Source organism: Hemiscyllium ocellatum, chromosome 24 (genome assembly GCF_020745735.1).
Source record: "Hemiscyllium ocellatum isolate sHemOce1 chromosome 24, sHemOce1.pat.X.cur, whole genome shotgun sequence".
NCBI classification, from domain to species: Eukaryota; Metazoa; Chordata; class Chondrichthyes; order Orectolobiformes; family Hemiscylliidae; genus Hemiscyllium; species Hemiscyllium ocellatum.
Window position 1 is genome coordinate 43,358,393 of NC_083424.1, and position 213,350 is coordinate 43,571,742.

Consider the following 213,350-nt stretch of genomic DNA (forward strand, 5'->3'; position numbering starts at 1 on the left):
CTCTGCCCTCATCAATCCTCTTTGTTACTTCCTCAAAAAACTCAATCAAGTTTGTGAGACATGATTTCCCACTCAAAAAGCCATGTTGACTATCCCAAATCAATCCTTGCCTTTCCAAATACATGTACATCCTGTCCCTCAGGATTCCCTCCAACAAATTGCCCACCACCGAGGTCAGGCTCACTGGTCTATAGTTCCCTGGCTTCTCCTTACCACCCTTCTTAAACAGTGGCACCACGTTAGCCAACCTCCAGTCTTCCGGCACCTCACCTGTGACTATTGATGATACAAATATCTCAACAAGAGACCCAGCAATCACTTCTCTAGCTTCCCACAGACCTGATCAGGTCCTGGGGATTTATCCACCTTTACCCATTTCAAGACATCCAGCAGTTCCTCCTCTGTAATATGAATATTTTACAAGATGTCACCAACTATTTCCCTATAGTCTATATCTTCGATATCCTTTTCTACAGTAAAGACTGATGCAAAATACTCATTTAACATCTCCCCCATTTTCTGCGGCTCCACACAAAGGCCGCCTTGCTGATCTTTGAGGGGTCCAATTCCCTCCCTAGTTACCCTTTTGTTCTTTATGTATTTGTAAAAACTCTTCGGATTTTCCTTAATTCTATTTGCCAAAGCTCTATCATGACCCCTTTTTGCCTCATGATTTCCCTCTCAAGTATACTCCTACTTATGTTATACTCTTCTAAGGATTCACTCGATCTATCCTGTCTGTACCTGACTCATGCTCCCTTCTTTTTCTTCACCAAACCCTCAATTTCTTTAGTCATCCAGCATTCCCTATACCTACCAGCCTTCCCTTTCACCCTGACAGGAATATACTTTCTCTGGATTCTCGATATCTAATTTCTGAAGCTTCCCATTTTCCAGCCGGTGTGGGAGGGATGTGATGTGGAAGTAAGGTGTGGGAAAGCTGAAGGTCTTGAAGCGTTTTTGAAGCTCATAGTCCTTGACGCCTGAATGGAAGTGATAAAGTTTCTTATTAAAGCACTAGGTAAGATAAAGCATGAACTGAATGTGAGAGTTAGAAGAGAGAGTTGAAGAGAAACATTTTCACATCCAAAAGACACCATACTTCATTTTTACAAAGAAAGATACTTAGGAAGGAAAGGGTGCACAGACCAAATAAATGCCCTGTTTGATTGCTGGTCAGCAGTGTGTTTGCTGCCCTGAGTCCAGCTTTAATTGGCCTTAATGCTTGTAAGTGGTGAAGTTAAAGCATAGTCAGATTACCTACTCTGATCACAGTGCTGTAGATCTCCTTCCTGTGTCCTTGATCAGTGTGTTCTAGGCCTAATTAGAAAGCAGGACCTACTAGATCATAGGCTAGGGAATAAGGAGGGTTACATGGATAGGTGTTGGCCAATTGGCCTACTCCTGTTCCTAATTTTAATTTTTTTTTGTTTCTAAATGCATAAAATCCCAACGAGAGCACCAAAATGAGCAGTTTGCTTGACTGCCTGCTAGTCAGGACAAAAGCAGTTCACACCAGGTTTCATTAGGAACAGAAAAATGTCTATTTATTGCAATACACTTAACTTTAACAACAGCAGAAAAAAGAAATGATTTCCAATCTACTACTGTGTACCTTAAACTATTTCCCTACAAACACACGAATGCATACATATTCAATCACGATTGAGACAGACAGAAGACAGACAGTTTAACATAGAAACTATGGATAGAAAAAAGAAACAGAGGAAACAAAATCCTGAAGACCACGTCCAAACGGCAAAATGGAAACTTACTTTTGCACAGTCCTTTTTATTTTTGTAATGATCATACCTGTTCTCTAAGGGGGATGAGTGTTCTTCAATGCGATGTATGATCAGGTGGACTTAGGTCTTTTCTTGTTTAATGATTTTTTTTAAGCTTTCTAGATTTTTATTACTTTCTTCCTGCGGGGATGGGGGCAAGGAGAGAGGAGGGGAGAGAGAGAGAGAGAGAGAGATGCCTCCCATGTTCAGGCTCTGGATGTTTTTCTCTGCTGTTCCTGACACTTAAAGCTTTTTAAACACTCCACAGGGCAAGTTATCAGACAGTTGTTGTGGATTAGTGGTGCTGGAAGAGCACAGCAGTTCAGGAAGCATCCAAGGAGCAGCAAAGTCGACGTTTCAGGCAAAAGCCTTTCATCAGGAATAAAGGCAGAGAGCCTGAAGCATGGAGAGATAAGCTAGAAGAGGGTGGGGGTGGGGAGAAAGAAGCATAGAGTACAGTAGGTGAGTGGGGGAGGGGATGAAGGTGATAGGTCAGGGAGGAAGAGCTTCAGGACAGAGGAAATGACCTGGGAGTTGCAGTGGGAGAGGGATTCCCTGAGATTCTTGTAGAAAGAGGAGGAAAACTTCTTCAAGCCAGGCTTCCTTTCAAGAGGATTCGCAGTAGGGTTAAAATCAACTAGGTAAAAACAATGACTGCAGATGCTGGAAACCAGATTCTGGATTAGTGGTGCTGGAAGAGCACAGCAGTTCAGGCAGCATCCGAGGAACAATAAAATCGATGTTTCTGGCAAAAGCCCTTCATCAGGAATAAAGACAGAGAGCCTGAAGCATGGAGAGATAAACTAGAGGAGGGTGGGGGTGGGGAGAAAGTAGCCTATCAGACAGTTGTTGTCAGGCAGAATTTCCTTAACATAAAAGTAATGACCACATAACCTTGAATTCTGCCTCTCTCCACTTCAAAGAGCAATGTTATGTTGTAATCTCTAAACATTTGCAGCATTTTATGTATAAGTTGTAAAAACTCTCTTTGGGTTAGAGCAGTGCAACTTCCAATTCAGTTTCCAGTTCCAAAAAAGTAAACTATGTTGTCTCTTAAAATACAAAAGCAGAGAAGTTATGCTGAGCCTTCATCTAACTCAGATCAGGCCCAAGCTAGAATACTAAACCCAGTTCTAGACACCACACTTTAAGAGGGATGTGAGGTCCTTAAAAGGATACAGAAGCAATCTATCATAATTTTTTTTTAGTGATGAGGGTTTTTAGCTACAAGTTTGGTTTTCTAAGTTGGGGTTATTTCTTTTAGAGTAAAAGAGGTTGAAGGGCACTTTGATAGAAGCACAAAATTGTGACCAATTTGGACAATGTAGAGAAGGAAAATGTTTTCCAATTAACTGATATTACTAGGACTAAGGGACACAGATTTATGTTTTTGAGTCAGGGAACGTTACGACAAACTGTGAGTAGTCATGACCTGGAACTGCATGTCCACAAGAAACAGAAAATAGCAATGATTTCAAAAGAAATTAGACGAGCTTTTGAATGTATTGAACTGGGGAGTGAGACTGATTTGATTGTCCCACAGAGGGATGGCATAGCCTCGATGGGCTGAATTGCCTTCTTCAATGCTGCAAATGACTGTAACTCCAAATGAATGTGTGGGTGTTGGATTGAGAAAACAGAACAGAGCTTGGCTGTGGTACTCCCTTCACTTAATTTGACTGGCAATGCTACTTGGCTCAGGTATGGAAGATCAGGCAGCAGGAAAATTTCCAGCTCCTCGGGTGCTGCCTGACCTGCTGTGCTTTTCCAGCAACACACTCTCAACTCTGATCTCCAGCATCTGCAGACATCACTATCTCCTCAGGTATGGAAGGGTTGACATCATCTGGGGAGAAAAACCTTTGTTTCAAGATGGTGCTGACACAAGGAGACTCTTTGTGAGCTCTCTACAGCAGATCTTATTCTCACATTCTTCGCAATCATTCTTGCTTTTATGCACCTTCTTTGCAGCCATAACTTTGTATTCCTTGCTCAGTTCAATCACCCTATGATCTTTTTATGGTATGATTTGCCAGCACTGCAAGCAAAGCAAAACTTTTCACTGTACTTAGGTGCATATGACAATAATAAGTCAAATCAAATCAAATGAAAGGTGCAAAACTATAGAGACCTGGAGCACTGCCAGATATATCCCCACTGAACTGTAATTTACCCATCTGACCCCACACTTGGAGATGTGTTCCACCCATAAGCTACATTTGAATTGGTCATCCAGAGAGTCAACGGTTACATTTTCCAAGCACCAGCAATTCTGACTGCTGTCTTTCACTATCCAGAGATAGTCAGGCTTCAGTAAGTCAAGTAAAATTCAGAGGGTTGTTGTGGACTTGTTAGGCGAAATGACCTGTTTCTATACTGTAGGGAATCTAATCTATAACACATATATTTCACAACAGGAGGTACAATTGAAGAAAAAGACATCCATAGCTTTTGGCAATAATATAAACTAAATGAACTTTAATACTGTTAGTGTGTAAATTTTGAGTGAAAAGACAGTTTACAAAGTGAGTTGCAGTGACATTTCGCAATTTGTTAGTTAAATATTTCAATCCAATTTTTACAATCAGCAGGGTAAGGGGAGAAAAAAGTAAATACATTTTTATTAAATCAGGAAAAGATATTTCAAAATCAGAGTTTCAATTTTATCATATTGATTTAATTCACATGGATAAAATAACAGCAAAATATGCAGATTTAAAATTGATGCTGCCAAATATATTTAGAGTATCACATTATTGGGAATATCTGGGGAAGGCCAGGCACAATTACAGTTTCACCTGTAATTCTCCAACCACGGAGCTCCCAGTCCCTTCCACCTTAAGCAACACTTGGATTAGACACATGATTTGAGGATTTTCATTAAACATATTGCACATCAATATCTCTCAAAATAAAGTAATTCTACTGTTAAAAATATGCAAGTAAGTACCTCCTTCATAAAATGTTCATGGCTTTTATTAACAACCAACTGCCCTAAGTACAGCTTAACCCCTGTTGCTTTCTCTCTCCCAGTGGCTAGATCCAGACCTAAAGCTTGTTACAAGGTAGTCTGCTTTGGTTGGCAAGATTACGGTGCAGTGGAGGACATCTGTGGCGAGATGAAGGTCTCAATGCTGCTTTGACTCGGTGACAGGAGGTGGCCATCCGCTGGCTGTGTGTTTTGATACATGACCAGACTACCTGAGGAAATTGAGAGTGAAGAAGCAAAAGGTAATTGTCACAATGCTGACATTCATTCAAAACATTCTCTATGCCTGTCTCCCAGCAGCTTCAAGTGAAGACTCTAGGAAAGATTATTGTGTTCAGTTTGTCAGGACAATGAAGATTCCTGGCACTCTATCAAATCTGCTTGACACACCACCTGGAGGGCAAGAGGCCACCAAAAGTATCTTTTGCCCCCTGTCTGTTGAGGTAGTATAGTGGTGATGTCATTGGACCTAGTAATCCAGAATCCTAGGCTAATGTTCTGATGACATCGTTTCAAATCCCACCATGGCAGATGAACTCGAGTTCAATGAAAATTCTACAATTTAAGAAAAAAATGCAATCAATGTTGTAAATATCTGTCCAGTTCGCTAACGATCTTCAGAGAAGGAAATCTGCCATCCTTACCTGGTCAGGCCTACGTGTAACTCCAGATGTACAGGAATGCAGTGGAATCATAACTGCTACTGGGCAATAAATGCTGGCCTAGCCAGCAACACCCACATCTCATGTACAAATGAAAAAATATTACTCCAACAATCCCTGAGAAATCCCTTTAATTTCATTTTCAGGACAGGGAGAAGGATAGTGCAGACATTAAGTGTCAAAATGGGGGAACATAGACTGAGAGCAGCTACTTGCAGGTATGTCCACATTTGGAAAGTGGCAGTCTTTTTAAAGTAATATAGTGAGAATTCAGGGCCAGTGTATTCCACCAAAGGCAGCAAGTCCACGGAACTCTGGATGGCAAGGAATATTGCAATTTTGATAAGGAAAAAAAATTAAGCATATGTCAGGTACAGTGCATTAAAAACGGGGGAGGCTGTTCAGCAGGGGAAAGAGATGCTGTGAAATATTTTTGGCAGACAGGATCAAGGAAGACCCTATGGTATTTTATAAGTATATTAAAAGTAAGAGGATTACGAGGGAAAAAGTGGGGCCTATTAGAGACCAAAGGGTTAACTTATGTATAGAAGCAGAGAACATGGGTGAGGTCTTAAATACGTACTTCTCATTTGCATTATAGTCAGGGATATCATTTAGGATGATGAAGTCCTAGAACATTTTAACGTTAATAAGGAGGGGGGTATTAAATATTTAAGCAGGCATAAAGGTGCATAAATATTTAATCTTCGAGGAGAAAGTGAGGACTGCAGATGCTGGAGATCAAAGCTGAAAATGTGTTGCTGGAAAAGTGCAGCAGGTCAGGCAGCATCTAAGGAACAGGAGAATTGACGTTTCAGGCATGAGCCCTTCTTTAGGAATGAGGAAAGTGTGCCCAGCAGGCTAAGATAAAAGGTAGGGAGGAGGGACTGGGGGAGGGGCGTTGGAAATATGATAGGTGGAAGGAGGTCAAGGTGAGGGTGATAGGCCGGAGTGGGGGTGGGGTCGGAGAGGTCAGGAAGAAGATTGCAGATTAGGAAGGTGGTGCTGAGTTCGAGGGATTCGACTGAGACAAGGTGGGGGGAGGAGAAGTGAGGAAACTGGAGAAATCTGAGTTCATCCCTTATGGTTGGAGGGTTCCTAGTCGGAAAATGAGGTGCTCTTCCTCCAGCCGTCATGTTGCTATGGTCTGGCGATGGAAGAGTCCAAGGACCTGCATGTCATTGGTGGAGTGGGAGGGGGAGTGGGAGTTGAAGTGTTGAGCCACGGGGTGGTTGGGTTGGTTGGCTCGGGTGTCCCAGAGGCTTGATGCGATGTATCCCCGGCTGCTATGGGAGGTAAGGGAGATGATTGCTGGGGCCCTGGCGGACATATGTAGCACTCTGTCGGCCACAGGTGAAATGCCAGATGACTGGAGAATAGATAATATGGTTCCTTTGTTCAAGAAAGGCAGCAGGCCAGGTAATTACAGACCAGTTAGTCTGATGTCAGTGGTAGACAAATTATTGAAAAAGTTCTGAGGGACAGGATTAATTAACACTCAAAAAGGCAAGGATTGATCAGGGATAGTCAGTACAGGTTGGTTAGAGGATGATATTATTTCATTTAGTTGAGTTATTTGAGAAATACATTGATGAGTGTAGTGCAGTTGATATGGTTTACATGGACTTCAGTAAGATCTTTGACAAGGTCCCAGTTGGAAGATTGGTTCAAAAGGTAAGAGACCGTGGGTCCAAGACAAGCTGGCAAAACGGATAGAAAATTGGCAAAGGGTGATGGGTGGAGGGAATTTTTCATCATTGGAAGCCTGGAATCAGCAGGCTACCACAGGGATCAGTGCTGGCACCCTTGCTGTTTGTTATGTACATTAACCACATGGATGGTATAATTAATAAGTTTACAGATGAAATGAAAATTGGTGGTGTTGTTGATACTGAGCAGGATACAGGCTACAGTCAGATATTGATCAGCTGGTAAATTAAGCAGAGCAATGGAGGGTGGACTTTAATCCTGATCATGTGAGGTGATACATTTTGAGAGCTCTAATAAGAGAAGGATATGCAACAATGAATCATAAGTCTCTCGGGAGTAATGAGGAGCAAAGGGACCTTAATGTGTAGGTGCACCAATCCTTGAAAGTGTCAGCACTGGTAGATGTGGTGAAGAAGGCACACAGATACTTGCTTTCTTTAGCCAGAGCTTAGAATATAGGAGCTAGGAAGTCTTGTTACAACTTTATAAAACATACATTAGACCTCAGAAGGAATACTATGTGCACCACACTATTGGAAAGATGTGATTGAACTGGAGAGGGTGCAGAGGAGATTCATCAAGATGTTGCCTGGGATCATAAGTCTCAGCTATGAGGAGAAACTGGATAGGCTGTGTTTGCTTTCCTTGGAGCAGAGAAGGCTGAGGGGGGAATCTGATTGAATGTACAGGATTATGTGAGGCATAGACAGAATAGATTACGAGAATCTCTTCCCCATAACAGACAGTTGAAGACCAGAGGGTACAAGTTGAAAATGAGGGGTAAGTGGTTTACATGAGATCTGAGAATTTGTTTTCACCCAGAGGGAGGCAGGAATATGGAATGTGCTGCTTGGGAGGATGGAGGGAGTTAAACTTGCAAAATTTAAGAAGCATTTGGATGAGCACTTAAAATGCAGGGAACAGTAGGCTATGGACCAAGTGCAGGTAAATGGGATTAACATAGCTTGGTGTTTGTCAGTCAGCATAGACAAGGTGGACTGAACAGCTTGTTTCAATGGTGTATTACTCTATGACTGACTTCTGCTATGTTATTTGATGTCAATCACGCTATGGAAAACTGCTATAAAAATCACGCTATAGAAAATTGCTAATAGAAAATCGCTAAACCCATTCAGTAGAAAGTTCGCATTATCCAAACAACATCCAAAATTTGTCAATCACGTTATAGCCAATTCGCGCTGACGAAACATGCGTTGTAACAGAATGGTCTGTAAGTCACATTGTGATAATGATGGAATGAATTGCATGCTCGTGCCATACTCAAAAATATAGTTAATTTCCTTTGTGAATTTGTGGATTAAAACATAATTCTTTTTCGACTGGTCAGCTTTTTCCTGGGATTGTCATATTGAACCCTACAGCAGTCGCTGTAAATATTGTTCGCAAATGAACAATCAGTGGAATAAAGATTGGGTGAAAAGACATGAAACTTTAAATTATAGAGTAGCGAGATAAAGCATCAAGTCTAAAAATGTCAAACATGTCAAGAGCTATAATATTAATTAATGCTTAAATTAATCTACACACCAATAGTTAGACATAGTGGTTAATTATAAAAGATTATTTCTTGAAAGCCATTCATCGAAAGGTTAAGCTAAATGGCCAGTAGGCTGCAGATTGGAGTTAGCCTTGAGGGTATTAGTCATGACTGGGACAGCTTGCATGCTTTTGGAAGAGACAGGAAAGGAACAGTCATTCAACCTTCCTACTGCTTATCCACTATTGCACACCCAGGCCTGGAAACGCTGGCTTTGGATGGAGACAATATGTGGGTCAGGCTGGATTCCCACCAAAGTTCAATACCGACTTGACTCACGATAGAAAATCAGAGCTGTGGTTAAAAAGCCCCTGGTCGCCGTGGATGAGTACTTTTCAATGATTCAGAGCTTCATGACAGAATTTTAAACTGATGTTTTTGTGTAAGAGAAAGGAAGAGGAAAAGGTGTGAAAGAGCCTTTTACATTTGGCCTGTCCAATGTTTTTACTTTTTGGGTAACATTATACTGTTCGTTACTAATATTAGCAAGGAGAACAGTCTGTAGTTATAATGATGTTTGAACACAAGCTGAGCAAAGAGATAAGACCTAGTTAAGAGCATTCAGTCACACAGCGTTCAGCAGCTGCACTGATCAATTGGGAATTGAATTTAACAAAGTAGATCTGCTTTTAAATAGTAAAGTGATGAACGTTGTGTATACGTTAAGCATTCATCTGAGTTAACATTACTTCAGTTATTTTAGGTTGTAGAAAATATAAAGGATTTAATCCTCAGCTACTGAACATATATTATGATTCATTTAAATTGAGGGTAACTTCTCTATTAATTTCTGCTCCCTCTCCAAGTCTGTTTGATACGTCTGTCTGACCTGATGGCAGGATTTTGCCAGTATCTTTCAGAAATAGTGCTGGGGGCTGGGTGCCGTACAAAGTTATCTGTCATTTCCCTTCTCTGCCTATGTCCAAGCTACACTCAGCTACAGTCAAGGACTCAGTGGGTGTGAGAGACCCACGTGCAAGTCCACCATTCCGGGAGGATGATGCAGAGGTGCTGGTGTTGGACTGGGGTGGACAAAGTCAGAAGACACACAACACTAGGTTGTAGTCCAACAGGTTTATTTAAAATCGCAAGCTTTGAAGGCACTGACAAAGGAGCAGCGCTCTAATAGCTTGTGATTTCAAATAAACCTGTTGGACGATAACCTGGTGTTATGTGACTTCTGATTCTGGGAGAAGGCAGAAGATCACAAAGATTAAATGGCTTGGTGATTTACAGGAGTGGGGCCTAAGGGCTGGTCCTGGTCTGAACCCAGCCTTTAAAAACTGTCTAATCTGATACAATAAATTTTCCAATTACCTGGTCCTGCCCCTATGCCCCACTTACGAGGATTGCATATTGGAAAGTTACATGACTTTCTGTTCATTTTATATCCATCAGAACAACCAGAAAATTTCTTCTAATTAATATAAATTGAGATGACACTGTTGCTTTTATTTCACTCAGGATGGTTATTCCTGCTTGCATTTCACATTCGACAACAAATCTTCAGGTTCAAACTGAAGTTCACGACATGTACAGGACGAATAAATAATAGAAATTGCTTGTTAATGGATTGGGTTAGACAGAAGGATGAGGAAAATCGACATTTCAGGCAAAAGCCCTTCATCGGGAATGATTCATTCCTGATGAAGAGCTTTTGCCGGAAACATCGATTTTCCTGCTCCTTGGATGCTGCCTGACCAGCACCACTCTAATCTAGACTCTGATCTCCAGCATCTGCAGTCCTCACTTTTGCCTTAGAGAGAAGGATGACAGCCTTGTACCAGAAGGGTGCAGCATTACGCTTTGCATTCAGTCGTTAAAGATGTGTGACTTGAAAAATAACGTATAATTCACAGATTACCTACTTCGTGACAATAGGGACCCCTGACAATACTAGCTCTGCTGTAGATTATCGGTCAAAACTGCATCTTCTTTATTTATGTAATCTCAGGTCCTGTGGTTACTGCGAGGGTAGGTTTGCATAGCGTTTGCAATGTCACTTCATGAAGGGCACAGAATAAAGCTTTTCTCCCACGTGGTATAATGTAGCAAATGAATTTGTGAGGATCTTGTCTTCTCTGTAATCCAAACTAAATTGTAAACATGTTGCTCTTGATACGTGAACATTTGCACTTGAAATGCCAAGAACTTCAGTAATATATTTACAACATTGGTCAAATGATTGATTTATTGTGAGCTAAATTTTCAACTTGCCATCCTAGTCCATCATGAAAAGGGATTTCCATGGATTTTGATTGATAAAATGCCTCTCAAAACAATCAAGCTATTGCTTGAAGAAGGTAACCATAGAAGGATATGACGTGAGGGATGGAGAATGGGAACACACTCAGTGGTTTATGTGTGAAAAGCCACAATTTCATCTGCTAAGAACCTCACTTGCCTTCACGGTGTGAATGGCCATCAGACTAAGGAAGTACTTGGGTGTCTTTGTATTGGAATAGTTAAGTCATTTTAGTCAGCAGTGTGGAAATTATCACCAAAATTCATCAACCTCAGACACAATTCAACATAAAAAGTTTTGATTGGCTGCAGAGAGCACACTAAATTGCCACTTAGTCACTCATTCTAACAAGTCAGTTTAAATGTCAGAAGAATCAAGGCATAGATCAGCATAGAATCATAGAATCCCTATAGTATGGAAGCAGGCCGTTCAGCCCATTGAGTCCACATTGACCTTTCGAAGAGTATCCCACCCAACCTCCCCCCACCCCTCTGTCCGTGTAACCCTGCATTTCCCGTCGCTAATCCACCTGGCCTGCACATCTCTGGACACTATGGGCAATTTAGCATGGCCAATCCACCTAACCTGCACCTCTTTGGACTGTGGGAAGAAACTGGAGCAGCAGTTGGAAACCCACTCAGACATGAGGAGAATGTAACAATTGCACATCCCCAATTTCCTTTCCCCAACATGCGCAATCCTTCAGCCCTTTAGCATCAAACTCTGAACCTCTCTGTCTAACTCTCACTTTTTTAATGTGTTCACTTGCCCCATATCTCCTTATCTGCCTTGGTGTCAAATTTTGTCTGTGTTCAATTGAGCATGTAACCATATGGTTTGAACAACAGTCTATCCATTGTAAATACGAACCATTTATTTGTCTAAGTGGGTCCATTTAATTCCTCATTACTCATTATCTGCTGGATTCTAGCCAAAATAAATGTCTTGAAGTGGACTAACCTTTCATGTCCTTGAAGAAATTAGTTTGTACATGATAAAGCTCTTGTAATTCAGTGTGGAAAATCTTTGCTGATGCCTCACAAATGTATTCAATAAGAAGGGGAGCTGTACAGATCAGATTGAAACTCAGAGCTGAGCTGAGTTGGCAAGGTTTCTGTTATCCTGATGGACTTTAGCTACTGTCTCTGTGATGTATTACTGAAAGCAGTGGGTGCAACATCATCTGTGTTAATGGTGGTGAGGATGGACATTAAACCTTGTTCTAAATACGTCTATCAAGCAGTGGTCATGCTGTGCTTCTTGAGTGTTGAGCATTTGCCCACACAACTGATGTGAACCTATGACCTCTGTGATGTAGATTTGAGCAACTTATCAACAGTAATATCATTGTAGGGCATGGTGAAATGGTCAGATCTCTTTTTATACCTTGGTGGGATCTGGGTGTTGCTGGCTACACTAGCATCTATTGCTCATCCCTAAGAGTTGGCACCATTACTGTGGTACTTTCCTTCCCTAAAGGACATTAGTGAACTAGATGCATTTTTCCCAACAATTGACAATGATTACAAGGTCATCATTAGACTCTTAACTCCAGAATTAATTATTAAATTGACATTCTACCACCTGTCATGAAGGGGTTTGAACCTGTGTCCTTAGGACATTACCTTGGTCTCTGGAAATATAGTCTAGTGATAATACCAGTGGCCATTGCCTTCCCTTGCATTCTTGGAAATGGGCATTAATTCACAAAAATGTTAATCTGCTGTTGTCCAGACACTAAGGCTATCATATTTTAGTCATTCTCAGGATATGTTCTTGCTAGTAAAACTAACATTAATGCTGCCCTTAATTCTCTGTGAGAAGATGATCATGTGCTACCTTCTTGACAACATTTCCTGTTGAAATATATTTTACTAATGTCATTGCAATTAGTGCTCCTCCTGAATTTTCAATCTTGCTCCTCCTCAGTTTCAAGGGTGACATCCTGCGCTTCATTCTTGCATTGTTCATGTGCACTTAGCAAGGTTCAAAGGAAGAATATTCCGTACTGAATTCCCTCTGCCTCTCCACCTTTCAGACACTCATCTGAGCATATTTCCTTGACATAGCTTTAAGTTGCAAAAACAGAAACAGCTGGAGAAACCCATAGGTCTGGCAGCATCTGCGGAGAGAGAAACAGAGTCAATGTTTGAGTTGAGTGACCCTTATTTGGAAGAGTCACTGGACCCGAAACATTAACTCTGCTTTCTCTCTGTAGGTGCTGCCAGACCTGCTAAGGTTTCCAGCCATTTCTATCTTGTTTCAGATTTCCAGCATCTGCAGTTGATTAGATTAGATTCTCTACAATGTGGAAACTTCGGCTCAGCAAGACCACACCGACCCTCCGAAGAGTAACCCACCCAGCCCCATTTCCCTCTGACTAATGCACCTAACACTATGGGCAATTTACCATGGCCAATTCACCTAACCTGCACATCTTTGGACTGTGGGAGGAAACTCACGCAGACATGGGGAGAATGTGCAAACTCCACACAGTCGCCCGAGGCTGGAATCGAACCCAGGTGAGGCAACAGTGCTAACCACTGAGCCACTGTGCCACCCTTCTTTATGTTTTGTTTATAGCTTTAAATCACCTATTCTAATATCTCCGGTATTGGCTCAGAGTCAATTTGGATCCAATTATGCTCCTGTGAATTGCCTTGAAATATAACAGAACATTAAGGATGCTATATCCACTTTTTATGTAAATATACCCACTTTTTGAATTTAAAATGATGTAGTCCCTTCTCCACTTAAAATCTGTAGAGCAATCAATGGGAGCCGACATACAAACATGTTCTGTTCCTCCTTTCCAGGAAGGCAATTTTTGAGATTTATCATGGGGTATTCCAGTGATGAGGTTTGTGTTTCCTTAATGTCTTAGTACCTGTCCCATTAGTGCAACACAGCAGTAAATTTATGTCTCGCCTGAATTTTTGAACTGGGCTTTGCAATGGACAGCAGGGTTGGAGTTAAAAATACTTAAATCCTCTTGCCATCCCCAAAGCAGGTATCCCATCGAGGCTATAAGAAGGTGATGTAGATGTCACAAGCAACATGCCTGGCTGCATGCTCCACACAGGCAGAACATCCACTGCAAATGGAGCTTGTAATGAAAGAAAGGTTGCATTTTCTCTCACAGCACTGACTACACACCGTTCATTAGAACATAGTTATCTCAGAAACCCTTCTACAATGACGCAGTTTAGCGACAATAGCCTGGGCAATGCACAGTGTGGGCAGTATATGCCTATCACTAGCAGGGATAACCTCAACAGAACTGTTAGTCAAATATTGTGCAACTTTGATTCTTTTGTCTGGATTTATTGATTCCAAAGCTGAGAGATGGGAGACAAGCAAGATGACAAGTGGTAATTAAGCTCATTCCTCTTGTGAATTATAGGATAAGATATAGCTGGCATCTGACTCTTGGAAGGATGGAGCATATAACCAGCCCACATTGAATGAGACTGAAATTTTTGGCAACTTTTTCACCCAGATGCAGCAGCAACAAAGCTCCTCCAGTGATCGGAGGTGGCCGTGGATTCATTTCAAAATGGTGGTGAAGACAGCAAGGTGACATCTTGGAGGATGGCACCTCAGTGAGGTGGTGGCCTGATCTGGCAGCAGAGCCAGGGACTCCTGGTTGCATGGGCCCAGAGTGGGTCCTCCTGGCATTAGTGAGGCAGTGGCAGAGCCTGGGATTCCTGGTTGCGGGGTGAGTGTGGGTTCAGCATGGGACTCGGCATCAGTGGTGACATTGATGAGGTGGCCCCAGCAGCGAAGAGATGGTGCCTAAAGAGTGGCGTCTCCAATGTCGGTGGGTCCAGTGCAGGTGGCAGTGAGGTGGTGGAGGAGAGGTGGGAGTGCAGGTTTACTGGTGAGTGGACTTAGGGGTCTCTTTCAGTTATATCTTTTATCCCTTTTATTCTTAAACTTTTCAAAATGGTGCCACATTGAAGTACCTGTTGAAGCTTTTCCCTGTATTTTGCTGTATTATTCACTGTAAAATGGGAGTGATAATAAATAAATCAATCATTCGTTCCCAGACTGCTGGCCATGACTCGTTTACTGGCGTCATATTGGACTGAAAGACTGATCCAGCTGCTAAGCGCCATGACACTTCAACCAGCACCAGAAAGAGTGATGACTCGAAGGCTAGGACTGAAGAAGCTCTGGGCTGAAACATTCTGTGCCAGACATATGGCACACACTAACCCTCTCAGGGTGGCACCACTTGAACACCACTAGAGGATTGTGGCATCACAGTGACTCAGTGGTTCATACTGCTGCCTCACAGCACCAGGGACTTGAGTTTGATTCCAGCCTCGGGTGACTGTCTGTGTGGAGTTTGCACACTCCCTGTATCTGTGTGGGTTACCTCTGGGTGCTCGGTCCAAATCTGTGCAGATTAGGTGGATTGGCCATGCTAAATTGCTTGGAATGTGCAGGCTAAGTGGATTAGCCATGAGAAATGCAGGGTGATAGGGTGGAGGGGAGAGGGTGTTGGTCAAGGTGGGCTGCTCTTTGGAGCGTTGGTGTGGACTCGATGGGCCGAATGATCTGCTTCCATACTGTATGGATTCTATGATTCACAGTAACTACCCCCAGGGAAAACTGCATAAGTGCTACCAATTGTAGCAAACTATAGAGTTCAATCATCTTGATTCAGTTCTGTGATGGATGGGAATTGGGGAGAATTTCAGATCTCTAGCTTTGCTGCGAGTGTATCTTTGAAAGTTACTTTTAAACAATGATAAGATTAGATTAGATTAGATTACTTACAGTGTGGAAACAGGCCCTTCGGCCCAACAAGTCCACACCGACCCGCCGAAGCGCAACCCACCCATACCCCTACATTTACCCCTTACCTAACACTAGGAGCAATTTAGCATGGCCAATTCACCTGACCCGCACATCTTTGGATTGTGGGAGGAAACCAGAGCACCCGGAGGAAACCCACACAGACACGGGGAGAACGTGCAAACTCCACTCAGTCAGTCGCCTGAGTCGGGAATTGAACCCGGGTCTCAGGCACTGTGAGGCAGCAGTGCTAACCACTGTGCCACCGTGCCGCCCACAAAGATGCAAAGCAGTAAATTTCTTCTGATGTTGAGAAAAAGCAATGTGGGAAGTCGTCAGGCTGTCTACAAACCACAACGATTAGACGTAACCTCCCTTATTCATGTGCCAAGAAATACACAGGTATAATCTCTACACGTACTTGACATTATGTCTGTGTGAGGGAAAGCTATTCTGTATTCACATCAGCCCTTTCACCCAGATTCGTAACTCGAATGAAACACAAATGGTAGTACATACCAAAACAAACACTGCTGCTATTGCAGTCACTAAATACTTGTTGTCCAAAGCTTTAAACATGTAATCAATTGTATTGTGAATCAGAGTTGTGGGAAATATGGTGAGACACCATATTAGTTGGAAAATCAAAGATCCAAGGTAGTGACTCAATCTCTACTGAAACAACAAGAACATCAACAAAACCTGCAGGCACACAGCCACCTGAATGACAGCAACTTTGCATTACAACATTAACCTACATTTGTATTGTGCCGCCAACATATGCCACCGCCCTTCATAGAAACATAATCCGGTAAATATTTGTCATCTAAAAGGATATTAGGACAAAAGGAAAATACTGGGGTTGCTGAAAATCTGAAATCAAAATAGAAAATGAAGGAAATACTCTGCTGATCAGGCAGTGTCTGTGACGAGGGGCTCAAAAACTTGGTCAGAGGGAGGTTTTAAGAAGCATCTTGAAAGGGCAATAGATCTAGGAACGGAATTCCAACACTTAGGACCTAGGTATAGCTGAAGGTGCGGTGACAAATCTCTGGGCATAGGACTGACAAGAGGCTGAAATTGGATATAATACTTATGATACAGAAGTGTGCAGATAAAGCCTGTTGTCTATATCAGGCACTCAGGCCTTAGTAGCCCGTGTGACTGCCTTTTGCACTGATCTATCTTATTCACTGATTTATTCTGTTAAACCTCATAAACTCACTAGTTTGAAGAGGATTGTCCTTAGCACCGTTACTTCATCATTGGTGGATAAATAATAGATCAAAGAACTGTGACCTTTTGATAATCACAGCTTGTGTTAAATGCAAGTTGATGAGGACATTGATTTAAATTTTACATGAAATCTGAGAGACTACATTGTATAAGACTGAATAAATCAGACTTTCAGGTTTGTGATTTGATTCCCTGATGTTTCAACTCTTCTGCATAGTGAACAATTTTGCCACCTAAATATGAATCATGTGTTGTTTTTTCCCTTAATAAACACAATATTAAAAACAAAAACAGAAGTTGCTGGAAAAGCTCAGCAGGTCTAGCAGCATCTGTGAAGAGAAACCAGAGTTAACCAGACCTGAAATGTTAACTTTGATTTGCCAGACCCGCTGAGGTTTTCCAGCAATGTCTGTTATCGTTTCTGATTTACAGCACCCGCAGTTCTTTCGGTTTTTAAACACAATATTAATTCTGTTTGAATGTGTATCCAGTGTCTTAAAGACATGGGAGCTGTAACAATTTTTAAATTACTGAATAGTTTCTTTATGTTTTCTAAGTGTTTTGCAGCTTTCAATTTGGATGCCAAATGTTAGCTAACGTGTGAAGAAATCACCTTCTTCAGGGTAGACTGGCATCACTTTACCCAAATACTAGACTGTACCTGTGGTGATGGCTGGACTTGCAGAGATCCGATGGATATGTTGAATGGAACCTTCCAGATTCTGCAAGGGGACTTGCTGCGCTGATGTATTGATCTGGTTTTCTGACTGGCTTTCCGAATTTAGTGTAAGAACCTGAATTAAACCAAAAAGGCAACATTAATATAAATGCTATCTATCTATTGCCACATCTATCACCTTCACTGGATGTGATTGTACTGTTTAAAGCACATGTGCCTGAGGCGAGATTAGAAAGTTATGTAGGGTTCGGTAGAGTGGATAATGCAACTCGGGCCTGAACTTCCAAGCCTTGGTTGGGCGCAGAGATGGGAGGATTCCTGCTTTTGAGAATCTGTTCTTCACAAATGGCTGTCCATAGTTCGGATATTCTGTCCTTGTGAGGTGTAAGCTGGATTAGAAGTCAGGGCCAGAAATCCTGGAAGAACTGAAGAGGTTGCTGGGTGCAGAGCCATGTGGACAGAAAGCTTGTCTTGACAATCCCGAGCTGTGTCCAAAGTTTACAAACAAAGAGGAACACTTGAAACATTCTTCCAGTCTCATCCATCTCCCCTCAGTCCCCACACACTCTTCATGCTCAATTCGTGCCAACTCATGATGCATCATTTCCCCACCCACCCCACGACCTCATTCCTTCCATGATCCCTCTACCGCCTTTTGCCTTCACACCCAAAATGCCAACTCATCTCATGGTCACATGGACAGATCTCTGAACTCATGCAGAGATAAGATAAAATGAAGTTCTAAGTGAAAACTTCACTGCATTTAAAAAAACGCTCTCATGCATATAAACTCATTTACTCCACCAAAATCCCTTCAACTACAGCATGCCTCATAAGAGCAAACATTTTCTTCAAGTGCGCAAACCATTGTAACAACAAGCAGCAGAGACCATTTATAGTTCAACTGCTTACAGTTTATAACCGCTTTGAATTGTCAATCAATTTGTGAAATGGCAAGCACCCGACTGTAATAATGGATGCTTGTGAAATCAGTCATGCAATTGTAGTTCCCAGCAATGGACGTCCTCATGCCTGTGTCAAGAGACAAGTGAAGCTGCAAGCTACAATATTTTTTAAACATGCCAGTCATTTCTTTTCCAAAGACTTAAAAGGCAGAACTTTTAAATGCCTTAATGGCTTGATAGCTCACTTTGAAAAGTGATTTTGATATGTCCTTTTGATAATTCTGACTGCTCCATTTCATAGGTCTCTCTGACAAAAGCTTCTGAGTGTTTTGGCAGTTGATTTTGACAGGCCTGTTGACTATTCACCCCCCCCCCCCCTCCCCCCCGTGTTTATCTCATCTATCCCTGTGATTCTGTATAAAGGTTTGGCTCTAGTGTTTTGTTACTTCCCCCAGTTGTATCCACATGGATACCTTCCTTCTCCAAAGGAATACACTGGCTTTCTAAACAAATGCACAAAGTTCAAATCTGCTCCTTCTAGTCTATGGGTTTCACACACACTATGGATTTCACGCTCCAAAATTACAGAAATCCAATGTGAGTGTAAATACCTAGCTATATCTGTGTAATGTGGACCCTGACCCTTCTCCTGTCCTGTGAAAAGGGATTTGCCATGTTCAGGGCGTGACTTGTCACTTTCAGCCACTTCAGGCATTTTCACTACAAGAGTCTCAGTGCTGTGATTGAATCTGGGTCACTGTTTCCACTGGGGAAACAGGGACATGAAGACACAGGTACTTGTCCAAAGAACTGAAGGAAGATGAGAATTTTTAATCCAAAGTGAAATTTTCTGCTTGAAAGGATGGTGGAAGCCAATTCTATGTACAGTCTTTGAATGGAAGTTGGATATATACTTGAAGAGTAAATATTTGCAGATCTATAGGGAGACAGTGTAAGATTGGGAATAATTGGATGGATATTTCAAAGGACCAGCACAGGCAGAATGCACTGACAGTCTGTTCAATTCTATTTTATCAGGTATCTTTGCAACTAGTTATCTCCTTCGGTTAAAGTAAATGGCATGATGTGGGCTACAGGACCTCTCTGCACTCAGCAACAATTCCAGTGCTTAGCTGTCACCAAGAGGAACCTAACACATCATATTAAGGAGTATCTAATTGCCAAATTGGTAAGTTTTCTTTTTTTTTTGCTGCTATTCTTTAGGATGCTAATTGTATTAACTGAGTATTTAATTATATCCAGGTAGTAGGCAATAATTAGGGATTCACGTAGTGATTGGAAATTAATAATATGTCATCTGTGATTCTGTATAAAAGTTTGGCTCCAGTGTTTTATCATTTACTGCCTGAATTCTAATATAGCAGCAGAGAATGACTATACCAAGAAGTATGGTTTAATGTATAATTATGTGTGTAAATGTACTTTACATATTTTTAATGAAATCAACTAGTTAGGATACATCATAGTTATTAGCATGCGTATCCTTTGATTTTTTTTGTGCAATAAAATTGTTTCATTTCAAACAGTGAATTTTGTGCCTGGATAACTAGATTTTCACACTTCCAAAATAAAATGGTTTGCTGGTCTCTGTGATAATATAAGGTAGGTCATGATGATAAAACTGTGTTTTACATAGAATCCCTACAGTGTGGAAACAGGCCATTTGGCCCAGCAAGTCCACACTGACCCTCCAAAGAGTAACCCACCCAGAACCATTCCCTTACATAGATTAGATTACTTACAATGTGGAAACATGCCCTTCGGCCCAACAAGTCCACACCGACCTGCAACCCACCCATACCCCTACACCTAACACTACTGGCAATTTAGCATAGTCAATTCACCTGACCTGCACATCTTTGGACTGTGGGAGCACCCGGAGGAAACCCACGCAGACAGGGGGAGAATGTGCAAACTCCTGTGAGGCAGCAGTGCTAACCACTGAGCCGCCCACATTAGATTACTTACAGTGTGGAAACAGGCCCTTCAGCCCAACAAGTCCACACCGACATGCAACACCCCTTCAGTCAGTCGCCTGAGGTGGGAATTGAACCCAGGTCTCTGGCGCTGTGAGGCAGCAGTGCTAACCACTGTGCCACCGTGCCGCCCACTATCTATCCCTGACTAATGCACCTAACCTACAAACCCTGAATGCTTTGAGCAATCTAGCATAGCCAGTTCACCTGATCTGCACATGTTTGGACTGGTTTTTATTTGACAAACATAGTGATCGAGGGAATATGGTTCATCATCATGTTTAATTAGAATTAATTAAATTATCCCAGAATCTCATGATATGGTTAAAAAAAATGACCTTGTCCCTTAATGCTCACATTTTTCAGATGAAGGTACTGAGGTACAGAGTCCAGCAAATTCAAAGGCTGGATAGTGGGGAATGTGAGTGATCAAAAAACTCCTAACACAGCTATCTGCAGGAGAGCTGTCCAGATGACTTAAATGTCCCAAAGAATTAGAGGGATGTGATATTTGTACGCTATGCAGCAAGACAGTGACAGCTAAAAAGGGAAGTCCAAAGTGGGAGAATAAGAAAACACAGCGCAGGTGCTGAAATTGAGTCTGGAAGTTACTCTTGCATCAGAAAACAATCATAAACTGGCACGAGAGAGAAATTTTGCAGTAGTCTTCCCAGCAAGTATAAAATTGGAAGTAGAGACCACGGCTTGAATAGATTGCAAAATGAAATCAAAATCACAAAACAGTCCTGCAACAGTTGCTACTGATAAACTTCTGGATAGACTAATTGGTAAAATAATAAGCTGCAGTCCACAAGGGACCACAGGAATCTCTCTCTCTCTGTTGGAGAGAATCAATTGGTTATATAACTTCAAGGGCACCAGACCTGTTAAAGCATGGGCAAGACAAGCCTATATTAACCAACATAGCTAGTATGGCAATTTAATCCAAACCATTGGAGTGATACGCTAGCTACTCAGCCAACTAAACAAACCAACACCCAGAACAATAAGGTAGTAAAAGAAGCAAAACAGATGGTTAGAGAGTTTATTTTGAGGTACTTGACAAGTTGCAGCCAGTGACACAGATGCATTTATACTGAAAAATTCCTTGTAGATGGGTTATGAAACTATAGCCATAGCTAAAAGGTTTCAGAAGGGACTGAGTGATAGTGATGTTAAAGTGGACTCTCCCCTTGCTGGAAAAATAATTTAAAAATCATTTCAACTCTGACCATGTATTTATGAGAGTGTAGATCAGTTGACATAAAGGTCTTCTTTTTGCAGCAAAATACAGTTTACAGAGGACTGAAAGAGACAGCAGAAGATTAAATTCCCTACAATGTGGGGACAGGCCCTTCAAGTCCACACCAACTCTCCTAAGAGTAACTCATTCCCCTCTGACTAATGCACCTAACACTATGGGCAATTTAGCATGGCTGATTCACCTGACCTGCACATTTTTGGATTGTGGGAGGAAACCAGAGCAAATGCACACAGACATGGGGAGAATATGCAAACGTCACAGGCGCCCGAGGCTGGAATCAAATCTGGGTCTCTGGCACTGTGAGGCAGCAGTGCTAACCACTGAGCCACTGTGCCATCTTGGAAGCAAACCTGCTTAGGAATAGAGCACCCTTTGGAGTGGAGGGTAGTGTAAAGTAGGTGGCAATTCTTCTGAACAGAAACAGGAAACTAAAAGTGATACAGCCGTGGGCAAGAGATGGAAGTAATGAGGAAAACTTGAGGCATCAGTTGAAGCCTTCCTCCTGTACAGTTGTGTTCGGTGAATGTTTTTTCGAGGTACCCGTTGCTTCTGTGTTCAGTGAAGTTAGCCTGAAGTCCCTAGACCCTCCAAGGTTTCTTAGTAGGATTCCTTTCAAAGTGCAGTCATATACAGAAAGAAGTAACCTTTTACTAGGACATTGATTTTACTACGACTTGTATCAACAAGAAGTCAAGTTCTAATGTTATAAACGGGCCAGGTAGAAATAATGAAATGATCCAGCATGATGGTAGATGAAATTAAATAAAACTGCTAATTTATTTATGGAAAATGAAATTCTAAACAAAAGAAAATCAATGTAAACTAAAACCAATCTAAACTAATCCATCAATGATGCTTTGAGGGTGAGGTATTAGTTGGTGAGATATGTTTAGATGGAAATAGTTGCAATCAATCAAAGGCAGATTCCACAATGTTTTATTGTAATCAAAAACTTTCAGACACCATCATATTGCATGTAAATGTTTGTTCTAATGGGGAATTTGAGAAATGTATCTGTTAACAAGACCAGATTAAAGTTTAAAATTGAGAACCCAACTTCTGGGGTGTTCAAGTACACTGGTTTAAAAGATGTTCAGCAATAATAGTCTGACACAACTTTAATTCCACAATCCTATCTAGATAATATTGCTCCCATCATAGTGAATTGAATGAGGAGGTCATCACAGAAATATGCTCACATATCAAAACACACCAGGAAACTGTGAAGCTGGATGAGTTAGATTAAATGACTGCACTCTCAGACTGGGCCAGATGGCAGTTTTGACACATTGACATTAGACATTTTGACAAAATAGCTCAAATTAGAAAATACTTGAAGGGCAAATAAGACATTACAGAAATTATCACCAGGAAGATGTGTAGTTAAGTTCCAATCCTAAGGTGATCTATTGAAGAAGAAGCTGGTTATGTTTACTGCTGCTTCACCTGCTAACTTGCTAGATGGATAATCAAGTGCATGTGGTACCATGTGTCACAAGTGAAAATAGGAATGTTTAGTTTCAGAAGCTACAAAAATTAAAAAGGATCATTAAATTTACTCTGGTTATTAAAACACTTGTTCTTGTGGATGTCAGCGATAATAGGTTCTACTTGGAAAATACTTTATGTGACAAGCTATAAAGTGGGGATAGTTAAGATAGCATACCCATTGAACATTATGCAGCATTCATTCATTGCGGGATAATGTATACTCTACAAAACGTGTGAGAAACCATCATAGATTGATCCTGCCAGCCTGAAATAAATACTGAAGAAAAAGGAAGTATCTAAAATTAGAATGGGAATATTTAAACAATCAAGTATCAACATTGTTTTCCTAAAGGAAGTGTGTGACCAAGAAACTGTTAAGGAGGAGAAGTGTTTCACAACGTAATGTTTTTTACAGCACATGGAAGTCATTAAATATTGTTCTTGAAATGTTGATTACACATTTAAGGATAGAAAAAGGAAGTTGATAATTGTGTAGATACTTCCTTATCAAGTTGTCCAGGGATGTTATGACACACCTCTGAGGAAGGTGGGACTTGAACCCAGGCTCAGCAGTAGGGACATTATACAAGCCCTCTGCTAGTTCTGGACTGTTCTATATCTAGAAGTGCTTTTGTACACACAACCAAACAGCTTTCCCCACTACCAAATCACTTATAACAATTTTCACCTATTAACTCCCATCAGTAAGTGACCTGTGTTTTCCAACTGATTAATTAACTTGCAAAGCCTGTCAAGGGGATAATTGTTTATTAATTGGGTAGTTAATTCAAGTGGTGAGCATTAATTGAGGCCTCCTCTCATACATAGAGGAGCCAGCTGAATCTATGGTTGTTGAGTTGACAATGTATGGTATATAAATGTGTCTGAATGCTTTGTAAGCAGATAAGGAATTGATTTTCATATTCTGCTCTTTATTGTCTGAGCTCTAGTTTTAAGAAGAGATGCCTGTAATTTTTGTAGAGGTAAAGGTATCTCTGTTGAGATTAATTACTGAGAGTTGTGAGAGCTAATACAGTGCTGCTTTTCAGGGCTCACTTTTTCTAAAATAGCTTTTTAAATGTATCCCTTCAGGGTATCTGAGCATCAATAGTTAAATCAGTATTTCTTCCCCATCTACAACTGCCCTTTTGAATTACTGTAGTCTGTGGTGTTGGTATAGCAACAGTGCTGTTAAGAAGGGGTTTCTAGCATTTAGCTCAGCAGCAGTGAAGCAGTAATAACATAATTGCATCAGGATGGTGTGTGACCTGAAGAAAAACTGAGGTAGTGGTGTTTCCCATGCTATTGTTGCCTTTGTCTTTCTAGGTGATAGAAGTCATGGAGTTTAGAAGATACTACTTAGGGAGGCTTGATGAGTTCTGATAGTACCTTTTATGGATGGTATGTACTGTATGTCACTGGACAGGGTGAGCCATTAAGGTAGTGAGTGAGGTAGCAATAAAGCAGGCTTTTCCTCCTAGGTGGTGTTGAGCTTCTTGAGTGTTGCTGGAGCTGCACCCATCCAGGCAAGTGGGGAGTATTTCATCACACCCTTGACTTGTGCCTTGTCAATGGTGAACAGGCTTGTGTGATCTAGGAAGTGAGTTACTTGCAGCAGAATTCCTGGTCTCTGATCTGTTGTTGCATTGTAAGGTGGTTGTGGTGGAGATATAAGGTTGTCTGATTTGGGACCACAGCATTAAATTGAGGTAGTCATTGACATCCAAGGAACAGTCAGTAAATCTGTTCATGTCACCACTTGATAATTTGATCACATTTCCCAAGCCATGCTCTAGTGTTCTTGAACTGTTCATGAGTGTGGACTTGCACATTTGAATCAAAAGATGGAATTTCCCCTTTGAGACATAGTGGGAGGATAAATCAGGTGAGAGAGACTCATTTTCTCCCCTCTTGCCTAACCAATGCCAAATGATGGTGAAATGGCAAGATCTAAGCAACTCTTCTCTTCATATCACACAGTGCCAAGATTCAGTTGTAGAATGTGCAGGCTTATGATTATTTGCAGTAAAAACATCATCTTTAAAGATGTTAGAGATCAAATATCATGTACTTTTTTAAAAAAAATGGTATTTGACCAAAAGAAAACAAACACCAGTACACTCCTAATAGTCTGAAACTTGTCCTTCCTCTGCACCCCTATCCCCAGTGATGTTTGGTGACTCCTTTTGCCTAGCTGAAATTTAGTGGATGGATCTAGAGAACAGGCACCATTTCAGAAAATGGTTTCTTCTCATGCTATTGGTGACAATGGCTGCTGCTACTCCTCTTTAGAGCATCCTTTAACATCTAGCATTCCATCAAAGTCAATTCTGACTGAAATCTTAATATTGAGACACTGTCCAGCTCATCCAAGGGATATTGGAAAGGCCATTCAGAGTACTATGTTTATATAGAGCCGGGTTAGTGAAAAATATGAAGATGCCTGCCTTTCAGAAAGCAGGAATGCTGGGAAATTCAAGAAGGAACTGGCTAGAAAAGAAATAGGAAAATTTTGGATTTTTTAAATCTTTTTCAAACTTTGAAATAAGAGAAAGACTTGTAGTTATATACTGACTTTCAAGACCACTTTATAACCAATGAAATAATTATTGAAATGTAGTCATGGTTTTGATGTTCAAAATGCATCTGCTGATTTGCACAGCACTTGTAAAGAGCAGCATGACATGAGGTTGGTTTAAATTTAAATATAAAACAACAGTGTACAGCACTCCCTGCTCTTACTATATAAAGCCACAATTTCTTTTACGTTATCTGAGAGGGCACTAAGGGTGACAGTTCAATATGTCAACTGAAAAAATGTCACCTTCAAAAATGCACTATTCTCTCAGTACTACACTGAAGTGAAAACCTACAGTTCAATGCTTGAAACACCATTGTGTTCAAGACTAATTGGCCAAATGCTGGAAAATGCAATTGGAGTAGCTTGATGACCAGAATGAATACAATGGGCTAAATAGCCTCTTTCCATGCTGTAAAAACTTTGACTCTGTATTTTATGCTCAAATCTCTTGTTTTAAGCCCATGTTTTCTGACACAGGTGATAGTGCTACTGACCTCAGTTATGGCTTATATCAAAAAAGCCACACCTGAACTAATCAGGTTAAATTTTACCCTTGTAGGTTTCTGATTTTTTTTTCTTTACCTTTCAGCATTTGTAGGGTTTTCTAACAATTAAATATTTAGCAGTGATAAGCTACACATGTTGAGAACTCAAATTTGACATGGTAGTTTGTTGTCAAAGAGTGTGTCTTTTATGACTATTAAGTTGCTCTGCTTGGTTTCTGATTGCAGTATCTTTCATCATATAATAATACCATTCTTCATGAATTTGGGGGTGATTGAAAGCTGCATGGCTACCTGTTATTGAACTGTCAAATTGAGAGCAGCAATTAGTACTCTGTCTTACAAATAGCCAACAGGAGTAACATTAAACCATCAATATAGGTAATCTCTACCCTTTTGAACTGTGAAAGAAACTTTAGAGCTTCTGCACAGAAATAATTATATTTTGGAATGCATATTAAAGGTAATTGAGCAAAATGAGAAGTTTAAGTAAGGCAATCCTCAATGCAACTTGTATTTGTCACCATCTATCTCTTGAAGTAGCTCTCTCTCATACTGCACTACAGAAATGAATTTTCCTTTAGCATCTCACTCATGTGGCCGTCTATAAGCTTAAACAATAAATGTTAGTAGGTACGTCGACCATGAAGGGTATTGTAGCTGGGTCATCCCAGATGGAGGAAGCCACCCTCAGTGCTCAGTGTTTAGTTCTTATCCTTGTCCTGGCTGATATCTATTGCAGTCACCTATTAAAACATAGGGATCCCACTAGTCCGGTAGTTCTAGTCCACCAATCCTGATGAAATATCTTTAATCTTGGGCTTCTCAATCTGTGTCATTAAAGTACACCCATGTAATAGCAGTTTACATAAGATAGTGTCCTTTCGTTATTGGTCTCACACAATCCAATGCATGGTGCTGCATTACATCAGTTCATGAGATGCAGACAGTATTATTACACAAGGTATTGCAACAGGAAGTCAAACTAAACCAGATAACCATAGTCACCCAAGATGTAAAACCATGTCACATCTGAGTTTTTCAATCATTGCAAACACTGGTAGCTATCAAAAAGTAAGAAAAAGTAGTAACTGATGGATTAAAATGGCCATTGGTTCATTTGTGCTGACAAGGTTGGAAAGAATTTCTTTGGCAATTTCCGGAATTGGAAATGCACTAAAATTTATGGTCACTCTTTCACCAACACTGAATGACCAAAGGAAATGCTCTCTCCCACTGAAATCTGACTTTGGCTGGGGCTGGTCACAAGTTTGGCTCGATGGAGTTGAAGGCTCGATGGAGTTGAAGGGTCGCTGGATGTCCAAATCCATTTTGTGGTAACTTCTCCAGAGGGAAGACCGAAGAGTGACAGGAAGTGGGTAACTTGGACTGCTGTCATTTCCAGCTGGCTAACCAGTTTGAGACTAGAAAAGGCCAGTTTGAGGTTGAATGAGTGATGGGGAATTAAGTTGAGTGACCCAAAAAGCACAAAAGAATAACAGTTTGGAAATGATATTGTTATGTTTCTCTTGGGAAAGCTCACATCTAAATTTTCCCAGCAAACATGAAATGTGCACTTTCATGTACTTGTAAAGTCGACTCTTCAAGATTTTGAAGAAATGAAATTAAGACGAGCATACAATGACAAGTGACCCTCAATGTAGGTTATATTGTTCAAGCAGTGTTTGTTCTAGTTATGGTAACTTGTGTATCTTTGCCAGGACGTGAAATAGAATATAGGCTTTTTTGAAACAATTTGCTGCTACAAATCCTCCTTTGACTCCATTGTGTCTGGGCCTTGTCTTATGATCAGTGGTGGAGGATAGACCATTGGTGAACTCTCTAATAAGAAGAGGCATTTCTCTTAGTTAACAAGATGACCTACTGAATCTGAGTCAGAATCCCTACAGTGTGGATGCAGACCATTTGGCCCATTGAGTTTACACTGACCCTTCAAAGAGCATTCCACTCACCCACCTACCGTACCCCTGTAACCCTGCATATCTCTAGCTAATCTACCTAGCCTGCACTTCCTTGGACACTATGGGCAATTTAGTACAATGAAGCCAAGTAATCTGCACGATAGAGATAGAACTTACACTATTAGTCAGACATAATTACGAAGGACTCTCTGGAGCTATACAGAATATATCCACACCCTCGGAAGGCTAATGGGGTGGTCCCCATCTCCACCCAAAGACTCTATGATATGAATGCAACTTAAATATTAACTCCTTCAGAACCAATAGCTTACACCACAATTTACTATTATAATGATCTCAAATATCAAGGGGCACAGCAAAGAATGAGGAAATTAGGAATGAAAAAGGAAGACGGCCAAATATTTTCGTATAGAGTCTATCAAATATACACCGTGTTTCTAGGGCCTTAGGTAACATCAACACACAACTGGGTGCATCCTTGGAGAGAAAGATGTGAAAGCTTGATCTCTGAAAATAGATCTCTCAAAATAACACTAGGAAACAATGGGTGGAACTTTCTGTCCTCTTGTCATGCACTTGGGCCTGATGCAACCCAAATATTGTGATGTAAGATATAATTCATGTATATTTTAACACCACTTGGAATTTGGATTTTGAACTAGTGGCATGTGTGTTTTGGTCTGTGTGTAGAAGGAATTTTAATGATTAATTTGATAGAGTTCTGAAGCATTTTATTCCCCCAAATACTGTATGACAAAGGGAGTTCTTGCAGTGATCATGGGAATTTGTTTACAATGAGAAAACTTTATGAGCAAACAGAATAAACACTGATGAAGAACATTGAACTTTCATTTGGAAAGATCTGTAATTTTTTTTGGTTTGTGGTAACACGCTCTGCTTGGAAAGCCTATTGATTTCAGTGCCCAGATGTCCTGGTGCAGATTAGATGTATAAAACAACTTCTGAAGAAAGGAGACAATTTAAAATAGGAGTTTAGTTTTGAAAGTTCCAGACCAGAAGTGTTTGGGTAGAATCATGAAGGAATGATTTGAAGCTGAGAGTCTAAGCCTAATTCTGTGAATAGTAAAGGAAGAGGCCATCTTGACTGTCAAAACTGGAATTAAAATAAACCCTTTAAATGTGTGACAAAGAAAATAATTTTCTCTGGTATTTCACTACTGTAATGGCTTGCTGTTGGGACTGAAATATTTTTTACCGATATTTCAAAATCCTTCAAATTGCATTATATGTAAATAGTTTGGTTTATCCTACTTTGTCATCATCTACTGGTTGCCTCTATCAACCTAATTAGTTCCAACCTCAAAAGCTCTAATAGATTTATTAAATATTATTTCCCTTTTATAAATCCATGTTGGCTCTCCCCAGTCATATTATTTTCTAAGTGTCCTGTTATCTTGAACCTAATAAGAGAAATCAATATCTTTCCTACAACTGACATCAGGCTGGGTGGTCCATGCATGCCAGTTTTTTTTAATCTCACACTTCAATAGCTGTGTCGTATTTGTAACCTGTCAATCTAGACAACTGCTCGAGAATCTAGAAAGTTCTGGAAAATAAAGATCAATGCATTTACTGAGTCTATTTAAAGGGGTGGAGGCAATTAGGGCAGACGTTTTGTCAACTTTTAGTCACATTAAATTCTCTTATGCTAATTAATGGAACATTAATATCCTCAAGTTCTCCATTTTCATGTCTGTCCTTTCTAGAACTCAGATGATTTTTTTTTTGGTTTGGGAAGTCATCTGACTGATCTGTACACCCATCCTATGATCTTCACCAGACTAAACTAATCATTATCCCACCTCTGTGCCAGCCCATCTCAGAAAGTGGGCAGGCAGGGGGTGGAATATCAAGTCCATTCTGCGAAATGAAGCAATGCAAAGGTCTCTGACACTTGGAGTTTGAATGTGCAATCACAGGAATGATGAGGGGAGCTGGGCAGGGTACGACCCAGGCCTACCACTCTCTCTCTCTTACTGGGAGGTCCTGAGGTGTGATCTGAGAGGATGTGGGAGGTGGACTCAAGGACAAGAGGCCATCAAGGTGCCCTCTTCCTCTCACAAGTCTGTCAGGAGGCAAAGACCTTTGGGAGTGTGGAGTTGAGAAACTAGGAATCATCCAAGGACTGACACCTTTGTTAGTCACCAGCAACAGGGAAGGAGCTTTGCTTTTAGGAGTCTGCAAACATTAACAACTGCAGTGATATCCTGAGCATCTAGGGGCACTAGTCCTCAGATTTCAAAAGTGTTGACGCTCTGTTTGAAGACCCTGTGCTTGGGACTTGCTTCCTTCCAGTTGAATCTTGGAGCCATCAAGGAAGTGATCCAGCTGAGGAGGTGGCAGTGACTGGTGTTGCTCCTGCTGTTGCTGTGTGGAGGGCATGTCCGCCTTCAACCTCGTCAGGTGCAAGCTGGAGCTGCAGAAGATGCTCCTTTGGTGGGCTGGAGTTTTGAATTTGTTCACTGACCCTGTTTGAATGTAAAAGCTGGGTTGCCTAATCCAGCGGGTGGTCTTCCCACCAGCTACTTACCTGAGGGGCCCTGAAGGAATTAGTGTTGAGATTGTGTTGCTGGAAAAGCACAGCAGGTCAGGCAGCATCCGAGGAGCAGGAAAATCGACGTTACAGGGAAAAGCCCTTCATCGGGAAGGGCTCCGGCCTGAAGCATCGATTTTTCCTGCTCCTTGGATGCTGCCTGACCTGTGCTTTTCCAGCAACACAATCTCAGCTCTGATCTCCAGCATCTGCAGACCTCACTATCTCCCTAAAGGAATTAGTCAGCCCACTGACTGCCAGGCATCTTGGCCATTCAATTCCTTTATACCACTCTGCTGCTATTTTACCCAAGATAGGGGGTGGTCTACGCCAAGCAGACAGACTGCACCGTACCTTTAGGGGCTTTGGTGGTGACCATACCTCTGAGCCAGGAGGTCCAAGTTCAAGTCTCACCTGCTCCAGAGTTGAGGCATAACATCTCTGAACTGTTGGTTAGGAAATTATCCCAGACATCCTCCACCAGCCATCAAAGTCAGACTCCCCCTTTTACCTCTGGATTCAACTTCTCAAATGCAGCCCCCTCCCAGACTATCTCCCTGGCTGGTTCCCATGATATCTTTAGCCCCGCACCCCTCTTTGTAGATCCAGCACCCTTTCACCAGGTGCCCACCAATTGACTGGCATCTCTCCCAAGGTGGTACATCCTCCTGACGTAGGATCAGATGCCTCACAATAAAGAAAAGGACAATGCTCCCATCTGTCAGCATGGTGGGTAGGCTTGTGAACTAATCTCTGTCCAGGTGGTCTAAGACCACTGTTTTGTTGGTTGGCGGCAGGAAAAGTGCGGCTGAAGATGAATTAAAATTCAAACAGGGTCATGAGCCTTCCAGGAATTTGGCAATCAGCTTTGAGCAATGATTGAACTTTTTGGGAGAGGAAACGTTGTGAGCTGCAGTCCCTCAACAGCAATAGCTGGAGCTCCTCAATGAAACTAATCAAACCTGGTCTGAAGATGTGCATGTTAGGTGGACTGTAGCCTGGATTGCTCAGTAGGTAGCGCATCTGACTTTTAATCTGAGGGTCCAGGGTTCAAGTCCCTGTTTGGGTGCTGCTTTTTAATCCAAGTTCTCCATACTGTGTCTAACAATCAATGTGTGATCTGTCTCTAGTGTGGCACGATTGTAGTGTCCTTGCCCCTAAACTGAGAGGATTGGGTTCAAGTCTCACCTACTCCAGAGATGTGTAATAACATCCCAGAACAGGTTGATTAGAAAAATAGGTTAAATTTTATGGGTGGCACGGTGGTTCAGTGGTTACAGCGCCAGGGTCCCAGGTTTGATTCCAACCTCGGGTGGTCTATGTGGAGTTTGCACATTCTCCCTGTGTCTCTGTGAGTTTCCTCCCATAGTCCAAAGATGCACAGGTCAGGTGAATTGGCCATGCTAAATTGCCCATAGTATTAGGTGCATTAGTCACAGGGAAATTGGTCTGGTTGGGTTACTCTTCAGAGGGTCAGTATGGACTTATTGGGCCGAAGGGCCTGTTTCCACACTATAGGGAATCTAATCTAAATCTAATCTAGGTAAATTGCTCATAGTGTTCAAGGATATGTAGGTTAGGTGCGTTAGTCATGGGGCAAAATGCAGGGTCATAAGGATAGCGTGTGGGTGGTTACGCTTCGGAGGATTGGTATGTACTTGCTGGGCCGAATGGCCTGTTTCCACAATGGTAAGTGCTCCACAGTAACCCTGGTGTACTACAGGCACAGTATGGAATCATGCAATGTTGGGGAAGAAAACATTCATGATTTTTACAAAGGCTTTTTTTTAATGATCTCAAATGCTTCTACACCAGGCCCAGGGGACTTTTCACTGGTTTTGCAATCCTTAACTGCAGAAATCTGTCACAGAACAGGATAGAATTGGGATCTGTCCTTTTTTGAGATTTTTCCATCTCACGGATTCTGGGAGCTAGCCCCACTGAGTTGGGAATACTCTGCCTATAGGTTCTATCCTAACAGATGACATAGGAAATCTGTGTGCCCAGGACAAATACAGACTAGTTACCCCTTCCACAGATCAGCCACTCCTAGGTGGGAACTGTTTCTCATACTTTGTCGAAAGCAATGAATTTGGCTATATTTTAATCAGTTAAAAAGTCAGAGCCATGTGAAAGTGCAGTCGAACAAGAATCAAAGGTTTAAACAAAAGGCTACTGTTGGAATATTGCATGCAGTTCTGGTCTCCTTCCTATCGGAAAGATGTTGTGAAACTTGAAAGGGTTCAGAAAAGATTTACAAGGATGTTGCCAGGGTTGGAGGATTTGAGCTATTGGAAGAGGTTTAACAGGCTGGGGCTGTTTTCCCTAGAGCGTTGGAGGCTGAGGGGTGACCTTATAGAGGTTTACAAAATTATGAGGGACATGGATAGGGTAAATAGGCAAAGTCTTTTCCCTGGGGTCGGGGAGTCCAGAACAAGAGGGCATAGGTTTAGGGTGAGAGGGGAAAGATATAAAAGAGACCTATGGGGCAATTTTTCACTCAGACGGTGGTATGTGTATGGAATGACCTGCCAGAGGAAGTGGTGAAGGCTAGTACAATTGCAACATTTAAGAGGCATTTGGATCAGTATATGAATAGGAAGGGTTTAGAGGGATAAGGGCCGGGTGCTGGCAGGTGAAACTAGATTGGGTTGGGATATCTGGTTGGCATGGATGAGTTGGACAGAAAGGTCTGTTTCCATATTGTACAGCTCTATGGCTCCATAACTCCATTAGTATTAGCAGCTTGTAGTCACAACTTGATTGTGGTTATATCAATACTCAGTTGGCAATGTATTTGCAATGTCAGCTCCTATGAGAGACCTGGTTTGTCTTCACATGACTAAAAATGTTCATAATTTGTGATTTGTTTCTTTCTCTATGTGATATGGGAGGGATTACCAAGGCTTATCTGTACAAAGTCAGCATTCTTAAATGTTATGTGGTTTCATTTTAACTGTCAACACAATATGTAACCAGAGTCTTTCCTGTGGGTGCAGTCTCACAGGCAACCTGATGTTGACCTCCGTCTCACCAGACGTACAGGAATCAGCTCTCGCATGATCCACAGGAATATATTACAGGAAATTCTCCATAAAGTGAATACCCCACTCATGTATGTTTCATTTAACTGGCTTTGACTGAATAATCAAAGGAAGTATCAGGCAATTGTATTGACACTCAGGCTCAGTGATGATATGTTGCTACATCCTGTAACCATAGAAATTAATGTTCATGTGTCAGCTTTACTGAATCATCATGGGAGCTGAAATTAACTCAAAACAAATGGATTAATAAATGAAGCTCAGTTGTTTCATTGTAGCTGCTCTGCGTATAATTAGTAAACTGCCTCTCATTATCAAAGCCTGCAAAAGCAAAGGGTGTTCAGAGATAAGATGTAGCATTTCATTTAATTCTTTATACTGATATTATTATCCGAAGTCCTTTAAATTCTTTTGGATCCACAAACCAGGGTGTTGCACAATTGATCCCACCCTATCCTCAGGATATTGTAACTAACATGAGTTCACACAATAGGTTCACGTATAAGAGATTTTATACTGAATTGGTGCAGAATTGGAGGTTTTAGGCTTAACAGCCAGTTACGCCTAAAGTCAGTGATGTCATCAAGATGGCGGTGGAGTAAGCCAAGACTTGTTCGCTCTAACTGCTTTTCTTTCTTGTTTCTTTATTTTTCTTTTGTTTCTTTTACCCTTTCCCTTTATTTACCTCTTGTCCTGAGGCGTGGACGGTGAGAGATCCCAGTGGGAATGCTATGGCAGCGGTGAGTGGACCCGAGTGAGCCCTTGCTTACTTTATCGAGGCGAGCACGGGAACTGGTAACGGAATCGACGGCTGTGACATTGGCAGAGGCGCGGTAAACCCAGTGACGAATGAAGATGGCAGCTGAGGATCGGTGACTTTGTCGTTGGTCGGGTCCGGCGCTGACGGTGGCGGGAGGGCATCACAACAACATCCACGAGATGGGTCTCGTGGTGAGAGACTCGACTTTGACGTTGGGGGGTCTGGTGTAGGTGGAGACGGTGAGGAAGCGGCGGTGGAGGAGAATCGGCCCAGCAGGAAAAGGTGGCACCTGAAGAGTGGTAACTTCAATATTGGTTGTGCCCAGTGTAGACAGCAGTGAGGTGGTGGAGGGAGGATGGCAGCGTAGATGTCATTGATGATGAGCTGGCTTGGGACTGAAGGACTCTAAGCTATCTCTTACTATTGTTTTTTTCTTATTCTTAAATTATTCAAAATGGCACCAGATCATGACAACATTGGAAAAGCTTTTCATCATATTTTACAGTTTTTCTCACTTAGAATACATGTGACAGTACACTCATTCACAATCACGTTCAGCTTCGGCTGAGGAAGACTTGAGTGATACGATGTCAGTGCCCTTGAGCTACAGAATCTACCTGGAGCCCTGCAAGTCCAGCAGGAAGCCTGGTGAAGTGAATGGTCAAGCAAAAGCACAATTGGGTTGGGGTGGCCCTTTCTCATGCCCAACTCAGGGTTCAATATCCTGCCAGAACTCAGTCTGGACACAGACAAAGAACGGGCACTTGCCTGAAGAACTCAAGTGCTCATGGGGCTGGATTGCATGTCCTCTCCAGGAACAACAGATAAAATCCACTGGGGAAAGGAACCATGAAGAGGTTCCAGAGGAGAGCTTACAGTCTGACCCTCCTGTCCTCTCTTGGGAGTGCAAAATGTCACTACAGGCCACAATCTGCACTCTCCAACAACCCAGCTGTGATCAGCAACTCTCCAGAGACTGTATGTTTGTGAAAATTCTACATCAAAAATAACATGTTAGAAAGATGCCACTTCCCTTTTTGCAGATACAAAGCAGGCAATGTTGACTTTTCAGCAACAACACTTATTTACACCCATCAGCTATTAAAGTGTCCCAATGGAGAGTGATCGGGCAGACATATTGCACAGAAGCTGCTTTAAGGATTGAGAGTCTCCCCTGCTGGCTGGAAAGAAGAGGGAGGGTGTGAGAGACACTGTCACTTCCAGAGAGCGCTCAGTAGATCACACTCAGGATGAGGAAACAGGTCAGGGGAGCAGTGTGCTCTCCTACCCCTTCCTCATGCTCCAATCCTCAATCAAGCGCTCAGTGCCTTTGTTTGAGGGAACAACTCCCCATAAGGTGGAAACAAACATACACACTTTCACCTGCTGACCAATAACAGGCTCTCTTGCAGCTTGGTCAGTGGCAGAGAGCTGAGATCCTTAAGGAGTCCTTTAATGGCCCACTCAAAGGCCTCAATTGGCAGTGGGATTCCCACCCAGAACCAGATTGCTGGGGAGTGGGGTGGGGTGGAAGGTGAGAGGATGACCGGATTTGGGTAGGCCACCACCTGACTAATTCAGAGACTCTTCCTCCAAGCTCACCACCTCTGGGAACAGACGACTGACACTGGAACAAAGGAGAAGTCAATCAGATAGACCAAAGGCCTACTCTTCAAGGAGGGCCTGAAGGATGGAAATGAAGATGGCTAGGTGGGTAGAGTTCCAGAGAAGCCAACCCTCCAGGATTGTCCAGAGATCCCTCGAATGTGGGTCACCAGAGAATCTATTGACAATTCAATTTTTAAAAAATGTTTTATTTGCTTTATTTGAACTTGCCATTTACTTGTTGTGAAAATACTGTGAATGGGAATTAAGTGTTTGATTGAAGTGGAAGGTGTTTGATGTAGGAATATGTGCAAAAGCATATAGCAATCCTTACTATTTAATGAGGAGGAATGTAAAAAGGCAAAGGCATCGATTCCTTTAAATGCAGAGCTTGATATCTGAATGGATGAAATTGCAGGATGCAGTATCTCCCTGAGGCAGTCAGCACACTTGTTCCCCACTTGGCATCAGGTTTATGCGAGCATTAAACCTGGTGCAAATTGATGGGACACTGTCTGAAGCCTGCTCTCATGGAGATTTTTGACTTGATCTCATTTGTCACTCACTGAATCTGTTTTATTCACTGATATTTTTATTTTGTTATTGTTTAGTGCTGACAGAGGGACTTTCCCCTGGGAAATCTGCCTGCAATTCCATAAAACTTATCGGCATTGTCTAGTTTGTAGTAGATGAGCAGAACCCTTGCAGTACAATCTTTCTTTCACTAGGAGTATGTGCAGGTTATCACTTGAAGTGCCCTTTTCAATCTGTTTAGCAGAGCTTCACAGTGAACATACTGTACACAATCCATGGTAGGGAAGAGGGCTTAGAATGCCCACTTGAGACTCTGACATTTGCCATCTATTATTTAAATGACCACACAGTAAGTCCTGTATTGGTGGTCTTTTATTTAACAATAAATTTTGAGTTAATTATTCCTTCTGAATTCACTGGTCAGTAGCTGACCTGCATTGTTAAGAAGCTACAATGGATAATAGTCAGGTGTTTCTGGGATGAAAGCAGAAAATGCTGAAAATACTCAGCAGGTCTGGCAGTATCTGAGGAGAGAGAACCAGAGTTAACATGACAGCTCAATGGATGCCTTTCTCTATTCTTATTTTATTTTCAGAATCTGCAGCATTCTGCTTTTGTGCTTCAACATTTTCTAGCTAACTTCCAGTCGTGGTTTTGCCCTTTTTTGAGTGCAGGAACATAGCAGCACACGAAAGCTAAGTTATTTTTCCCTCCCAGAGGAGTCGGTATACATTACCAGAAAGATGCTTGACAACACTGATTACCTGCTTCGCCATGGGGAGACTGGTGAGGCTGCTGAGATTGCTGGCGTCCGTGAAGACCATAGTCTGGGGGAAGAGACTGGTGTGGTACTGTGGGAGTTCTGGCTTGTGGCTGTATACAGCTGTATTTAAAGGAAGAAAAACTCATTTTAATAAATCTCCCCTGTTTACACACCTCTTTCTTGCACTTTACTGTTTCCATGTTGAAGACACCAACCATCCATAGTTTGGCCCTGGAATTTAGATACCTGGAAGGTTACTCTCCTTGGAGAGAATGTGGCATTCAGAGGAATTGGGAAGATTGGGGGGCAGAGGAAGAAGGACTGGAGGTGGGTGAACGGGTGATGGAAGCTCCCACAATATGCCTGATCAGAGCTGACAGCGTGAAAAGTGCAGACATCAAGGAATTGCTGCCAATTTGTAAGAAGGAAAGGCAGGCCAGACCCCTAGAGGGCCCAAAGGATCTCACTGTGTATCTTCATAAGAGTGAGCCTTGAGAAAATAACTGCTGGGTGGGGACAAAACAGCAATGAAATTCCCTCATGTTAATTGGAAAATTTGAGTATTTATCACCTTTTTTATTCAGGGTCTGTGCCCCTTAACCTAATGGTGGGCTTGGAGAGGAGATGGACAGGGGAAGGGGGATACTCCTAGGAACTAGGCCCCGCTCTCCCCACTGTAATTTGCAGCTTCAAACTCAAAGGGAGCACGAGGAGCGACAGAGGGAAATGGAGGGAGATGAGGGATGCAGTTATGGACACGAGGGGAGAGGAAGCGGGAATTGCGGCAAAGCAGGGGAGGGAGCAGGTGCAGGCGGGAGAGATCGGGGGATTAGGAGGGGGAAGGGAGCTGTCGGAGGAGGAGGAATGTGGGAGGGAGCAGGAGAGAAGGGAAAAAATCTGAGGTGGTCTTTCAGTTTGAATTTTCCCTGACTGCAGAGGAGAACTCAGTCTGCTGTAGCAAGCACAGATGTGCTGGTCTTAAAGAGCAATGTCAGCAGAACTTCATCAGTGGAGAGTCTTTGCATAACTCTCCCTCTGTCCATATTATCTAACATGTGTTGCTGCAGGAAATACATAGCCAGCAAGTTGTCAGCTTAGCAGTTAGATTAAAACAAAACCAAGCCAATAGTGGCACACCTTGAAGGTGACTCTCTTGTGGTTTTATGGGCAGTTAGTCCCTATTTGTAACAAGCAAGGGACAATTAAAGTAAATTATTGTTTCAATGTAGCTTCTTAGTCTCCAAAGTGTGTTTAATGTCTCACAGCGCCTGAGACCCGGGTTCAATTCCCGACTCAGGCGACTGACTGTGTGGAGTTTGCACGTTCTCCCTGTGTCTGCATGGGTTTCCTCCGGGTGCTCCGGTTTCCTCCCATAGTCCAAAGATATGCAGGTCAGGTGAATTGGCCATGCTAAATTGCCCGTAGTGTTAGGTAAGGGGTAAATGTAGGGGTATGGGTGGGTTGCGCTTCGGCGGGTCGGTGTGGACTTGATGGGCCGAAGGGCCTGTTTCCACACTGTAAGTAATCTAATCTAATCTAAAAAAGTACTCTGGGACAAAGGGGACTCATTTATACCTGAATGACACCCAGTGAAACTGTTTGGAAGATTGATCTCACGGTTCATCGTGTACTGTCCAGCTATTGAGTTTTCGACCACAGGGAATGGGAGGGGCTGAAACTGGCAGCACAATACTTAGATGATATTTACATTTTTAATTTAATTTCATAAACATTGTCCTGGAGGAGGTCATACTCACCAGTGCAATGCTGCTCACACACAGTACCATAATCACCAGAGTACAGATCCCACTATCTATGGACTAGCATTAGCAATGCAACAGGGTGGCACGGTGGCTCAGTGGTTAGCACTGCTGCCTCACAGCGCCAGGGATTGGCTTCGATTCCACCTTCAGGCAACTGTGTGTGTGGAGTTTGCACATTCTTCCCAGTGTTTGCCCTGGTTTCCTCCCATGGTCCAAAGATGTGCAGGGTGGGTGGATTTGGCCATACTAAATAGCCATAAGTTTCCAGGGATATGTAGGCTGCATGGATTAGCCATGGGAAAATGCAGGGTTATGGGGATAGGGTAGGATATCCTTCAGAGGGTCAGTGTACACTTGGTGGGCTGAATGGCCTGCTTTCACGAGGGATTCTATGAACACAAGAAAGAATAACTAGAGGAGACCATTTAACCCTTGAAGTCTGTTCCCCCATTCAGCTCTGACTTCCTGTCCTATTCCCATATCTCTTCATTCTCTAAGCACTTAAAGATCTAATTAAACTCTGTCTTGAATGTATTGTGAAACAGAGGCTCTCTGACATACAGAATTTATTCACAACCTTTTTGAATGAAAATATTTCTCCTCCTCTTAGTCCAGATGGCTGACATATTAGAACCATAGAATCCCTACAGTGTGGAAACAGGCCATTTGGCCCAACAAGTCCACACCGACCCACCAAAGAGTAACCCGCCCAGACCCATTCCACTACCCTATTATGCTACATTTACTCCTAACTAATACACCTAACTTACACTTCCCTGAACTCTATGGACAATTTAGCATGGCCAAAGCACATCTTTGGACTGTGGGAGGAAACCCAAGCAGATACGGGGAGAATGTGCAAACTCCACGTAGACAGGCGCCCAAGGCTGGAATCGAACCCAGGTCCCTGGCGCTGTGCGGCAGCGGTGCTAACCACTGAGCCGCCATGCCACCCCTTGAACCAACTGGCTGCCCCCTTAATAACATATTGATGCTGAATGTGATGTTGATCTTCGAACTCACCTCACCGATCCCCATAATTTTACACTTTTAGACTAATAGAAAATCAACCAACCATTTACAGCATTAAATATTATAGTGGGACGCAATGGTCTAATGGTATTAGTGTTACACAATTAATCCAGAAACGCAGATAATATTCTGGGGACCTGGGTTCAAATTATGCCATGGAAGATAGTAGAATTTGAATTGAATTGAAAAATACATTTGGAATTAAGAACCCACTGACTGTGAAAGCATTGTCAGGAAAAAGAAACCTATCTGGTTGCTAATGTGGAAATCTGCCATCTTCAATTGTTATGTGTGACTCCAAACCCACAGCAATGTGGTTGACTCTCAATAGCCCTCTGAAATGGCCTAGAATGCCACTGAGTTCAAAGGAAGCTATAAATAGGCAATAAATGCTGGCCAGCCAGCAATGCCCACATCCCTCTAGAATAAAAAAAAGTCTTTCCTTTTGACTTCTTAATCATGCTTGTCTGCCTTCATTTATTCTTCGGGAATCTACACCTGTAAGTTCCCGTCCAAGCCACTCTGACTTGGAAATATTCCGCCGTTCCTTCACAGTCATTGGGTCAAAATCCTGGAATTCCCTCCCGACTGGCATTGTGGGTCAACCAACAGCTAGTGGACTGCAGTGATTCAAGGAGGCAGCTGTCCACCACCTTCTCAAGGGCAAATAGGGACAGGCTACCAATGCTTGGCCAGTGATGTCCAAGTCCCACAAATGAGTTTTGAAGGACAGATACCGAGGCACAATTGAGTGTCCTTGTTGGGCCTCTGGGAACATTGCAATCATTTCTCATACAATGTCTTATTACCTACCTGGAATTTAGGCCGACATCAAGATTTTGAATTGACTGAGAAAATAAGTAAGACTGACAAATAAGTAAGACCGACTTCCAAAAAAATGAAACCAGATGGATCCAACACACCACGCTTCTACGGATTATCCAAAATTTTCAAACCAGGAGCCCTCCTCAGACCCATAGTCTCGCTACCTGGAAACACCAACTTACAGATTGGCTAAGGAGCTACACCAAAGATTAAAACATTTTGTAGAAGACTCACACCATTCCATCCACTCCACCCAAGGATTTCTAAAGACCATCAAAGACATGAAGATAGAAGAGGATGAAGTAATGGTCTCCTATTATCTAACAGCCCTGTTTACTTCAATCAACATTAACCTGGCCAATAAAACACTGACTACGCTATTAGAAGACCTAACGACACGCACAGTAAACACAATTAACTTCATCAACAAGGAGAATATCATCAAGCTAGTGGGTCTAAGCCTTACCACCCACTTCACCTTCAACAACAACAAAACCCTACAGACAAACCAATGGAACACCCATGGGATCTCCAATGTCCGGGTTCTTAACAGAGGCAGTAATGCAGAGACTCGAACCATTCTGACAACCATCCAACCAACACTTTGGGTTCACTACGTAGATAACACCTTTATCATCACTAAACGAAACAAGTTAGAGGAAACCTTCAAGACCATCAATAATACCCTTACTGGCATAAAATTCACTAAAATGGAGGGAAACAACAACAAACTGCCATTCTTAGATGTCACAGTAGAGTGGACAGCCAATAGGGAACTTCAAACCAGCGTCTCCAGGAAAACAACACATACAGCCCAAATATTGAACTACAGAAGCAACCACCCCGCCACCCACAAACGAAGCTGCACCAGAACATTATTTCAATGAGCCAAAACACACTGCAGCACAGAGGAACTACATAGAGCAGAGAAAAATCACCTATACTGTGTATTCAAAAAGAATGGGTACCCAATGAACAGAGTCCACCGATTTCTCAGCAACAAACCCAAACAAGCAGATAAAGCACATTCAGAAACCCTAGATACTCTCCCCTACATCAAAGACACCTCGGAAATGACTGCCAGACTACTCAGATCCCTTGGCATCATGGCAGCCCACAAACCCACCAACACACTAAAACAGCAGCTAATGAACTCGATAGACCCTAATACAGATAATAAACAAAACTAATGCCATTTACAAAATACCGTGCAAGGACTGTAACAAACACTACATTGGACAAACAGGCAGAAAACTAGCCACTAGGATACATGAACATCAACTAGCCACAAAAAGACATGACCCTTTCTCACTAGTATCCTCACATATGGAGGAGGAAGGACACCACTTCGACTGGGACAATGCATCCATCCTAGGATAAGCCAAACAAAGACACGCACGAGAATTCCTAGAAGCATGGCATTCCAACCGGAACTCCATCAACAAACACATCGAGTTAGATCCCATCTATCACCCCCTGAGAAAAGGAACAAGAAGTGACTCCACCACTGGAAATAGTATCAGCACAGGAAATGACATCATCAACCCAAAGAAACCCAAACATATAAATAGAAAGCAGGAATTTTCAGCATTGTTTTGCATAAGGCCCATTGAAGATGTTACCTAGTAAGGTAACGGAACATCTGGAAATGAACCTTTCAGTTCACCTACATCCAAAACCTCAACCTCAGCTACAAATCTTCTCAAAACTTGCTACAAGAAAATTCAGCCCAGAGAGGCTGCAAAGACTGCAGGATCCAAAGGGCTACAGACAGAGTCAGTGAAAATATGCAAAAAAAACAGCAGATGAAATTTAGTGTGGGGACATGTGATATTATTCACTTTGGTAGGAAGCAGCTGGTCTGATGACACATTAACCCTGGTGATTTCCACAGACACTGGATGAGGTCTGAATCTATTGCTCATAACCAGAAAGAGGGTGACTGGAGTTCAAACAAAGGTTCAAGGAGTTCCGGCTGTTTGCAGACATCACCGAAAGTGATGAAGAAACAGTGCCAAACTCCTCTGACCTTGAAAAACATTGACCACAGACTTTATGAGGCCCCAAAGTTGTGATCTATACCACCACATGTTACACAAAAATAAGAGGTTGATTCTTCTCAAATAAATATGTGTTACTGCTCATCCTATCATAGACTTCTAGTGCATGGAAGGAGGCCAATCAACCTATCATCTCTCTGCTAGCTCTCTGAAACAGCAGTCCATGGAAACATAGCTGACACATGATTGTCTGTGTTACTCAAAGATAACCTATCCAGCATAATCCCAGTTTGCAACTCTTGGTCCACGTCTCTGCATGTTACAGTGTGTGTGGAAGAATATTTTTCAATGCAATGAAGAGTTCAGCCTCCCCTACACTTTCATGTCAAGTGAGTTCCAAAGCATTTCACCGCTGGTTGAAAAGGTTTCTCTTCAAGTGCCTTCTAATCCTTCTATCAAATACTTGAGACCTATAGTTAGAAACAGAAAATGCTGAGCAGGCGAGACAGTGCCTGTTGTACAATATCAGAGGAAATCATATTTCAGTGAGTGTTACATGTTTTTCCTTAAAATTTGTGGTTAAATTTAACCACGCTTTTTACTTCTGAGAGATGGACTAATTTCTGCAAAATCAAATGTAGGGTTTGTAAACTTTGTTTTTTCCGTGAAGCACTTTTATTGCCTCGACTCTTATGAATAATGAGCTGTTAATCCTCACTGTTTAGATGAATTGATTAACAATGCGAAAGAGATAAGTGTGACCCATTAATCTGCTACTAAAGTACCTATGTAGAGATGACCAATCACACATTCAGGGGTGAAATTATCTACCTTTTGCCCGATTATCATTCAACTAAATGATGTAGGTGAACAGAATTATATCTTTACAGAGAAGACTAATCCCTTTAAAACAAAATTGAGGCCAGCGAGTTCAACCTCAGCAGTGGAAAAGCTTTTAGGGATGATAATCTGAGACAAAATTAACAGTCGCTTGGAGAAGTATTGATTAATTAGGGAAAACCAGTATGGGTTTGCTAAAGGCAAATTGTATTTAACTAACTTGATTGAATTTATTTTGACACCAGAGATGATTGATGAGAATAATTTGGATGCTGCGATGCACATGGACTTCAAGAAATTTTTAGATAAAGTCCCACATATAGACCAGCAATATTGAAGCCCAAGAGAAAAGTGACAAGATGGCTAAAAAATTGGATGTGTGACAGGAAACAGAAAGCAGAAATGAACAGTTGTTTTTCAAACTGAAGAAATAAACATTGTGGGGGTTCCCCAAAGTCTAAGTTAGGACCACTGCCTTTTTTATAATATATATTCATTGCCAAGGCTTAAAACATACAAGGCACAGTTTCAAACTTTGTAAGTGACACAAACACTGGAGGCTGTGAACCATGAGGGAGATAGTGATAGGCTTCAAGTGGGTGGAATGAGTAGACAGGCAGCAGATAAGATGCAATGAAGAGAAGCAGAAGCCGTATGTGTTGGCAGGATAAACGAGTGGAGATACAAGTCTAAAGAGGGTATAGGAATGGGGACATGTACACAAATCATTGAAGGTGGCTTGGCGGGCTGAGACATTTCCTTTTCAAAAACTAGTTTAACATATCGCTGGAGGCCTGGAGTATAAAAAATATCAAGTTTGGATAAATTTTCATAAAACATCATTTTGGCCTCAGCTATGTTTGATTCTGAGCACTGCTCCTTATGGAGAATTTGAAGAAAAAAGACTTATGAGACCGGTCCCATGTATGAGGGACTTCTTCAGTCAGGGTTTGTTCTCATTAGAGAAGGAGAGATGTGATGGAAGTGCTCAGAAACTTGACAGGTCAAGACAGAGTGGATGGACAGAAACTGGATTTGTAATGCAATGTGGAAAGAATCAGGGAATGGGACTGTTTGAGTTGGTTTTGCAAACAATTACATGGATATGATCGGCTGAATCTATGGTTCGACGTCATTGAGTCATTCAGCATGGAAACAGACCCTTTGTTCCAACCAGTCCATGTCGACCATAATTACAAACTAAACTAGTTCCACTGCCTGCTCCTGGCCAATATTCCTCTAAACGTTTCCTATTCATTGACACATCCAAATACTTGTCTAACAATTTCAGATCATAACCACTGCTCCCATTTATTCAGACCGGTGTTTGGTTTTGTTAATTTCAGCTCCTTGGAATTAGGGCACTGCAGATCCCTTCACTTGATGTATAAATTGTTGTCCTCTTTCTCAAGTTCAGTCTTCTTGTGTTTCACCTCCAAACAGATCCCACCACCAGGGATATATTTCCCTCCCCACCCCTATCAGCATTCCAGAGAGACCACTCCCTCCGCGACTCCCTCGTCAGGTTCACACCCCCCACCAACCCAACCTCCACTCCTGGCTCCTTCCCCTGCAACCGCAAGAAGTGCGCACACCTCCCCCCTCACCTCCCTCCAAGGCTCCAGTGGATCCTTCCATATCCGTCGCAAATTCACCTGCACCTCCAAACACATCATCTACTGTATCGGTTGCACCTAATGTGGTCTCCTCTACATTGGGGAGACCGGCCGCCTACTTGCGGAACGTTTCAGGGAACACTCTGGGACACCCGCACCAACCAACCCAACCACCCCGTGGCCAAACACTTTAACTCCCCCTCCCACTCCACCAAGGACATGTAGATCCTTGGCCTCCTCCATCGCCAGACCCTGACCACACGACGCCTGGAGGAAGAGCGTCTCATCTTCCATCTAGGAACCTTCCAACCACAATGGATGAATGTAGATTTCTCCAGCTTCCTCATTTCCCCTCCCCCTACCTTATCTCAGTCCCGACCCCCGGATTCAGCACCGCCCTCTTGACCTGCAATCTTCTTCCCGACCTCTCCGCCCCCACCCCTCTCCGGCCTATCACCCTCACCTCCTTCCACCTATCATATTCCCAGTGCCCCTCCCCTAAATTCTGTCCCCCCTACCCTTTATCTCAGCCGCTTGGCACACCAGCCTCATTCCTGAAGAAGGGCTTATGCCCGAAACGTCGATTCTCCTGCCCCTCGGATGCTGCCTGGCCTGCTGTGTTTTTCCAGCACCACATTTTTCAACTCTTCTTTTGATTCAGTCCTGTTGGTGAAAAGCTTTGACTCCACATCCCCTGTTATCAAGGCTTAAATTCAGTGCTTCCAAGCAATTAACATTTTACTCCCTCACCTCCCAGACCAATTTAGGTCAGTTCTCTTATTTATTTTTGTCTGTTTGCATAACTTGGCTGAGAATACAACATATGTAATTTTCTCTTTGAATACATCTTTAAGCCACAAACCTCCTCACAAAAGCTATGTACAGTAATCACCTTTTCGTCACAGCCTGTCTCTCAACGGGACACTGGTGTGCAGACAGAGAGCTACATTTGTATCTACTCAAGTGGCAAACTGGAAATGAGGTCTTTAAGCGCAGAATCAAATCTGGCAATGGTCTGGCAACAATAGCCACAGAAAGAACTCCGTAAATAGCCTAATAGAGATATGTGCTGAAAATGTGTTGCTGGTTAAAGCACAGCAGGTTAGGCAGCATCCAAGGAATAGGAAATTCGACGTTTCGGGCATAAGCCCTTCATCAGGAATGGGATATGTGTTGTGTTTTGCAATACAGGTAAATTGTGTGGCAGGGTCAGCACGGCAACTTATAAACAGGACGAAAGGCATTTGTTCCTGTTTGTGGTTGAAGTGTTTAATATTGCAATGCCTCACACACCCAGCTGTGAGAAACAAAATAAACCTCCAAGTATGATCTGCTTTATTCCAAAGGAAAATACTTCACTGAAGTAAGTGAGTGGAGACCAGGCAACTGGAACTGTTCAGAGAGTGTCAATTAGGGACTATAATCTGGACCAATCATTGGTAGCTTGTGGTTGAAGTACAGTGATGCCAAGAATTGGACTTGGAGGTAAGGGAGTAAAGTGTTAATTGCTTGGAAGCACTGAATTTAAGCCTTGATAACAGGGGATGTGGAGTCAAAGCTTTTCACCAACAGGACTGAAACACAAGAAGACCCAACTTTAGAAAGAGAACAATAATTTATACACCAAGTGAAGGAGTTTGCATGGTCCTAGTTCAAGAGGAGCTGAAATTAACAAATTTCAGTCTGAATAAATGGGAGCAGTGGTTATGATCTGAAGTTGTTAGACAAGTATTTGGATGTGTACATGAATAGGAAATGTTTAGAGGAATATTGGCCAGGAGAAGTCAGATGGAAGTAGTTTAGTTTGTAACTATGGTCGACATGGACTGGTTGGAACAAAGGGTCTGTTTCCATGCTGAATGACTCAATGATGTTGAACCATAGATTCAGCCGATCATATCCATGTAATTGTTTGCAAAACCAACTCAAACAGTCCCATTCCCTCATTCTTTCCACATTGCATTACAAATACAGTTTCTGTCCATCCACTCTGTCTTGACCTCCTCTGGATCGGGTAGGTCTTGAACCTCATAGTCCAGAGGTAGGAACACTATCAGTGCACCACAGAGGCCATATTTATCCAAACTAATACCACATACCAGCCCAATTTGTGATGGAGATATTTTCCAATCAGTGTGTTCAGAAGTGTTATGACAAACCTCTGAGACAGGCCTCCTAGTTCAGAGGTAGAGACACTACCACTGCACCACAAGAGCCAATCAAATGTACTCTACTTATAGTATATATATTTTCTAATCTACTTGTTCTGAACTTAGCGATGATAGAGGGGAGATGAATATTAAGTCTTAATGGGAAGAGGCACTTGTATAATAAGATGTAGTTTATTTCATAACAGCACAAGTTATATCGATTAGTTAGATGCAATTACACAATCACAGAAGCCAGAGATGACAAGTCCGGGTATCTCAGATCCTTGCCTCTTCCCCACCCCTTGAATCCTTCTGGACAGGAAGGAGAGTAGCTTCAAAGAGGAACTAGCCACTCACACCCCAACATCACGTCTCTTGAATGGATGCCTCCAGCCCTGACGTTTGTAGCAGGCGGCACGGTGGCACAGTGGTTAGCACTGCTGTCTCACAGCGCCTGAGACCCGGGTTCAATTCCCGACTCAGGCGACTGACTGTGTGGAGTTTGCACATTCTCCCCGTGTCTGCGTGGGTTTCCTCCGGGTGCTCCGGTTTCCTCCCACAGTCCAAAGATGTGCGGGTCAGGTGAATTGGCCATGCTAAATTGCCCGTAGTGTTAGGTAAGGGGTAAATGTAGGGGTATGGGTGGGTTGCGCTTCGGCGGGTCGGTGTGGACTTGTTGGGCCGAAGGGCCTGTTTCCACACTGTAAGTCTAATCTAATCTACTGGGAGACGGGGTTGTAACTCATCAGACCTGGGGACAGTGTCAGTAGTTTCTAAATCTGGAAAGAGTAGACACTAAACATTAACTGCTTCAGAACCATTACCTTTTACAGTCGTCAGGAGTACTGTGTTTCAAATCCTTCTGTTCAATTGACTGCAAAATGCACTGAACAATGTTTCTGGCAAAATCCATACAACCCCGATCCAGATCAGACAGAGGTATTCTCATAGAGCTAAGGTCAAAGTTCATCATACTTTAATACTGGAGTCTATTACAACCTGTCCTCTTCGGTCTGAACGTAGGGTGAAATCTTTTCCTCGTGGAGATGGCAGCCTCAGAGGCAGAAGGAGTACTTGGAGTGGTGTGCCCAGATCCTGTCACCTTCCCGTCTTACCCAGAATAAAGTTCTGGGGCAGGACTGCGTAGAAATCACCCTGTCAACAACTAACATCTTTAGTCACCAATTAAGGTTGTCTTGAGGACCTCAGTCCTCTGCTGCTGGAAATAACCAGCTGGGAATAACCAGGCTCCAACACATCTTCCTCTACCCTGTTTGCCATGGCAACAAGAAACACATTATCCTTCTATTTCAACAGAAATGTTAATTCATTATCCTTAATTCACAACTTGTTTTCATTTGAGTCACTGATTATAACCCAATATCTGCAACAGTTTCATGGAACTTCGGGAGATTCAGTGTCTAAGCCCAACTTAATCACCCTCATGAGACAGTCCCTCCATTCCCGGTGTCAACCGAGTGAATTGTCTATGGACTGCCTCCAATGCCAGTGTATCTTTCCTTCAAAACTGTTTGCAATTTCCAGCTATGAACTGACTAGTGTCTTGGATAGTTTTAATAAAATTGCCCCACTTTTTTACTTGATTCACTTTGAATAAAATACCATGTGCCCCCCTTCATACCACTGAACTTGGATGCTAGCCTTTTGTGAGTCTTGTGGAAGGACAGCTAATTCCCTGTCTTCTATCGCCTTTTTAGCAATCTCTCACATTTAAGTAACATTTAGTTCCTCTGTTTTTCCTGCCAAAATACATAACCTCACATTTTCCTATAGTTGTTAGCTATTACCTTTATTCTAGCCTTCTGGGTTGGTTCAAACTGGAAATTAATAAACCTGTGGCCTTTCTAATGTACATGTCTAACAAATCGCAATCATGTTTATTCATTAATCTGTTTCTTTCACTGATTATTTTTAGAAATTATTTGAGTTGGATTCACCTAACTTGATGTTTTAAAATTTGGAGGTACTTAAAATTTCACTGTTAACCACACAGTATGTTTTGGCAGCACAGTGGCTCGGTGGTTAGCACTGCTGCTTCACAGTGCTAGGGACTCAGGTTCAATTCCAGCCTTGGGTGACTGTCTGTCTGTGTAGAGATTACACATTCTCCCAGTGTTTCCTCCCACAGTTGGGTGAGTTGACCATTTGAAATTGTCCAGAGTGTTCAGGGATGTGTTGATTAGGTCCATTAGTCAGGGGTAAATGTAGAGTAACAGGATAGGGGAATGGGTCTGGGTGGGTTACTCTTTGGAGGGTCAGTCTGGACTTGTTGGTCCAAATAGCTTGTTTTCACACTGTTGGGATTCTATGATTTGATGATATTCCATCTGCCAAGTTACTGTTCACTTGCTGAACCTGTCTATGTCCCTGTGCCATCCTCACCTCTTGCTGTCCCACCTTTTTTTTCATTGCAAACCTGTCTATAGTACATTCACTTTCCTCATCCAAGTTATTAATGTATTTAGCAAATAATTGTGGCCACAGCACTGATCCCTGTGATTCTCCACTAGTTACCATTCTGAAAATGCCCCCCTTATCCAACTCTTTGTGTTCTCTTAACCCATTCCTGATGAACGACTTATGCCCGAAACATCGACTCTCCTGCTCCTTGGATGCTGCCTGACCGGCTGTGCTTTTCCAGCAACATACTCTTTGACTCTAATCTCCAGCATCTGCAGTCCTCACTTTCTCCCTGTTCTCTTAGTTAGCCAATCCTCTATCCAGGCCACCCTTACATTATGGGTTCTCCTCTTAAGGAGTAGTAGTAATGTTTGGTATCTGATCTAACATATGAGGAACGGCTGAGGATCCTGGGATTGTATTCATTGGAGTTTAGAAGATTAAGGGGAGACTTAATAGAGACGTACAAGATAATACATGGCTTGGAAAGGGTGGACGCTAGGAAGTTGTTTCCATTAGGCGAGGAGACTAGGACCCGTGGACACAGCCTTAAAATTAGAGGGGGTCAATTCAGAACAGAAATGCTGAGACATTTCTTCAGCCAGAGAGTGGTGGGCCTGTGGAATTCATTGCCACGGAGTGCAGTGGAGGCGGGACGCTAAATGTCTTCAAGGCAGAAATTGATAGATTCTTGTTGTCTCGAGGAATTAAGAGCTATGGGGAGAACGCTGGTAAGTGGAGTTGAAATGCCCATCAGCCATGATTGAATGGCGGAGTGGACTCGATGGGCCGAATGGCCTTACTTCCACTCCTATGTCTTATGGTCTAAACGCCTTCTGAAAATCCAAATATATTACATCCACTGCTCCCCCTTTATCTATGCTCCTCAAAGAATTCATGTAAATTTGTCAGATCTCATTACACTTGAATAAGTAAAAAGAAACCATTTATTTCTATAGTCAAAAGTGTAAATTCCCTAAGATAGATAATTGCTTTTTATCAATGGTATTGTTAATAAATTTGATACAGTAAAAGATTTTTAAAGTATTAAATCTTGGTGTTATTCTTTCAACAGTTAACTGCAGGTTCAAATTCCTCTTTCAAAGTTATCATTGTCCTCTCTACAAAAATTGTAGCATGGCATTTTTTTTGATGAAGTACAGGAAAGTCCTCAGTGTGATCCTGACCAGTATTTAGCCCTCAACTGATATTGCTAAAAGTCGCCATCCAAGACATTTATATCAGTCCTGTTAGGGGGACCTTGCTATATGCTGCATTTCTTAAATCACAACACTAACTACACACAGATGTACTTCACATTTGGATTAAATTTAAATTAAATTAAAAATATCTGGAATGAAAAGCTCATCTAACAATGACCATATAACCACTGTCAATTGTTGTAAAATTCCATCTGGTTCATTAATCTACTTTCAGCAAGGAAATTTATCATCCTTACCTGGTCTGGCTTATCTGTGACTTCAGAGACGAGGAGAAAGTGAGGACTGCATGCACTAGAGAATCAGACATTCCTCAGACATTACCGATGAAGGGCTTAGGCCTGAAATGTTGACTCTTCTGTTCCTCAGATGCTGCCTGGCCTGCTATGCTTTTCCAGCACCACCCTTATCTCTGACTTCAGCTCCACAGCAGTGCTTTTGATTCTTAACTGCACTTTGAAATGGCCCTAGCTCTTCATTCAATGGTTAATTAAAAATGAGAAATACATGCTGGCCTCCTTGAGATAGGGAAGGTAGAAATTAGCCAGAGTTCTGCATCATGGTTATCGACAGGTGACTCCTGCTGGAGATCAACTTGATGTTGGGCAAAGACCAGGATGGGACTTCATAGTGACATCTCTGCCCCTGCCATTAAGTAATCAATGGGAATTAAGAATGGAGATTCGGACAAAGAAGAATAGCCATTTAAGCAGGATAATTAAGGTGATAGGTTACTCCAGAATATTGCCCCATAGAGTCAGGACCACTGGATCTAGTGGAGAAAGAGTGGAAGAGGTAGGCAAAGGAAGTAAGCTGAAATTGGAACAAATCCACAACATATTGAGAAAAATTCTTGAAGTGATCTTCGAGAATCAAAGTCCTGACAACTGTACTTCAGACAGCGCAATGGCTTTGGTGCAGCACTGTGGCTCAGTGATTAGCACTGCTGCCTCATGGTGCCAGGGACCTGGGCTCAATTCCAGCTCTGGAGTGACTGTGCAAACTCCGCACAGACGTGCTCCCTATGTCTGCATGGGTTTCCTCCAGGTGCTCTGTTTTCCTCCCATAGTCCAAAGATGTACAAGTTAGTGGGTTGGGCATGCTAAATTGCCCCAGAGTGTCCAGGGATGTGCAGGCTAGGTGGGTTAGCCATGTGAAATGTGGGGATAGGTTGGGGGACTGGGTCTAGATGGCATGCTTTTCAGAGGGTCTGGGTAGACTCAATGGTCTGAATGGCTCCTTTCTGAGTTTAGGGATTCCATGCTTCTAACTAATATTTATTCATCAGCATCTGAGTGAGCTTTGGTGGAAAATCTAGTCATGAGTTGCCATTTAGAAAACAGCTAAATTATTTGAAACCTTGGTCAGATAAATACCTAGGAATGGTCAATTCTAGGTCCAGAAAAAAATGATGTCACAATATTGATCTTTAAAGGGTATTGCCCTATTTGCCTCCAATGGATTGGCTCAATGAATCTTTGTGTCAACACTGTTGAATCTGATTGAGTGAGCAGCAGCATCACAATTGACATGAACAGTCTAGAATGCAACTTTGGTTTCTGCCAGTCCCATTTTAAACAAAACTTCTGATTAATTAGGAAGTTGTGCAGCTCCCAAATGTTGCCTCCTAGTTAGGAATTCTCGGGGATGATGCCGAGAGGCTGACCACTGTGTTTACAGTGGAAATGGAAATGGAAATGAGTGTACAGTTCTGATTTCGCTGGAATGAAGTTCTGTTCTGGGCACAGTTTCCAGTATTTGTTCCCACTGTTACTTTGATGTTTGTGTTTTGCTATTCTTCCACCAAAATCAGAGCAAAGTTGAATAAAAGAAAGACAGTAAGGAGCCTGGTCAAGCAAATGTTTCCTTTGGAATGTGAAATTGGGATTTACATGGAGGAAGGAATGACGGAATGATGTGCAACGTGGAAACATGGAGCAAGGCAGAATCAGGAATTGGGAAGTGATGTACAATTATGAACTGAGGTACAACATGATAGATGGAATCAAAGTGGAGAAGTGAGAAATTGGAGATGACCTTAATGTAATGAGCCACAATTTAGCTTCAGTTTCCAATCTGCTGCAGTATGATCAATCATGTTGTGCTTCTTCACATTCAACAGCCATGGCCTTCCACTCTCAAATATGTCACCTTGCCTGCCATCTAACATTCCAGTAATACCATAAAAATAATATTTCCTAAATATGTGATTATATGATCTCAGAAAATTAAGCTTTTCAGGTAGATCCTACAATCATGAAACACTTTTATCTGGTTGTCATAGAGTGTTGTCCGTTTTCTGAAGCTTTGCCTACTATGGTTGTCTTAAGAAAGGAGACTTTTTTAAGGTACAGAATCTACATAACCAGGCAGAAAAGGTATTTGTTGAGCTGATCAAAATCTGCTCTCAAAGCATTTTAACCAAAATAAACATGTATTGGGCAATGAGAGTCATTTTTGTCTCAGTGTTATTGTTGGATGCATTCAGAATAAAGCCTTCTAACTTCATTGAGAAGTTTTATTTGTCAAGTACCTTTCCCTAGCGGGTTCCTTCACATTAGATGTCAGTCTGTGATTACCAATGAATTGTAATTCAACATAGGAATACGAGGAGGCCATTTGGCCCCTCAAACTTACTCCACCATTCAATGAGATCATGACTGACCTGACATCTCCATGCCCTCTAGGATCAGATTTGATTTGCAACTAAATCCTAGTCTTCGTTTGCTGAGTAAATTTGACGGCATTGCTTTAAAAAGTGAACTATTTTGCAATGAATCAACATCTGAAATAAGTTGGTAGGCGCAATGGTTAATTGAATAAATGTGTGAAATAGGTAGATTTAATAAAGCATTTATTGTAATATTGAGAATAAGGTGCACAGAAACACTGATATCACACTGTAAGTAATCTAATCTAATCTAATCTAATTTATTGGCACCTCGATTACCTTTCCAAGTGTCCATAAATTAATTGCAAGTTACTTATTTGCATTTCATCTGGCAAGCATTAATACACAGTAAAACTATTAGCACCCTTACCGTTAATATTTGTGTGAAAGTGTTTCATTTCCCAAATAGCTTATCAAATTAGGATAAATTATAGAGGAAGGTATTATGAGGGGAAGCGATATATTGTTCCCCTGAAGTAAACAATGAATGTTTCTTATTAAAGAAGGGAAACCATTAATAATTACCAAGCAACAGAATGCATTCTGCATTAGACCCACTGGCTAAAGTGTCTCTCTATGTGATCCCTTTCTTAATCGCATGTTCACTGAAAGGAACAGTCTGTCATAAATGCATTCCTAGATATTTAAGTATTTTTGAAGAGATATGCAGCAATGTTTAATGAATAATTACAAAGTTTCTTTGTTCTTTATCAAATTAGCCTCCATGTTGAGAACAGTGAGGTTGGTCCAGTGGTTTATCCATAAGCAGAGCCATGCTTCTGCAGCTTGCAACCACCATGTCACTTCCAGTTGGTACTGGAGATGGGGATTGTTAGAAACTGCTCGAATCAAAGAAAATTGCATTTAAATAGTGCCATTTATGACCTTTGGTTCTTGAAGTACCTCCTAAGTGAGGTCACCATTACTAAATCGGAACCATAGCAGCCAATCTCCACATAGCAAGCTCCCATGAGCACCAATGCAAATATACCAGGTATCGTGTCTTGTGGTTGTGCGTTAAATATTGGCTGGGAGGATACAAGAGCAAACTACCTCTGATATTGCTGGAGATTTGAAACGAGGACAGGCAGTGCTGGAATGCTCAGCTGGGCTGGCTACTTCTGTGAACAGGGGTGTATGCATGGAGATTCTGACCATGTCAAAAGCAAGATGATGAAACTGCCCACAATGAAGGCCCAGGAAATGGCGCAATGTAACTAGAACATCATTTTTTTCCACAGGGCCAATTATTGGGATCTCCTTTCACTGAGAGAGAAAGGTGTGTGCGCCTGGGGAACTGCTAAACAGAATAATAACAATTTGTGCAAAAAGTACACTTGGGTCAGCTGAGTACTTTCCACAGGAATGAAGTGAAAGGATTCTCACACCTAAAGGAGTTGCTGCTGTGTTTCGTCCAATGCCTATTGCAGCAATCACAATGCCACACTGAACGGTTAAGTTCATTCAAGGCTAAAAGGACAGAAACAAGTAAATCTAAAAGGATTTATTCCCATCACCACAGTGGCCCTGATACCAACAATTTTCCACAAAGCAATTGTTTAGGATTGCCAACTGAGGTTTAATTGGAATAAATGAGACTTCTATCAAATAATAACTGCTGCTTTCAAAAATGTGAATTATATAGACAATGGCACTGGCTCTGCCTGCCTGAAATGTACCCAACTGACAGAGCTTCTTTTCGATTTAAGCATCAGCATCATGTGGCAGTCCGTGACTAGTGGAGTGCCACAAGGATCGGTGCTGGATCCACTACTTTTCATCATTTATATAAATGATTTGGATGTGAGCATAAGAGGTATAGTTAGTAAGTTTGCAGATGACACCAAAATTGAAGGTGTAGTGGGACAGCGAAGAAGGTTATCTCAGATTACAACAGGATCTTGACGAGATGGGCCAATGGGCTGAGAAGTGGCAGATGGAGTTTAATTCAGATAAATGCGAGGTGCTGCATTTTGGGAAAGCAAATCTTAGCAAGACTTATACACTTAATGGTAAGGTCCTAGGGAGTGTTGCTGAATAAAGAGACCTTGGAGTGCAGGTTCATAGCTCCTTGAAAGTGGAGTCGCAGGTAGATACGATAGTGAAGAAGGCGTTTGGTATGCTTTCCTTTATGGGTCAGAGTATTGAGTACAGGGGTTGTGAGCTCATGTTGCGGCTGTACAGGACATTGGTTAGACCATTGTTGGAATATTGCGTGCAACTCTGGTCTCCTTCCTATCGGAAAGGGTTCAGAAAAGATTTACAAAGATGTTGCCAGGGTTGGAGGATTTGAGCTACAGTAAGAGGCTGAACAGGCTGGGGCTGTTTTCCCTGGAGCTTCGGAGGCTGACCTTATAGAGGTTTACAAAATTATGAGGGGCATGGATAGGATAAATAGGCAAAGTCTTTTCCCTGGGGTTGTGGAGTCCAGAACTAGAGGGCATAGGTTTAGGGTGAGAGGGGAAAGACATAAAAGAGACCTAAGGGGCAACTTTTTCATGCAGAGGGTGGTACATGTATGGAATGAACTGCCAGAGGAAGTGGTGGAAGCTGGTACAATTGCAACATTTAAAATGCATCTGGATGCGTATGTGAATAGGAAGGGTGTGGAGGGATGTGGGCTAGATGCTGGCAGGTGGGACTAGATTGGGTTGGGATATCTGGTCAGCATGGACAGGTTGGACCAAAGGGTCTGTTTCTGTGCCGTACATCTCCATGACTCTAAATCTCTGCTCAGTTTCAAGATGAAACGATCCCAATTTGGGTCCAGGTTCTGAACTGAAACAGGAGATACAAACGTGGACAGATGTCAGTCCATCCTGGCTTCCCTCAGTCTCTCCCTCACCTCCAGTTAGCATGGACGAGTTGGACTGAAGGGTCTGTTTTTGTGCTGTACATCTCCATGACTCTATGACTCTATACTATCTCCCAAAGTATTTGATCCTCATTTGAACCTTATCATTGCTTGCAAGACAATCTAATGAGAACATGTTTCCACTGTAGTCTAGCCACAACAAAATTAAAAATCACATTCACACATTTACGATTTTGCTAGATAACTAGGAACATTAGCCTAAACCACGTGTGTGTACGTACAAAGGCTGGGTTATTAAGGGATGAGCTGGACAGATCTTTGATCAGTAAGGGAATCAAGGGTTGTGGGGGGAAAGCAACCAAGTGGAGTTGAGGATGATCAAATTAGCCATGACCTCATTGAATGTCTTATTGTCTTATGTGGTCGGAGAGTTTACACCCTAATAAAGAATTGGGGTAAGTGAGGGCACACAAAATGCCAAACTACATTCATCAATTTATGAGGGCTTTAAGAATTTCCACAGAGCATAACAGCTTACACACCAGACTGAAATCACTAACAGAGCCTGGGAATGGAAGGGAGGATCGAGGAAGGAATATGAAAGGGTTAATAAAAAGGTGGAACAGTAAACAGGGTGTAATTATCTCTTGCCTCCTTTTCATTTCATTGAAGACAAACGGGAACAATTTACATTACAATGGCAATTTGGATCCTTTTTCACATCGTTTTGTACGAAGATTTAAAATCAATGCACTGGCCCTACTAAAGGTACAGCAGCATATTCCTGTCTCATACCTTAACTTGTTCATAACTCCATTGGCATGTTCATTAAATGGATTTGAAGCAGGAGAGATACAAAGCTAGGGCAAAGAATAGGGCAGAGGGAGACTGTATTCACAAAGCACTTATGGAGTCTGAATGGACTGACCAATTTCAAACATCAGTAGCCTTTGTTTCCATATTGCCCTTGAGAATGAGTGTTAGCAGCAAGTGCTGTTATACCTTGGGTGGATTGATCCTATTGCCATTTTGCTGAATGTCTGTATGTGAGTGTCAGGAGATATTAGGATCTGGCTTAGCTGTAATGCCCCCACAAAGTACAAAAAGTACACTTGGGTCAGCTCAAGGTCGAATGAGAAACAGACCTTCAGGAAATGATCAGGAAAGCAGCTGGGAGCTCAAGCAGAGCATGATACTTCAGGAGAAGAAGGAAACACGTAACTTTGTTTACACTTGAGCTTGTGAGTTCACCTTTTGTTTCAATCTATCATGAGATGTGGAAAGACCAGCATTTGGCCTCAATCCTTAATGGTCTTGAATTGAATGGCTGCTAGGCGGTATTAGAGGGGAGCTAACAGTCTGTCATGGGTCTGGAGTTAAACATAGGTCGGACCAGGTAAGGGTAACTGATGGTTCTCATGGTCACTATTACTGAGACCAGTTTGATATTGCAGACGTAATAATTGAATTTAAATTACATCAGCTGCCATGGTGAAGGTTTGCACCCATGTCCATGCAGCATTAGCTTTCTGACATCATCACTACACCACCACATCAACACCTGCAACCATTTGTACTCAGATAGAACCTTTAATGTACTAAAATAGCCCACAGTGTTGAACAGGAGCAAAATTTAACAGCAGGCCACATTGGAATAATAAATTGAGGACCTACAACCTCATCAAAGAAATAGATCTTAATAAGTGTCTTAAAAAGAGTAACATTTTCCATAACTTTCTATTCTAAAGCACAATTTAGCTCACCCAGAAATGGCCTAGAATTGGCAAATAGGACGAGATGAATTTAGGATGTCTGGTCAGCATGGATGAAGGGCCTGAGTCTGTGTTATACAACTCTATGACTCTGATTTCTTCTATTGTATGCAACAGAATATTAAAACCTTGTCATCTCAGAACATCGATGGCCAGTCACCACTGGAGGAGAACTGATCTTCAGGTGATACGCTGTCAAAGGGGATGCAGTGAGCGAACTTTGTATGCAGTTTGGTGTTGCTTCAACAAAAATCTGCATTTATACAGCACCAACTTGCTTCGGAGGAAACAATATTTAACAGTAAAACACCCAGGCATCTATTCAGATGGTCAAAGGCTTGGTCAAAGGCATAAGTTTTAAGAAGGATCTAAAGGAGGAAAGTAGGGCAGCGAGGAGGAGAGGGAAAGGCAGAGACTTCAAGAGATTAGGGCTGAGGTAGCTGTTGGCTAAATAGCCAATGATGGAATGATTAAAATCAGGGGAGCTCATAAAGCCAGAATTAGAGGGGGACATGGAATGGTGAGGCCTGCAGTGAAGGGGAAGATGGAGGGGTGAGGCCATGGAAAGTTTTGAGAAGAAAACTGAATTTAAAAATTGATGCATTGTTGAACTTACAAGTCCGAGGTGATGGAATTGTGTGGGTATGGGCAGCAGAATTTTGGATGACTTTAGGATTATTGGAATTAACTGTGATTTGTTTCTGTTCAATTCAGATGGAGTTCCTCTAAGCTTCACGTGAGCTGGCTTTGTGGTGCTCACAAGATTTTGTGAGTGGCTATTGATGATGTAGAATAATCGGCTTAGAAACAGACAATAGTAGGGAATCTCCATGGTTACAGCTGGCAATTTCTGATGTTAAATATATGCAGTTTGATTCCGTTTAGATTCTTGTCTTGGGTGATTATTGGGTCCTGAGGTATGTTAATAACTATTGACTGGACAGCACACTGTGTTACCATGCTGTTCCTTAATTTCAGAGAGTATTGGTTTGCCCCCAACCCAGGGAAACGCTGTTGCATTGCAATGTCTCCTGTGTTTGCTGGAGGCCACCACCAGGAAGGATTAAGAATGAGAATGAACCGATTTTAAAATAACTGGCAAAAGAAGCAGAGGCAGTAAGGGGAACAAAACATCTTCACACAGCGAGTGGTCAGAGTGCACTGCTAAAGAGAAAGGTGGAGTCAGGCTTCATTGAGGCCCTCGATGGGCAGTTAGACTGTTATTTGGAAAAGGATTAATGTGCAGGATTACCAGCCCAACGTGAGACGGGCATTCAGAGAGCTGGCACAGTCACACTGGTTTCTCCTGCACCACTCTGTGAGGACAGATTGATTGCGAAGTTGCAGCAGCAGGAACAGTCACTCAGTCCTCCCCTGGATTGCTTCCCTCTGACCCTTGTCCCTCTGACCCCTGTCCCTCTGACCCCTGTCCCAAGATCAACCTGAGAGCTGTAGTTGAGCATAGAGCAGTCTGTGCTCCCAGCTCCCTGGGCTACCAGGCGATGTCTGCTCAGTGATTGCAGTTTGTTGGTCTCTTTGAAATAGGATGAGCCCTTGGGCTTGCCCCCTTCTAGCAGCAAGGTGGGAGGGGTCGCTTCCCAGCAGCATGCGCTCTTCCCAGTCACTTGCTGAAGCCTCTGGGTGCCATTTAAGAAGGCGCCCTCCTCTGTAAGGTCACAAGCAACGCTTCACATCATGGCAACTGCCCCACCCGCCTCTGGGTTAATACCTGCAGGGATGGATGAGGCCCTTCACTGGTCATTGTCTGTCCACTTAAGGGTCACAATGGGCAAGAGGGCAGACCACAGACCTTCCCATACCCAGCACTTACCTCTGACAGAGGTGGGAAGACCGCAGCACGCTTGCACAGCACTCTAACTGATCAAATCCTCCTCCCTGCTCCCAAACACAGGAGGGGCAGGAAATTCTATCCTGAATTTTTTTTAAGGCTCTATTGATTACTGTGCAAGGTAGGTTGGACATTTTTACAGTCCTACCTAATCTACTGTAATTATGGGAGGCAGTGGCCTAGTGGCATTATGACTGGACTGTTAATCCAGAGACGCAGATGGTGTTCTGTGGACCTGGGTTCGAATTCAACAAAAGAAATCTAGAGATTTAGAATCTGATGATGATGAAACTATTGTCGATTGTTGGTAAAATCTAATGTCCTTTAGGGAAGGAAACTGCCATCCCTAGCTGGTCTGGCCAGGATGGACAAAAAATGCTGCCTAGCCAGCAACACCCTCATTCTGTGAATGAATAAAGAAAAAAAATTTGAAACTCTGCTTGGGTAATGTGAGAACACAAATTAGGCATTCTACTGGCCAATGTTAACCCTATAATGGAAGACAGTTTAGGGAGGGAAACTCTTGGGGAGACTGATTAATCTTCATTTTCTCTGCCCAAAAGTCAATCTGACCCATAATGTCCTTGGTTGGATGAGGAGGATAATTCTGAACCCACCCCATTCAGATCACGGATCGAATTCCACATTGGGAGTATCAATCTGATCCAGGCGATTGTCCAGTCAAATCTCAAAGGGGTCCCCGTTGCTTTGGCAACATGCACTTTTATAGGCAATTTGTAGCTGGGAGCGTTGATGACACAGCCTCCAATGTTTCTTCCAGCAAACACCTACCAAGGAATCTGTCCTGGGTTAATTGTCGGCCAGTGGCATAGGTTAGAAGTTTTTTTTTCGATTAGATTCCCTACAGTGTGGAAACAGGCCCTTCGGCCCAACCAGTCCACACCGACCCTCCGAAGAGTAACCCACCCAGACCCACTACCCTCTGACTAATGCAACTAACACTATGAGCAATTTAGCATGGCCAATTCACCTGACCTGCACATCTTTGGACTGTGGGAGGAAACCAGAGCACCCGGAGGAAACCCACGCAGACACGGGGAGAATGTGCAAACATCCACACAGACAGTCACCTGAGGCTGGAATCGAACCTGGGACCCTGGTGCTGTGAGGCAGCGGTGCTAACCACTGAGGCACCATGCCAACACCTTCTTCACCATCAAATCCAGGATTGGGATTTGCACTTGGAGCTTCTGCCTCAGGAGCAGAATGCTAATGAATATCCCTCAAGATTGGAAAACAGCGATGTACAACGAGACCTAGTGCCCTTGTACACCAAACAGTTTTAGGATTAAAATGGTTTTAGACGGTCATCTCAAGTGCAGTAAATGAGAAGTGGAAACACTACTGCCAGGTGACTGTCCCTCATCCTAACCCCAGTTTGACAAAATGAAATCTTGAAAGAAGAGAAAACAGGCACGCATACACACACACACATGCATTCGTGTATGCACACACACACACACGATAGGAGATGAATGGTATGTTGGCCTTTATTGCAGAAGAGTTTGAGTACAGAAACAAGTAAGTCTTACTGCAGCTAGACTGAGCCTTGGAGAGACAATGCCAGGTGTGTCGTGAGCAACTTTGTTCTGTTACCCAAGAAAGGATCGACTTGCTGAAGAGGGAATGCAGTGAAGACTCAAGACACTGAGTTCTTGGAAGGTCGGAGTGTTGTTTGATTAGGGCAGGACTTACACAGTTAATGCAGGGCCTGGGGATTGTTGTAGAACAAAGACACCTAGGGGTTCATTGAAAGTTGAATCACAGTTGCACAGAGTGGTAATAAAGGCATTTAGCACACTTGCCTTCATTGATCAGGCTATTGCGTTTAGGAATTGGGACATTATGGTGAGGTTGTACAGGATGTTGATGGGGCCACTTTTGGAAAGCTGTGTACAGTTCTGGTCACCCTGCTATAGGCAGGATATTATTATATTGGAGAGGGTTCGGAAAAGATTTACCAGGAATGGAGGGTTTGAAGTTATAAGGAGAAGCAGGATAGGCTGGGACTTCTGTCACTGACGCATAGAAGATTGATAGCAGTTCATAAAATCATGAGAGGCAAAGATAACGTGAATAGCAGACGTCTTTTCCCCGGGTTTGGGGAGTTCAAAACTAGAGAGCATAGTTTTAAGGTAGAGAAGAAAGATTTAAAAGGGACCTGAGGGGCCACATTTTTCACACAGAAGGTGGTTTGTGAGTGGAATGAACTGCTAGAATATGTGGTAGATGTGGACACAATTACTTTTAAAAGACATTTGGACAGGTACATGAATAGGAGAGATTTAGAGGAATTGGGGCAAATGCAGGCAAATGGGACTAGTTTAGTTTGGCAATCTTGGTCCACATGGACAAGTTGGGCCGAAGGTTCTGTTTCCATGCTGTATGACTCTGAGTCTATCACTGGAATTTCAAAGAATGAGGGTGGAGTCTTACTAAAATATATAAAATTCTGACAGAGCTGGATAGACAGGATGCAGGGATGATGTCCGCCTGACCTAGGGTGAAGTGGCCACAGTCTCAGCATATATGGTCGGCCATTTTGGATGGAGGTGAGCAGAAATGTCTTCACTTTGGAGGATGGCGAACCTGTGGAATTCTCTACCACAGAAGGCTGTGGAGGTCAAGTCCCAGAATATGCTTAAGGAATAGAGGGACTTCTAGTGACGAAAGTTGTTGAGGGGTCAGGGGAGGGCAAGGGTGTGGCATTGATTTAGAGGATCAGCCATAATCATAATGAATGGCAGAATGGGCTCCATCAGCCAAATGGGCTACCTGCTCCTATGTTATAAGTTTCTAAGACCTCTTCTACTAACAGCCACTGATTGTCTCTTAAATTACATACATACATAAGATGAAGGAGGGCAAAATGTAAAAGGAATTTCTCAACTAAATTTGAATTCTATTGAAGCTTAATCTTATCTGGGCTGCACCTAATCTAACATATTTACTATGTGAAGATACCTGGACACACAGATGTTCTGTTGTAATATTATGCTCAGACCGGATGAGCAGTCTCGAATTATATGGGGAGTGTTAAAAATAGAGAAGAGTCAAATATATTTACACAGGCCAATAGGGATAGTGTATGATCATATCAAATACCACAGTAACCAACAGAAACAAAACGCATGCAGTGAATGCCCCAACTTGCTGCTTTAATCTGGCCCGGTACCATCTTAATTCCAGTTCCGACCCAAAGCGAAACTGACCTTGGAATCCACGTAACTTCCACACAGAGGGTCAAGAAGCCATCATAACAGTTGGATCTATCAATTCCCTCCTGGAATTTCACACTGATCCTCTAACTCCATCACCAGTCAGCAAGGTCTCTCACCAAACTCAAATAACAGGAATAGGCCTCAGCCTATATATTGGTGGGTACAATCGTATGAGGTTTAGAGGGGATTTGAGGAAATACATTTTTACCTAAAAGATGGTGGGCATCTGGAACTCACTGCCTGAAAGTGTGGAAGAGACAGGAACCATCACAACATTTATTTAGATGACCACTTGAAATACATCAGCAGCCAAGCCTGCCGGCCAAATGCCGCAAAATGGGATTTGAAGAGATAGATGTTTGATGACTAGCATGGACATGATGGGCCAAAAGGCCTCTTTCTGTGCTGTGAAAATCCTATGACAATTGTCACCTCAAAGTAGACAACTACCCGCAAACAAAAGGCATTTGCGGTACTCTTGACAACTGAGATATGTAAGAGTAAGCTGAGCCGAGGGGGCGGTGGGAAAGACATCTCATAGTTATCAGACAATTCACCAAAAGCACCAAGAGCCCTGGGTCTGACCAGAACACTCTCTTGAATACAGGCAGCCAGGCTGCGTAGTCTGCTTGCTAACTAAAGCATGATAAAGTATGCACCATTTTGTAAAATAAACCCCAGTTGGCTCTCAGTTTGTGCTGATGCTGGGGTAACAAGGTTTGAGCAATAGCTTTTTTTTTAAATGATGTATTGCTGGGGGAAAAAAAAATACATTTTGTTGAAGCTTTTTGTCAGGCACCCATCAGGACAATTCACAAGAAATACCAATGTTGAAAGGAAAACAATCATTATACTGTATGTAGATTCTGATTGGTAAGACACAGGTAGAATGCACAAGTAAATTATATGTGACAGTTAACGGATAGGCTTTTTTTCCCTAAATTTACAAGCAGGCAGGTTGACTTTGGTGAAGGTACTGCCCTGAGAAATTAACCAGCTATCATCTATATTGCTGAATTTAAATAGAAGAAGTGTATGTACACATTCCTTTTATCTGCAAAGGACAGGGCCCTGAATTTTAATATACGTAGTTTCCAGGACATGCAGGTGCACCTCATTGTGAGACTGACTGAAAATCCTAAACTGGTTGTCAGCATATTTCTTTGCACATTTAGTTCTTTACAGGATGTTGCCCGAGTATGGAAGGTTTGAGTTATAGAGAAAGGCTGGAGAGCCTGGGGCTTTTTCGCTGGAGCGTAGGAGGTTGAGAGGTGACCTGATAGAAATTTACAAAATAATGAGAGGTATAGATAGAGTTTATGGTAGTTATGGTTTTCTTCGGATGGGGGATTTCAAGACTAGGGGTAGATTTTTAAGGTGAGAGGAGAGAGACTTTAAAAAGACACGAGGGGTAATTTTTTTTAGACAGAGAGTGGTTCGCATGTGGAATGAACTTTCTGAGGAAGTGGTGGATGCAGGTACAGTTACAATGTTTAAAGGACATTTGGATAGATATATGAATAGGAAAGGTTTGGAGGGATATGGGCCAGGAGCAGGCAGGTGGGATAAGTTTTTTGTTTGGGATTTTGTCCAGCATAGACTGGTTGGACCAAAGGGTCTGTTTCCGTGCTGTATGACTCTATGACTATGACTGTACTATCAAATGACTTTGGGGATGAAAAGACATTGAAGCTGCCTGACGAATACATATGAATGTACAAAATAAGAGAAAAAAAGACCATTCAATAAGATACATGTCTCAAATTTCACATTTGCATTGAGCTCAATAACCTTTCATTTCCCTGGTTTAGTGGTGCTGGAAGAGCACAGCAGTTCAGGCAGCATCCAAGGAGCAGCAAAATCGACATTTTGGGCAAAAGCCCTTCATCAGGATGCCCGAAACGTCAATTTCACTGCTCCTTGGATGCTGCCTGAACTGCTGTGCTCTTCCAGCACCACTAATCCAGAATCTGGTTTCCAGCATCTGCAGTCATTGTTTTTACCCCTTTCATTTCCCTGCCTAACAAGAACCCATCCAGCTCAGCCTCAGAAATATTCAATGATTCTGCTTTCATTGCCCTCTGAGGCAGAGTTCCAGGGTCACACATATCACTGTGAGAAATAAGTTTTCCTTATCTTTGCCCTAAAAGTGCTTCCCCTCATTTTAAAACAATCACCTCTAGTTCTGGACACTTCCACAAGAGGACACATCCTCCTCATTTCACCAGGTCAAGATCATTCAAGATCTTGTACACTTCAATCAAGTCATCCCTTTCTTTTTCTCAACTCTAATAGAAACAAGACCAGCTCTTTCAGCCTGTGCAGAGGGCCCTACACTGTGGCCAGCCTTATCTCTTTGTTTGATTGTTTTGGTTGACATTTGTAACATGATGGAAATAAGAAACAGAATTTCTGACCAAAATGGATTGGCCCAGAGATGGCACTTCCACTCTTGTTATATGACAATGAGTTCCTGCTCTGTCACAGGGACTGACCACATAATCCATGCTATTACAACATCAGCTCAGTGCTACTGACAGTAGACTGCACTGTATGATTCTATGATTCCATGATTCCAAAATCAAGGCATTTTGGGTATGTTTGGCTCAGGGTAAAGTGACAAGGAAAAGTAGTGTCAAGGAGAGGGGAGTGTTGCCGAGTGAGGAGAGGGAAATGGAGACTAAACAACTGTAGTGGAACTGTAGCACCAACTCTGTGTTCAGAAACAAAACTTCCGACTTTGAAATTTCACGCATCTGCAATGATTCCTCCAATATAAAGGTCAAGAATGGAGGCTGATTGGATCCCATGACTAGTTTGTGGGTTAGAATGACACCAGTAGTGCAGGTTCAATTCCCAATTGGGCTGAGGTAGACTTCCTGCTTCCTCATGTGACCCCTGGCAGTAGGAAGCAGAGGATAACTGTCATTGAAACGAGACAGCTCAGAATGAAGCATCTGCAGAGAAGGTGCCATAGACAGCAAATGAACTTAGCAATGTTGGATTCACAGACTGCTGAAGATATAAAATTCACAAGACTCTTCTGAGTTGATAGTTTCACTGTGAGGGAGTTAGGGTTAGGGTTAGGGTCAACTATTGTTGGCTTTCTGGGCAGGCATGTATGCAGTCACCTAAACTGACAGGCCCATTGACTGCTTGAGAAGAACCCAAGGATTGTTGTTACTGGGTGGAATAAGAACAGAAGATTCTGGAAACACTCAGCAAATCTGGTAGCAGCCGTGGAGAGTGGAACAGTTAACAGGCTGTGTTTTACCAAGAGTCTAGAGAATCATTGAGATGCAGTGGCAGGGGTTTGGCTGGTGAAGTGGAGGGAGAAGATATGGTGATAGAGCCTGATACCTCTGTACCATTGTGGAATATTCACGATGACAGGTACAGCTAGGGCAGAGCTGCCTGTTGACAGGACATGGGCATCTAATTGGGCACCTCTGTCCCCAACTGGGATGTGGTGGGGAACCACATTGACTTGCCAATGTGTTAGACCTGGCGGCAGGGGGAAGCACCTTAATAGCTGCACCATGGTGCACAAAGGGGCCCTACAGTGGCAATGATCAGCCCCATGGCTGAGATGGTACTGCTGGACTGGAGGGATGAGCCATCTCCAATTGTCAAAGCTTGCCATAATCTGTGTGAAGGGAACTGTCTTGCCCTTTGGAACAACTCAGAATTTGGGAAAACACAACCAATGTTTCAGCACACAAGTTGGCCCTTCGGCCTATCAACTCTGCACAACCAACTGTCTATTCTAATCCCATTTTCCAGCACTTGGCCCGTAGCCTGTATGTCTTGGCATCTTAAGAGCACATTGAAGAAGTATTTCAATGTTATGAGGGTTTCTGTCTCTAACACCCTTGCAGGTAGTGAGTCCTAGATTCCCTTGGGTGAAAAAGGTTTTCCTCACATCCCCTCCAAACCTTCTGCCCCTTACTTTAAATCTATGTTCCCTCTAGTCATTGATCCCTCCACCAAGTGGGAAAAGCTCTGATAACTTTTCATCAGGAAGTGCTCAGCGAAGCCGGTATTTTCTGTTTTATAGAATTATAGAGTTCTACAGTACAGAAAGAGGCCATTCTTTGTGACTTCAGACTTCCAGCATTCAAGGTATTTTGTGTCATTCCGTCTGGCTGATATCTTTGCCACGGAATTCATTTCCACAGGAATTGGGCGTTCCACACATTTTTGTTTGTTTGTGGTTGAAGAAAAACTGGTCTCTTGTATGTGTGGTGGTGGGAGGAACAGTTCCCTTCCCTTGTTCCTAACGTATTCAGCAGTTACAACTAATGTCATCAAAGGACTCAGCATACCTCCCCAGCAAGGGGTTGAATTCTAAACTGTTTAAGGCAAGATTTGTGCTGAACGCAGAGTTCCATGAGGTCACATTTTGTAAGGTAGGAGTATCTCACCGTGTGGGTTTTGAAGCTGGGCCATTGTAGCCATGAATGAACTCTGAGCCATGTGACCCTGGACCTGATGCATGATTGGCTGCTGGTGGTGGGCATGCAGTTGCTGTGGAAACTGTACGGGCTGAAGGGTCGTCAGGCTCCCTCCCACGCTGTTGATGACCGGAACGTTTTGAGCTTGAGTCGTAGCAAGGCCTGGAAGCACAGAAACAAGTATTTGTCTTTGTATTTTTATTGGCGCACTCTGTGTAGTCAAAACCACAAGATACATTAAACAGTTCAAAGACAACACACACTGTGGGCCAATAGAAGTTTTTTTCATATGGGAATTTAGGATCATATAAGTTTAGGAGTGAATCCTGTCCACTTCCAGCACAACACAGCTCTGTAATCCTCCATCTCAGTCTCCTGGGGAAAAAAAAATGCATTTCTATAGTGCCTTTCATGATCTCAAGATATCTCACCAAGTGTTTAACAGCCAACTAGATACTTTTGTAACTTAGTCGCCACTGCAAAGGTAGGAGGTGCAGCATCCATGAACGCAGACTGGATGCTGCAGTGTGACAATGGCCAGATAATCTTTTCAGTGATGGTTGAGGGATAAATATCAATCCTGCCCTTTGTCGAACGATGGGATGGGGTCTTGAATTTCCATCTGGGAGGGCAGAAATGCAGGAAAGACAGCGCCTCCCAGCAGTGCAGTGCTCACTTCAACAGCTGTATGTTACTGCAGGGTAAAAACAATGACTGCAGATGCTGGAAACCAGATTCTGGATTAGTGGTGCTGGAAGAGCACAGCAGTTCAGGCAGCATCCGAGGAGCAGGAAAATCGACATTTTGGGCAAAAGCCCTTCATCAGGAATAACAACACTGCATGCTCAGGTCTCTCTGGAGTGGGAATTGAAGCCTCAAAGTCAAACATGTCATTAATAGCTGACACCAGTCTGGGAACGGCCACAAGAAAATGTGGATGCATCAACTTAATCAATCCTGCTTGATTTGTGAATCCAAAATATCCCTCCCCTCTTGCTTTTGTTCATGACGCTTTGCCTTCACTACTCGAACTGAAAGTCTATTCCATCACTTTATCTCACCTATTGTCATGGGAAAGGTCCTCACACCAGTTCCACTTTTACTAGCTTCAGCCTCGATCAGAGCAAACGTAAAATACAGCTGACACCAGAATCCTGAACTACAATCAGCAAGTGCTTAATGACCAGTTATTGACTTGAAGTGTTAACCCAGTTTTCTACCTCCATGGATTCTATCTGCCTGTTTAGTCACTTCTAACATTTATTGTGTTTTTTTTTAAAAATTGTATCCCGTGTCCTGCTCTTGTGATTTAATTTAGAATAGTATTTTGGATTTACTTCATTTTCATAATAGACATCGTACTCTAGAGACAGAATGAAAAACACACAGAGAACGCTGGAGAAACTCAGCAGGTCTGGCAGCATCTATAAAGAGAGAAACAGAATTAATGTTTTGAGTCCAGGATGTCTTTGTCAGAATGGTTTTGAAGAACATTCAAGCCAGACTTGAAACATTAACTCTGTTTCTCTGTCCACAGAGGTATTTTAATCATTCTGTTCAGAGATGGTGCCATGGTGGGTGGCTCAGTGGTTAGCATTGCTGCCTCATAGCGCCAGGGTCCCAGATTCGATTCCAGCCTCGGGTGACTGGCTGTGTGGAGTTTGCACATTCTCCCTGTGTCTGCGTGGGTTTCCTCTGGGTGCTCTGGTTTCCTCCCACGTTCCAAAGATGTGCAGGTCAGGTGAATTGTCCATAGTTGTTAGGAGCATTAGTCAGAGGGTGGGTTACTCCTCGGAGGGTTGGTGTGGACTTGTTGGGCTGAAGGGCCTGTTTATACACTGTAGGGAATCTAATCATGTTACTTACATCCCTTTGAAACAGGTGGGACTGGAACCAAGGCCTTCGGGCTCAGAGGTAAGGACACTACTGCTGTGCCACAAGACCCCCTTTTCAGAGAAGAGGATGAATGGAGTTAAGTATTCCACATTTAGGGACTTTGCAGAGGTCAGCACCTCCAAAGTGCAATGGGATAGTCTCATCCTGGGAAAACCTCCTTCGTGATCATTGTCTCTCCCCTGCTAGGTTAGTATTCGGACACTGCCAGACCTGCTGAGTTTCAGATTTCCAGGATTCACAGCATTTTGCCTTTGTAAGAAAACTGGGTTGCACAGGATGACAACAGCATTTTTTTTAGATTCCCTGCAGGCCATTCAGCCCAACAAGTCCACACCAACCCTCCAAAGAGTAACCCACCCAGACCCATTTCCCTACATTTCCCCCTGACTACTGCACCTAACACTACAGGCAATTTAACATGGCCAATTCACCTAACCTACACACCTTTGGACTGTGGGAAGAAACCCACGCAGACACAAGGAGAACGTGCAAACTCCACACAAACAGTCACCCAAGGCCGGAATCAAACCCGGGTGCCTGGCGCTGTGAGGTAGCAATGCTAACCACTGAGCCACAGTGCCGCCTGAACAGAGCTCCCTCTGTTCTCTGACATTTGGGTGTTTCATGACTACTTGCTATTTATAACTTCAATTAAAATCTCAGTTCAAACAAACTCGGGAGCCCTGAATTGGGATTCCCTCTAGGAATTCTTGTTGGAATGCATTCACGTTGCCCTGGTGCCCAAAAACAGGTTTATTTCCATCTGCTTTAAGCATCATCCCCGGCTAGTATCCGGATTACGTCAACCGTTTGAACAGGTAGCGCTGGCTAAACCTGGCATGAGCTGCAGAGATGGTTGTCCTAATAATAAAAACTTATAAGTGGAGTTCATCTGAACTTGGGTTTTAAAGATTTCCATTGATGGGACTGTGAACATTTTCTGTGACACTTATTGAAATGAATTGAATTGAATTAGCTTTATTGTCACACGTACTCACATGAGTCCAGTGAAAAGTTTACAAGTCACCATTTGCAGCACTATCTTAGGTACAAGGTACCTTGGTACACATTCTTCAATATGTAGTCCTTGGGAAGAAAGGTTGCACTGACTTGGAAACCAGTGAGAGTTGTAGATGTTGTTTGCCATTTTTTCATTGCCAGAGGGCACCAAGGACTTGTTTCTCTCAATTCCCATCAGTCCATTCCATATTTTATAAATTAGAACAGGTGCAAATGTGGCCTTCTGAGGCTAGACCAGTAAACAAAAGGCAGCAAGACTCATAATCTGATCATACTAGAGCTCCATTTTAAAGAATACAGGGTGGGTCAAACCAGTGCGTCTCTGATGTGAGTATTACTGGTTTTCTCCTTTGGGTGTGGAGGACAGCACTCCCACCAGCTCTTATCCAGGACACACAGGTCAGTGGGTTTGGAAGGTTCTCCAATCAGAGACCACTTCTCTCCTGCCTTTGGTGCTGAGGTGCTCACTGTGATTGAAGAAGCAGCAAACAGTGAAGATGCCTCACATCTCCTGAGCTTCCATAGAGTCCATTCTCTCTACAGCTTTGGCAGCACAGTCCCTCTGTCTCTGAATCTCTGCCGATCCCCTCTCTGTCTCTGTCTTCTCTCTCTCTCTCTCTCTCTCTCTGTTTGTCTCTGGTATGTATGACTCTGTTTGTTTGCCTCTCTCTGATCTGTCTCTCACTTTCTCTTTCTGTCTCTCTCTTGTCATTCTCTCTTTCTCTATCTCTCTCTGTCTCTCTCCCTCACTCTCACTCTCACTCTCTGTCTCTTTCTTTCTATCTGTCTCTCTCTTTCTCTCTCTCTCTCTCTCTCTTTCTGTCTGACTCTCTATCTCTTCCCTTTCATGTTGTGGAATCTTCCTATGAGTAGACTGCCTCCATTACAATAGCAACTACACATTTGCTATCAAGCACATTGAGATATGCTGAGATCATGAGTAGATATAAATGCAAGCTCTTTCTGTCAGAATTCTTACTTCACATCAATTTACTAGAATACATTCAGGAGGACAGGTAACAATTAAACCAGAAACCGTTGCCCCTTTTAAGAGAATGTCCTATACCCTCCAACATATTAAACAATGAGGAAAGGGCAAGGCAGTGGGATTTTATTTACATTTCTCCAGCAGAGTCGACATAGACACAACAGGCTGAGTGGCTTCATTTAATGTTGTAGTCTTTGATCATATGATTAGCAATGGTGGCTCACAGCCCCAGGGACCTGGGTTCAATTCCAGCCTTGGGAGTTTGTGTGTCTGCATGGGTTTGCTCTAGTTTCCTCCCACAGTCCAATGATGTGTAGATTAAATGAATTGGCCATGCTAAATTGCCCATAGTATTCAGGAATGTGCAGGCTAGGTGTATTAGTCAGGGATAAATGTAGAGTAAGAGGGTAGGGGAGTGGGTTACTCTTCAGAGGCTCGGTGTGGCCTCGTTGTGCCAAATGGCCTGTTTCCACACCGTAGGGATTCTATTCTATTCCAAAGTTAAAAATCACACAACACCAGGTTAAAGTCCAACAGGTTTAATTGGAAGTACACTAGCTTTCGGAGCGTTGCTCCTTCATCAGGTGGTAGTGGAGGGCTCAATCCTAACACACAGAATTTATAGCAAAAATTTACAGTGTGATGTAACTGAAATTATACATTGAAAAATTGATTGTCTGTTAAGCCTTTCATCTGTTAGAATACCGTGATAGTTTCACTTCTTTCATGTGTAAATCACAAAACCTTTTTTAAAAAAGGTTGCATTCTTGGGTTAGCTATTAACAATGGTGATAGCTAGACAATATGTTGAAGGTGTTGGCCCCCTGTGTTCTCTGTCTATGCCATGATGTTTAGATTGATTCTAATCTAAAAAATTAGGTAATAGAGTTCTACATGAATTCATTCAGTTTTTGAGCTCAGAGTTCTACATGAATGTATGCAGTTTTTGAGCAAAGTGCAATGTAACCCTACAAGTACAAATTCACCCCACAAAATATATGTGTGCATGTGGGACTTTGTCCATCTGTGTGTGTGTGTGTGTCTGTCTGGGTTGGGGGTTGTGAGTGTGAGAAAGTGTATGTGCGTGTGTGTAGTGAGTGCAGAGTGTCTTAAGTCTGTGAGGGGGTGCATGTGTGAGTGTGGGAGTGTATGTGTCTGTAAGGGTGTGTGTGGGTGTCTGTGTGCGTGTCTGTGTATATGTGTGTCCGTGTGTATGCGTGTATAGGAGAGCCTGTGTGTGTGAGAGAGTGTGTGTGTGTGTGTGTGTGTAGGAGTGTCTGTGTGTGTGTATAGAGCAATGGTGGTCACCTGTATGACCCAAGATCTTGGTTGAGGCCTTCCCTATGGATACCGAACTTAGCTATCAGCCTGTGGTCGGCCACTTTTCTCTGCTGCCTGTCCCGAAGTCCACCTTGGAGGATGGTCACCCGAAGGTCCGAGGCTGAATTTCCTGGACCACTGAAGTGTTCCCCAACTGGGAGGGAACCCTCCTGTCTGTTGATTGTTGTGTGGTGCCCATTCATCTAATCCCCAATGTATCATGATTCTATTCCAGCCAGTGTATTTACCAAATTAAGATGTTTTCTGCTTTTTAATTAATTGATATTTGTTCTTTGAATAGCATGTTAACATCATCTGCATGCGATAGTCAATCAAATAGACGCTGAGGGTTTTATGGTATATTTACATTAGAGCCCTGAGTTCTCTTAGTATCTTATCTCACATTTCCTCCCTCAGAAAACATTGTAAAAACAGATTAATTAGTTATGGGATTGACTGCTGGTGGGATCACATCCCACGCAAAATAGTTGCCACGATGTTTTCGTACACAACAGCAGGCTTCAGATGTGGAAGTGTGTGTGATGTGTTCAGAGGTGCTTACTGCAGCAACGTGAAGGACCTACTCACCGATGACCAAAGCAGAAGCTCCCCCATTGGTGAGTGCGGGCGACAGGCAGGTTGACTCACTCGGTGCAATGGCCATGACGCTTGGTAAGGAAGCCATGATGAGGTTCTGGGTCTGCTGAGCTACAGCGTGTGGGTTGTGGGGTAAACTGTGAAGGGCAGTCAGTGTACTGACCGGGGGAAGGGTTCCTCCTGACGCAGCTATCTGTGAAACAAGACACACCAAGTGAATACAGGAGAGACAAAACATGCAATGCCCACAGCATTCTGTAGTCTGCTACTATGCATTAGAGGGCACATTGGGACCTTAGCTTGGCCTTAGTCCAACTTCTGACTTAAATCTCAACAGGACACAGGATTCCAACCATTACACTAAGCCACTTCTGGTGCAGGATTTGTGAGTGAGCAGACAAAAGGTATGGAAAATAGGTGCAGGAGTAGGCCATTTGGCCCCTTGAGCCTGCCACACTGTTCAATACGATCATGGTTACGCATGCCATTTCAGTATCCTACCCTCATTTTCTTCCCATACCCCTTGATCCCTTGAGCCACCAGGATCACGTCCAGCTCCCTCCTGAACATATCTAACAAACTGGCCCCAACAGCTTCCTGTGGGAGAGAATCCTACAGTTCACATCTCTCTGAGTGAAGAAACTCTTCCTCATCTCAGTCCTGAACAGCTTATCCTTGTATTCTTAGACTGTGACCCCCTAGTTCTTGACCTCCCCAACATCGGGAACATTCTTCCCACATCTAAGCTGTCCAGTCCCAACAGGATTTTCCATGATGACCCCTCATTCGTCTAAATTCCAGTGAGTACACGTGTGGTAGGAAGTAATGGGTCGCCACTTTTTGATGGGTCTAAAGCCAGGTGACAATGTGGTGCTTTCTCGGGATGGTCTCAAGTTGACTGTATCCCATCTTGGAGATGGCACATGGGTGTCAGGAAGCTTGGTGTAAGGATGACCTCTTCCTCACGCAGAACCTCCCACTCAGTGGTTTGGACTGAGAGTCAGAGAATGGAATGCTGGCACTGGATAAAGGCATCACGGCAGTACTCAGGATGAGTGACACTTGTGTATGTCAGCAGCTGGGTATCATCACGCAGTTGCCACTGCTGCTATGGGAGTAAAGTCCAATGTTTGTGTATTCTCCAGCCCCAGTACTGAAACACATTCAGGACATGGACTGCAAGTGAGCTTTTCAGCTGTGAAGAGAGACTAGAGAGATGGGTTGTTTTCCTCAGAGCAGGGAAGGCTGAGGTGAGGGTGGCAAAGTTATGAGCTGCATTAGATAGGAACTCCTCCCCTTAGGGAAAAAAAGGTACGGCCAATGAAACGTTGCACCTTGGGGAAGCCTGGAATCCTGGCTAAATCCAGAATCCTGCCTTCAATCTGAAAGGTGATGAAGTTAGCTCTGGGCAAGAGTAAATCCTTCACCTGCTTGATGTGGCTTTGGATAACCAACTTTGCACAGGCAGAGAAGGTCAGATTAAACTCATTTAACTGCCTTGCCTTCAGTCCATAAGCAAAGTGTCTGATATCCATACACCAAATCATTTGTCAAGTTGGTTAGAAAGAAGAGACTCTTGCAGCAAGTTTTCTCTTAGGTTTAAACAAGTAGTACTATTCATTGGCAGTCATGTCTGAGGTGGGCTTCTGAATCTCACACAGATCCTCTCTGACACACACTCTCCCTGATACACACACACTTTCTCTCTCACACACACACACGCGCACTCTCTCAGACACACACACACACACACACACACACACACTCTCTCTCTACAACACACACACACTCTCTCTTTCTCTCAAACACGTACTCACACACACACACGCACTCTCACACACACACACATGCACTCCCACGTATTCTCTCCTTCAGACACACATGCACTTACACACACTCTCGCCTTCAGACACACACACACACACACATTCTCTCTCACTCTCTCACACACACACACTCTCTCTCACTCTCTCTCACACACACACACTCTCTCACTCTCTCTCACACACACACACTCTCTCACTCTCTCACACACACACACACTCTCTCTCTCTCACACACACAAACTCTCTCAGACACACTCTCTCAGAAACACACACACTCTCGCTCTCTCTCTCACACACAAACACACACACTCACTCTCACGCACACACACACTCACAAACACACACACTCACTCTCATGCACGCATACACTCACACACACACCAATTTTTACAGCTACAAATATTAAAAACCAAAAGTTAATATGTTAATTCCCAACGGGCAGCTAATATAACCCCACTACTTTAAAAATTAGGTAAAGAGAAAACTGGGCACGAGATACCGACATCAATAGTGGAGAAAATGTTTGCATTCTTTATAAAAAGCTTACTAGCATAGCATTTGGAAAACAGAGAGAGACTCAGATAGAGTCAGCATTGATTTCAGAAAGGTCGAATAAGATGACTACATTTTGAATTCAGCTAGTGACAGAGAATGGACCTGCATGCACAACAACAACCCATTGGTCCCTCTTTCTTTCTTTTCCAGTCCTCTCAGAAGAGTGTGAGAGTTAAAAATCCACCTTCACCACTCAAGGAGTGTTCCAGAAGACAGCTATCTTAGAATGTACTGCATTGCCTGAAGCAAAGGGAATTCAGCAAACTACAGCTATCTCAGGTAGACAGCCAAGCATCAGGTGCTTGTGTGCGTTCAGAATAACTTCAGACAGACAACAAAATTTGGCACAATCCATGGCAAGCCTTTTGTCTTCGTGAGTTCAACTCTCACTTAATGTGGTCAGCCCCAGATCTGATATTTTTTCTCTCTAATTGACAAAGTTCACATATTGTTCACAGTCTAAGAATAAGGGTAAGCCATTCAGGACTGAGATGAGGAAGACTTTCATCACACAGAGAGTTGTGAACCTGTGGAATTCACTATCAGAGAAAGCTGTTGGGCCAAGTTTGTTAGATTTATTCAAGAGAAAGCTGGATGTGGCCCTTGCGGATAAAGGAATCGAGGGGTACGGAGAAATGCAGGGATAGGATTCTGAAATAGCATGATCAGCCATGATCATACTGAATGGTGGAGCAGGCTCAAAGGGGCCAAATGGCCTATTTCTGCACGTATTTTCTATGAATCTGAGAATAAATGCTGATGGATGGCATGGTCCAATGATGGTTATTGGCCGGAGCATTTTCAAAAGTACATCAGTGACTGCACTCCCTACATAATGAACTGTCTCTGAAGAACCTTGGAAAGTCAAGAGTTTGTGAAAGGTCCTGTATAGATGCTAGCCTCTCTTACTCTTGTATCTCAACATGCAGAACAATATCCCAGAATAATAGGCTATGAGGTAAGATCAGAACCTCAAATAGAAATCTTCAGCATTAGTTTCTGAGTCAGTTTCTCTGCTGTGTTGACCTGTCTGCGTTTGCCTTTGAGGACCTGATTATGGTGGAACCAACCAGCCAGACATCACTCCTAGTTGCGAGCAGTAATGGGCTTTGCTGAAAACCACCCAACAACACGATGGATGTACCTATGCAGCATGGATGGAGCACAGGAAGACTGCTGAACACCAACTTCTCCAGGGCAATTAGAAATTAGAAATTTAATATTAGTCTTACAGGTTGTTTAAAGGTGGAAGGGTCTGAAAGGGTTAGTACTGAGGCATGTCTTAATCATGATAATGTCATAGATCTATGGACAGAGCAGCTCAGGCCCTCAGGAGAAGACATTACATCCATCCCCATAGCCTCTGTAACAATGCCTAACAGTTCAATGTAACCTGCATCAAGTTGCAACTACTTTTTGTTCAGTACATGAGCATTTTCCAGTTAGACCAGAAAGTAGTTTCCTCTACTGCACTAGTCCAGGCAGGTCCTGTACTCAACTATACTTAAAGCAGATGGTGGCAGCCATCCACTACATGGTGAGGTACAGACTCAGTTTAGTTGCAAACACAATATTGCCAGCAACACCAGCATCATAGAAATGAATTTTTAAAAAAAGGGTATCGGGGGAGAGAGCAAGGTAGCAGCAATGATCTTGCTGTTCAAAACTCCGTCAATGCTCACCATAGAGTCATGGAATCATACAGCATGGAAACAGACCCTTCAGTCCAACCAGTCCATACTGAACATAATCCCAAACTAAATCAGTCCCACCAGCCTACTCCTGGCCCATATCCCTCCAAACCTCCTATTCCTGTACTTATCCAAATGTCTTTTAAATTTTGGAACTGTGCCCATCCACCACTTCTTCAGGAAGTTCATTCCACACATGCAAGCCACTCTCTTTCTAAGAAATTTGCCCCTCCTGTCTTTTTTAAATCTCCTCTCTCCTTAAAAATGTGCCATTAACCCAATCTATACCCCTCTCAATTTTATAAGCTTCTATCAGGTCACCTCTCAACCTCCTATGCTCCAGTGAAAAATGTCCCAGCCTATCAAGCCTTTCTTTATAACTCCTGGTAAATCCCTCCTGAACCCTCTCCAGCTTATCAATATCCTTTCTACAACAGGGTGACCAGAACTGGACACAGTACTCCAGAAGAGGCCTCACCAATGTTCAGTACAACCTCAATTTGGCCTCACAGTTCAAAATGGCCACTTTGGAGTGAGGCACAGAAATTGGTAGCTGGTACCTCAAAAGGAAGATGGAGAAAAGGAAGGTGCAGGCAGGAGAACAGACGAACGTCTAAACCCCCTATTGTGTTGGGTTGTATCAGCTTTTGTTCAACTGAGTTGTCATAATGCATAATTGAAATAACCATAAAACAAAGCACATTTTACTTAATAGCCTTTAATTTTATGAGATTTGTTTTATGAAGTGTAAAAACAGTTGATGAAGCCCTCAGTTAATGAATCAAATAATATAAAATAATGCTTCCAAAGCACTTTACTCAGGCAAGGCAATTGCCCATATCACCACACTCAGGGAATGATTACTATATTTGGAGAGAATTGTTCAGCCCTAACAGAAAAATAACGTCGTAATTGGTGTTTAATGAATCAGGCCTGTTCTGCTGGGCCCATGCAGTCTCCACTCATCTCCTTGACAACTTTACATTCAGCTGAACAAATATGGAAAAAGATAAGACTTGTTTACAGCTATAAGTGTTATTCTTCTCAATTGAGCATCACATTCTAGTCTAAATGTTTTGTTCTGACGCTTAATTGGGCCTATCGCCTTGTTGAGAATTTGGAACATTGCAGTGTGGCTTACAACACAAACAAACTCTTATGTTTCAAATTAGATTGCATTCTCTGTTCTGGGAAACTCTGGCTTATGTTACAAAGCAGTTCACCGGCATTGACTGTCCCTAGGTACTTCACCCAAGCTGCTGTTCTTACATGACACCACGTTTTCTTAAGGTATGACCTTAAACAGGAGCTCTATTGTCCCTTGATGCTGGGTTCCAGGCCGATATATAGCACTCAATCAATATCGCTAAATTGATTACCTGCCCATTGCCATGTTACAATTTGTATGCTCCATTTGTATGTTGTCCTGCAATATGCGAAGGTGCTCATGTTGGACTAGGATAGACATTGTTAAAAATCACACACCAGGTTATAGTCCAACAGGTTTATTTGGAAGTACAAGCTTTCAGAGCGCTGCTCCTTCAGGTAGCTAGTGGGGCAGGATCATCGGACACAGAATTTATAATAAAAGATCAAAGTTTCATACAACTGATGCAATGTATAGAACAAACCGAGATTGCTGTTAAGTCTTTAATCATTCAGAATGGGGATGCAAATTAATTTGTAAAACCCAGAACTTCTTTCAAGTCTCAGTCCCGAGATTACTTAAGGTTTTATTAAAAAAAAGGTGACATCTCAGCTCAGACAATGCATTAAAAGTGTGAGATTATAGTCTGTCTGTATTCCAACCTTGAGTCAGACTGGTTCTATTTCCAGTGTAGGAATTCATAAAATATCACATGGACTAACTGCCTGCAGACTGTGTGCTTTTGAACAAAATAGAACGTACCTGCAAATACAAATCTGTAAATGCAAATTCACTCCACACACACGTGTGTGTGTGTGTGTGTGTGTACCCAAGAGAGGGTCTGTTTGAGTGTGATCGTGTGTAAGTCTGTGTATGTGTGTGTGAGAGTGTATAGTGTAGTGGGGTCACCTGTAGTGTGACATGAACCCAAGATCCCAGTTGAGGCCATCCTCACGGGTACTGAACTTGGCTATCAGCCTCTGCTCAGCCACTGTACGTTGTTGCATATCCCAAACTCCACCTTAGAGGATGGTCAAACAAAGACGCAATGCCAAAGGTTGGGATACAGACAGACTCTAACCTCTCACCTTTGTCTGAGCTGAGATGTCACTTTTTTTTTTATAAAACCTTAAGTTATCTTGGGACTGTGACTTGAAAGAAGTTCTGGGATTTATATATTAATGAATCGAAATCTGCATCACCATTCTAAGTGATTAATGACTTAACAGCAATCTAGGTTTGTCTACTACATTGCATCAGTTGTATGACACATTGATCTTTTACTATAAATTCTGTGTTCTATGATCCTGCCCCACTAGCTACCTGATGAAGGAGCAGTGCTGAAAGCTTGTACTTCCAAATAAACCTGTTGGGCTATAACCTGGTGTTGTATTCTTTCAATATGGCAGTGAATTTTTAAAAATGTGTTTATGATCAGCCAGTATTTATTGCTCATCCCTAGTTGCTCTCAGAGATTGGAGATGAGCTGCCTTCTTGAAGGCAGTCACTGCAGTCCATCTGCTGTGAGTCGACCCACTTAGGGAGAGAATTCCAGGATTTTGGTCCAGCGATAGTGAAGGAGTGCTGATATATTTCCAAGTCAGGATGGTGAGTGGCTTGGAGGGAACCCAAAGATGGTGGTGTTCCCATGCATCGGCTGCCATACAGTCACAGAGTCAAAGAGATGTAGAGGCCAAAAACAGACCATTCAGTCCAACTCGTCCATGCCGACCAGATGTCCTCTATTAAAATAGTCCCATTTTTCAGCATTTGGCCCATGTCCCTCTAAATCCTTCCTATTCGCTTTTGCCTTTTAAATACTGCTCCCACTACTTCCACTGGCAGCTAAGTCCATACATACTTCATCCTCTTTGTGAAAAGGTTGCCCCTCAGGTCTCTTTTATATCTTTCCCCTCTCACCCTAAACCTATGGCCTCTAGATCTGGATTCCCTGACCCCAGGGAAAAGACTTTGTCTATTTATCCTATACATGCCCCTCGTGATTTTATAAACCTCTATAAGGTCACCCCTCAGCCTCCAATGCTCCAGGGAAAACAGCCCCTGCCTATTCAGCCTTTCCCTATAGTTCAAACCTTCCAACCCTGGCAACATCCTTGTAAATATTTTCTGGACCGTTGCAAGTTTAGCATCATCTTTCCTATAACAGGGAGACCAGAATTGAATGCACTATTTCAGAAGTGGCCGAGCCAACATCCTGTACAGCCGCAACATGACCTCTCAACTCCTGTACTCGATGCTCTGACCAATAAAGGCAACCCTTGTCCTTCTAGATGGAAGTGGTTGTGGGTTTGGAAGGTGCTGTCTGAGAATCTGGGTGAATTTCAATGTACTTCGGAAGTGTTTTTTTTAAATAGATACTTTTATTGAAAATTTAACATATTTTTACAAGTTTACAAAATATAGAAAAAAAACCAAGTATCAACATTGAAATACAATTAAATTTTAAATAAATAATAACCAAAATTTAACAAAAGAAAAAAAACAAGAAAAAAAACAAAACTCAACTAACTACAACTAACCAGAGTGTATAATTAAGGCTCTTGCATTATTCAAATAAGATTTAAAAAACCCGACGGATAACACAGAAATTGGGTAGTGAGACACATGCTCGGAATGTATTAACACCAAATCGTAACAAGACCCGTATTCGTGCGGGATTCCTCTCCCAAGGGGCCCCGGACCAGCCAGGTTCGCCATCTCAATTAAATAAAAGCCCTTGTTAGGATGGCCGAGATATCTGTATTTATATAATTCGAGAAGGGCTGCCATATTTTATGGAATAATTCGGTCTTTTGGTGCACCATATTTGTGAGGAAGTCAGGGGGAATACATTCCATAATTAATCTGTGCCAATTTGAAAGTCCAGGGGGGCCCTCAGCCACCCAGTTTGCCAAAATATTTTTCCTTGCACAGAAAGAGAGAATAGAAAATAATCTCTTCCCGTGCATATCCAGGGAGGGTAAGTTCGAAAAGCCCAAAAGGAGAGATACAGGGTCCACTCTAATTTCCGTTCCCAAGATTTCTGTCAGAGCACTTGCTACTTTAGTCCAATGTCTACAGATCTTATGACAGGTCCATAAGCAATGTACAAGAGTGCCCACCTCTATTTTACATTTGGGACATATTGGAGATGCTCCTGTCTTAAATTTTGCCAATCGATCCGGTGCTATATGGGCCCTATGAAGTATCTTCAGCTGAACAGCCTGAGTTCTGTTGCAGATGGTGATTCTTCTGGCGTTTTCCCAAATGTCATTCCACGTTTCTATAGAGATTTCTAGTCCCAAATCCTGATCCCATGTTTTAAGCAGATTGTCCATATCTCCCGATACTTCATCATGTAGTAAATGATAAATAGTGCCTACGGAAGATACCCCCATTGGCCATAGCACTCTACATTCTCTATCTGATTTATAAAGACTATCTAATAACGTAGTCTTCTTCTGTATGTAATCTCGAATTTGGAAGTATCGAAAGAGGTCTCCATTAGGTAATCCAAATTTCTGACGCAGCTGTTCAAAAGACATCAGGACCCCCTTCTTTAAACAGATCCCCTAAACACGAGATACCCCTGGATCTCCAGAGTTTGGAAGTGGCATCTGTAAGCCCTGGTTGAAATCCCCATTCTCCCACTATTGGGGCATGTTTTATGTGAGTTGCCCTCATTTTGACGTATTATATTCCAAGTTTTAATTGTGTTTAGTATTATAGGGTTTTTACAGTTATCCGTAATGATTTTCATCTTGTCTGAAAATAAAAGGTTAATAAGTGGGCATTTTACTTGAGAAGCCTTGATGTCCAGCCAGATTGATTGTGGATCAGACAAGACCCAATCAGCTATGTAACTTCATAAGGAACTTAACTGATATTTCCTAAAATCTGGGAAATCCAATCCTCCCCTTGCCTGTGGAAGCTGTAGCTTCTTCAGCTTAATGAGGGGCCGTCTATGATTCCAGATAAAGGAACCCAGCCAGCCATATAATTTACATAGAGCCATCCTCGGCAGCATCACCGGAAGCATTCTCATAGGGTATAGGAGACGGGGCAGGACATTCATTTTAAATAGTGCTATTCTACCCAACCAGGAAATTGGAAGGTCTCCCCATCGCTGGGGGTCCTGCCTTATCCTTTCAAGTAAATGCACAAAGTTAGCCTTGTATAACTGACCAAATACTGGGGTAATAAAAATGCCTAAATATAAGAAACCCTCCAGGGACCACCGAAAGGGAAAGTGGGATCCGTCCAACAAGTGGGATCTACCAGCAAGGCCGCCCATTGGCATAGCCTCCGATTTTGAGAAATTAATTTTATAACCTGAAAATACACTAAATATATTAATAACTTGGATTAAGCGAGGCACGGACATCAGGGGATTACTGAGGAATAGGAGAACATCATCTGCATATAGAGTAATTTTATGTTTACCTGTACCAATCCTCAGGGCTGTTATATTAGAGTCAGCCCATACAGCTTCTGCTAGTGGCTCAATCATTAGTGTAAATAGCAATGGTGAGAGAGGACATCCCTGACGGCAGACCCTATCCACACTGAAACAATCCGAGCCTAACCACTATATAGTGTTGAGACCCATTTGGTAAACACCTATCCAACACCAAACCTTTCCAATGTATAAAACAAATATGACCATTCAACTTTGTCGAATGCCTTTTCCGCATCTAATGAGACTACTCCTCCTGGTATCTTTCCCTGATGGCAGCCTTGAATCACATTCAAATCCCTGCTAACATTATTGGATGATCTACGGCCCTTAACTCTGATCCTCCTTTATGATATGTGGCAATACTCTTTCTAGCCTCAATGCTCACGTTTTAGAGAGGATTTTAAAATCTACATTTAGCAAGGATATGGGTCTGTATGACTCGCAATCTTCTGGGTCCTTTCCTTTTTTAAGGATAAGAGAGATATTCGCCTCTTTCAGCGAAGGTGGGAGACAGCCCTGACTGTATGAATAGTTATACTTATCCATAAGTGGACCAGCCAATATTCCTGTAAATTTTTATAGAATTCAGCTTGAAAGCCATCTGGCCTAGGTCCCTTACCCCTCTGAAGTTGTCTGATTGCGTCAAGTATTTCTTGGATTGTTAGGGGAACATTCAAGACCAATATCTGTTCCGAAGTTAGGTCCGGAAAGGTCAGGTTTTTAAAAAATGATTGCATCCTCCTAGTCCTGTCTTTGCAATCCTGCGATTTATATAAATCAGAATAAAATTTACTAAAGATTGCGTTAATCCTTTTATGATCATAAGTCAAAATACCCGCACTTTCCTTGATAGATGTGATAGTTTGAGGGAGCCTTCTTTCTCTTTGCAAGAAATGCTAAGTATCTACCCGGTTTATTGCCAAATTCATATAACCTTTGATTTGCAAACAATATTTCCCTCTTAGCTGTTTGGGTTAGCGTGGTGTTTAGAGCTGTCCTAAGGGCCGTAATCCTTTGTAATTTGATAATAGACGGTCTATCAGCGTATGCTGTTTCAGCTGCTTTTAAGCGAGCTTAGAGCAGATGTTGTTGCTCTCCCTTTAATTTTTTCTGGGTCGCTGAGTAGGAGATGATCAAACCTCGCGCGTAAGCTTTGATGGTCTCCCACATCATTGATGGGTTGCTAGCCGTACTTGAATTAATTTCTAAAAAAGTTTTAAATTCTTGAGAGAAGTACTTTACAACCTTACTATCTTTCATCAGAAAGGGGTCCATACACCAATGCCAGGGGGATGTCCCATTGTTCCTCGCCTTAGTTTCCATATATACAGCAGCATGTTCGGAAACTGCTATACTGCCTATTTTGCTGGATGATATGGAATTTTAAAAAATCGAGGGGGCAAAAAACATATTGATTCTGGTATGGCATTTATGTACATTGGAGTAAAAAAGAAAAATCTCTACCCTGTGGATGAAGGCATCTCCATACATCCACTAATCCTAATTCTTTGTTCAAATCCACCAATTGTCTACATCTGGGAAATACTCCTGTAGTACTCTTGGGAATCCTATCTATTTCCAGATCCATAATACAATTAAAGTCTCCCCCTATAATTGTATGATGAGAACCGAGAGCCATCAATTTTAAGGAGGCTTCCGTTATAAATTTAAAAGGATGTGCCAGGGGACAATACAAATTTAAAATCCCATATTTCTCTCCATTTATAAGGGCTTTAATCAGAATATATCGTCCAGATTCGTTTTTTATCTGATTTAGGATTTTGAAAGGGAAATTCTTCCGAGTAAGAATCACAACTCCCCTGCGTTTTGAGCTAAAAGAAGAAAAAAGGCCTGATCAAATCCACCCTGCCGTAATTTCAAGTGTTCTTTATCCAATAAGTGTGTCTCCTATAGGAGAGCTATATCAATCCTTTCTTTCTTGAGGTTTGATAATATTTTCTTCGTTTTGACTGGTGAATTACTCCCCTTGACATTCCAGGTGCACCACTTAACCGACTGATTAACCATAATCGTCCAGGCAAATCCGAGACCCCTCGGGAGGAGAAGCCTTATCCAGAACATCCCGAGCATAGAGCATATAAAATTCACAAAAAAAGGCTCTCTAATACACTCACAACAGTATAATAAAAAACTATTTCTAAATTTAAAAACAATAAAACGTATTTAAATGGAGATTTTCTCCCTTGTTCCCGGGGGTATCACTTCCTTTCCAAAAGTCCATCGTATCCTCTCCCAACCAGTGCCCCACCCTTGACCCAGGCACTCCTCAATAGGATGAAGAAAATTCAAATATACTACAGAACTAGAGTTAACAGTGAGCACCCTACCCCCCACCCACACCAACAATTGGATATATTTTGTAATGTTAATACCATGTATAAACATATATAACTATAAAATTACAGCCTCAACAAGTAATAATTAGATATAATAATACAAAATAGCAAGGGAAAACAACCCCGCTCCTACAGATAAAGGTAAAATAGGATAAGGTAACCACCTCCCCCCACCAACATTAACTAAACCCCCCCGGCCTATATATATACACATATAAAAGTAGAGGACAAATAAATAAATCCCTCTCCCCACCCCCCAAGATAATATTAAACCCCCAAGTTAAAAAAGAGGATTAATATATTAAAAAAAGGGGTGTAAACCGGAGTGGGGGAAAGCAAGTCAACATCAATTAACTCTTATAATTTATCTAAGAGAGTCCAAAAATTCCTTGGTCTTTTCCGGTGATCTGAAGTCATACACTGATCCTTCATGGATAAAGCGTAGCGTCGCTGGGTAGCGTAAGGAGTACAGAATATTTAAGTCCCTTAAACACTTCTTTGCTTCATCAAACACCTTCCTCTTTCGGACCAGAGCTGGGGAAAAATCCTGGAATAACATGATCTTGGATCCTTCATAGATCATGGTTTGGGATCTTTTCCAAGATTTCTGGAGGCTTCTAAGAGCATCTGCCTCTCCTTATAGTTCTGCAGCCGGAACAGGACCGGGCAGGGGTGCTGGTTCGAACCGGGCCCGCGTATTGCGACCCGGTAGGCCCATTCTACCCTTACCTGGCCTGATCCAGCCTCCAGGTTTAAAAGCTGTGGAAGCCACTGTTCAAGGAACGCTGTAAGCTGGCCTTCCTCTTCCCGTTCGGGAAGGCCCAGCAAACGCATATTTTCTCGATGACCTCAATTCTTGAGATCGCCAATGTGATTTTCTAAGGTCCGGACTCGCTGTTCGAGAGTCCGGACCCAATCCACGGCCGATTGTGCTGTAGTTTCGGAGGTCGCAGCCTTAAGCTCCGCCCCTCCGACTCGACACTCGATTTCCTTGATGTCTCGGTCGTGCTTTTGCAGTGCGACCGAGAGTGAGTCCCATCAGCTTCTGGATTCTTCAATAAAAGCGTCGATCTTCGCATCGAGTTTGGAGATGATTTCCACGAGGCTCGCCACTGTAGGTAAGTCCCCCCGGGGCGGCTGTGGACGTCTCAGCTGCAGCTGGAGAAGGTGGGGGAGGGGTTCCTGCCTGCTGAGAGCTGCGGGCTTCCTTCCCTTTAGTCATTTTTACTGGAGATTAAATTGTTTAAATTCAATACTTAACAACTAATTACATTAAGTAAAAACGGTTTTAAATGATTTAGTGAGTGTGGTGGGGATGGGTGACCCACTTTGCCCAAGTCTTGGGAGGAGCACTGTAGACTCAGACTTGCTGGGTCGCCGCCATCTTGGATCCCCTCGGAAGTGGTTTTAAAGAACTCTGCAGTGCCCTGCATCATGAAAAGTGCTGGTGTCAGGAGCTTATTCAGGGAAGCATAATCACATCCAATTCTCACCATTTTCTCCATCTAAACGTTCCTTGCAATTAATAGCATCTATCCTCACAGATGCTCTTTTCTCTCTACCTTAAACCACTGTGGCCAATTGTAGATCTCCAGTCCACTGCTGCACTGGAGCCAAAGACTGATGAACAAAGTGGACCCTGAGGGTGAGTTCCATTGGACCTCTCTCTAGAGAGGCTCAATCACGCCCCTTTCCCTTTACCACTTGAACTGTAGGGCTGTCTAAACCAGATCTGAAACCAATTGTAGCTGTTTCAAAGAAGATCTGGCTGTTAGGGATCATCATTGAGTAAGATGTATTTATCAGAATCAGACCTGGGTACAGAGTTCAATCCAATTAAGGTATGTCAAAACAAAGCCAGTCATACTCAGTGCCCTCATAATCTGGTTTTCTCAAGGGATATGAGGATCATTGACAAGGCCAGCAATTGTTCATCATTCTTAATTGTCCTTGAGAAGGTGGTAGTGAACATCATGAAATGCTTCAGTCTACATGGTATCGGCACACTCACAGAGCTGTTAGAGAGGGATTTGCAGGAGTTTGATGAATAACTGCAAAAGAACAATGATCTATTTCCTAATCTGGATGGGAGTGTAGCTTGGAGAGGAACTCCACATTGGCGGTGTTCCCACATACCTTCTCCCCTTGAGGCACCATCCTGGTGTTGGAGGTGAAGACAGTTTATGACAAGGTCCACTCATCTGGTCCAACGTGAAACAACACCCCGCCTTCAGCAGGACTGAGCTGTCAATTCACTTTCCTTGCAATGGATTTATTACCCTCTTCCTATAGGGACACCTCCAGGGACCAGTTGGTTTTGTCTTCAAATATATTTTGCACACATCAGAATTTGAAATTTGAATTAGCTTTATTGTCACGTGCATTCGAAGGAATGCAGTGAAAAGTTTGCAATGTCACTGCTTTTTGCGCCATCTTAGATACAAGATAACCTAGGTACAGACACTTAAATATTTGGTACCAAATTGAAAGAATAATAAATGAATGCCCAGCATAAGAATAAAAAGGGAAAAAATGTGCTCAATTGCAATCCTTTTACTCTAGTGCGTGCCAGCACGCAGTCTCCAGACCACGCAAGCATCAAGTCAACCCAGGTCAAGTACGAATCAAATTCAGTATGGAGTTCTCTACTTGCCCCAACAACAGGTCTGACTGCAGCCTCCATTAAATGCCCCGATTGCATCCATAACGTGTTTGTTTTCTTGAGCTGCACTCTATCACTAGGCAGAGCTGGTGACATTTCATAAAAAGAAAACAATTCCCACAGCCTCACTGATGTGTACTGACAACGATTTGTTGTACTCTTACAGGAAGATCCACTAGTAATATGATTTTTTAAAAAAATGAGTGCACAGAGGGTAAATGAGGTGCACCGTTTTCACACAATGTAATATACAGACTGAAAGGATATTGGCAGCAGTTTCAATAATAACTTTTAAAAAGAGGAAACAGATGAATATTGGATGGGAAGCTATTGATTGGGTTTTGGGGAAAGTGCAGCAGAGTGTAAATGAATTACTTTTTTTTCCTACAGTAGCTGATTTATCACACAATGGGTATTATGAAATATGGCTGTCACACTTTGACATGCTACTGATGCACAGCCTGTATGTAAGAAACACGTGCTCAGTTGCAAAGTTCTTTGACCAGAGAGCAATTGCTGAATTGTTGCAATTCTTGTTGTGTGACAACCAAAAAAATGCATTACGAGGCCTGAAAATCTGGCTCCTCCACCTTCAGTCCCTTTGTGCTTGTTCCTCAGCCACAGGGTGTGTGTTGATGATAGTATCTCATCCTAAATTGCTTTAGAGCCTTCTCCAGCTCCAGAGGCTATAGCAATAGCTGCATCACACGTTCGCAGTTTGGTGTTTCCAAGGTGCAGGGCGCAAGGGGTGAGCAGGTTCGGATTTTGGTCAGAGAACCATTGTCAGGTCACAGATTTGGAGGAAGAAAGTCTACTTCGGCAATCTCAGCCTGTTTTCACTCCTCTCAGGGCTCATCTACATGCTCTACTGTTTTGTGTACTTTCTGCTTTTACTTCCAACCTCTTGTTTGTAGGTTTAATTTGGCAGAGTCTGAGCCATTCTAGCACTTTTACAATGTTTTAGCTTAAAGTAGACTTTCGTTAGGAATTTTCATTACCTCATTTACATGACCTTCATGTTAATTTTCTGATTCCTGATCTTTCAATTATGATTGGACCCTACTGTCTTGCTCTTTTCTCATCCATTCTTTCCCTTAATATTCCTAAAGCACCTCTGTTGCTCGGGATTCAATGCTGGTGAAATGATTTACACCTGAAACATTAACTGGTCTCTAATCTTCATGGATGCTGACAGAGTGACTGCACATGTCTGACCCTTGCTTTCTTCTGGAAAGTTCTTTGCACCAGTGCAAAGTTCTTATGCTACATCATATGTAGCCTCAATCGGGACATTTGAAAGGACATTATTTGGTTATCTGAAATGGAACAACATGCAGGACTACAGGGAGAAGACAGAAAAATGGCACCAAGTGAACCAATGGGCTAAATGGTCTCCTCCTGTGTTGTAATCAGCTAGGAGAAAGTGAGGACTGCAGATGCTGGAGATCAGAGTCAAAAAGGGTGGTGCGGGAAAAGCACAGCCGGTCAGGCAGCATGAAGCCTTCCTAACGAAGAGCTTATGCTTGAAATGTTGACTCTCCTGCTCCTCAGGTGCTGCCTGACCAACTGTGCTTTTCCAGCACCACATTTTTTGACTCATCCTGTGTTGTCACAATTTTGTGTTTGTAGGTATATTCTTCAACCAACGTCAGTATCAGCTTCATTAATGTTTCCACAGTTTTAAGATGCCTCAATTTTAATTCCAACTAAATTCCTATCAGCAGTGGCCTTAGGGTCAGAGCAAATTATAGTCCATTCAGGCATCTCTACCCCTTCCTCTGACAAGTTATTGTCGACATTGTCACACACTACACCTGTCTGAACTCAACAAAATCGGGTGATAGCCATTCTCTGGTTCATTTACCAGGACAAGCCTTGATTAATCAGAGCCAACCTGTCTGGTTTAAAACTTAAACAAAACTTGGCTGTTAATTGTCAATCATTGTTAACTAGTGCATTCTCCATGGCAGCACCTCTACCAATCAGGTACCACCTGGCAACTACTCAGCAATCTCCATCAGACAATGAAAATGTTGTTTTTTCCCCATTACTGGTATTTCGTGTGAACTGTCCTGATGAGGGTGAAAATCTTTGACAAAATGAGTCTTTTTCAGTATACCCAAGCTCTGTACCAGCATACGACATCTTTTAATAGTACACTGGGCACAGTTGGCAACTCAGTGAATTTTATTCAGGGATTAACTAAGATATTCACACCGTGAAGGTCAATGATGGGGCTATTCTGAGTAAAACAACTAATCTCAGACAGGGTAGGAATCAGTACAATTGGCCAATACATTCCTGGCTTAAGGACAGAAGTATTAACCAGGTTTCCCACACCCATTCATTCTCCAACAACATTGGATACAAGTCTCAATGTAAGAACACTAAACACCAGGTTCAGCTATGGACTCCTTTATGGTTTAATGGGCTGTTAATAAGGACTGTTTAGGTTCATACACCAATTAATAGCCATTTAGGGAAGGTACTAGAGGGGAATGTGCCTACAGAATAAATGTCTGAGCAAAGAGGTATCACCATCAGGGAGGCAGGAAGGAGGATCATGGAGAAAGAGAGGAACAAAGCACTTCCTGACTATGTTTGTGAAGAACATAGAACATTTGGATCTTAGCCATCCTTTCAGTTAGCCTGGCAAGATCACTCCCAGTGGTTCAAAGAGGGCAGCTCACTGCCATGAGCTCAGGGTAATGAGGGATGGCCAATAATTGGCAACGATGCCCATATCTCGACACTGATTTATAAAAGGGGAAAAGTCACAACAATGCCCTAGTTCCTAGAGATAGGATGGAATTTGCTGTCAGCCAGGATATCAGGGACAAAGGATAATTTGAAATGTAACTCAGGCACTTTCAGGACACAACTGTTTCAAGATTAATGTTAACTTTAACTCAAGCTATAAAGGGCAAAATGGAATTTTTCCAAGAAGCACATTATTGAAGTGTCCCACATGAGACTCTTAGGTCTCAGTCCAAATACATGAGCAGACTCCGGCGCCAGTATTTCGAAGTGCATTTTATTTGCTGTACTTAGTGTGGGAGCTGGTGGATACCAGTGCCAGAATTCAGCTTTGGAGGAACCTTAACCAATGCCCTTAAGCAATAGGTATGAGGTTCATGCTCCTGAACTGACCACAGCACACGGTCCTGAGCATCATTCAAGTGGGTGAGAAAACAGAAATGTAATAGAAACAGAAAACAGTGCAGATAGGGGAACACGGTGGCTCAGTGGTTAGCATTGCTGCCTCACAACGCCAGAGAATCAGGTTCAATTCCAGCCTTGGGCGACTGTCTGTGTGGAGTTTGCATAGATTTGCTCTGGTTTCTGGTTAGGTGGTAAACTTGGGTTATGGGATATGCTAAGGTCAGTGCAGTCTCAATGGGCCAAATGGCTTCCTTCTCCACTGTAGGGGCTCTCTGAATCAATGAGATATGTTATTCTCCAGTTAAAAGCAGACAGCCTCAAAAACTGTGTTACCTACCTGGTGCCAACGGTCAGGAATTCTCTTCTGGGCTGGAGTGGGAGGGGAAGGATCCTGTTGTCATGGCCCACGTGGGTACCAATAACAGGCAGGGCCAGGAAAGAGGTTCTGCTGAGGGATTAGAATAGCATAACTCTATATGCTGGTTTTCCCCTTGAATTAGTATTCTCAGGAATTCTCTGGATGAATACAAGACAGACATTTTGACAAAATGCGCCATTTTCTTTCCAGCAATACCCAAGTCCTAACCTACCAAACGTAGAGTAAGTGTGACACTGGAAAAGCACAACAGGTCAGGCAGCATCCAAGGAGGAGAGTCGACGTTTCGAGCATAAGCCCTCGATCGGGAATGTAGAGGGGTGCGGTGGAGAAGGGAGCTGAGAGATAAATAGGGAGTGGGGGGAAGGTAGCTGGGAAGGCGATGGTGGGGGGTGATGGTTATAGGTCAGTGGGGAGGAGGACCAGATAGGTGGGAAGGAAGATGAACAGGTAGGACAGTTCAAGAAGGCGGTGCATTGGTTTTCATTTACCAAGCACATTTCCATGGCATACAATATTGCTTGTTCTGAATAATAAATGGTGAATTAGAATAACATTATATCCTTTACCTCAAAGACCACAATTCACATGAAGTCACAAACTGCAGGGAATGGGGGTGTCGGAAGAGGAATAGTTAATTACCCTATCAAAATGCCATAGTGTCACATCTTCCAGCTTACGATGTGTAACCAGCCACATCTTCACGATTGCTGAGAGTGGCACAGGCAGATTTCAGTTTGTCACCAAACATCTCCCTACCCCTTCTCTCCTCTCCAATGCTGTTAAACTGCTTGGCTGTGAATGGAATCACAACAGAGTTAGATCTTTTCTCTATTCATCATCATCATCAGAGGGTCAAAATTAATGGACAAACTGACAGAATCAAGGTTTTGCATTTAAAAGTGTGGAAAGGCCTGAATTTGGCCACATGTAAAATATACATCTTCATTTAAGCAATATGATATAATACATGACCAATAACTGTGCAGCTCCATGTAGCTACATGGTCATTTTTTCCTGCAAAAATGATCAGATCAGGGCAGAATATCATCTCAATTACTCTGAGACAACAGGAAATGATCTGTAGGAAATTGGACAGACTTTCTGGGACAGTTTAAACATTATTTTGGCAATTCGTTGTTTTCAAATAAAATGAAAGCAGCAGAAACTTTGGGTGGCTCTGCTGTCTCACAGCACCAGGGTCCCAAGTTCAATACCAGCCTTGGGTGACTGTGTGTTTGGAGTTTGCACATTCTCTCTGTGTCTGTGTGGGTTTCCTCCCAAAGATGTGCAGGTCAGGCGAATTGGCCATAATAAATTGCCTATAGTGTTAGGTGCATTAGTCAGAGGTAAATAGATCTGGTTGGGTTACTCTCTGGAGGGTTGGTGTGGACTGGTTGGGCTGAAGGGCCTGTTTCCACAGTGTAGGGAATCTAATCTAAACGTCTGGAGTTAATTTTGTGCCTGAAACTTCCAAATTAACCTTTAAGCTTAATATTTCTCTGCCTCATACAGTGAATATCAATTTTCTAAGTGGAAGGTTTATTTATCTCATATTATCTCCTCTCCATTTTGTAAACGGTTGTTAGAGTTCAATTAGAATGCTGTTAGATCTGATGGACTGGGGCAGGTTAAGACAGGTCCTCCAAGTTTGAGCCAAGATCCACACTGAAATGGAAATGTTTTTGTCTGCAAACCTGGTGGCAAATAAGTTACTGAAGGCTGCAAATACTTCAAACACCACGGGTGTATGAGCAAAGAGGAAACCAAAATTATTTGGAAGTGCTGGAAAGCAGGAGCCAGTGTCAACAACAGTAAAGATACCTCCACCACCAGAATTTCAACAAACATTTCCCGTTCAAAGTCACCTTCAAAGTGATATTTCTTTCCAAGCAGATTTCCTGACGTGATCCAATTCAGTCAGAGCCATCTGGTATCACATGACCCACCTGGTACACTGGCAGCCATTTTATCGGCCATTTTGAGTAATGACTGGACTGTAGAATTGTTGTGAAATAAGCAGGAAATGTGTCACCTGCAGCATATGAGAGGAAACAAAACCTGCATTTCTCGGACACTTTTCAATGTCCAAAGTACTTTATGGCCAATGAAGGGCCAGTTTGGCAATGCAGGGAATTGAGAAACCAATGTCCCACAAAATCCAGGAGGTTGGTGAGGGGTAAAAATCACCAGGACCATGGGGAGAACTCGCTTTCTCTTCTTCAAAATAGAGGCAGGTGATATCTTATCCGAGAGGGTAACCAGGAGCATAGTACTTTGGACAATTTCTTTTTAATGATTTGTTCACAGAATTACAGGCATCCCTGGTGAGGCCAGCATTTTTAGATTAGATTAGATTACTTACAGTGTGGAAACAGGCCCTTCGGCCCAACAAGTCCACACCGACCCGCTGAAGCGCAACCCACCCATACCCCTACATAACACTAGGGGCAATTTAGCATCTTTGGTCTGTGGGAGGAAACCGGAGCTCTCGGAGTAAACCCACGCAGACATGGGGAGAACGTGCAAACTCCACACAGTCAGTCAATTGAGGCAGTAATTGAACCCAGGTCTCTGGCGCTGTGAGGCAGCAGTGCTAACCACTGTGCCACTGTGCCGCCCATTTATTATCCCTCCATAATTGCCTTGGAGAAGGTGGTAGCGAGCTACCTTCTTGAACCACTGTAGTCCTTGGAGTGTAGGGACACTCCAGTGCTGGTAGGCAGGCGATTCCCATAATTCTAACCCACTGAGGAACTTGTGATACAAGGGCCAGGTCAGGGTGGTGTGTGACTTGGAGGGGAACTTGAAAGCGTTGTGTCCCCTTGCATTTGCTGCCCAAGGAGCCTTGGTAAAGTTATGGACCAGACAAAACCTCCCTCAAAATATTCAGAAGATAGTCTCAACCCTAGCTACTTCTTATTTTAAAGGTAACTGTCAGATGTTATGTTCCAGATGCAATTTGATTGGTCAAACTACTCGATATTAAGCAAAGCACAATTTATTCATATGCTACAGTTAAAATACAGCAAAAGAAAAAAAATAATAAAATAATTAGCTGTAACTCAGTCAAAATAAAAGTTACAGTAACTATTACTAATTAACTGTTCTGATATAATAATAACTCATAAACACACCCCTGGCAAAAGCAAAGGCAATAAAATAGATTGTCTCAACGCAACAACAGCAATCCAGGAGGGAAAGTATCAGGAGAACTGAAACCTATGAAAGTGAAAATCCTAGTTCTTTGAGAACTTTACTACACCCATTCAGGCTGCTTCTATTGTTTCAACTTAAACAAAAACTTACGCCTCACAAGCTGTTTACTTTATTGCTGTTCAAATCGACAACTTGGCACTGCTGTCTTAAAATCTCTGTTTTAAAAAAAAGGACTAAATGAACTGTTAAAGCTATTGTATTGCCATATGAATTACTGAAATGCATACCGTATAGGGTACATACTGCTACAACAGTGCATTAAGGGTGAAGGGAATAAATGGAGTGGATGTGCCCAGAAACTCCTTGCTCTGAATGGAGAACACCATCAACTCATCAAATGCCTGAATCAATTGCCATAAATCAAAGGTGCTATTTCCCTCAATGATAATTTTACTCGACAGATGAACCCAAATTCCATTGAAGTTTTGAGTAAAAGTATTGACAAAAAGAATTTCTACAATTACAATGTGCTTAATCACTTTGTACCAACGTAATAGTTCAGTGCTGCCCCTGTGTTTCTGACTCACACAAACTGCACTGGCTTGTATATGATTGTTTCCAAAGGACTTCACTCCACTTTACAACAATTGTGCACCTTACAGTGACTATCTAACTGGAGGTTGTACTCATCCATAAAGGCATGGCTCATTTAAAAAAAACCTCAAGGGATAGACGTAAACACACTTCCTGCTGTTTCCCCAGCCAGAACTAAAATGTATCACCTCCCACTGCCCTGATCACTGGGAGGACTTCCAAGAAATTTCAGAGCTGGTTTGTCTGAATTTGCAAGCTGAGCACTTGAGGCACAGTGGTACTGTCATTATCTCTAAGCTAGGACATCTGGATTCAAGTCCCACCTGCTCCACAGGTGTGTAATAACACCTCTGAACTGCTGGATTAGGAAAATATCTGCCAAACATGTTAGCATTAACATCAAGACATGGACTAGCATTGCATAATGTTCGGTGCAAATTTCTAATGCCTGAAGCTTCCCTCTTTGGTTACTGATAGAATCTACTGACAAAATTAATGAGCCTGTGCTATACTGATACAAAAGTAACAAATGCAATGAGTTAAGTCATTATTGTGGAAAAATAAGTGCCTACTTTTGCAAAATGACTGGAACTGACATTGCACAGCCGATTTCAACCCATTAATTTGCAGCAGGTGAAGGATTTCTTCAGTGTTCAAATGACTTTGATAGAAGGTTGTCTTGACCATTGTGTTATATGGAGCCAGCCCAGAAGAGAATTGCTGAGCTTTTGCCCCAGAGAGGTAGCACAGTCTTTGGGGCTGTCTGTTATTACTGGAGAAAACAGTATCTCATTGAATCATAGAGGCCCTACAGTATGGAAAGAAGGATGCCCCTACAGTATGGATCAAACTTACCTTGCTGTCACCACCTCATTCTTGCAATGGGAGCAGGAAAGAGATAGAATGAGGATAATTGCCTGGCATCCGTTTCTTTGCAGCTGTACTCTGACCTCACCAGTGTTGTGTTGTGACAAGAATGTCATTCCAGGAACACAAGCAAGTTCAGTCGCAGCAATCCAAGTTCGAGTTGAGTAATACGAGCAAAAGCAAAATGTTTGCTTTTGTTTGATTCTGTTGAAGGGATCATTCAGGCCTATTTAGCTTGGCTCAGCTCCTTGAACAGTCAGTACAGAGAATCCAAACATGTAAAATTAACTTGTATTGACAATTTCCCAGCAGCTTAGATTTCATCTACTGCACCCTCCTCTGAGTTTAAAAGCAAAAGAGACTTTATCATACCTTGAGTCAGCTTGATTTAGTTTGAAGCTCTCTTTTAAAACATTGTGGCCATTAGCTTTCTGAAGCACTGTTTGCAGAAGACCTATCTGTTCTCTTGAAGTCCTTGGATTTCCTCCTATCGGTGTTTGTTGTACTTTTTGGAAATGAAATGGCTAGTGTATTTACCCATGTAATAGCAGTCCCTGCTTTTCATAATAACCCACTTGATGATCAACACTTGTGGGCTGTATATAAATTCATCGAGGAGAAAGTGAGGTCTGCAGATGCTGGAGATCAGAGCTGAAAATGTGTTGCTGGAAAAGCGCAGCAGGTCAGGCAACATCCAAGGAACAGGAGATTCGACGTTTCGGGCATAAGCCCTTCTTCATTCCTGAAGAAGGGCTTATGCCCGAAACGTCGAATCTCCTGTTCCTTGGATGCTGCCTGACCTGCTGCGATTTTCCAGCAACACGTTTTCAGCCATATATAAATTCAATTTTTTATTTAAAAGCGAGTCTTTTAAAATTCAGCAAGTTGATCTTTCAATATATCTACACTGATGACGTCCCATGTGGGAAAAATGGTGGTTGATATCGGAACTCATGGTTTAGAATGTCATATAAAATAATGGTTTTGAGGAAGAGGACTGTTTCAGAAAGGGGATTGCAGAGCTAAGAGTCAAAACTGCTGAAGGTACAACCACCAATGGTGAAGTGATTAAAATTGGGATTCTTCAAGAGGCCAGAATTAGCAGAGTGCACAAATCGCAGATGCTGGTTAGGTTGTAGGAGATTACAGAGGAGCCAGGCAATGGAGGAGTTTGAAAACATTGAAGGTAATTCTGAAACTCAGCTGTTAGTTGAGCAGGAACTACAGTGAGTACAGGAGGGACTGGAGAAAGGGACACGGTCTGAGTCATGGCCTAATCCCAGTTGATGTTTGCACTGGGCAAAGGTGGATCTCAGACTGAAGTCAAGCCTGAGTGAAAGGAATGCAAAACAAAATCTGATCTAACAAGATGGCCTTTCATTGAAACACAAAGAGCAATGCAACAGATTTGGTTTTAACCATAAAATAGAAGTTCATTATGCAAAAGAACTGAAGATAAAGCAGAATAAACCCAAGCTATTTATACATAACACATGTTGAAAAATTTCAAATTTAAAATTTTGAAAAATTTAAAAGCCCACAGTAAAAATACAACCCCAGCTATCCCAACACTATATCTAACTGAATTCAAACACGAGACAGATTTCACTTTTGCATCACATCTAAAGATTAAACTTAACTGTTGCTTTCATGTCCTGGTATTAGGAGTTTTGTAATTCTTATACTGACATAAACATTTCCTACAGAACTAAACCAGTGTTTTTCTTTGCGAAAAACTGTTCAGGGTACCTAACTTCCAATTGGATATCTGCAAACTGAAGCCAAAAGCTTTCTAAGCTATGGGTTCTCTCCTCTCTCCTGATAAAAAAAACTTTCATCCTTCTAAACAGAAAACAAGCTAATACTCCGTAATGTTACTCTGTCCGCTCACAAAACTCTCCAGACACAAACAAATCTGTTATTACTGCAGGCACGCCTTCTCCCATACTAGTTAACACAAAAACCCGGCTCTAGAAAAACTGAGAAGTTATCTTTAAATCACCTTATGCGCACAGAATAAAACCAACATGCCACTAGTTCAAAACCCAAATTCAAAAAATAAACAATATTATAGTTTATATAAATTACACCCTTTGCTGTACAACTGCCCCACTTAAGAATGAAAATATACTCTTGGGATGCATTTTACTTATCCATCCAAAAATTACCAAAACACTATTTTTATCCGACATATTATAAGTTTATTGTCAATATGTTATTCCTGTCAGTTACCCAGCAACCATATTTTTCACAAGTCAATGAGAACCACATCACTCAGTGTCCTTCATAGGTGCTCTCAATGAAGTATTGCCATAACATTTTCTTTTCCAGGCACATGGACAGTTTTCAAATTATATGGTTGGAGAATTAAGCACCACCAAATAATCAAAAGTGTGTGTCTCAAAATCTCTCAAAGAAAATCACAAAGTGTTGTGTTCAATAGAAACAACACGATCTTCCACATTGTTGGTAATGTATATTTCAAAATGATGTAAAGCCAACATAAAACTCATTGTCTTCTTCTCAATCATTGAATATTTTTACTGACATGCTATCAGTTTCTTTGAAAAATGACTAACAGGCTGCTCGATCCCCATTTCATCACCTTGCAGTCAAACGGTCTCCACGCTGCTGTCACTGGCATCAATAACCAGCTTGAATGGCTCCTCATAATTTGGTATGGATAGAGCAATTGCAGTTCTTAGCACAGCTTTCAGGTTTTCAAAGCTGCTCTAATACAGAAGAACCTTGATTATCCAGCGTTCGATTAACCAAATTTTCGGATTATCCGAACAAGATCGCAAGGTCCCGTTGCGTGGCTAACTATGTTATCTGGCATTTGATTAACTGAATGAAATACTCCCCCCTCATGTCCTTTGGATAGTCAAGGTTCCTCTTTACTCCCATACCCATTCAAATTTTCTCTTTCCCTTCAACAAATTTGTTACAAGGTGCGGCATCAATGCTGAAGTTCAGGGTGAGCATGCAATAAAATCCACTCATGAACGTAACATAAAATTTCATGTTTTGTCCTAGGGGTGGCAAAATCCAAAATACCATTTGCTTTCACTTCTGTAGGTAAAGTGTGGCCCAAATAAGTCATTTTTGCTTCGGCAAATTCACTCTTAGCCAGCTTTATAATCAAACTCCATTTTCATCATCAATTAAACCATTAAGTAAATGATTTTCCCAGGTTTATCTAAAAATAACCAAATCATCGATGTAAACAACATTTTATAGTCTCTCAATTTATTGGCTAACTGTTGAAACATGTCGAAATGCTGACATATTTTCATTCCAAATGACATGACTTTGCCTTGGATAAAATCCATCTGGTGTGAACAAAGCCAACATTTCTTTCCTTCTATCAGCCAACAGAACTTACTGTTACTGATAAGAGAGAATGTCACAGCTGTACTGAGGAAGAACACCTTGGGAAGGCTCATGCGATGAGACCATATGGGTAGCGCTCAGGAATAGGAAGGGTGCAATCGTTTTGATGGGATTGCCCTACAGGCCTCCCAACAGCCAGCGGCTAATAGTGGAACAGATATGTGGACAGATAAGTAAATGGCAGAACCCTTAGTAGCATCATCTTACAATGGAATCTAGGCATACAGATCCACAGTTCCTTGAAAACAACATTGCAAGTGGATAAGGTGGTGAAAAAGGCATATGGCATGCTCATTGGATGATTGTTAGATGAATTTTACTGGACTACGTTGGGCTGGAAGTAAGGCACAGAACAAGCAATAATGCCGCTTGACTGGCAACATGTCATTATCTGGCGAGAAACTCACCCTGAAGCCTGGCCAGTACAGACATGATGGGCCAAATGGCCTCCTTCTGGAACTGTGAAGTTCTATGATTCTATAAAAGGATATAAATATGCAGTGCGATGCTCCTATTGCGCAATCTGAAACACCAACCTGTGTGAAAATTTGCCTCTCAGGTCCCTTCTAAATCTTTCCCCTCTGACTGTAAACCTATACCCTCCAGTTTTTGACTCCCCTCCTCTGAGAAAAAGACCCAGCTATCCATGTTCCTCATGATTTTATAGACTTCTATAAGGTCATCCCTCAGCCTCCGATGCTCCAGGAAAAACAGCCCCAGCTTATTCAGCCGTTCCCTGCAGCTCAAACCCTCCAATCACAGCAACATTCTTGTAAATCTTTTCTGAACCCTTCCAAGTTTAACAAAGCCTTTCCTATAGCAGAGAGACCAGAATTATGCGCAGTATGTCAGAAGTGGTATCACCAATGTCCTGTACAGCCACAACATGACGTCACAACTCCTATACTCAATGCACTGACCAACGAAGGCAAATGTACCAAATGTCTTCTTCACCACCCTGTTTATCTGCGACTCCACTTTCAAGGAACTATGCATCTGCACCCCTAGGTCTCTTTGCTTGGCAAAACTACCCAGGGCTCTACTATTAACTGTATAAGTCCTCCCCTGGTTTGCCTTTCCAAAGTAAAAACTAAATCAATTTAATGTGTACGATATGAGCAAGTTTGATTACTGAGTCTGTGGCATGAAAGTGCAGTGAAGACACACCTTAACTTCCTCGTTGACAGCACCATTTTCTGTAACTGAGTATGATTCAATAATTCCAGACAAACTTACCAGTTTGGTATCAGTCGTTAACAAGCTATGGCTTGGCTCCAGACCTGGAGGAGAAACAGGCTGCAGTACAGTGTGAGTTGTCACCATGGTGCTGTTACTCTGATGACTCACAGATGTAGGCACATCATTGGAAGCTTGCTGCCCGTATCTTATACCTGTCACAAGAAAAGAAAAGAGAACTTAGGGGATTTGTTGAAAAGCACCTATTGTGAGTGCAGAAAGCATCAGCTCTATCAACATCTTGTGGTAATGTTGTATACTGAGGGTCAAATATTGGTCACTGCATGTTGTTTTAGTTCTGAGTATGATGGGGTTAAGAAAATTGGTGTGTAATTGACCACATTATTTAACATTTACAACATTCAAATCACATCACAATACATGTATTATGACTTGTTCATCTGTGGCGTCTTTGTCATTGGGTTGGTGAACAACGAGTACTTTTGTGTTCACTCTTGGTGCTGTTGCTAGCCATCGCCAAATATGGAATAAAATTAATTTGCATTTATGAATAGATGTAAACATCCCAAAGGAAACTGCAGAGGGATGGGGGATAGCAAGGGAAAAAGAGTGGTAAATAAACACAATAAGTGATGGAATTGATGCTGAAACCTGATGGGAAATGCAGGAGAGTTAGCTGAACATTTGACCAATAAGATAGACTTTTACTGGTTTTTTAAGGCTAGAAAAGTTTAATGAAGGAGTATCAGAAAGCGGGAGAAAAAGAATTCACAATACATCTTACAGAACAGAGTGGACACTCGAGAGAGAGTTATTTGAATAGAGAACCCTTAATCTCCCTCTAAACCCTAGGATGAATATGCTGAGCTATGTCAAAATTCACATTTCCAGTTGTCTTGTCAATATCTGGTTTTAATGTAATAAGGTAATTTTTAGGACAAGTAATCGTGCATGATGTTAACATCCAGTGAACTATACTTACTATGATTTTGGTTTACATAAGTTTGTAATTAGTAACATTTGAAAAGGTCACTTGGCTGAGCAACTGAAAATAGTTTGGCTTTGCTTGGACATTCAGTTACCTTTCCCGCTGGGCACTCGCCTGTCTCTCAATTTATTTAAGGCCCACATTTTTACACTTTTTAAAACAAGCTACAAAATCAGTCAAACTTGGATCAATCTTTATGACCTTGTATGTCTGGGAGATGGGTTTGACTCCAGACCAGGGTGAAAGTCACTGTACAATAGCTGCCAAGTATTACATTAATTTAAGCAATGTCTATTCAGTTGGTGCAACACCAAGCTACCTTCAATTCAGAGATGCTGAGATCAAAATGGCAGCATATTGGAGAACCCCAGGCTAATGGTCTGGGGACATGCGTTCAAATCCCACCATGGCAGAAATTTGAAATCAACAAAAATGTGGGATAAAAGTCTAACAGTTCAGATCATTGTTGATTGTCATAAAAACCCTGTCCTTTAGAGAAGGATTATCTGCCTTCCTTATCTGGTCTGGCATGTCACTAAGTGACTCCGGACCCAGAGCAATGTGGTCGACTCTTAATTGCCCTATGGGGCAATTAGGAACAGGCAACAAGTGTTGTCTGAGCCAGAGTTGCCCACATCCAAACATTAACATGCTGGAATGGGAAATACCAATGTCACACTGGTGAATCAGGGAGGTGCTGTTCTGACACGGCAGGAAGCATTGCTCAGCATCTAACCCATAACAGCTGATATGCTGCTGACACTAGGGACAAGCGTTGGGAAGATACGGGTGAATCTTTCAGCCCTGGAACAATGTGAGCAGTGGTTAGTCAGTTGGGAAATTACAATGAGTTCAGTTAATTGACATTCTTACTCAGGGTGGCATGGTGGCTCAGTGGTCAACACTGCTGCCTCACGGTGCCAGGGACCTGGGTTCGATTCCCGCCTCGGGTGATTGTCTGTGTGGGAATTGCACATTCTCCTTGTATCTGCATGGGTTTCCTCTGGGTGCTCTGGTTTCCTCCCACAATCCAAAGATGTGCAGGTTAGGTAAATTGGCCATGCTAAATTGCCCAAAGTGTTCAGGGATGTGTAGGTTAGGTGTATTAGTCAGGGATAAAATGTAGAGTAATAGGGAATGGGTCTGGGTGGGATACTCTTCGTAGGGTCGGTGTGGACTTGTTGGGCCAAATGGCTTGTTTCCACACTGTAGAGATTCTATTCTATTCTCACTTTGCGCAAAGATGGATGCTCAAAGCATCTCTATCTTGCCTTGTCCTTTTGTGCATTGCCACCTCATTCACAACTTATAGCACCACATTATTCCTGCCTTGCCTGGCATTGTAGTGCAATACCAGGTCAGAAAGCCTGTCTCTGTAGTGATCCGTCAAGGGTGTGGGATACATTGCTGTACAGTACTGTGCTGTGTCAATCCCACACCAGCACCATGTCCAGCAAACACACTCCACGTGCTTCAACCCAATCACCATCTCTCAAAGTCGAAGGGGAGCAGTTCTCAGTCAAATTAAGGAGTCCATTGTAAGTCATTGGCAATGCATAAAGGAACATGAATGTTTGGAGGAGTCGTTGGCGGGAAGCGGAGGGAGGGGGTGGGGTGGTAGAGGCACCTAGACTGAGAGGCTGAGCCTGCAACTCACTCCATCTGGCTGTAACTTTGCTGCTTTCCATCACCATCCCTTCCATCACCGTCCCAATCACACATGTGCAATTGAAAAAGCCAGCCTCAATGGGATCTGTTGGTTTTCAAGTTTTGGGCAGGGCAATTAGAGGCCAAATGTCCTGCCCAAATGCATGCTTTCCCCCCAGCTCAGCTCAGGTAGAGGGTAGCAGATGGAGTGGAGGTGGAAGCCAATGCACCTCTGGGCTGTCCTCAGAGGAGATAGCTAGGGGCCCTTAAGGGGTTCCTCTTCTGGCTGGGTGCCCTATCACCTTGTAAAGAAAGAGGCACCTGGAGTGAGGTCCGCCTGAGCGCCAGTGGTGAGAGTGATAGAGTGCAGGACTGTGCACACACCCAGGGATTATCACGTGTGCTGGACCACCACCAGGTCCCTTCCTGACTGGGGCTGAGTAGGTGCTTTGACTCTGGCAGCCCTCCAAGTGCCAGCACCCCATGGCTTTTCATCCCCTACCAGCTGTAGAGATCATGGAAGCCCTACAGTATGGAAGCAGACCATTCGGCCCATCAAGTCCATTCCAACCCTCCAAAGAGCATCCCACCCAGACCCACCTCATCCCTGTAATCCCATGGATGATACACCTAACCTGCACATCTTTGGACTGTGGAAGAGACCAGAGCACCTGGTAGAAATCCAGGCAGATATGGGGAGGGCGTGCAATGTCCACACAGTCGGCCAAGGGTGGAATCGAACCCAGGTGCCTGATGTTCTGAGGCAGCAGTGCTAACCACTGAACTTCTGTGCTGCCTTATGCATCAGTGATGTGTTTGCCTGCCAGGACATGTAGAACCTAGCATCACCACATGAGGGGTCACAGCCCTCTGCAGCTAAGGCAAGGATGCTCTCCTAGAGACAGAGAAGAGATGAATGTCAGGCTCAACACCACCCACCTTGGTCCTTTCTGAGCTATTGTGGGCTGTTTTCTCCTGGAACAGTTGGGATGCTGTTTGGAGGTTCAGGGTGACTCGATAAGCTGAGTGGTCACTATCTGCATTGTAGGGATTCCATGATGCAAGGACAGGGACTGAGTGAGATGAAACTGGCTGGCACAGCTGTGTGTGCTGGTGAGGGAGAGATGGCAAAATGCCCTAAATGGGTGCAGAGGGCAGGAAGGCTTTGTGGCCTAGTGTGGTGGGGCCACAATAATTGGAAGATGCTGCATGCAGTAGTGCAGCAGATGTTAGCCTTGGTGAGAGGTAGAGTGAACATGAAGCAGCAGAGTGCATCTGGTGGTCCTTACTGTGTCAGGGTGGAGACGGTCATTATTCATCTTCCCATGTTGTTGGATGTTCCTCTAGGCTGTCAACGGCACAGTGACCCTTTCAGAATCATAGAATCCCTACAGTACAGAAACAGGCCCTTTGGCCCAACAAGTCCACACCTACCCTCAGAAGAGTAACCCACCCAGACCCATTCCCCTACCCTATTGTCCTATATTTACCCCTGACTAATGCACCTAGCCTACACCTCCCTGGACAATTTAGCATGGCCAATTCACCGAACCTGCACATCTTTGGATTGTGGAAGGATACCCAGGGCAGACACAGGGAGAATGGGCAAACTCCACACAGACAGACAGTCACCCGAGGCTGGAATCGAACTCAGGTCCCTGACACTGTGAGGCTGCAGTGCTGACCACTGGGCCACCATGCCGCCCTTTGTTTTAATGGCACTTTGCTGGCAATTTCAGCTCAACATGACAGAGTTGGTGCCACTGCCTTCCCTCCTGCTCCTAAGGAAAGAGGACGACTTTCCTTTCCATCAAAGCATCGAAGTCCCAGCTGGGTGCCAATTGCCCTGCTTACCCATGTCTTCCAGAATCCAGCAACAGTGCACTCTGAATGGCATTGCCTGGTTGAGTACTGTGCCAATGGCATGAAACCCAGAAGGTCCCAGCAGTGGTCAGTACTTCTACCACCAGTGAGAAAACAGTGCCATTGAGGTAGGGTGCATTCACACAGAGGAATAGTGTGAGGTAACTTGCTCAAGCTTATAGAGGGAAGCGCTTCATTGAATCCTCCCAAAAACTGACACTTAGCTGATTTTGGGTAAAATTTCTGCCCCTGGTCTACAACAGCACCAAATACACCCGGTTGCTAAAGTGGCTGAGATACATTAACGTATGGGCTTGTTAGTGGATGACTAAACCAAAGAATGTCAATCCCATCATGCAGATTGAGAATTTGAATTCAGTTTTAGTTAAAAGAATTTTGCATTGCCTTAAATATCCAGCTAGCTTACTCGTATCATTTAAGGAAGAAATTATCCATTAAATTAAATGGCGAAAGTTTGATACTGACATTAAAAGTGATCATGAAGACATCGGGTCATTCTGAATATCTAAATGGTTCATTCATATCCTTCAGTTAAAAAAAAATTGGATAATCCTCCGAAGATAGACCTACATGACATGTGAAATCTGAGCTTGTAAGGTGTCTCCATGTTTGAAACTTTGGAAATAATTTTAAACTAACTCATTGGCACCTCATATGATCTTGGTGGCTGAGTGGTTAGCACTGCTGCCTGAGAACGCCAAAGACCTTGGTTCAGGTGACTGTCTGTCTGTGTGGAGTTTGCACATTCTCTCCATGTCTGCGTGGATTTCCTCCCACAGTCCAAAGCTGTGCTTAGGTGAATTGGCTATGCTAAATTGCCCATAGTATCACAGGGATGTGCAGGCTAGGTGGATTAGCCATGGGAAATGTGGGGTTACAGGGATGGGGTGGGTCTGGGTGGGATGCTCTTCAGAGGTTTGGTGTAGACTTGATGGGCTGAATGGCCTGCTTCCACACTGTAGGGATTCTATGATTTGGGGACATCAATGTTGAACAAAATTAAGGGAATATTTAAAAGTGGAATTGCAGCTGATCTCACCATGTTTCCCAGTGGAAAGGTTAGGTTCAATTTCAAAATAAATCTCTTTGTCTGTCAGTTGTAATATTTTTAATTAACGTGCAAATGCATTGGATTATCAAAAATTATTAATTTCAAGCACTGATGAAAAGTAATATTTCTTGTCCCCTGTTCTTTTGAAGAACACCTTCTGTAACAGTGATGTATTTATGGCCATAATGACCCTTCACTCCTTCTGAACAAAAGCATCAATTTTGAGACACCAACAATTGGGCTCAGACTGCTCAAATACATTTCACACAGGATTCCTATAGCTGACAGACAGAAGAGGCTTTTATCCTCAGCCAGTCCCAAAGATGACAGGCCAGTGCCTAACCTATTTCATTGCTCGGTCCCCTGATTAAATACACTGTAAATTTAAAATAGCACACACACGCACAGACACATACACACAGTACATTTTTATCTACTAACACAGGCTGACTCAATAAAAATGAACAGTTACTAATGGTGTAAGCAATAAGGATGGGATTTTTGGTATCACTGTGCAACAGACCTTGGCAATTAGAAAAAAAAATCCAGCTTTCCAATTCTGAAGCTAATTAATCAGCCGTCGCATCTGAATTCATATAGGCACCATTCCACAATATCAAGTAAGCCCACGCTTTACATTAATGTGAAATAAAACTTAGAAAATTACTTACTTTGAGGAAGTTGGAAAAATGATATGGAATTTGTCAAATGCCAAGAAGAGCAAAGGCAGTCAGAGGAGCACAGCAGTGTTAATGTAAATGGGTAATTGTGACCAACATCATCCACAGCACTGAACTATTGTAACATCTGAATCAGGGCCAACACTGATACAGGTCTCTGCAAAGGAGACTACAGGAATGATGAAAGGTGGATTAATAAGCTTTTAGTTATCTGGATGGCATTTTAACAAAGTTCCCAAAGCACAGAAATATTGCACGATGTTGGCACTGTAGTGTGTGATCTGAGCATTGGTGTTTCCATGCATGTAAATGCAATACTGCTTCAACAATGCAGAGAACAGAACCTACTGAAAGCAACACAATTAACGTTGTGCCTGCAGAGTGGAGAGATAAATGCGAGGGGTGGTGGTGGGGGTGGGGAGAAAGTAGCATGGAGTAAGAGCTTCGGGGCAGAGGAGATGACATAGGGAATGCAGTGAGAGAGAGACAGAGAGAGAGAGAGACTCACTGAGATTCTTGTAGAGAGAGAAGGAAAACTTCTTCAAGGCAGGCATCCTTGCAAGAGGATTCGCAGTAGGGTTAAAATCAACGAGGGTAAAAACAAGGACTGCAGATGCTGGAAACCAGATTCTAGATCAGAGTGGTGCTGGAAAAGCACAGCAGGTCAGGCGGCATCCGAGGAGCAGGAAAATCGACATTTCGGGCAAAAGCCCTTCATCAGGAATGGAGGCAGGGTGCCTGCAGAGTGGAGAGATTTTCCTGCTCCTCGGATGCTGCCTGAACTGCTGTGCTTTTCCAGCACCACTCTAATATAGACTCTGGTTTCCAGTATCTGCAGTACTTGTTTTTACCTCATTGATTTTAACCCTACTGCAAATCCTCTTGCAAGGATGCCTGCCTTGAAGAAGGTTTCCTCCTCTCTCTACAAGAATCTCAGTGAGTCTCTCCACTCTGCAGGCACCCTGCCTCTATTCCTGATGAAGGGCTTTTGCCCGAAACGTCAATTTTCCTGCTCCTCAGATGCTTCCTGACCTGCTGTGCTTTTCCAGCACCACTCTATTCTAGACTCTGGTTTCCAGCATCTGCAGTCCTTGATTTTACCCTGTTTTAATCTTGCTGCCTGGTTATATGCTTCTTTTTCCTCCTCCTCATTTCTGCCAGAAGCTGATATCTCCACTGTCCTGCTCTGCCTTTCTTGAGGCTGCCACCATCTTGGTGAATCACTGAAGATGGTTGTTTAGTCAGTGAGAAAGAGCAGAAAAGAAATTTTCACTTGTGAGGGGGTGGATCCCAAATTAAGGCTCATTAACATATATAAGCACAATAAATTCAATAGGAAATTCAGGAGAGACCCAAAACTGTGATAAAGATTTGGCAAGCATTGCTATCATAAAGAATAGTGGAGCTAAATGGCATAGATATATTTATGGACAAGGTCATAGAATCACTGCAGTGCAGATACAGGCCATTCATCCCATTGAGTCTGCATCAACTTCCTGCAGAGTATCCCACACAGACACATATAGAACGTGCAAACACCACACAAACAGTCAGCCAAGGCTGGAATTGAACCTGGGTCCTTCGTGCTGTGTGGCATCAGTGTTAACCACTTAGCCACCATGTTGTTACTGAGGTGAGTAAGGAATAGATGGATATGGACAGAGACCTGAAGAAGAATCATACTGGATTTGAAACATTGATTCTGCTCACAGACCCTGCTGAGTTACTCCAGCACTTTGCCTTTGTTCCAGATTTCCATTGTCCACAGTCATTTGTTTTTGAAAAGATGGATATGCTGGAGGGTGAGACAAGGAACCATGTTGGGAACTTGTGTGTAGACAAGTCGAGCTGGATGGGCTGTTTCTGTGCTGTAGGCCAAATGTGGTACTTAATATCTCACCAAAGTGTTTCACTTCAGTGTCAGCCATTTGTGTGTGCAGCAGAACTGGGATAAGTCAGACATACTGGAGAGGCCAAGGGAAATTGGGTGACTGCTTTGAGGAATACCTCTGTTCAGTTAGAGTCATAGAGATGTACAGCATGGAAACAGACCCTTCAGTCCAACTCGTCCATGCCGACCAGATATCCCAACGCAATCTAGTCCCACTTGCCAGCACCCGGCCCATATCCCTCTAAACCCTTCCTATTCATATACCCATTCAAATACCTTTTAAATGTTGCAATTTTACAGCCTCCGCCACTTCCTCTGGCAGCTCATTCCATACACGTACCACCCTCTGCGTGAAAACGTTGCCCCTTAGGTCTCTATCTTTTCCCTCTCACCCTAAACCCATGTCCTCTAGTTTTTGACTCCCTGACCCCATCCATGCCCCTCATAATTTTGTAAACCTCTATAAGGTCACCCCTCAGCCTCCGATGCTCCAGGGAAAACAGCCCCAGCCTGTTCAGCCTCTCCCTATAGCTCAAATCCTCCAACCCTGGCAACATCCTTGTAAATCTTTTCTGAACCCTTTCAAGTTTCACAACATCTTTCCAATAGGAAGGACCAGAATTGCACGCAATATTCCAACAGTGGCCTAACCAATGTCCTATACAGCCGCAACATGACCTTCCAACTTCTGTACTCAATACTCTCACCAATAAAAGAAAGCATACCAAACGCCTTCTTCACTATCCTATCTATCTGTGACTCCACTTTCAAGGAACTAGGAACCTGCACTCCAAGGTCTCTTTGTTCAGCAACACTCCCTAGGACCTTATCATTAAGTGTATAAGTCCTGCTAAAATTTGCTTTCCCAAAATGCAACACCTCACATTTATCTGAATTAAACTCCATCTGCCACTTCTCAGCCCATTGGTCTATCTGGTCAAGATCCTGTTGTAACCTGAGGTAACCCTCTTCGCTGTTCACTACATCTCCAATTTTGGTGTCATCTGAAAACTTACTGACTGTACCTCTTATGCTCGCATCCAAATCATTTATGTAAATGGCAAAAAGTAAAGGACCCAGCACTGATCCTTGTGGCACTCCACTGGTCACAGGCCTCCAATCTGAAAAACAACCCTCCACCACCACCCTCTGTCTTCTACCTTTGAGCCTGTTCTGTATCCAAATGGCTAGTTCTTCCTGTATTCTGTGAGATCTAACCTTGCTAATCAGTCTTCCCTGGGGAACGCTGTCGAATGCCTTACTGAAGTCCATATAAATCACATCTACCGATCTGCCCTCATCAATCATCTTTGTTACTGCTTCAAAAAACTCAATCAAGTTTGTGAGACATGATTTCCCATGCACAAAGCCATGTTGACTATCCCTAACCAGTCCTTGCCTTTCCAAATACATGTACATCCTGTCCCTCAGGATTCCCTCCAACAACTTATCCACCACCGAGGTCAGGCTCGCTGGTCTATAGTTCCCTGGCTTGTCCTTACCACCCTTCTTGAACAGTGGCACCACGTTTGCCAACCTCCAGTCTTCCGGCGCCTCACCTGTGACTACTAATGATACAACTATCTCAGCAGTTCTCAAATATCACTTGAAGCATTAATTCTCTGACCTAATCTTACCATGATCTCTCTCTGTGTTCAGCCTCCTATGCCATTCCAATAAAACTCAATGGATGTTCATCTCTCTTGAAATCTCCCAAACTCAACATTAAGTTCAACAATCCCTGATCTTAACCATTGCTCCCATTTTCAGAGACAGCCACAAGTGATAATGAATTGTATTTCCCATTTTGACCTCTGCAGACACAGCTTTTGTTTCTTTACTTGTCCCATCACCATCCACGGTCACCACGGACCATCGGCCCTTTTGTTACTGAATCAGTCTACTCTTTCAGACACCTTCCTTTTGGTTTCTCCCCTCCTCGCCACCCATCTAAAACCTGTTACATTTCCAACTCACCTAGGTCTGTGACTTGAAGCATGTCTCTGACTTCACTGAACAGCTGAGTATTTCAAGTAATACCAGTTTTAAATGTCAGATTCTGAGCATCCACAATGTTTTGCTTCCCTGCTGAGCTAACTCATCACTTGACTGCTTCTCTGAAGAGGTTGATTCAAAAATATCTTTGGATTGAAGCATGATCGTTAGTACCAGGCTCTTGCAGTGTCCCTGCCTCTGAGCCAGGACCCACCTTATCCTGAAGTGTGTCTTAATATCCGTGAATAGGTTGATTAGAGAACATGTACTCAATACTTGAATGTCTTGAATTGCAGTGGTAATGTCCCTGCCTTGAAACCAGAGGTTTGGGTTCATTTCCCACCTGTCCCAGAGATCCAGCATAACACATCCAAACAGACTGATGAAAATGACTGTAAATCCCATCCTCCATTATATGAAAGAGAGTTCCCCAGGCCCATTTTATCATGCAGTTGTGAAAATATGGTTGGCTTACGTTGCAACATACAATTACTCTCAATGAAGCCCAAATGCATTTATGATGACTTTTTAATGTCAATAGAAAGATTTGCATTAGAAACAGGAAACATTTCCACGACTGCATTTTCTTAAACCTCCTCAGGGTGAATAGAAGGGCGAGCGCTGACACAGACTGGGCTTCCCAATCTCAAACAAGAAGGACCTGAAGCAGGCTTTAGGTTTTCACTTCCAGATGGTCTAAAGCCCATTTCTGGGATGAGCTTTGGATGCTTATGGCTTAGACTTGGGTAGACAGGCAAGAGGCTGGAAGAATACAGCAAGTTGGCAACAATCAGGAGGTGCAGAAGCTGACGTTTCGGGTGTAACCCTTCTTCACGTTACACCAGAAACGTTGACCCCCCCCCCCCCCCGATGCTGCCTGGCTTGCTGTGTTCTTCCAGCCTCCTGCCTGTCTACTTTGGATTGCAGGTTTTTTTGTCTCTATCATTTCGACTTGACCAGTATGGCAAATGATGCACTAACCACACAGAGTGGGTATGTGTATATGTGACCTATAATATTGGATACTTTGTTTTTCATTTTCTGCCTATAAAATGCTGCAACACCAACTCATTGCCAGACTGGTAAACCTGAGGACATGTAAACAATGGATCAATGGGTTTGAGGCTATATATATAGAAAGAGAAAAACTTCAAGGTAAGATACAGCATCAGTTCAGCGCCTTCCTTGGGCTTCAGCTGTTTAACTAAGGTTTTTACATTGAGATGTTTGTTAATGAGATTTACAAGAAACTTTCAGCACAACTCAGCCTATATTTTAGCAAAATGTGCTGGTTCAGGACATTCAGAGCCATACACAGCAGAAAATAGGTCCTTAAATTCAATTCCCAGTCTGTGTTGCTCACTGAATCCAGCTAAAGTAGTGGCAGGAATTCTAAAATTGGCCTCAGTGTTTCTGGGTCTCCAGAGAAGAGAGCTGTTCAAGGTTTATCGCTCCACAACAAATATGCAGTAACTCCTTACCAGGACGTGCATCTCAATGGATAGTACAGTATATCACAGAATTCCTACAGTGTGACCCAACGAGTCCACACGGACTCTCCGAAGAGTAACCCACACAGAACCATTTCCCTACCCTATTAGTCTCCATTACCCCTGACTAATGCAACTAACCTACATTTCCCTGAACAAATGACCAAATCACCTAATCTGCACATCTTTGGATTGTTGGAGGAAACCAGAACGCCCACAGGAAACCCATGCAGACACGGGGAGAATGTGCAAACCTCACACAGACAGTCACCTGAAGCTGTATTCAAACCCAAGTCCCTGGCGCTGTGAGGCAGCAGTGCTAAACACTGAGCCTCTGTGCTGCTCCAAACATGGAACGCTTCACAAATTTGCATGTCATTCTTGTGCAGGGGCCATGCTAATAGGATGCCAGTATTGAGCATGACCTCCAAAGATCTGTCAGGAATCATGATTAAAGCCTCTTTGTGATAACAGTCCATTGCTATAAGATGTCAGAGGGTGAGCCAGGAACGAGGCAATCAATACATTTAAAGAGAGTCATAGAGATGTACAGCAGAGAAACAAACCATTCGGTCCAACTTGTCCATGCCAACCAGATATCCCAACCCAAACTAGCCCTACCTGCCAGCACCTGGCCCATATCGCTCCAAACCCTTCCTATTCATATACCCATCCAGATGCCTTTTCAATGTTGCAATTGAACCAGCCTCCGTCACTTGCTCTGGCAGCTCATTCCATACATGCACCACCCTCTGTGTGAAAAAGTTGCCCCTTAGGTCTCTTTTATATCTTTCCTCTCTCACCCTAAACCTATGCCCTCTAGTTCTGGACTCCCCCACCCCTGGGAAGAGACCTTGTCTATTTATCCTATCCATGCCCTTCATGATTTTATAAACCTCTATAAGGTCACCCCTCAGCCTCCGATGCTCCAGGGAAAACAGCCCCAGCTGATTCAACACCACCCCCCCAACCCCGAGCTCAAATCCTCCAACCCTGGCAACATCCTTGCAAATCTTTTCTGAACCCTTTCAAGAGGAAGCAAGATAACTGTAAAAAGAAATGAGACCAAGCAGACCACATATGGGCTCAAAGGGAGATGAAAATGTGTTGCTGGAAAAGCGCAGCAGGTCAGGCAGCATCCAAGGAACAGGAAATTCGATGTTTCGGGCATAAGCCTGAAGGGCTTATGCCCGAAACGTCGAATTTCCTGTTCCTTGGATGCTGCCTGACCTGCTGCGCTTTTCCAGCAACACATTTTCAGCTCTGATCTCCAGCATCTGCAGACCTCACTTTCTCCTCAAAGGGAGATCCCAAGGTCACTACACTGAGTGAAATTTTTTGTTGTTCAAAGGACAGATGAATAAACTGAGGAAGGATTTCCAGTATCGTTATTTAGCAGCTTGCGATTTCTCTCAGTAATTTGGAACGGCAGCATGATTAGAAACGTTTGCTTTAAGCTGCGAGGTTGCAGCCCCCTCCCAGGTTCCACACTTCAAAACTGCAGCATTGATTTCTGGCTTCAGCTGGAAAGAAAATTAGAGGGAATGCTGGTGGTTGGCTGGAGATCCACAACATGCATTGAGAGCAAACTGCTACTTTTATTAACCTGACGGGAACTGATCTTCCCTTTGTGTTTCATCCGGTAGAAATATGGTTAAAAATTGCCCAGCGAAAAGCGTTTCAGTTCGATATAGAGTTGGCTTTAGTTACTGAAGTATGTAGGATTGAGTGTTCAAAGTACAATGACATTTTCCATCACAATATTAAGATGGCTATATTTAAATAGAAAAATGACCCAATGCATTTTACAAATATTGGATATATGACTAATCACAAATAATTGCAAACAAAATCTGTAGAGATAGTCCTACGAAAGGTTAGAATTGATATGTGATCAGGTGTGGCTTTTGTCTGCAATAAATGCTACATTCTCAAGCTGTTGAGCAGACCATCAGATAGGATTGTTATAAGAAATTAGTAAACATGGCCAATAAGGATGGACATACCGTGTTTACTGGAGTCAGAAATAAATGATGAATAAAATTGCTTTCCATGAAGTAAGTTTACAAAAATGACAGGGTTGCTTTAGCAGAAGAGGACACTGATGGGAAAGAGGAACAGGGGCCGAATGGATCTTTTATCGAGTCTATTGAGTCTTATCTGTGACAGATTTCCACAGAGAAAACGGAGAAAAGCAGATGTGACCAAAACCCCCTCTCTAATCCTCCACTGGTTCACTCTGATCTGCTGTTCATCCTCAGCTTGATTCAGAATCAAACACAATTTTTAAAAAATATTTACCAGAAGCACTGGTTGAAGTGTTGCACAATGAGAGTTGGAACTGAGTGGGTCACTGATTTTATTTTGTGCATTAACCACCATCAGAATATAGCAACTGGTCTTCTTGGTCAGTACAACTAGATCTGGAGTGATGCCATAGAGTCACAGAGCATGGAAACAGACCCTTCAGTCTAACCCATCCATACTGACCAGATATCCTAGCCTAATCTAGTCCCATTTGCCAGCATTTGGCCCATATTCCTCTAAACCCTTCCTATTCATTTACCTATCTAGATGTCTTTTAAAGGTAATTGTACCAGCCTCCACCACTTCCTCGGGCAGCTCATTCCATACACGCATCACCCTCAGCATCATGCCTCATGTTTAAGAGACATATCCATGATATCCTCACTGTATTGAAGAGTGTGGTGCTGGAAAAGCACAGCCGGTCAGGCAGCATCTGAGGAGCAGAAGAACTGACACTACAAGCATAGGCTCTTCATTATGATCTTCCTGATGAAGAGCTAGTGCTCAAAATGTTGATTCTCCTGCTTTTCAGATGCTGCCTGATCAGCTGTGCTTTTCCAGCACCACACTCTTCAACTCTGATTTCCAGAATGTGCAGTCCTTACTTTCTCCTACCCACTATGTCACATGACTTTAGGGTATAAAGATCTCAGGCTCCACTGCACATTGGACCGCTTGATGCATGACACTCTATGGAAGCATGCTCCTCTTGTGGTAATCCAATGGCTTTGACTGACCCAGTCATTTATTTGCCTGAGAAATGAAATGTTTCTACATTATAACTTTAATAATTGTCTGGTGGATTCTTCAATATCACAATATCTACATCCAGTTTCTTATTTTACAGGAAATGAAATGACCATTGCTGTATTGGGTAAACCACACAGCTGGGGACAAACTCACTCCAGTTTAGGCCCAGTGCATTGACAGAAAGCCTGACTGAATTTTACCATGGTGACCAGGAGCTCAACATGGGACCAAATGGAAGGGTCCCTTGTTGTCAACTTGCTCAGCAATTTTAAGGGGAACAGTCTAATTGGTCACCTCTGACTCACTAAAAGAGAATGGTTGGGATGGCGATGTTGTCAGGCCAAGCACAAGACCAGCAGCTCTGAAGTCTGGTGCCAGGGGAAATCTGTCCTTTACGTTACTGCCACTCTACCCCTTCCTAAAATGACAGAATGCAGCACTCCCCCATCACACCTTGCTGTTCCTCCCCATGCCATTTATTTCCTCTCTCTCAACGTGTTCCTCCAATTCACAAAATGCTCATTGATCTCCCAAAACACAGCCTTCGGCAGCTTAGTTGCAAAATTGAAAAAAATACAAGCCTCGCACCATAAACCCAGCAAGAGATCAATTAAAGAATAAGCATTGGATACATCAGAAACTTCAGTGAATCAGAGCCTAGAGGCTGTAACTCTCAGTGGTGGAGGATGCCATCCAATAAGGTATGTTTTACATTTGACTGCCTTCACAAAGCTGGCAGTGTGGTAATCTGAATGTTGGACAGTAATGTAAAGGAGACAATTTAACAGCTGCCTGTTTCACATCAGGGCAGCTGTATAAATGGGGTTATCCCAAGATTGATCTCTTTTCACATTACCCTATGACAAAGCAGTGCCAGGCACGAGCGATCAAAATTACTGGGTGATCTGTTTTTGTCATTAACACTGAATGGGAATCTGCCACTCTGCTCCAGTTCCTGTGGAAAAATCCTGGAAAAGAGATCAGAGAGCCAGGGGGAAACATCCCACTTTTACCCAATTGGAAAAGTGTGCAAAATGCAGGCCAGTGAGGTTTCTAACACATTCCACGGACAATGTATTGGGCATTACGATTGCTAAAATGCTGTTCTACCTATCACTTACTGACCTACTTCAAACCTTTAGTGCTCATTAAGTAATTGATAAAAAGCTTTAAAAGCATTATGGTTGTTAATTGGTTGTCAAATCAGTGCACAACAGCTTGTCAGCACTGAAATGCTGGTAATAGATGACGGGTCTAACGTAAGTGAGCTGCCTAGTCATGGATTAGAACACTGCACTTCAGGCTTGAACAGAGGATCTCGGTTTATGTACATCTGATGAGACTTGTAGCTCTTTCAAAACAGGCATTGGTCCAAAGCCTCCTGATTGTCAGAGGCCAGACCCATGACTGAATGTTGTGTTGAGGTAGAGATTCCAGACCAAGCAGGAAGTGTTTTCAGTTATACAGTTACCTTGCACAGTTACAACATATGACATTCCAATTTAAAGGTACCAGTGTCTTCAGTCACTGTAATGGAGTTTTGCAGTTAATCAGCCACATGTCTAATGGTCAGTAACATTAGTAATCCCACAGAACCCAGACTGTATGTGTAAGTCTGTGGTACTGTAGCCACATAATAGTTTATGTAGCAAAACAGTTCTTAAGACGGGTCACATAAATTCTGCTTTCTCTGCACAGAAGCTGCTCGACCTGCGAAGATTTTACAGCAACGTCTGTTTTTGTTGTTGACGGTGACTAATGTGTTGTGTATCAAAAGTGGGTTCTTTGACTTTATACCTTCTAGGCAACTCAATCTGAGGTCCAGTGTGCTCGGCCTTATTTAAGTTGAATGTCCCACAATGGGTATCTGAAACAATGTTCCACTGCCATGCTGTAAAATGAGAAATAGTGAACAGTTTGAGCCTTACCTTGCAATTTACTGGGCGACAAGGCACTTGGCTGCATGGGCGAGTTACTATGAGGTGTCACGGGGGTTACGGTGTGGGGTTGCTGAGTGCCATATGCATCCATTGCTAATTTGTGACGAAAAGCTTCTTCTTTCCTACGGTTCGCAAACCAGTTGTATACCCGCACCTCGGTCACAAGGTTAGAGCCCAGGCCATGGGCTTGTGATGGGGAAACGCCTCGCTGTATACACTCTGCTCTGCAATAAATATAGACATGAAATGTGTAGGAAGTCAATTTAAATTCAGTACGTTAAATCTTTCCAATTTTTATCCCTAAGCATTTGGACTTAAGAATCTGTACCTAAGATGGCACCTTCTTGGAAGTAGGCCATTTGATCCATCGATTCCATACTGTCCCTCCCAAGACTCACCTTCCTCATCTTAGTAACTCTTCCCCCAAGGTGGAATTAAACCTGAGTCCCTAGTGCTATGAGGCAGCAGTGCTAACCACTGTGTCACCCTTATAAATGTTTTACTGAAATCATATGATAATGAAGCTAATTCTAATTCTAATTCAATCAGTTAGCAGGGAACATTTCTACAAGGTAGATTACTTTCCAGATGAGTTACACCTTTTTAAAGCTGCCCAAATTCATACAAAGAATTCTTTTTTTAAAAACAATCATCAGTTATGGGTCAAAGAAGGTTTTGTCAGTTTGTATATTGTCACAAATATTAATTCCCTTTTCCAGGCTAAGAATCAAACAGAATTTGTCACCACCAAATAAGCGCTTTAAAAAAAGTCATCTTCTTAAAAACACAATTAAACCCTATTCTGAACCAGTTCAATTACATGTTGCAACAATTAGCGTTTCTGATGATAGCCCTCAGTGGCACAGGCAACAATACAAATTTGCACTTACATAGCACCTTTTACACAGCACAATATTCAAAGACACTTTCAAAATTTGATGCAAAGCAAATTAAGGCAATATTCTAATTGGGTTGGTCAATAAAGTAGATTTTGAGGAATGTCTTAGAAGGGAGAAAGAGAGATAAGAAGCAGAGTGGCAAATTCAGGAGGGCATCCAGAGGTAAACACCTAAATAATGGAAGGGATATTTGCCAATGGTGGAGTGATTAAAACAAGGGGTGCACAGAATTGGGAAAATGCAGAAGGGGTTGGAGGAATGGGGTGATTTGAAAACATGCTAAAGAATTTTAAGATCAATGCGGTGCCTGACCCAAAGTAGTTTAACAAATTTGAAGCAGCTGAGATTGGGAATGGGACTCCATTGCAAGCAAGATTTGGGTGGGTTCAGGTTTTTAAGGTGGGAGGCTGACCGGGAGACCATTCAGGTCCAGAGGCAACAAAGACACTGGTGGGGCTTTTAACAACAAATGAAGGGGGAGGTGTCGTGGGGTGAGATGGGTGAAAATACTCAATCTTGATGGTGGTGGTGATGGTGATGAGGTCAAGAGCTTAATTTAGGGTCATACAGGGTGCTAAGGCATCGATGAGTGTATGAGAGAGGTTAGGACAGGGGCTTGGGGACAGATCGAGATGGCTGCTGGAGAATAACATTTGAGTCATCAATGACTTTGATCTTTCCAACACTTAAACGAGTCTTAATTTATTTAAGCGCTTTTGTTGATTTTCTGGTGAAAACACTAGAGATGAGTCAACAGGCAATTTGACTGGGTGGGGTAGTTGTGGGTGGGAGGTGATGTGATGAAAACTGAAGAAATATGGCAGGATTTGGTGACTGGAGAATCATATAGGTGTGAGACTTATCCAGTCACCGTGGCAGATTATGTGGGATAGACATTAAGGAGGTCCAACAGAGCCAGGAGCATTATTTCTGCAAATGTACACAGTACATGACCCCATTTTATGTCACTTGCAAATGCAGCTGCTTCAGATTTAGATTACATGCAACAATAAGCTGGACGCCAAGAGGCAACTCTCTGTGTCACTATAATCAGAGAGCTCATTCCTGCATACAGGACTCTCACTGTGTACCAAACTGGATACTATTCTAGCTGATAAAAACTACTTGGTGGCAATTGTAAATGATATAAGCGAGTAGCAAATCCTTTGAACTAACATAAAATCTTCACTTTGCTGCTTTATAAGTGGTATTTGTAATGTCTCTCTCCTGAAGTTTCTGACAGGGAAAACGATGGTCCTTCAAGGGGGTCATTCCTTTTGCAGTGCCTTGAGATATCTCGGGAAAGGGTTCTCCCAATTGGACAGCTGTTTATAAAAAAAACTTGTGTCCTTTACTTTCTTGCGTTGAATATTTTCGTTTGCTCTAAAGGTATTGGAAATGAGGAAATGGTGTTGCTGGATCTAGGGAGCAGTGTAACCTCCAGGAAGTTGTGCAACCAAAGTGTTAGGTCCCTATTACATTTGCATTTGCTATATGTTAATTTGGAATTGTATTTCTTTCTGCATATTTAATCTTCCAGACTCACCTTAGTTTATCCACTTCCTGCCAAACAACCATTTCCTGTCAGACATACACTTCAGCATATGTGATGTTTCCCAATCACTCATGACTGGCAAAAAGGAGTTGCAGAGATGAGGTCGAGGCTTCCTAGACAGTTTGAAAGCCTCCCAAGAACCTATCTGCCTGTCACTCCCATCCCACTGGGTAGGCTATACCGCCCCCCTCTCCTATGCAACATCCTGCTCGGAAAACTCTGCTCACAGTTTGACAACTGTGACAAACTCTACCACAGCAGCTGCGATGGTGCACAAAATTCCAAAGAAAATCAATTCACCTCATCTTCTATTATTAACAGAGCCCTTCAAATAGAATCCAGGAGCCCGGATCTATAAATCCACCAAAAACACCACACCCTGTCTCTGTATTGAAGTTAGTTTTGGAACTACATTATTTACAAACAGGATAACAGGCTGTAAACATTTGGAACTGAAAATATTGTGTTTGTTTATTTTCTGATGTGAGGTTAAAAATAGGGCATTGTAATTCCCCACAGGAAGCAAAATGCTGCAATTAAAGTTATTGTATCAGTTAGTGTTGTTTCTGACAGGCTAACTCAGAGCATTATCAATCACTACGTGTTCACTTACTGACATTGCTTTCTGGATCACCACACCTCCAATTTAAGAATCACTTTCTTGTTTTCAAATCCTTCCTGATCCTTACCCATTTTTATGAACTCCTTCAGCCCTACAACCCTTCTTGAACACAACATGGGGAAAGGTTAGATGAAGCCCATTGGTGAGTTAGTGATATTGTAATTACACCACACCACACGAGGGCAGCATGTAAACTTTGCACTGTCTGCTCATCCCCTTGATCGAGGTTCACAGGCCAGTGGTTAACACAATGCTGAATGATTGTAAGCTCAGGAGGGGCCAAGGTCTGTGAGAGGCCACAGGAGTTAAAGGGAAGGTGCAGTGCTGTCTGCTGCAGATGCTCAAAGTGTTTCAGAAAGACTTTCTGATCAAAACAAATGCTAAGCCAATGGAGTAGCAGGCCAGAATTTAAGACTGGGGAAGACTTTTCCCTTCCTAATTATGACAACTGAGCCAACATCTGCCACCTTGGGAATCGAGCTCATGTCCCTCGATCATGGGCCTGGGATTGCTCATCCAGTCTGCCTCCGAGACTTAAAGATGGAGCCCTGGAGATGTTCTGAGTGTGGAGGTGGAAAGCAGAGAGAGAGGTAACCTTTCCCCAGACACCCAGGGAGAGTTCCAGATTTACCGTTGGAACAGAAAACCACCAAGGATGGTGAGAGGTGTCTATCCCCAAACACCTGGACACACGGCTGGGAAACGTTCACAGAGCTTACACAAGTGGTCGAGGTCAGTGAATGGATCCTCAAGTGCCATTTCCCAACCAGTAGACCACCTCAACCTCACACACTGCTCAGTGCACACACATCACTTCACCAGTAACCATTCCGAACAATCTAAACATATCTAACATTCATAGACTCCTCTTCACCCTCTTACATGTATTGTGGCTGCTAGCCTCACGCCCACACCTTCCACATACTTTCAGCCCCTCAGTTCCAATAGGCACTTCACAGAAACATGACAAGACACTCTCTGATACTCTCCCATCTCTCCGACAGGACACAGTGGCCCATAGGAGGAAGCAACAGCAAAGAACCTGCACGGATCATGCCCTCAGCCTTTGATCCCATTGTTCCCTCAGAGGCTTTGGTAACTGAAGCCATCCAGGATAATGGCATCTTCCTGCCTCACTCGCTTTCTCGAATCCCACTTCACTCCCATCTGCAGCCCGGTGTGAAACATAAGCTGCAGATTGTGGGTCCTTCCACCACAGCCAGCTCTCCCCACCCTCCCTCTCTCAGCCCAAACCATCTCCTTGTACTCTGACTCTTTCAGATACCTGAGAACCACCCCCTGGCCAGTCAGTGGATCCTGAGGAGAATGGCCTAGAGAAAATGCAGACCTCCCAGGAAGAAGCGCCATCACATGATCTGACATTCAGAGCCACCAGTTCAGGCACTAGCACTGTCTGCACCTTACAGGGTCACTTGGATAGAGGTGGTGTAGTGGTAATATCACTGGATGAGAAATCTGGAAGCCCAGGCCCATGGTCGAGGATGATGAGCTCAAATCCTTCTGTGGCTCAACTGTCACAATTAGGAAGGGAAATGTCTTCCCTAATCTGGTCTACATGTGACTCCAAGGATTCACAAGAAACAATTGAGGATGGGCAATTTGATTAGATTACTTACAGTGTGGAAACAGGCCCTTCGGCCCAACAAGTCCACACCGACCCGCCGAAGCGCAACCCACCCAGACCCACCTAACACTGCGGGCAATTTAGCATGGCCAATTCACCTAACCTGCACATTTTTGGACTGTGGGAGGAAACCGGAGCACCCAGAAGAAACCAACGCAGACATGGGGAGAATGTGCAAACTCCACACAGTCACCTGAGGCGGGAGTTGAACCCGGGTCTCTGGCGCTGTGAGGCAGCAGTGCTAACCACTGCCACCGTGCAATGCCACTGATGTCCATATCCAGTGAACAAAAATTAAACTCAGCCTGTGGTGAGTAACTGGGAATGACTGGGCTGCAGCAAGGCTAGCGGCAAGGACAGGAGGTTAGCCAGCTCCCAGAGGGTGAGGTTCGAGGAGAGAGAGCAGACAGGACAAGAATGATAGCTGGATTCATGGAAATTATTCGCAGGCAGGTCACTATCAAAGGTGCACGAGGGAATCTACTCCACGTTGTCACAGGCCTTAATGTAGAATGCGGCAGCCCCTCCTCTCCAGCCTGGCAATGGGGCCTGATTTTAGGAGATCGCTCATAGGCCCTGCCGGACTGTTGCATGGTGGTAGCAGCAACATCCACACTGCCCTGCCGATGCACCACAGCAACTCAGCAAGGCTTTTCTGACAGCACTTCCTAAAACTGTGACCTCTACCACATGCCAAGACAGTATCACGGCCTTTCAGTACCACCACAAAAGGGAGCAGCTTATGGAGACCCTCATGCTGGTTCCTCTGCTCCACCAGGTCGAGGTTTATTTCTATCTTATTTTTGTTTTTGAATTAGAACTGGAATCCCTACAGTGTGGAAACAGGCCATTTGGCCCAATAAGTCCACATGACACTCCGAAGAGTAACCCACCCAGACCAATTCCCCGAACCTATTACTCTGCATTCCCCCCTAACTAATGCAGCTAGCCTATATATCCCTGAACACTATGGGCAACCTGCACATCTTTAGATTGTGGTTGAAGATGTGCTTCTGAAGAATTTGCTCTTGACTGGCCAGTCATCGCAGCAACGCACTATGACAGTCTCAGTAGTCAGGGTTAGGATGAGTGACAGACATCCCAAATTAGCTGCACCCTCACATGTACCTTCTAGCAGCTAATATCCAGAACCCTGAGCTGTCAATCCTTCTTCCCATTCTCCAGTTGGTACGTCAATGAACCGCATTTCTGGCAACATGGATATACACCGAGCTCTTTGATGTGGTCATGTGATTCCCCCTTGGACTCATGTTGTCCCTCAAAATCTAATTAATGTTGGTTCTTATTTGTCGTATGCAGATTGACGCACGTTTATTTTTATCAGCAACTTTACTGCTGTCATCTTGACAACTGAAACACAAGTGGGTAAAAGTCTTTAGAACAATCCACTGTTTTTCAGGAACTGAGCTATTCGACTATTTTTAATGAGCTCAAGTATCTTTGAGCAATTTGGTTGCATCACTGTCTGGGAGTATAGTGTGCAGTGTTGATCTCCCCTCCCAGAAAGGACACACTTGCAATAGAGAGAGTACAGCAGAGGTTCACTAGCAGATACCTGGGATGGAAGGACTGTCTTATGAGGAGAGACTGGTTCAACTCGGCCTGTGTTCACCAGGAGGATAAGAGAGGATCTGATGAAATGTACAAAATTCTAATAGGGATGGGCAGACCAGATGTGGAGAGGATGTTTCCCCAGATTTGGCAGCCTGGAACTAGGGGAGCCCAGAACTGGAGGAACACACTGTCTTGGGATAGAATTTAGGACTAAGATGAGGAAAAGCGTCTTCACTCAAAGAGTAGTGAACTTGTGGAATTCTTAACCACAGAAATCATAAGTCATAAGCCAAATCACTGAATGTATTCAAGGAAGAGAGATTTTTTCAAAGATTTTTAAAAGGATTAATGAGGTTCTGGGAGAAAGCAGGAATACAGCATTTCGATGGAGGATCAGCAGTGATCGTATTGAATGGCACAGCAGGGTCAAAGGGCTGAATGGCCTCTTCTCCCTTCTGGTTTCTAAGTTTCAGTTCCCCCCTCCACCCCAGGGGATATTGAAACTATACCTTTATAACCTTTACCAGCACCAACCATCCCTGCATTGAAAAATCCTTGCAAAATTAATTTATGACTACAGCAACAATTCAGAAAATAATCAATGTGATCTTTCCTCCTTTAGTCTTGTCTAGTTTATACCTCTGCCAGCATGAAAAAGAGAGTGATTTTGACTTTGTGGTACTGGATGACAGATGATGGTGAATCAGCAAGTGTAATTTTCTATGCGAAGTTTAACAAGAATTTAACATGCCATTGCAGTAACATCTTAAAACTCTCAAAAGGGAATGATGGCATTTTTTTTGCACAGTTAATGGAAAAGCAGTACTAACTTGGGATAATTTGCAATTCAGGCTCTCTCTTCCTCATTACAAAGTGCTGGATGATTTGCACATGAATAACAGCGTGCATTATTCACACATCGTTAGGTTTACAGCAAATTCTGAGCCATTCTCTACTTTAGAGCCTAAAGCTCCCAGGAAATAACCACATTGTACTAATAGAGGGTCAGATTTTGATTTGTGCAACAGCAAATTGGCAGCTCATTTCCCACTGGAGATAGTCAGCAGGAAGGATGCATATCAGGCAATCAACTGGCTATCATTTTATATTTTACACCACTGCATGAACTGAAGCTTTGGCCAAGAAGCATTATCACATCACTGAACAATAAGCCAATAAGATACAGGAGCAGAATTAGGCCATTTGGCCCATCGAGTCTGCTCCACCATTCGATCATGGCTGAGATGTTTCTCAAGCCCAGCCTCCTGCCTTCTCCTCGTAACCCTTGATTTGCTTACAAATCAAGAACCTATCGATCTCTGTTTTAAATACACTCAATAACATGACCTCCACAGCCTCTCTACAGCTATGACTTCCACCTCCACAACCTCTCTACAGCTATGACTTCCACTCTCCTAGCCTGTCCAAGTTCTTCTGCAGTCTCCCTGCTTTTTCAACACTAGAGTCTTAGAGATGTACAGCATGGAAACAGACCCTTCGGTCCAACCCATCCATGCCGACCAGATATCCCAACCCAATCTAGTCCCACCTGCCAGCACCCGGCCTATATCCCTCCAAATCCTTCCTATTCATATACCCATCCAGACGCCTTTTAAATGTTGCAATTGTACCAGCCTCCACCACATCCTCTGGCAGCTCATTCCATACATGTACCACCCTCTGCGTGAAAAAGTTGCCCCTTAGGTGTCTTTTATATCTTTCCCCTCTCACCCTAAACCTATGCCCTCGAGTTCTGGACTTCCCAACCCCAGGAAAAAGACTTTGCCTATTTATCCTATCCATGTCCCTCATAATTTTGTAAACCTCTATAAGGTCACCCCTCAGCCTCTGATGCTCCAGGGAAAACAGCCACAGCCTGTTCAGCCTCTCGCTGTAGCTCAAATCCTCCAACCCTGGCAACATCCTTGTAAATCTTTTCTGAACCCTTTCAAGTTTCACAACATCTTTCCAATAGGAAGGAGACCAGAATTGTACGCAATATTCCAACAGTGGCCGAACAAGTGTCCTGTACAGCTGCAACATGACCTCCCAACTCCTGTACTCAATACTCTGACCAATAAAGGAAAGCATACCAAACGCCTTCTTCACTATCCTATCTACCTGCGACTCCACTTTCAAGGAGCTATGAACCTGCATTCCAAGGTCTCTTTGTTCAGCAACACTCCCTAGGACCTTAATATTAAGTGTATTAATCCTGCTAAGATTTACTTTCCCAAAATGCAGCACCTCGCATTTATTTGAATTAAACTCCATCTGCCATTTCTCAGCCCATTGGTTCATCTGATCAAGTTCCTGTTGTAATCTGAGGTAACCCTCTTTGCTGTACACTACACCTCCAATTTTGATGTCGTCGGCAAATTTACTAACTGTACCTCTTATGCTCGCATCCAAATCATTTATGTAAATGACAAAAAATAGAAGGCCCAGCATTGATCCTCGTGGCACTCCACTGGTCAGAGGCCTCCAGTCTGAAAAACAACCCTCCACCGCCACCCTCTGTCTTCCACCTTTGAGCCAGTTCTGTATCCAAATGGCTAGTTTTCCATATATTCCATGAGATCTAACCTTGCTAATCAGTCTCTCATGGGGAACGATGTCGAAAGCCTTACTGAAGTCCATATAGATCACACCTACTGTTCTGCCATCATCAGTCCTCTCTGTTACTTCTTCAAAAAAATTTTGTGAGACATGATTTCCCACGCACAAAGCCATGTTGACTATCCCGAATCAGTCCTTGCCTTTCCAAATACATGTACATCCTGTTCCTCAGGATTCCCTCCAACAACTTGCCCACCACCGAGTCAGGCTCACTGGTCTATAGTTCCCTGGCTTGTCCTTACCACCCTTCTTAAACAGTGGCACCACGTTTGCCCACATCCAGTCTTCCAGCACCTCACCTGTGACTATCAATGGTACAAATATCTCAGCAGGAGTCCCAGCAATCACTTCTCTAGCTTCCCACAGAGTTCTCAGGTACACCTGATCAGGTCCTGGGGATTTATCCACCTTTAACCGTTTCAAGACATCCAGCACTTCCTCCTCTGTAATCTGGACATTTTGCAAGATGTCACCATCTATTTCCCTACAGTCTATATCTTCCATATCCTTTTCCACAGTAAATACTGATGCAAAATATTCATTTAGTATCTCCCCCATTTTCTGTGGCTCCACACAAAGGCCGCCTTGCTGATCTTTGAGGGGCCCTTTTCTCTCCCTAGTTACCCTTTTGTCCTTAATATGTTTGTAAAACCCCTTTGGATTCTCCTTAATTCTATTTGCCAACGCTATCTCATGTCCCCGTTTTGCCCTCCTGATTTCCCTCTTAAGTATACTCCTATTTTCTTTATACTCTTCAAAGGATTCACTCGATCTATCCTGTCTGTACCTGACATATGCTTCCTTCTTTTTCTTAACCAAACCCTCAATTTCTTTAGTTATCCAGCCTTCTCTATAGTTACCAGCCTTCCCTTTCATCCTGACATCAATATACTTTCTCTGGATTTTTGTTATCTCATTTCTGAAGGCTTCCCATTTTCCAGCCATTCCTTTACCTGCGAACATCTGCCCCCAATAAGCTTTCGAAAGTTCTTGCCTAATACCGTCAAAATTAGCCTTTCTCCAAGTTAGATTTCAACTTTTAGATCTGGTCTATCCTTTTCAATCACTATTTTAAAATGAATAGAATTATTGTCACTGGCCCCAAAGTGCTCCCCCACTGACACCTCAGTCACCTGCCCTGCCTTATTTCCCAAGAGTAAGTCAGGTTTTGCACCTTCTCTAGTAGGTACATCCACATACTGAATCAGAAAATTGTACGCACTTAAGAAATTCCTCTCCATCTAAATCTTTAACACTATGGCAGTCCCAGTCGATGTTTGGAAAGTTAAAATCCCCTACCATAACCACCCTTTTATTCTTACAGATAGCTGAGATCTCCTTACAAGTTTGTTTCTCAATTTCCCTCTGACTATTGTGGGATCTATAATACAATCCCAATAAGGTGATCATCCCTTTCTTATTTCTCAGTTCCACCCAAATAACGTTTTTGGATGTATTTCTGGGAATATCCTCCCTCAGTACAGCTGTAATGCTATTCCTTATCAAAAATGCCACTCCCCCTCCTCTCTTGCCTCCCTTTCTATCCTTCCTGTTGCATTTGTATCCTGGAACATTAAGCTGCCAGTCCTGTCCATCCCTGAGCCACGTTTCTGTAATTGCTATGATATCCCAGTCCCATGTTCCTAATCATGCCCTGAGTTCATCTGCCTTCCCTGTTAGGTCCCTTGCATTGAAATAAATGCAGTTTAATTTATTAGTCCTACCTTGTCCCTGCCTGCCCTGACTGTTTGACTCGCTTCTGTTCTCAACTGTACCAGTCTCAGATTGAACTCTTTCCTTACTATCTCCCTGGGTCCCCCCCCCCAACTTAAATCCTCCCAATCAATTCTAGCAAATTTCCCTGCCAGTATATTAATCCCCTTCCAATTTAGTTGCAATCCATCCTTCTTGTACAGGTCATTTCTACCCCAAAAGAGATTCCAATGATCCAAAAATGTGAATCCTTCTCCCAAACACCAGCTCCTCAGCCATCCATTCATCTGCTCTATCCTCCTATTACCTGCCCCTCCGCCATTTTCCCATGTGCAAACTTTGTAACAATGTTTTCACTTCCTTCATCCAAATTGTTAATGTATAATGTGAATAATTGTGGTCCCCACGGACACCCACGGAACACTGCCAGTCACCAGCTGCCAACCTGAGAAAGATCCCTTTATCCCTACTCTCTGACTTCTACCAGTCAGCCAATCTTCTGCCCATGCCAGTACCTTGTCCCTATCACCATGGGCATTTTTATTATTTAGTAGGACCTTGTGAAAGACCTTCTGGAAATCCAAATAGACCACATCTACTGGCACTCCTTTGTCTAACTTGCTCGTTACCTCCTTAAAAAATTCTAAGAAGATTTATCAGGCATGACCTCCTATTGATGAAGATGTGCTGAAACAGCCCAATTTTACCATGCACCATTCCCCGTGGCGAATATTTTAACTCCCCATCCCACTCCACCAGGGACATGCAGGTCCTGGGCCTCCTCCATCACAAACCCTAACCACCCGACGCCTGGAGGAAGAACGCCTCATCTTCCGCCTTGGGACCCTGCAGCCACAAGGGATCAATGTGCATTTCACCAGTTTCCTCATTTCCCCTCTTCTGACCTTATCCCAGTCCCAAGCCTCCAACTCGGCACCACCTTCTTGACCTGTCCATCTTCCTTCCCACCTATCTGCTCCACCATCCTCTCTGACCTATCATCTCACCCCTCCCACCTTCATCTCCCTATCACTTTCCCAGCTACCAACCCCGAGACCCATCCCCTCCCATTTATCTCTCAGCTCCCTTGGCCCACAAGCCTCATTCCTGATGAAGGGCTTATGCTTAAAATGTCAATTCTCCTGCTCCTCAGATGCTGTCTGACCTGCTGTGCTTTTCCAGCACCACACCCTCAACTCTGACTCTGCAGCATTTGCAGTCCTTACTTTCTCCTGTAAAACTAAGGTCAGGCTAACCAGTTTTCCTGTCTGCTGTCTCCCTCCCTTCTTAATTAGGGACATTATGTTAGCCATTTTCCACGCCTCTGGGATCTCCCCTGACTCCAGTAATTCCTGAAAGATCACCACTAATGCCATTACAATCTCCTCAGCCGTCTCCTTCAGAACTCTGGGTGTAGCCCACCTGATCTGGATGATTTATCTACCTTCAGACCTTTCAGCTTCCCCAGCACTGCCTTGTTAGCGATGGCTGCTACACTCACCTCTGACCCCTGACTGTCTTGAAGTTCTGATATGCTGCTAGTGCCTTCCACTGAAAACTCAGTTCCTCCGCCATTTCTTTGCCCCCTCTCACTACTTGCTGAAAATGTGTTGCTGGAAAAGCGCAGCAGGTCAGGCAGCATCCAAGGAACAGGAGATTCGACGTTTCGGGCAGAAGCCCTTCTTCAGGAATCCTGAATCTCCTGTTCCTTGGATGCTGCCTGACCTGCTGCGCTTTTCCAGCAACACATTTTCAGCTCTGATCTCCAGCATGTGCAGTCCTCACTTTCTCCTCCCTATCACTACTTCTCCAGCTTCATTTCCCAGTGGGCCAATGTTCACTCTTGCCTCTCTCTTACCTCTTAGAAATTGAAAAAGAGAACTCTTGCAATTTTCTTTTACATTACGAACTAACTTACCCTCATATTTTATCGTCCCCCCGCCTTTTTTAAAAATTCCCTCTGTTTCCCAATCCTTTGGCTTCCCACATTGTACGCTTTTTCTTTTGCTTTTATCCTGCCCCTGAGTTCCCTTGTCAGCCATGGTTGCCTCATCCTCCCTTAGTATGCTTCTTCCTTGGGATGAATTTCCACCGTGCTTCCTGAATTACCCCTGGAAACTCCTGGTATTGCAGCTCCACCAGCTTCCCTGCTCGACCCCCGCCCCCCCCATCCGATCAACCCTGACCAGCTCCTCCCTCATGTCTTTGTAGTTCCGTTTACTCAATTGTAATGCCATTACATCTGATTCCAGCTTCTCCCTCTCAAACTGCAGGGCGAATTTGATCATATTATGGTCACTGCCCTCTAGGAGTTCCTTCACCTTAAATTCCCGAATCAAGTCGCCTCATTCCACATCACTAAATACAGAACTACCTGTTCCCTTGTGGGTTCAACCACAAGCTGCTCCAGAAAGAATCCACAAGTTCCTTTTCTTGAGATCCAGTTTTCCCAGTCCACCTGCATACAGATGTTCCCCATGATCATTATCAAAGTGCTTTTCTTATACGTCTTTTCTATCTCCTGATCTATTTTCTCCTCAAATCCTGACTACTGCTTAGAGCCCTGTGTACAACTGCTATCAGGGTCTTTTCTCCTTTGCAGTTCCACAGCTCAACCCACAAAGGTTCGACGTCTTCCAACTCCGCATCACTTCTTGCTATCAATTTAATTTCATTTTTTATGAACAAGGCAACCCCACACCCGTCTTTTCGATAGGACGTGTATCCTGGGATATTTAGTTCCTGGTTCTGAATCCCTTGTAGCCACGTTTCTGTGATACCCACAACATCATATCTGCCAATGTCATCTGCACTATAAGCTCATTTGTCTTGTTTCATATACTGCATGCATTCACCCTCAGTCCCATATTGACTGCCCCCACCCCTTCTCACAGTTGTTCTCTGATCTGCTGTGCCTGAAGTTACTCTCTGTCCTATTACTTTTTCTGGAAACTTTAATAACCTCTGATGATCCCTCCCTTGCCCTCCCTTTTCCCTAATTTTCCGTGCAACAGAACCCCACCCTCACTATTTACTTTAAGCCCTATCCACAGCCCTAGATATATGATTCACCAGGACTTTGGTCCCAGCATGATTCAGGTGGAGCCCTGAATCCATCAGAACACCTCCCTCCTTCCTCAGTACTTGTGGCAATGCCACATGAATTCAAACCAGTTTCTCCCACACCAATCTCTAAACCAATTGTTTATCTCTTTAATCTTGTTGATCTTGTGCCAATTAGCTTATGGCTCATGTAGTAATCCAGAGATTATTACCTTTTTAACTTCGCCCCTAGCTGTTCATATTCCCTCACTCTCTTTGTTCTTTCCCCCTATATCATTGTTACCTATGTGAACCACAACAACTGGATCTTTCCTCTCCCTCTCCAAGTTCTATCCCAAACATTCAAGAGAGTGAGGGGGCAGAGTTGACTTTGGTTGTCATCACCAAGGAGAAGGTGCTAGAAATACTGAATGGCCTGAAGGTGGATAAATGACCTGGATCAGATGGACTGCACCCCAGAGTTCTAAGGGAGATAGCTGAAGAGATAGTGGAGTCCTTAGTGGTGATCTTTCAGGAATCGCTAGAATCAGGGAGGCTCCCAGAGGACTGGAAAATCACTAACATGGCATCCCCTGTTTAAATAGGGAGTAAGGCAAAAGACAGAAAATTACAGACCAATTAGCCTAACCTCAGTCGTGGGTAAGATCCTGGAATCCATTGTGAAGGATGAGATTTCTGAATACTTGGACGTTTACAGTAAAATAGAGTAAAGTCAGCATAGTTTCCTCAAGAGGAGGTCGTGCCTGACAAACCTGCTAGAACTCTTTGAGGAAGTAATGAGCTGGTTAGACCAAGGAGAGCCAATGGATGTTATCTACCTGGACTTCAAGAAGGCCTTTGACAAGTTTCTGCACAGGAGGCTACTGAGTAAGATACGGGCCCATGGTGTTAGAAGCAAGGTGCTCCCATGGATAGAAGCCTGGCTGTCGGGCAGGAAGCAGAGAGTGGGGATAAAGGGGCCCTTCTCAGGATGGCAGCCGGTGACAAGTGGTCAGTGTTGGCGCCACAACTTTTCTGTTTATACAGTAACAATCTAGATGAAGGAACTGAGGGCATTCTGGCTAATTTTTCTGTTGATTCAGAGATAGTAGAGGGACTAGCATTGAGGAGGTGGGGAGGCTACAGAAGGATTTGGACAGGTTAGGAGATGGGCAATGACATGGCAGATGGGGTACAACATGGGAAAGTGTGAGGTCATGCACTTTGGTAGGAGGAATAGAGGCATGGACTGTTTTCTAAATGGGGAGAAAATTCAGAGGTCTGAAGTGCAAAGAGACTTGGGAGTTCTAGTTCAGGATTCTCGCAAAGTAAACTTGCAGGGTTGAGTCAGTAGTTAGGAAGGCAAATGCAATGATGGCATTTATTTTGAGAGTACTTAAGTATAAAAGCAGGGATGGACTTCTGAGATTCCATACACAATGGAGTTTAGAAGTTTAAGGGGGGAATCTAATTGAAACATACAGAATACTGAATGGCCTGAACAGAATGGATGGAGGGAAGATGTTTCCATTGGTCGGCGAGACTAGGACCCGAGGGCACAGCCTTTGAGTAAAGGGAAGACCTTTTAGAACGGAGATAAGGAGAAACTTCTGCAGCCCGAGAGCGGTAAATCTACGGAATTCACTGCCACAGAAGGCTGTGGAGGCCAGGTCATTGATTATCTTTAAGACTGAGATAGATAGGTTCTTGAGGATCAAAGGGGATTAAGGGTTATGGGAAGAAAGCAGGATAATAGGGTTGAGAAACTTATCAGATACAATTGAATGGCGGAGCAGCCTCAATGGGCTGTATGACCTAATTTCTGCTCCTATGTCTTATGGCCTTCCTCTGCAGCCAGATGATAAATCCTGAACCCAGGCACCAGGCAGTCACCACATCCTTCAGGACTCTCACTCTTGGCAACAGAGATCAGTGTCTATTCCTCTGACTGTACAATCCCCGATTGCAACTACATTTCTCTGTTTCCCCCCCTCCTAAATATCTCCCTGCACCACAGTGCTAGGGTCAGTGTACTCAACCTTCCTGCAGCCCCCACTCTCATCCACACAGGGCTAAAAGTCTCAGACTGTTAGACATCCTCAAGGGCCGAAGCTCCTTCAGCACTGCCTCCCGGATCCCTCTACCTGCCGCACTGGCAGTCACACCCCCAGCCCAACCATTGACTGAATTTGAGGCAATTAATCTAAAGGATATGATTGCCTCCTGAAACCCAGCATCCAGGTAATACTCCCCCTCCCTAATGTGTCATAGTTTTTGTGCTGACTCCAGCTTATCAGCTCTGAGCCAAAGTTCCTCAGGCAACCAACCACTTATTACAGATTTGCTCACTATGAACAGTAATGGGGTCCACCATTTCCCATGCCATACAGTTGCAACACATAGTCTGGTCCTGCATCACCAGTTCAGTTCTTAATTTGATTTTTAAAACTGGAAAGCTGCAGTGGAGAGAGATTTGGTACAGAACAGGTTAAAACATTTAAAGCTGTCCATGTTCTACCCTAATCAAGACACACTTTGAAATATGCTTGTCCTGGTTTTCACTGTAAAGTCTAATATTCACATCCAGCTGTGCTGTGTGATAGACCGATGGCACAGATACCAAGGATATTACCAACATGAGTGGAAGGAATTGTCAATTCGCTCAGCTTCCTTTATAACGTCCATCTGTTTTAGTGCACCAGAAAACCAGGACATTAGACTTAAATAACTTTTGTTACTGATTTGTGATATGTGGGTGTTGCTGCCTCGGCCAGAATTTATAACCCATCCTTATATCGCCCAGGAGGAGGTAGAGGCGAGCTAACTTAGATTCATAGAGATGTACAGCATGGAAACAAACCCTTCTGTCCAACTTGTCCATGCCAACCAGATATCCCAATCCAATATAGTCCCACCTGCCAGCACCCTGCCCATATCCCTCCAAACCCTTCCTATTCATATACCCATCCAGATACCTTTTAAATGTTGTAATTGTACCAGCCTCCACCACATCCTCTGGCAGCTCATTCCATACACATACCACCCTCTGTGTGAAAAAGTTGCCCCTTAGGTCTCTTTTATATCTTTCCCCTCTCACCTAAGCCTATGCCCTCTAGTTCTGGACTCCCCCAGCCCAGAGAAAAGACTTTGTCTGTTTATCCTATCCATGCTCCTCATGATTTTATAAATCTCTATAAGGTCACCCCTCAGCCTCCGACGGTCCAGGGAAAACAGCCCCAGCCTATTCAGCCTCTCCCTAGAGCTCAAATTCTCCAACCCTGGCAACATCCTTGTAAATCTTGTGAACCCTCTCAAGTTTCACAACACCTTTCCGATAGGAAGGTGACCAGAATTGCACGCAATATTCCAACAGTGGCCTAACCAATGTCCTGTACAGCCACAACATGACCTCCCAACTCCTGTACGCAATACTCTGACCAATAAAGGAAAGCATACCAAACGCCTTCTTCACTATCCTATCTACCTGCGAATCTATTTTCAAGGAGCTATGAACCTGCACTCCAAGGTATCTTTGTTCAGCAACACTCCTGAGGACCTTACTATTAAGTGTATTAATCCTGCTAAGAATTGCTTTCTGAAAATACAGCATCTCCTTCTTGAACTGCTGCAGTTCTGGGGATGAAGGGTTGGGAGCGTAATGCAATGAAACGGCTCGGTCTGGGTAAAAATGACTCTGTACCTGGATGCAATCCATGCCAGTTAGTTAACAGAAGAAGATGTGGTTCATAGTGACCACATCTGTAGCAAGTGTTGGCTGCCTGAGAAACTCCGGCACAGAGCTGATGAGCTGGAGTTTGCTGTGAACTATAGACACACAGGAGCTGGGAAGGGAATCCAGGTGGTGAAGGAGTCTCATCCAGAAACCAGGGACAGAATTTTAATGTCCCCCTCGGCTGAGGGTTTAGAGGAAGAAATTGCATATAACTAGCATGTGGGTGAAACAGAGACAGGAAAAGAAATCATGATCCCTGGTGCCATTCCAAATTCCAGGCTCCCTACCTTTGACAGCATCTGACAGCTCCTACATGATGCACTTTGGGTTCTAGAGAACAGGATATTTCAGCACAAAAGGAGATCGTTCAACACATCGAGTCTGCGTCAAACCTTTCAAAGAGAAATCCAGTCTGTGCTACCATCACGTCCCCTCCTAATCTAACCCCCTGCCATAGTTTCTCTGCATTTTCTTCCTCCAAGTGTGTATCAAATTTGAAGTCGTATCCACATGTAACGTTAGGGTGAGTGTGCATTCCAAAGCCGAACAAATCTTTACATGAAAAGTTTTCCTTAAATCACATCCATTCTGCCAAAAAAGTTAAATCTGTGACGTTTGATTACTCTATGGCAGAGGAATAAATAATTCAAATCTCTTCTATCAATCAAAATCTTTTACAATTTTATATACCCCCTCGACTATCTGACTTCTTGGTCCTTAGGAGAACAACATCAGCATCTTTATAATCCCTCAACCTTGGAAGCATTCTGGAGGAAGTGAGGGCTACAGATGCTGGAGATCAGAGTTGAAGAGTGTGATACTGGAAACACATAGTCATGGGCCTCATTCCTGCGGTTTGAAACATCGACTCTCCTGCTCCCTGGATGCTGCCTGACCGGCTGTGCTTTTCCAGCACCACACTCTTCGACTTGGAACAATTCCGTGAAAATTCTTCCAAATTCTCTACTTCTTGTCCTCAGAATTAGAAACCAATAGTCGCATAAGGTCAAAATGTGTTGTATGCATTCAAGAAAGCTTCTTGCCTTTTCTACACTATGCCTCATTCATAAAGCCCATCAAATGTTCAGGTGTGATACAACCATTGTGTTGTCAGACAATTACACACAACTTAGAGTGATGGAGTCATAAGTCTGTTTCTGTAAGCACAGAAACAGACCCTTTGGTCCTAATTGTCTATACTGACCAGATATTCCAAATTAACCTAGTCCCATTTGCCAGAATTAGGCCATTTCCCTTGAAACGCTTCCTATTCATAACACAATCCAAATGCCTTTTAAATGTTGCAATTGTACTAGCTTCCACCACTTCCTCTGACAGCTCATTCCATACACATACCACCCTCTACATGAAGAAGAATCCCCCAGGTCCCTTTTAAATCTTTCCCCTCTCACCTTAAATCTATTCCCTTTAGTTTTGGACTTGCCTACACAGGGGAACAAGACCTTTGCTATTTGCCCTATCCATGCCCCTCATGATTTTATAAACTTCTATAAGGTCACCCTCAGCCTGCAACGCTCCAGGGAAAACAGCCCCAGCCTATTCAGCTTCTTCCTATAGCTCAAAATCTCCAGCCCTGGCAACATCCACTTAAATCTCTTCTGAACCCTTTCAAGTTTCGCAACATCCTTCCCAAAGCGGGAGAACAGAACTGAATGCAGTATTCCAACAGTGGCCTAACCAATGTTCTGTACAGCCATGACATGACCTCCCAACTCCCCTACTCAATGCTCTGACCAATCAATGCCCTGATTACCTGCAACTCCAGCTTCAAGGAGCTATGAACCTGCACCCCAAGGTGTCTTTGCTCAGCAACACTCCCCAGGTCCCTACCATTAACTGTATGAATCTTGCCTTGATTTGCCTTTCCAAAATGCAGCACTTTACATTTGGTCATTCAAGTTATGCAATCAACTCTGTTTCCTTGAACCTAGCCCTGTGCAATATCCAGAGAGGAACATGAAACAGACCAGAACTCATAAACACTGCAGACAATAACCCCCATATAGGAATATCACTAACTCACTGTGATATTTCCAACAGGTGCATGTTCCTGATTTCACTTCCAACTTTGAAAATATCAAAACTTTCCCTTAAATTCATACCAACAAATTTACCTAAAATAATGTGATTTTTCTATCCACTTAAGTAACTTTAACAAATGAATTTTGTGTCATAATGAATATTTTCTCATTTTACACTGAAACTAACCACACTTACAGATGCCCTGTATAGAGCATGTAATAGGAAAATAAAATACTACAGATACTGGAAATCTGAAATACAGTAGAATCCCCATATCCGTGGATCCGGTTTCTGTGGTTTCAGTTATCCGTGGTTTGCCGTGTCCCAAACATATTCCTGATGAAGGGCTTATGCCCGAAACATCGATTCTCCTGCTCCTCGGACGATGCCTGACCTGCTGCGCTTTTCCAGCAACACCCTCTCGACTCTGATCTCCAGCATCTGCAGTCCTCACTTCCTCCTGAAAATAGTACATGAATCATTGCAGAAATAATTCCAGGGGGCTGCCAGGAAGGTAAATTTCCCGTTTAAATGATAGGATTCACTACCATCTGCAGTTTCGGGCATCCGTGTCTTGGAATGTATCACCCGCAGACACGGGGATACACCTGTATAAAAAGAAAATGCTGGAGAACTCTAGGTCCAGTAGGAACTCTGGAGGGCAACTGAGAGAGAAAGAGTGTTCACGCTGCAGGTCCATGATTTTCGAGTTCAGAAGAAGGACTGCTGACCATTGTTTTTTTCTCTGCGCTGATGCTACCAGATGTGCTGAGTGTTTCCAATGTGTCCCATTACAAATGGAGCAAAATTAAGCCCTTTACCTCCACCTGGGGGTCTAAACTTCCAGCTTTTCTTTACTGAACGCCTGCTGGACTGGGGAACTTGCTGCTACATGAACTGGCTCAGCTGAACAGCCAGATGCGGGATAATGAGAAAGGAGGATATGGGAGAGTGTGATGAACTTTGCGAAGTTGCAAAATCCCTGCATTTCAGACTGTCCCACATGTAAAACTAAGCAAGGATTCTGGCTAGGGGACCTAATCGAAATTCCTGGCTGAGAAATCATTTCTAAGAAATTCGATTCTGGTAGAGGTTGCTGCGGAACCGAAAACTAGGGAACATATAACGGCCAACAGCTTCAAATGTGCTGTACAGAGTACTGAAAATGCCTGGTGTTCAGGAGAAGCAAGCTGGATTTTCAAAGAAAAAAAGACTGTTGTTAGTTCGATAGGAAAAGATAGGAGAGGAACTCATGGTGCGGAAATGTGCAAGACGGCTAAAAGGGACTGATACTTACAAATGGTGTGAATACCTCAGGAATGGTAAAAAGCTGGGTGCTTTTAATCAGAAATCACCAGACTGACTGGGCAGTTGAAAAGGAATTGTGAAAAACTACACTATCCTAACTGAAAGAGAAAGAGCAGACAAAAATCAGACAAAGTGAAAGAGCACGGTGGCACAGTGGTTAGGCGGCACGGTGGCACAGTGGTTAGCACTGCTGCCTCACAGCGCCTGTCAGACCTGGGTTCAATTCCCGACTCAGGCGACTGACTGTGTGGAGTTTGCACGTTCTCCCCGTGTCTGCGTGGGTTTCCTCCGGGTGCTCCGGTTTCCTCCCACAGTCCAAAGATGTGCGGGTCAGGTGAATTGGCCATGCTAAATTGCCCGTAGTGTTAGGTAAGGGGTAAATGTAGGGGTATGGGTGGGTTGTGCTTCGGCGGGTCGGTGTGGACTTGTTGGGCCGAAGGGCCTGTTTCCACACTGTAAGTCTAAGTCTAAGCACGAGGCGGCAAGAGAGAGAAGACAAAAGATTCACAGACGTCCATCTTGTTGGTGATAATTCTATTTGATAAACTCAGATGGAATAGAAATGATGTTACAAGTGACTGGAGGATTGACTCCTTTGATTGGGAAAAGGCTACACTCAGGAGACAGTTCTTAAAGGGCTTTTGACCGGACATGGTACTACACATGTAGTGGGAGTGTCACTGAGAAATTCATGAGAATTATCATTGTCTGGCTGTTTAACATGAAATCTATTGTTTCTATTGAAGTAATACGTGTCTGTTAATGCATGTTTAATTTATATTGATTTTGGTTAAAAATGTTAGAGTGAAAACTTGTTTTATAAAGGTTAAACTGCATCTCTTTGGGGAACACACCAAGACGGCGAAAGGAAGGAATTGGTGGAGGTTTAAACAATTGGATTGAATAGTGTTCTGTTCAGAACAAGGTGAAGTAATTTTCTTTGCTTTGCTAACAGCGTTCGGAACAACAGGATACAACCTTAAATCGAGAGCCTCAAAGGCAACCCCAGGAAGCACTCCCCCTCCCAACAAGCAACAGAAATCTTAAAACCTCCCCAGAAAGTGGAAGCTCAATTGAAAATTTTGAAACTAAAAATGGCAGATTTGTGCTTGCCAAGGTTATAAACAGGACAATAAAATCAAGATGGGTAAATGGAGTGAAATTTCAGATCAACTGTGATTGAACTAAACAGCAGAGATTGCAAAGCTGAACTCCCCTCTCCTGTTCCTATTAATTGAGCTGTTTTCCCCTGCCCCGAGTCAGTAACACTGAAGCCAATTTCAATGCCCAATTGCCATTGCAGTTGAATTTAGCTAATACAACAGATCAAAAGGAAATAGATTGCTGACATTTATCTGTGAACTATGGCAATCCTGAGGGGATGACAGAAGTAAATAAATGCAAATTCCATTCCTACAAGCCACCCCCTTTCTGTACTGGAAACAGCTCTCTCAAAAATGAGTAGTTCATGATTTGATTTATGCTCGTTCTGGCTTCTTCTCATTACACCCCCAACAACATCATTTCACAGCCTTTCACTATCACTTACCACTACAATCAAATTCACTTTATCGGGCACGCACCAGGATTGGGTGGTACCAATAAATCAAAATTGCAGGTTAACACCCTGCAGTTACGGTAATCACTGGAAGTGAACTAAAACATGCCCTGGCATATAGTGCAATTTGCAGCCTCTCCACCTTTGACTCTTCTCACTGTTGGGAAAAAAACTTCAATCTTCAGCAAGTTAATTTTATAATCGCTTCAGACTGACATCAGTATTTAATAATGGAATGCCGAAGGGGATATCAGAAATATCAGTTCGAGGAAGATTCAGGTTTGTGAGGTGTCCAAAAACACAAAAAAGTTATTGAATACGCATGTGGAAGTAGAATTTCTATGACTACAAGTTTAGTTGAAAAATTAGGGGGTTACAAATGAGTAATATTTTTGGAAAGTTTGAAATCTACCCTCCCCTATTGCTTTGCTATTGTTCTGCTACATTGCAGACTGCACCTGCTAAACACACCCTCAAAAGGAGTCGAAAGTATGTTCACCATTTAATTTTGTTATAAATAAGTAACAATCACCATGAAGATGATTTGGAGATGCCGGTGTTGGACTGGGGTGGACAAAGTTAAAAATCACACAACACCAAGTTATAGTCCAACAGGTTTAATTGGAAGCACACTAGCTTTCGGAGTGACGCTTATTCATCAGGTGGGAGTGGAGGGCTCAATCCTAACACACAGAATTTATAGCAAAAAGAAGTGAAACTATCATGGTATTCTAACAGATGAAAGGCTTAACAGACAATCAATTTTTCAATGTATAATTTCAGTTACATCACACTGTAAATTTTTGCTATAAATTCTGTGTTAGGATTGAGCCCTCCACTACCACCTGATGAAGGAGCAACGCTCCGAAGGCTAGTGTGCTTCCAATTAAACCTGTTGGACTTTAACCTGGTGTTGTGTGATTTTTAACCATGAAGATTACTCACTGTACTCTAACTTCATTGCATTTATCAAATCCAACAAAAGCAAAAGCCACATTCATAATTTTATATGACTTCAAACAACATTTTCACAGAGCAGAAGTAAATACTATGGAGCAACAGAACATACACAGAATGTTCTGAACGTAGGTTTGCTCGCTGGGCTGGAAGGTTCTTTTCAGACATTTTGTCACCATACGAGGTAGCATCTTCAGTGAGCCTCTGAATGAAGCACTGGTGGTGTAGCCCACTTTCTATTTATATGTTTGGGTTTCCTTGGGTATGGTGACAAAACGTCTCAAAACGAACCTTCCAGCTCAGCGAGCAAACCTACATCCAGAACCACAACCTGTGCTATAAATCTTCTCAAAACTTGCTGTATAGAATGTGTCTTAAAATCCATTATAAATCACCATCCTCCCTGTCCTCTTCAGAACCAAAGGTTGCATCCCATTCTGCTTCTTAAATGGCATCATCCTAACAATCAAGATCATTTTCATCAGAAAAGCTATATTGCCATCGCCATAACACTCCACAAATGTGCCATCAAGTGCTTTGGGTATCTCGCATTTTTTACATGATTTGTCAACAATCTTCATTCTGATTTCAACCAGGACTCTACAACTCATTTGCACAGACTTGCTAACATTAGAGGAATTAGAGGTAGAATTAGAAATAGAATTAGAATTAGACTTAGAATTTGAATTTGCTTTATTACAATTAACTTTATTGTCACATGTACTCAAACGACTACAGTGAAAAGTTTACAAGTCACCATCTTAGATACATCTTAGGTCCCTAGGGACACATTCTTCAGTGCAAATTCTTAGGGAGAAAAATAAAAAAAAGGAAGAGATAGAAGTCCAGCATTAGGAATGTATTTAAAAAGTAAAGGAATGCGAAGTTTCGAATTACATAAATCATTGGAACATTACTGAATGTCTTCTCTCCTCTGATCATCCACATTTTTTCTCATTACTCTTTAAGGGATGGCTCAGAGAGACATTCGAAAATTGAATGAGGGTGGTTAGACCATCGACAATCACCACAATACCTCTGTTTTGTGATCTAACTTCAACAACAATTATTCCCGGTAGTTCATGATAGCAGATGAAACCATCATGCTTTACTCAATGATTGCCCCTAAGTTCAGCATGTTGACACAACTTTTGACAGGATATGATTCATCACAAATCTATTGTAGGCTCAGGTTACAGGTTTTGCTGGAAGAGCTGTCTAAAGCGAGCTGGGAAAATAGTCACAGGGGAAAGTGATTAGGTAGATGATCAGGGGTAGGCCTTGAAGCAGAATTTTCAGAATGCTCAGCAATAAGTTTATTCCAGTCAGAAAGGACTCACAAAGAAGAGTGAGCCACCCATGTTTAACAAAGGCAGTCAAAGGAGAGCATCCAACCAAAACCAAAGCACACAGGAGCCAAAAGCTAATGGTAGGCTAGAAAATAAGATCTTTCAGGATCAAGCAGCAGATGACTAAAAAGATAATAAAGAAATGAAAAAATTGATTATGTAAGCAAGTTGGCAAGAAATATAAAACAACATGAACTTTGTTAAGTATACAAAAAGGTGGTAACTAAAATTAGTGTGAGACCCTTCGAGATGGTTCTGGGGAATTAATAACAGGGAAATGGGATAATTTAAACCAATATTTTGCTTCAGTCTTCATGGTGGAAGACACTATAAAGACAACAAAGAAAACAGATGAGCAAAGTGCTAATGGGAGGAGAGATCTTTCAAAGCTCTACCAGAAGGAAAATGTATATGACAAACTGATGGGACTATAGACTGGAAGGTAGCCAGGACCTGAAATTCTACATTCAAGGGTGTGAAAGGAGGTGGCTGTGGAGATAGTGGAAGTATTGGTTTAAATGTTGTGGTTCTGTTCGCCGAGCTGGGAATTTGTGTTGCAGACGTTTCGTCCCCTGTCTAGGTGACATCCTCAGTGCTTGGGAGCCCTGTGAAGTGCTTCTGTGATCTTTCCTCCGGAGGAACAACGAGCACCCGAGCTACAAATCTTCTCCCAAGCTTTGATTGGTTTAAATATTCCAGAACTCACTGGATTTGGGGAGGCTTCTGGTGGATTGGAATTGCAACACTCCTGTTAAAGAAGGGTCGGAGACAGGAAGCAGAAAACTATAGGCCAGTTAGCCTAACATATATTGCTGAAAAAATACTAAAGTCCATTATTCAGGAAAATAAAATAGCAGCACATTCAGAAAAGCTTAATGCAATTAAACAGAGTCAGCATGGTTTTGTGAAAGGGAAATCATGGTCAAGTTAAAATTCTTTGAAGTTATAAAGGAGTAGAGTTGAAGAGGAACCAGCAGAAGTAATGTTGTTGAACAGAATGCCTGAGGTTCAAATACATATGGGCGGCCCGGTGGCACAGTGGTTAGCACTGCAGCTTCACAGCGCCAGAGACCCGGGTTCAATTCCCGCCTTAGGCGACTGACTGTGTGGAATTTGCACGTTCTCCCCGTGTCTGTGCGGGTTTCCTCCGGGTGCTCCGGTTTCCTCCCACAGTCCAAAGATGTGCGGGTCAGGGAATTGTCCATGCTAAATTGCCCGTAGTGTTAGGTAAGGGGTAAATGTAGGGGTATGGGTGGGTTGCGCTTCAGCGGGTCGGTGTGGACTTGTTGGGCCGAAGGGCCTGTTGCCACACTGTAAGTAATCTAATCTAATCTAAAATGGTTCCTTGTTAGTTGCATCACAGTTAGACAGAACAGTAAAAGAAGGCATTCAGCACGCCTGCCTTCATTGGTGTAGGAGTTGGGGTGTCACATTGAGGTTGTACAGGACGTTGATGAGGTCACCCTGCTATTGAAAGGATTTTATGAAATTGGAGAGGGTTCATAAAAGCTTTACCAATAGGTTTAGACCTTTTTTTTCCCCGGAGCACAGAAAGTTGAGAAGCTTATAAAATCATGAAGGGCATCAATAATCATGAGGTGACTAGCAAAGGTCTTTTCCTGAGAGTGAGTGAGTTCAAAACCAGAGGATTTTTAAGGTGAGAGGAGAAAGATTTAAAAGGGACCAGTGGGGCAAGCTTTCAAACAGAGGGTGTGAAATGAATGCCAGAGGAAATGGTAGATGCAGGTGCTGTTGTAACATTGAAAAGACATTGGGATAATTCTTAAAATATCAACCTCTACAGAATCAGGTTAGGACCCTCAGTATTTTTTGTTATCGTACAAATATGGGACATGATCAGACGGTTCACAGTATTTTGTAAGTATTCACAATGCACTTGAAGTTGTGCTACAACTTTAAATAGTGATAGAAATTCCTCATCTGAAATATTGTCTATAGCTCTGATTCTGATTTATGGATTCACCTGTCATCTCAAGGGTGAGTGTTCAGCGAGGGGACCAGGAGTTCAGAATCTAGGTTTCTATCATCTTTTACACGTGATGTTAAGTGAACCATTGATTTGCAGAACTGTTTGTAAATATTAAATATGCAGTCACTCATGGAGGGATGATTGAAGGCTTGTGATGTTTGCACATGTCCTATAGGAACTTGACTCTTATCGAACATTCTGATTGTTTGATGACAGATGTCTCCGCTTGGATCTGCCATGGTTGTATTTCCCATCTTTTGCAATAACTAAAATGAAGGCATTTAACGTTTATGAGGTACTGAGTTAAGCTTGTGTAATTGTCTCTGGACAAAAGCAGTGATCTGATTGGTGCCTTTAATTATGAAGGAGGTTAAAGTGAAACAACTCTTCCCTCGAGCAGTAGTTTGACAACAAGGAAATAACCCTATCAGAGCCTGAGCAGGTTCAAAGTGAATCTGAGGAGATTCAAGTTGACAGATGATGAGAGAATATAATGGTGCTGGAAGGCCATTGATGTAGAAGCAATTATAAAAAGGTAAAACAATACTTTGTTAGGAAGCAGGAATGTAAAAGAATGTGAAGGGTGGGGATGTAGGATGACAGATAGAATTACTGTGAGCTTGGTGCACTCATCTTATTCCTTTACTCCCACGTATTTTCTTCAATTCGTCGCTCTTTGTCTCTTCTCATTGGAGTAGCTCATCTTTGAGTTTGTTTGTGCATGCATTAGCAGCTTCTACAGCCCATCTAAATGGCCTTTCTTCAGTTCAACTTAGCATCATCATGTTGGTTACAAAGGGTGCCGACACTGAATCCAATGTTGTTGTCAACCTATGTTCACACAGCACTCTCCCGATAAGAATATGTACCTACAGTAAGAGCCCGACAGGTTCCCACCACTCCAACTGTACCCGACCCCTATCCTGCCAACCTTACCATCTCAGCATTGTTAAAGTCAGTGATAGCCCTCTAACTGCTGCTGGCAAGATATCAGCTGGTTCATTCGCTCAGCAATACAATATCAACAAGTGCCCATTGTTCATCACCCTTCATTCAACGTACCTGTTGCACTCTTCAACCAATGCTTCCCGTTCTTCCTTGCTTGGGTTCTTCTGCCTCTCATAAGCCTGAAATAAAATCTGCTGCGAGGCGGGCCCCCACTTGAATCGGTTCCTCCGCATCTTCTTGCCGGTTGGCTCTTCAACAGGTTCTTCCCCGGGAGCTCCCTGAGCTGCATTGCTGTACTCTGCAAAGAGAAACAGCTGCTGCCTGCTCTCTGCCACATTCTGGCCTGCCTTTTGGGTTGGTTGGCTGAACTCTACAATGGAAAGGTAGAAATAAATGTCGCTTGTTCCTTCCTTCACAACAAAAAGGCAACCTACACAATCTAAGGGTCTTAAAAAAACTAGAACCTTAAAATGACAGAACACTATAGCCGTCTTTTTTCTTTGCGGAATTCTCACCTTAATTAGATTAGATTCCCTACAGTGTGGAAACAGGCCCTTCAGTCCACACCGACCCTCCGAAGAGCAACCCACCCAGACCCATTCCTCTACATTCACCCCTGACTAATGCACCTAATACTATAGGCAATCTAGCATGGCCAATTCACCTAACCTACACATCTTTGGATTGTGGGAGGAAACCGAAGCACCCAGAGGAAACCTACGCAGACACAGGGAGAATGCGCAAACTCCACACAGTTGCCCAAGGCAGGAATTGAACCTAGGTCCCTGGTGCTGTGAGGCAGCAGTGCTAACCAATGAGCCAGCATGCCATCTGATCTAACTACAATCAATAATCCTACTCATCAGGGATTTAAAAAAAAAGACAGCCGAAGCCCATGTCTTCAGTTTAGATTGGTTTTCATTAAAGGATCTTGTGACATAGTGGTAGTGTTCCTATCTCTGAGGCCTATAGTTCACATCCCACCTGCTCCAGAGGTGTATCCTGATATAACAGGTTGATTATTATCCTAGGTTGATTATAAAAATCTAGATTTGATTTCTGCTTTGATTCATCTGCTCACCCAACAGGATTCATAATACAGTAGATGTCCAATGTGTAACTGCCTTCTGTTTGCTCTCTTTAGCTTATTCTTCTGGGAGGACGGCCAATATCCAAAATTTACCATATACAATGCAGTATCATGGATATGAACCAGAGTGGAATATAGCACGTGTAGCGGCACACGAATATCAACTCTGATTATTCTGTGGATAATGCACATGTGATTGAAATCTAAATGTCCTCACGCCCTCTCTGCAAGCCAGTAAATAGTAACAGAAGATATTTTGTATGTGCAATTTGTCTACTGTATATCATTAGCCTGATACAGGCTGATAAAGGAACAACACCCTGTTGGAAATTAATGGGTAAGAAACCCAGGCATGATGTAATGTGCAATGCTGGTTTTCTAAGGCCCCCATTTGTCGTTACTGAGCAGAGGCCAACTCCACCAAAGAGAATCCTTTGTACAGAAAAGCGAGTCATGCTAGAGTTGTCTGCTTGAGCACCTCACACAGAAAAACCCAAGGACTGAGAGGTATTCTATGGGTCAAGAAGGTTTTACTGCCAAATGACACAAGAGGCATTTATTTTTGTACATCTGGATTTTTACATTTAATTATTGGAGGCACAAGCAAATACCTGAGGGTCTGTGCCATGATTTCAGTAACAGCCAAGCATAAAAAAATTTATTGGAAAGTAGAATTTTTAGTATTACTACAAATACAAAACAATACAATTCAAAATAATACAAAGGAAGAACACAAAAGAAATGTAAAATCCCAAAGCACCCTCGTCTACAACTGCATAAATATGTATAGAAAAATTTATAAATTAAAAAACTCAACTACTTAACTAACTAAATAAAAATGAACAACAAACTCATAAGTAATAATAATAACTCAGCTCAAACAAAACACTCACTCTCAAATCTTGTGAGCATTAATTTTCACATATTCATACATTCACAGTTCCCCCTGTCTGGATATTGGACTCGTAAAGGACAATCATTACAGCTATATAAAAGCCCTTATTAGTGTGGCAGATAAATCTGTGTCCAGGTTTCCAAAAAGGGCCGCCATATCTTTTAGAAATTCTCAGTTTTGTGGTGTACCATACTTGCGAGTAAATCCAAGGGGATATGCTCCATAACAATCTTATGCCAACCCGTCAGGCCTGGGGTATTTTTGGATACCCAACCTAACAAGATATTCTTTCTTGCGCAGAAATTGAGGATATTGAAAGGTTTTTTCCTATGCGCATCTACAGGGAACACTCTGGGCAGGCCAAGAAGAGAAGAGATACGGTCTTTCTCCACCCTTACACCCAAAATCCCCTCCATTGCACCCACCACAGAGCTCCAGTATGTTTGAGGCCTACCACAGGACAGAGACAATGAGAAGAAGTGCCCGGACTAACCTTGCACTTGGGACATGTTGAAGCTACCCCTGGTTTAAATTTTGACAAACTGTCTGGAGCCAGGTGGACCCTGTGGAGAATCTTCAACTGTAAAGCATGGGTCCTATTGCAAATTGATATCTGTCTTGCATTTTCCCAAATATCTTCCCATGCCTCTGAGGAGACCTCAACACCCAGCTCTCTCTCCCACACCCTGCAGAGTTGATCGAACTCAACTAAGGGGCCGTCCCCAATTGATGATATAAAATGCTGACAGAAAGTGTACTCTTAGCACTGAGTACCCTCCTCTCCATTGTAGGATTTGTAGGGATCAGTCAAAAGTGTAGTTTTTTTAAATAAAATTCCGTACTTGGAAAAAAATGAAAGAGGTCCCTGTTAGCTCATATTTCCTGAGCTATCCTGATTCCTGATGAAGGGCTTTTGCCTGAAACGTCGATTTTACTGCTCCTCGGATGCTGCCTGAACTGCTGTGCTCTTCCAGCACCACTAATCCAGAATCTGGTTTCCAGCATCTGCAGTCATTGTTTTTACCTAGCTCATATTTCCGTGCTAACTGATCAAAGGACATCATTGTGTCTCCTACAAATAAATCACCCATGCAAGACACACCGCTAGCTGCACAACGTTTAAATCCTGAATCTATCATTCCTGGTTGAAAACCCAGCATACCCCCTATAGATGTACGAGAAGATGTTTTGCCAATATTGCCTTCCCTCTACCGAATTGCCCTCCATGCTTTTAACAGTATTGATAACTGTTGGGTTATGGCAATATTCCATAACTGTCGTCAATTTATCCAAAAACAACAATCTAGTCAGGGGGCACCCTGGCCTGAGAGGTTTCGATATCTAACCATATTGAAAGAGGGTCCCCACAAGCCTAATCACTCGTGTAAGATAAAAGCGAGCTTAGTTGATAGTTTTTAATGTCCGGGAGATCCACTTCCCCCCAATCTGGGCAATTGCAGTTTAGCTAATTTAATAAAGGGCCACTTACAATGCCAAATAAAAGAGCTGAACCAGCTGTTCAGTCTCCTAAATGTTTGTTTATCGAAAATCAGGGGGAGCATCTGTATATGGTACAACTAACTGGGGAGCATATTCATCTTAATAAGCGCTATCCGACCCAACTGCGGGACTGGAAGTGCCTCCCATCTTTGAAGGTCTTGTTTAATTTTGTTGAATAATTGAGCAAAATTAGCTTTAAACAGACAATCCAGAATTGGAGTAATGAATATGCTCAAATACACAAATCCCCCCCCCCCCCGCCCGTGACCATTTAATTGAGAATCTATAGTCGCCCTTAAGACCTAGCACCTTTGTAAGACCACCCATAGGCATAGCCTCTGATTTTGCAAAATTAATCTTGTACCCTGAAAAGGGGCCAAACGCACTGATGCATTATCAGGAGAGGCAACGAAACTGCTGGATTTGACAAAAAAAAAATGAGGACATCGTCTGCGTACAACAAAATCTTATGTAATTTTGACCCCACTTCTAGAGCCAATATATTGGGATCTCTACTAAAGGCCTCCATCATTGGTTCAACATAAAGAGCGAAAATCAAATGTTAAAATGTTAAAAATGTTAAATTTGCTTGATCATATTCCATCGGTGATGACCGCAGCGAGAGGGTCACTGTTTATAAGATGTTACCCATCTTATAAACGCTTCGCCCAAGCCAAACTGCTCCAGAGTATGAAAAAGGTACAACTCAATCAAATGCCTTCTTTGCATCTGGAGAAATCACCAATCCCTGTATTGAGTGTTGTTGACACACTTGAGTTACATTAAGCAGCCTCCGAACATTATTGGAGGATCTATGGCCCTTTATGAAGCCCGTCTGGTCCACTTTAACAATAGAAGGTAACACAGTCTCCAGCCTTAATGCAAGAATCTTAGAGAAGATTTTAAAGTCCACATTTAAGACTGAAATGGGCCTGTCTCTTTATAAGAATAAGCTAAATATTGCCCTCTCTCAGGAAGACAATCATGACTGTATGAGTCATTGAACATGTTGAGTATCAGGCCTGACAATATGTTTATAAATTCCTTAGAGAATTCGCTGGGATGTCCATCAGGACCAGACACCTTTCCACTATGAAGCTGCTTCACAGCCTCCTGCACCTCTTGCTCTGATAAAGGGGCATTGAGAAAAGACTCTTGTTCAGGGGTCACGCCTGGGATCTCCAGAACCTTGAAGAAGGACTCCATCTTGGCCCACTCCTCCTCACAACATTCAGATTGGTATAACTTAGAGTAAAATCTCTGGAATGCCACATTAATCTTTTTGGAATCACATGTTACCTTCCCAGACCTTTCCCTAACTGACGTAATGGTTTATGAGGCTAAGTACTTGCCTGGCCTGTCACAATGCTCATATAACCTTTGCTTTGCGAAAGTAAGCTCCTTCTTTGCTATCTGCGTGAGCACAGAATTCAATGCAGCCCGCAGTGCTATAATCCTCTGTAGCTTGATAAACAAGGGCCTGTCAAAGTAAGCCGTCTCGGCTACCTTCGACCGTGCTTCGAGGAGATGTTACTGTTTGCCCTTTTGCCACCTCCTACTGGTAGAGCAAGAAATAACTAACCTCTGGCATAGGCTTTGGCAGTTTCCCAAAGGATGGATGGGCTACTAACTGAGGCTGAGTTAGTGTCTAAGAATGCCTGAAATTCCCTAGAGAAGTAATCCACAAACTTATTATCCTTGAGGATAAAGGGATCCATTCACCAGTGCCTTGGGCCCACTATAATGTCCTTAATCTTAACCAACAGGTACACTGGAGCTTGATTGGAGATGGTAGTATTACCGATCGTACAAGATCCTACCAAGTCCACACTTACCACGGGGGGGGGGGGGTTAAAAAAACATCAATCCTGGTGTGACATCTGTGTGGATTGGAGACACCTCCAGACATCCCTAACTCCACACACAGATCCACCAATTTTACAGATGGCATCAGGGGCTTTTGTGCAGTCTGTCTACTGTGGGATCCATTAAAATCTCCCCCTATAATGATATGTCGGGACTCGAGACTGATCAGTTAAGAGAACGCATCTACCAGAAATCTGAGAGGATGAAGCAGAGGGCAATAAACATTTAAAACACCATATTCATCCCCGTTTATCAGAGCTTTGAGAATTACAAACCTCCTGTGTGTGTCTTTAACACACCTCTCGTAACTTAAATGGGAGATTCCTCCTAACCAAGATAGCCACTCCCCTACTGCTGGTCTTAAAAGCTGAAAATTTAAGCTACTCTGCTGTAGTTTCAAATGCTCCCTATCACCCAAGTGTGTCTCCTGTAATAAAGCAATATCCACCTTCTCCTTTCTCAGACTCGAAAGTACCTTCTTCCTCTTAATTGGTGAGTGACTCCCCTTGATGTTTGAGGCACACCTTTTAATCAAGTCATTAGCCATAACCTTGGGCAGTAACATTTCGATTCCAGAGAGGAGGAATTCGAACCATAAATCGCCGAGCCTTAGTGTCGCAAGATCCATTGAACATAAAAACTACATAAACTAAACCTACTACAGTTAACAAACCTATCAAAGCTATCAAAGACTATATATAACAAAAACCAAAAAACAAACCAACATATAAAGTGCCAACGGCACTGAATAGTGGAACTCACTCCCTGCCCAAGGGGGACAACAACTACACATCCCAAAACCCAACTTCCCATCCCGCTACCAATACTGCAGCCAGGGCATTTAAATACCTGAACTGGGTATAAACTGCCCGTAAGTAGGCATCTAGCCATCCCTACCATTTTCCCTCCTCTTAGCTACTGCCACACCTAAGCACAAGCAGAAAAGGAAGAAAATACACCAGGGAATAGCAATGTGAATAAAGAAATTCTGAAAAAAAAAATGGTCAGTACCCCACCCATCCTTTGGGTATAACTTAACTTAGAAATTGAAAGGACACATCTCAACCACACCAAACACAGTTTAGACCAGATTGTTACCAATAAGAAAGCTAGGAAAATAAAACCCCAACCAGACATCCTCTTTTTTTGAAAAGGAAAAACAAAGACAGTACCCAAACAACACTACTATTTGTAATTAATAGCTATGGCTTATATTTTAAGTTTAATCAAGAGACATATCTCCAAAACATATAATCAAGAAAGAACCCACTGTGCTCACTAATACAGCATTTCTCTTGGACAGACTACATTGTTCACATTAGGTTAATTTGCACACAAAGTCTTTTGCCCTCTCCAACATGTCAAACAGGTGTACAGATCCATCTAAGGTGATCCAAAGCATCGATAGATATCTCAGAGAATTGGATCCCAAGCTCCCTCAGTCTTTTCTTGACGTTGTCTTAGTATTTTCTTTTCTGGATCACTACTGCTGAGAATTTCTGGAAGAACATGATCTTCGAGCCCTCATAAACTAGGGCCTTCGGATCCTTCTCCTGGATTCTGGAAGCTTCCACGATTCTCTCCTTACCTCTATAATGATGAAACCGCACCAAGATAGGACGAGGACGTTGATCCAGACCTGACCTCTGCGGCGTGACCCGGTGAGCCCTCTTGATCTTCAAGCCTCTCATTCCAGCCTCCAAGTTGAGGAATTTCAGCGACCAGTCCTCAATAAATTCCACCAGCCGCTCACCTTCCTTACCCTCTGGCAGAACGACAATGCATATATTGTTTCATCTGCCCCTGTTCTTGAGGTCATCAACTTGATCAAGCAAATTATGACCTGGGTCTCCAGGGCTTGGACCCTATCCTTACAGGAGCCAGTATCAGCTTCCACTACTACAGCTCTGTATTCGGCCTCATCTGTCCTTTTGTCCAGGTGTCCCAGCTTCTGCAGCATGATAGAGATCGGGGCCAGCTTCCCCTCTATCTGCTACCCAACATCTTGTGAGATTTTGTGAGCTCCCTCACCAGGGCCTGGTAAGAAATAGAGTCCGAGGATCCTGCAGGCTGGTCTGCAGGCCCAGCCTTGGACGCTCCTCAGACTCAGGCAACTGTCTGTGTGGAGTTTGCACATTCTTCTCGTGTCTGCGTGGGTTTCCTCCCACAGCCCAAAGATCTGCAGGCTAGGTGAATTGGCCAAGCCAGGGGTAAATATGGGGGAATGGGTGTGGGTGTACTTGTTGAGCCGAAGGGCCTGGTTCCATACTGTGAGGAATCTAACCTAGTTTCTGTTTTTGTAGCCGATGGTTGTCATCCTGTTAGCCCGCGGGCCCCGGGTGTCATTTCAGTCAGAAATGAGAGTTGCGTTTGTGAATTACACCAAGTAACAGCAGGCAAGAATAATCAGGACATCAGCGATGTAACTCTGTGCTGGAAACTTTATATTGTATCTCAAACACCGAAGCTGAAGTTCATCTTGCCGAAAGGGCAACTGGCACCCAAGCAGACATTCAATACTGTAACGCCAGCTTTCAGACAATAAACTATTTCATCTTTGCTCTTGGGTTTCTATCATTGGTAGTCCCTTATTGTGGGACAGTCACTATCCACCATGTATTATCACCCTGATAAAGGAAAGAGGACACTCGTGTACTCTTCACTATTCAGACTTTTCCACATAATCCACGCTGAAAAACATATCACTGATTAATCTAGTCGTTTACCACACTTCTTCAGTGCAGCTTACATTGATTCCAGTATTTCTCACAGAGCAGGGCTTGCAACAGACACAAGACCAGGGACTGGACTGAGATCTGAACATGTGCAGTTGGCGTGGGTTTAGTGAAACTATGGATGGGAGCTGCAGTCTCTGCCTCGGGTTACAGGTCTGACTAGAAATTGAATTTATTCTCTATATTGAACTTAAAAACTAAGCTTCAGGGTAGCCGATCTATTTACAAGGTATAATTAAAGGATTTCATTAAATCCTTTATAAATAATCAGTGTGGAGGTACTTATACATAAGCCAAGTTTTCTTGCGATTAAACAGAAATCATTAATGCATGTTCAAAGAAAGCATTTTACTGCAGGAGAATTTGCTGTTTTTGAATTCATGTGTTGCTGGACATCGTGTACCTGGGAAAATTAACAAACAGTGAATTTCACAACTAATCTTGGAGGAACCGGTTTGGGCAAAGTTCACAAACAGAATCAGATAAGTTAATTGTTGTTTAAGTCTGTCCAAGAGAAATGCTGTATTAGTGAGCACAGTGGGTTCTTTCTTGATTATATGTTTTGGAGATATGTCTCTTGATTAAACTTAAAATATAAGCCATAGCTATTAATTTAACCTGGGGCAGAGTTTTGTAGAGGAATAAGACAGTGTTATTTTCTTAGTCTGTAGATTGTGAAGAAGTAAAAATGGCCTTTGCAGTGATATGTACTTCTTTTCAGTTGTGGGAGTTTAAAGAGAGTTTAAGGGTTACTGCGGATTATATCTGCCATAAATGCTGTTGGATGCAAATCTTATCAGATCGAGTGGATCAGTTGGAGAGACAGATAGAAGCGATGAGGAATTTGCAACAGTATGTGATGGACGGCAGTTATAGGAATTGGGGGAAGTCTCAGTTCCAGTCACATAGATGGGTTAACTCCAGGAAGGGTAAGAGAGGTAGGCACCTAGGGCAGGAGTCTTCTGTGGATATACCCATTTCAAACAAGTATGTTGTTTTGGAAAATGTAGGAGGTGATGGATTCTCAGGGGAATGTAGCACAAACAGCCAAATTTCTGGTATTGAAACTGGCTCTAATGCAATGAGGGGTACGTCAGCTTCCAAGAGATCAATTGTGTTAGGGGATTCTGTAGTCTGAAGTACAGACAGACATTTCTGTGGCCAGCAGAGAAAAAGCAGAATGGTGTGTTGTTTCCCTGGTGCCAGGATCAAGTATGTCTCAGAGAGGGTGCAGAATGTTCTCACGAGGGAGAGGGGCCAGCAAGAGGTCATTGTCCACATTGGAACCAACAGTATAGGAAGGGAAAAGGTTGAGATTCTGAAGGGAGATTACAGAGAGTTAGGCAGAAATTTAAATTGGAGATCTTCAAGGGTAGTAATATCTGGATTACACCCAGTGCTATGAGCTAGTGAGGGCAGGAATAAGAGGATAGAGCAGATGAATGCATGGCTGAGGAGCTAGGGTATGGGAGAAGGATTCACATTTTTGGATCATTGGAATCTCTTTTGGGGTAGAAGTGACCTGTACAAGAAGGACAGATTGCACCTAAATTGGAAGGGACTAATATACTGGCAGGGAAATTTGCTAGAACTGATTGGGAGGATATAAACTAGTAAGGTGGGTGAGTGGGACCCAGGGAGATAGTGAGGAAAGAGATCAGTCTGAGACTGGTACAGTTGAGAAAAGAAGTGAGTCAAACAGTCAGGGCAGGCAGGGACAAGGTAGGACTAATAAATTAAACTGCATTTATTTCAATGCATGGGTACCTAACAGGGAAGGCAGATGAACTCAGGGCATGGTTAGGAACATGGTACTGGGATATCATAGCAATTACAGAAACATGGCTCAGGGATGGCAGGACTGGCAACTTAATGGTCCAGGATACAAATACTACAGGAAGGATAGAAAGGGAGGCAAGAGAGGAGGGGGAGTGGCATTTTTGATAAGGGATAGCATTACAGCTGTCCTGAGGGAGGATATTCCCGGAAATACATCCAGGGAAGTTATTTGGGTGGAACTGAGAAATAAGAAAGGGATGATTACCTTATTGGGATTGTATTATAGACCCCCCCAATAGTCAGAGGGAAATTGAGAAACAAACTTGTAAGGAGATCTCAGCTATCTGTAAGAATAATAGGGTAGTTATGGTAGGGGATTTTAACTTTCCAAACATCGACTGGGACTGCCATAGTGTTAAAGGTTTAGATGGAGAAGAATTTCTTAAATGCGTACAAGACAATTTTCTGATTCAGTATGTGGATGTACCAACTAGAGAAGGTGCAAAACCTGACCTACTCTTGGGAAATAAGGCAGGGCAGGTGACTGAGGTGTCAGTGGGGGAGCACTTTGGGGCCAGCGACCATAATCCTATTCGTTTTAAAATAGTGATGGAAAAGGATAGACCAAATCTAAAAGTTGAAGTTCTAAATTAGAGTAAGGCCAATTTTGATGGTATTAAGAAAGAACTTTCAAAAGCTGATTGGAGGTAGACATTCGCAGGTGAAGGGACGGCTGGAAAATGGGAAGTCTTCAAAAATGAGATAACAAGAATCCAGAGAAAGCATATTCCAGTTACAGTGAAAGGGAAGGCTGGTAGATACAGGGAAAGCTGGATGACTAAAGAAACTGATGGTTTGGTTAAGAAAAAGAAGAAAGCATATAGACAGGATAGATCAAGTGAATCCTTCGAAGAGTATAAAGAAAACAGGAGTATACTTAAGAGGGAAATCAAGAGGGCAAAAAGTGGACATGAAATAGCATTGGCAAATAGAATTAAGGAGAATCCAAAGGGTTTTTACAAATATATTAAGGACAAAAGGGTAACTAGGGAGAGAATAGGGCCTCTCAAAGATCAGCAAGACGGCCTTTGTGTGGAGCCACAGAAAATGGGGGAGATACTAAATGAATATTTTGCATCAGTATTTACTGTGGAAAAGGATATGGAAGATATAAACTGTAGGGAAATAGATGGTGACATCTTGCAAAATATCCAGATTACAGAGGAGGCAATGCTGGATGTCTTGAAATGGCTAAAGGTGACCTGATCAAGTGTACCCTAGAGCTCTGTGGGAAGCTAGAGAAGTGATTGCTGGGCCTCTTGCTGAGATATTTGTATCATCGATAGTCACAGGTGAGGTGCCGGAAGACTGGAGGTTGGCAAACTTGGTGCCACTGTTTAAGAAGGGTGGTAAGGACAAGCCAGGGAACTATAGACCAATGAGCCTGACCTCGGTGGTGGGCAAGTTGTTAGAGGGAATCCTGAGGGACAGGATGTACATGTATTTGGAAAGGCAAGGACTGATTCGGGATAGTCAACATGGCTTTGTGCGTGGGAAATCATATCTCACAAACTTGATTGAGATTTTTGAAGAAGTAACAAAGAAGATTGATGAGGGCAGAGCGGTAGATGTGATCTATATGGACTTCAGTAAGGCATTCGACAAGGTTCCCCATGGGAGACTGATTAGCAAGGTTAGACCTCACTGAATACAGGATGAACTAGCCATTTGGATACAGAACTGACTCAAAGGTAGAAGACAGAGGGTGGTGGTGGAGGGTTGTTTTTCAGACTGGAGGCCTGTGACCAGTGGAGTGCCACAAGGATCGGTGCTGGGTTCTCTACTTTTCGTCATTTACATAAATGATTTGGATGCGAGCACAAGAGGTACAGTTAGTAAGTTTACAGATGACACCAAAATTGGAGATGTAGTGGACAGCGAAGATGGTTACCTCAGATTACAACAGGATCTTGACCAGATGGGCCAATGGGCTGAGAAATGGCAGATGGAGTTTAATTCAGATAAATGCGAGGTGCTGCATTTTGGGAAAGCAAATCTTAGCAGGATTTATACACTTAATGGTAAGGTCTTAGGGTGTGTTGCTGAACAAAGAGACCTTGGAATGCAGGTTCATAGCTCCTTGAAAGTGGAGTTGCAGGTAGTTAGGATAGTGAAGAAGGCGTTTGGTATGCTTTCCTTTCTTGGTCAGAGTATTGAGTACAGGGTTGGGAGGTCATGCTGTGGCTGTACAGGACATTGGTTAGGCCACTGTTGGAATATTGCGTGCAATTCTGGTCTCCTTCCTATCGGAAAGATGTTGTGAAACTTGAAAAGATTTACAAGGATGTTGCCAGGGTTGGAGGATTCAAGCTATAGGGAGAGGCTGAACAGCCTGGGTCTGTTTTCCCTGCAGTGTCGGAGGCTGAGGGGTGACTTTATAGAGGTTTACAAAATTATGAGGGGCATGGACAGGATAAATAGACAAAGTCTTTTCTCTGGGGTCAGGGAATCCAGAACTAGAGGGCAAAGGTTTAGGGTGAGAGAGGCAAGATATAAAAGAGACCTAAGGGGCAACGTTTTCACACAGAGGGTGGTGCGTGTATGGAATGAGCTGCCAGAGGAAGTGGTGGAGGCTGGTACAATTGCAACATTTAAGAGACATTTGGATGGGTATATGAATAGGAAGGGTTTGGAGGGATATGGGCTGGGTGCTGGCAAGTGGGACTAGATTGGGTTGGGATATCTGGTCGGCATGGACAGGTTGGACCAAAGGGTCTGTTTCCATGCTGTACATCTCTATGGCTCTATGACTCTAATTATTTTGTTTTATGTTCAGCACTTTGGGCAGAATGTTCCTGGTTTCTGAATGACATTGACAATGGTGAGTCAGTTGGGAAAAGATAGCGAGATCAGAAAAATGAGATGTCTGTTGCCGTCAAGAGAGAAAAGTCAGATTTTTCACCCGAAGTTTGAACGAGAGGGGAATCACATTAATATGAGGCCAGAAGTCTATTTGTGTGGATTAACATCTCATCATTACCTACTCATGCTCCATTGACGTGCCATTTGCTCTTTTGCACAGGTAGTGGAGAGGAACGAGACAGCAACAATAGCGAGTGTGAATGTCAGAGCAGTTCCACCCAAGCCTTTCCCAACATCCCATGGGCAGTGACCATCTGCATCCTTCATCCACGGAGAGTGATGTCAGACAGGCACCAGCCTCATTACATCCTCCTGGCACATCTCAGGGCCAATTAGAAATCACGCATCATTTCAATACTGCAACTCAGAGAGCACCAACATCTCTTACAGCGATGCTGCTGCCAGGCCAGATTCCACACAGGAGCAGGGACCTGTCTCCTGCAATGTACATCCCAAGGCTCTTAGTTTGCTCTTCTGCGTGCTCACTCATCCAATTGTTCTAATTCAGACGATCACTGCATTTCTGCCTTGCCTGCCTTGTCCTTTTACACAGTGCTGCCTCATTCAGGATATGTCTTGCCTTGCCTTTTGCCACAGACCAAAGCCTAGCTGTTTGACACTGTTTACCAGCAATGATCAGTGAACAGTCATCTTACTTCATGGCACTGTGCCACATCAATGCACCTTAGCTGCAGGGAAATGGTGGCCTTGCGTTTTTTATTGCTGGACTGTTAATCAAGAAACCCAGATAATGTTCTGGGAGATCAGTTTCAAATCCTGCTACAGGGTTGTGGAATTTGAATTCAATTTCTTAAAAAGTTTGTAATTAAAAATCTACTGATGAGCATGAAACAAATGTTGATTGTTGGGAAAAATCCATCTGGTGCCCTTTAGGGAAGGAAACTGCCATCCTTGAGGCCTACACATGATCCACAGAAATGTAGTTGATTCTTCAAAGTTCTCTAGGCAATTAGGGTTGGGTAATAAATGTGACACCCGTATCCCATGGATAAATTTAAAAAGAAAATCGACCTGCGTCAGCAGCACATGAGACAAACACGCTAATGTGCTCCACAAATGGCCATGTCTCAAAGTTGAAGGGGACATGTCCTCAGTCAAGTCAATAGCGACTGTTTCAGACAGGGCTCCTGCCCTAGTCCAAGTCTGATCCCAGCCCAGACTCGGTCACAGTCAGTCAGCCAGCTGCACAGTCAGGGGTTGCTTATCATTACAGTGCAGGGGTTAGGCTCTGGTCCAGTCCAAACTGCCCAGGGAGTAGCGGTATATCAATCAGGAACTGCACAGAGATCAATGAGCCATCAGTTAGGGCTGTCACTCCAGGTCAGTCAGGGGTCTCAACCATTAGCAGATCTGGCAGGATCTGTGGACTAGCCATTCAGAGAGGTGGGAAAGGTTAGGGACCACTTCTGTCGGGAAAGCCAAAAGTAGTGATTGGAGGCAGTGGAGACACTGGGTGCAGAAGAAATAATAATAATAGTGAAGGAGGGTGACTCAAGTGCAGGAGATGATCTGTGCCCCCTCCAATTTTCTTTCCAGGTGCACATGCCTCCAAGGTCAAAGGGCAAGGGTTTGTCAATGCTGGCTGCCATGTGTAAAATGGCAGGAAGAGGGAATATTGAGCATGGCAGGACATGGGTTACTGTGGGAAAGTGTGACATCAATCACCGCCCTGGGTTTGACACCACAGTTGGGGGGAGGGGGGTGGTAGTAGTTGGCATGGCTAAACTGTAGGCCTGGAGTTTGGAGTCATGTGGGGGTGCTGGCCAGGAACATAGTGAGGACTGCAGATGGTCGAGATCAGAGTCGAGAGTGTGGTGCTGGAAAAGCACAGCCAGTCAGGCAGCATGCAAGGAGCAGGAGAGTCGACATTTTGGGCAGAAGCCCTTCATCAGGATTGGGACCATCAAGACATTCCTGATGAAGGGCTTATGCCCAAAACGTCAATTCTCCTGCTCCTCGGATGCTGCCTGACCCACTGTGCTTTTCTAGCACCACATTCTCATCTCAGAATTAATGGGGTCAACCTTGGAGGAGTGCTGCCTAATTTAACAGGCTGAACCTGTGGGTCAGTCTGCGAAGAGTAATCTACGGTGCATTCAGAGCACAAATGCACAATGGAAATGAAAAATGGTTACAGCCACAGTTGGAATGGCTGGTGTTGACATTTTATTTTTCCATCAGAGGACATGGATTGTAGCCTGGAACAATAATGAGGCCCTTTAAGGAACATTAATCAGGCACTTGCCGAGTACAAGTTTAAGATATCTGGAATTCTGCCAACGAAGTACACGCAGTGTTTAACTGTGTGGGATACAAATTCTTGCTCAGAAGCAATCTTCAACATGTCATTGGTCTTTGCAGATTGAAGATAGTCTTCCCAAAAGCAGAATTAATCCCAGTGACATTAAAAGGGCCCACAATCCAAGCTTTCATAAACGGAACAATGCAGCTGATTTCATCTCACATTGGACCGAAAGTATTTTGCATTACTGGCAATGCTGCCTTTCTTGGGGTGATGTGGGGGGATGGGGGTGGGTTAGAGGTTTCATTAACTCTACCATAGCTACAATGTTGGACTATACTTGCACAACATGACTTCTGTCACACATGTCGGAATAAGGACCCTAACATCAAAAAGGTCCACGTTGAGGTGCCAATGACCCTCTTTGGTCTGAGTCCCACTGTTTTGGAGATGGCACTAGATGGTCATTGAGGTGTGATGCCGATATTGACTGTTCACATTACTGAGGATCGACTTTATTTCTGATACTCCCCACACAGGTTCAATGGAGCCTGCCACAGCAGGGTCATCCTCATTCTCACCACAATAGGACAGAGGTTCAAAACATGGAGGAGGTTCAGCTGCCCCAACAAGCCCAGGTCAAGCGGCAACCGATGCCAAGCAGCCTCCAGTCGCAGCTACGTAGCTGAAGCGCCCCTCAGAGTGTGGGAGGAGGAAGTGCAGGAGGCCCAGAGTTGATCATTCTCTACACCGTGTTGGGAGACACTTTGACGGCCATCGAATGGGATGTCTGGGGAACACCGTGACAGAACTGTGACGTCTGGAGCAGAACCGTGACCTGAGGGAGTCTGTGGCCATCCCAGCCCAACTGGCCATCAAAGTGACAGCTACACTAAATCCTTATACCACTGGCTTCCAAGGAGCCACTGGGGAGTTGTATGGGATTTCTCAATGTTCAATCCACAAATGTTCAAGACTGAACCAACATAGCTGGCTTACTCCTGGTGCCAGGCACTATAGATAGCACATGTGACATGATGACAGGGTCAGATGTAGATTTAAAATCAATAGAAAAGGCTTCCATTCAATAAAACATACAAGTCATCAGAGATCATTGGTGCCACATCTTCAAGGTCTGTGCCAGGTACCCTGGCACCTACCAGGATGCCTATACCCTTAATAATTCTCAGTTTCCTGTATCCTGCTCTCACCAGCAGTGGGAATTTTCCCTTCCACTGCTGGCACCTTCCTGGATTCACACCTCTGGCACAGTACTTAAAGGTTTGCAGAAAGATTTGTAGCTCAGGTGCCGTTTGCTGTGGTTGTCGGTAAGCTCACTGAGCTGGGAAGTTGGTTTGCAGATGTTTCATCTCCTTCATTTCAAGGGGCAGGGCCTTAAAGGGATGCCTCCTGTGCAGCTTTATTATTGTCATTCCTGAGACAGTCAGACAGATGATGATGTAAAGAGGCAATTCATTTATAAACATCACAGTGTGGAAACAGGCCATTTGACCCAACAAGTCCACATCGACCCTCCAAAGAGTAACCCACCCACACCCATTTCCCCTACCCTATTATACTACATTTCCCCAGGCTAATGCACCTAGCTTACACCTCCCTGAACACTATGGGCAACTTAGCATGGCCAATTCACCTAACCTGCACGGTTTTGGATTGTAAGAGGACACCGGAGCACCTAAGGGAAACCCACGCAGACATGGGGAGAATGTGCAAACTCCACACAATTAGCCGCCCAAAGGTGGAATCGAACTACTACGACCACTAGGACTCATAACAGCACACAAACCAATAGCCACTCTCAGACAACAACTCACCAGAACGAAGGACCCGATACCCAGCATGAGCAAAACCAACGTAGTGTACAAAATCCCATGCAAGGACTGCACAAAACACTACATAGGACAAACAGGAAGACAGCTAACGACCCGCATCTATGAACACCAATTAGCCATGAAACGACGCGACCAGCTATCCTTAGTAGCCACACACGCAGATGACCAGCAACATGAATTTGACTGGGCCAACATTACTATTATAGGGCAAGCCAAACAGAGAACAGCCAGGAAATTCCTAGAGGCATGACACTCATCCACAGATTCTATCAACAAACACATCGACCTCAACCCAATCTACCAGCCACTGCAGCGGACAGCAAGAACTGACAACCGGAAGCGGCAGAGACAAGCCACTATAAATGCCAGAGGAAACATCACAGAAGCGCTTCACAGGAGGCTCCCAAGCACTGAGGATGTCACCTAGAAAGGGGATGAAACGTTTGCAACACAAACTCCCAGCTCAGCGAACAGAACCACAACAACGTGCACCCGAGCTACAAATCTTCTCCCAAACTTTGTAAGACTAACGTAATTTACAAGGTTCCATACAAAGACTGCACCCAGCACCATCTAGGACAAACAGCAGACAACTTGCAATCTGCATCCACGAACACCAACTACCCACTAAATGCCACAACCAGCTGTCCCTCGTGTTGCAACACAGGGTAAACCCCTCTGCTAATTTAAACACAGATAAGACTCACCCATTTCGTAATCTGTAAAAATGCAAGAGGAAAAGAGCTATCCCAGAAGTCAGTATTTAAAGTAAAAATTTTTAAGAACTTTATTAAGTCCAACAGAGAATATTAACTGACAACTATTTAAAACTACTTTCTCTTAACCTATCTTTTACCTCTCTCTCTACAATGCTGGTCCGATAAAAATCATGATTACAATTTACAAAAAATATAATCACGTTTCAAAACCAGGCAGCTTAGCCAAATGATCTCTGTAGATTTTCCTCTGTCTTCTTTTCTTCTTCTTTGGGAGTCTCCTTCACAGGTCTTTGATAGAGAAAGGTACCTTTAAGACAGCAGATCTGTGGGCAGTCTGTATTGTTCTGTTTTTGTTGGTGCTCTTTGCCGCTCTGAGTAACTGTTCAAAATGTCTGATGTTTATGCCCCACTGCATCGGATCATTTCACTGGTTTTAATATTATCAAAATACTAAATTCAAACTTGATTGGAGTTTGGTATCTTGGGGCATAATTTAAACGGATTGACAAAATTTGAATTTCTTTTTGTATCCTGGCAACACAGTCCTTAGCTGTTTCGACCAAATGTTTCCATTGTTACCTTGTTCCGGATGGTCTGTGATTCTCTAAGTCCTTGCTAGCTTTTCTCTTAAATGTATAGTACCCCTACATCTTCATAACACTAGCAGCCATACAAACAAGGGCCACAAATTTGACTGGGTCAATACAACGATCATAGGACCAGCTAAAGAGAGGACAGCCAGAGAATTCGTGGAAGCATGGCACTCATCCATGGACTCCATCAATAAACACATTGACCTGGTCCCAATATACCGGCCACGACAATGAACAACCGGAACAGGTAACAGGAAGCAGCAAGAACTGCAACAAATAAGTTCTAGAAGACACCGTACAGCAGCGTTTCACAGGAGGCTCCAAAGCCCTGAAGATGTCACCAAGACAGGGGACGAAACATCTGCAAATAAACTTCCCAGCTTGGCAAGCATACACACAACCATGGCAACTGGCACCTGAGCTACAAATCGTTAAGCAAACCTTTAAGTACTGTGCCAAAGGTGTGAATCCAGGAAGATGGCAGCAATGGTGAGGGAGTATTCCTACTGCTGGTGAGAGCAGAGTAGTGTCAACACAGCATCATGCAGACATGGTGCTGTGCTGGTGTCCCTATTTGTGGACCAACAGACCTGTATTCAAAAGTCTCACCTGCTGCAGTGGTATGTAATAATATTTCTGAACGGATTGATTAGAAAAATAGGCTCAAAAATATGCAAAGAGGTGAGCAGCAGGAAATTGCATAAAATGAATCACTCAGAGAAAGCACATCTCTATGAAACTCCCCTTAAAAAAATCCAGTCAATGTTTTGGTAAAATTTAGCCTTTTGTTTCTTCTGGAATTTTGCATAGACTGTCAGGTAATATCTCACTGAGGAAGATCGGACAGACTGGGACACTTACATTTGGGGGGTGAAGGAATTAAAATTAAAACAGCAGGCATTGGAGAAAAGGGAGTGTCCAAAACAAAGGGACAAAAATGTAAGGGAGTGGTTAATAAATTTAATAAAGAAATCAGGAGGAACTGCTTTTCCCAGAGAGCGATGGCAACGTGCAACTTGCTGGGACTTGCGACTCCACGGAGTAACTGAGTACAGATTTCAGAGAGGTCAGCAGAAGTTACATTGAGTAAAAAATGAGGTCTGCAGATGCTGGAGATCACAGCTGCAAATGTGTTGCTGGTCAAAGCACAGCAGGCCAGGCAGCATCTCAGGAATAGAGAATTCGACGTTTCGAGCATAAGCCCTTCATCAGGAAGATGACAACAGCAAGATGACAAGAGCAGGGAACATTGAGTAGCACAGGTTCATTGAACCAATGGCCTGTTTTGTTGTCAATTTTGTATCAGGACTCAATTTTAAGCAAAATCTAAACAATGTTCCTTAACATACAGACACACATTTTCATATGAGCTCACTAAAAGTAGTGATTTGCACTCAAGATCATTACAATCAGTTATGTCTGAGTCAATTCTACTGCACGTGCACTCTCATTAAAGTAATCATTTCTGTTTAAATATTAAACTCACAATATTTTTATAAGCTGCCATGGTCTTGTTTACACATTGGAGTCTGCTCACAATCATTTTCTGTTGCTACAGGCACAGCTCCAGGCCCCACATGTTCAACACTGAGGAAGCCAGTGCAGTGATAATTCATTCCTGGCAGCTTTAACGTTCTCCTAATGAAATCAATCCCAATTTAAATAAGACTAATGCACGAGGAGTTGAGGTGGCACAGTGACTCAGTGCTCAACACTGCCCCCTCACACTGCTCGAGACCCGGGTTTGATTCAACCCTCGGACGTATGTCTGACTGGAGTTTGCATGTTCTCCCCGTGTCTGTGTGGGTTTCCTCTGAGTGCTCCAGTTTCTTGAGGCGGCACAGTGGCACAGTGGTTAGCACTGTTGCCTCAAAGCGCCAGAGACCCGGGTTCAATTCCTGCCTCAGGCGACTGCCTGTGTGGAGTTTGCACATTCTCCCAGTGTCTGCGTGGGTTTCCTCTGGGTGCTCCGATTTCCTCCCACAGTCCAAAGATGTGCAGATTAGGTGAATTGGCCATGCTCAATTGTCTGTAGTGTTAGGTGAAGGGCTAAAGATAAGGGAATGGGGTCTGGGTGGGTTGCGCTTCGGCGGTTTGGTGTGGACTTGTTGGGCTGAAGGGCCTGTTTCCACACTGTAAGTAATCTAATTTAATCTAATCCTCTTGATGAGCTGAAAATGTGTTGCTGGAAAGGCGCAGCAGGTCAGGCAGCATTCGAGGAGCGGGAGAATCGACGTTTCGGGCATGAGCCCTTCTTCAGGAATGAGGAGAGTGTGCCAAGCAGGCGGAGATAAAAGGTAGGCAGGAAAGACTTGGGGGAGGGGTGTTGAAATGTGATAGGTGGAAGGACGTTAAGGTGAGAGTGATAGACTGGAGTGGGGGGTGGAGGTGGAGAGGTCAGGAAGAAGATTGCAGGTTAGGAAGGTGGTGCTGAGTTCGAGGTGGGAGGAGGGGGAATGAGGAAACTGGAGAAATCTGAGTTCATCCCTTGTGGTTGGAGGGTTCCTAGGCGGAAGATGAGGAACCCTCCAACCACAAGGGATGAACTCAGATTTCTCCCATTTCTTCATTTCCCCTCCCCCCACCTTGTCTCAGTCCCAACCCTCGAACTCAGCACCACCTTCCTAACCTGCAATCTTCTTCCTGACCTCTCCGCCCCCACCCCCACGCCGGCCTATCATCCTCACCTTAACCTCCTTCCACCTATCACGTTTCCAATGCCCCTTCGCCAAGTCCCTCCTCCCTACCTTTTATCTCAGCCTGCTTGGCACACTCTCCTCATTCCTGAAGAAGGGCTCATGCCTGAAACGTCAATTCTCCTGTTCTTTTGAGCCTGTCTGACCTGCTGCACTTTTCCAGCAACACATTTTCAGCTCTGATCTCTAGCATCTGCAGTCCTCACTTTCTCCTAATCCTCTTGATGTGCAGGTTAGGTGGATTGGCCATGTTAAATTGCCTGTGGTGTGCAGGTGAGGTGGGTTAGCCATGAGAAATGCAGGGAGGGATCTGGATGGAATATTCTTCAGAAAGTTGGTGCAGACTTGACACGCCAAATGGACTGTTTCCACAGTGTAGGGATCCCATGAATTCTGAGGTACTTTATATTCTATTTACTGCCGTTGGAAATATGCACATGTCAACTCCTTTGAATTTGCCTGTGGGATACATTAGCTTCAGACCTCAGTTTCTAACTCCGGAGCTTGGTTATTGACAACGGCAGTGTCCTCTAATAGAATCCATCACAGTATGTGCTAGCTATAGAATCTTTAGTAAGGTGGGGAGGGTTGGTGTGGACTAGCTGGGCCGAAGGGCCTATTTCCACACTGTAGGGAATCTAATTTAATTTCAGGAAGCTTTGCTCACTTTTCAGTGGGCTGTGCTACATCTCAAACAACTCAGTGAGTTCTTGCCCCTCTCAGCCAATCCTGCAAATCTTGTTATGTGTACCTTCTATTGTCAGATCTTACCACGAGTTCCCTCACCATCACCAACCGCATCCCTCAGTGTTCATTCAAAGGGCCTGAGCTGGGCCAGGGATGAATCACTTCTGGACAGCTCAGTCTTAGCTGGAATAAGCCTGGAATAAGGTACATCCCTGCAGAGGAAGGGGGCGGTCCTCAACATCTGCAAGAGTGGGTCGGGGGATCTGAAGTGACCTATCATGCTTTGTCAATACTGGAGGAACATTCAAGACCTTCCTGCGCAAACTGCTGTAGGTTTCACTCCGACCTGGCAACTAGCTGTTACCGCTTAATGTGTGTAAGTTGCACATCCTGCCCAGCTCAATGAGAACCAATGGCCCATCTCCAACCAGCACTTCAACAGGCTTTAATCACTCAGGACATCCCTTGCACTCAGCCTGGAGTAAAAATGTCACAGTAACAGTGACGGTGGCAGTGGGGTAATTGAAAATTTAAGCTGGAACTGGGGAGAGCTGAGCTCAAGTATGTCAGCACTGAACGTATTGCATCTTTACCTCACTTTGACACCAGTTCCCTCTCTCAGTCGAGTCGTCAGTAAAAGCTGTTTGTGGGAGCTTTGTGCTGCTCCAAAGGGAGGGCACGAGAGACAGACAGTCCCTCACCTCAGGGTGCTTTGGCATTTCCTCAAGAAAAGCTTTACAGGTTGGTGAACAGAGGCCTGGGAACAAATTGCTGCTTATCACAACATTCAGGGAAGAGCCATGCACAAAGTGGCAGGGCGTAGGATTGCTTTTAAAGTGCAATTGCGAGAAAAAGCGAAGTGAATTACTTCTGAAAGTGTATTATCCAGAGTTCTGAATGGCTATGTTAATGTAAAATTCATGGCCGGGCCTGGAGTTTCAGCCAAGGCCTGAGGTATGGGAAGGAATGATACTCACGCTGGGCAATCTCTCTCTGTTTCCGGACATACCAGGTGTAGAGAGCAGCCCTCTTCTGGTTTTTCATTGGTGTTCCCTTATTCAGATGTTGTGATAAGTGAGACTGGTTTAAGCCAGTTGTGTCCACCACTTCTCGCTGGGGGATATTGTGCTGTTGCATGTAGCACTTGATCATCTTTGCTGCCCTCCATGGGTCCTCCCTGTGGTGAAGGTGAAGAAACAGAAAGGTTACCATTAGAATATTAACATCTTTGTCTCCTTGCCTTTGTCTCCTCTTCTCATTTCCCTCACATCAAAGCATGAATCACAAGTATTGACCACCTTTCTGGACCTCAGCCAAGAGACCATCTGATCCTGTGCAACTAAACAGGCTCATGGGAAAAGGGATTGTATTCTGTCTAGAACCAATGTACAGACACAGACGGACACTAAGGAAGGTGGTCTACAACTTACCTTGGTGTACAAAGATACAAGGAAAGGAAAATCCTGTGAACATAAATCTGTGAGGGGGCATATCACCAGTAACAATACACAAAGCCAAATGTTCTGGTCAGTTTCAGGAAAATGGGCACTTGGGAAGTTAGAAGGTGTAATCAATGTCCATGAAACCAGCCTCTTATAAAACGCCATTTCTACACACAGAGTTAAGCCCCTGCCCCACAAACAAGACTCACTTGGTTAACTCAGCAAAATTTTCCAGTCAATTTTCTCTCCTTTGCTTCCCATTTGCAAGACCAAGGGTATTGAAAATTAGAAAGAGAATTTGCTGGAGAAACTCAGCAGATCTGGCAGCATCTGTAGAGATAGAAAATGCAAGATCCAGTTGGATCGAATGGCCTGTACCAGTGACACCCTGCTACCAAAGCTACGTTTAGCAAACCCGGGAGATCTTCAGAGATAGACTTCATTCGGAGGCAAAAAGGAGCCATTAACAGATTGGAAAGCTTGCCAACTGCTTTCCTGAGTCAACTAGCAAGGCAAGGTAACGTTGGGGACTTGAAGCAGGGGGTAAAGATGGATCAGCAATGAGCTTCAGTATAGCACCACAGAAACAAAAATCAAAAGGGGTTTTGTTGTAGAAGCTGCCAGGAGCTGTCAGCTAGTTCCATTTGTACTCTAAACAGGCCCTAAAACAAACATTTACATTTATAAATTTAAACACCATCCATTCAAAGACAAGTGAACATGCCTTGCCCACAAACTTGCAGGCTCACTTCAAAACTGCATTGGGAGATCTGCAACTCCCCCCACTTCTTAATCCCCTCAAAATGCCTTCTGCCAGTCCCCTATCTGTCAGATGCACTCATCTTATCAGATGAATAAAACTTCCAAGAGTTAAGTCAGAAAATCTCAGAATTACATGGCAGGGTTGGCAAGAACTGAAAAAGAGAAGGGAAATTAATACGTCAGGCCTAATCTTTCAATCTGTGTTCTGACAAAAAGTGGCACAAATAATCGGACAGGTCATCTGCATCTGAAAAGAGATGAATATTTCAGGTGATGTCTCTTTTCTGTCCTGTAAGTACAGGAGTGGAAGGTTATCAATCACAATGCAGTAATCGCTCAATTACAGCAGTCTTAACATATCCTTGGGAATTTATTTGTGGCAACTGGCTTCCTGGTACTCATCAGTAAAAGAACACACAGCAGCAACTGAGGGAACTGAAGATATGGGAGTGTCTCTGTGCCACTAAGTACAAAATCCTTTCAGTTCCTTTCTCATCTGTTGTTCACTGCACTTGGCGTCATAGAGATGTACAGCATGGAAACAGACCCTTTAGTCCAACTCGTCCATGCCAAACAGATATCCCAACCAAATCTAGTCCCATATGCCAGCACATGGCCCATATCCCTCTAAACCCTTCCTATTCATAAACCCATCCAGATCTTGGCTTTAAAAGTTACTACGTTTGGTCTGTCTCCTCTGGAACTCTGAAATCTCAAATCAGCGAGAGATTTTTATTCATTCCGAAGATCTGGGCTTTGTTGGCTAGTCCAGCATTTGTTGCCCAGCCCCTATGACCATGGAGAAGGTGATGGTGAGCTGTCTTTCTGATCCAATGCGTCCTTGGGGTGTCGATACCCACAACCTTGTTAGGGAGGGGTTTCAAGGATTTTGACCCCTTGACACTGAGGTAAAGCGATATATTTTTAAGTCGAGAGAGAGTGGTGCTGGAAAAGCGCAGCAGGTCAGGCAGCATCCGAGAAGCAGAAAAATCAATGTTTCGGGCACTCTTATGTGGGATCCTAAAAGTAATGACCATATCACTACTCTCCGGGGAGAACATACCCAATTTACATACTTGCTGTTCATAACCCAATCCCTCCAACACTTCAAATCATGCTAGTTACTCACTTCCTGTCATAGCAGTGAAAAATATGTTTAAAAGTACTTAATTGTGAAACAGTTTAAGTTATTCTGAGGTCAAGACGTTGCTCTGTAAATGAGCTTTTTTTTTTCTTTATACAGCTTGTTCAGAGGTATTACCTCACACCTCTGGAGCAGGTGGGACTTGAACCCAGGCCTCTCAGTCCAGGGGTAGGGACACTATTCCTGCGCCACAAAAGGGCCCTCAAAACATGCTTCTGCCACCATTCTATAAAATTATAGAGTTTACTTTAATCTTTTACCGAATGATTCAGCAGGTACATCGTTACCAGAAGGGAGGTGAAGTCGGAAGGTTAAGTCATCCTCAGGCACACTCAGAAACGAGCTATAGCTTAGTACAAATCAAATTTCTGGTAACAGTTTGCCCTTGCTCACCCTGGAGTCAGGGAATGAGTCTTGGAAGTCCTCAGGCCCTTTGGCCCATTGAGTCTGCGTCATTCAAAAACAGCCAATCCCATGATTAGTGTGATTAGTGCTGTGGGAATGTGTAAGGAATGGAAAAGTCTCATCATTCACTTAACAAACGCTCTCACCTGTGCCTTTCAATTCTTTCCAGGCTGCCCCCAGCCCCAAACTCTGTCAGCTTCACCTGAAGATACTTTCATGTCTCATCCCCAGTGCTGCATCATCTCAGGAATAAACTCAAGGCTGACTGGATCAGCTCCACCTCCTAACTCCTTGTTTTTCTCCGATCTGTGGAATGCCTTGTCTTTTCCCCCTTCCTCCTACAGCCTTTCAAAGACTGCAGCCTTTGAAAACTCATCCTAGCCTCACCAGCTTCTATTATCTTGCCTCCTCTCTCGTTATTCTTCCAATAACAAAAGAAGAGCTAAAGCAGCTCGAAAACAAGCTGGTTGTGTGGGCTGGAACCAAACACACAAACCACTTAGAATTCAGACTGCAAAGACCCCACTTGTTTAAAAATGGAGACATAAATTGAAGAAACATTGTGGTTTTCCTTTTGACTGCTGTTTTCTTGAAACTCCAGAGCCCAATTGTAAACCCTTGCATGTAATGGTGCTCTACAGACTGCAGAGCAAGTCAGGTCCATTATGTTTTCTCTGCACGGACACACTGTCACATAGGACACTGTGATGCACTCCAGCCAGGGTGAGCACTGGCCTGCTCAGCGTACAACATATGTCAGGGTCAGGCTGCTGCAGCTCGGTTTTGCATTTTTGTGGTAACCGGGCTCAGCTGTATTTCCTCCCTAGTTCATACTCTGTTTGGATAAACAGTGGCATGCCCACCGATACAGCATGGAACCTTTGGTCAGTCCAAATGAGAATCATAATGTTTTTCTTACTAAAATACTAAAAAGGACGTTGTAAGTTTGGATTTGGAAAGCATGTTAAAACTTCAAGTTCTGAAGAGTCACATCGGATTCAAAATGTCAGCTGCGTTTTTCTCTCCACAGATGCTGCCAGAACTGTTGAGTTTCTTCCGCAGTTTTTATTTTTATCTAACGCTTCTTGATCTATTTTTGCTTTTGGATGACAGTACTTCAGTAAATAGATCATGGTTACGGGCTCTGGGTCATGGCTATGGGCTCTGGGTCTTGATTACAAGTTCTGGGATCTCAGTTACAGCATCTGGGGTCTTGGTTATGGGCTCTGGGGTCACGGTAACATGCTAGGTGTCTTAGTTACATGCTCAGGGGTCCCAGTAATGGGCTCTGGGTCTCTGTTACAGACTCTGAGGACTCTGTAGTGCACTCTGGGATCGCAGTTATGGGCACTGGGTCACGGTAACGGGCTCTGGGTCGCGGTAACGGGATCTGGGTCACGTTAAGGGGCACTGGGTCGCGGTAAGGATCTCTGGGTCGCGGTAAAGATGTCTGGGTCACGGTAACGGGATCTGGGTCGCGACAACGGGCACTGGGTCGCGGTAACGGGCTCTGGGTCGCGGTAACGGGCTCTGGGTCGCGGTAACGGGCTCTGGGTCGGAGTAACGGGCTCTGGGTCGCGGTAACGGGCGCTGGGTCGGAGTAACAGCTCTGGGTCGGAGTAACAGCTCTGGGTCAGGGTAACGGGCGCTGGGGCAGGGTAACGGGCGCTGGGTCAGAGTAACGGGCTCTGGGTCGGAGTAACAGCTCTGGGTCGGAGTAACAGCTCTGGGTCAGGGTAACGGGCGCTGGGTCGGAGTAACAGCTCTGGGTCGGAGTAACAGCTCTGGGTCGGAGTAACAGCTCTGGGTCAGGGTAACGGGCGCTGGGTCAGAGTAACGGGCTCTGGGTCGGGGTGACGGGCTCTGGGTCGGGGTGACGGGCTCTGGGTCGGGGTGACGGGCTCTGGGTCGGGGTGACGGGCTCTGGGCCGGAGTAACGGGCTCTGGGTCGGGGTGACGGGCTCTGGGCCGGGGTGACGGGCTCTGGGATCGCGGCTACGGGCACTGGGTTGCAGTAACAGGCTCTGGGTCACAGTAATGGGCTCTGGGTCACGGTAACAGGCTCTGGATTGCGTTAATGGGCTCTGGGGTCACAGTAATGGGCACTGGGTCAGGGTAACGGGCACTGGGATCCCGGTAACGGGCTCTGGGTCACGGTAACGGGCTCTGGGTCACGGTAACGGGCTCTGGATCTCGGTTCTGGGCTCTGGGGTCACAGTTCTGGGCTCTGGGGTCACGATTACATGCTATGTGTCTTAGTTACACGTTATGGGGTCTCAGTAATGGGCTCTGGGTCTCTGTTACGGACGCTGGGTACTCGGTAGTGGGCTCTGGGATCACGGTTATGGGCTCTGGGTCGCGGTAACGGGCTCCGGGGTCAAGATTACAGATTCTGGGGTCACGGTTATGGGCTCTAGGTGGCGGTAATGGGCTCTGGGTCTCAGTTACGGACGCTGGGTACTCGGTAGTGGGCTCTGGGATCACGGTTATGGGCTCTGGGGTCACGATTACATGCTATGTGTCTTAGTTACACGTTATGGGGTCTCAGTAATGGGCTCTGGGTCTCAGTTACGGACGCTGGGTACTCGGTAGTGGGCTCTGGGGTCACAGTTCTGGGCTCTGGGGTCACGATTACATGCTATGTGTCTTAGTTACACGTTATGGGGTCTCAGTAATGGGCTCTGGGTCTCAGTTACGGACGCTGGGTACTCGGTAGTGGGCTCTGGGATCACGGTTATGGGCTCTGGGTCGCGGTAACGGGCTCCGGGGTCAAGATTACAGATTCTGGGGTCACGGTTATGGGCTCTAGGTGGCGGTAATGGGCTCTGGGTCTCAGTTACGGGTGCTGGGCTCTGGGTCTCAGTTACGGGTGCTGGGGTCACAGATACAGGCTCTGGGGTCACAGTTACAGGCTCTGGGGTCACGGGTACAGGCTCTGGGGTCACGGGTACATGGGTTCTGAGATCTCTGCAATGTCTCTGGGTCTCAATTACAGGCCTCTGCTGCCACGATTCCTGTGGCCACTGTGACCAAGCTATGGCTGTGGGCCTGAGGTGCACTTGTTCTGTTCTTCCTGTTCCCCACCTGACGCTCCTCCAGAAACTGCCAGTCATTGATCGTCAGGGACCTCCACCATCACTTTCAGCTACACTAATACCCCTTCAGACCTGGAGCCTCAGCCCCAGCCCAGGATGGTCAGCCTGGGATTTGCTGCTCATTGACCAGGAAAGCCCAGACTTGGAGGTGGAGCTGTGTCTGCCTCACTCTGGTTTTGCTGCTGCTGGAGGCCTCCTCCTTCATCCTTCACTCAGCCCCAGCTGCAGCAGCGCTCCAGGCTTCAGTGTAAAGAAAACAAAAAAGGGAAAAAGAAAAGGAAACAAGCAGAAGTGAAAAGAAGAAAAAGGAAACGAAGAAGAAAGAATGCTAACGGGAGCAGGCGGGTCCTGGGCCCAGAGCTGCTACTCTGCTGCCATCTTGAATTCATCTGATAGCTTTTCAAAAAGCTGACAGAGGAACACTGGGCTGGACAGGCTCCCTCTGCACTGTCTGAACCTAAAAGGGTGGGGGGGGGCACGGCGAGAATTATGGTCGGATCATGTGAGCACTATCTCAATGTCAGGAGCACACTGTGTGTCATCTTTTATGAACTTGATGGCAGGATTGTGTGGGGGGGGGGGGGGGTGAAATGAGGTTCTCGCTGGGCAGCAGCAAGTTCCATTTAAGGGGGATTGTTGCTCATTAAACTCCTTGTCAATGGCCCAACACGCCTCACTCTCACTGTCAACTCCCAATCTTGCCAAACCCTGAGGAACCAGAGCAAGTACCTGGACAAGTTAGCGGCAGACTTGAGCTTATTGTCATGGTGCAACGAGGACGCTGTGATCAGGGACACGCACCCAGCTCATAGAATATACAAACATACAAATAAAAAAGGAAGCAGAAGCAGTTCATTCAGTCCTTAGGGCTTACTCTGCCACTCAATAAGATCATGTTTGTGTTCTGAATACCACATCTCCATTTCTCCTCGAGAGCACTTGATCCCCTGCCTAACAGAACTTTGCTCACCTCAGTCTTAAAAATATTCAAAGACCCTACCACCAACATTTTCTGAGGCAGCGTTCCAAAGTCTCGCAACTCTCCCCTCAAGAGAAAAACATTCTGCACATCTCTATCCTGAAAGGGCCAATCCTGATTTTAAAACAGTGTCCCCTAGTTCTGACTGACCCACAAGAGGAAAGCTCCTTTCCATGTCCACCTTGTCACCCCCTCACCCTTCTAAACAGCAATGAAAAGAAACCCAGCCTTAACCAATCTAACCTCATGAGACATGTCACTCGTTCCAGGCGTCAATCTAGTAAACCTCCTCGGAACCATCTCCACTGTAAGTACATCCTTCTTTAAATAAGGAGGAGACCAAAACTGCACACAGTATCCAAGATGTGGTCTCACAATGCCTCTTAATGGAAGTAAAGTGCTGTTACTGTTACCGTATATACTCGAGTAATAGTTGATCTCATGTCGAAGTTGACCCCTACTTTTGGCCAAATATCCTGGAATTCTCCATTTACTTCGTGTGAAGGTCAACCCAAGTTCTTCACAGATAAACAGACCAATGTTTATGAGTCAGTGTGCCGGCTGTCACGTTCAGCTCCAGCTTTCCAGTCTGCCGGTTGTTCCATTCCGCTTCCAGTCTTCCAATCCGCTGGCTGCTGCATTCTACACCAGGCTCTTAGAATTAGAGTCATAGAGATGTACAGCATGGAAACAAACCCTACGGTCCAAGCCTTCCATGCCAACCAGATATCCCAACCCAATCTAGTCCCACCTGCCAGCACCCGGCCCATATCTCTTCAAATCCCCCCTATTCATGTACCCATCCAAATGCCTTTTAAATTTTGCAATTGAACCAGCGTCCATCACTTGCTCTGGCAGCTCATTCCATACACGTACCACTCTCTGTGTGAAAAAGTTGCCCCTAGGTCTCTTTTATCTTTCCCCTCTCACCCTAAACCTATACTCTCTAGTTCTGGACTCCCCCACCTCAGGGAACAGGCTTTGTCTATTTACCCTATCCATGCCCCTCTTGATTTTAGAAATGTCTATAAGGTCACTCCTCAGCCTCCGACGCTCCAGGGAAAACAGCCCCAGCCTATTCTGCCTCTCCCTATAGCTCAAACCCTCTAACCCAAGCAACATCCTTGTAAATATTTTCTGAACCCTTTCAAATTTCACAACATCTTTTCGATAGGATGCATGCAATATTTCAACAGTGGCCTAACCAATGTCTTGTACAGCCGCAACATGACCTCCCAACTCCTGTACTCAATACTCTGATCAATAAAGGAAAGCATACGAAACTCCTTCTTCACTATCCTATCTACCTGCAACTCCACTGTCAAGGAATTATGAACCTGCACTCTCAGGTCTCTTTGTTCAGCAACACTCCCTAGGACCTTACCATTAAATGTATAAGTCCTGCTAAGATTTGCTTTCCCAAAATGCAGCACCTCACATTTATCTAAATTAAACTCCATCTGCCACTTCTCAGCCCACTGACCCATCTGATCAAGACCCCGTTGTAATCTGAGGTAACCTTCTTTGCAGTCCACTACACCACCAAATTCGGTGTCATCTGCAAACTTACTATCTATACCTCTTATGTTCACATCAAAATCATTTATATAAATGACGAAGAGGAGTGAACCCAGCACCAATCCTTGTGGCACTTCCCTGGTCACAGGCCTCCAAGTCTGAAAAACAGTCCTCCACCACCACCCTCTGTCTTCTACCTTTGAGCCAGTTCTGTACCCAAATGGCTAGTTCTCCCTGTATTCCATGAGGTCTAACCTTGTTAACCAGTCTCCCACGGGGAGCCTTGTCAAATGCCTTACTGAGTCCATATAGATCACATCTACTGTTCTGCCCTCATCAATCCTCTTTGTTACTTGTTCAAAAAACTTTGGTGAGACATGATTTCCCACGCACAAAGCCATGTTGACTATCCCGAATCAGTCCTTGCCTTTCCAAATACATACACATCCGTCCCTCAGGATTCCCTCCAACAACTCACTCACCATCGACGTCAGGCTCACTGGTCTATAGTTCCCTGGCTTGTCCTTACCACCCTTCTTTAACATGTTGAAAGATGTGCAGGTTAGGTGGATTGGCCATGCTAAATTGCCCAAAGTGTGCAGGGTAGGTACACTGGCCTTGTGAAATGCAGGATTACAAAATGGGGGTGGGATGCTCTTTGGAGAGTCAGTGTGAACTCAATGGGCCAAATGACTTGCTTCCACGTTGTAGGGATTCTATGTTCAATTCCCTTTGTTGATAAGGATTGGATCAGATAAGCCTTATTGATTCTGTGCTGTACCTACATATTAGCTTTTTGTGTGTAATGCATCAGAACACCAAAACCCCTCTACACCTTGGAACTGTCATTTTCTATCACTTGTTGCTCATGGTGTTTGGAATGCAAGTATCCCTGTTTGCTAGTGTCACCAGTTAGACACCATATTTTTAAGTCTGTCTGGTGCTGCTTTGGGCATGCCCTCTTGCACGATCCATTGAACCCAGGGTTGATCTCCTGGCTTTATGGTCATGGGTGAGTTACAGATATGCCGGGCCATGATGCTGCATATTGTATTGGAAGTCAATTCTACTGCTCATGACCCACTGCGTCACAAGGATGTGCAGTCTTCTGTGTTTTGTTGCTATGCATCTCTCTTCATGGTAAAAGATAGAAGGAAAAGCATAACAGAGAATCAAATTGGGAAAGTATGCTCTCAGGAGGATTAAGAGTCTGCAAAGAGGCCAGAACCGAGACCCCAGATGTTTAATAGTTAAGCATAATGTGGGGAATTAAGTTAGATTATTCATAAAGGTAGTAAAAATGTTAAAACAAAAATTCCAATCAGTGTCAGAAACCCTAGTTCTGAACTAATCAGACACTAAAATATACTTACACGTAGATGGTTAATACACTGAAAATCTCTCGACAAGAGCCACCTGCTACTAAATAGGGAAGACCTAAAATTCTCAGTCAGCTGCAGAGAGGTTTATTGTCAGAATGTGCCCTTTTTTTTTTACAGCAGCCAGTTCACATGTTCTCTGTGGTTTAAGTGCCCATCTCCACTGCCAGACATTTTACTTACCCTTTCATAGTAACTGTCAATGTGGGATCCGTGTGAAGACAGAGAGGGTGCATGAGAAAAAAAAGAGCAAAAAGAAAACACATAAGAGAAAGAAAAGAGAGTAAGAGAGAGGAGAGAGAAAGAGAAAGAAAGGAAAGGAAATGTGTTCAGTGATTGAAAGGATATGGGAATGAATATGGGATGAAGGCTGGGTGAGGGGATTAGGATGTAAGGTAGGTGAGGGAGTAGGCTCCCACATGGGTGAGGGATTTAAGGTAGCGGGGTTAAGAGGGGGTATGGTGACAGGCGAGTAAGGGAAGTAGGGAGTAGAGTGACACATGAGTGAGGGCACTCAGGGCTTTGGCCTGTAAGGTAGGTGAGAAGCAAACGGATGAGTGCATACGGGTGGAGAAAGTTTGTCAGGGTTGGCGGGGAAGTGGTGTCAGACTGGCGTTGGAGAGGGGAAGCAGGTTTGGTGCGGAGTAGGTGGGAAATATTGTTGGGGAGGGTCAGAGTGTCCAGCCATGAGGGTTTGGAGGTTGTGGGCTCAGGCAATGGAAAGGGGATCAGGGTGATGGAAGAAACAAGTCAGGTTAGTGAGGAGGGTGGGGAATGGTAGGGGTTGATGGGGGGGATGCTGCTAAGTGTTGGGCCGGAGTGAGATCAGATTGAGCCGGAGTGGGGAACAGGTCAGGTCAGATAGTAAGGGAAAGGGTGGTTAGGTTGGGTGGGGTTGTGGTTTCTCAGGTCAAGGGGGAAAAGGCCAGGCAGTGGTGAGTGTTTCAGGTAGAGGGTTGGATTTAACATACATCAGGGGCTGTACCAAGTTCTGGAATAGGAGTAGGCCATTCAGCCCCTTTGAGCCTGTTCCGCCCCTCAATAAGAGCATGACTAATCTGACTCCAACCTCAAATCCACATTCCTACCTGTCCCTAATAACCTTTCAGCCCCTTCTTTAATTAGAATCAATCTGCCTCTGCCTGAAAAGTATTCAAAGACTCTCCTTCCACCACCTTTTGAGGAAGAAAGCAGTGAAGACTTGTACCCCTCAGAGGAACAATGTTGCCTCGTCTGAGTTTTAAATGTGCAGCCCTTGATTTTCACACAGTCATCCCTAGTTCTTGATTCTAATGTAAGAGGAAACATCCTTTCCACATGTATCTTGTCAAGACCACTCAAGACTTTAAGTTTAAATCAGAGCACATTTTAACTCTAAACTGCAGTGGAAAGCCTAGTCCGTGCAACCTTTCCCTGAAAAACAATCCTCCCATTCCAGGTGGTAGTCCAGTAAAGCAATTCTGAACTACCTTCAACACATTTACACCCTTTCTTTTCTAAGCCATATTGTACACAATACTCCAGATGTGGTCTCACCATTCCCCAGCGTAATTGTACCATTACCTCCTTACATATCAATTCAATTCACTTGACAATAAATTATAACATTATATTATAACATTTTATTAGTTTTTCTAATTACTTGCTGCCAGCTACAAACAGTATTACTTGTACCTGCATCCCTAGCCTTTTGTGATTCATACACTGAGACACACGTTGCTCTGCATCTCAGACCACTGCAACCTTTCTTTCACTGTTTAAATAATAGGTTTCTTTCTCGTTCTTCCTGCCATATCTTTGCCCAAATATTTCACCTACATTTTCGTAAGTCTCTTCACAATTTACTTTCCTATCTGTCTTTGTGGTCACCAACAAATTTGATACCTTCATCCAAGTCATTTGTATAAAATTATAAGCAGTTAAGGTCCCAGCATTGAACTCTGTTGCACACCATTTGTTACATATTGCCAACCTGAAAATGATCTATTTATGTCTATTCCCTGCTTCCTGTTTGCTAGAAATAAGTTGTTCTCACACCATGAGCTTATATCTTCCACAACAACCCTTGTGGAAGTTTAACAAATGCATTCTGAAAGTCCAAGTAGAGCACATCCACAATTTCCCCTTTATCTACATGCTCTTTTGAGAAAGTAACACCAAAAGATTAGTTAAACATGATTTCCCCTTCACAAAACCATGATGCCCCTGCCTGATCACCATATATGCTCCTGAGTGGCTCAGTGGTTAGCGCTGCTACCTCACAGTGCCAGGGACCTGGGTTTGATTCCAGCCTCAGGCGACTGTCTGTGTGGAGTTTGCACATTCTCCCCATGTCCTCCCACAATCCAAAGATGCGCAACTTAGGAGAACTGGCCGTGCTAAATTACCCCATAGTGTTCAGGGATGTGTAGGCTAGGTGCATTAGTCAGGGGTAAAATGTTGGAGAATGTCTGGGTGGGTTACTGTTTGGAGGGTTGGTGTGGACATGTTGGGCCAAATGTCCTGTTTCCACACGGAAGGGATTCTACTTCCCCTATGGCAGATCGTAAGCTAGCTGGCCTGTTGTTTCCTGCTTTCTGTTTCTCCCTTCATGAATAAAGAAGTTACATTAGCTATTTTCCAATCTGAGTAGGTCCCTTCCTGAATCTAGAGAGTGTTGGAAAATTAAAACCTATGCATCAACTATCTCAAATCGCACTTCTTGGGTACGTAGGATGAAGACCATCAGGACCTGGGTACGTATCCGCCCACAGTTCCAACAGTTTACTCCGTGCCACTTCTCTGATGAATATAGTTTTCCTGAGTTCCTTCCTCATTTCCATTTCCTGATTTTATCGCTGCTTCTGGGATGTTAGCGGAGTGTATTGGGAGGATGGGAACAAGTGCAAAAGTAAAGAAGGCTTATTGTCTTGGAAAGGTCACACTGCGGGTACTGGTGTCCTGAGCAATATAAAGGAGATACTTGCCTCAGAGGGAGTGCAATGAAGACTCACTAGATTGTATTCTGGGATGAAGACATTGGGTAGAAAACTGTGGATTCTGAAGGTGAGGTGAGTTGAGTTGAGGTGAGATGAGATGGCAATGAGGCAGCATTGAAATCAATGGTGAGTCAGCTTCGTGGAACTGCATGGTCCTATTTCTAATATTCTTATGTTCCAGTGTTTTTTTAATCATGCATAGGCATATATATGGTTGACACTGTTTGTGCCAGCATTTATTACCCATCCCTACAGTGAGAACATACTTTAAACTTGAACATCAACACACAGACACTGCAACATTCAGTTGGATGCACATCACGTTACTGCTTAACCAAAAAGGGAGCAGCAAAATCCCACAAACAGGACACCAGGGTTAATGGCATGTAAGAAGTTGTGATTTTCAAAGTTTTTTTAAAAAATAGCTTTTCCTCTTTTGTCTCATAGCTGACACTAATTAATTGGAATTTGATCCACTTGCAGTTGTTGACAGTGTCATTGGAGAAGGCCCTTTCCCATCCTCCCCTGCGGATTATCCGAATGTACTTCCCAGAGATGAAGTGTTTTAACTAGTTGCCTCACGTCGCTCCACTCATCTCTCATCACCTTGGGAGATGCACTTCAGGGAATATTCGGTGACCCCCTTGAGAGGGTCTATCTGGCTGCCTAGTGACAGAAGATGGGATTTTGTCCCAGATATATAAAAAGTAAGTACGAGCAAACTACTGCAGATGCTGGAATCTGTTCAGAAAACAAAAATTGCTAGAGATTAAGTAGTCAGGTAACTTTATACCAAACAAATACTTCAATTTAAACACATGCAACCACAGAAAGTACAGCTGCATTCCCTTCTCCCTAATGGCAATTTTATTTAATTGACTATACAATGCACATTGTCTACCACAGCATAGAGATATTACAAAAGGCACAGAGGGAGAATATATGGGGCTGCTTGACTAGATTCTCAATCATGGAAAATTTGTATTGAACATTATTTCTAATGCAATCCTACAAAATGGAGACTGCCAGGGTGGAACGATTAGATTAGATTAGACTTACAGTGTGGAAACAGGCCCTTCGGCCCAACAAGTCCACACCGACCCGCCGAAGCGCAACCCACCCATACCCCTACATATTACCCCTTACCTAACACTACGGGCAATTTAGCTTGGCCAATTCACCTGACCCGCACATCTTTGGACTGTGGGAGGAAACCGGAGCACCCGGAGGAAACCCACGCAGAGAACGTGCAAACTCCACACAGTCAGTCGCCTGAGTCGGGAATTGAACCCGGGTCTACAGGCGCTGTGAGGCAGCAGTGCTAACCACTGTGCCACCGATCTAAACAGATTTGCCAAAACAGAGGGATGCACAAACTGATTTTAAGAATATTCCCTCATCTGTTTTAAAAAGGATTAGAAAAAAATTCTTCCTCCTTCATATCCTCTTACTTCAGAAAAGCTGATTGGATATTTCCACATGCTCAAGAGGGAAAGTTTTCTTTACCCTGTTTGGTTGATTGGGGTGAATATAAAGTTTAACATTTGCATTTCTTTTTTAAGATGACTTCATCAATTTTTGCCAACTAGCTGTTCAATCAAAAGAACTCTCACAGACCAACACCATCCCTTCCTGATCCATGCCTACAAACAAGCACTTTCCACCAGGAACCACTGGATAAATGATCAGAAAAGGGAACCTTGGCTGATAACACCTCCATATCTCAGAGAGAGCAGATTTTGCACAGTTTCCATAGCTATCCCTGTTCTGCTATTTGAGCAAATACTCTTGTCACTCAAACAGCAAGCTGAACTGTGTTAATAGACACATATCTGCCCTTTAGTTCTTTTGGGTGCGGTCCAGATGATCTTAGCAAACAGCACTGTGTTCCTGACTGAGGTGGAATAAACAGCTTGCCATTAACATTCTCACTGGGTTTAACAAAACAGATAAACCTTTAACCATTAGCAAACAAAATCAGATTGCTCAAAAGACAACCTATAAAGGACTCTGCAGCTCCATAGTATGGATCTCATTCCTTATTTCCAATTAAAGGAAATTTGTGTCTTTTCTTCCTGTCTGTCTAAGTTGAATTTGCCTCCAGCTTTATTAATAACAAGTTAATTGATGCTCAGCACGCCCATGAATTGGAAGCCAAAAAAAAAATGCTGATCCATGTAGTTTGCCTTCTACTGCTCCAGTAATTAGATGATACAATGATAATGGAGGCTTTTAACTAATCATAGCAGTCTGTGCCTATTATTGAGTCTACGACAGACCCAGATGTGTGGTGAGGAAATGGTCTACCAGCATTCCAAACACCTGTCCAAATCCTAACTGGCCTCCCACGGAGCCCTTCTCTACAGTGGGAAGTATGGATGGAGTCAATAGATAGGAGGCTGGTATGGGTGATGAACTGTGCTGTGTTCACAACTCTCTGTAGTTTCTTGCGGTCTTAAGAACAACACTGTGATGCATCCAGATAGGATGCTTTCTATGGTGCATCTATAAAAATTGGTAAGAGTCTTTCTAGGCAGGACCTGAGGAAGTAAAGACATTGTTGTGCTTTCTTGGTGATTGCATCAATGTGGGTGGACCCAGGACAGATTGATGGTGATCAACACTCCCAGGAACTTGACATTCTCCACCATCTCCACCTCAGCTCCACTGATGCAGACAGGGGCTTCATGAAGTCAATGACCAGCTCCTTTGTTTTGTTAACGTTGTTGGAGAGATTGTTGTCGTTATGCCACGTCGCCAAGCACACAATCTCTTTCCTGTATTCTGTCTCGTCACCGTTTGAGATCCGACCTGCAATGGCGGTGACACCAGCAAGCTTGTAAATGGAGGCGGGAGTGGAATTCAGCCACACAGTCATGAGTGTATGAGGAGTACAGTAGGGGGCTGAGTATGCAGCCTTATGGGATACCAATTATGATGGAGGAGGTGTTGTTGTCTATTCTTGCTGATTGTGGTCTATGGGTCAGGAAGTCAAGTATTCAGTTACAGAGGGGGGAGCCAAGACCAAGGTATTGCAGCTGAGAGATGTGTTTGTTTGGAATTATAGTGTTGAAGGTAGAACTGCAGTCAATAAGTAGGAATCTAACATCAGTATCCTTGTTTTCCAAATGTTTCGGTGATAAGTGTAGGGTCAGGGAGACAACAGCCATTGTGGATCTGTTGCAAAGGATCAAAACAATTTGATCAGCTGGAGTTGATGTGAGCCATGACTAACCTCCCAAAGCACATCATAATTATGGAGGTCAGAGCCGCTGGGCAGTAGTCATTGAGGCATGTCGCATCATCCTTCAGTTTCCAATCCCTCTGCCAATCGGGATAATTTGTCCCGATCAATCTTGTTCAGACTTGAACACTTCTGTCAAATCTCCTCCTTACTTTCTCACCTTTTGGGAAAACAACCATAACATCTCCAATTATGTTTCCACATCAATCAAGTCTTTCAGTCCTGGAAACATTTTCCTGTATCATTTTTGCACTCTCCTTCACGTCCTTCCGAAAGTATGTCACCGAGAACTGGATACAATATTCCAGTGGAGGCTGAATCAGTGTTTTATACAGGTTTACCAGAAAGGAATTTCATTATTAACCATTTCTAAATGCCAGATCACTTTCAACGATTTGTGCACATTTATCCTCAGGCCTCTGTTTCTGCAGCACTTTTTTATGAATGTATTGTTTACTTTGTACTGCTTTTCCTCATTCTTCCTGCCAATATGTATCACTTCAAACTTCTCTTCACTAAATTGCATCTGTCATGTCCCTCCCCCTCAGTTCCACCAGCCCAAATATGTCCGCTCTAAGTCCATCATCACTATCTTCCTTGCAGTTCACAAGATTTCCAAGTTTTGTATCATCATAAAATTTTGAAATTGTACACACAGGAAAAGCAATTGTCCTATAGTTTCAACCCCTCAATACCTTCCTCCGGTCTGAATCAGCTCCTCTTTGTCATTCAGCCAACTCTGTTATGGGGTAGCACGGTGGCTCAGTGGTTAGTACTGCTGCCTCACAGCGTCAGAGACCTGGGTTCGATTTCAGCCTCAGGTGATTGTGTGGAGTTTGCACATTCTCCCTGTGTCTGTGTTGGTCTCCTCTGGGTGCTCCAGTTTCCTCCCACAATCCAAAGATGTGCAGGTTAGGTGCATTATCTATGCTGAATTGCCCATAGCGTTCAGGGATGTGTAGGTTAGGCAGATTAATCAGGGGTAAATGTAAAGTGATGGGGAATGGTTTGGCTGGGATACTCTTTTGAGGATTGGTGTGGACTTGTTGGGCTGAAGGGCCTGTTTCCACACTGCAGGAGATCTATGATCACCCAGCCACTGTGTATTTATTCCATGGGTTACAATTTGGCTGACAAGTCTGTTGTAGTGCCTAATCAAAAATCCATGTTCCCAGGTCAACTGTCTTACCCTCATCAAAAAAATGCTTTTAAACAGATTTCACTTTGGGCTCTCCATAATTACTCCATGTTTGCCCACATGACTGAACTTTATTCTGGACTGTTGTTTCGAAAAGCTTTCTCAGTTAAACCGATCAGTCAGTCGTCGCTCTGTTTATCCTAACACTGTTTGGAAACAGCAATATTTGCGCTTCTCTGGTTCTCCGTATGCAGAGGAGATTGGGAGATTATGGTCAGTGCCTTCCCAGTTTCCCTCAACACCTTCACATACATTCCATCCTACCTTCAATTTTAAGTGAGATTAGCATTTTTACTGGCTCTTCTTTGTCAGTTATCAGCCTACTCAGTCTATCTCTTCTTTCAGTATGACTTTGGTAGCATCTCCTTTCTTGATAAGCCAAGCAAAGAACTCAGTCAATATTTTACCCATACCCTCTGCTGGGATGGAATCATCTTCTGTTTGGTCCCTAACCTGGCTGATCCCTTCTTTTTCAATTTATTCCTATTGAAGGTTTTTGGGGTTCCTTTGATGTTAAATGCTGGTCTCTTCTCATACTCACTTTCTTACATAGTTTATTTAAGACTTGACTTTAGAAGTTCTCAATTGGATTATTAACCTGACATCAGTCATAAGCAGTAAAAAGTGAGGTCTGCAGATGCTGGAGATCAGAGCTGAAAATGTGTTGCTGGTTAAAGCACAGCAGGTTAGACAGCATCCAAGGAACAGGAAATTCAACGTTTCGGGCCAGAGCCCTTCATCAGGATTCCTGATGAAGGGCTCTGGCCCGAAACATCGAATTTCCTGTTCCTTGGATGCTGCCTAACCTGATGTGCTTTAACCAGCAACACATTTTCAGATCAGTCATAAGCACCCAATATCTGCTTCATGTTCCTCCTGATCTCCATCAATCCAGGTGCTCTGCATTTGTATGTCTTACTTTACCCCATTGTGCGGGTGTACTTCAAATGTACATGAGCTAAATCCTCTTTAAAGTCAGCCTGTTACTTGCTAATTTGTGATTCCAAACTATTTGGGCCAGACCCATTCTCACCCCAAGAACAAGATCCCTCGCCTGTTTTTTAAATGATTACCTGGAATACTCTTCGCCCTGTTCCATTATGATTTGGAGACGCCAGTGTGGGACTGGGGTGTACAAAGTTAAAAATCACACAACACCAGGGTATAGTCCAACAGGTTTAATTGGAAGCACTAGCTTTCGGAGCGCTGCTCCTTCATCAGGTCGTTGTGAGGAGCAGCGCTCCAAAGCTAGTGCTTTCAATTAAACTTGTTAGACTATAACCTGGTGTGTGATTTTTAACTTTGTACACCCCAGTCCAACACTGGCATCTCCAAATCATTTATTCCTTCACTTTGCATTCAGCCGCTATCCTACCATTGAACATCTTCAGTTTCTTTATTTGTCCCAATACCACTCTCTTCGGCTTTTGTCCCACAAAACATTTTGGCATTTCACTTCTCTTACCCTCCACCCTAGTACGAACCACCCTTTCAATCTTCCCACTCCCTTCCCCAAATATTTGTTGAAATTAATTATATTTCTATCTTTCTTCAATTCATCAACCTGAAATGTCAACTCTGTTCTGCTCCACAAATGCTGCCTGATCTGCTGAGTATTTTGAGCATTTTTATTTTCATTTCTGATTTCATTCCAGCAAGCCAAGGGTACAGAAACCAATTATTACTACTCAAGTGATTAGGTTAATACAGCAGAAATTCTAGGGATTTTATATTTATATATACATATATACATAAATGTCTAACACAATTTATGCAAGTACAGGATATTCTTCACAGCTTAATAGTAGAGAACTCTGCATTTCACACAGGAGATTCCGATCAGGTCCTATCTATGCTGACAGTGCCCTTGTAGAGTGGAAATGTTTGGGGAAGGCAAAATATGCTCCATTTTACAGAGCGGTCAGTTGCCATACTCTGAAACGTAAAGATCTAGAGTCACAGATAACCACTTGGCAGCTACTCTCAAACAATAAGCACAAAAAGTAAGTGTGAGGTTAGGGTGTCAAGCAGGAAGGGTATCAGTTGAATAGGTGATTAGGATATGGGGAAGTAGGGTGTCAAGTAGTAGATGTTAGGGTACCATGCAGGTAGAATGTCAATGATTGGGTGCGGTGGAGGGGGTTGGATATAGAGTGCTAAACGGATTTAATGTGGTATGTAGGGCTATGTTGTCAGGGGATAGGGTGACTGGGGCCAGGTGAGTGATGCAGTGGTCCTGGGGAGTGGGGGAAAGAGAGCAGAGATTGGAGGAGGCAGATTGGGTCCATCGTGGGGGAAGGGAATTTCGGATCTCAAGGTGAGTGGAGGTGTTGAGTCCTTGGGGGAGAGAAGCGGCCGTCAGGTCAGGGTCTGAGCGGGTGGAAGAGGCAGAAGAGTGTGTGAAATAAGTATGGGTTCAGTTTAATAGTTATTCAGAAGCTAAACCAAGTATTTACTTTTCCTGAGTAACTGTTCAGTTAATTTTTTCGGAACCCTCTGAATTCTCTCATTTAACTGAAGATTTTCCAAGGATAGAGGAATTGCCCAGAGGAATCTTCAGTTTCCTGCAGGATGCCCATCTGCAACTCCCAAGCACATTCGAATAATGACTGTCAGGAAGACCTGAGAAAATGACTTATATCCCACTGTAGCATTGGTTTGAAAACAATACTTTGATGTCTGAACTATACAGAACGCAAAGGTTCAAGGTACAATCTCCAGTCTGCACTGGGGGTTCATTATAATAATCCAGATTTAAAAAATGAAGGCAGCCGGCAGTCTAACTGATGGAAGTCTGTGCAGGTGGATGACAGGACCAGGATTGGCAATATAGACAATTACAGTTATCCCCTATAAATGCAGTAGCCATGTTCCTGAAAGTCACTGGGTCAAGCAAAACCACATTATTCAAGACACATTCCCATAGAAATCCATGTGAATGTCCACATTACATTCCCAGACCATCAAACACGTACAGAATAAGTAGATAGCATAATGAAGAAGGCATTTGGTATGCTTTCCTTTATTGGTCAGAGCATTGAGTATAGGAATTGGGAAGTCATGTACAACCTTATTCTCCACAATCACCTGATGAAGGAGCAATGCTCCGAAAGCTAGTGCTTCCAAACAAACCTGTTGGACTATAACCTGGTGTTGCGTGATTTTTAACTCTGTTCCATTATTAACCTGAAACTATTCAAATTATGGTCACTGTCCCCTAAATATTCCCCTATTGACCCTTGATCTATCTCGTTTACCAAAGCCAAAGCTAATAATGTTTCCTTTCTTGTTCTAAAAAGAGATTTCACATTTCTTTCCAGTATTGACAGTGCAAATTCTACCCTACTTTTCTATTTACTACATAATGAGAACATGCAATGTTTACTCAGCTCTGGTTTAGCACCAACAGACGCAGCTCACATTGCAGAGATTTGAAGTGTATGGTGAAAAGCTTTAAGTCCAATTCAATGACTGGAAAAATGTACTTCAACATGCTCATTCTGAAGAGCTATCACAGTACAGAGTTCAATTCCCTTTGCACCATCCAATATATGGAAGACAGTAAGTGTTTATCAACTGTGTTTTTCTGGCATGTTTGGAGGGTTCATGATGTAAAGGGCCTGTCACAATCACTGATTGCTTTCTTTAACAAAAGAGGTTTCAGTCACTGCTGATTTTTCAACAGCTACAAGAACTATTTCCATTTCCTTTTAAAATTCCCTCAGTGTTCTACTACTTGAATAATTGGAGAACAGGATATAGACCAGATGCAGGGATTGATTTGAAAGCCTTCGAGAACCCAAGGGAGAATGCTGGGAGGTGGAGATGCAGGGTGTCAAAGCAGATGGGATGATGGGGGCAGCATCAATATCTCGTCTCTCTGCCACTGGCATTTTATCAGCAGTGTGGTGGGTGATGATGACCATCCCTCCCTCAGGCAAGCACATGGGCAAACCTGGTAACCTCCCTCTGGGTTCCGGAATACCTTCCTAATCAAACACACTGGGCACAGATCAAATCGATGCAGACAAGACAGTTAACATGGAAGAACAAAGTAATTTGGATCTAGTATCGAGCTTGGAGGCTTCTACAGAAAAGCAACCATAATATTATAGTGAGTTTGAAATGATATTTTTAAGATCAGGATCTTAAATCTGAACAAAATAAACACTATAAGCATGAGGGTTGTTGAAGATAGATTGATAAACTATTTTAAAAGATACGTGTTCTGAGGAGGTGTCACTCGACCTGAGAAGTTAACTCTGATTTCTCTCCACAGATGCTGCCAGACCTGCTGAGTTTTTCCAACAACTTCTGTTTTTATTAAAAGACACGAAGGTGGACAAGCAATGAAAAGAATCTACATTTAAATCGGTCTCTGTGTGTTTATATTTACTGATTGGTTAGTAGATGGATTGGTTTGCAGAGTCAGGCTCGCATATCTCAGTCACTGCCTGAGCTCTCTCACTGTCGCCTCGCCTTCCTTATGCTCATCTAATCCCCATCAGTCTACGGTTGTTCTTACTGGGCTCTGGCCCAGCTCTCAATGCTCCATGGCCTTGCTTACCAACCCTCAACTAACCTGAATCTTGCTTTCAGAATTAGAGTTAGAAGAATTAGAACCGCAACTTTGAAGTAAAATGTGAGTCAGAACAGGCATGAATGTTCACTCCCTGGTGCTGTCAAAATTAGACACAGAATCGGAATTTCTTCCAGTCACAATCACAAAACAATCACAAGTAGCTACAGAATTAAAACAAGAAGCTTAAACAATTAAGAGTAGCAACGCTAGGGCAAGAATACCGAGAGCTTTAAGGAGTAGAAAAGCTAAGTGCAGAAATTTTGATGGTTGTGAAGATACACTTTCAACACTTGACCAATAGTACATTTAAACAGTGTGTTCAATGCTGGAGCTCAGGGAGAGAACACAGAATATAGAACATTACAGCGCAGTACAGGCCCTTCAGCCCTTGCGTTGCGCCAACCTGTGAAACCAATATGAAGCCCATCTAACCTACACTATTCTAATTTCATCCATAAATTTATCCAATGAACATTTAAATGCCCTTGAAGTTGGTGAGTCTACTACTGTTGGAGGTAGGGCGTTCCACACCCCTACTTACTCTCAGAATAAAGAAACTACCTCTGACATCTGTCCTATATCTATCAGCCTTCAATTTCAAGCCATGCCCCCTTGTGCTGGCCATTACCATCCAAGGAAAAAGGCTCTCCCTGTCCACCCTATCTAACCCTCTGATTACCTTATAATGTCTAAATTAAGTCACCTCTCAACCTTCTTCTCTCCACCAAAAACAGCCTCAAGTCCCTCAGCTTTCCGCATAAGACCATCCTTCCACATACCAGGCACGTCCTAGTAAATGTCCTCTGAACCCTTTCCAAAGCTTCCACATCCTTCCTATAATACGGTGACCAGAACTGTACGCAATGTTTGAATTTTCAAAAGAACATTGAAAACAGTGCACACAAAGCTGACCTCATTATAACCTTGATGCAAAGAAGTACTTAAGTGAAGAGGAGAATGGTTTGACATCAAGGCACCAAGGAGCACTAGAAGGAGAATATTGATGATTATGTGGCAGCAATGATGGATCTAGATCCTCAAACAGTTCAAGGTCTGGAATGTAGCAAACATACCACTGATGCTTAAAAAACGAGGACGGGAGAAAACAGGAAAATTTAGACTCATTTATCTAACATCAGTAGCAGGCAAAATGTTGAAATCTATTAATGAAGGAATCACAAAAAGGCACGCAGAAAGTCATTATATGATTAAACACCAGACTTATGGAAGAGAAATTTGTTTGATAAATCCACTAGGAGCTTTTGAGGATGAAACTGTTAAGATTGATAAAGAAAAACCAGCGATGGAACATATTTGAATTTTCAAAAAAGCATTCAGTACAGTGGCATACAAAGCTGACCTCATTATAACTTTGATGCAAAAGGTACTGAACTTCAGAGAAGACTAACTTTGACATCAAGGCACCAATCGATCAAGTATAACATCAAGGAGTGCCAACAAAACTGGAGTCAACGGATATCAGGGAAAACTCTATGGTGGTTCGAGCCATCTGTAGATGCTTGTGATTGTTGGAGGTCAACGATTTCAGACTCAGGACATCTCCTCAGGGAATCCTCAGTGCAATGTCTCAGGTTCAGCTATCTTCAGTTGCTTCATCAATGACCTTCCCTCCCTGGTGTAAGCTCAGAAGTGGGGATGTTGCTGATGATTGCACTACATTCTGCATCATTCACAACTCCTCAGAAACTGAAGGTATATATGTCAAAATGTAGCAAAAACCTGGATAATAATCAGGTTTCGGCTAACAAATGTTAGATAAGATTTGTCCACACATGTCAGGTGATGATCATCTCCAAAGAGAGAATCCAACCATCATCCCTTGATACTCAATGATATTACCATTGCTGGAACCCTCATTGTCAACATCCTGGGGTTATCACTGACCAGAAACTCAACTGGACTGACCATATAAATACTGTGGCTACAGTAGGTCAGAGATTCGCGTTACCGTGGTGAGTAACTCACATCCCAACTTCCCAAATAATGTTCACCTTCTACAAGGCACAAGTCAGGAATGTGATGGAATACTCCCTGCTTGCCTGGAGCTCCAACAGCACTCAATGACAGGTCTGAAACTGTAACACTGTTTTGCTCTCTATGGATAGTGCATAACCTGCTGAGTATTCCCAGCAGGATCTATGTTATTTCCAATTTCTGGCCCCAGTAGTATTCCACGTTTCTACTTCTGGTGGTGGTTGTCATAGGGAATCACATAAGGAAACTACACACCCATCTCTTACCTTGCAACCCCTTATTCTAGTTTCATCACTACAAATTATGCAAATAGAAATGAACAATTTATTTTGTTTGAAAGAAACTAGCAATACTGTTAGAATACTAAATATTGTCTCACAAGACGGAATATTCTTTGTCCCTCCCATTTATAAGAAAAACCAGGTGGAAAAGAAATTCACCTTGCAATGCAAAGTTTCCCAGAAAACATACCAATATTGTGACATTAATTTATAATGGTCACAATACTAAACTCAAACCTCCATGCCCTGTCACAGATGGAGTTCACAGAATTAGAAATAAATGGTTACACTTGAGTTGTTACTCAGGCCTGAGGCCCCTCATACACAAAATGCCATATAATGTTATTTTTAAATCTAATCTGTTTCATCATATAAAATCAGTTAAACAAAATAACGGATCAAATCCCTTTGTCAATCTCATTTTGGTGAAGGTTGCAGATTTGGTAGATTATAGGCTAGACAAAAAGATTATTTATACTGGTTTTACGTCACCAAATGGGTTCCAGTTTGTATGATCGCCCATTTCTAAAGTTTGAACAGTTTAATGTTAAAAATATTAGCTCCTAATGACCCAGGACATCTAAAAATGAATACATTATCTAACCTGGCAATTCCTTGTTGCTACCGGATTTTGTTACAGACTTGTCAATTTTTCCAGACCACCCAGCAGCCATTTAATATCACAAGTTATTAAATAATGCATGTTGGGCCAAATTGTAGCATTCTGTTTATGGAAAATCATTCTCAGCAAAGCCCAAATCAGCAATAAAGTGAAACAAAACATGAAAATAACTGAAATGTCTACAAAATCACTAAGTGTGCATTCCCCCAGGTAAATGGTCCGTTGGCATCTTCTATTTTACACTGTTCATTTTCAATACTGACTGTTAGCACAAACATTCAGTCAGACAGTTTATTATTTAATTGCCCTTGAAATGGCAAAACAGTGCATCGACTCATTTATTTCCAGTTCAATCTAACGGATTCTTCCATTGAGAATCACGGCTCACTCCCCTAATGACTGGGTGGGTGAATGCACTGCCAATGTGGCACTAATCCCCACAGAACAGGACTGTCAAAGCTATCTCTGCCATTTCAGCTCAGTATGTCCTGACACAACTACACGTAGCCATAGTAACTTAGGCTGCTAAGTGTTCCGAACAGGAAAGAAAAGATCTATATTCCTCCTGCCAGATGTACGTGTGCAAATGTTCGGTGAGGAAAGATTGGGGTCGGGGGGAGGGCAGGGTTATCTACCTATTAACATCTATACCCCCTGACACAAATTAAAAATGGTCCTTGAAATGAATGTCTAGGATTGGAATCAATGGAGAATCTTGTTAAAGTGTTTACATTGGCATCCTACAGCAGTTCGAGGAATCCACCCAAGTTTCACACGCAGGTATAAAATATTGAAGTCTTTCCAAAGGCCCCAGTAGGGAATGCTGAAGACCACACAGCAAGGAGGAGAGGAGATGGTGGCATAGTGATAGTGTTCCTGGACCACTAATGAGAGCCCCAGGGAACTGCTCTGAGGCCATAGATCAAGACATCATACGTGACCTCGTCCTTACCACGTGACCTCGTCCTTACCAATCTGCCAGCTGGAGATGCATCTGTTCATGACAGTATCGGTAAAAGTGACCATCGCACAGTCCTTGAGGAGATGAAGTCCCTCCTTCACTTTGAGGATACCCTTCATCATGCTGTGCTGCACAATCACCGTGCTAAGTAAGACAAGACTTTGAACAGATCTGGCAACTCAAGACTGGGCATCCATGAGGCACTGTGGGCCATCAACAGCAGCAGAATTATACTCCAGCACAATCTGTAACCTCCTGGCCCACCATATCCCCCATTCGAGTGAGCGAATCAACCCTGGTTCAATGGAGAGTGTGGTGGGCATGCCAGGAGCAGCACCAAGCAGCTCTGAAGATGAGATGTCAGCCTGGTGAAGCCACCAAACAGGACTACTTGAATGCCAAACAGCATAAGCAGCTAGTGACAGACAGAGCTAAGCGATCCCACAACCGAGAGATCAGATCTAAGCTCTGCATTTCTGCCGGATCCAGGTGTGAATGGTGGTGGATGATTAACAACTCACTGGAGGAAGAGACTCCACAAATGGCTCTATCCTCAACAAACGGGGGGACCGAGCAAAACCGTACAAAAGACAAAGCTGAAGCATTCACAGCAATCTTCAGCCAGATGTGCCAAGTGGATGATGCATCTTAACCTCCTCCAATTATCCCCAGTGATACAGATACCAGTCTTTGACCAATTCAGTTCACTTCACATATTATCAAGAAAATGGTTGGGGGCACTGAATATGGCAATTGCTATGGGCCCTAATAACATTCCGGCAATAACACTGAAGACTTGTGCTCCACAGCATGCCACTCCCCTAGCCAAGCTGTTCCAGTACAGTTACAACACTGGCATCTACCCGACAATGGGGAAAATTGCCCAGTACGTCCTGTAGATAAAATGTAGAACAGATCTAACCCAGGCATAATCTCGATCATCAGTGAAGCAGGTTCTTCAACAGTGCTATCAAGCAGCACCTGCTCAGCAATACCTGCTCAGTGGTGCCCAATTTGGGTTCCACCAGGGCCACTCAGCTCCTGACCTCATTACAGCCATGGTTCAAACATGAACAAAAGAACAGAATTCCAGAGGGGAGGAGAGAGTGACAGCCCTTGACATCAAGGCCACATTTGACCATGGCATCAAGGAGTCCTTTAAGACAGGAATTAATGGGTATTGGGGGTAAACTCTCTGGTGGTTAGAGTTATATCTGGCACATATGAAGATAATTGCAATTGTTGGAAGTCAATCATCTCAGCTCCAGGACATCTCTGCAGGAGTTCCTCAGGGTAGTGCCCAAGGCCCAACCATCTTCAGCTGCTTCATCAATGACTCTCTCTCCATCATAAGGTCAGAAATGGGGATGTTCACTGATTGCACATTTTCAGCACCATTCACAATTCCACAGGTACAGAAACAGTCCATTTCAAATACAACAAGATTTGGACAATATCGAGGCTTCAGCTGACGAATGGCAAGTACCATCATGCCATTCCCAGTGACTCAGAGTCAATGCGGACCCCTCACTAGTCATCTGGAGATCATATCTGACCCCGGTTCGCTCAGCTATGAAGCACCCTCCCCCAGAGTGCGTTGATGACACTGCACACTGCTGAGACTTGTCAGCCTCAGATCAGTGGCTTTACTCTTGCCGCGGACTCACAATTGTCAGTATGTGTACCTCTCTGATCAAGATTGGACAAAAATCTAGAGGAGTACTGCACTGTTCTATCTCAGCTGGATATTAAAGATCCCATGACACTACATGGAAGAAAGGTCGGGGATTTTGACCAATACTTATCACTCGATCAACTCCACCAAGAATTCAATTATTATCACATTGTTTTTATGATTGGTTAGTTTCTGTCTCTTCTACATTACAACAATGGCTATATTTGTACTTGAAGTTCATCGCCTGCAAAGCAGTTTAGAAAGGTGGTTAGGGTTTTTGGGGGAGGGTTGGAAACAGCGATTGAGAATTGGTTATTACAAACTTAGTAGTTGCTAAGATTATTCCTTGCTCAATTGCCTTTGAGCCCTGCTTTTGAATTGTTACGAGTGTGACAGTCAGGTCCCATTGATAATTAAATGTTGCTTTTAATACTTGATGTAGACAAGGATTACACATCAATATGAGGGCGTTCACTGAAATTCAATAATGTGATGGCCTCACATCAGAGGTGAGCGCATTTCCATCCTCTCTCCTCAAGCTGCATGGGCTGGTTTCTTCTGAAATACCATCTTTACTTCTAACGATGATCAAATGAAATGTCTTTCTCATACATTTGAGATGTTTAGAACCTGGTAAACAAAAGCATGAAGTAGCAATTCAGAGGGCCAACATTCCAAATAATACTTTGATAATAGTGAAACATCACACAATCCCTAGAGCTGACTTTAACACAATTGTCTGAATGGCCTCCTCTGTGCAGACAATTGATGTACACCATTAGATATGACAAAGTGGTAAGGGAATTATAGGCCACCACAGGTTAAGACACTGTAATGATATCTCTGCCTGTTGTGTCATACTGTTTTGAAATTATTACATTAGATTCCCTACAGTGTGGAAACAGGCCCTTCAGCCCAACAAGTCCACAACGACCCTCCGAAGGAGTAACCCACCCAGACCCATTTCCCTCTGACTAATGCACCTAACACGATGGGACAATTTACCATGGCCAATTCACCTAACCTGCACATCTTTGTGACTGTGGGAGGAAACCGAAGCAAACCCACACAGACACGGGGAGAATGTGCAAACTCCACATAGACAGTCACCCAAGTTTGGAATTGAACCCAGGTCCCTGGTGCTGTGAGGTAGTAGTACTAACCACTGAGCCACCGTGCCACCCCATGCTTACGTTCAAATAGTATTTACTTTCTCTTGACCATGTTTACAAATTAGCATCAGAAAAAAATCAATTGTCCATAGCATCCAACCACAGCTTTTGATCTGGGAACTAGGTAGAACACAAGAGCTTTGTTTGAGGAATCAATTCAATTGCGCAGTCACAGTATGCAATCAGATGAAATGTTTAAGATAGTTCCTATTATAATAATCCCAGCTCAGACAGCAAAGGTCTATGAGTTCAATGAGTGTAGGAAATGCTTCGGCACAACATTGAGGGCAAAAGGGCCTGTACTGCACTGTAATGTTCTATGTTCTATGTCTTTTGTTCTAATGGAAGATTTAAGGTCCATAATACAATAGGATTACATTTCACCGATTTATTAGATTTGGAAGGAGAACCAAGTGATGAGCAACCTTAAGTTGAAATAGTAACCCTTATCAAACTCTGAGAAAAAATATTCCAGAAGATTTTAACTCCTTATCAACTGACTGTAAATTCATTGCTTTCAAGTATTTAGCCCTTTCAGGCTTTTGATATATTGTTGGCCTCTGTTATATATTAACTAATAAGTAAAGCCAACACTGGATTTGGCCTTTATATATTGATCTCCATTTTGAAAGAAATAAGAGAGTGTGGAAATAGGAGACAAGTTGTGTAACCCATTAACTACATCTCATAGATGTAAAGAAGACCATAGTTTCAGATTCATGACCTGAGCACATTTACAAGTTACTTTTCCAAGTGTGGTTATGCCAGGCAACCTCTTAACTAATGCACAGTGAAATGCCACAAGCAGGAATTCAATAGTGTCCAGATACTCTCTTTCTGTGATACTGGTTGAGGGATAAATATTGACCAGGATGAAGGGATAACTCCGTGCGGTCTTGAGGACAGGACAAAATTTCTGGCTGCAAGGCCAGTCAGGCCCTTTGCTTCACTGTAAACCTCTGTCTTCAATACCCTGGAGTATTGGCCAACATTATGCCCTATATTCCCTGGAGTGAAATCTGAACTGACAATCTTCTGAATGAAAAGCAAACATTACACTGTTGATCCAAGACTGACTCCATTTCAGGTTAGACCATGCTTAAGGACTATCACTTAACATACAAGGGGATAAATTCACCTCTTAAAAACACCTCCAAACACCTCGAAAAATTCAATTGGGGCGACCAATATTGCCCAGGGAGAGAATTGGTCCTCCAATAACAGGCTGGTTCTCTCTCAAAAGAAACTGGAGAGAGACACAGCCCATGAGTGGAAGAGCATCGCGGGGAAGGAAAAGGAGGCTGCACGAACAGGAAGGAAGGTGAGAAGGAAATTACAAGGGGAGGACAAGGAGGCTCCAAGGGACTTGAGAAGAGAGAGGAGCAGCAAAGTGGATGAAGGAACAGAGAGGAAGTACAGAGAGAATGATGTGGCGAAGTAAAGGGGGAAATGGGGGAGTAAAGGGAGAGACGGGGGGGAGGTAAGGGGGGAGATCGGGGGGAGTAAAGGAGGAGATGGGGGGGGAGTAATGGGGGAGACGGGGAGTAAAGGGGGAGACGGGGGGAGTAACAAAAGAGAGGGGGAGTAAAGGGGGAGACGGGGGGAGTAAAGAGGGAGACAGAGGAGTAAAGAGGGAGACAGGGAGAGTAATGAAAGAGAGGGGGAGTAAAGGGGGAGACGGAGGGAGTAAAGGGGAGACAAGGGGGAGTAATGGGAGAGATGGGGGAGTAAAGGAGGAGACAGGGAAGATGGGGGGAGTAAAGGGGGAGATGGGTGTAAAGAGGGTGAAAAAACCTATGAAGAATGGAGCAGGAAAGGGCTGCTGCAAAAGAGGTTGAATAATTTTAAAACTGGTTACGAAGTGGATGTTCATTCCTTGAAAATAAATGCAATGTCTTTAGCACAAAGCTGCAGATTTCAAAAGCTCGTCCATGAAGAACAATATGGGGAACACTCTTGTAATGAACAGAGCACCAATGTTCAATTTATGTTTGAATTTGAGATCTGAGATGCAGTAAAAGGGTGGTAAATGCCTAATTAAAACCTTCCAGCCTTGTACAAGTGTGATGGTATCTTACTAGTTGTGATTTCACCAGCCTGTGAAAAGATGTGTTTAGGGTGATGGCTTTCTCACTGTAGAAGTTTGTATCAGTTACTTTGAAAAACACTTTTGTCGCCAATTTATGCCTGCTGTATTGTACCAATTTAAATTCTGCCCTGTCTGTCTGAGAAAGTAATGCGTGCCTTCCTTTAAACAAAAATGATAATTATTCAGGCTGTTGAAGTGAGAGTCCAAATAACTCATATTCAATAATGTTGCCATATGACTGCATCACCAAATAAATTAGCTAGCGAGAATGAAAAAGCAACCCCTCAAAACCAAAATACAAAGTCCTGAAAAAAAGCAGGCCCCTGAGAAAAATCTTTAGAACAGGCCGGAAAATAACAAATTATTTTGGACAGCTGATAAGGAAGGGCTTATGCCCGAAACGTCGAATCTCCTGTTCCTTGGATGCTGCCTGACCTGCTGCGCTTTTCCAGCAACACATTTTCAGCAGCGGATAAGGAAGTAGACCGCAGAAGACTTGGTCTGCTTATAGAAATCATCACAACTGGCATTCAAACATTAAAACATGCTGAGTAAAAGATCAAGCCTCAACTTCATGACTAACTCATTATTTCATTATGAACCATTGCTATTAGTGCTGGTGAAATGAATAGTGGATGAACATGTACACAGTAAAGATTAGAGTGGTGCTGGAAAAGCACAATAGGTCAGGCAGCATCCGAGGAGAGGAAAATCAATGTTTTGGGCAAAAGCCCTTTATCCTGATTTTCCTGCTCCTCGGATGCTGTCTGACCTGCTGTGCTTTTCCAGCACCACTCTAATCTTGACTCTAATCTTCAATATCTGCAGTACCCACTTCTGCCTATGTACACAGTAAACTTTACTACAACACAGGACTAACTCCCAATCCCCTTAAAGTGGTGCCTTGAGATCAGGTGAGATATGGATACTCAGGGGTCCCAGTGCACCAAGTGGCAGTAGTTACCTGGAAACATTAAGCTACTCATAGATCATTAGTCAGCAAGAGAAATGCTGAAAGACAAGAACTCAACTCTGATTAAAAGTTGGAGGTTTCAGATGGTGCCCACTTACTTACTTGTATAGTTAGATAGGAAATGTTCCAGAAATTAATGCCAGCAGTTAGAGAAGGAAACTGCAAAACTAACAACTCAATCACTCAAAATGACACATACCAGGGCTTATCATTTCCTACACGCACCACAAACACCGGGGACCCTTTGGCTTCACTCACTAACCATCTGCCCGTACACTCGCACCACCTGCCACCCAATTCACCTGGCACCTACCCACCTTTCAACCTACTCTCCCCACCCTAACCCTCTCACCCACCTTCTATCTTCCCCCCCACCCATATGTCATCTTACCCACCTTCTGTCTCGTGCCCCCACCTGGTACCCTATACTCGTCATCTACCACAAAACCTAGTACCTTACCCACCTGACCCCCCTACATCTTTATCCACCCATCTGCCACCCAAACCCTTCACTGACTTCCCACTCTAACACCTCACACAGATCCACCTTAGCCCCTCACACCTTATCCCTCTCCCCTATTTACCTCACATGCCACCCCTTCACGGTCTTCCCATCATACCCAAATGCCAACCCACACCTGACCTATTGATTACATTATAATTTTCCAAATTTTCTGCTATTTCCTCCTCAATAATTGATTCCGATATTTTTCCAACAATGGATGTTAGGCTAATTGATCTACAGTTGCCCACTTTCTGACACGCTCCTGTTTTGAACAGTGGCATGATTTTGACAATTTTCGAATCCTTTGGTACTTGTCCTGAATCCAAGAAAACATACGATGAACGCATCCGCTATGTCTATAGCTACTTCCTTGAGAATCCTGATGAGTCTCCTGGTCCTGCTAGATTGTATTTGCCTTGAGTCCCATTGGGTTGTCTAATACGGTTTCTCTAGTGGGGGTGATGTTAAGTTAATTCTTCCCCAATATTCTTTAGTATCGATGCGATGTTCAAAGCATCTTCTGGCATAAAGACTGATGCAAAATATCTGTTTCACTCCTCTGTCATTTCCTTGTTCCCCATAACCAACCCCCCAAATCTATTTTCTAAAGGGCTTATGTTCACTTTGGACACTCCCTCTTCCTTTATTGTCAGTTTTAATATTTCTCCCTGATTTGCCCTTTTAGTTTATTTTCTCTCTTTATTATCTTTTTAGCTGTCCTTTACAGGATTCTGAATTTTTCCCAGTCTTCAGTGTGATGACTGATTTTTGCCTCCTGATATGCTTATTGAGCATTTCAATGCCCTTTAGCCATTATCCTAAAGATCCTTTCCGCCATCAATAAGCAGAGATCGATAAAATTCTCTGAGACGCAGGACAAACTTCTCAACGAATAAGACAGGATGAAAATGATGCATAAGCAGCATTCAGCATGTCGGGTGGCTCAGTGGTTAGCATTACCACTGCACAACAACAGGAATCTGAGTTCGGTCCCACCCTCGGCAAATGTCTGTGTGGTGTTTGCACATTCTCCCTGTTGGGTTTCCTCTGGGTGCTCTGGTTTCCTCCCACAGTCCAAAGATATGCAAGTTAGGTGGATTGGGTATGGGGAAAAGGATAGGGAAGTGGGACACTCTTCAGTGGAGTCATTGGGCCGAATGGCCTGCTTCCACTCTGTAGGGATTCTTTGAGCTGCTGAACTACCACACTTGTATGTTGGTCAAAAGGATTGCCACACAGTAGGATCATGGTTACCACACAATTATACAAATTAGACAGTCAGCCCACAGCTTATAAAGTCACAGCCTCCACTGAGAATGACCAGAAACCTGCAGAGAGAAGTGCACAACAAACATGAAAGAACACACCCAGACAATAACAGTCGGAGAGAGAAGTCAAACACAGCTAAACCATGAATGACACGTCTGAAGACTGAGAATGGCCAAGGGCAAAATCCACATCTCCATAAATCTGTACCACAACAAAACCTGGAAGAGTTGTTAAGCTACTGAAATAATACCTGGACTCGTAGATGTCTGTACTCAAAGTCTCTGTACAAATAATATTGTTATTACCCAATTCTTATGCATTTTCACTACCTTTGGAAAACAAGGGGATAATGTATTATTTTTCAACATTTACAAAGCTGTCATCACATAACCAGAGGTCATAACCAGTTGGAACTGGAGCACCCTAGCATGTATCCAGAGATCACTCTGTACAAATTTAAGTACAGATTGTCAACTTAATTGAATCAACATACCTCGTCTGTATTAAATTTAAATGCTAGAAAATTATTCTGCAAAGCCAGCTCTCAATCTCTTCAATTCTCCACATGAGACATGGATTTGAATTCTGAATTTCGCCAAAATGTAAAAAGTATTTAAAAATCAATCCACATCTATATCAGCCAAGTATCGTACAGTTGAGGGATAGTGTTGCACTTGCCAAACCTTGGCAGCCATCTCTCTCCAAAGGCCCTTCTCATTCTTAGGCAGACCCTCAATACTGACAATGACTCTCTTCCACACCAGAATTGTAGGTCTTGCAGTGACTAACTGATCTCATGGTGGATCTGCACGCACTACCAAGGCAGGCGGAGAGGCAGAGTGTGGGATCACTCTGTTGTTCCACATGCTTCTTCCACCATTTATGTTTGGCCTCCACTAGTGATCTGCCAGAAATGCCCAAGGTGGTTGTTATGTTCACTGGGCAAATAAAGATCTCTTTGAGTTGGTAGGGATAATGCAGTTTTTTCAGGAAGACTTAGAGGGCATTTTTGAAGCACTTTCTCCACCCTCCCAGTGACTGCTTGCCATAGAATCATATAGTCCCTACAGCAGGCCATTCGGTCCATCAAGTCCACACCGACCTTCCGAAAAACATCCCACCCAGACCCACTTCCTGCCCTATCCTGTAACCCTGCATGTCGCAAGGCCAAACCACCTAACCTGCACATCTTTGGCCATGGTGGAGCTTAGAGTGGAGAGAGTTGGATTTAGGAGTCCTACATCAGGTGGACAGAAGAGGTGGCCCAGCGAAATGAAGCTGATTGACCATAACGAGTGCCTTGATGCTGAGGACGTTGGTCTGAGAGAGGGCACTGATACTGACAGCAAATCTTCAGGATTTTGCAAAGTCAAAAGTATTGCTCGTGATTTTTCTCTTTGGATTTGAGATGTCCACTGCTAGTTTGTTCATTTGTTTTGAATACATAACTGATTTATTCAACTTTTCTCCAGCATATTAACCTCTACAGTGGGACTGGAAGTTATTAACGTAAGCAGAAACAGCCTCAAATGAACATGGATCAAGCCAGGATGCAACTTAAAAACCCAATCACTGCGGTGACTTGAGAATTCCCTGGTGCCACAATAAATTGGATGACCACCCTTTCCACAGACAGTGCAGATGAATAGTCTTTCCCAGCTCGGCGAACAGAACCACAACAACGAGCGCCCGAGCTACAAATCTTCTCCCAAACTTTAAATGCTAACTTTGTGCTTTTCCTGAACAAGCACACTCCTTGAAAATCAAGAGGCTTCATTTTTTGAAAAAAAATACTCTAGTTCTCCATTCTTACAGCCACAAACTGTGACACAATGGCTCAGTGGTCAGCACTACTATTTCATGGTACAACGGACCCGGGTTCAATTCCGGCAACTATCTGTGCGGAGTTTGCACATTCTCCCCATCTGTGTGGGTTTCCTCCTGATGCTCCTCTCACAGTTCAAAGGTGTGTGCGTTAGGTGAATTAGTCATGCTAAATTACCCATAGCATCCAAAGATGTGCAGGCTAGGTGGACTAGCCACGGGAATTGCAGGGTTACAGGGTTAGGGAGGGGGTTTGGGTCTGAGTGAGATGTTCTTCAGAGGGTTGGTATGGACTTGATGGACCAAATGGCCTGCTTCCACACTGTAGGGATTAGATTCTATGGGTTCACATCTTTCTCCATATTATGCTCCATCTGTCATCTTGTTGCCCACTCAGGTAACCTATTTGAATCTTCTTGTAGCCTCTTTGCCCTTCCCCCATAGCTCACCTTTCCATCAGCAAACTTAGACATATTACTCACAGAGTCTTTATCTAAAGTCATTAATATAGACTATGAAGAGCTGTTGGCTCAGCACTGAACCTTATGTCATTTCACTCATACCCAAATTGAAAATGCTCCATTTATGCCCACTCTCTGCTGTCTGTTAATCTATCCTCTATCCATATTACTATATTAGCCTCAATCCCATTAGACTTTACCTTGACTATTAAACGCTAGTGTGGTCTAGGTTTTTATTTCTAGGTTACATGCTTTCTCATGTGCACATCTCTCCACCTCATCAGTGTCTCCACCCAGGAAGGTGTCAATGGGGTCTCAGCCACTTCCTGCATCTTTATGCTCGCGGTTACGTGAGGGCATTAGCAAAGTGGTTGCTTTTAGATGGTTGGCCTGGCAGTGAGAGTTCAAATCCTATCATGCCATTTTGGGAATTTCAGATCTATTTGACAAACTGAATTGGAGTAAAAGTAAGTATTGGTAATGGTGACCATGGGATTCATAGATTGCTGCAAAATCTCCTTAATTGGTTCACCAATGTCTTAAGGGGAAGTCAATGTGCCATTGTTAACTTGTCTGGTCCATGTATAGCTGCAGACTGACAGCAATGAGATTGAATCCCAACAGTTCTTTGATATGGGCTTATAATTCACTCAATCTGATCAAAACAGCTACAATAGGCTACAGTTCGCCACCACCTTAAGGGTGATAAGTGAATGGCAATTTTATTGCCAATGACGTGAGCAAATGAATGAATGAATCAATCAAGTAGGTCATTCCCTTATTTATTAACTACTTCTACTGACAGAAAATTAGCCTGGTTTAATTTGAGGCGTGCATTTTACTTCACAATCAATCAATTATTGTTCTACAGCAACCCTAAAGATCCATTTGAACAAGGAAGAGGGAAATGTGCCCATTGTGGTATTGAAATTTGCTGACAACACCAAATTAAAGGGCATAGCAAAATAAGGAAAAAAGCAAAACAAGAATCACAGGAAGACTTAAACAGTTAGAGAATTGGCAGATGCAGTGAAATGATACATTTTCGAAAGAAAATGAACATCACAAGAACAGGGACAGGTCTTCAGATCTTTGAGCCTGCCCTGTCATGTAGTGTGAGTATGTCTGATCTGTTAATTCATTCCTAAACCCTCAACGCTTTTGGTTAACAAAAATCTATCACTTAGATTTATAATTCACAATTGGGCTATCAGTTGTTATTTGCAGAAGACATTTCTGAGCTCCTTTGAAGCAACAAGTGTTTCCGAATTTCACTCATGAAAGATACGCCTCTAAAGCAGAAATAGTTCCTTGCTATTTATCCAACAGTTCTGTTTAATATCTTGAAACCTGTGACCAATTCAACTCTTAACCTTTTTAATTTCAGGGAATCCAACCCAAGTGTTTACAATCTCTTCACCTTTGGAGTAGGGTAGCATTCTGCTACCTGGACTCAGCCCAAAGCCAAGACAGGTATATCCATCCTAAGGTGTGGTGCCCTGATCTGGCCACAGGGAATGCACATTATACACTAGAAGATAACTGTACTTAAACACAGAGTCCAAATCCACAATTCTAGTGAGAGCTTTATTTCTGATAACCACACTGCATAAAACTCACACCCTACAGATTACTTCTTATATTTATATAAGCAATTCAAATTCAATTAACTCTTCATTAGAATATCCATCATCCACCATCCTCTCATTCCATCAAGTCTCAGGTATTCCTTCAGACCATATGAGATGATAACAATGGAAAAATACACATTGTGGCAGGTGGAAGTGCAGACAAAAGGAAACAGAACAAAAATGGCAAATGAGATTCCAGGTTGCAATAAGTATATGACCATTAAATATAGAAACAAGGAGGTGAATATGTGTCAGAAACTGGTTTGCAGTATTGCTGGATATTCTACCTGGGGCAAGAGAAATGCTAAAGCAAATATTCACCGGTATAAATGAAAAGGGATAAAGTTGTGAAGAATGATGTCCAAATGTTCTTCTTTTGCGGTAAACAAGAAATGTTATTCGGTGCAGTTCTAATTGTGGTTCTTCAAATTTATCAAAAGATTTTGTGACTGCAATCATCAGGCGCAGGCAAGGAGGGTGTAAAGGAATGAGACCTAAACGGGTTGGACCGAAGGGTCTGTTTCCGTGTTGTACATCTCTATGACTCTAAGTGGCTAGTACACATTTATTCAACTGAAGCTACTGAAGATCCCGCTTCTTGTTGTATACTAATGGCCTTTGGTGTGCATGGTCCACTTTTAAATCTGCAGATGGCACAAAACTTAGAAATATTGTGAACTGCAAAGAGGATAAAGTAAAATTTTAAAAAGGACATGGATGGGCTGATGGAATAGTCAGACATGGCAGTTAACATAGTGAAGGGGTTTATTGTGTTGAGAAGAATGCAGAAAAATGGTCACACCTACATCAACAATTCCAAGAAGGACCTAGATGTAAATGTGCATTAATCACTGAAAGTGACTGAAGGGGTTAATAATGTTTACAGAATCTCAGGCTTTATAAGAGGGAACATAGGAAACAAAAGCATGAAAGATCTGATACACCTGGTTCAGCTTTACCTGGAGTACACTGTCCAATTCAGGGAATTACTTAAAATGTGAAACTATTTCAGCGGGATTTCAGAAAAGGTTTAGGGAAACAATTCCACAGAACATAGAATCCCTATATAGTGTGGAAGGAGACCCTCTCAGAGCCTGTCACCCAAACCCCCTGCATCTCCCATGGCTAACCATCCCTGGACACTATGGCCAATTCACCTATCTCCATAAACTGGAACACGCAAAGGAAACCCACACTGTCAGGGGAGAACATGCAAACTCCACACATTGACCCAAGGGTGGAATTGAACCCAGGTCCCTGATGCTGTGAGATAGCACTGTCATCTACTGAGCCAACATGCCATCCAGATTAGGGACTTTAGTTATGAAGACAGATTGAAGAAGCTGGAGCTGTTCCCCTTGGAGAAGTGTTTTGATCGAGGTGTTCAAAATCAGGAAGAAACCTGGACAGATAGAGAGAAGCTGGTCCTATTGATAAAAGGGACCGAGCAGGCAAAATGGCAGAGGTGAAAGAAGCGATGTGTATAAAGAGCATGGAAGCCAATCCATTTGTAATTTTCAATTAAAAATTGGATCAGTATCTGAAGAGGATTAATTTGCAAGGCAAGGGAGTGAGACCATATTATCTGCATTGGCAAAGGGCTAGCACCAAAACAGTGGGCCGAGTTACCTCTTCCTGTGCTGTGGCCATTCTGTGGTTCTCTCGTTCTGTTTCTTGATGAGCAAATGCACCTGTCTTTGGGCCACCTCAGACACTACCACAGGCGGTTTTGAAATGAGATAAATTCTGTTCAGCAATTGTTCAAACTGCAGCATAAAATGCTTTGGGGTCTATCTGAAACCAGACGGGGAAAGGCCTCTTCTGAAATGGTGACAGATCCCAAATTCTGAGCTAGGAGGTCTAGGTTCAAGTCCCACCTGCTCCTGAAGTGAATAATAATATGTCTGAAACAGACTAATTAGACAGTTTCTATAACACAGACCTGAAATATTTTCAACTCCACTCAAACAGCCTGGAAAATACTGTGAAAATATTCTTGTTTATAAATCAACCATTTTGTACAACATCTCGTACGGTTTCCCTCAAATACGTGCCAATCCTGAACTACTTTTTTATTGAACTGTTGATGTTGAGCTACTGATAAAACTTGCAGCCGGAGCAAAGTCCAAATCTTGAAACAAACAACAACCCCAGTTTCAGCGCGTCTTTTCCTGCTTTGACAAACTCCATTTGTCCTTTGTCTGGGTGCTGCCAGATTTACTAAAGGGCTCTGTCCTGCCGTTCTCCTGCCTGTCAATCGCTATCCCGATTAGGCATCTAACCGGAGTGTGATTCGCTTTCGGTTTGACTGTTTAGTGGCCATCCCCAGAACAAGCCTAAACAACACTTTGACCCGCCCAGTGAACTGCCAGTTTCCACCCTCGCTCATGAAATGTATCCAATTCACAATAACCCCATGGTACAATCAATGGATTCAAATCACAATCATCAGTGCCAAACTATACTGCACTAAATAAAACTATACTGTTAGCTAGTCATAACCAACTTTAAAAAAAAACAATCAAACTTGCTTGAACCTACTGGAGAACTTTGCGATTCTGAAGGTTTGCAGATGTGATGACAACAAGATAATTATTTAGGACTGTTCAAATATTCAATACTTGTTTAAAACTATTCTTGTAGTTTGCTAAACCAACAGAATTCATTAGTACACACAAGTCATGCACAAACGCACTGCAATAACTCCAGTTAGAAGCAGGCCTTTCTAACGCAAAGGGGGGGAGTGAGAAATCGATGATTTTCTGTATTAACCCACTTTGTGCAATGTTTTAATGTGACTATTCAGGATCTGTAACAGACATTTCTTTTACATACCACCCCTCCCCCCATGAAGTTTCATCATTTCATTTTTAAACAAGATTTAATTATAAATGGAACTCAATCTGAAGGGTTATAAAAAGGGTAAACATTAATTCCTTTTTACCCAGACTTTGACACAGGGTCGCTGAGTGGCGTGAATTTGTTACAATCACCTTGCACGAAGGGGATAGACAATTGCCAACACCATTGCCCACAAATTAATTAATAACAAACGAGGATATAACTTTAATCTGAGCAGGCATTCCATATCTGTTATACTTCCGGGCGCCCTGTATAATCAGTAGTTAATGATCAAATATAAGCAAAAAGGGACGGCTATGCTATTGTAGTTTATATTTTGCAAAAAGCACAAAGAAATAACAATCACTTGGATAATTAGTAACTAGTTGTGGCACGCCTAATTCAGCCAAGCGGTTTCCCATCACACTTGCACAGAATGGGCTGCACAAGATCAGGGAACAGTACTTGCAGCAACAAGTTCTCACAGAACATCAACGGTGGGGAAAACAAGTGGGAGGGTTCCTTACTGGAGAAACTGTTCCACGATCGCCTTCTGCTGAGCGGCTTCCTCGGGGCTGAGATTGAGCGGTTCCTTCAGGATGGCCGGAGTGTCGTAGTCATCGTCGCCGTCCTCCGAGCTCTCGTCCCCGGAGAGTTTGTCGGGGTGGCAGTGGCCGTTCAGTAAGGCCGGCAGGGATTCGGGTTTGGAGACACCGCTGGGGAGGATGCTGAGCGCTGAGCCCTGAGCCTCCTCGCCCTGGCCAGCTGGATAAGGCTCCAGTTCCTGAAGAGCTTCGACCAGGGTCTCTTTGGTGAGCCCAGAGCCGACCAATGCATTGACCAGCTCCTGCTGCAAGGCTGTCAATTTGGTCACCATCTCCCACCAACACCTACCCCCCCAAAAACCCCCACTCAGCCTAAACTTGTAACTCTTCCCCCTCTTTAGTTCCAATTTATTTACCCCTCGCCATGACAAGATGTCCCTTGATGTTATTGGAACTCTTTCCACATGTTCAGTTAAATTGCAAGCTCTTCCAAAAACAAGTAAGTCACCAAAACCATTACTTTCTAAACCAGAAAGTGACCCGCTTTGGTCATCACCAGCGTAGCCTCGGTTCCTCTGTTTACATTCGAACTGGGCACATTTTCCTGGGTTCACATTTATCCATCCGCTCCTGCAGCCATTGGACTTTGGACCCCATTTTAACTGCTGTACAAAGTGCAGGGAAACATGTCAAACACTCAAACTGCATTCAATCGTTCCATTAAAAAAAATTGTCTTTTTTTTGCCACCCCCCCATCTTTCTACATCTGAAAGGCTTGAAATGATAAAAGCTTTTTTTTTGCAAATCCAATTTCATTTTTCATAGCTCAACCCCCCACCATACATGTTTAAATATTTATTTTCAGCTCATGTTCAATATTGATCCAGATATCAGACCCAATCAGCTGCTCTCTAGCCACCTATCAGTTTGAACTGGAAGCTCGGTACAATGGTCACAGTGCTGTTTTCTGGCCTACACCCAGTTGAGACAGGATTACTAGTTCTCCTTTCATTTTGGTCGTGTACTAAAAGCAGACTCCATATTAATTGAGAGAAATGCATGGTGCAGAAACAAGAAAGGAACATGTGTAGGTGCTTTCACAATGTCAAGGTTTACATGTCAAACTGCTGTACTGCTTTTGATGATTTGGGGTACTTTGTAGGGGCTGCTGGGAAGGAAATAGGACAAAGGAGGTACCCTCCGACACAAGAGAAAACGGTGGGATGTGTGTCCCCCATGATCAACACTGTGCCTCGGCAGAGAATGCACTTGCCCTCTTGAATAAACAACAGCAGGAATAAAATCAGAAAATGCTGGAGAAATGCAACAGGTCTGGCAGCATCTGTGGAGGGAGAAACAGTTAATGTTTCGATTCTGGTCGCCATATTACAGGAAGGATGCGGGGCTTTGGAGAGGGTGCAAATGAGGTTTAATTACTGATTTATGGGATGAGGGGGTCGCTGGCTAGGCCAGCATTAATTGCCAATCCCGAATTGCCCAGAGGGCAGTTAAGAGTCAACCACATTGCTGTGGGTCTGGAGTCACATGTAGGTCAGACCAGGTAAGGATGACAGTTTCCTGCCCTGAAGGACGTTAGTGAACACCAGAGGTGTTTTTCTGATAATTGGCAATGGATGAATGGTCATCATTAGACACTTAATTCCACCCATTTTATTGAATTCAAATTCCACCATCTGCCATGGTGGCATTCAAACCCCAGTTCCCATTAACGAGGTCTCTACGTTCCAGTGATAATACCACTAGGCCATCACCCATCCCATTTACCAGGATGCTGCCTGGATTAAACGGTATGTGCTATAAGGAGAGGGGAGAAAACCCCAGTTGTTTTCACTGGAGGAGCGGAGGCCGAGGGTAGACATGACAGAAGTCTATAACATTATGAGATGCACAGATAGGGTTGACAGTCAGAACTTTTCCCCAATTGAAACAGGGAAAGGTTCAGACTGTCTAGGGGCATGCATTTAAGATGAGAGGGGGAAGTTCAAAGGAGATGTAAGGGGCAAGTTTTTTACACAGTCATCTGCCAGGGTGGAGGTGGAGGCGGATACAATCGGGTCATTTAAGGGACTTTTAAACAAGCAGTTGAATATACAAGAAATGGAGGGATATGGACCAAGGGCAGGCAGAAGGGATTAGTTTAATTTGCTGTCATGCTTGGCACAACATCGTGGGCTGAAGGGCCCGTTCCTGTGCTGGACTGTTCTATTTCTATTTTTGGAGAGGGTGCAGATGAGACTTACTTACTCATTCATGGGATGAGCGTGTCACTGGCTCGGCCAGCATTTATTGCCCATCCCTAATTGCCCAGATGGGATCATCTGCATCTGCAGAAGTGAAAGGAGCTAGAAAAAGGTGGGTTTTATGCTGCAGACCGAGGGGTAAGAGGAGAGACTGGAACAGCTGGTGAGAGTCCACAGAAGACAAAAGTCAGCCAATGGTGGCAAAGAAGAGATGGTGATGTAAAATAGGTGGAAAGGATAGGTGTGAAAGGGAGAAAATGGGTTCGCTTTCTGAGAACAAACCAACGAGACAGAGCTGGGATGGGTGATGGAGGGCTGAGGTCATGCTCTGTCTTAGTGATAATTGTCATTTCAGGGACCTTTCTGGAAAGTAATGGTGGTCTGCTCTGAATGATCTCTTTCTGAATTTCTCATTCTGACCAGAAAACGTGTTTATAGTATCTGATAGAACTTCAAAATTTATGAAGTTTTCCTGTTTTGATGGATATCTATAAAGAAATTACAGCATTAACATTGTACACCATCAGTCACATTACTACACATTTCTGTTCGGATTTCCTGTTAGCATCACATACCCCATTTTCATAAGTCAACCATCAATAGCTCTGCAACCCTTTAAGAACTCTGTATTCTTCCAAATCCGGCCTCTTGGACAACACTCGTTCCATTGTCCCTTCAATGCTGGCTGTTCTTTCAGTTTTCATGGTCCTAAACCCTGATATTCCTTCACTAATCCTTTCCACACTTTTTAAATTGTACCAAGTGGGAACACAATATCTAAATAGAGATCCCTCTGTATAGGAGATGGTGCTGATAGTGAGAAAACGGTCCCGACGGTGAAACTCTCTCTTTAGAAAGTCACGCTGATGGAACAACAAGTATATTTAGAAAATGATAAAGAAGGTGAGATCACTCTCCATAAAAAGAAGTGTGATTGTGGGACCCCCTCTTTTACTTGTTCCATGTTACTGTTACATGTTACTTAACATGAGACTTTTGCTTTAGAAGCGATATTGATGTGAACTTCTTTTGAAGTGGGCCAAGTAAGTTTTCAAAACTGTTACTGTCATTTGTTTGTGAATTTCAGTGCAGAACTACAATTTATTTGCTATATTCAGCAATTAAGCTGTTTTCTCTCCACAGATGCTGCCAAAGCTGCTGAGCTTTTCCAGCAATTTATGTTTTTGTTTCTGATTTACTGCATCCACAGTTCTTTCTGTTTTCAAAAGGGCTGGGTTTAGATGCTGATTTTAAAATAGAGGGGGAAGTACGGACATCATGTTGTAGTTGTAAAGGACATTGGTGAGGCCACTTTTGGAAGACTGTGTACAATTCTGGTCACCCTGCTTTAGGAAGGATATTATTAAATTAATTCACAAATGATTTAGATTACCTACAGTGTGGAAACAGGCCCTTCAGCCCACCATCGAACCTCTGAAGAGTAACCCACTCACAGGGAGAACGTACAAACTCCACACAGACAGTTGCCCGAGGCTGGAATTGAACCTGGGACCCTAGTGCTGTGAGGCAGCACTGCTAACCACTACACCACTGTGCCACCCCGTTTACAAGGATGTTACCAGTACTGGAGGGTTTGAGTTACAAAAAGAGGCTGGATAAGCTGGGACATTTTTCACTGGAGCGTAGGAAGTTGAGGAATGACATTATAGAGGTTTATAAAATCATGAGGGCATAAGTACAGTGATTAGCAAAGGTATTTTCACCAGAGCAGTGGGGCATATTTTTAAGTTGAGAGAAGAAAGATTTAAAAGGGATCAACGTTTTCACACAGAGAGTGATTCATATATGGAATGAACTGCCAAAGGAAGTGATAGATGCAGGTACAATTACAACATTTAAAAGACATTTGGACAGGTATGTCAATAGGAAAGGATATGGGTCAAACACAGCCAAGAGGTACTAGTTTATATAAGGAAACTTGGTCAGCATGGATGAGTTGGACCAAGGGCTTTTGCCCGAAACGTCGATTTCGCTACTCATTGGATGCTGCCTGAACTGCTGTGCTCTTCCAGCACCACTGATCCAGAAACTAGTTTATATTTGGAAACTTGGTCAGCATGGATGAGTTGGACCAAAGGGTCAGTTTCCGTGTTATGTGACTCCATGATTCTATGAATATGAAACACCAAGGAGACACTGACAATAGCCTTGAGCAATAGACTGTTATTTTATTCC

General features: G+C 43.3%; 1 protein-coding gene across 1 annotated transcript; it reads right to left on the reverse strand.

Annotated features, from left to right (window-relative positions):
• Positions 1–4,872: 4,872 nt before the first annotated feature.
• Positions 4,873–209,225, reverse strand: hnf1a (HNF1 homeobox a). Its single transcript, XM_060844157.1, has 10 exons — positions 208,876–209,225; positions 168,301–168,500; positions 145,840–146,023; positions 118,158–118,393; positions 101,586–101,740; positions 74,093–74,294; positions 68,251–68,442; positions 37,612–37,730; positions 17,649–17,781; positions 4,873–4,985 (listed from the first exon to the last, which is right to left on the reverse strand). Exons 1-10 carry the CDS (start codon positions 209,223–209,225, stop codon positions 4,873–4,875), a joined length of 1,884 nt encoding a protein of 627 aa, XP_060700140.1.
• Between the last annotated feature and the right edge of the window lie 4,125 nt (positions 209,226–213,350).

Bases quoted from the DNA above. Each gene is read 5' to 3' on its own strand.
- hnf1a (XM_060844157.1), bottom strand. From the start codon at position 209,225: ATGGTGACCAAATTGACAGCCTTGCAGCAGGAGCTGGTCAATGCATTG. The intron at 118,394-145,839 runs GTACGTTGAATG...TATTTATTGCAG, and splicing joins TTGGTTGAAGAGTGCAACAG to AGCAGAGTGTATACAGCGAG. The intron at 4,986-17,648 runs GTACAGTCTAGT...CAATTTCCTCAG, and splicing joins AAGTCCAGCCATCACCACAG to GTAGTCTGGTCATGTATCAA.